This window comes from Coregonus lavaretus, assembly GCF_964263955.1.
Source record: "Coregonus lavaretus genome assembly, chromosome: 8".
In the NCBI taxonomy this organism is placed as follows: domain Eukaryota; kingdom Metazoa; phylum Chordata; class Actinopteri; order Salmoniformes; family Salmonidae; genus Coregonus; species Coregonus lavaretus.
The window spans coordinates 7,979,472-8,267,829 of NC_139995.1; the positions used below are offsets into that span (position 1 = coordinate 7,979,472).

Sequence of the window (288,358 nt, forward strand, 5' to 3'; positions counted from 1 at the left end):
GTCCATGTTCCCAGGCCCCTTGCCGTGGTTAAATGTGGTGGTTCGCGCTCTTCAGTTTTGCGTGAATGCTGCCATCGATCTACAGTTTTTGGTTTGGATAAGTTTTAATCTTCACAGTGGGAACAACATCCTCTATGCACTTCCTGATGTACTGTCACCAAGTCCGTGTATACATCAATGTTATTCTCAGAGGCAACCTGGAATATATCCCAGTCTGTGTGATCAAAACATCTCCCAGTGTCTGGTGTCTATCACAGCCATTAAACTCGTAACTGTTTTAAAGTCACCATTGGCCTCATGGTGAAATCCCTGAGCGATTTCCTTCCTCTCCAGCAACTGAGTTTGGAAGGACACCTGTATCTTTGTAGTGACTGGGTTATTGATACACCATCCAAAGTGTAATTAATAACTTCATCATGCTCTAAGGGATATTCAATGTCTGCTTTTTAAAATGTTTCCCATCTACCAATAGGTGCCCAGTTTTGCGAAATATTGGAAAACCTCCCTGGTCTTTGTGGTTGAATCTGTGTTGGAAATGTACTGCTCGACTGAGGGACCTAACATAATTTTATGTGAGGGATACAGAGATAAGGTAGTCATAAAAAAATTATGTTAAAAACTATTATTGCACACAGTTAGGGGGGTTAAGCAAATTTGTATTCCTGAACTTATTTAGGCTTGCCCTAACAAAGGGGTTGAATACTTATTGACTCAAGACATTTCAGCTTTTCATTTTGTATTAATTGTAAATATTTTGAATAACATAATTCCACTTTGACATTATAGGGTATTGCGTGTAGGCCAGTGACCAAAACTCTCAATTTAATCAATTTTAAATTCAGGCTGTAACAACAAAATGTGGTAAAAGTCAAGGGTTGTGAATACTTTCTGAAGGCACTGTACCACAATATCACAACAGACCATAATACACATGACAAATATGACTTGGTACAGTCTTTTCATGTCAATCTTTCTCAGTCAGTTCATATAGCCATCATCTTACAATGTCAAGTATATACAGTGGTGAGAGAAAGTTTGCGAACCCTTTAGGATTTTTTGTATTATGGGACCAAATACTACACTTTTTAATACACTTAATTGAGATGATTAATCTAGAGGTTCACATACCTTTTCCGACAAATACATTGAATGTTGGATCAATTTCCTCAAAGAAAAAAAGTACAATTGTTTTATCAAGTTCACTTGATCTATTATTAGGACTTAGATGAATATCTGATCACATTTGAGGATTTTCTGTATTTCTGCATAAATTTGACCTAAAGGGTTCACAAACTCTCTCACCACCATATTTTCCTTTCAATTCCATGTATCTGAGGGCTTGGCTTACAGTACATAGCCTACAACTACATGCAGTAGCTCGTTCCGAAACCCTTCTTTTCCAGTCTCGTTCTTTAGGCCCTTCCCATTCCAATACCGCCCTGTGCAACCGTCTCACCTCCCGTATCCAACACGAACCAAATAAAAGCATATATAACATTAATTCATAGTGAAAAATAAACTACAAATAGAGATCCTAAATAATAGATTTCAATACATTTTCTTTATAAAACAAACAAAAAAGAAACAAAATAATATACTGTTTTGGGATATTTCTTTTAGTGATTACTTGGTCAAAACGATTCCTTTTAAACACGTGAACTTCTATACAAATGAGAAAGAACATGAGGCCCCACAAGTAAACTTTCACAAGATCATAATTACCGGACACATTTTTGGCAACGATTTTGCAGTCATAGTCAGTTCAACACAGAGCACTCAGTGACAGAGGACTGGTCAGAGTATACATACACAAACAAGTGACTACTTCTTTTAAACAATAAGGTCTCCACTTCGCTTTTTACGGGAGCGACCAGTGAGTGACTTTGTGGGTGATGAAAACGTGACTATTAAAAACACACCAACAGTAATTAATTGAATACTGGCTTTAATCCAAAAGTTCTCTTTAAGACATTGACTCTTAACACCACGGAAAATCCTGCTTCCTCCAGGATGGGTACTTTACTTTCTGTCAAATGCTACATTTCCCACTTCTTGCAGAATCTTGTAGAGATAGACGTGGTCAAACTGCCCGACTATGGAATCCTTTCAGGTCTTTCTGCATAATTTGGGAATTTCATGTAATAATTGAATGTTGCGCTTACTTAGATTGACTTTAGAGAGGAGATTTAAATAAACAACAATAGATTATGAAATGAATCAAACCCCACCAATAGCTCTCCCCTCTGAGTGACGTGTTTGTACTAGGTTACATAACCAAGAGGCCATATGGGGAGGGGGGGAGAATCTCTCTCGCTCTACTTCCTCTCTCTAGTTTAGCATCTGTTCTAGAAGCTGCCAGTTCCTGACTTCTGGAACACCATAGCTTTCAACTCTGGCCAAGATGTGGGAAGATTCTGTCGTGAACACCTTTGCCCCCTTTTACACCATTGTGGTAAGCGGTCCTTAACGAACCACCCTGCAACCCCATGTCAAGTACTACAACAACAACATCATCATCATATTGATTGTCTTTGAAAACATTCTGCTGGTCATTTTGACTGGGTATTGCAAACACAACATGTTCTCTAGATTCCTACATCAATACACACACACATTTCTGCACAAATTTGAGAGAAATAAGCTTTTTGCACATATGGAAAGTTGAAAAATGTTGCATTTATATTTTAGTTCAGTATACACATACATATAAAGAGAATATCATCAATGTATTCTTTTATCTCTGGGAGGCCACAGTAGTACTGCAGTGGGATAAGGGGTGATGGCAGTGTCTCTAGTCTGTCGTGAAAAGGTGATGAGAAGGGCTTGTAGGGATACTCAGCATACAGCAGAGTCGGACCAGGAGAAACAACAAAAATACTGTCCTGAGGTCCCAGTCATGTCTGCCTTCCCTCCTCTCCATGTAGACATCCATAGTAGACCTGACAGTCACAGCTAAGACACATGGTTGTCACTGCTACAGACTACACCACAGTCTCATAGAAAGACGCTCAAGAGATAGAGGGAGTGATCGCGAGAGCGAATTAGTTTTTTTCAAGTTTAGCAACAAAGAACACTAACAAATGAAAAAGAGGGTAGAATAAAGAAGTGCTGCAATATCCAGTGTTTTTCTTCCCTCCCGTATATAGAGAGCATTGCCATGTTGCCACCAATATTGCCCAGGTTTAGCCTCTAGCCTCTCTAAACCAGAGAGGCCATGACACCCAAAAGGTCAAACTTCTGATGGCCTGCTGCTACTAGAGTGTGTTTGGTCCATCTGGGCAACGCTTGTGTCCATGTCCATGCTACAGCCCAGAGAGTCTACAGACGAGTCACTGTCGCAATGGTCCATGCTTTTTGGCTGGGGGGCCAGTGGTCCTGAGAGGGGAGGTGTTGCAGGGCTCAGAAGGCCCTGGGGGCTGAGTGGGCTTGGAGGGGGCTCTGGGTCACTGCTACTGGTCCCCACCACCCCCATGGCCGACTCAGCAGCTCCTTTGGCCTGGCGAATGCAGTTGAGCCACTGCTGTTTGTTGAAGGCATCGCTGGCTTGGAAGGAGTGGGAGTGGAGCTGGCCACTGCAATGAAACGACACTCTGAAGAAGTTCTTGGCTGAGGAGAGATGAAGAGGTTAGACAGGGGGAAATTGGATACAAGCAGATTGCAAGTTAATGACCACAGCATTAATAGTCCAGGGGTGTCAAGCTCCAGTCATCAGCGGCAACAGTCCTGATCCACTAGGGATAAACCATAGAGATCCTATAACTCATATTAAAATGTTCTATATGTAATTCTATGGAGTAAACACTCACTCCTCTCGTTGTTGCTGAAGGCTCCTCTGATGGAGCCTCCCAGGCGTATCACCCCGTCCTGCAGGTCCTCCCACTGCAGCTCTCTGACGGGGATGGGCTGGCGGTACAGCTGATAGTGCAGCTGCTCATTGTGGGTGATGGCTCTAGTGATGACCAGCACGTCCTGGAACAGGAACACATGCAGCTTCTGGAGCGAGCGGGAAGAGAAGGGTTTTAGGGTATGGTGTTTTTGGCTCATTTGAAACATATATTTATCAAGGTTTCTCATTGAGGTAGGAATCTCTTTTTTAAAAGGTAGCCCTCTTGCGTAATTTAGTCAGATGCTCATTTACGTAGTAGTCTGTCCACGAGAGATAAAGGGAGCCTTGGAGGCAGCAGTAAGCAATCCAAAAATAAAATGCAATACATCATAATACAATACAATTAAGAACTGCATTGGAAATAATGTCATTGGACCAAACAGGGACAGATACATGTATTTCAGCAGCAGGTCAAGTTAGTTTTTATATCAACTGTTCCTGGAAATCAAACTCCTCAGACTAGAAAATAGTTAAAATATCACCAGTGTGGATGGTATCTTTACTTTAAATACACTCCAGTTGCCAAGCTGTATTTCATACACAAATCTCAGAGATACAGTCAGGTCCAAAATGATTGGCGCCCATGATAAAGATAAGCAAAAAATACACAGCCTTTTTCTAAAATATTTATGTATTTATTATTATTTTATGGTCACATACACTGGATATGTGCAGTGAAATGTGTTGTTTTACAGGGTCAGCCATAGTAGTAAGGCACCCCTGGAGCAAATTACGGTTAAGTGCCTTGCTCAAGAGCACAGACAGATTTTTCACCTTGACAGCTCGGGTATTCGAACCAGCAACATTTCGGTTGCTGGCGCAATGCTCTAACCGCTAGGCTACCTGCCACCCTCTTTGAGCTTGGAGAGATTGGAGAACATTGGGAGGAGGGATCTTAGACCATTCCTCCATACATAATCTTTCCAGATCCTTACTGTACAACATCTGCACTTAAGGACTGCCCTGCATTTAAAATGATTTCAAATAGTATTTGAACCCACGTCAGGAAACCTCTCCTCTATTCGGGTTGTTGTTATCTCAGCAGGAAAGATGACCCAGAGAGGGCCTAGAGGTGAACCTACGCGCTCAGAGCAGACCCCTGACCTCCAGTAGACAGATTGATATGTGGTGAGAGCGAGGTGCTTTAGGGGTCATGGTCAAAGGGTTTGCTCGTACCATCATGGGTCTGTGTGGATTTAGAGGCTATTCATATATCTAAATGGCAATAAGGTAAGTCTCTTAGAGGAAGACACTGCCCCCTCTCTTAACAAACATCTTCTCACCATTGACCTTACTTACTTCAGAGGACGTAGCTAGCAGTGGCGTGTTCTTAAGCATTGTCATTTACTGTCAGTGGATGTTACAGTGCAGTGTTAAAGTACTTTTTGTGTGGATGACACTGAAAAGTAATGGACAGAGACACTCACAGCGTCCATGTTATTATTCAGGCAAATTTCCATCCTTACAAATATCTATCCTATCCTTTTGTATCCCTCCCTATCCTATCCCGTCCCTCTGCCACTCCAAAGCATTGTGTTATTATGATCGACAGGCAGCACTACTCACAGCACCCCTGTTGTTCTTCAGTTCCCCGTGACAGCTGAGGATGCGGGAGTGGTCAATGAGCAGGTCTCTCTGGCTGTCCTCAAGGTAGAGGAGACGCTCCTTGTAGAAACGACACTCTGACTCGCCTGTCTGGGTGTTGATCTCTGCCACGATGCTCTGGATCATGTTGATCTGGAGAGAGGAAGAGATAGGGGATTGTGAGTGGGGATTTGTGTGTGTGTGTGTGTTTACATTTGTGTGGGGGTGTCAGTGTGCGTGTTTGCGTATATGTGGGTCTCTCCCTCTCTCCCCCTTTCCCGCTCTACTCACTGCCTCATCCAGGTGCTGTCGGTCCGGATGGTCGTTAGGCGTGTGCTTGAGGATCTCCCTGAGCAGCAGGGGGTATTTGACCAGCCGGCTCCTGGGTATATCCAGGAAGTTCCACAGGTCCAGCTTCCTACTGAAGGGCGACTCAAGGCAGCGCTGCAGGAAGTCATGCACCCGGTGGTCCTGCTTCTTATGGTCCAGCAGAGCCTTGGCTGCCACCTGATTACTGCAGTATGAGTTGTAGGAGTCTAGATAGGGAAGCTGGAGGGGAGGGAGGGAGATGGAGAAAGAGGTCAGTAATGGTGTTTCTGCTTCAGTTAAGTGCACACTTGCAAAGTATCACTTATTTATTGTGCAAATGTTTCAGATGTTAGGCCTCCATACGTTCCTGTTCTAGCTCTGTGTAGTATTCCCATACAACCAAAGACTCCAAGTCTTTATATATTGAGAATAATACAATAATCGTTTTTATATATTGAGAACAATACAAGAATAGAGTACCAGTGTGCTAGAGTTTTTGGCAAACTGCTCTTCCATGTACCTGGACTACATCACGTTGAAAGCTATAGGAATGTAACTGGGCTGGTGCAGCCAGAGCACAGAGGATGAACAGAAGTACAGAGAGAAGGGCTAAGTGAGTGTGGGTGTGTGGCTGAAATCTCTCTTGCCTACTACTTACTAAAACTAAATACAGTGTACTAATCATACTAAATTACATACTATTTAGAACGTACTGTTTAGTAACTTTGTATGCAGTAAGCAACACATCTCAGCATACTATGCTCACCCATACTGAAAATGTGTAATCTAATGCGCAATTGCGCTGTTTCCCCATTCGTTCATTTTGTTAGCACGTCCCCTTATCTGAAGGGGCGGCAGGTAGCCTAGCGGTTAGAAGCGAGCCAGCAGCCGGAGAGTTGCCAGTTCTAATCCCGGGTCAGACTTCAAAAATCTGACGGGAATTGAGCTGGCAAACGGAGGGTTGCCACATTAAATTCTACATGCCATTGCCTGCCGTTGTGCCCTTGAGCAAGGTACTTAACTCCCCACAACAGGCGCCCAGTGTGGCAGCCCCCCACACCTCTTCAAAAACCTGTATATGTATGTGTACGTCTGTCTTTCGGAGGGGTTTGACATTGTGTGCATTTGACCAAAAGTTATATTAATCTAATTATCAGATGATTATCAGCTTTTGTCAAAGAAACGTGTCTGAAAATACATTTGTCTTCCTCAATAGTTTGCAGAGAATTCGACTAGATGAAACTCCAAAATGGCATTTAAAGCATATATAATTTTCTAAATTGCACATACTATAAAACTTTATATTTTTGCATACCCAATCAGCCTAATATTTAGTACACAAGTATGGGTATTCGGAAACGGCTGTGTGTGTGTCTCCCAGGTAGTTCTGAGAAGCAGGGCATTAGGGAGGGGGAGCAGGGCATCCCGCTGCCACTGAACCATATATAATACTACCTACAGTAGGTAAAGTATGTCCAGAGCCAAACTCTGGAGGCATGCAGGAATGTACAGTCAAAATCATCACACAATTATACTGAACACACTCATACAAAGCTAGGGGGAGAGGCCTGATGAGAACCATAACATCCTTTTGGCTGTGCTGGGGAATATAGGCCCTGACATCGATCATGCTCTTCCAAGTAAACAATCAGATACGCTTTCTTGGTATAATCTTATATGGCCAAGAGTTTGACCAGGATAAAACATTTAAATAATGTTTACTGTGAGCTAGAGGCTCTTCCTTAATTAATCTTTCCTTGATTCCTCGAATAATCTCTCATCACCTCCTTTTTAAACTGCTTTGGAGAAGGTGGCCTGAATGGAAGGACGTTGGACCTCCTCTAATACAGTTGAAGAGGCATGAAGAAGAAGTATAAAATAGTACTTCTATTTCTAATGCTTCACTCTGTGAAGGGAGTTGATGTTGATGGAAGAGGGGTTGATGGGTGCATGTTCACATTCATACATCCACATGACTACCCTGGAGGCAGCATTAGACTCACAACCCCCTTTCATAGGAACATCACTAACAATCACCTCGTTCTTCGTCGAGAAAACAAAGAAGAAAAACTTAGGACGATCGTTTCATCTTTGAAGGTCCATTTCATGGTGGGTTGACCTGAAGTTCTAGCATGAAGACAGAGAACTTGCTTTGTTTCACTTTTCATTGTTTAAAGTGACCAATAGATAAAGGCTTAAACCATGTGCCTTGGAGATGAAGTGGAAACGGATGGTCTTACCCAGTCCACTAGGATGTGTCCCACACGTTCTGTGGAGCCGTCTGGTTTCCTGGCCTCTCGCAGTCGACTCAGCAGATCTGAATAGTGAGTAGAAGGAGTGGTCTCAACCTCTGTCAATTTTTTTTTATTTAACTAGGCAAGTCAGTTAAGAACAAATTCTTATTTACAATGACGGCCTACACCGGCCAAACCCGGACGACGCTGGACCAATTGTGCGCCGCCATATGGGACTCCCAATCAGGGCCGGTTGTGATACAGCCTGGAATCAAACCAGGGGGTCTGTAGTGACGCCTCAAGCACTGAGATGCAGTGCCTTAGACCGCTGCACCACTCGGGAGCCCCTAATGGCTCATTTGGGGGTGTGTGTGTGTGTGTATGACTGTATGTGTATGTGTTTGTGTGTGTATGTTCATTCTCACCTTCATGCAGCGGAATGAGAGATTCCAGGGTTCCGAAGATCTGGTTGAGCTCGTGTTCTGTCATGATGGACAGTTTCAGCATTGGGTCATGGTACGCCTACAGGTACAGAAAAAGAAGAACGGCAAGTTAGAACACTATTTTTACACTATATTACTCACTTGTTACATTAAAACAAGTTTTAGAAGCATTAAAAGCTGAATCAAGAGTGAGCCCTGAAGATGGAAAAACCCTTGGGTTTTCGAATGTAGACATCCACGTCGTATGCTACTAATAAACAAGTGTTTGATAAAGCTACATAGCTCAGACAGAATATAAACAACACATCCAATATTTGTGGAAAAAAAAAAATCATCCCCTTGACAAAACAGCACTAAAAAAGGCAACGGACGTCTAACGGGACATGTCCATAAGATATAAAATATATTTTCACTCCAGCAACAGTATTGGACTTATAGACTAAACATCTGTTGGCATCTTGTTGTACATCAACAGAGAACATCTACTGTAATGGTCATATATAGAAAGTGCTGTGTGACTAACAACTTGAGAAACCTCCTGCCCCAAACACAAAGGGGTGTGAGCCCAGGGGAAACTGGAGCCTGGCTGATCAGCAGGGTAGAATAACTCAGCTGTGACACGCTCAATGAAAAGGGAAATTATCTGGTAAAGCAGATCGTACCTTCTTGGCCAGCTTCAGATCCTCAACGAGATCCTGCTCCCCCTGAGAAAGCTCAAAGATCGCCTGCAAACACAAAGAGAGAACGGTGAAACATCTCAGTGAATAACAACAATTAATGTATCACCTTCAAAGATAAAAAACATATGAAAACATTAATAATTTATTTCTTTCTAGTAAAAGGAGTACATATGAAATATGCGTGTTTCACAACAGTAACAAACTGCAGACAGACAAATCTAAAGCGCTCAACGCTTCGCCTCTCTAAAGCCACAATACTTTACCACCAGACTTCTGTTGTGCACACAGAGAAGAAAATACATGACCCCACTGACCCATAACAACTCAATACTTTCCAGTGGACAGATGGATTCTTTTGTGAACACCCTATTCCATTTTCCCTGTCCTTTTATGTCTACTCTGTGTGGCCTGAGAGGTGGAGTCCCAGTTTGAGTGGAGGGTGGTGGGCATGTTGTTTCAGACAAGCCTTACTAATTTGAACTCTAAAAACTGAAGTTTTATAGCACTTGATCCTCTAGTCTCTCCCCTCTCTGACTATGCTCTGCCCTGGGAGAGTGGTGAACCAGAGAGAATCAGTGGGGATGTTATTGGAGCCCCTCCACCCATTCCTGCTGCTCCTGTTTAAAGTAACTGTCCAGTGAAAACCTCACTTTTAAAAGTTAATGTTCTGTTAACTCATACCCAAATAATGTTGTTGCCTCATCCTATACTCCTATGTGGCCAAAGCATACATTTTTGAAAAAATAAAAGAAAACACTTCAAAAACCCCACCTCAAACTTTCAAACAGACCGTTTAAAAAATGCTTGCCATTTCCTCAGAGGAAGATTTTCGTATTTGGTATTTTATTAGGATCCCCATTAGCTGTTGCAAAAGCAGCTGCTACCCTTCCTGGGGTCCACACAAAAGATGAAACATGACATTATACAGAACATTAATAGACAAGAACAGCTCAAGGACAGAACTACATAAAAAATTTAAAAAACAGCACACGTAGCCTACGTATCAATACCAGTACATACACACCAACAATCTAGGTCAAATAGGGAGAGGGGTTGTGCCGTGAGGTGTTGCTTTATCTGTTATTTGAAACCAGGTTTGCTGTTCATTTGAGCAATATGAGATGGAACGGAGTTCCATGCAATAATGGCTCTATATAATACTGTACACTTTCTTGAATTTGTTCTGGTTTGTGGACTGTGAAAAGACCCCTGGTGGCATGTCTGGTGGGGTAAGTATGTGTGTCAGAGCTGTGTTTAAGTTGACTATGCAAACAATTTGGGATTTTCAACACATTAATGTTTCTTATAAAAATAAGAAGTGATGCAGTCAGTCTCTCCTCAACTCTTAGCCAAGAGAGACTGGCATGCATAGTATTTATATCAGCCCTCTGATTACAATGAAGAGCAAGACGTGCCGCTCTGTTCTGGGCCAGCTGCAGCTTAACTAGGTCTTTCCTTGCAGCACTCGACTGGACAATAATCAAGATAAGACTAAACTAGAGCCTGCAGAACTTGCTTTTTTAAATGTGGTGTCAAAAAAGCAGAGCATCTCTTTATTACAGACAGACCTCTCCCCATCTTTACAACCATTGAATCTATATGTTTTGACCATGACAGTTTACAATCTAAGGTAACGCCAAATAATTTAGTCTCCTCAACTTGTTCAACAGCCACAACATTTTTTATTGTGCTGACGTTGCTTCCAAAGGCATGTTTGGAACTCTGTAGTGAGTGTTGCAACCGAGGAAAGACTCTACGCGCTTCATCACAAAGCCCTGACCTCAATCCTATAGAAATGTTGTGGGCAGAACAGAAAAAGCGTGAGCAAGCAAGGAGGCCTACAAACCTGACTCAGTTACACCAGCTCTGTCAGGAGGAATGGGCCAAAATTCACCCAACTTATTGTGGGAAGCTTGTGGAAGGCTACCTGAAACGTTTGACCCAAGTTAAACAATTTAAAGGCAATGCTACCAAATACTAATTGAGTGTATGTAAACTTCTGACCCACTGGGAATGTGATGAAATAAATAAAAGCTGAAATAAATCATTCTCTCTACTATTATTCTGACATTTCACATTCTTAAAATAAAGTGGTGATCGTAACTGACCTAAGACAGTGAATTTTTACTAGGATTAAATGTCAGGAATTGTGAAACACTGAGTTTAAATGTATTTGGCTAAGGTGTATGTAAACCTCCGACTTCAACTGTATGAAAAGCATATGCTTAACCATGGTAGCAATTGAAAGGGAACAGTTTGGAGATAATGGGAACATTATTAGACCAAAGGTGAGGACAACAGTTCACCTGACAAGACTGAATCCAAACATTACACTGTTAATTTTATGTGCATTTTACATTTACTGTACTTTAACCTTATTTGTTGACAAAAAAATGACAAGGGTTTGAGTGAGATGACTAACTGGTGTCTCAAAGTGGCCACACACCTCTCCAAAATGTACACAGTTCCTAAGCAATTTCAATGCACTTTTATGACTCAAAGAATAGTCTTCAACTAGAAGGTACTTTTTTGAGCTCTCCTAGCTGTGCCGTTCAGGAACTAGAGCAAGCACACTTGCACACAATTACTGTTGTTGTTTACGCAATCCAAAAAACGGACCATTATAAATCACAATCTAGGTCAGGTGGGCGTGATTTGAAAGCGTGTTCTATTGCCAACATGACTAGCTAAGTTATAAAATATGATCTTACAGTGTTAGGCTTTCACAAGGCAATTCAGAGAAACAGATCGTAATTTTGGTGCGCATAGAAAGGAGTCAGTGCATTCAGGTGCGTGTGCCGCGGCACATTTTCTTAACAATAAACAAACATCGGCTCATTCTGTTCAGAACAACCCAGGGTATGACGACATGTCATCTTGTAACTGTACATCAAACATAGTGATCATAAACGTTGACTGATGATTTGGATATGTGAAGCGCACATTTGTTTTTGGCTAGCTTGTATGACATCAAAGCGGTATTTATTAATAATCCTCAATGTCTCATCTTTCAAAATAAAATGTTATCTTAATTTACAGCATTTCCCTCACTCAGACATTTTTTTTTTGCAAAAGTTGCCTAATTACCTGGAGGGATCGGGGCAACTTCTTGTCACAGGCGGTGCTCAAGTTCAGAACATCTGTCAGTCAAAACCCATTCAGAGCTGTGAAGCTGAGACCCTGAGCTCTGACGTCATGTATAGCATGTTACAGCCACTACATTCCAATGTACTCGCGCTTATTAGTGCCCAAATCTGCCATTTTCAACCCGTACGAGTGTAAAGGGCTACTTGAAAACAAAATCAAAGTAAGACACTTAATTGTTACCCAGAAATGATTTGATATCGAGATAAAAACAGCTGCATTAGACCTTTAACTAAACGCATTATACCAGTAGATAGGGCCGGCCCTGGCCTTTTGGGGGCCCTAAGCGAGATTTGCGTGCAATACATTTTACTGGCTCCCATCTTGACAGCGGAGAGAATTTTTTTGTTTTAAAGTTAATTTCATGCAATTCTACTCATTTTGCTATGGGCCGTTGAGAAAACGTTGCAGTTTTAAAGCAATTTTCTGTAATTCTACACATTTTGCCATTACTTATGCCATGTTAACATGATATCTGAGTGAGAGTGACTAACACAATCAATGGGGGCTGATGAAAATTGCACCTTGTGTATTCTACTATTCTAAGTTGAGAGCCCGACTGAGTTCCTAAAAAAAAATATTGTATTTTTTCTTATTTTTGGGTCGGGGGCCCGGTTTTTGGAAATTCATCAATGGGCCTATTAAAAAGGCAGCCAGCTGCCCATCCCTGGACTCGGATCTAGGGATTTTCTCTCTCTCTGGTTTTGGATTTTGCTATGGGCCCTCAATCTAAAGTCTTCCATGCATTCTAGGAGATGCACATCCTTGGTATAGCCATGCTATTCTAAAAGTTTATGACATGGCCTCCATTTTAATGTCAGTTGAAATCCTTGAAATCAAAGCCAGACAAACCTTCCTGTCAAAACGTTGCAATAAACTATACAGGTGCATATACAACAGTCTTGACAGTATTTATATTCCTTTGATAGTAACTGTGTACTCCCTTTGTAACCCTGATAGTCTCGTCCATAAGCCGGCTCTCTGGAGACAAGGTTACCCTAGTGTTAGTAGCCGTGCTCTGACATAGTAACCTCCCATACTACCCCTGTTGAAAAGCTTTCCTCACCTCCTGGCGATTGATCTCCTTGGACGACAGCATCTGGTGTCCAAGCCGCACATCAAAGGTCTCGCTCCACAGCTTGCTGTTACGCCGCTTGGTATTGGCAGGCGGGGCCGGCCGCGTCCATGGTCTGGGAGGCATGACCGACTCTGTCCGTCTCTCACTGCGGAAGCTGATGGAACGCTGCGGAATAGAGAGACATACAGGAAGGTGAGTAGTACTGTGTGAGTGATTGAGAGAAGAGTATGAAATCAAACACAGGTCAGAGGAGGGCTGGCTTACTTAGTGGATGATGTTCTGGAAAGTGATCGATTTGTACTTAGAACATAACAGCTGAGCTGGCTATGGTTGGACCTTCTAGGTCGGCCAATCACACTATTCATGTTTTTTTTTTTGGTAGACTATTATGTGGTGTAATTTCAATTGCATTGACTCAAAATGGCTGTTATTTAGTCATTATGAGATGATAAGACATTATAAGGGGGTCATACAGACAGGGTCTTCAGAAAGTATTCATACCCCTTGACTTATTCCACTTTGTTGTGTTACAGCCCAAGTTCAAAATTGATTACATTTATTTCTCTCTAACCCATCTACACACAATAAATACCCCATAATGACAAAGTGGAAACATGTTTTTAGAAAGATTTGCAAATGTATTGAAAATGAAATACCTCAATTACATAAGTATTCACACCCCTACATCAATGTTAGAATCACGTTTTGCAGCGATTACTGCTGTGATTCTTTCTGGTTAAGTCCCCAAGAGCTTTGGACACCTGGAATGTACAATACTTGCACATTCTTGTAAAATTATTCAAGCTGTCAAGTTGCTCATTGCTAGACAGCCATTTTCAAGTCTTGCCATAGATTTTCAAGCCGATTTAAGTCAAAACTCTAACTAGGCCACTCAGGAACATTCAATCTCGTCTTGGTAAGCAGCTCCAGTGTATATTTGGCCTTGTGTTTTAGGTTATTGTGCTGCTGAAAGGTGAATTTGTCACCCAGTGTCTGTTGGAAAGCAGACAACCAGGTTTTCCTCTAGGAATTTGCCTGTGCTTAGCTCTATTCAGTTTCTTTTTATCCTAAAATAATCCCTAGTCCTAACTGATGACGAGCACTCCCATAACATGATGCAGCCATCACTATGCTTGAAAATATGAAGAGTGGTACTCAGTGATGTGTTGTGTTGGATTTACCCCAAACATAACGCTTTGTATTCAGGACATAAAGTTAATTTCTTTACCAAATTTTTTGCAGTTTTACTTTAGTTCCTTACTGCAAACAGGATGCATGTTTTGGAATATTTGTATTCTGTACAGGCTTCCTTCTTTTCACTCTGTCATTTTGGTTAGTATTGTGGAATAACTACAATGTTGTTGATCCATCCTCATGTGGAATAACTACAATGTTGTTGATCCATCCTCAGTTCTCCTATCACAGCCAAAAAACTCCAACTGTTTTAAAGTCACCATTCGCCTCATGGTGAAATCCCTGAGCAGTTTCCTTCGTCTCCGGCAACTGAGTTAGGAAGGACGCCTGTATCTTTGTAGTGACTGGGTGTATTGCTACACCATCCAAAGTGTAATTAATAACTCCACCATGCTCAAAGGGATATTTAATGTCTGCTTTTTTATTTTTACCCATCTACCAATAGGGGCCCTTCTTTGCGAGGCATTGGAAAACCTCCCTGGTCTTTGTGGTTGAATCTGTGTTGGAAATTCACTGCTCGACTGAGATAGCTTACAGATAATTATATGTGAGGGGTACAGAGCTGAGGTAGTCATTAAATAAATAATTTTAAACACTTATTGCACACAGAGTGAGTCCATGCAACTTACAGTGCATTCTGAAAGTATTCAGGCCCCTTGATTTTTTCCACATTTTCTTACGTTACAGCTTTAATCTAAAATTGATTACATTATTTTTTCCCTCATCAATCCACACACAATACCCCATAATGGCAAAGCGAAAACAGGTTTTAAAAATAAAAAACAGAAATACCTTACTTCCATAAGTATTCAGACCCTTTGCTATGAGACTCGAAATTGAGCTCAGGTGCATCCTGTTTCCATTGATCATCCTTGAGACGTTTCTACAACTTGATTTGAGTCCACCTGTGGTAAATTCAATTGATTGGACATGATTTGGAAAGGCACACACCTGCCTATATAAGGTCCCACAGTTGACAGTGTATGTCAGAGCAAAAACCAAGCCATGAGGTTGAAGGAACTGTCTGTAGAGCTCCGAGACAGGATTGTGTCGAGGCACAGAACTGGGAAAGGGTACCAAAAAAATTCTGCTGCATAGAAGGTCCCAAAGAACACAGTGGCCTCCATCATTCTTAAATGGAAGAAGTTTGGAACCAACAAGACTCTTCCTAGAGCTGGCCGCCCGGCCAAACTGAGCAATCGGGGGAGAAGGGCCTTGGTCAGGGAGGTGACCAAGAACCCAATGGTCACTCTGACAGAGCTCCAGAGTTCCTCTGTGGAGATGGGAGATTCTTCCAGAAACACAACCATCTCTGCAGCATTCTACCAATCTGGCCTTTATGATAGAGTGGCCAGACTGAAGCCACTCCTCAGTAAAAGGCACATGACAGCTCACTTGGAGTTTGCCAAAAGGCACCTTAAGACTCTCAGACCATGAGAAACAAAATTCTCTGTTCTGATGAAACCAAGATTGAACTCTTTGCCTGAATGCCAAACGTCACGTGTGGAGGAAACCTGGCACCATCCCTACGGTGAAGCATGGTGGTGGCAGCATCATGCTGTGGGGATGTTTTTCAGCGGCAGGGACTGGGAGACTAGTCAGGATTGAGGGAAAGATGAACGGAGCAAAGTACAGACAGATCCTTGATGAAAACCTGCTCCAGAGCACTCAGGACCTCAGACTGGGGTGAAGGTTCACCTTCCAACAGGGCAACAACCCTTAGCACACAGCCAGGACAACGCTTCGGGACAAGTTTCTGAATGCAAAGAAGAATGAGAGAAACTCCCCAAATAAATGTGTGCCAAGCTTGTAGCGTCCTACCCAAGAAGACTCAAGGCTGTAATCGCTGCCAAAGGTGCTTCAACAAAGTACTGAGTAAAGGGTCAGAATACTTATGTAAATATGACATTTCCTTTTTTTATAATTTTAAACATTTGCAATAATTTCTAAAAACGTGTTTTTGCTTTGCCATTATGGGGTATTGTGTGTAGATTGATGAGGAATAAAAACAATTTAATCAATTTTAGAATAAGGCTGTAACATAACAAAATGTGGAAAAAGTCAATGGGTCTGAATACTTTCTGAAAGCACTGTATGTGACTTTTTAAGCAAATGTTTATTCCTGTACTTATTTAGGCTCCCCTAACAAAGGGGTTGAATACTTACTGACTCAAGACATTTCAACTTTTCATTTTGTATTAATTTGTAACCATTTTGAAAAACATAACTCCACTTTGACATTATAGGGTATTGAGTGTAGGCCAGGGACCAAAAATAAAAACTTAATCCATTTTAAATTCAGGCTGTAACAAAACAAAATCTGGAAAAAGTCAAGGGGTGTGAATACTTTCTGAAGGCACTGTTCTTATGACAAGTCTTACAATGCATTATTACTGCATCATACCTTCAGGCTAAGTTCAAGTGTTACCAATTATATTTGACACTATCTGTACCTGTAGTGTTTGTCCTATGTGCTCATATTTGTCAGAATAGTTATTTCAGTAGACTACATTTACATTTTAGTCATTTAGCAGACGCTCTTATCCAGAGCGACTTACAGGAGCAATTAGGGTTGTGCCTTGCTCAAGGGCACATCGACAGATTTTTCACCTAGTCGGCTCGGGGATTAGAACCAGCGACCTTTCGGTTACTGGCACAATGCTCTTAACCACTAAGCTACCTGACGCCCCGAGCCGCCCCGACAGACTATGTGGTGTACTGTTGTACCTGCAGTGTTTGTCCGATGCGCTTCAGAGGTGCAGCCTTGACTGGAGGTATGAGGTTGGCCAGCGATGTAACCCGAGAAAGAGGCTTCACCCGCTTGTTACAGGGCTCCTGGAGCGACCAAAGACACCTTGTGGTTAATACACAGTCAGATACAAACATTAAATGAGAGCAGATTAAAATAAACGGTGGAAAGATGAAAAAGGTGGTGGTGCAGATTAAAGATGCAGGTTTGTGGAGTCACAGTAGTTAATACCTTCTGCCTCACAATCTCCATTGGATACCATCAACACCAAAGCTTTGAGACTGGAGCCAGTTTAGGTGAACCAGCAGTACTGACCAGATCTGAGACCAGGAGGATGATATTCATCCTTATCGCACCTAGTCATCTCTCTCTCTCCCTCTATCCACCCCCCCTCCCCCCTCCCCCTTCACGATCACGGAGCCTCAGCCTTCCTGACCAGCTGTTGCACCGTCAACCAGGGGAACCCATGTCCCATCTACACACATCCAAAAACTCATATGGTCTTCTCCTCTCCTCTGTGCCACTCAAGGTTACAGTACATAGAGTCAGTCAGACAGACAAGGTTTCCTGTAATCAGAACACATCTGAGATCTGTATGTTTCCCTTTTTCTATGATTCCCCATCCCCTCTTCCTTCCTTCCTTCCTTCCTTCCCTCGTTCTCCCCTCTGCAGGTTTCTTAGGCTTCACCGTCTCAGCGGACAAAAATCCTGTTCTGTTCTTTTGACCTTACAGCAGGGAAAAGAGGTTTAGAATGCCCTTCGTTTCCTTCTGCAGCACTCAATCAGGATAACATTAGGAGAAGAGATCCAACCTCCAGTTGCTGCAGTCAGTCAGAATCATCAGGGGGAAAAACAGACTGACAGGAAAATATCTGCAACCTGCAAAACCCCTTGGCAGCAGCATTATCACTCTATTCTCCCATCCTCCATTTCCCCTTCTCCTGCGCTCTCCTTGTCGGTGCCTTTCCATAGGCACCCTGTGATGTCACTGCAGCTATTTGATCAGTATTCTGGGAACACAGTCTTTTCAGACTGGGTACCCCCTCGTCACAATTCACACACGCCTGCTTCACATGTTTACACACACACACACACACATACACGATAGGTCGGATTATGCAGCAAAAAAGCAGGGCCATTGTGCCTCATGCAAGATACAGGTAACTGTAATAAAGGAAAATACATATATTTCTGAAGTAAGTATATATATATATATATATATATATATATATATATATATATATATATATATATATATATATATATATATATATATATATATATATATATATATATATATATATATATATATATATATATATATGTGTGTGTGGCAGATCAGGGGGTTGGGTCAAGACGTTTACACAGATCAGACACGGACAGAGTACGATTAGCTCGGTTTCAATGGTGTTTATTAATAAAATAATCAAAATTAAAGGTTAGGTCTCCCCCATGAGACCCTCTCCAGGATAACGTCTCCAACTACACGGAAGTTACCTTACTTCCCCCCCAGTCCTCCCCCATGTGATGCCCTTCTGGCAGCTTTATGGACCTTGCACAGCTGGTGAGCAATCCGCCCTTAATTACTCACCAGCTCCCAATCAGCCCCAATTAGTCCTGTCCGGGGAGCCCGTCGAGACCTGGCACGTCCAGCAGATGGAGCCACTACCTCGTGATGTATACTCCATCTGTTACGTGGCCTCCTCCCGTAGAGGAGTTCAAACGGGGAAAACCCAGTGGAGGATTGGGGTACTTCTCGGATTGAGAATATTAGGTGGGGTAGCAGCTGGTCCCAGTTCTTCCCGTCCTGCTCGATGACCTTCCGCAGCATCTGTTTGAGCGTTTTGTTAAAGCGCTCGACGAGCCCATCCGTCTGCGGGTGAAAAATGGAGGTCCGGATCTGCTTGATCTGCATGAGGGCACACAACTCTTTCATGAGGCGGGACATAAACTCTGTACCTTGGTCTGTCAGGATCTCGTTTGGGATGCCCACCCGGCTAAAGAGGTGGAACAGCTCCCGGGCGATTCCCTTGGATACCGCCGCCCTTAGGGGAATGGCCTCGGGATACCGGGTGGTATAGTCTACTATTACCAAGATGTACCTGTGTCCTCATGCAGTCTTTACCAGGGGTCCCACTATGTCCATGGCGATGCATTCAAAGGGAACCCCGATGATCGGCAGGGGGACCAGAGGGTTTCGGAAGTGTGCTTTCGGGGCGGTGAGTTGACACTCCGGGCAGCTGCGACAGTAGTCTTCCACGGCCCTCCTCATCCCGGGCCACTGGACCGGGCGGCGACCCGTTCCCGGGTCTTCTCCATTCCCAGGTGCTTCCCCACAGGTGTGGTTCCTGAGTTAATTAAGCAATTAATATCCCATCATGCTTATGGTCATGTATAAAAATGCTGGGCAGGCCATTATTTTGGCTACCATGGCTATGGCCCCATAGGTCGACAATGCCCCCATCCACAGGGCACGAGTGGTCACTGAATGTTGATGAGCATGAAAACAATGTAAACCATATTCCATGGCTGTTTCAGTCACCAGATCTCAACGCAATTGAACACTTATGGGAGATTCTGGAGTGGTGCCTGAGATGGCGTTTTCCACCAGCATCAACAAAACAGATGGAATATCTGGTGGAACAATGGTGTCGCATCCCTCCAATAGAGTTCCAAACACTTGTAGAATCTATGCCAAGGTGCATTGAAGCTGTTCTGGCTCGTGGTGGCCCAAACCCCTATTAAGACACTTTGTTGGTATTTCCTTTATCTTATTTTGGCAGTTACTTGTACATAGATTCTCTATCTATTCCTTATATTCTCTCAACTGGAGATTAGTGAGTGACACAGTACAAATCAGACTGTACAAATGGTGTCAATTTGAACAGTATCTATCATCTACTCAAAACGGGATCCATTCCCAGTTTAATCAAAGCCTACTTGCTTACTTAGGGGAATAGGGTGCCATTTGGGATTCGGCCTATATGCACTATGTAGGGAATAGGACTTGTCAGCAGAGATGAAGTACCGTGAACTCATGTTGTTTCAAGTCTTCTTATGCAATCCAACCTCCATAATCTGCAGACTATCTGATATTAGCTATAAATCAAATCAAATTTTATTTGTCACATACACGTGTTTAGCAGATGTTATTGCGGGTGTAGCGAAATGCTTGTGCTTCTAGCTCCGACAGTGCAGTAATATCTAACAAGTAATTTCTAACAATTTCACAACATATACCCAACACACACAAATCTAAGTAAGGAATGGAATTTAAGAATATATACATATATGGACAAGCAATGACAGAGCGGCATGGACTAAGATACAGTAGAATATTATAGAATACAGTATATACATATGAGATGAGTAGCGCAAGATACAGTTGAAGTCGGAAGTTTACATACACCTTAGCCAAATACATTTAAACTCAGTGTTTCACAATTCCTGATTTAATCCTAGTAAAGACTGTCTTAGGTCAGTTAGGATCACCACTTTATTTTAAGAATGTGAAATGTCAGAATAATAGTAGAGAGAATGATTTATTTCAGCTTTTATTTCTTTCATCACATTCCCAGTGGGTCAGAAGCATACATACACTCAATTAGTATTTGGTAGTATTGCCTTTAAATTGTTTAACTTGGGTCAAACGTTTTGGGTTCCACAAGCTTCCCACAATAAGTTGGGTGAATTTTGCCCCATTCCTCCTGACAGAGCCTGTGTAACTGAGTCAGGTTTGTAGGCCTCCTTGCTCGCACACGCTTTTTCAGTTCTGCCCACAAATTTTCTACAGGATTGAGGTCAGGGCATTGAGATGGCCACTCCAATACCTTGACTTCGTTCTCCTTAAGCCATTTTGCCACAACTTTGGAAGTATGCTAGGGGTCATTGGCCTCGTCGGTGGCACTATGTTATCCTCAAAGCGGGCGAAGAAGGTGTTTAAGCTTGTCTGGAAGCGAGACGGTGTCCTTTTGTAGTCCGTGATTGTCTGTAGACCCTGCCACATACGTCTCGTGTCTGAGCAGTTGAAAACGACTTCACTTTGTCTCTATACTGATGTTTTGCCAGTTTAATTGCCTTGCGGAGTGAATAGCTACACTGTTTGTATTCTGCCATATTCCCAGTCACCATGCCATGGTTAAATGCGGTGGTTCGCGCTATCAGTTTTGCGCGAATGCTATCCACGGTTTCTGGTTAGGGTAGGTTTTAATAGTCACAGTGGGCACAATATCACCTCCTGATAAACTCAGTCACCGTTTCAGTGTTTTCGTCTAAATTATTAGGCTACCCAGAACATATCCCAGTCCACATGATCAAAACAATCTTGAAGCGTGGATTCCAATTGGTCAGACCAGTGTTGAATAGTCCTTAGCAAGGGTACTTCCTGTTTTAGTTTCTGCCTATAGGAAGGGAGGAGCAAAATGGAGTTGTGGTAAGATTTGCAGAAAGGAGGGCGGCGGAGGGCCTTATAACCATCCTGGAAGTTCGAATAGCAATGGTAGAGGATTTTGCAGTCCGAGTACAACAGTCAATATGTTGATAGAACTTCGGCAGCCTAGTCCTCAAATTTGCTTTGTTAAAATCCCCGGCTACAATAAATGTAGCCTCAGGATATGTGGTTTCCAGTGTGCATAAAGTCCAGTGAAGTGCTTTGAGGGCCGTCGTGGTACCGGCTTGAGGGGGGATATACACGGTCGTGACTATAACCGAATAAAATTCTCTTGGGAGATTAATTCAGTCGGCATTTGATTGTGAGGTATTCTCAGTCGGGTAGCAAAAGGACTCGAGTTCCTGTATGTTACTACAATTACACCATGAGTCGTTAATCATGAAACGCACACCTCCGCCCTTCTGCTTCCCGGAGAGATATTTATTTCTGTCTGCGCGATGAACTGAGAACCCATCTGGCTGGACCGATTGACGGAATATCTCCAGAGAGCCATGTTTCCATGAAACAAAGTATGTTACAGGCCTTGATGTCTCTCTGGAAAGAAATCCTTGCCCTGAGCTCGTCGACCTTGTTATCCAAAGACTGAACATTAGCGAGTAGTATACTTGGAAGCGGTGGGTGGTGTGCGCGCCTCCTAAGTCGAACCAGCAGGCCGCTCCGAGTGCCTCTCCTCCGCCGGCGATGTTTTGGGTCAGCCGCTGGAATCAGTTCAATTGCCCTGGGGAGAGCAAACAAAGGATTTGCTTTGGGAAAGTCGTATTCCTGGTCGTAATGCTGGTGAGTTACCGCTGCTCTGACATCCAATAGTTTTTCCCGGCTGTATGTAATGATACAAAACACTTTGAGCTAATAATGTAAAAAATAATACATTAAAAACAAAATACCAACGTCAGCACAATAACTATTCGTCGGGAGCTTCATGAAATGGGTTTCCATGGCCGAGCAGCCGCACACAAGCTTAAGATCCCCATGCGCAACGCCAAGCGTTGGCTGGAGTGGCGTAAAGCTTGCTGCCATTGGACTCTGGAGCAGTGGAAATGCATTCTCTGGAGTGATGAATCATGCTTCACCATCTGGCAGTCCGAAGGACGAATCTGGGTTTGGTGGATGCCAGGAGAACACTACCTGCCCAACTGCATAGTGCCAACTGTCAAGTTTGGTGGAGGAGGAATAATGGTCTAGGGCTGTTTTTCATGGTTCGGGTTAGGCCCATAAGTTCCAGTGAAGGGAAATCATAATGCTACAGCATACAATGACTTTGTAGACGATTCTGTGCTTCCAACTTTGTGGCAACAGTTTGGGGAAGGCCCTTTCCTGTTTCAGCATGACAATGCCCCCAAGCAAAAAGCGAGGTCCATACAGAAATGGTTTGTTGAGATCGGTGTGGAAGAACTTGACTGGCCTGCACAAAGCCCTGACCTCAACCCCATAGAACAACTTTGGGATGAATTGGAACACCGTCTGCGAGCCAGGCCTAATGACCCAACATCAGTGCTCGACCTCACGAATGCTCGTGGCTGAATGGAAGCAAGTCCCCGCAGCAATGTTCCAACATCTAGTGGAAAGCTTTCCCAGAAGAGTGGAGGCTGTTATGGCATTAAAGGGGGGGGACCAACTCCATATTAATGCCCATGATTTTAGAATGAGATGTTCGACGAGCAGGTGTCCACATACTTTTGGTCCCGTAGGGTAGATAGATAGGCGAGGCTCTAGTGATATGTTTAGAGATAGCAGACTATAGGATATGTAACATCATTCGTTATCTGTCTACCACTCCATGAACTGATTAGATACAGTAAAGTATAGCTATTTTTCAAACTTTGTCTTCCTTTGCGCGTTTAACCTCAAACACTTTGGTGAATGTCTTTCATATATCATGTTTTTTCATGTCTATTTTTTTATTTTCCATGAAATAAACTTCCCCTTTACAGATGCACAAACACATTCTGACACATGGTTTTGATATTAAACAACCAGATGTACAAACAAACCTAATATAATAATCTAGGTCTCTCATACAGTATGAAGTCAATCATGACAATGTCATAATAATATCCTGTAACACCAGAGGACTTATTATTAAAACTGTGTGTTATGTTCCCACGGGACGGAAATAACCACATCCTAACATGAGAGGATTATTGCACTACAGTCCTTCACACACGCAAACAGAGGGCAGATATGGGCCGTGGCGGCATTCAATATGTCCTGATATTATGTTGGTCTGAACATGCCTCCAAGCTGCCTGCCATGGATTGGAATTAGCAAATCAATGCACATGGTGGTGTTACATATTCGGTAATTACATGGTAGGACAATAGATTTTCAACATTGCAAAACCCTTGACTGTGTATTAGTATCATGTGATGGCGCAGATATTTAGTGAAAATGAATCACACTGCAATGAAGTCGAAGTGTTAGCAGCGACTTCCTTTTAAAAAACGACTAGTCAGTCACACACACACACACTCAACAAAAAGGCAGCCCTCAAATCCCATTTTCCATCATTGTCACAAAGCAGATCTCACAACAGAAAATATCTAACTCAGTTATCCTCCCATCCACCCAATTATCTGTGGTTTAACATGCTGACCACGTCGCTCGCGTTACGTGCGCAAGCCTTTCAAAAATAAATGTACACATACATCTTATTCAATCATTTCATCCAAACTGCTCAACGCGTATGCTTGGCTAGGCACTAAAATAGAACTTGGTTATATTTTTGACGATTGACGCACTGCAAGTCTCGCCTCTCCCATCTCCACATTGGTTTTTAGGAGCATATACCCACGTGGGTGATCGAAAGCTGAACTGAGGCCCACACTGCAGTCCAGTTGGTGGTGGTAATGCACCTTAAAGTTGCTTGCCAACCACCATATAAAGTCCACAGAAGAAGAAGACGACGACTGAAGGAGGAGAGATTACTAGAAACAGTTTCCCCTTTTATCTGTGGATTAATTGTCGGAGTGGAGAAAACACTATTTTGTGTGACTCAAAATGGGTCAAAATTCTACAAAGATCCAGGGGAAAAAAAAGGACCTTGTGCATTTCAGGTAATATAACAACCCAATGTTTATATCCCAGGACAAATTAGCTAGCAACAGCAAGCTAGCCAGCTAATTGTCCATTCATGTGTAATGTGTTTCGACATGTCCACAAATTAATATAGTTGGTTCAGAGTTCGTTTTGATATTTCAACCTGCGTGTCCTGATCACATCTGGTGTGGATGGACAAAATCAACATGCACGTCATGGCGTCAGCTGGTTGAGAGAATGCCAAGAATGTGCAAAGCTGTCATCAAGGCAAAGGGTGGCTACTTTGAAGAATCTAAAATCTAAAATATATTTTGATTTGTTTAACACTTTTTTGGTTACTACATGATTCCATATGTGTTATTTCATAGTTTTGATGTCTTCACTATTATTCTATAATGTAGAAAATAGTAAAAAATACAGAAATATTCTTGAATGAGTAGGTGTGTCCAAATTTTTGACTGGTACTGTACATGGTAGTACTGTTTTTTAGATAGAACGATGAGAAGAGTGTTTATAAACAAATCTGTGAATAGTCCTGGAGTGTCTTTTTCAAATGAAAGGGCCCCAAAATATACCAACTTCATCCAGTCTCCAAAAAAGTGGATTGGCAGTATAGGCACATTTGTCTCATTTTAATATTTTGTTACATTACTTCAGAAAAGTTGTAATACAATTTTTATTTTATTTGTGTCTACATTGAACTGGTAAAGGTACATACATACAGTGCATTTGGAAAGTATTCAGACCACTTTACTTTTTTCCACATTTTGTTACTTTACAGCCTTATTCTAAAATGGATTAAATACTTATTTTTTTCTCAATCTACACAGAATACCCCATAATGACAAAGCGAAAACAGGTTTTTAGAAACGTTTGCAAATGTATTACAAATTAAAAACAGAAATACCTCATTTACTTAAGTATTCAGACCCTTTGCTATGAGATTCGAAATTGAGCTCAGGTGCATCCTGTTTCCATTGATCATCCTTGAGATGTTTCTACAACTTGATTGGAGTCCACCTGTGGTAAATTCAATTTATTGGACATGGTTTGTAAAGGTACACACCTGTCTATATAAACTCAGCAAAAAAGGAAACGTCCTCTCACTGTCAACTGTGTTTATTTTCAGCAAACTTAACATGTGTAAATATTTGTATGAACATAACTGAGACATAAGCTGAACAAGTTCCACAAAACATGTGACTAACAGAAATTGAATAATGTGTCCCTGAACAAAGGGGGGGGGGTAACAGTCAGTATCTGGTGTGGCCACCAGCTGCATTAAGTACTGCAGTACATCTCCTCATGAACTGCACCAGATTTGCCAGTTCTTGCTATGAGATGTTACCCCACTCTTCCACCAAGGCACCTGCCAGTTCCCGGACATTTCTGGGGGGAATGGCCCTAGCCCTCACCCAGACGTGAGAGTCGGGCTCTTCGCTGGCCATGGCAGAACACTGACATTCCTGTCTTGCAGGAAATCACGCACAGAACGAGCAGTATGGCTGGTGGCATTGTCATGCTGGAGGGTCATGTCAGGATGAGCCTGCAGGAAGGGTACCGCATGAGGGAGGAGGATGTCTTCCCTGTAACGCACAGCGTTGAGATTGCCTGCAATGACAACAAGCTCAGTCCGATGATGCTGTGACACACCGCCCCAGACCATGACGGACCCTCCACCTCCAAAATCGATCCCGTTCCAGAGTACAGGCCTTGGTGTAATGCTCATTCCTTCGACGATAAACGTGAATCCGACCATCATCCCTGGTGAGACAAAACCGCAACTCATTAGTGAAGAGCACTTTTTGCCAGTCCTGTCTGGTCCAGCGATGGTGGGTTTGTGCCCATAGGCGACGTTGTTGCCGGTGATGTCTGGTGAGGACCTGCCTTACAACAGGCCTACAAGCCCTCAGTCCAGCCTCTCTCAGCCTATTGCGGACAGTCTGAGCACTGATGGAGGGATTGTGCGTTCCTGGTGTAACTTGGATAGTTGTTGTTGCCATCCTGTACCTGTCCCGCAGGTGTGATGTTCGGATGTACTGATCCTGTGCAGGTGTTGTTACACGTGGTCTGCCACTGCGAGGACGACCAGCTGTCTGCCCTGTCTCCCTGTAGCGCTGTCTTAGGTGTCTCACAGTACGGACATTGCAATATATTGCCCTGGCCACATCTGCAGTCCTCATGCCTCCTTGCAGCATGCCTAAGGCACGTTCACACAGATGTGCAGGGACCCTGGGCATCTTTCTTTTGGTGTTTTTCAGAGTCAGTAGAAAGGCCTCTTTAGTGTCCTAAGTTTTCATAACTGTGACCTTAATTGCCTACCATCTGTAAGCGGTTTGTGTCTTAACGACCGTTCCACAGGTGCATGTTCATCAATTGTTTATGGTTAATTGAATAAGCATGTGAAACCCTTTACAATGAAGACCTGTGAAGTTATTTGGATTGTTACGAATTATCTTTGAAAGACAGGATCCTGAAAAAGGGACGTTTCTTTTTTTGCTGGTTTACTAGTCAGGATCGAGGGAAAGACGAATGGAGCAAAGTACAGAGAAGTCCTTGATGAAAACCTACTCCAGAGCACGCAGGACCTCAGACTGGTGCGAAGGTTCACCCAGCGACGCTCCCCATCCAACCTGACAGAAACGTTAATAAAATACAACGACCGACTGTATCCTTGAGATTCAATTGGCACATGCGCATTCGCGCTGAGTTGCCATTTTAGAGCAACAGCAATGAGCAAACAGTTGGTGGTTTTATTTGATTAAGTATGGATTTCTGCAAACAAAGGCACGCAACTACAGAGGACCCCTGGGAAACACTAACCAACACTTTGGTTCCTACCCTGTCATGTCAAACACTTGATTCAAAGTGCCCACTATTATATCCTAACTATAGAATTAGAATAATCATTCTATTTCCATGATTCCAATAGTTCACCCAAGTGTTTTGATCTCAATCGCAAGTCAAATCACAATTGCTTTTTTTGGTAAAAAATAATGGCTAGATATTTTGCCCATATGGTGCAGCCTAGCCTCGTCGCGAACCAGGCTTCCATAAAATCAAAAGCCTGGGAAGTTCATGGCAGAAAAATAGCTAAATAGGGGTGGGAACCTGATGTAAATCAGTGATGCCTTGCAACACGTTAAAACAATCAAAAATGTACTGCTTGGGTGGAGCTCCAATAGTGGTGACTAGATTAGTTTTCCAGGTGCAAAGGTGCGTGAGAATGGCCAGGAAATCACAGATTAAAACCCCATCAAAATATGTTGTCGATTTTGTGTATAAAGCACACTTCTGCCAAAACAAAATGCAGTTTTTCCTCCAGGTTCTCTTCCATTTTCAGCAATTCTTTAAACACGGAACAACGCTGCAAAATGTGTCCTTCCCGGTCTGAAAACAGAGACAAACTTAACACGCAGCACCAACGGACACGTGGGGGAGGGTTCTTGAAATATAACATCCAATTAAAATCTTGTCGCTGGGAGCCAGCGGACCATTCAAACCGTTTTACAGAGTTTTAAGTGAGGCATGACTGCGACGTGATATTGGAGGTATGGCAACGCGAGGCTGAGGCAAACTCTGTCATATCCAGGAGTGTCATGCACTCCACCCCTCCTTCCACCTGACTGCACCTGTCCATAGCCTGTAATACATTACATAGATGGAAGGGACTTCATCACCCACTGGAGACCACCAAGTGCTAACAGTCAGTATCTGGATAACATGTGTGAAATGCTTGATAATGTATGCAACAGAGAGGTATATATTTTTTTTACTTAGGGTTACCTAAATATTGACTGGCTTTCATCAAGCTGCCCACTCAAGAAAAAGCTTCAAACTGTAACCAGTGCCTGCAACCTGGTTCAGGTTATCAGTCAGTGGAGAAGGTGGAAACACACTGCCTGCCCTCCAGGACACCTACAGCACCCGATCTCACAGGAAGGCCAAAAAGATCATCAAGGACATCAACCACACGAGCCACGGCCTGTTCACCCCACTATCATCCAGAAGGCGAGGTCAGTACAGGTACCTCAAAGCTGGGACAGAGAGACTGAAAAACTGCTTCTATCTCAAGGCCATCAGACTGTTAAATAGCCATCACTAGCCGGCTACCACCCGGTTACTCAACCCTGCACCTTAGAGGCTGCTGCCCTATATACATAGAATCACTGGACACTTTAATAATGGAACACTAGTCACTTTAATAATGTTTACATACTGCTTTACTCATCTCATATGTATATACTGTATTATATTCTACTTTATTTAAGTCAATGCCACTGACAATGCTCGTCCAAATATTTATACATTTCTTAATTCCATTTTTACTTTTAGATTTGTGTATTGTTGTGAATTGTTAGATACTACTGCACTGTTGGAGCTAGGAACACAAGCATTTCAATACACCAGCATTAACATCTGTTAAATGTTATGGTAGGGGTCAAGGTTAGGGTTGGGACGTCCCAAGGATGCTGGATAGCACTAACCTAGCACCAACGGGCATGTGGGGGAAGGGTTCATGAAATGTAACATCTAATCAAAATCTTGCGGACCATTTAAAACGTTTTTGTATTACAAAATTCTCCAGACCTCCAAGGGAGGCATGACAACGAGGTGATTTTGGAGGCATGACGACGAGGTGATTTTGGAGGTATGGCAACGCAAGACTATGTGAAGCCCTACATGGCAGTGTGGAAATGATCTCATTTGAGAAATGCAGAAATGTATGAAAATGCTGAATTTTTTTGGGGGGGTTTAAGTTTGATTGAACAGTATAAAACAATCAGAATGGAGAAAGACCCATTGAAATAACATACAATGTATGTGTTGCCACCCTAGGGTCCTGCACTACTCATAAAGCAAATTAAGAACTTGTATTATTTAAAAACATAAAATACCATCATTGTTCGCATGACAAGGAGCGGCAAGGATATAATGGCGCCGGAGGAGATGGCTGCCGTTTTACAGGCTCCTAACCAATTGTGCTATTGTGTGTGTTTTTTCGTATTATTTGTAACTGATTTTGTACATAATGTTTCTGCCACCGTCTCATGACCAAAAAGAGCTTCTGGCTATCAGGACAGCGTTTACTCACCTCGTGCTGGACGACGATTTTTTCTTTAACGAGTCGGACGCGAACGATATACTTCAGACACCCGACAAGGCCCAAATCCCCGTAATTCGCATGAAGATGAGACAGAGATATCTGGGACGTATGTCGGGGTGCCTTGTAAGGATCCGACAGCGAGTGGGTAATCTGCCTCCACCATCAGTCCTATTAGCCAACGTACAATCATTGGATAATAAAATGGATGAGCTCCGATCAAGAATATTCTACCCGCGGGACATTAAAAACTGTAATATCTTATGTTTCACAGAGTCGTGGCTTAACGACGACATGGATAACATACAGCTGGCGGGGTTTTCGGTGCATCGGCAAGATAGAACAGCTGCTTCCGGTTAGACAAGGGGTGGTTGTCTGTGTATATTTGTAAATAACAGCTGGTGCACAAAATCTAATATTAAGGAAGTCTCCAGGTTTTGCTCACCTGAGGTAGAGTATCTCATGATAAGCTGTAGACCACACTATTTACCAAGAGAGTTTATCTATATTTTTCGTAGCTGTCTATTTACCACCACAAACCGATGCTGGCACTAAGACTGCACTCAACAAGCTGTATAAGGCCATAAGCAAACAGGAAAATGCTCATCCAGAGGCGGCGCTCCTAGTGGCCGGAGACTTTAATGCAGGGAAACTTAAATTTGTTCTACCTAATTTCTACCAGCATGTTAAATGTGCAACCAGAGAAAAAATTTAAACAAAATAAACACTCTAGACCACGTTTACTCCACACACAGATACGCATACAAAGCTCTCCCTCCATTTGGCAAATCTGACCATAATTCTTGCCTCCTGATTCCTGCATACAAGCAAAAACTACAACAGGAAGTACCAGTGACTCGCTCAATACAGAAGTGGTCAGATGACGCAGATGCTAAGCTACAGGAATGTTTTGCTAGCACAGACTGGAATACGTTCTGGGATTCTTCGAATGGCATTGAGGAGTACACCACATCAGTCACTAGCTTCATCAATAAGTGCATCGATGATGTCGTCCCCACAAGACCGTACGTACATACCCCAACCAGAAGCCAACAACCGCACTGAGCTAAAAGGTAGAGCTGCCGCTTTCAAGGAGCGGGACTCTAACCCGGACGCTTATAAGAAATCCCGCTATGCCCTCCGACGAACTATCAAACAGGCAAAGCGTCATACAGGACTAAGATTGAATCGTACTACACCGGCTCCGACACTCATCGGGTGCGGCAGGGCTTGCAAACTATTACGGATTACAAAAGGGAAGCACAGCTGCAAGCTGCCCAGTGATACGAGCCTACCAGACGACCTAAATTACTTCTATGCTCGCTCCGAAGCAAGCAACACTGAAGCATCAGCTGTTCCGGACGACGGTGATCACGATCTCCGTCTGTGAGTAAACCCTTAAACAGGTCAACATTCACAAGGCCGTAGAGCCAGATGGATTATCAGGACGTGTACTCCGAGCATGCACTGACCAACTGGCAAGAGTCTTCACTGACATTTTCAACCTGTCCCTGACTGAGTCTGTAAGACCAACATGTTTCAAGCAGACCACCATAGTCCCTGTGCCCAAGAACACTATGGTAACCTGCCTAAATGACTACCGACACGTATCACTCACGTCTGTAGCCATGAAGTGCTTTGAAAGGCAGGTAATGGCTCACATCAACACCATTATCCCAGAAACCCTAGACCCACTCCAATTTGCATACCGTCCCAACAGATCCACAGCTGATGCAATCTCTATTGCACTCTACACTGCCCTTTCCCACCTGGACAAAAGGAACACCTACATGAGAATGCTATTCATTGACTACAGCTCAGCGTTCAACACCATAGTGCCCTCAAAGCTCATCACTAAGCTAAGGGCCCTGGGACTAAACACCTCCCTCTGCAACTGGATCCTGGACTTCCTGAAGGGCCGCCCCCAGGTGGTAAGGGTAGGTAACAACACATCTGCCACATTGATCCTCAACACGGGGGCCCCTCAGGGGTGCGTGCTCAGTCCCCTCCTGTAATCCCTGTTCACCCATGACTGCATGGCCAAGCAAGACTCCAACACCATCATTAAGTTTGGCGATGACACAACAGTGGTAGGCCTGATCACCGACAATGATGAGACAGCCTATAGGGAGGAAGTCAGAGACCTGGCCGTGTGGTGCCAGGATAACAACCTCTCCCTCAACATGACCAAGACAAAGGAGATTATTGTGGACTAGAGGAAAAGGTGGACCGAGCACGTTCCCATTCTCATCAACAGGGCTGTAGTGGAGCAGGTTGTGAGCTTCAAGTTCTTTGGTGTCCACATCACCAACAAACTATCATGGTCCAAACACACCAAGACAGTCGTGAAGAGGGTACGACAAAGCCTATTCCCCCTCAGGAGACTGAAAAGATTTGGCATGGGTCCTCAGATCCTCAAAAACTTCTACAGCTGCACCATCGAGAGCATTCTGCCTGGTTGGACACCACCTGGTATGGCAACTGCTCGACCTCCAAGCACAAGGCACTACAGAGTGTAGTGCGTACGGCCCAGTACATCACTGGGGCCAAGTTTCCTGCCATCCAGGACCTCTATACCGGGCGTTGTCAGAGGAAGCCCCTAAAAATTGCCAAAGACTCAAGCCACCCTAGTCATGGACTGTTCTCTCTGCTACCGCACAGCAAGCGGTACCGGAGCACCAAGTCTAGGTCCAAAAGGCTTCTTAACAGCTTCTACCCCCAAGCCATAAAACTCCTGAACAGGTAATCAAATGGTTACCCGGACTATTTACATTGTCCCCACACTCCCTCTTTTTACGCAGCTACTCTCTGTTTATTATCTACGCATAGTCACTTTACCTCTACCCACATGTACATATTACCTCAATTACCTCCACTAACTTGTGCCCCCGCACATTGGCTCTGTACCAGTACCCCCTGTATATAGCCTCGCTACAGTTATTTTACTGCTACTCTTTAATTATGTTATTTTTCTATTTTTACTTATCTATTTTTTACTTAACACTTATTTTTCTTAAAACTGCATTGTTGGTTAAGGGCTTGTAAGTAAGCATTTCACTGTATTCTGTGCATGTGACAACATTTGATTTGATTTACTTTCAAAAATGAAACAACTATTGTGATATAATATTTTGGCCATATCACCAAGCCCTACAACCAAAATAAAATAATTCCACTGGAAATGTAGCTTATATCAGTTATGATGATTTAGTTAACACATTCATTTGCAGACAATTACTTAGCCAAATTATGCCTACATCGAGGCATCATTTTTTATTAAATACCACATTGGAAATAATAGTGATATGGAATGCAGCAACGTTTAACAGACAATATAAATATCATTATAAAACAAAGCACGTTGCGTATGTTTATTTGGTTAAGATGACTTCCAAATAATACAAAATTACTCTCCCTACTCCATCTTTCCCATTCAGACATTTCTTCAATAAAGTACAATATGCTACAGCAGCCTGTAGGAACATACAGTGGCTTGCGAAAGTATTCACCCCCCTTGGCATTTTTCCTATTTTGTTGCCTTACAACCTGGAATTAAAATGGATTTTTGGGGGTTTTGTATGATTTGATTTACACAACATGCCTACCACTTTGAAGATGCAACATAAAATAAAATTGTGAAACAAACAAGATATGAGAAGAAAAAAATTAGCTTGCATAAAAGTCTATACTCTGTAGAGCCAACTTTTGCAGCAATTACAGCTGCAAGTCTCTTGGGGTATGTCTCAATAAGCTGGGCACATCTAGCCACTGGGATTTTTGCCCATTCTTCAAGGTAAAACTGCTCCAGCTCCTTCAAGTTGGATGGGTTCCGCTGGTGTACAGCAATCTTTAAGCCATACCTCAGATTCTCAATTGGATTGAGGTCTGGGATTTGACTAGGCCATTCCAAAACATTTAAATATTTCCTCTTAAACCACTCGAGTGTTGCTTTAGCAGTATGCTTAGGGTCATTGTCCTGCTGGAAGGTGAACCTCCGTCCCAGTCTCAAAACTCTGGAAGACTGAAACAGAATTTTCCCTGTATTTAGCGCCATACATAATTCCTTCAATTCTGACCAGTTTCCCAGTCCCTGCCGATGAAGAACATCCCCACAGCATTATGCTGCCACCACCATGCTTCACTGTGGGGATGGTGTTCTCAGGGTGATGAGAGGTGTTGGGTTTGCGCCAGACATAGCGTTTTCCTTGATGGCCAAAAAGCTCAATTTTTGTCTCATCTGACCAGAGTACCTTCTTCCATATGTTTGGGGAGTCTCCCACATGCTTTTTGGCGAACACCAAACATGTTTGCTTATTTTTTTCTTTAAGCAATGGCTTTTTTTCAGGCCACGCTTCCGCAAAGGCCAGTTCTGTGGAGTGTACGGCTTAAAGTGGTCCTTTGGACAGATACTCCAATCTCCGCTGTGGAGCTTTGCAGCTCCTTCAGGGTTATCTTTGGTCTATTTGTTGCCTCTGATTAATGCCCTCCTTGCCTGGTCCTTGAGTTTTGGTGGACGGCCCTCTCTTGGCAGGTTTGTTGTGGTGCCATATTCTTTCCATTTTTTAATAATGAATTTAAATGGTGCTCTGTGGGATGTTCAAAGTTTCTGATATTTTTTATAACCAAACCCTGATCTGTACTTTTCCACAACTTTGTCCCTGACCTGTTTGGAGAGCTCCTTGGTCTTCATGGTGCCGCTTGCTTGGTGGTGCCCCTTGCTTAGTGGTGTTGCAGACTCTGGGGCCTTTCAGAACAGGTGTATATATACTGAGATCATGTGACACTTAAATAAAGTCCACCTGTGTGCAATCTAACTAATTATGTGACTTCTGAAGGTAATTGGTTGCACCAGATCTTATTTAGGGGCTTCATAGCAAAAGGGGTGAATACATATGCACGCACCACTTTTCCATTATTTATTTTTTTGAATGTTTTGAAACAAGTTATTTTTTTCATTTCACTTCACCAATTTGGACTATTTTGTGTATGTCCATTACATGAAATGCAAATAAAAATCAATTTAAAACACAGGTTATAATGCAACAAAATAGGAAAAACGCCAAGGGGGATGAATACTTTTTTACAAGGCGCTGTATTAAGGTTCACTAATGAGTGTAATCACGTTGTTCTACAAATACATTTGAGATAAATAATTTCCGCTATGCACACAACATAGGAAATGTTACTCTTCACTACCAGCCCAAACACCATAAAAAATATATATATTTGTGCAACTTTAAATAACTTGATTAAAATACAATATAATTTGATTCAAAATACAACACAATCACGATTTAGGTTCAAATGTGTAGCCTACAGTTCAGGAATATTTCCTTTTACCCTCTTGATAAGAAATGGTCATGTTTTATTAAGACAAGTAAATCATTAAATGGATAATATAAATTGTAATGAAATACTTTATTTCAGTTGTACAGAATGATAAATGATAAAATCACCCTTAATCTGCTCAAATTTGATTTGCATTATCTTGGCCAGGTCGCAGTTGTAAATGAGAACTTGTTCTCAACTGGCTTACCTGGTTAAATAAAGGTGAACATTTTTTAAAAATAAAAATGCCAGATTTAAATGTTCCGATGATAACATCCACCAGAGGGCGAAATCATCTTGTTGCAATCAGCACTAAAAGATCAAACTTGACATTAACGTTAGCGAGCGGTAAATCGGTGGCAGATGATGGTTTCAACTGAAAACAGCTGTGTGCGGTTGATTTTAGCTTGTATTGATGGTTTAATGAGAGATTAGATGGCAATAATATAGTGCCCATCAGTGGTTGCAATTTGCCCTGCATGAGTCCCATGTCAAATTCTGCTGACACCGGGCTCCACAGTAGCTTCTTCCTATTATAATGAGCAATAGGAAACCTCAGGTGTTGTGGGGGGGCCCCCGTCCCAACATTGCCACAGGGGTGTTCTCTGTACTGTTAGAAAGGCCAGGGTATTAGTAGTCACTTTCCTTTCTGTGAAAAGCATGACTGCTCTTCTCAGTGCAGTAACAGTAGACCTGAGGACAGTACAAAGCCTTGGGGGCAGACAGCTTGGATTAGTACTGCAAGTCACTGCACTGATTCACTCCATAACAGTCAGACACTCTTTTATACCAGAAACAAAGACTTCAGAGTCAGAGCTTCGTATCTCCAACAGCAGCATTCACCATATAATAACAGTAGTTATCTGCAGTGTAGAAGTGGAATTCGCACATTCTGTTCTCTCATAGCATTCACAGACATGGTGCTGCATATTGTAGCAGCCAGGCAAAGGAATAATGGTGACTCCTGATTACTATACATGGATTAGTGCAAACTTTGTTTAAGTGCACCAGAGTAGAGTTTCAGTCCCAATTTAACTGCATTATTTTTAATTGTCCAGCCTTTGCTGCTATGCTTGCAGACGTGCAGAATATGCTGTGACCCTAATCAAAAAGTATTTCATAACTCCAAATAACAAAGACATAGCTAGGTTGTTCATTTAAACATGTTTTTTATTTTGTGGCACTGCATGGATCACCGGTGCGGTTGAATGCAGCATTGCTGTATGGTGCACTCAAAATGTCTTGTAGTTGAGTAGCCAGCCTAGCCTATTGCTCAAATGTTTCAAGTTTCAATGTCACATGCACAAATACAGTGTTTAGTCCCAGGGTCCTTAGCTTAGTGATGAGCTTTGAGGGCACTATGGTGTTGAACCCAACAATGCAATAATCAATAACAACGTAATACTAGAAAAACTAAACACACGAGAAATATGAAGAAATATGAAGAACACAATAAGTAAGCATACTATATACAGGACCAGTTCCAATACCATATTTATAATGTGTAGGATTACTGGAGTGATGGAGGTAGATATGTATAGGGGTAAGGTGACTATGCAACAGGATATACAATAAACAGAGTAGCAGCAGCTTGTATGTGAGTGGGTGTGCGTGTGTAGAGTCAGTATAAACGTATGTGCATATTATGTGAGAGTGAGCAGATGGAGTGAGTGTATGTGTGAGTGTGTAGGGCCCTGTGAGTGTGCATTGAGATATATTTAGTTAGCTATTTATCAGTCTTATTGCTTGGGGATAGAGCCGGTTGGTGCCAGACTTGATGTATCGGTACCGCTTGCCGTGCGGAAGCAGAGAGAATAGTCTATGGCTTGGGTAGTTGGAGTCTTTAACAATTTTCCGGGCCTTTCTACCACATTGCCTGATATAGAGGTCCTGGATGGCAGCGCTAGCAAAGCAGTCCTGTGGCATAATGTTGCTGTAATAGGCCTACATGTTTCTCCTTTGCATGGTGTTTTTTGCAGGTTTTATTTTTGGGTTATTCCTTGTCAAGCTTTAAAAACCGAAGCCAGACTGCAACATTTTAGCAGCCTAGCTAGGACTGTGGCATGTGTCTGTACACTTTCCTGCGCGCTGCAAATGGGACACACGAAAGCAGCGCAATTGACATTGAATTCAGCAATGTGCGCACATCAGGCTGTAATTTCATAAAGTAGATGACTCAACTGTTGACTCATTTATACTCGCAGTCACTTGTGTGTCCTATTGTCCTTTAGTAGTAATTTATACACGCGTGTGAATCTTTGATCTATGTATGGGTGGTCGTCTGTAGCTCAATTGGTAGAACATGGCGCTTGTAACGCCAGGGTAGTGGGTTCGATCCCCGGGACCACCCATACGTAAAAATGTATGCACGCATGACTGTATGTCGCTTTGGATAAAAGCTTCTGCTAAATGGCATATTATTATTATTATTGATCTTATAACTTTTTGACAACCAAGATGACATTTTACTCCATAAATTTTCCGTGACACCCAAACATACTCGTTACATTTTTAATGCTTAGCAGGACAGGAAAAAGGTCCAATTCACACACTTATCAAGAGAACACCCCTGGTCATCCCTACTGCATCTGATCTGGCGACTCAGTAAACACAAACGCTTCATTTGTAAATGATGTCTGAGTGTTGGCGTGTGCTCCTGGCTATCCGTAAATAAACAAACACAAATTGTGCCGACTTATTTTTATTAGTGGGTAGATCAGCTTTAATATTGCAGACAGATTGTGACTTCCAATGTAATTGTCTACATCACTTCCAATCCCCCATATGTTTTTTTCCTCACACCAAAAAAAGTGTTAAACAAATCAAAATATATTTTATATTTCTTCAAATAGCTTCCCTTTGCCTTGATGACAGCTTTGTACACTCTTGGCATTCTCTCAACCAGCTTCATGAGGTAGTAACCTGGAATGCATTTCAATTAACAGGTGTGCCTTCTTAAAAGTTAATTTGTGGAATTTCTTTCCTTCTTAATGCGTTTGAGCCAATCAGTTGTGTTGTGACAAGGTGTGTGTGGGGGGTGGGGGGGGTATTCAGAAGATAGCCCTATTTGGTAAAAGACCAAGTCCATATAGGGGGATAAGTTCATTAGAGTTACCAGTCTCAGAAATTGCAGCCCAAATAAGTGCTTCAGAGTTCAAGTCACAGACACACCTCAACATCAACTGTTCAGAGGGGACTGTGTGAATCAGGCCTTCATGGTCGAATTGCTGCAAAGAAACCACTACTAAAGGACACCAATAAGAAGAAGACACCTGCTTGGGCCAAGAAACACGAGCAATGGACATTAGACCGGTGGAAATTTGTCTTTTGGTCTGGAGTCCAAATTTGAGATTTTTGGTTCCAACCGCTGTCTCTTTGTGAGACGCGGCTTGGGTGAACGGAGGATCTCTGCATGTGTAGTTCCCACCATAAAGCATGGAGGAGGAGGTGTTATGGTGTGGGGGTGCTATGCTGGTGACACTGTCTGCGATTTATTTAGAATTCAAGGCACACTTAACCAGCATGGCTACCACAGCATTCTGCAGCGATCCGCCATCCCATCTTGTTTGGGCTTAGTGGGACTATCATTTGTTTTTCAACAGGACAATGACCCAACACACCTCCAGGCTGTGTAAGGGCTATTTTACCAAGAAAGAGAGTGATTGAGTGCTGCATCAGATGACCTGGCTTCCACAATCCCCCGACCTCAACCCAATTGAGATGGTTTGGGATGAGTTGGACCGCAGAGTGAAGGAAAAGCAGCCAACAAGTGCTCAGCATATGTGGGAACTCCTTCAAGACTGTTGGAAAAGCATTCCAGGTGAAGCTGGTTGAGAGAATGCCAAGAGTGTGCAAAGCTGTCAAAGGCTATTTGAAGAATCTCAAATCTAAAATATATTTTGATTTGTTTAACACTTTTTTGGTTACTACATGATTCCATAGCGTCCAACTGCTCTTAAACACTAGTAAAACTAAATGCATGCTCTTCAACCGAACGCTGCTTGCACCCGCCCACCCGACTAGAATCACTACTCTCGGCGGGTCTGACCTAGAGTATGTGGACAACTACAAATACCTAGGTGTCTGGTTAGACTATAAACTCTCCTTCCAGACTCACATTAAGCATCTCCAATCAAAAGTTAGATCTAGAATCGGCTTCCTATTTCGCAACAAAGCCTCCTTCACTCATGCTGCCAAACATACCCTCGTAAAACTACCCTCGATCCTACCGATCCTTGACTTCGGCGATGTCATTTACAAAATAGCCTCCAACACTCTACTCAGCAAATTGGATGTAGTCTATCACAGTGCCATCCGTTTTGTCACCAAAGCCCCATATACTACCCACCATTGTGACCTGTACGCTCTCGTTGGCTGGCCCTCACTACATATTCGTCACCAAACCCACTGGCTCCAGGTCATCTATAAATCACTGCTAAGCAAATCCCCGCCTTATCTTAGCTCACTGGTCACCATAGCAACACCCACCGTAGTCTGCGCTCCAGCAGGTATATCTCACTGGTCACCCCCAAAGCCAACACCTCCTTTGGCCGCCATTCCTTCCAGTTCTCTGCTGCCAATGACTGGAACGAACTGCAAAAATCTCTGAAGCTGGAGACTCATCTCCCTCACTAACTTTAGGTATCAGTTGTCAGAGCAGCTTACCGATCACTGCACCTGTACACAGCCTTTCTGAAATTAGCCCACCCAACTACCTCATCCCCATATTGTTATTTATTTTGCTAATTTGCACCCCAGTATCTCTATTTGCACATCATCTTTTGCACATCTATCATTCCAGTGTTAATACGAAATTTTAACTATTTTGCACTATGGCTTATTTATTGCCTTACCTCCATAACTTACTACATTCGCACACACTGTATATATATTTTCTGTTGTATTTTTGACTTTATGTTTTGTTTACCACATATGTAACTCTGTTGTTGTTTTTAATCGCACTGCTTTGCTTTATCTTGGCCAGGTCGCAGTTGTAAATGAGAACTTGTTCTCAACTGGCTTACCTGGTTAAATAAAGGTAAAAAAATATATATAAAATAAAAATGTGTTATTTCATAGTTTTGATGTCTTCACTATTATTCTTGCTTCTACACCTGCATTACTAGCTGTTTGGGGTTTTAGGCTGGGTTTCTGTACAGCACTTCGAGATATTAGCTGATGTAAGAAGGGCTATATAAAATAAAATTGATTGATTGATTGATTCTACAATGTAGAAAATAGTAAAAAATAAAGAAAAACCCTTGAATGAGTAGGTGTGTCCAAACTTTTGACTGATACTGTATATATATATATATATATATATATATATATATATATATATATATATTTTTTTTTTATAGTCCATACCTCAAACGCAATAACAACATTACCAATGTGATTCATGTAATCTACTCCAACATCAGACAAATACAGATGTTTTTTTTTTTTACTTGGAAAATAGTGCAATCATCCAAACCAGTGCAGCGTGGCATTAAATGTGCTTTATCGTGGTTCTTCACTCTAACGTTATATGGTTTAGTCAACATTCCATAAAATATTAAATGTATTCCTTAGGCCTCCAACTTTTTCAACATTGTTTAATTAAATATCCACAACAAAGTAGTAGTGCAGTATCTGTCCTATAAAATGTATCCAGTCTGCACATCACTCACTGTGTGCAGTTTGCCTCCACTTAGTGTGGAGGTAACGTTACATGCATGCACGAAAGTTACTTTTCACGTTGTACAAACTGCAACAATTGAATGCAATCGATAAGAGTTATATCGCAAATGAAACTCCCTACCTCTTCTTTAGCCGGATGGATGTTGCTGCTGTCTGTCTGCACTTCCAGTGAGCAGTTCACCCTCTTCACGACGAGGTAATAGGGGTAATCCTTGGCCACCATGCTGCTGTCACTTTCCCCGTCCACGGAGCTTGTAAACGCCGCAGGGTAGTCACAGACTAGTCTTCCAGCAGCTACGGTGCTCGCCAGGGCTGCGCGAAGTCAAGTTCCAGTAGTGTAAAACCAACCCGCTCTTCCTGCCAACTCATCCCAGGCGAGTTGTCCGCCTACTCCGCTGTTGTGCAAACTGCGACTGCTAGGAGCGACGAGTGAGTGTCTGTGTGTGTGAGTGAGTCAGTAAACATCCTCCTGCTCTATGCGCTCAGCGTGTAAATTCTACTCATAGGAACCGAGAGCGGGTGAGGGCGTCGCGCACTGGAGAGAAATATCTCCTTCACCACATTCGATCTGAATAAAGCTAAACTGAGCTGCAGAATGTGCCCAACCAAGCGTTAGGCCTATGTGCTTATACTTTTAAAACACTGCAGGTCCTCATGAACCATTCGTTTTTCTATTTGCACCATTTGAAACATATCCTCTGTTATGATAGACTCTCATGCACACCTCTCCCCTACCCTGTTTCAATAACTGCAGTTTGTTCTGTGCCGTATGGGAAATACATTTATCCTATTAAGAGTAATCTCGGTTAACCCAGAACTAAAGTCTAGTGTAATTGGTCAGATGCTCGATGAAATTCTGTGTCCATACCTCTTAAGAGAGAAGATAGAACAAGGATCGGAAGCGGAATGAAGAGCTCCACCCTCTGTCTTTGTAAATTACCGGCAAATCAATGGGTCAAATGTCCCCTCCCCTTCCAAAATCCGAAAGATGCTAACACCTGCGAAATTGTGATTTGTCCAAAGCCCTGGAAATGCACGGGAACTAATGCTCCTCCTTTTCTCACGTGTCCCCTTGTATCATGACAGAGCTATGGTACCATTTATGTTTACATATAGTCTGTCCACAGGATATTAATTTAACATTAATCAGAAAAAACCTAGGGTCACTCTTGAGACATAAACCTAAATCTGACGCCTCCACATGGGGTTCCTTGCCTTGCATGTTTTGTTTTATGATTTGGTACAGTAATTATTATAGAAATAAAAGCAGAGAAAACAACATTAATTAATTCAGCCCCCTAGAAGCTCGCCATGAACAGCAGCAGCTTTTGTTTCAGTGAGCAGAGGTGGGGTGCCTTGGCTTCTCTTGCATGTTATGATTTGGTAAAGTAATAATTGTATTAAAGGACTGAAAACAACAACTATTAGTCAATCCCCAGTGTCTCCCAGTGCAGCACATGACATCGGCAGCTCCTGTTTCAGCCAACAGGAAATTGATCCCAGTTTTAAGTTTGTTCTGGAGGGGCTGAGAAGTTCCTAGCTTTGTGTTTTCCTATCAGACCAGGGAAGTGTGTAGGCTAGGGGCTAAGCCAGTGGTGAGGAAAGTGTGTGTGCGCGTGTGTGCATGCATGTGTTTGTCTGTGCATGTGTGCCTGCATGTGTGTGTGCTTGGGTAAGTGTGTGCATGTGTGGACCAGCCCCCGGCCAGTCCTCACCCCTAAAGCTACTGCCTGCCTGTAAACAAACACTGGCTTTCATATTGTCACTCAGTAAAGTGTCACTCGAACCAAAAGGCCCCTGGCCTGCATGTATAAAAACACTGGAGGGCTAAGTTCCAGTTCCATCCATGGTAGTGAGGTGCGGGTTGACTCTTAACCCGGCAGTCCCAGCGAAGATGTGGGCGGGTTTAGGGTCATGAAATATTGTGTGGATGAAGGGCTGGTGGGTGGCATGCGGGTTGAATAAAGAGAAAACAATACCTTTAGAAATCCATGAATGTATCATTATTGTGCAATTTATATCTATAGGCTACATTGAGGTTTTTCTTTAATTATTTTAGGCTATCTGGCTTTAGTGTGTAAGCCTAAGCTTTAGGGGCCTAACTGTACGCGCACCAAATAGCCTACATGCCAATTGCCAAATGCTTTTGGGTATGGGCAGGAAAAGTTAACGTTGATCAAGGGAGGCAAAAAGGACAATGTCGGAGTTTAATTCAATAAGAGAAAAGCTGCAAAATGGAGAGTTGAAAATAAAGAGAAGGGAGGGCCAGAAAAGTAATGTTTGGGAATGATTTGGTGAAGTGGTAAAAGAGGATGATAGCAGTGCCGGCTATGTGATGTATGATTATTGTGAGGTGCTATAGCCTACAAATTCGATAGTCATAAGACAGGAACTTCAAAATAGGCACGTCAAGGGAACTGTAGCCTGCCCTAATGGTTAAATGGAAACTGAAATCTGGACACTGACTGTAGGTCTATAACCTCTCACATAACCTTAATATTAACTCCTTCTGAATTAAGCATTTCTTGCAGTAAAACGGTACACCAAATGTAGGCTAAAACTTTACTCTGGAACGTCAGTGTAGAAATATGATATATTTATTTCAGCATCTTGAGAGTATGGGAATGCGCAGTTAGATACTGTATGTCTGTAGACGTGCTGTCTTTATCAGCATCATAAAAGCTGATAGTATTTCAACCACATAAAATATGCATCCAAGCCGAACTGAAATCTTATCAGAAAAATGTTGGGTCAAAATGTGATCAAGGGTTTACTTAGTCTTCTAGGGCAACATATAATGACAAAAGAGAAGCTGCATGTGTCTAATTATAGGCAAATTGACTAACAATAGCCTACCAAAAATGTCGGCAATTATAAGCAGAAACATAGCCACAAAGTCATAACTTCCGGACTTGTCTCCGTGCTGCTCTGCTGTTTGTTCCTACTTGGCTACCTGCCAAACATTTAACACATTTACCAATGTCTTAGATTTTTCCTCGCTATACTTTTTTCCATTAAACTTTTTCACCCCGGACGCTTTATCTGGAAATGGTTATACAGGACCTCCACCAGCTGAAAAAGCTAAGTAGTAATATTAACATTATGCCATCTAATTGCAGTTGCTGTACTCATAATATACAGGAGAACTATCACCTTATGGTGCGGATAGCCGTATTGCAAGGACTCAGATGCTTCAGATGCAATCGTTAGGCAAGGGCAATTTAAGTGTAGGAAAGGATGAAACAGTGTCTGTGCCTCCAGTAAGTATTGATAGTAGTATAAATCCCCCCGCACTGGACAATTTTCTCAAGGCTTCTGGAAAGAAATGCTGTCGGCATGCTCAACCGGTGTCGCTCATTCAGCCGACAGAAACGTTCAACCGGTTCTCCCCATTAAGCAACGAATCGGAGTCAGATGCCGAGCCTTCTCAGGTCACCCGTTACTGGGTCTGACCAGCCCACCATTAGCTCTCCCACAATTAGCTCGGACAAATTGAAAACCCTAGTCATTGGCGACTCCATTACCCACAATATTAGACGTAAAAATATTCATCCAGCGATCATACACTGTTTACCAAGGGGCAGGGCTACTGACGTAAAGGCTAATCTGAAGAGGGTGCTGGCTAAGGCTAAAACTGGCGAGCGTAGAGAGTATAGGGATATTGTTATCCACGTCGGCACCAACAATGTTAGGATTAAACAGTCAGAGATCAACAAGTGCAACATAGCTTCAGCGTGTAAATTAGCTAGAAAGATTAATTGTCTCTGGCCCCCTCCCAGTTAGGGGGTGATGATCTCTACAGCAGAGTCTTACAACTCAATTGCTGGTTGAAAACTGTTTTCTGCCCCTCCCAAAAGATAGAATTTGTAGATAATTGGCACTCTTTCTGGGACTCACCCACGAACAGGACCAAGCCTGGCCTGCTGAGTGAGGAGTGATGGACTCCATCCTAGCTGGAGGGGTGCTCTCATCTTATCTATCAACATAGACAAGGCTCTAACTTCTCTAGCTCCACAATGAGATAGGGTGCAGGCCAGGCAGTGGAGTCTGCCACTAGCACAGTCAGTGTAGTCAGCTCAGCTATCCCCGTGTCTGTGCCTCGATCTAGGTTGAGCAAAACTAAACATGGCGGTGTTCGCCTTAGCAATCTCACTGGAATAAAGACCTCCTCCCTTCCTGTCATTATTGAAAGAGATTGTGATATCTCACATCTCAAAATAGGGCTACTTAATGTTAGATCCCTCACTTCCAAGGCAGCCATAGTCAATGAACTAATCACTGATCATAATCTTCATGTGATTGGCCTGACATGGCTCAAGCCTGATGAATTTACTGTGTTAAATGAGGCCTCTCCTCCTGGTTAAACTAGTGACCAAGGCGGAGGTGTTGCTAACATTTAGGAAAGCAAAAAAAAAAAAAAGTAGTAATATTAACACTATGCCATCTAATTTCAGGTAAACATTGCTTGCTGTTTGGGCTTTTAGGCTGGGTTTCTGTATAGCACTTTGTGACATCTGCTGATGTAAAAACGCCTTTATAAATACATTTGATTGATTGATTGATCTAAATCATGCCCCAAAAAAAATCATGCACCCCTTGTCAAAAAAAATGTCAGCTGTCTCTGACTGTAGCCTACAGCACATTTTTCCATATTAGCTGGTTACGGTTGGGTGGGGGTATCAGCTTTTCACTTTATAACATGTAGTCGGGCGGTTGCATATAGTTTATTAGCAATTGAGGGCAGGTGCGGGTGAACAAACAGCTGACCCGCGCATCACTAATCCATGGTGCCAAAATGAGACAATAGAAAATAGCCGGTCTATCCTGACCTGGCTGGCTGGGGACTTTATAGGCTAACTAACTCACTGTCTGGGTACAACCTGTTTTTGTCCAATCTACAGCTTCCTGTTTGTTCAGTCATCAGTCTAATAAATAGGTCAATGGATAAAACACAGGTACAGTCAGATGACACAAATACAAACAGGATATACTGAGAACTCAAAAGGAGCCCAAGAGGAAAGAATAGGCACCCAGAACTACCCAGAAATACAACTATACTATTCATGTGTCATTTTGTGCCAGTGCCTAGTGACCCAGTTGAACCTGTTGTGATGGTGTTCCATCTATTAAAAAATCAACATGGGGTCTTGTTCTAATTAGTGTACTACTACAGTGGATCATCCAGCCCTTTGGCAGTCATTGGCATCACTGTGAGCATTGTGTTTAAGCACACTACATGAGTAAAATAGAATAGGATAGACTATAACTTTATTGTCCACCCGAGGATGGACATTTTTCTTTGCATCACCATACAGTAGTAGAACTACATCTGCTGGGAACTTGCCATGCAGCAGTTTCTAATATTCATAACAACTACAGGGTATTCATGTCAACTTCTCGTCAATCACTTTATGAGTCACTTTTTGTGTAATTTCTTACTTATCCATTCTCCAATCTGAAGTGTGGTCTAATGCAGCCATTCCCAGCCGTTTTTATCTCGGTATCAAACCATTTCTGGGTAACAATTCAATAACTTACTGTGATTGCTTTCAATTAAAAATTGTCAAAAAGAAACAAAAATCTTCTGGTTTACAGGCCACATCAGGCCTGCAAGTCACATTAAGCTGGCTTGCAAAGTGATGTGTAATTCCTATTGGAATCCAGCCAGCGTTAGGATATCCAACAAGTGGAATTGTTAATCACCCGCAACCTGCATTCAGAATGACTGCCAGGTTAGGGAAGATTGAATACTGAGACTACGTCAATCATCTAAACTGGAACAACCATCTCAGTTAACAGATTGGATTAGTTTAGAAAACAAACTGTATTTTATTTATCTTTGTGTAGCATAAGATGTATCAACAAAACACAGATATTACAATAAAAAAAAGTGTAATCAGAAAATCTCCCTGCAATAGAGCATGCTGGGAAATATTATATATGGTTCTATGTAGAATCCTTCTTGCCTTCCAAAGAATCTTCAAAGAACATTGTCTTCCGAAAAGGGTTATTTTGATCAAAATGGTTCTTGGTAGAACCCTATCCATCGGCAAAGAATCCTTTTGGAACCCTTTTTTCTAAGAGTGTGTTTTTGTATTTGTATTTATTAAGGATCCCCATTAGCTGCTGCCAAGGCGTTTGTTGCTGGCATGTCATGCCTAAATTTGCTAATCTTGCCAATGACAAAATCATTAAAGAAATTGGCAATATCAGTGGGTGTTGTGATGAATGAGCCATCTGATTCAATGAATGATGGAGCTGAGTTTGCCTTTTTGCCCAAAATGTCATTTAAGGTGCTCCAAAGCTTTTTACTATCATTCTTTACATAATTGATCTGTGTTTCATATGATAGTTTCTTCTTCTTTTTAGTCAATTTAGTCACATGATTTCTAAATTTTGCAGTACGTTTGTCAATCGGTTGTGCAGCCAGACTTATTTGCCATTCCTTTTGCCTCATCCCTCTCAACCATACACTTTTTCAATTCCTCATCAATCCACAGGGATTTAACAGTTTTTACAGTCATTTTCTTAATGGGTGCATGCTTATTAGTAACTGGAATAAGCAATTTCATAAATGTGTAATGTGCAGCATCAGGTTGCTCCTCATTACACACCACAGACCAACAAATATTATTTACATCAACAACATAGGAATCACTACAAAACATATTGTATGACCTCTTATACACTATATTAGGCCCAGCCTTTGGTTTTCCTAGATATGGCTAATATATTGTGATCACTACAGCCGTTGGATTTGGATACTGCTTTAAGCAAATTTAGTAAAGATGTGATCAATACATGTTGATGATTTCATTCCTGTGCTGTTTGTACTACCCTGGTAGGTTGACTGATAACCTGAACCAGGTTGCAGGCACTAGTTAAAATGTGAAGCTTTTTCTTGAGTGGGCAGCTTGATGAAAGCCAGTCAATATTTAAATCACTCAGAAAATATACTTCTCTGTTAATATCACATATATTATCAAGCATTTCACACATGTTATCCAGATACTGACTGTTAGCACTTGTTGGTCTATAGGAGCTTCCCACAAGAATGGGCTTTAGGTGAGGCAGATGAACCTGTAGCCATATTACTTCAACAGTATTTAACATGAGATCGTCTCTGAGCTTTACAGGAATGTGGTTCTGAATATAAACAGCAACACCTCCACCATTGGCATTTCTGTCTTTTCTGTAGATGTTATAACCATGTATTGCTACCACTGAATCATCAAAGGCATTTTCTTAACTGAGTTTCAGAGATTGTCAGAATATGAATGTAATCTGTTACTAGCAAATTATTGATTTCATGAACCATGTTTCTTAAGCTACATATGTTAATGTGCACTTTTCTGGGATGCTTGATTGTTTTCATTGCTTTACTGGGAAGCTTAGCAAAGTAGACATGCTCATGTTGTTTATGTTAGTGCAGGGTGAGCTGAACACAGTGGACTTCCTACTAGGGCACACCGCCTTAATGCTAACAGTATAACTCTGGTTCATAGGCACATGATTACTGCATACAATAGCTGTAGGATCAGCAGAGGCATTCAGGGCAGTTAGAGGGACATAAATTAGGTTACTTACATTGTGTCTTCCAACGCCCCTGGGATAATGTACATTTGCTGAAGCATTATGACATCTCAATGACACTATGGTTGGGATTAACTGAGCTGGACTTGGGTCATTGATAAGCCATTGTCTCATCGCGGCCTTATAATGCTGTGAAAGGATCCAGGAACCCAAATGATTTGGGTGGATACCATCCTCCTTATAAAACAAGCTTTGTTTCAAGAAGGTATCAAAATTGACTCAATTTCCTGATGCAGGTTTGAAATGTTTGGGAGCAGTTTATTGATGTCTTGTACTCGTGCTCCTGGATAGCACACTGTTTTTGCTCCAGGGACTTAGACATTTCTCACCATTGAACTGCCCAATACAACGGCCGGAGAGGGGGAAGGAGAAATCCACTAATTCCTACCCTCACACAATTCGTCGAACCTTTCACAGGCCCACGAGAAACAGGATTGCATACGCTCTCAGCTCCCGGTGATAGGTCCAGACCTCCCACAGCAGGCAGTGCCCCGTCAGATCCAGAGAGAAGGAAAGGAGCCGAACTCGGCGACGAAGCCGCTGCTGGAGTCAGCATAGTTGGAGTCAGCACCGCCGTTGCAGACACAGGCAGTCACAGCGATGAAGGCACAGGTAGATCAGGCACCAGGGCGGCGAAGCTATTCCTCATGTCAATCTGCTCCGGACCTCTCGCAGATACTCCAGTCAGCTTAGCAGCATGCCGCTGCCTTCAGTTTCCACAACTTGTGACATGGGACCAGCGCTGATTGGAACAATCCTCTTGTTGTTCTCCGTCTACTCCACTACAAGATGGAGGAGGAGAAGCAGATGGAGACGACTTCCTTGGCAGGCAAGTTCCAGGTAGCACAGGCCATTCGGATAGGGACCGATGACAAGGCGGGGTTGCATCCATCAAGCCAGAGCGACGTCCAGCCAAAGGAGTTGAGAAAGTTCCAATTTGCATTTTCCCCATAAGTTCGCTCAGAATTGAAATTTGCTTGCTAAGGATAGCCACCCCATTCCCGAAATCCTCCACAAGCAAACAATAGCCGCATTGGAACTCCGGATTGTCATTATTGTCCTGGACAAGAGCGTAATAAACACAGCTTTTACAGCGCTGGAAACGTTTGTTAGCTATTCCAGGCAAAGCTGGCTGGCTAGCTGGTAGCAGGTGTTGACACAAACTCTTATGAACAAAATACAAATAAAACAAAATAAAAGTTCGTAAACAACAGGTCGAAACAACAGGTCGAGGCGCAGGAGGTATCCGAGTTCGAGACAGGAGTTCGTGACAGGAAATGACGTGCTGAGGTGATGTGCTAGATTCAGCCTGCGATTACATCCTGTTTTCAGGTGGAGAAAGAGGTGAGTGTTGAGATGAGAGGAGAAGAGAAGAGGAAGCTGATGATGATGATGAGTAGACAGCAAAATAAACAATGTGTTTGTCACAGGGCCAGGGGGGAGGGGGAGGTGTCTGTGTCTGTTTGTGTGTCTGTGTGTTGGTCAAGTTTCAGATGTATAGACCGGAAGTAGAGGCCTGGGCGTTGTTGTTCACTAATTTACTCCAAGTAGGGAAAGGATGGTGGGGTTGAAAAGTAATAAAGGGGAATATATATATAAAAAATAAAAAAAACATGGGGGATTGGAAGTGATGCAGATAATTACATTAATAGAAGATACAATCTATCTGCAATATTAAGCTGATCCATCCCCCCGAAAAAAAAATAAAAATAAAAATAAAATAAAAATAAAATAAAAAAAAGTTTCAGATGTCAGGACTACTACATGGGTCAACGACTCTGTGTAAAGTCCGAATAGTCTCCATCCAGCTCTCAGTATCACGTTTCAATTGGACTTGACTCAACTAGCTAGTCAGTGTGAACTTTAAAGTTGTGTCAATATGGACAATCAATACATAAATCAAGTCAATACAGCAAATCAAATAAAAAACATAAGATTTTTATGTTTGTTGGCATTTATATGTGATATCTCAGAGACTTATTGAGATATATTGTTTCTACTCTTCTCAAGCACCCTGCAGGTCCACTGCTGATAAACATCTGACCTCAGCTGTTCTATTAAAGAAAATAACATTAATATTACATAATGGTTTTAAGCAAAGCAGTATTTATTTCATATATATATTTCTTTATGTAAGTCTGCTAACCAGATTTCCCTCAAAGTGGGTAAATTATGTGTGACTAAAAAAACAAGTGTGAATCGCAGTAATGATGTGTGATGATTACAGTATGTTATCCAATAGCCTTTTGTGGCTTTTTCCAGCCTTCATCAGGGTTAACAAATATCTACTAGATATGCCAAGACTATTTTCAGCGAGTGATGTTTTTTCCCTTATTAAACAACATACTAGAGCAGTTAGTCAGACAGGCTTTCTGGTCCTTACTGAACCCTGTATCAGTTTGTTATCAGTGAGAAAGGAAAATCTCATCTGATCTGATGGTGTTCTGAAGGTACACTATTAATACATGACCTTTATGATAACCTTCCACCCACCAGAGAGATCAAATGGCAGTTCTGTATCCATGTCAGTCCGAGCAGATCATGATAACTCTTCACACCCCATGCCTGTACTAAAACCTGCCCTCTGCACCTGTATTAATCTGAAAGTTACTTTCAAACAACATTGAATGAGGGAACACAAGACAGATTCATGTTTCTATATTTTGATTCATTTTTGAAAATAGAAAGTATTGGAAACCTGGATGTGAGTCAGATAGATGTCATTTCTAACCTATCCAACCCAATATTATATTTCTATGGTCTGAGTTCAGAACACTGAGGGAGCCCAGCTCAGCTCAGTCAAGCTTGTCTGGCAGGGTTGAGTAATGATGTGAGCCTGATGAAGAGCAGAGTGAAGCAGTCGACTGAACTTCCTGCATATTACACTGGTCTGATGCTCTGATGAGTGGAGATGAGAGACTGAGCTAATTAGCTAGGAACTCACAGTCCCGTGGTGTTGAGAGGAGTGTGTGTGTGTTTGTGTGTGTATGTATTTTAGATGGCATTGTGTGGGTGTTGTTGGGGGTGAAAGGAAGACTCATTGAACCATATAAAGTATGCTTAATTCTTCATTCTCCATTAATTTAATTAGAGGCAACATGTGTGGCAGTGTGTGTGTGTGTGTGTGTGTGTGTGTGTGTGTGTGTGTGTGTGTGTGTGTGTGTGTGTTTGTGTGTGCGTGTGTGTGCGTGTGAAACAATGATGTGTCCGTTTGTGTGTGTAGGCAGGCTTGGTGTTCTACAAACAAGGCTCACACCAGGAGAGCAGCTCTTTGTCCCGACAATCAAATTACAGTCTGTTACATCCAGTATGTTTATTTACCGTAGTGCAAATGACAGGACTGACTGACTGGGTGTTCTCTCTGTTCTCTCTGTCCATGTCTAACAGCCTGCTATTTTACTATTCATGTGGAACATGACTGCAATGCAATACAATACCCCCCCCCCCCCCCCCCCACCTCCTCACTGACACCCTCTCATCATGGTTGTCATCATTATCAGTGATTGATATTAAGGGTTGCCTGGGGCAGGTGAACTGAGCAGTTGGGCAAGTTATATGAAAACAACCAAACTGCAAATAATTCCTAGCCTACTAATGATCTTTCTGGTTTATCCCCATTGTTTAAATGAAAGACAGATCATTTACGGCAGTTGGGCAAGTTGAGCTTGCTCTGAGAATTTTTTCTGTTAACAACCAAAATACAAAGAATTCCAGGACTGATCTTTCTGATTCTTCCCCTATGTGTAGGTGAAAGGCAGGCAATACAGTACATTGCACTTCTACATGTAAATAGCTGAATAACTGTAATTTCCGGGCAAGTGATCATAATCTTTGGGTAACAAAAAAATACTCCTGACTTGCCCGATCAGCAAGTGCCTTTCAGAATGTATTGCCATTATGCATATGCTTCAGTGAATGCTGCATGTGTGTGTGTTACTCTGCATCAGGGTCCTTTTCACCGTCTCATCATGTCAACATCCCTTCAGCGTTGTTGCCATGTCCATATTCGCTTTTCTAGCGAACACAGCTAAACGAATTGCATTTTAAACTGAAGATCATGATTAGTTGATTATTGGAGGTATGTTAGCTGGGGCTGGGGCAAAAGTGTGACACCAATCAGGCCCCCGAGGACTGGAGTTGCCCATCCCTGATCTAGGGCATGGTATTTGTTTTAGCACAGTAGATCAATGTTATAGAGGAGGGCTCTCAGTCAGGACCTTCCTTTCTTTATCACAACAGGGTCGTATTCATTAGGCACCAAATGGAAGAAAACAGGCTAACAGGGAGAGACCTGTCCAATAAGAAACGCTTGTTTTCATTTTCAGTTGCAAAATGTTTTGCTACGGTATGCACAAATGAATTTGACCAAATCCTTTAGTTTAGACCAGTGAGTTTCTCAGGCTCTGGAACAAATAACCTTTTTTGTATCCAAAGAGAGACCCAATCTCAACACAATCAGATGTGTATTTTCCCGAACAATTGCTAATCATAGTCACTCATTGTTCAACCAGCATTTACTGTAACAGAATGTTTAGCTTCATAATGTCCTTATGTACTTTGTTTGATTTCACATTCTACCTGATGTATTGTCAGTTTCAAAATAGATCAGTAGTAATATGTGGGCTATAAACACAAGGCTGTGATCATCTGTCTAGAGTAGAACAGTATGTAAACGCACAGCTGGTTTGAGAGCCTCCGGTGTCTGGACAGGGACTTGTTTGTCCACACACACACTGCCTGTCCTCAGCTCACACACAGCTCGGAATTCCTACACACACGCACACACACACACCTACACACCCTTCCTGTCCACATTGCTCACCTCTTGGGCTCAAAGCCATTCATCAGGACAGAGGTAGAAACTAGACGCTGTTACTCCAATAAGCATCCCGTGAAGAACAACACACTGGCTGTTAGCTGTTACCCAGCAAACATGTCCACATTGGCACAATGTAGGACGAATGCGGGCTAAAATTGTGGCCCCATGTAGGCTGCCAACATTGGGCCAATGCGCCTTGGCTCATCGGCTCCACGTTGGCCCCCAAGGCATTTGGCCAGTGTGGCCCAGTATAGGCAGCCCTCACATTCCCAGAAATAAGCCCATCTTTTCCCAGCAGACATGCCCACATTGACACGATGTGGGCCCAATGCGGGCTAAATATTGACCCCATGTAGGCTGCCCACATTGGGCCGATGCGCCAATTGCTGTTTAGGAATTTGTTTATTTATCATTTATGTATGATACTTTTAATTGAATGCATAAATTGCATAATATTCAAGCCTTAAGGTATTTAGGAAATGTGATACATTGGCCGTGTATGAAATCTGGCTTGCATACTACTTACTTAAACTGCATACTGTGTACTTATCATCCTATGTACTATTTGGCCAATACTGTTTAGTAAAAAGAATGCACTTTTGGTGCATTCAAGACACCTGAGAACTCGGAAACAAAACGAGCTGAGACAGGGAAAAAGGCTGACTTCAGGTTGGAGAAGTCGGACCTCTAGGATGATGCCGAGTTTCTCACTTGTAATTCCGAGTTGGATGGCCATTCAAAACAATTCTTCCAATTCTGAGCATGTTTTTTTCCCAAATTCCCAGTTGTCTTGCTCTTTTATACCTCAATGTCTTGAACACACCACAGTAACGGCTTCACATATGAACTGGAAAGGATCGTCTGCAGCCCCACCCACTGACATTTCCCTACGCCGGAGTGTTGTTGTTTTGGGCTAACGTTAGCTAAGTAGCTAGAATTTGGAACGACGTATATCAACTGAAGAGTCACCTGAAGCTTGAGAGGAATGGGAGATGGAGTAGGGGAATGCAGTGCTGAGGCAGAGGGCACATAATGAGTAAGACTGGCTACTACTCTGAACTGTGTGTGGTGAGCTTTCTGGCACGCACAGCTGCTGAGGCATCACCCAAGTGGGTGCCATACATTGTGAAGAAGAGGTCCAGTGGCTACACGACTCAGGCTGATTCACAGAGTAGCTAGCCCTCTACAAGATCGTCACCAGACTCCATCTTCATCAACCGTCTCCCTGACCACCTTCCTATGATCAAACCATGAACTGTCCCTCTCCATCTTTGGAGGATGCATGCACTCAGACTTGGCCTCTATTGGTTGACCTAGCCAACTAAAGCTTGGCTACTCATGCTATATTGATTGTTTTTTTTTTGCTTTTGGTGCGCTTTGACATTGTTATGAAAAGCGCTATAGAAATGTAATCAATTATTATTATACCACAGATGGTTTATTTAGTTTAGTAGAGCAAAAAAGCTCAGAAGAAGGCCAAGTGATACTACCAAGAGTAGTGTACAGGTTTCCTTTTTCTTTCAACGTATCTAATTTTTACCATGCACTTGCAACAAGATAGCTCAGATGTGCGAGTGCATTTTTTTAATGTTGAAATGTTGAAAGTAAAACACAACAACAATAGATGTACCGGTATTACATTTTCTTTTTTATAACAAACAAGAATCGACTTTGGGTTTAAAAAAAGGACTTAACCAAAAACAGTATAAAATGAATAAATGTATAGCTATAAATACAATACTGCACATACAAAACACATAAAACTACTTTCTAACATGTACGCTACCGGTCAACATTTTAGAACACCTACTCTTTCAAGGGTTTTTCTTTATTTGTACTATTTTCTACATTGTAGAATAATAGTGAAGTCATTAGAACTATAAAATAACACATATGGAATCATGTAGTAACCAAAAAAGTGTTAAACAAATCAAAATATATTTTATATTTGAGATTCTTCAAATAGCCATCCTTTGCCTTGATGACAGCTTTGCACACTCTTAGCATTCTCTCAACCAGCTTCACCTGTAATGCTTTTCCAACAGTCTTGAAGGAGTTCCCACATATGCTGAGCACTTGTTTGCTGCTTTTCCTTCACTCTGCCGTCCGACTCATCCCAAACCATCTCAATTTGGTTAAGGTCGGGGGATTGTGGAGGCCAGGTCATCTGATGCAGCACTCCATTACTCTCCTTCTTGGTAAAATAGCCCTTACACAGCCTGGAGGTGTGTTGGGTCATTGTCCTGTTGAAAAACAAATGATAGTCCCACTAAGCCCAAACAAGATGGGATGGCGGATCGCTGCAGAATGCTGTGGTAGCCATGCTGGTTAAGTGTGCCTTGAATTCTAAATAAATCACAGACAGTGTCACCAGCAAAGCACCTCCACACCTCCACACCTCCTCCTCCATGCTTTACGGTGGGAAATACACATGCGGAGATCATCCGTTCAGCCACACCGCGTCTCACAAAGCCACGGCGGTTGGAACCAAAAATCTCCAATTTGGACTCCAGACCAAAGAACAAATTTCCACCGGTTTAATGTCCATTGCTCGTGTTTTTTGACCCAAGCAAGTCTCTTCTTATTATTGGTGTCCTTTAGTAGTGGTTTCTTTGCAGCAATTCGACCATGAAGGCCTGATTCACGCAGTCTCCTCTGAACAGTTGATGTTGAGATGTGAGTGACAGGTGACAGCTACCTCTCCAGCTCACACTCCTTCACATAGATCCTGAAAAGACATAATATGTACAACATTAACCAAAACATGAGCAAAGTAGAGTGTGTGAACTTTCTGTAGATAGCTAGACTGCCACATACTTTATAAAATTGGAGTGCCAAGGTGAAACAGTAAGGAGTGCAGCTTACCATTACTTTCACCATAACAGGTTATGCGCAATGAAACTATCAAGACCCATTCAGGCTGTAACCGTTCAGGTAGAAACTTGCATAGCAGGGGCCTCCAGAGTGGCGCAGCGGTCTAAGGCACTGCGGTGCTTGAGGCATCACTACAGATCCGTGTTTGATCCCGGGCTGTGTCACAGTCGGCCGCAACTGGGAGACCCATGAGGTAACGCACCATTGGCCCAGCGTCGTCCGGGTTAGGGGAGGGTTTGGCCGGCTGGGATGTCCTTGTTCTATCGCGCTCTAGCGACTCCTGTGTGCGGGCCGGGCGCATGCACGCTGACACGGTCGGCAGTTTTACAGTGTTTCCTCCGACACATTGGTGTGGCTGGCTTCCGGGTTAAGCGAGCAGTGTGTCAAGAAGCAGTGCGGCTTGGCAGGGTCGTGTTTCGGAGGACGCATGGCTCTCGACTTTCGCCTCTCCTGAGTCAGTACGGGAGTTGCAGCGATGGGACAAGACTGTAACTACCAATTGGGGAGAAAAAGGGCTAAAAAAAATGTATAGCATGAACATTACAATCAGCTCATCACAGATAAAACGACGTGACAAAGAACTACAAGAAAAGAGAAGTGTTGGGACCAGCACCGCTGTGGAAAATAGGAATGTAAGCTACCACATGACAAAACCTTTTGTCGCATCATTTTCTCCTGCTGTATTTGCCACTGAATTAAATGCCTTGTATAGTCATCAAACCCTGCAATAGTTTGAACACAAGCCATGGTATTTACAACAAGTAGCTAGCTAGCTAACTATGCTAATGTTAAATATGAGGTTGTCGTTCAACAGCAAGTACCGTTAACCCTGTAGCTAACATTACTGTTTGAACGGTTATAACTTCTAGTCCTACCAGGGGTGAAAGTAAGGTGGTACGGAATCCCGGCAAAATAAATAGTGGAGGTACGCCATACCGGTAAAACATGAGCCTATCTGGTCTTCTAGTGCGTTGGGTACAGAGAATAAAAGGAGCAGATTTCCGGGTGTTGTAGAATAGATTCAGGGCATTATGTACAGACAAGGATATGGAAGGATATGAGTACAGTGGAGGTAAACCTAAGCGTTGGGTAACGATGAAAGAGATAGCATCACTGGAGGCACCGATTGAGTCGGTCTCCACGTGTGTGGGGGGTGGGACAAAGGAGCTATCTGAGGCAGGTTGAGCTGGACTGGGGGCTCTACAGTGAAATAGTACAATAAGAAATAACCGAAACAGCAATAAGCAAGGCATATTGACATGTGAGAGAGGTATAAAGCAATCACAGGTGTTATTCGAGAGAGCTAAGACAACAGCTGGTATGGCGACAAAGTTTGGGCTGAGGCTAAACATAAACAGGATGCGGTACCGTATAAAGGAACAGTCCAGTAGGCATCAGCTGTATAGCTGAGTTATCATAAGGTCCGGTGAACAGCAATAGGAGAGTTCGGAGGTAGTTCGGGGGCTGCTACAGCACTGGCGAGCAAGATGCCCGGCTTGTGTGTACTAGCGGGCCGGGGCTAGCAGATGGATCTTCGTGGTCGACGTCGTAACGGGAAGCCTATTGAAACCACATCAGACAATTTCGCCGGCAGACCAGACCGGCAGACCAGTCGTGTTGGATTGGCGGGGCTCCGTGTCAACACTAGGAGGTCCCGTCCGGTTGACAGAGAGGTAGATAGCCGGGAGATGGGCCTGGCTCGAGGCTAGCTCAAGGCTAACTGGTGCTTGCTAAGGGGCAATGGTAATTAGCCAACGACAACAGCCATTCGGTTGCCGCTAGCTAGTTGCGATGATCCGGCACTAGGGTCCAGTGATTCCGGCAGAATATCCGATATGCTCTGGGTCGATAGCACGCTGTGCAGACTGGTCGAAAAATTGTCCAGGCTAGAGCTAGAGCTGGCTGGTGGGTAGTGCAGGCCACGGACAATGGTTTAGACCACTAACAGTGGCTAATAGCAAGTAGCTAGCTAGCTGGCTACAACAGCCATTCGGTTGCAGCTAGCTAGTTGTGATGATCCGGTGTTAGAGGTCCAGTGATTCCGGCAGAAAATCCGATATGCTCTGGGTCGATAGCACGCTGTGCAGACTGGCCGACAAATTGTCCAGGCTACAGCTAGAGCTGGCTGATGGGTAGTGCAGGCCACGGACAATGGTGAAGACGCTAACGGTGGCTAATGGCAAGTAGCTAGCTAGCTGGCTACCACAGCCATTCGGTTGCAGCTAGACTAGTTTCAGCTTAAGGTTCTTGATAAAAGGTATAAAGAAATAATAGAATCCTTTCCACGTTGGGTGAGGCGGGTTGCAGGAAAGTATATTTAGTTAAAGAATGAAAAGTAAAAAAGTAAAATTTAGAAATATATACAAAATAGACAAAAAACAAAAAAACTGGCTATTTACAGGAGGACAAGACAGAAAACACGACCGCACTGCTATGCCATCTTGGATCAGACAAAACGTTAAGATGAAATAGTTGTGATCATTTTAAGGAGAACAAAAACTACTTACATTTGAACACCACCGCAGAAGCTACGCTATTCGCCATCTTCCAAATTGTTTTGTTGTTTACTTGAACAGATCTAGTAATCAAAACTCGCAGCCCCCCTCTTCCAAAGCACTATGGCTGTGAAATTCCCGAAAAGTGTGCAGCGAATGCTACTAGATGAAAAGCCGGCATGATTATAATATACTGGCATTTAAAGCATACTCAATTTTGAAAATTCACATACTATAAAACTTTATATTTTCGCATACTGAGAATGCATCATGTGCGATTGCGTTGTTTTCCGCTATTTGTTGACTTTGGTAGCGCATCCCCCAAAGCCAAAATAAGTATGACATGCGGGCATTTAAAGTATCCTTGATTTTCAAAATGTCAAATACTATAAAACCTTTTGCATACTCAAACAGCCTACTATTAAAGAGGCAAGTATGGGTATTCCGACACGGCCAGTTTATCAGAAAGATTACTATTACATTTACATTTGACATTTTAGTCATTTAGCAGACGTTCTTATCCAGAGCGACTTACAGTTAGTGAGTGCATACATTTTTCATACTGGCCCCCCGTGGGAAATGAACCCACAACCCTGGCGTTGCAAGCGCCATGCTCTACCAACTGAGCTACATATATCATACATATATATTTTTAGAAGAGAAACTCTTAAGCTTCTCATACAGCATGTCACATGCACTTACTGTATCTTTTTCAAGACTTCATCATTGGCAGTGTACAATATAAAAATAAAAATAAACATGTGGGCATCACACAACAGAACCCTTAAACTGTAACGACACTCTTGGTAAAGGTTGCACTAAAATTACTGTGTGCAAATCACGCCTCCAAATATTCGAATGAGCCCCTGCCTGTAGCTGGGCTTGGTGGCAGCTAGCCCAGGGTTTCCCAAAGACCCCCCTGGGTGCACGTTTTGGTTTTTATCCTAGCACTACACAGCTGATTCAAATACCCAAAGCTGATTTGGTTATTTGAAACAGCTGGGGGGAGGGGGGGACCGACTTTGGGAAACCCTGGGCTAGCCCATGACGGGCTTGGTGTGGGCTAGCCTGTGTTGGGCTTGTTGTAGGCTAACCCGTGTCGGATTATGTGGGCTTGGTGTGGGCTAGCCCGTGCCCACTTTGCCACCGAAATACCCACATGGGGCAAATGGGTTCATGTTTGCTGGGTATGTTATGCAACACAGGACAGCGGGGCATTTATGATCCTTAAGTGTTTAACTTTTGGCTATTATAGACTATTGTGAAGGTGAAACTGGCCCTTGGCCCTCAAAGTGAAAACCTACATACACAGTTATAGGCTATTTGCTAAAGGCTACTGTGGATGTGGAAGGTCGGGTTGAGTCTTTGGCTCTCAACATCAAATCTAGGACTGACCCCATTTTGTCAACTGGTCGATTGTTTGGACGATAGGCTGTTGGTCGCCCGAGATGTCTTTGTTACTTATCGGTGCCACAAGTCACGTAAACACCCGTTTATGGGTCAAATGAACCTCAATTTCCCGCTTTCTCAAGTTTGTTCCAATAGCCGAGCAAAAACGAGATTTGAAAGTATGGTAGCACAAGACTAGGGTCAATTTAACTACAGAGTTTTTCAATTGTCCTCAAAGAGTGGATGAATGCTCATGTTGAACCCTGTCAAAAAAAGTGTAGTCCAGAATTACATACGTTTATTTATTTAACCTTTATTTAACTAGGCTAGTCAGTTAAGAACAACTTTGTATGTACAATGACGGCCTGGAGTGTGGAGATTTATAGAGCCATGAGTCCTACAATGCCTTGCAAAATTATTCATCTCCCTTGGCGTTTTTCCTATTTTGTTGCATTACAACCTGTAATTTAAATGGATTTTTATTTGGATTTCATTTGATGGACATACACAAAATAGTCCAAATTGGTTGAGGTGAAAAAAATTACGGAAAAGTGGTGCGTGCATATGTATTCACCCCCTTTGCTATGAAGCCCCTAAATAAGATCTGGTGCAACCTATTATCTTCAGAAGTTACATAATTAGTTAAATAAAGTCCACCTGTGTGCAATCTAAGTGTCACATGATCTATCACATGATCTCAGTATATATACACCTGTTCTGAAAGGCCCCAGAGTCTGCAACACCACTAAGCAAGGGGCACCACCAAGCAAGCGGCACCATGAAGACCAAGGAGCTCTCCAAATAGGTCAGGGACAAAGTTGTGGAGAAGTACAGATCAGGGTTGGGTTATAAAAAAATATCAGAAACTTTGAACATCCCACGGAGCACCATTAAATCCATTATAAAAAAGAGATGCCAAGAGATGCCAAGAGAGGGCCGCCCACCAAAACTCATGGACCAGGCAAGGAAGGCATTAATCAGAGAGGCAACAAAGAGACCAAAGATAACCCTGAAGGAGCTGCAAAGCTCCACAGCGGAGATTGGAGTATCTGTCTATAGGACCACTTTAAGCCGTACACTCCACAGAGTTGGGCTTTACGGAAGAGTGGCCAGAAAAAAGCCATTGCTTAAAGAAAAAAATAAGCAAACACGTTTGGTGTTTGCCAAAAGGCATGTGGGAGACTCCCCAAACATATTGAAGAAGGTACTCTGGTCAGATAAGACTAAAATTTAGCTTTTTGGCCATCAATGAAAACCATGTGTCTGGCGCAAACCCAACACCTCTCATCACCCCGAGAACAACATCCCCACAGTGAAGCATGGTGGTGGCAGCATCATGCTGTGGGGATGTTTTTCACGGGAGGGACTGGGAAACTGGTCAGAATTGAAGGAATGATGGATGGCGCTAAATACAGGGAAATTCTTGATGGAAACCTGTTTCAGTTTTCCAGAGATTTGAGACTGGGACGGAGGTCCACCTTCCAGCTGGACAATGACCCTAAGCATACTGCTAAAGCAACACTTGAGTGGTTTAAGGGGAAAAAATGTTATGTCTTGGAATGGCCTAGTCAAAGCCCAGACCTCAATCCAATTGAGAATCTGTGGTATGACTTAAAGATTGCTGTACACCAGCGGAACCCATCCAACTTGAAGGAGCTGGAGCAGTTTTGCCTTGAAAAATCCCAGTGGCTAGAATAGTTATGCACGCTCAAGTTTTCTGTTTTTTTGTCTTATTTCTTGTTTGTTTCACAATAAAAAATATTTTGCATCTTCAAAGTGGTAGGCATGTTGTGTAAATCAAATGATACAAACCCCCCAAAAAATCCATTTTAATTCCTGGTTGTAAGGCAACAAAATAGGAAAAATGCCAAGGGGGGTGAATACTTTCGCACGTGGATTTACTCTTGAGTCACTTGATATCAATCAATAGGTTATTTTTCTCATCAGAAGGAGCAAGGGGAGAAACAATACCATTAGCCTCCTTTTCCAGTGGTCCATGCCAGCAGCGGGGTATGAGGCCGGCCATTGTGTGAGCCAGCCAGTCAGTCAGTCAGTCACCCTGCTGAACACATGCCAAGCAGGCATGTGACACCACCTTTCCGCCTACCCCTGGCTCTAGCCCTGCCCTGGCTCTACAGTCACTCTGCGTGCCCTGGACTTCAGTCAAACTAACACTGGGCCTACAGATTACAGTACACAGGACCTGGCCTGGCTGTAAATTCTAAAATAATAGTTTAGTATTGGTATAGTAGGTACTGTGTGTAGCTTTTAATACAATGGACATGTTGACTAGAGTACTGAAAACAGCACAAGTTTGACTATCTATAGCTGATGATAATAACACATTTAAGAGTTTACAAGATAATCCGAAATTCTATTAGAAACAGTTTGTCTCTAAAATAAACAATTTATTCCATGGAGAAATGTTTTCCTATTTCTGTCTGAGTTAACACCCTTGAATCATTAGAATTGAAAGGGAGAAGTGCTGTTTTAAAAACAATGATCGGACGGTACTCATCACAATGCTCTGCATTTAAACACCACAGTTCCACCTCACATCTGACCTCATTGTGTCAGTAAAACATCCCCATCTGTCTTACCCAGCTCTGGACCAGTCAATCAACTGACACCCCACCCAGAGACACTCACATCTTCCATTATCACCCAGACCTTAACTATTCTCTACCTGCTGCCTCAACACTTAAAATCCTAAGTAGCAAAACACCTTGAACCAGATTCCACAGCTTGGTTTTGTGTTAGGACATGTTCAATGTACTCTGTGGAAACCGCCAACAGCCCAACAGAAGTTCAAGGCATATAATTTATCACTGATGCTTTGGAAGCATTTTCCTGACACCACCCAAAGCTATATTGTTTTCTGACTGTGCTGCTGTCTGAGATGGAAAGACAAGGCTTCTTCAGTCTGGGGTTTAAAAGTACAGCCTTTTGATCTTCTTATTGTGGTTTTTATGCTGTTAGCTAAGTAGAGTTCTCTTACTTCTAAGAATTTGAAAATGGCTGCCAATGAATGTCCACATCAACACAAGCAACCAAAGAGCTAACAGCATTGTATGGTACTTCAGTATTGTACACAGCAAATTCTCGTGTAATTTAGCACTGAGAGTATTAAATCAACACAAAGTTAAATTAACACACTGCTTATTGTAAAGCCTTATTCAAATATTTCCCAGAGTGCCTTGCCTTTCGAGTAAATTGTAAAGTTACCACCCATGACTGTATTTGTTAGTGACATAATCCAGGTTTCCAGTCAACCTTTTATATGTGAGTGAAGTAGATGTCAAAAAAATAAAAATAAAATAATAATAATAATAATAATAATAATAATAATGTCATGACATGACAGGCCTGATGGAAACAGCAAATCTGTCTGGAAACTTTCCAAATGTAGACAAAACAAAATATGCTAGACAAGGTGGGATCTTTTTGTGTCTGTAAAATTAATAATGTGAGAAATGGAGGTGGAAATGCCTTTATGAGCAAATATTGATATAATAACTATCATATCGAAGTAAACTTGGAGTCAAGTCATGATATGTTGTGTGGTCCTCCCACTACGACTCGGGAAAGCATGCAGTTTATTAAGCTACAGATGAAATAAGTTATGATGAACTTCACAAGGTGGTGAAAGTGCACAGTGATTACATTTATGCTCGTTTTCAATAAATATCAAGGGTCTTATTCTGGCGACATGATGATCGATGCTTGGCTGCCGTTTGACAAATTTGGTCCATAATAATCTCATAATTGTAGGCTATAACCGCACTGTATCTGTAAGCTGTTGGCTAGAGTGATGCTCTAACGCAAAACATTTTTTGTGACAAAACCATCAGTAGAGTTAAATGCGATGGAAACCCATTTAACCTGTATTTTTAATTCAGTACATGGAAATGTAACTGCAAAAGTTACTTTTATGTGCACTATGTCATCACGCACAGCCTTTTATCAGCAACAAGTCAATTTGATGGAAACATCTCTGGTGGGAAAATGTGCATATTGTTTCTATGCGGATTTTAGGATATTCACATGAAAATCTGTTGCCAGTTGGATGGAAACCTCGCTAGTGACATGTTGCATTTATCCATTTCCGGTCCTATGGACTTCACCAAGTGAGATCCTAAGTGAATATGTTAACATAAAAAAAATGCATTATTTAACAAAATACCAAACGTATTCCATAAGGCCTTATTTTGAGAGCCTATTATTACCGTAATAAAGGGGCCTGAAACACATACATGTATCACTTTGAACCAAAACTACCCCATCATTATCATATTTCCCAGCATTCTCTTTTGCAGGTTTTTTTTTTTTATTGTTTGTTTCAATATCTATGTTTGTGCATTGATCAATTGATTAATCTTATTACACAAAAATAAATAACATACATTTTTCTAATCAAATCCAATCAGTTAGTAAGATTTTTTGCACAAGTTACTGAAATGTTTGTTCCAGTTTAAATGCCTTAGGTACTCTCCTCACAATGTTCCTAAACCTGGTAGTCATTCTGAATGCAAGTTGCAGGTGAATAAAACACTTTTGGATATCCTAACTCTGGCTGAATACCAAATAGGAATTACACATCACTTTACAAGCCAGCATAGTGTGACTTGCGGGCCTGATGTGGCCTGTAAACCATGAGTTTTAGACCATGTTATTACACTCTCAGAAAAACCTATTTAGATTTGTTCCTAAAGGGGTATGGTCATCCATTGTACCTTTAGTTATAAGTGCATAATTGTAACCCAGTTCATACCTCAGGCCACATCAGTAGGGTTGCAAAATTCCAGTGACATTCCCCAAATCCCCAGATTTTCCCCAAATTCTGGTTGAAGGATTTCAGAATTCCTGCTTCCGTTTCCAGGAAACTTCAAACCAGGATATCTGGAACACCTAGGAATTTTGGGAAAGTTGAATTTACAACCCTACCTGCAAGTCACATTATGCTGTCTTGCAAAGTGATGTGTAATTCCTATTGGAATTCAGCCAGAGTTAGGATATCCAACAGTTGGAATTTTGATCCACCTGCAACCTGCATTCAGAATTAGAGAGCGACCGATAATCTGCCGAGCCGATATATCGGGCCGATATTGGCCTTTCCTAGTCTATCGGCTATTGGTTCTTCTCTATCGGCTCTACGTAGCAAAGCTCCTGCTGTCAGCCACCACTCACCGCCTGAGCACTGCACAATGCTGAGGAATGTCTAGCTGGGAAAATCATCAGAAGCAAGCAGCAAGATAGCTCATTCTCCAACAGAAAGGTGCAGTATTGAGAAATTGATTAATTGACACAGTGGCCAAAATCGAACTCCTGTTGTAAATATTAGTTTAGTTAATTCACTAATAAGAAGGCTAGTGTCGACGTGCTCGGACATGCATGCAATAAGCAAGCTAGCTAAGCAGATAGCTTTGTGACCTGTTGGCAAAGATTACAATAACTAATCCTTTCATCTGTGGTGTTAGCTAGCTAGATAGACATGGTGCTAAGATATCAGATAGGAGTTAATAGTCCTGCTTGTTTATGGACCAAGAAAGCAGAAGATCAGTGTTGGTGTGTGCGTTCACACTTCTCAAACTATGGGCAGATTTGAGTCATTCAGACAGAACTCGCATCGTCGTTTTATCTTTTTCCTACCCTCACTCTTGTTGTTATTAGGCACATTCATGGCTTGGTAGCAAATGTCATCGCCATTGATCTAGTTCTCATAGTAGCATTAAACAACACCAAGTGATATGAGAGATTGAGAGAGATGTGAAAAGGGTTACAGCCTCGCTCTATCCAATCGTAGCAGTAGGATCAAGTTTCAACCCACCCATTTCTTGACAGATAGCTGAACTAGGCAATTGAGTTGTTTCGAATTTTGTCCTGGCAACTGAGTTGTTTTTCGAGACGCTTCCTGACAGCTGAATATATTTTTTTTTCCTTATATGATGTCCTTCCATACAGGGGTGACATGCTGGAGTGATGCTTCTATGCAAATGTTGTTGATCAGTAGACTAATGTATGTCCCAAATGGAAGGCAAACAGATTGTTTGTCATCAGTAGCACCATAGACTCCACTGATCAGGCAAAACAAACTCAATAACACAATGCATGCGCACACTCCTATTGAATATGTATTCACCTGTATTGTGAGTAGGTCTATGCCATCTTAATTTACCCAGTTTATCAAGAAATGTATCATTAAAATACAATTATTACCATTATGTTGTTATGTAGTTAGATTGGTAAAGTAAAATGTACTGTTTGATTTTAAAATGTATGCATTAATGGATACATGGCTGTCTCTGGGAAATTTTGTCATCAACATTTTCTAATTTAATGATATTGAATATTGGCCTAAAATATTGGCCATCGGCCTCCTTGACCCCCAAAAATCAGTATCGGCATCAGCCCTAAAAAAAAATCCAGATCGGTCGTTCTCTATTCAGAATGAGTGCCAAGGTTATGAACATTATGATGACTACCTTAAACTGGAACAAACATTTCAGAAACGGGTGCAGAAAATCTAACTAACTAATTGGATTAATCAATCAGTGTACATGCACAAACATAGATATTGAAACAAACCATTCTAAAAAAATCTACCTGCAATAGAGCATGCTGGGAAATATGATAATGATGGGCGTGGTTTTGATTCAAAGTGATGTTTATGAGTTTCAGGCCCCTGAAATAGGGTAAAACTAGGCCCTCAAAATAAGGCTTTGTGAAATATGTATGGTATTGTGTTAAATAATGTATTTTTTTCATGATAACATATTCACTTAAGATCTCACTTGGTTCATAGGACCGAAAATTTATGAATGCAACAACCAAGTCTCTGTCACAAACAAATACAGTCATTGGTAGTAACTATACAATTTACTTGAAAGGCATCGCAACTAAGCAGTGTGTTAATTTAACACTGTTCCGGTGTCTTTCAGTATTCATTGTTTCTTTTAACACTGGAGAATTTGCTGTGTAGCATTGTAAGGTACTTCAGGACAAGACACACGCACGGTAGTTCAGCATTCAGTGGTTCATACACAGCATTCATACACACAGGCCCAACAAAGGAGAACAAAATAGTGAAATAAATATCCAACTATTACTGCTGCTATTTACTAGTCTCCCTAGACAGACAGGTTGCCTCCCTCAATGTACCATAGGACTGGGAATGCCAAGACTAGCTATTTACTAAAGCATCTTCGTAGCACGGACCTTAGGAGATAGAAATAAGCCTGGAATTGGCCTGACCTTTAGGGAAGCAGAGAGTCTCGTAATGCAAGTTGTTGTCTGTATCACACAGCCCATAGAGAGAGAGATAGAGAAAGAGAGAGAGGGGAGGGGGTCGAGAGAGAGACAGAGTGTTCTCCCCCTGATCAGTGTTGTTCAATCATCCTTTTTGCAGGTTCCTCAATTATCACCAATTTTCAATATCACTTATTGGTAAGAGGAGGAGCGAGGGTAGGGGGGTTACCGTGCGAAGGTTAAAAACAGACAGAAAAAAAAACAGAGTCATAAGTCAAAGATGGACGCTAAGATGGTCGTTACAAGTTCATGTCCGAGGCTTTAGGAACAGCGGGTGGGGAGAGGGGTAGAAAGTGAGAGAAAGAGATACAGAGATAGCGATAATGACAGAGAAAGGGAGAGGATGAGGATAAAGGGGCAAAGGAAAAGCCAGTATTCTGAGAATGAGCTGTACTCACGTTGATGTCCAGGCTGCACAGGCTGAGAGAGTCCACATCCCTCCTCCTCTGTTTCCTCTTCTTCTGCAAACACACAACAACAACAACAACACAAAGGGTGAGTTTTTATAGAGAACATGGAAGTAAGGTAACGTGAGGAACTGAATAAAAGTAATTTACTGGCACACACTCAACACTTTTGCTAAGCTACAGGTTGCCCTGTGAAAACCAAAAGAGGTTTCTAACCTCTAGGGTCTTTCCTGATTAATAAAGGTTAAATTAAGGTACAGGAGGGTATGAGGCCAGTAAAAAGAAAAGAGGGCTAGTCTCTTTGGAAATTTTGCATATTCAGATTAGGAGATTGGATAGGAATGAAATGCAAGTGCCTAAAGGCGTCCTCATGCTTCCCAGCCGAAACAGTTCGGAAGAGTTTGTGCGTATATTATGATGACATTTTGTGTTGTTTTGGACTTCGGTGAGGGTTTTCTTGGCTGTTCGGGCACACACACATTCTTTCTGGAGGCAAGCTGAAGTCGGTAGCCGAAGTCTTCTGGTCAACAGTAGGGATTCCTCAATAAAGTCTTTGTTGTCATTCAACGAGAGAGAACTAGTTTTCATGCAAATCTTTTCATTGAGAAATACTGCACCAAACATCTTAGTTAGATGTAAAATTGCACGACTAAGATCTCCTACGCATAAACGTTAAATTAATGACAGTTTTCTTGAGATATCTTAGATTAATTTATACTATTTTGAGGAAACGTATACTGGCTACGGCGTCTTAAAATGGACAAACAGTACTGTTGCCACTTTTTAAAACGTTTTTCAAGCTAAGGTATTTTAAGGGAGTATGCAAGCACACTTGTTCGGTTCACCTAGCCGATTTCGGCTAGCCGCCAGCCTAACTGAAGCATGCTGACGCATTTAGGCTAACATAAAAACAACATATAGTAAGCCAATCATTGGAGTACTTAATAGCTTTGGCTCGTCTCCAACAATTTAGTAGATAAACTAGGATGCTATATTTACAGGCCTAGCAGCAGGTAATCTAAATGGATTCCGTCCACTGTTTCCTTCTACTTGCCATTGTATTCTACACAAACTGTAGTGTGTTATTATTGTTGCCGTATAACAGTTTAATTCCCATGACAACAAGCATTCTCCTGCCTGGCTACCGGGAGGCTTCTCTGAGGTCAGGGAGAGGAGTTGAACAATGGGACATGGGAAGCAAAGAGATGTATTAGAGAGAGAGTTGTGTTGAATGCGTTATGTATACAGTATGAACTCAGGGCCTGTGTTAAAAATATCTCTTAGACTAGGAGTGCTGATCTAGGATCAGCTCCCCTGAGTCCCCTCTGTCCATATAATCGTATTCAGTATGATCCCCCCAAAAAATGAATAGGCAAACAAGAAGGCAAAATGTATCCTAAAACAGCAGTCCTACTCTTGGTGAATATGAGCCTAGAACAACTCTGAGATGAATCTGCATCTTTCTGAGGCCTGACTACTTGCTATATGGCGCAGATAGAAGTCCTTCTATAATGGAACACAACATTACACATAGCCTTCTAACAGCAGACCCGACACACACAAATCTTATGGAGCTGAACACAATAATGACACATCCTTCCTAAAACAGAACTCCCACAACACACTCCAATGGATCTTCCAGACTGAACAATGGGGCACGTGGAGCTCAACACAGAGAGATGTGTTGGTTGGAGTGTGTTTCCTATGGAACCCTTACGCAAAGGGCCTTGTTACACTTATGTTACATATGATGTAAACACTTTTCTCTAACGTATGTGAACTCAAAGAACTCTGAAGTCCAGATAAAGCTACATTCATTTCTCTGATCGCTGAAGACTAGCAAAGAAACTCATTCCAGAATTCATTTTTTTTGCTGATTGAATACAACATACAACAGACCCAAACAATTCTGGTTCTAAATGTAGGTTAAAGGAGACTGCTGAGGGGAGAATGGCTCATAATAATGGCCGGAAAAGAGCAAACGGAATGGCATCAAACACCTGGAAACCATGTGTTTGATGTATTTGAAACCATTCCACCTATTCCGCTCCACTCATTACCACGACCCCGTTCTCCCCAAATAAGGTGCCACCAACCTCCTGTGATGTAGGTCTATTTATTTTGCTCAGGAAATACACAGCGGATTAACAGGGAAGGACTGGTGCACATAGGCCTACTGTAGTTTCTGGAGTAAATGTTTTCCTGTAAACGGAATATTCTAGATCATCCTTTAACTATATTATTGAGCATTCAGAGAAAAACAACTGGTCAGTTAGACTGAAAATAAAATTAGTAATAGTTCATGGAAGAGAGGGTCACTGTCTTACTAATATATATGAAGGTTTGAATATCATCTGCATCAGAGATATTTCCTTATGATTAACATTTCCTGCTCATATTTTAAGTCAGAGCTCTGTATCTGATATTTACCTGTATGCAATCAAAGAGAGAGATATCTCTGCAGTTAGTTAGCTGAGAGACTTTCTGACATGGAGAATATGATGAATATGCAACAACACTTCCTGTGCTGAGTGACAGGCGAAAAGAGCCTTACTCCACAAACACACACACACACACACACACACACACACCCACATACAGGGCACTGAGTGCATGGGGACACAACAGATGGTGACTACTGTAGCTCTCTGTTTCACTATACAGATGTAGGATCTTAATTTGATCACCCTGTTGCAGGATAACTTTCTGCAATGCAGGAAATGTTAAACTTGTAGTGTATTTGAGGTTTAAAAAGGCTTCTGAAGTTTGTAATTTCCACTTACAAAAAATGTATCAACCCCTAAACACATTATCTTCCTGGTGTAACAAACTGGCTCAAATTAAGATCCTACGTCTTTACAGTGAAACTACCTCTGTTCCCTCCAGACCAGAGGATGTTGAGCAGACCTGTTTGTCTCACTGATATGTGACCGGTCTATCCTAAAAGGTAGTACGTATGTGATTGGATGATGCAACAACTAAAAAAGCCAAAAAGGTCAGCTAAAATTGCATAACCTACCAATAGAACACTGCAGAGTTCAAGATTGAATAAATAATTTATCATTTTGAGACATGCCTGTTTATGCATTCCCTTAGCTAAGGAGTATCATGTACTAACATTGCCTGACTATTGGCTTCCAACAAGTTATGCAATTCAACTACCGCTGACCTTATAATGCAGCCTGAAACAGTAACCTATTAAAGACATGGTAATTACATGCTCTGCTCTGATTCAAACATCAGGAGAACCATTTTGTCAGTGTTACCAGCGTTGGCAGACTACTGTAGGACAATAACTGTACTCAACATCAGAGCAGCTCTGGTAGGACTCTCTTACTATAAATATCTTTCAGAGCATGGTTGGTACATATAGGACCTCTCCTCTCACTCACCTTCTGATGCACAAATAGACAGCACCCCATCATGAGGGGCCCCTGAGCCGGTTTGCTCCCCAGAGTCACAAAGTCACGTCAACGCTTTCCACAGTAAGGGCCACTCTTAGCCCGGATCCAGCCCGCTCCTTAGATAGCCCGGGTCCCACACACTCTGATCCAGCTCCTCTGCTAGCACAGGACACAAGGTCTCACATCCATCTTGCTCTTCACACACAGGGTCCGTGCAGGTGTGTGTCTGTATCTGTATGTGTGTGTGTGAGAGAGAGGCTGAGCAACAGGATGTGCTAGCGAGAGGGGAAACTGAGCTGATGCTATATCGGGCCTGTGGAGCCACAATGACCGGTAGACAACCTTGTTTTTTTCTTTTTCTCGTCGTCTGGAGAGTTTGTGCACCGCCTGGCTTGCAACCTCTCGGACACACAAACAGACAGAGCTGTCCCTGGTCCCAGAGATACCCCCTTCACACTATCTTGCCAACCTGAACCGCACTGTAATATCTTCGTTGTTTTCCTTTCACATTGTCCTTTCGAGCACAGTACCAGTAAGTACAGCTTGGTTTGGCTCAGTTCTGTTTCGTTCAGTAGTGTGAAAAGCCCTGTGGTGCCGTGCTTCTGCCCTCTCCCTATGACCAGTACAATGCACCCATTAGGTAGGGCACTATTGGGGTCAATAAAGATCTGGCAGTACTACAGGCCTTAAAAGCTTTATTTCCACAGAAAAATCCATGCTGTTGGAAATGTGTGATAGTATGAAATACATTTATAGCCTGCAAATCAATGTTTACCCTCACATTCAATTTTATAATCTCAATGCCTATCAAATCCTATTTATTTCCCTCTGGGGAAAGAACGTTTATTCAATAATTTGTCATTCTAACCCTGATGACATACAGTTGAAGTCAGAAGTTCACATACACTTAGGATGGAGTCATTAAAACTCGTTTTTCAACCACTCCACAAATGTCTTGTTAACAAACTATAGTTTTGGCAAGTCGGTTAGGACATCTACTTTGTGCATGACACAAGTAATTTTTCCAACAATAGTTTACAGACAGATTATTTCACTTATAATTCACTGTATCACAATTCCAGTGGGTCAGAAGTTTACATACACTAAGTTGACTGTGCCATTAAACAGCTTGGAAAATTCCAGAAAATTATGTCATGGCTTTAGAAGCTCCTGATAGGCTAATTGACATAATTTGAGCCAATTGGAGGTGTACCTGTGGATGTATTTCAAGGCCTACATTCAGATGCAGTGCCTCTTTGCTTGACATCATGGGAAAATCAAAAGCAATCAGCCAAGACTTCAGAAACATAATTGTAGACCTCCACAAGTCTGGTTCATCCTTGGGAGCAATTTCCAAACGCCTGAAGGTACCACGTTCATCTGTACAAACAATAGTACGCAAGTATAAACACCATGGGACCACGCAGCCGTCATACCGCTCAGGAAGCCAGACTACGGTTTGCAACTGCACATAGGGACAAAGATCATACTTTTTGGAGAAATGTCCTCTGGTCTGATGAAACAAAAATAGAACTGTTTGGCCATAATGACCATCGTTATGTTTGGAGGAAAAGGGGGGTTGCTTGCAAGCCGAAGAACACCATCCCAACCGTGAACCACGGGGGTGGCAGCATCATGCTGTGGTGGTGCTTTGCTGCAGGAGGGACTGGTGCTCTTCACAAAATAGATGGCATCATGAGGAAGGAAAATTATGTGGATATATTGATGCGACATCTCAAGACATCAGTCAGGAAGTTAAAGCTTGGTCGCAAATGGGTTTTCCAAATGGACAATGACCCCAAGCACACTTCCAAAGTTGTGGCAAAATGGCTTAAGGACAACAAAGTCAAGGTATTGGAGTTGCCATCACAAAGCCCTGACCTCAATCCTATAGAACATTTTGTGGGCAGAACTGAAAAAGCGTGTGTGAGCAAGGAGACCTACAAACCTGACTCAGTTACACCAGCTCTGTCAGGAGGAATGGGCCAAAATTCACCCAACTTATTGTGGGAAGCTTGTGGAAGGCTACCCGAAACGTTTGACCCAAGTTAAACAATTTAAAGGCAATGCTACCAATACTAATTGAGTGTATGTAAACTTCTGACCCACTGGGAATGTGATGAAAGAAATAAAAGCTAAAAAAAATAATAATTCTCTCTACTATTATTCTGACATTTCACATTCTTAAAATAAAGTGGTGATCATAACTGACCTAAGACAGGGAATTTTTACTAGGATTAAATGTCAAGAATTGTGAAAAACAGAGTTTAAATGTATTTGGCTAAGGTGTATGTAAACTTCCGACTTCAACTGTAAATACACATACCAGGGCTAGGCCATATAAAACAAACTCATACTGTACAGTGGATGGTAAAGTATTTAGTCAATCATACACAATAGGTGTATGATAGGATGTTGTTCACCTGTTCACAATGCAAATAGTCCAGGCAGCCATGATTAGCTGTTCAGGAGTCTTATGGCTTGGGGGTAGAAGCTGTTAAGAAGCCTTTTGGACCTAGACTTGGTGCTCCGGTACCACTTGCCGTGCGGTAGCAGAGAGAACAGTCTGTGACTTGGGTGGCTGGAGTCTTTGACAAGTACCTTAATGTGATAGTTCTCAATTAAAATGGTCAAAACAATAAATAAATAAATAGCTTCGTAGTAGAGAGCAATTTCTCAAGCAAGAATTTTGCTAGGACTGTCTGGGAGTGGTCTGAGTGAGGAGGGGAAAACTGAAAACTAGCTGTTATTGGCAGATATGTTTGGAACTCTCTTTCTTATTGGTCTATTAATTAATATATCGCCTGGTGATGTCACAAGGCAGGCCAAAACTCCATCCCACCAAAACAGGCTGAAATTTCAGGCAGTCTTTTTCAAACAGCTCTTACACTAAAACACATTATCATAATTTTTACAATTTCACAGTATTGTTCCAACCTCATTTTGTAGAAATATATACAGTGGGGAGAACAAGTATTTGATACACTGCCGATTTTGCAGGTTTTCCTACTTACAAAGCATGTAGAGGTCTGTAATTTTTAGCATAGGTACACTTCAACTGTGAGAGACGGAATCTAAAAAAAAAATCCAGAAAATCACATTGTATGATTTTTAAGTAATTAATTTGCATTTTATTGCATGACATAAGTATTTGATACATCAGAAAAGCAGAACTTAATATTTGATACAGAAACCTTTGTTTGCAATTACAGAGATCATATGTTTCCTGTAGGTCTTGACCAGGTTTGCACACACTGCAGCAGGGATTTTGGCCCACTCCTCCATACAGACCTTCTCCAGATCCTTCAGGTTTCGGGGCTGTCGCTGGGCAATATGGACTTTCAGCTCCCTCCAAAGATTTTCTATTGGGTTCAGGTCTGGAGACTGGCTAGGCCACTCCAGGACCTTGAGATGCTTCTTACGGAGCCACTCCTTAGTTGCCCTGGCTGTGTGTTTCGGGTCATTGTCATGCTGGAAGACCCAGTCACGACCCATCTTCAATGCTCTTACTGAGGGAAGGAGGTTGTTGGCCAAGATCTCGCGATACATGGCCCCATCCATCCTCCCCTCAATACGATGCAGTTGTCCTGTCCCCTTTTCAGAAAAGCATCCCCGAAGAATGATGTTTCCATCTCCATGCTTCACGGTTGGGATGGTGTTCTTGGGGTTGTACTCATCCTTCTTCTTCCTCCAAACACGGCGAGTAGAGTTTAGACCAAAAAGCTCTATTTTTGTCTCATCAGACCACATGACCTTCTCCCATTCCTCCTCTGGATCATCCAGATGGTCATTGGCAAACTTCAGACGGGCCTGGACATGCGCTGGCTTGAGCAGGGGGACTTGCGTGCGCTGCAGGATTTTAATCCATGACGGCGTAGTGTGTTACTAATGGTTTTCTTTGAGACTATGGTCCCAGCTTTCTTCAGGTCATTGACCAGGTCCTGCCATGTAGTTCTGGGCTGATCCCTCACCTTCCTCATGATCATTGATGCCCCACGAGGTGAGATCTTGCATGGAGCCCCAGACCGAGGGTGATTGACCGTCATCAGTTGTTGCCTTCTCACCAAGCTGCTTGCCTATTGTCCTGTAGCCCATCCCAGCCTTGTGCAGGTCTACAATTTTATCCCTGATGTCCTTACACAGCTCTCTGGTCTTGGCCATTGTGTAGAGGTTGGATTCTGTTTGATTGAGTGTGTGGACAGGTGTCTTTTATACAGGTAACGAGTTCAAACAGGTGCAGTTAATACAGGTAATGAGTGGAGAACAGGAGGGCTTCTTAAAGAAAAACTAACAGGTCTGTGAGAGCTGGAATTCTTACTGGTTGGTAGGTGATCAAATACTTATGTCATGCAATAAAATGCAAATTAATTACTTAAAAATCATACAATGTGATTTTCTGGATTTTTGTTTTTCACAGTTGAAGTGTACCTATGATAAAAATGACAGACCTCTACATGCTTTGTAAGTAGGAAAACCTGCAAAATCGGCAGTGTATCAAATACTTGTTCTCCCCACTGTATATAAAACACAGGAAAATCACATTTTTGACTGCACTGGGATTTTAAACTTGAATAAAGCAAGTCTGTCAGAAAAGCACCCTGTGCAACTGTGCATTACTAAAGTATGTGGGATTACATAAACCATGTTGAAACAAGAGAAAACAAGTACATTTCTTTTCTGATCTACGGTTGGGGGTATTAAAAAGTTATTTTCTCAAAATGTATTTGCTGCAGCAAGGTACATTGAGTGTGATGTCTCGCGCCAAGTTCCGTAGCAACTATCTTACAATAACTCATGTTATAAAATACATTTCTGAAATATGCCCCTGAAGGTGCAGTTACATCTACTTTAAAGCAAGGGTTTTATGTGGTGCAGTACAGGTTCACATTTGAATAACCCCAACTGTATTTACCATTAACGATGTCATCACATTGACTGCCTGTTACTTTATGCTTTAATCCAATTCCTGTCTGAAAGCCACACATAAGGTGTTTGTTGATCAATATGAGAAATGTAGCTTTTTGAGCTGATGCTATAGACAAAAGGCTCCATACAGTCCATATCGCGGAAGTTCAGCGTTGCAGCGTGATTTAAATTTAAAGGCAATATTCCTGCATTAACAGAGACTGCATTCACAGTAAACACTGCATATGTCGGCTCAATCAGAAATGACCTTTACATTTTTATCACACAATTTGTAACGCTTCAGTGTTACAGAGTGAATAGAGCCCCTAGCCTAGGAGGCGTATATACTACAACATAGACATGTCCCCTGTAGCTCAGTTGGTAGAGCATGGTGCTTGCAACGCCAGGGTTGTGGGTTCGTTTCCCACGGGGGGCCAGTATGAAAATGTATGCACTCACTAACTGTAAGTCGCTCTGGATAAGAACGTCTGCTAAATGACTAAAATGTAGATGTAATAAAAGCATTAGATAACCTCACTGGAAACAAACTGTCATAGTCTTGTGGTTCGAGATTACAAGAGTCCTTTCAAGATTTACGGTCTTGTTCTTTGCCGCAGTGTAGGAGGCTGCATGTTACTCTGAAGGTTAAGAACAGGGCACACAGTTCAACTGTAGCGTACACACAGCCAACAATTATCCAGGTGCAGAGGGTTCAAAACATTTCAGAAGGTGCCAGGTAGAGTCTGGTCTACTGGTGCTGCTGTCAACACGGTCCCCGAGCGTAATTCCACTCTCCTTGGGGAAAGAAATCCTCAGAGAGAAATAGATAACTGCACCCAGTTAACTAACGTCTCTGGTTGAAACGTTGCAATTAAGAATATGGGAGCATTCAATAGTGTATTTTGCACTCTTAGGAACAGGGCAAACCAATGTACCAGATAGCTACAGCTCCAACAACACTAAAATGAGAGGGTCTCACTAAAAAGTGAAAGAGGAAAATTATTAAAAGTACAAACTCAACTATTTATGGAGCAACCTTTAGCCAGAACAGGTTTCATTTTAACTCTGTGTCAGTCTACATGGTGGAGGGGAGAGTTGGTGAGAACAGCAGTTAACATAAATAATAATAATATAAATCATAGGGTGTGTCCCTTTTCCCTAGTGCACCATGTAGGGAATAGGGTGCCATTTGGCAACCCTGGCTTGCTGAGCTCCTGGTTGAAGGAACAGAACATTCATACCCTGGAGAAAGATACAGTGTTGTCTTGGGACTTGACACAACAAAGAAGATAGCTACACTTTATAATGATTTATTGGAACATTACAGTATATCATGAATAATCTTGAATAATCATTTGTAGGCCTATTTAGTGTACGAACTATGCACTAATGAATTTGGATAAACATTTGTTACATGTGCAATTCTAATTTTGTGCACATAGCCAGGTCATTCAAAAATGAACAAATCAGAAAACAAAGGAAACCTCTTCAGTAAGCAGAGATAAATCATCTGAGTTGGATAAAGGAGGAGTTGATGAGTGGAAAACTGCATAATCTCCCCTCCAGCTCTTCCTGCTATGACATAACAGGCAGAATAAGGCAGGGGGGAGACAGGGAGGCAGGACTACTCCCATGTTCTGTGCTTTTATGTACCAGGAGCCTGGAAAGACTGAAAAAAAAGAATACCCTGTCAGTCTCTATGGAGGTACATACTAGATAGTCACTCATACAATAGTCTTCTTTCCACCCTGTGTCTTCAAGCGAGGATACTATACAACAGTCTTCTTCCCACTCTGTGTCTTCAAGCAAGGATACTACAATAAGTATCCTTGCTTGAAGACACAGAGTGGGAAGAAGACTGTATACAATGACGTACATCCTTCAGATCATGAGGCACTTATAGCAGCTAACAATGTGATGGGACCCTACAATATCAGCCAATAACACCCTGATGAAGGATATACGCTGAAACACGTTGCTTAATTCATTCCTCCTCTATGATTCAGCTTATTTAAACAGCTAGATAACTGCTGCTGGCAGAAAGAGAGAGCAGCTGTTCTGGTCACCATGTTTTAGATGTAGCATGCCTCCAGGCCCCTTATGTCGTCTAGACATGGCCTTTTCTTTGAGATAGATACAACATCTCAAAGAGTAGAGGCTGTTGCTTTTCTATTCTCTTCACATTCAACTTGGCTGCTTTGCCTGCCTTGGAGTAGGGAAAAAAACAAGACAAATTGGTCCTTCTGGTGTGTGTGCACGTGCATGCGTGTGTGTGTGTGTTGAAGACAAAAGGCTTTGATGGGGAGCCAGGTAGGAGAAGCGGTCAGTGGTCACGTTGTCCTGTCCGTTAGGAGCTGACAAGACAGAAACAAACACTGCAGCAGCATGGCTTGGTCCAGACCCAGGGAAGGTCTGCCCTGCTGCCCTGTTCAGAGCCCCTGATTCCTGACTATCACAAAACTGACAGAGAACTCTGCCAAATGAGACATTGACTAGCAAAAAAATATATATTGTCAGTGAATAGCAATGACAAAGAACTGTAGGCCTAGCTAGATTAAGGAGGCCCTAGTCTAAGGCAAGGGTTAATGACTTGTGATAAAAAAAATTGACACATTTGCAATGTGCTCCAAATGCCCTTGCACTCAAACTCGTATTCTTCAGCTAGATACAACAAATCTATTGAAAACCTTTTATTTTATATGAAGGAATCCTATGAGAAACACAGTTGTACAGAAAAAGCCAACAGTAGAACTTTGATTGAAACATTCTCTAAGATAACTTGGCTGCTCTAAATTATGTTGCTGTGTCTATAAAGCATCATATTTGGGGAAACTCCTTCTATTTGTGTTCAAGCCTCTTCCGGCACACCGCCTCCTAGTCCCAGACAAACCCAGCTCCTATCCTCACAACACAGTGTGCTTTCCAGGCATGGACTGGCACAGTCACTGGTACAATAAGGCCTGTGAGTCTGATACGATCAAACATCCACTCACTGCCAATGTACACCAGAGTCATGCTAAGTTGTTCTTATCATACGAAACCAAACAAAAACTGAACGCAATCAAAAGCAACTGCGAGGAGAATCAAGGAAATACAAGCAAGGAAAAGTGCTGGTCTGTGCTTCAAAGCTATTGTAAAGGACTCAAGAATGTTATAGATCCACTTGACACCCGCAGGATTGTTCTTTTCATGTTACATTAATAATATATTAACAAATAAGTTACAAGCCAGTAATTACTGAAGAGATCAAAAATAAGTCATAAAGTGTGTTTGATATCTACATCAAAGACATAGTATCTGGAGCCACTGTGGCTCCAACTGAAATCTCTGAAATGTTTAGAACTTCAAAGCCTTGAAGTGCAACACAACATTCTGACACTTCAGAGCCAAAAGAAGGCATTTGCCAAAACGTGTTGGTTTAACAATAAAACACCGATATTTCAAACAAACGTTCATCTTCTACAACATCCTGACCAGAGATGCAGCCGAGCAGACAGAACGTGCTGTGCCCTAACCTAAGTAAGGAAGCAAGGCCAGGGCTCTGTTTTCCTCTCCAGTGGCTGAATCAATCCAGGATTCCAGGGCTCTTCCCTGAGTGTGAGGTGCCAGAGAAGTGCCAGCCCCTGGCCTTGTTTGTGTTGGCTGTTCCAACCACCAGACTCACTGTCTGCTCACCCAACCGACCATGTCTCAGTCCCAGCGCTAGCGTCAGAGCAATGTGCAGGAGGGGGAACTGAGCTGAGGCCGAAAGCCATTAACAGGATAGGCAGGAAGAGGAAAGGCAGGGCTCTCTTTATCATATTGACTGACAGGTAGGACAAGACAGGGCAGGAACGTCTTCATATTGACTGACAGGTAGGACAAGACAGGGCAGGACAGGAACGTCTTCATATTGACTGACAGGTAGGTCAAGACAGGGTAGGACAGGAACGTCTTCATGTTGACTGACAGGTAGGACAAGAGAGGGTAGGACAGGAATGTCTTCACATTGACTGACAGGTAGGACAAGACAGGGTAGGACAGGAATGTCTTCATATTGACTGACAGGTAGGACAAGACAGGGCAGGACAGGAACTTCATGTTGACTGACAGGTAGGACAAGACAGGGTAGGACAGGAATGTCTTCATATTGACTGACAGGTAGGACAAGACAGGGCAGGAACTTCATGTTGACTGACAGGTAGGACAAGACAGGGTAGGACAGGAATGTCTTCATATTGACTGACAGGTAGGACAAGACAGGGCAGGACAGGAACTTCATGTTGACTGACAGGTAGGACAAGACAGGGTAGGACAGGAATGTCTTCATATTGACTGACAGGTAGGACAAGACAGGGCAGGACAGGAACTTCATGTTGACTGACAGGTAGGACAAGACAGGGTAGGACAGGAATGTCTTCATATTGACTGACAGGTAGGACAAGACAGGGCAGGACAGGAACGTCTTCATATTGACTGACAGGTAGGACAAGACAGGGCAGGACAGGAACGTCTTCATATTGACTGACAAGAGTCCTCAAGCTACTAGGACCTCAGATGACAGGCTCTTTGACCTGAATCAACTGATCTACAGCCATGTAGGTGGTAAAGATTATGTTACATCCAAAGACACTAGTCCTACCCAGAGCCTAACATTTAGATATTCCAAACATATTCCTTATATAAAGCTGGGATCTAATCTAAATAGAAGGTTCTGGGCCTACCTACTGTATCACAATGTAATAATAACTGCTCTTATATAAGGACATTGGGTTCTAAACCGTTACACAACATACATTTTGATGACTTTGTTTTCTCCCTGCCTGACAGTAATACCTGTAGCTGTAATAAATTCAAGCCTCTCAAAAGCAAAAGTCAAGTTCTTCATTCCTCTGCCCTCCAGTGTCAGGTTTCCTTTGAAAAATAAACAACAATCAAATGCTTTAAAGATCAATCCAGTTTGTTCACACTTAGGCCAAAACACACTTAGGCTGAGTCCGAAATTGCACCCTTTTCCCTACATAGTAGTGCACTAATTTTGACCAGGGAACATCGGGCCACCTCTCTCTCAGGCAGAGACAGTCCTTCAATTTAACTCCAGACAAACATACAGGGGAGAGACAATTGCAGGGCATCCTGGGTGAGGATTTACATGAGAAAATGACAATGTCCTACTTGTTAAAAAAACAAAAACATGACTCAATTTCATTTCCTGAGTAGGGATGAGAGATCCAACGCTGTCAGAATGATTGGGAATCATAATTAATCAATTTGCTCTGAGGAAGATCCAGGAGAGTATGAATATGGCAGTGTTACTGCATTCACTCATGTGAGCGCACACACACACGCACGCACACATACGCACAGTCCCATTCGGATGCTGACTAACAATAGTTATAACATTGTGTAAATCACTTACCCCTCTGAACATCCAGCTGTCGGGCGAAGGGAGGAGAGAGAAGGAGCTCTTTTTTTGCAGTGTCTGCCTGAGGAAGGAGAGGAGAGCAAGAGAGGGTCAGAGAAAGAAAAGAAAAGCAGTGTAAATCTCTGTCGATTAAACCACAGTACAGTCCAAACAAAGACACTGAAGATACTGCAGCAGCCCCAGCCTCTAATCACATTCACTCAAGTCAGACCCTCATAGACCAAACAAATGACATCACCACTCTGTTAATGTTAATAGGGATGAACCTGTACTGGTGGAGAGGCCCTTTGAAGTTCAGGAAGCAGCTAATGGAACCTAAACACACACATGCAAACACGTCACGCTCTTTCACACACAAACACACACATACGCACACACACACACACACAGGTGACAGAACCGACACCCATGCAGGTCCCTAAACACAAACACACTAAAGCCTTTATGCAGTGGCATACCGCAGTTTCACGGGTAGTGGAGCCCTTACACAGCCTGGAGGTGTGTTGGGTCATTGTCCTGTTGAAAAACAAATGATAGTCCCACTAAGCCCAAACCAGATGGGATGGCGTATCGCTGCAGAATGCTGTGGACGCAATGCTGTTTAAGTGTGCCTTGAATTCTAAATAAATCACAGACAGTGTCACCAGCAAAGCACCCCCACACCATAACACCTCCTCCTCCATGCTTTACGGTGAGAAATACACATGCGGAGATCATCCGTTCACCCACACCGCGTCTCAAAAAGACACGGAGGTTGGAACCAAACATCTCAAATTTGGACTCCAGACCAAAGGACACATTTCCACCGGTCTAATGTCCATTGCTCGTGTTTCTTGGCCCAAGCAAGTCTCTTCATATTATTGGTGTCCTTTAGTAGTGGTTTCTTTGCAGCAATTTGACCATGAAGGCCTGATTCACACAGTCTCCTCTGAACAGTTGATGTTGAGATGTGTCTGTTACTTGAACTCTGTGAAGCATTTATTTGGGCTGCAATTTCTGAGGCTGGTAACTCTAATGAACTTATCCTCTGCAGCAGAGGTAACTCTGGGTCTTCCATTCCTGTGGCGGTCCTCATGAGAGACAGTTTCATCATAGCGCTTGACGGTTTTTGCGACTGCACTTGAAGAAACTTTCAAAGTTCTTGAAATTTTCCGGATTGACCGACCTTCATGTCTTAAAGTAATGATGGACTGTCGTTTCTCTATGCTTATTTGAGCTGTTCTTGCCATAATATGGACTTGGTCTTTTACCAAATAGGGCTATCTTCTGTATACCCCCCCACCCCACCTTGTCACAACACAACTGATTGGCTCAAACACATTAACAAGGAAAGAAATTCCAAAAATTAACTTTAAGAAGGCACACCTGTTAATTGAAATGCATTCCAGGTGACTACCTCATGAAGCTGGTTGAGAGAATGCCAAGAGTGTGCAAAGCTGTCATCAAGGCAAAGGGTGGCTATTTGAAGAAATCTCAAAAATAAAATATATTTTGATTAGTTTAAAACTTTTTTACTACATGAATCCATATGTGTTATTTCATAGTTATGATGTCTTCACTATTATTATACAATGTAGAAAATAGTAAAAATAAAGAAAAACCCTTGAATGAGTAGGTGTGTCCAGACTTTTGACTGGTACTGTATATATTTTTTTAATTTCTTTTTTTTGGGCAGGGGGGACACAGCTAACTTCATTCAATTCTACACATTTTGCAATGGGGCAAAGATTTTAAAAAATCTGTTTTATAGCTAATCTCATGCTATTCTACACAGTTTGCAATGAGGCCATAGAGATCCTATTAAATTAATTAAATTACTAGAGGGCTATATCATAAACCCTTGAAGTTCCAAAATGGGGAGAAAATGGCAGCCATATTGGTCAGGGAGAAATACAAACCGGTCTAATTGGAATGAATGGCAGTAGAGGCATAATCCTGATTTTACTTATGCAGGAAAATAAAACAAAAGCATGTGAAATATCACAAATTGTGTAATAGAAGTACTGTCATATAATCATAAATACAGTTTACATTGGTGTAAAAAACATTAGGAACATCTTCCTAATATTGAGCTACACCCCCTTTTGCCCTCAGAACAGCCTCAATTTGTCGGGGCATGGACTACAAAGTGTTGAAAGCGTTCCACAGGGATGCTGGCCCATGTTGACTCCAATGCTTCCCACAGTTGTGTCAAGTTAGCTGGATGTCCTTTGGGTGGTGGACCATTCTTGATACATACGGGAAACTGTTGAGTGTGAAAAACCCTGCAGCGTTGCAGTTCTTGACACACGGTGCACCTGGTACTACCATACCCCATTCAAAGGCACTTCAATCTTTTGTCTTGCCAACTCACCCTCTGCTGGCACATACACAATCCATGTCTCAATTGTCTCAAGCCTTAAAAATCCTTCTTTAACCTGTCTCCTCCCCTTGAAGTGGATTTAACAGGTGAAATCAATAAGGGAGCATAGCTTTCACCTGGTCAGTCTATGTCATGGAAAGAGCAGTGTATACAGGTTTTATACCAATTTTCTGCATAAAAAGCCTCTAACATACACTGTATATGTAAACAGACCATAAATGTCTAAATTGTAGTTTTCTTGGAAAGCTAAGCGTGCTATTATATGATACAATATCAGTACTTGTTGCGTTTACAGCTTGTCTAAGTTCTATCATCTACTGATTTCAACCAGTGTATGGCTGTTGCCACGACTTCCTCCGAAGCTGCCTCCCCTCCTTGTTCGGGCAGGCTTCGGCGGTCGTCACCAGCCTTCTAGCCACTGTCGCTCCATATCTCATCATTCCATTTGTCTTGTCTTGTCAATTACACACACCTGGTTCATATTCCCCTCATTAGTATGTGTATAAGTGTTCCCTCTGCCCCCTTGTCCTTGTGGGTGATTGTTCATTGTTAGGATTAGTAGCTCAGTATTCTGTATTGCCGGGGGATTTTCCCTGTGTGCATGTTTGTTCCAGTGCGCATGTTTTGCACACTGGACTGGTTACACTGGATTACGGAATAAACTCTGTATACTGTGATTTACCCTCCTGCGCCTGACTCCTTCAAATCACATTTTACATTTTAGTCATTTAGCAGACGTTCTTATCCAGAGCGACTTACAGTTAGTGAGTGCATACATTTTTCATACTGGCCCCCCGTGGGAATCGAACCCACAACCCTGGCGTTGCAAGTGCCATGCTCTACCATCTGAGCTACAGGAGGCCCATCACAGCTGTGGATTGACTGCATTGTTTAAATGGAATGTTGGCGTATTGGCACTTAATTAGAAAAATGTATGGAATCATTCCTCTGAAACTTTCTGGCTAGCTAGCTAACAAACATAAGCCTACAGTGCAGATAAATTCTTCAAATTCATTATTTTACACAATTTCTTATCACAGCACTGGCAAACCATGGTCGACCAACTCCCTGACCAAAATGGCTGAACTTTATTCCATCATAAGAAGGTTCATGTCCCTTCTATGTAGTATTCTAATTCCTAATTCTATGGGGACGACCTCCAGGGAGTTTGGGGTTCAGGGGTGTGTGGTACGCCATTGCCTTTATGGTACACGCTTAGAAAAAAAGGTGCTATCTAGAACCTAAAAGGGTTCATCGACTGTCCCCATAGGAGAACCCTTTGAATAATCATTTTTGGTTCCATGTAGAACCCTTTCCACAGACGGTTCTACATGGTATCCAAAAGGGTTCTACCTGGAACCAAAAAGGGTTCTACCTGGAACCAAAAAGGGTTTTCCTATGGGGACAGCCGTAGAACCCTTTTGGAACCCTTTTTTCTAAGAGTGTAGGAGTTAATGGACAGAAGCAGCATTGTCTGAAGAGTCTGAAGATTGCCATGATACATTGTTCATTGATGATTCAGGACCATTCAAAGACCTGACGATGATGACGATCATAGCCATGTATTTACATGATGTGATTGTGTGTTTAAAGTGCGCTAAAGGGAAACCAGGCTTGATTCACAGACTGTAGGAATGACAGAGATAGACAGCATGGTTTTGTTTAAACGTGTGTGTGCCTTGGATGGCTGAAGAGCAGATACGATTCAAACCTCAGAGGTTAGTCTCCCGTGACACACTGTAACATAAATGTTAACTGGCCAGCACATGGGAGATTTTGTTCTGGGTTCAGACATTAGTCCAAAGGTGGCCAGCCAGTAAGTAGCTACGACCTGAAATAAAGATCAGTCAGGGTCACACAGTAGAAAATAAGTTCAGTCAGTCGGTAGCCACTGTGTCACTAGCACACAAATACAATAACCGAGTTAGACAACTGTAGGTCTTGGCTCCTCTGTAAGGTCAGGTAAATTACTTTAGGCCTGAGTCTGTCAACAAGCTAAGGACTCGTCAGTAGAGGAGTAATCTTCGTCTGAGAACACCAAGCATCAATCATCATCCACATACCGACATTCCTCTTCTCTCTCTCTCTCTCTCTCTCTCTCTCTCTCTGACTGCCACCATCTCTCTCTCGTTCACACTTTCTCCTCTCTCCCTCACCCCCTGCAGGAAGAAAACACTCCTGTATCTCCACTAAAATCTTTACCTCAGCTTCTGGCCCGAACTCTGACCTGGAGCTATTGACACCCTGCGAAACACTTCACTACTGACAACCTGGGTCAACCAGTCATTACTGCACACCTTACACAAATATAAGTTAGTTTAGGTCACTCAGGAATTACATTAACCCCCTGTTTGACAGTAATAATCTTCTGCTCAATATAGCTTAACTTAATATAATAAATAAATATAAAATCATAATGTGATGTAAGTGTATATTAATATGATCTTAGTGTATAATATAATATTATAATACTAATAGTATTATTCTAGATTCTCCTTCTAACTCCCTGGATAAAGGATTGATGCTGTGAGATTCCTTGCATGGTTTCATACGAGTATGTTACCTAACTTCATCTAGCTCTGTTTTTATCATCATTGCACAAAGCAGTACACTCTTAGAAAAAAAGGTGCTAAGTAGAACCATACAGGGTTCTTTGTTTTGTCCCCATAGGGGAACCCTTTTTAGTGCTTGGTAGAACCCTTTGCAGAGGGTTCTATCTAGAACACTCTATGTAGGGTTCTTCAAAGTACCCCCTGAATATGGTTTTACCTAGAACCATTTTCTCATCTGAAGGTTCTTCCTAGAACAGTCTATGAAGGGTTCTACCAAGAACCCTTTTATCTTTGGAGGTTTCTTCCTAGAACCTTTAAAATGTAATGATTTATGACAATGCATTACATATCCCATTAGGCCCTTCTTTGAGGGCCTAGTTATATCCTAACACAGTGGTGTTAGGAATCTCCTGGTTAACAGGCCACATCAGACCTGCAAGTCACATTATGCTGCCTTGCAAAGTGATGTGTAAATCCTATTGGAATCCAGAGTTACGATATCCAACAAGTGGAATTGTTAACTACCCAAAACCTGCATTCAGAATGACTGAATACTAAGATTACCTCTATCATCTAAATTGGAACAACCATCTCAGTAACAGTTGTAATAAATCCAATTACTAACAGATTGGATTAGTTTAGAAAATAGTATGTTATTTATCTTTGTGTTGCATAAAATTAATCAACCAATCAAAATCACAGATTTTACAGTAAAACAAACAATTCTGAAAATCTCCCTGCAATAGAGCATGCTGGGAAATATTACATATGGTTATACGTAGAACCCTTCTTGCCTTCCAAAGAATCCTTCTTGCCTTCCAAAGAATCATCAAAAAACCTTTTCTTCCAAAAACAGTTTTTAGGATGTTAAAGGTTCTAGGTAGAACCCTTTGACTTACAAAGAACCCTTGTCTTCCAAAATGGGTTATTCTGATCAAAACTGTTCTTGGTAGAACCCTATCCCTCCACAAAGAACCCTCTTGGAACCTTTTTTTATAAGTGTGTATCTGACCATTCCATGTGTTGTTGCTTCATAGAAGAGTGAGAGCTTCTTTACATACAGTGCCTTCAGAAAGTATTCATATCACTTGACCTATTCCCCATTTTGTTGTGTTACATCCTGAATTCAAAATGGATTAAATCTTTTTTTTTTATTCACCCATCTACACACAATACCCCTTAATGACAAAGTGAAAACATGTTTTTAGAAATGTTACCACATTTATTGAAAATGAAATACAGAAAAATCTAATTTACATACAGTGCTGTGAAAAAGTATTTGTCAGCTTTCAGATTCTCTATTTTTGCATATTTTTCATACTAAATGTTATCAGATCTTCAACGAAAACCTAATATTAAATAAAGGGAACCTGAGTTTACAAACAACAAAAAAAAGTATAATTATTTAATTTATTTAATTAACAAAGTTACGCAACACCCAATTTCCCTGTGTGAAAAAGTAATTGCCCCCTTACACTCAATAACTGGTTGTGCCACATTCACCTGCAATGACTGCAACCAAATGCTTCCTGTAGTTGTTGATCAGTCTCTCACATCGCTGTGGAGGAATGTTGGCCCACTCTTGCATGCAGAACTGCTTTACAGTGGCTTACGAAAGTATTCACCCCCCTTGGCATTTTTCCTATTTTGTTGCCTTACAACCTGGAATTAAAATGGATTTTTTGGGGGTTTGTATCATTTGATTTACACAACATGCCTACCACTTTGAAGATGCTCTATAAACTTGGAACATCTAGCCACTGGGATTTTTGCCCATTCTTCAAGGCAAAACTGCTCCAGCTCCAAGTTGGATGGGTTCCGCTGGTGCACAGCAATCGTTAAGTCATACCACAGATTCTCAATTGGATTGAGGTCTGGGCTTTGACTAGGCCATTCCAAGACATTTAAATGTTTCCCCTTAAACCACTCGAGTGTTGCTTTAGCAGTATGCTTAGGGTCATTGTCCTGCTGGAAGGTGAACCTCTGTCCCAGTCTCAAATCTCTGGAAGACTGAAACAGGTTTCCCTCAAGAATTTCCCTGTATTTAGCGCCGTCCATCATTCCTGCAATTCTGACCAGTTTCCCAGTCCCTGCCGATGAAAAACATCCCCACAGCATGATGCTGCCACCACCATGCTTCACTGTGGGGATGGGGTTCATAGCATTTTCCTTGATGGCCAAAAAGCTCAATTTTAGTCTCATCTGACCAGAGTACCTTCCATATGTTTGGGGAGTCTCCCACATGCTTTTTGGCGAACACCAAACGTGTTTGCTTATTTTGTTCTTTAAGCAATGGCTTTTTTCTGGCCACTCTTCAGTTCAAAGTTTCTGATATTTTTTTATAACCCAACCCTGATCTGTACTTCTCCACAACTTTGTCCCTGACCTGTTTGGAGAGCTCCTTGGTCTTCATGGTGCCGCTTGCTTGGTGGTGCCCCTTGCTTAGTGGTGTTGCAGACTCTGGGGCCTTTCAGAACAGGTATATATATACTGAGATCATGTGACAGATCATGTGACACTTAGATTGCACACAGGTGGACTTTATTTAACTACTTATGTGACTTCTGAAGGTAATTGGTTGCACCAGATCTTATTTAGGGGCTTCATAGCAAAGGGGGATAATACATATGCACGCACCACTTTTCCATTATTTATTTTTTTAGAATTTTTTGAATCAAGTTATTTTTTTCATTTCACTTCACCAATTTGGACTATTATGTCCATTACATGAAATCCAAATAAAACTGCAGTGTTTGGTTTTCAGCAGACATAATGGGACCCATCTCGTCCAAAAAACAAATCAGTTGTGTGTAGAGGACAACTACAGCTGTCTAAACAGAACTAGAATGGCATTTCTATTTCAATAGTCTATTTCCCCAAATCTAAGGATTTGGCTGTCTACCACACTGACATGCACAGCTCTCTGGGTGAGGTTCTGTCTTCATGTCTCCAGTGGGTGATGAAGTCTCTTCCATCTATGTAATGTATTATATGTCATGGACATGTGCAGTCAGGTGGCAGAAGGGGTGGAGTGCATTACACTCCATCCTGGATATGACACAGTTTGCCTCATGGGTCCAGCAGGCGGAGTTCAATAACTGGCAGATGTGAGATGCAGGAGGATGGCACTCTTCTCATACTGAGTAGCCTACAGAGCAATATGAGAAGAATGCAATTGCTGAACTTATGTAGATATTCTAAACAAAGTGTTTTGATAACTTTCAAATGTAACGTTTCCATGTAGAATAAACCAACCATGACATAAGACTGTAGAAGCAATGATCTGCTAACATATAGTACCATTCCATTCAATAATAACAAAAGACAATAAAACGTGTATTGTATAATTTTTATTCTGAGTTCCCAATTTCCCAATTCAGTATCAACCTGTCTTCCAGTCAGATGACTCCACAATCAAAGCCTCTCTCCTGTCCTCCTTCTGTAGAACACACCCAGCATCATATGATTCATAACGCATCATACAGGGATCATTTATGTATTTTGAAAGTTACATATGAAAACTTGATTGATGACAAGCAAAACATTTTGGGACTATGTCAACAATGGACTAATGAAACAAATAATAAAATGTTGTTTTTGGGTGGAGTTTTCCTTTAACCTTCTATTTAACACCTAGCCCTTGAGCAGGAAATGACCATAAATGGACTGGGGTCTAATGAGCCCACTGCCCACTCAACAGGCTCTGTCTGTGACTCACTCAGAGCTCTCAGGGGAGTTATGCTTCCATTGTTCCATCCACCCTACTATACTCCCCTAATCTCCTTCCATGCACACTGCTGCACTCCCCTAGTCTCCATCCATGCACACTAGTACACTACTCCCTTAGTCACCTCCCATACATGTTTTATGTAATCCATTAAAAGCAAAGTAATGGAAAGCTCCATAACTAATGATGAACAAATATAATGCAGAATATGAACATTTGCCAAAACAGCACTTCAGAATGCAAGATAAGGATATTTGAAAATACTTTTAGATAAAATATAGATAGTACAATGTGTCCTGAAAATGGATAGCTAGAACAGGCCTGATGAGAATAGGGTGACAGTTTCCATCTGTTTAGAAAGGGCAGACGACATGCCACAACTTCACTAGTGTTCCTCCAGTCTATAGTTAATCCCCTCTCAGTAAAAACAAACCTCTGGGGCTCTCTAGTGGTCAAAAAGGTGCACAACATCAACCAACGCATCTATAGTCTACACTACCGGTCAAAGGTTTTAGAACACCTACTCATTCAAGGGTTTTTTCTTTCTTTTTACTATTTTCTACATTATAGAATAATAGTGAAGATATCACAACTATGAAATATCACAGTTATGGAATCGTGTAATAACCAAAAAAGTGTTAAACAAATCAAAATATATTTGAGATTTGAGATTCTTCAAATAGCCACCCTTTGCCTTGATGACAGCTTTGCACACTCTTGGCATTCTCTCAACCAGCTTCATGAGGTAGTCACCTGGAATGCATTTCAATTAACAGGTGTACCTTCTTAAAAGTTAATTTGTGGAATTTCTTTCTTTCTTAATGCATTTGAGCCAATCGGTTGTGTTGTGACAAGGTAGGGGTGGTATACAGAAGATAGCCCTATTTGGTAAAAGACCAAGTCCATATTATGGCAAGAACAGCTCAAATAAGCAAAGAGAAACAACAGGCTATCATTACTTTAAGACATGAAGGTCAGTCAATAGGGAAAATTAAGAACTTTGAAAATTACTTCAAGTGCAGTCGCAAAAATCATCAAGCGCTATGATGAAACTGGCTCTCATGAGGACCACCACAGAGGATACGTTCAATAGAGTTACCAGCCTCAGAAATTGCAGCCCAAATAAATGCTTCACAGAGTTCAAGTAACAGACACATCTCAACATCAACTGTTCAGAGGAGACTGTGTGAATCAGGCCTTCATGGTCGAATTGCTACAAAGAAACCACTACTAAAGGACACAAATAAGAAGAAGAGACTTGCTTGGGCCAAGAAACATGAGCAATGGACATTAGACCGGTGGAAATGTGTCCTTTGGTCTGGAGTCCAAATTTGAGATTTCTGGTTCTAACCGCTGTGTCTTTGTGAAACGCATAAAGCATGGAGGAGGAGGTGTTATGGTGTGGGGGTGCTTTGCTGGTGACATTGTCTGAGATTTATTTAGAATTCAAGGCACACTTAACCAGCATGGCTACCACAGCATTCTGCAGCGATATGCCATCCCATCTGGTTTGGGATTAGTGGGACTATCATTTATTTTTCAACTGGACAATGACCCAACACACCTCCAGGCTGTGTAAGGGCTACTTGACCAAGAAGGAGAGTGATTGAGTGCTGCATCAGATGACCTGGCCTCCACAATCCCCCGACCTTAACCAAATTGAGATGGTTTGGGATGAGTCGGACCGCAGAGTGAAGGAAAAGCAGCCAACAAGTGCTCAGCTTATGTGGGAACTCCTTCAAGACTGTTGGAAAAGCATTCCAGGTAAAGCTGGTTGAGAGAATGCCAAGAGTGTGCAAAGCTGTCATCAAGGCAAAGGGTGGCTATTTGAAGAATCTCAAATATAAATTTATTTTGATTTGTTTAACACTTTTTTGGTTACTACATGATTCCATTTGTATTATTTCATAGTTTTGATGTCTTCACTATTATTCTACAATGTAGAAAATAGTAAAATAAAGAAAACCCCTTGAATGAGTAGGTGTTCTAAAACTTTTGACCAGTAGTGTACACTGAAAGGTTATGCAGTTATGACTGAGTAGGGCCAGGAGTTTTCTGTGATCATCAGAGGGTTTTTTCTAACCAGGGGACCTGACTTGGAACAACTCCTGGCCCAGTAACAGCATATGAGGGAAGCTGAACCTTCACTATAAAACAAAACTAACCCACCACAGGCCACAAGTGACTGTCAGGTTTCAAAAGCCAATCTAGGAAAACATCCTATACTTCTTCCTGGGCTATACTCGGCCTTGTCTCAGGGTAGTAAGTTAGTCCCCAGTCCACTTGGTCGTACTGCTGATCCAGTTCTGCTGTCCTGACTGCTGCTGTGGACCAATGATGTATATATAAACCCTGGATTGCTGATACTTGGTCAATTAAAGGCTTTGAAGCCACAGGCCGCCATATTGTTCCTCAGAAGGTTATGAAAAGCCAACTGACATTGACTCCTGAGGTGTTGAACTGTTGCACCCTCTTCAGCCATCATGGTTATTATTTGACCCTGCTGGTTATCTATTAACATTTGAACATCTGGAATTACGATCTGGCCTTAATGCCACATGTACTCTTAAATCTCTACCTGGCACAGCCAGAAGAGGACTGGATACCCCTCTGAGCCTGGTTCCTCTCTAGGTTGCTTCCTAGGTTCCTGCCTTCTAGGGAGTTTTCCTAGCCATTGTGCTTCTGCATCTGCATTGCTTGCTCTTTGTGGTTTTGAAGCTAGAGGAAAGAAAGTTTCATTTGAAAGGAATGTGAAAGGGGGATACCTGAACACCTTATCAAGCGAGAGAGAGAGTGAGCATAGCCTTGCTATTGAGAGAGGCCGCCATAGGCAGACCTGGCTCTTGAGAGAAGAAAGGCAATGTGCCCACTGCCCACAAAATTAGGTGGAAACTGAGCTGCACTTCCTTACCTCCTGTCAAAGGCAAACTACATTACCAAAAGTATGTGGACAGCTGCTCGTATAACATCTTATTCCAAAATCATGGGCATTAATTTGGAGTTGGTTCCCCATGTGCTGCTATAACAGCCTCCACTATTCTGGGAAGGCTTTCCACTAGATGTTGGAACATTGCTGCGGGGACTTGCTACTTGCTTCCATTCAGCCACAAGAGCATTAGTGAGATCGGGCAATGATGTTGGGCGATTAGGCCTGGCTCGCAGTCGGCGTTCCAATTCATCCCGAAGGTGTTTGATAGAGTTGAGGTCAGGGCTCTGTGCAGGCCAGTCAAGTTCTTCCACACCAATCTCGATGAACCATTTCTGTATGCACCTCGTTTTGTGCATGGGGGCATTGTCATGCTGAAACAGGAAACTGTTACCACAAAGTTGGAAGCACATAATCGTCTAGAATGTCATTGTATGCTGTAGCGTTAAGATTTCCCTTCACTGGAACTAAGGGGCCTAGTTCAAACCATGAAAAACAGCCCCAGACCATTATTCCTCCTCCACCAAACTTTACAGTTGGCACTATGCTTTCGGGCAGGTAGCGTTTTCCCTAGCATCTGCCAAACCCAGATTCGTCTGTCGGACTACCAGATGGTGAAGCGTGGTTCATCACTCCAGAGAACGTGTTTCCACTGCTCCAGAGTCCAATGGCGGCGAGGTTCACACCACTCCAGCCGACGCTTGGCATTGCGCATGGTGATCTCACGCTTGTGTGCGGCTGCTCGACCATGGAAACCCATTTCATAAAGCTCCCGATGTACAGTAATTGTGCTGACGTTGCTTCCAGAGGCAGTTTGGAACTCGGTAGTGACTGTTGCAACCGAGGACAGACGATTTTACGCGCTACACACTTCAGCACTCGGTGGTCCCGTTCTAATAAATAGCTTGTGAGCTTGTGTGGCCTACCACTTTGTGGCTGAGCCGTTGTTGCTCCTAGATGTTTCCACTTCACAATAACAGCACTTACAGTTGACCAGGGGCAGCTCTAGCAGGGCAGAAATTTGACGAATTGACTTGTTGGAAAGGTGGCATCCTATGACGGTGCCACGTTGAAAGTCACAGCTCTTCAGTAAGGTCATTCTACTGGCAATGTTTGTCTATGGAGATTGCATGGCTGTGTTCTCGATTCTATACACCTGTCAGTAACGGTGTGGCTGAAATAGCAGAATCCACTAATTTGAAGGGGTGTCCACATACTTTTGTATATATAGCGTATGACCATATTAGAATATCATATTTCCCACAGATCACACAGACCCACAAAGACTTTGAAAACAAATCAAACATTGACAAACTCCCATATCTGTTAGGCGAAATACCGCAATGTGCAATCACAGCAGCAAGATTTGTGACCCGTTGCCATGAAAACAGGGCAACCAGTGGAGCACAAACAACATTGTAAATACAACCTATATTTATCTGTTTATTTATCTTCCCCTACTATTCGTATTACAACTATTTACACATTGTTAAAAACACTGTACATACAGTGCCTTCAGAAAGTATTCATACCACAGGAGGCGGCTCATAATAATGGCCGGAACGGAGCAAATGGAATGGCATCAAACACCTGGAAACCATGCGTTTGATGTATTTGATACCATTCCATTTATTATGTTCCGATCATTACCACAAGCCCATTCTACACACAATACCCTTTAATGACAAAGTGAAAACATGTTTTTAGAAATTTTAGCAAATTTATTGAAAATGAAATATCTCATTTACATAAGCATTCACACCCCTGAGTCAATACATGTTAGAATCACCTTAGGCAGCGATTACAGCTGTGAGTATTTCTGGGTAAGTCTCTAAGAGCTTTGTTGACCTGTATTGTACAATATTTTCCCATTATTCTTTTCTAAATTGTTCAAGCTCTGTCAAATTGGTTGTTGATCATTGCTAGTCAGCAATTTTCAGGTCTTTCCATAGATTTTAAGCTGATTTAAGTAAAAACTGTAAGTAGGCCACTCAATGTCATCTTGGCAAGGAACTTATTGTCCTGCTGAAAGGTGAATTTGCCTTCCAGTGTCTGTTGGAAAGCAGACTGAACCAGGTTTTCCTCTAGGATTTTGCCTGTGCTTAGCTCTATTCCGTTTCTCTTCATCCTAAAAAGCTCCCTAGTACTTTCCGATGACAAGCATACCCATAACAGGATGCAGCCACCACCATGCTTGACAATATGAAGAGTGATGTGTTGTGTTGGATTTATCCTAAACATAACACTTTGTATCCAGGACATAAAGTTCATTTCAACTTATACATACGAACAACAAGTTACTGACCCACACAAACAATGACTACATCTCATCTGCCCAGACCTGCATGCTCACACCCCATCCCTAGTGCCTCCATTATTGTTTGCCACTTGGCCTTAAATTGTATCAATTAGTTTTTCTCGGTTGCCCATGCTATTTAAAAATGTATTTGTGAATACTTTCTGAAGGCACTGTAGATGACAATATAACATTTGAAACGTCTTTATCCTTTTGAAACCTTTATGAGTGCAATGTTAACTCTACATTATTGTATATTTTTTTGTTGATGTTGTTTATTGTTTATTTAACTTTCTTTAGCAATGTAAACATATGTTTCCCATGCCAATAAAGCCCCTTTGAATTGAATTGAACTGAATTGAGAGAGAGAGAGAGAGACAGAGAGAGAGAGAGACAGAGAGAGACAGAGAGAGAGAGATAGAGACAGAGAGAGAGAGAGAGAGAGACAGACAGACAGAGAGACAGAGAGAGAGAGAGAGAGAGAGAGAGAGAGAGAGAGAGAGAGAGAGAAGGGAGGGGCACTGTGAGAGATACACATTGCTCTGTTTCCTGACCTCGCTCACTGTACCTGGGACAGGAAAGGAAAGTCACACACACTCCCCCTTACAGCTGCTTCCTGAGCAATGGGTGCCCTCCTAACCCCACCAAACATTCTTCACCATGGCAACTCCTGGGAACACACGATACACCTCGTGAGGTACACAATATAACTCCTTCAACTCCACACCTCATCAGATCATAAACAACTGATTAACAAAACCCATAGCGGCCGTCGGCGGCCTTTCTTTGAATTAGTATAGCGGCCGCGAACGGTCTTGTTTTTCTAACAATACTATCGGTGTCAAAATTGCAAAATTAACATGCAAACAACCTGTTGACATCAACCAGAAACCGGGTATGCTGTCATTTGATATATATACACTGCTCAAAAAATAAAGGGAAGACTTAAACAACACAATGTAACTCCAAGTCAATCACACTTCTGTGAAATCAAACTGTCCACTTAGGAAGCAACACTGATTGACAATACATTTCACATGCTGTTGTGCAAATGGAAGACAACAGGTGGAAATTATAGGCAATTAGCAAGACACCCCCAATAAAGGACTGGTTTTGCAGGTGGTGACCAAAGACCACTTCTCAGTTCCTATGCTTCCTGGCTGATGTTTTGGTCACTTTTGAATGCTGGCGGTGCTTTCACTCTAGTGGTAGCATGAGACGGAGTCTACAACCCACACACGTGGCTCAGGTAGTGCAGCTCATCCAGGATGGCACATCAATGCGAGCTGTGGCAAGAAGGTTTGCTGTGTCTGTCAGCGTAGTGTCCAGAGCATGGAGGCGCTACCAGGAGACAGGCCAGTACATCAGGAGACGTAGAGGAGGCCGTAGGAGGGCAACAACCCAGCAGCAGGACTGCTACCTCCGCCTTTGTGCAAGGAGGAGCAGGAGGAGCACTGCCAGAGCCCTGCAAAATGACCTCCAGCAGGCCACAAATGTGCATGTGTCTGCTCAAACGGTCAGAAACAGACTCCATGAGGGTGGTATGAGGGCCCGACGTCCACAGGTGGGGGTTGTGCTTACAGCCCAACACCGTGCAGGACGTTTGGCATTTGCCAGAGAACACCAAGATTGGCAAATTCGCCACTGGCGCCCTGTGCTCTTCACAGATGAAAGCAGGTTCACACTGAGCACATGTGACAGACGTAGTCTGGAGACGCCGTGGAGAACGTTCTGCTGCCTGCAACATCCTCCAGCATGACCGGTTTGGCGGTGGGTCAGTCATGGTGTGGGGTGGCATTTCTTTGGGGGGCCGCACAGCCCTCCATGTGCTCGCCAGAGGTAGCCTGACTGCCATTAGGTACCGAGATGAGATCCTCAGACCCCTTGTGAGACCATATGCTGGTGCGGTTGGCCCTGGGTTCCTCCTAATGCAAGACAATGCTAGACCTCATGTGGCTGGAATGTGTCAGCAGTTCCTGCAAGAGGAAGGCATTGATGCTATGGACTGGCCCGCCCGTTCCCCAGACCTGAATCCAATTGAGCACATCTGGGACATCATGTCTCGCTCCATCCACCAACGCCACGTTGCACCACAGACTGTCCAGGAGTTGGCGGATGCTTTAGTCCAGGTCTGGGAGGAGATCCCTCAGGAGACCATCCACCACCTCATCAGGAGCATGCCCAGGCTTTGTAGGGAGGTCATACAGGCACGTGGAGGCCACACACACTACTGAGCCTCATTTTGACTTGTTTTAAGGACATTACATCAAAGTTGGATCAGCCTGTAGTGTGGTTTTCCACTTTAATTTTGAGGGTGACTCCAAATCCAGACCTCCATGGGTTGATAAATTTGATTTCCATTGATCATTTTTGTGTGATTTTGTTGTCAGCACATTCAACTATGTAAAGAAAAAAGTAGTTAATAAGATTATTTAATTCATTCAGATCTAGGATGTGTTATTTTAGTGTTCCCTTTATTTTTTTGAGCAGTGTATATTTTTTAATCACTTCATTACTCAAAAATGATCGTGCCGAAGCGACCATGACGTTTCACTGTGGAAGAAGCTGTATCTATGTTGGTTGGTGATACGGATTGGGACACGTCATTGCACTTTGAAAGCGATGATGTCGAGGTGAGTGAAATAAGTAAACAGCAGATATACACTGCACATTACACCTGCTCATTCCATGACATAAGACTGACCAGGTGAAAGCTATGATCCCTTACTGATGTCATTTGTTAAATTCACTTCAAATCAGTGTAGATGAAGGGGAGGAGACAGGTTAAAGAAGGATTTTTAAGCCTTGAGAAAACTTAGACATGGATTGTGTACACTGAGTACACACAAACATAGGAACACCTTCCTAATATTGAGTTGGATGTCCTTTGGGCGGTGGACCATTCTTGATACACACAGGAAACAGTTGAACATGAAAAATCCAGCAGCGTTGCAGTTCTTGACACAAACCGGTGCGCCTGGCACCTGCTACCATACCCCTTTCAAAGGCACCTAAATATTTTGTCTTGCCCATTCACCCTCTGAATGGCACACATGCACAATCCATGTCTCAATTGTCTCAAGGCTTAAAAATCATTCTTTAACCTGTATCCTCTCCTTCATCTAAAATGATTTAAGTGGATTTAACAAGTGACATCAATAAGTGATCATAGCTTTCACCTGGATTCACCTGGTCAGTCTATGTCATGGAAAGAGCAGGTATGTTTTGTATACTCAGTGTATGTGTGCCATTCAGAGGATGAACGGGCAAGACAAAAAATTGAAGTGCCTTTGAACGGTTTCCCATGTGCATCAAGAATGGTCCACCACCCAAAGGACATCCAGCCAACTTGACACAACTGTGGGAAGCATTGGAGTCAACATGGGCCAGCATCCCTGTGGAATGCTTTCAAAAGCTTGTAGAGTCCATACCCAGACGAATTGAGGATGTTCAACTCAATATTAGGAAGGTGTTCCTAATGTCTGGTATGGTGTTGGCGATGTTTGATGCTGTGAAACTTGGGGAATAGCTCTCAGATTAGCATGTCCGGTCATGATCACTTGGTTGGTACAGGCGAGCCCATCAGCGGTGGTGCAGGAGCTCAAATGATTTCTCACGGTCTCATGTACAGTGGGGAAAAAAAGTATTTAGTCAGCCACCAATTATGCAAGTTCTCCCACTTAAAAAGATGAGAGAGGCCTGTAATTTTCTTCATAGGTACACGTCAACTATGACTGACAGACAAATTGAGAAAAAGAAATCCAGAAAATCACATTGTAGGATTTTTTATGAATTTATTTGCAAATTATGGTGGAAAATAAGTATTTGGTCACCTACAAACAAGCACGATTTCTGGCTCTCACAGACCTGTAACTTCTTCTTTAAGAGGCTCCTCTGTCCTCCACTCGTTACCTGTATTAATGGCACCTGTTTGAACTTGTTATCAGTATAAAAGACACCTGTCCACAACCTCAAACAGTCACACTCCAAACTCCACTATGGCCAAGACCAAAGAGCTGTCAAAGGAAACAAAATTGTAGACCTGCACCAGGCTGGGAAGACTGAATCTGCAATAGGTAAGCAGCTTGGTTTGAAGAAATCAACTGTGGGAGCAATTATTAGGAAATGGAAGACCACTGATAATCTCCCTTGATCTGGGGCTCCACGCAAGATCTCACCAAAATGATCACAAGAACGGTGAGCAAAAATCCAAGAACCACACGGGGGGACCTAGTGAATGACCTGCAGAGAGCTGGGACCAAAGTAACAAAGCCTACCATCAGTAACACACTACGCCGCCAGGGACTCAAATCCTGCAGTGCCAGACGTGTCCCCCTGCTTAAGCCAGTACATGTCCAGGCCCGTCTGAAGTTTGCTAGAGTGCATTTGGATGATCCAGAAGAGGATTGGGAGAATGTCATATGGTCAGATGAAACCAAAATAGAACTTTTTGGTAAAAACTCAACTCGTCGTGTTTGGAGGACAAAGAATGCTGAGTTGCATCCAAAGAACACCATACCTACTGTGAAGCATGGGGGTGGAAACATCATGCTTTGGGGCTGTTTTTCTGCAAAGGGACCAGGACGACTGATCCGTGTAAAGGAAAGAATGAATGGGGCCATGTATCGTGAGATTTTGAGTGAAAACCTCCTTCCATCAGCAAGGGCATTGAAGATGAAACGTGGCTGGGTCTTTCAGCATGACAATGATCCCAAACACACCGCCCGGGCAACGAAGGAGTGGCTTCGTAAGAAGCATTTCAAGGTCCTGGAGTGGCCTAGCCAGTCTACAGATCTCAACCCCATAGAAAATCTTTGGAGGGAGTTGAAAGTCCGTGTTGCCCAGCGACAGCCCCAAAACATCACTGCTCTAGAGGAGATCTGCATGGAGGAATGGGCCAAAATACCAGCAACAGTGTGTGAAAACCTTGTGAAGACTTACAGAAAATGTTTGACCTGTGTCATTGCCAACAAAGGGTATATAACAAAGTATTGAGAAACTTTTGTTATTGACCAAATACTTATTTTCCAACATAATTTGCAAATAAATTCATTAAAAATCCTACAATGTGATTTTCTGGAAATTTTTTCCTCATTTTGTCTGTCATAGTTGACGTGTACCTATGAAATTACAGGCCTCTCTCATCTTTTTAAGTGGGAGAACTTGCACAATTGGTGGCTGACTAAATACTTTTTTTCCCCACTGTAAATAGTTGCAGAGTTTAGCTATATATAGTCAGCTAACTAGGTGGTTGTTTTGTCTTGTTTCTACCGATGTACAGTGCATTCGGGAAAGTATTCAGACCCCTTTACGTTTTCCACATTTTGTTACGTTACAGCCTTGTTCTAAAATTGATTAAAGACTCCATAGTGACAAAGCAAAAACAGGTTTGTAGAAATGTTTGCAAATGTATATTAAAAAAACAACTTTAAGTATCACATTTACATAAGTATTCAGAACCTTTACTCAGTACTTTGTTGAAGCACCTTTGGCAGCGATTGCAGCCTCAAGTCTACTTTGGAATGACGCTACAAGCCTGGCACACCTGTATTTGGGGAGTTTCTCCCATTCTTCTCTGCAGATCCTCTCAAGCTCTGTCAGGCTGGATGGGGAGCGTCGCTGCACAGCTATTTTCAGGTCTCTCCAGAGATGCTCAATTAGGTTCAAGTCCGGGCTCTGGCTGGGCCGCTCATGGACATTCAGAGACTTGTCCCGAAGCCACTACTTTATTGTCTTAGCTGTGTGCTTAGGGTCGTTGTCCTGTTGGAAGTTGAACCTTTGCTTGGCATTCAGGCCAAAGAGTTCAATCTTGGTTTCATCAGACCAGAGAATCTTGTTTCTCATGGTCAGAGAGTCCTTTAGGTGCCTTTTGGCAAACTCCAAGCGGGCTGTCATGTGGAACTCTGGAGCTCTGTCAGAGTGACCATCGGGTTCTTGGTCACCTCCCTGACCAAGGCCCTTCTCCCCCGATTGCTCAGTTTGGCTGGGCGGCCAGCTCTAGGAAGAGTCTTGATGGTTCCAAACTTCTTCCATTTTAAAATGATGGAGGCCACCGTGTTCTTGTGGACCTTCAATGCTGCAGAAAATATTTGGTACCCTTCCCCAGATCTGTGCCTCGACACGATCCTGTCTCGGAGCTCTACCGACAATTCCTTCGACCTCATGGCTTGGTTTTTGCTCAGACATGCACTGTCAACTGTAGGACCTTATATAGACAGGTGTGTCCCTTTCCAAATCATGTTCAATCAATTGAATTTACCACAGGTGGACTCCAATCAAGTTGTAGAAACATCTCAAGGATGATCAATGGAAACAGGATGCACCTGAGCTCAATTTCGAGTCTCATATCAAAGGGTCTGAATACTTTTGTAAATAGGCATTTCTGGGGGGGGTTTTGTTATACATTTGCTAAAAAATCTAAAAACCTGTTTTCACTTTGTCATTATGGGGTACTGTGTGTAGATTAATGAGGAAAACAATTCATTTAAACAATTTTAGAATAAGGCTGTAACGTAAACAAAATGTGGAAAAAGGGAAGGGTCTGAATACTTTCCGAATGCATTGTAATTTATATGGAAACAGCCAAGCTGCTTGCTATAGCTAGCTAGCTAGCTAGTCTGTCAAGCAAGAAAAGGTGTGTGTGGTGGTATTTTTGGGCTGCACTTGCGAAGCATAAACGTCATCTGTCACTCACTATACAGACAACAAGCGAACTAGCCACCGAAATGGAGATTTGTGTTAATCGTTTGGGCCTAAATTATGGTTTGTTTTGTTTGCTTGGTACAGATATTCATAGGCTATACATTGCCTTGTTTTCCTATTATTTGACAGTTTAGCTGTCGTGTTAGGGTAGATGCCCGCGCAGTGGAGCTCATATGATATTGAGTTGCAGTGATATTTGTTTACATAGCCAGCTAACAAGTTGCTTGTTTTGTCCTGTTTCTACTGATGCAATTCATTTGGAAACTGTCCCAGCTTCGTAACTAATCAGTTAACATTGGCGAACTCTGTAGTTAGTCTGTCAGGCAAGAAAACGAGAGTTGATTGGCGGCAACATTGTTCTTCGCTCGGGACAATGTCACTTGATCGCCTCCCTACAAAGATTACCAGCTAACTATATGCCCATCGAAAATAGATGAAGAATTATTCTAAACCTGTTTGGCTAAATTGCAGTGTCATCTTTGTAATCTTTTACTTGAATCATCCTAAATAAACAATAGTTGATGATGTGTTGAATCTGTAAACAGCTGTGCCACATACTTTGACTTCTTACCATCTATGAAAAGTAATCTGAACATGGGTCTTGAAGTGTGTACCCTATATAGCCTTTATGGTTATAATCTGACCCATCTTTTTGTGTACTCTATCCTGTCTGATTATCCATCAGTCTGACATACATATGCATCCATGAACTGAGAAACAGTTTGGCCACTAAGGGTTTTCTAAAATGATTTTGATTGATTGAAAGTGCTGTATAGTATCATGATGATACTGTGTGTGTGTCTGTCTGTATGTGTGTGTGTGTGTGTGTGTGTGTGTGTGTGTGTGTGTGTGTGTGTGTGTGTGTGTGTGTGTGTGTGTGAGAGAGAGAGAGAGTGAGTGTGTGTGTATGTGTGTGGGGAATGGGAGGCGTGTAACTGTATCACACAATTTATTATGGAAACCCCTAAGAGGTGATTATTAGAAAGAGACTATGTGTATGGTTGAAAAAAGAAAGAGACGAAGGAAGAGAGAGACAGTGTTAGAGAGAGAGAGAGAGAGAGAGAGAGAGAGAGAGAGATGATGTTCCTGACCACAATTGTATCCTATTTGTTTCTCCTCCCTCCCTCCCTCCCTCCCTCTCCCTCTCCCTCTCCCTCTCCCTCTCCCTCTCCCTCTCCCTCTCCCTCTCCCTCCCTCCCTCCTTCCCTCCCTCCCTCTCCCTCTGTTCCTCTAGATCATGTGGATAGTCAGGGCTCAGCAGCAGAAGGCAGGGAGGAAGAGCAGTTAGAGAGGATTTCTCGATATAATACTTGTTGCATTTTCTGAATAGTTGTCAAATTACAATTTTTTGCCACTTTGTAGGATGGGCCGTGCTTCAAGAAGTTTCATGGCATGTTGTAGGCTAAATGCAAACACTCAAGTGACCGTTTAACTTGAATTTGTCCTACAAATCTTATAGGGAAATGGTGTACTTTTTACAATTGTCTCTGAACAGTTGTGTTTTGTGTCTTCTCTCTTTTTCTCTCATGGGAAACCTGGGGCACGTTCAGCAGGATGCAATGTTTTGGAATGTTCAGATAGGAATATGCTATGTAAAACAAACGTCTCTCTGACATCACGTCAGATCTATATTCGTAGCATTTCTATCGGCAACGCTCATCAACGTTTGGCTACTGAACGTGGCCCTGGGTAGAAGTTGCCCCTAACAATCAGATATATCCGATCTAGTGGTTAAGGTCAAAGTTGGGGTTAGAGAAGTAATCTGTTCCTAGATCTGTGGTTACGGACAACTTCTACCTCGAGTAGGAAATATACTGGGAATTGGACAGAATTTAAGTGGATGGAGGGGGGTTGGGGGTGAACTGAGTCCAGCTACAGTATAATATTTCAGGAAGGTTTATGGATTAGTGACAAGGTACCCACCTGGCACCTGGTGCACTAGAGAGAGTGAGAGAGAGAGACAGAGAGGAGAGTGAGAGAGAGTCTGGGCCGTGGGGTGAGACAGGGATGCAGCTTGAGCCTCACCCTCTTCAACATACAGTTGAAGTCAGAAGTTTATATACACTTAGGTTGGAGTCATTAAAACTCGTTTTTCAACCACTCAACACAGTTCTTGTTAACAAACTATAGTTTTGGCAAGTCGGTTAGGACATCTACTTTGTGCATGACACAAGTCATTTTTCAAACAATTGTTTACAGACAGATTATTTCACTTATAATTCACTGTATCACAATTCCAGTGGGTCAGAAGTTTACATACACTAAGTTGACTGTGCCTTTAAACAGCTTGGAAAATTCCAGAAAATGATGTCATGGCTTTAGAAGCTTCTGATAGGCTAATTGACATCATTTGAGTCAATTGGAGGTGTACCTGTGGACGTATTTCAAGGCCTTCCTTCAAGCTCAGTGCCTCTTTGCTTGACATCATGGGAAAATCAAAAGAAATCAGCCAAGACCTCAGAAAAAATATTGTAGACCTCCACAAGTCTGGCTCATCCTTGGGAGCAATTTCCAAACGCCTGAAGGTACCACGTTCATCTGTACAAACAATAGTACGCAAGTATAAACACCATGGGACCACGCAGCCATCATACCGCTAACTGACCTAAGACAGGGAATTTTTCCTAGGATTAAACGTCAGGAATTGTGAAAAACTGAGTTTAAATGTATTTAGCTAAGGTGTATGTAAACTTCCGACTTCAACTGTATATATCAATGAATTGGCGATGGCACTAGCACCCGGCCTCACCCTACTGGACTCGGAAATCAAATGTCTACTCTTTGCAGATGATCTGGTGCTTCTGTCCCCAACCAAGGAGGGCCTACAACAGCACCTACTGTAGATCTTCTGCACAGATTCTGTCAGACTTGGGCCCTGACAGTGAATCTCAGTAAGACAAAAATAATGGTGTTAGAAAAAAGATAAGTAGCCAGGACAACAACTACAAATTCTAGACACCGTTGCCCTAGAGCACACAAAGAACTATACCTACCTCGACCTAAACATCAACACCACAGGTAACTTCCACAAGGCTATGAACGATCTAAGAGACAAGGCAAGAAGGGCCTTCTACGCCATCAAAAGGAACATAAAACTCAACATCCCAATTAGTATCTGGCTAAAAATAATTCAATCAGTTATAGAACCCATTGCCCTCTTTGGTTGTGAGGTCTGGGGTCCACTCACCAACCAAGAATTCACAAAATGGGACAAACACCTAATCGAGAATCTGCATGCAGAATTCTACAAAAATATACTTTGTGTACAATGCAAAACCCCAAACAATGCATGCAGAGCAGAATTAGGACTATACCCGCTAGTTATCAGAAAAGAGCTGTTAAATTCTACAACCACCTAAAAGGAAGCGATGCCAACACATTCCATCACAAAGCCCTCACCTACAGAGAGATTAACATAGAGAAGAGTCCCCTCAGCCAGCTGGTTCTGGGGCTCTGTTCACAAACACAAACAGACCCCACAGAACCCCAGGAAAGCAACAGAATTAGAGCCAAGCAAAAATATAACTATTTGACACACTGGAAAGAATCAACCGAAAAACAGAGCAAATTGGAATGCTATCTGGCCCTAAACAGTGGCAGAATTCCTGACCAATGTGACTGACCTAAAATGAAGAAAATCCTTGATTATGTACAGACTCCGTGAGCATAGCCTTGCTATTGAGAGAGGCCGCCATAGGCAGACCTGGCTCTATGTGCACACTGCCCACAAAATGAAGTGTAAGCTAAACTGCACTTCCTAACATCCTGCCAAATGTATGACCACATTAGAAATACATATTTCTCACAGATCAAACAGACCCACAAAGAATTTGAAAACAAATCAAACATGGATAAACTCCCATATTTGTGGTCCTCTGTAGCTCAGCTGGTAGAGCACGGCGCTTGTAACGCCAAGGTAGTGGGTTCGATCCCTGGGACCACCCATACACAAAAAATTTATGCACGCATGACTGTAAGTCGCTTTGGATAAAAGCGTCTGCTAAATGGCATATTATTATTATTATTATTATTATTATTATATTTGTTAGGTGAAATACAGCAGCGAGCAATCACAGCAGCAAGATTTGTTACCCATCGCCATGAAAAAAGGGCAACCAGTGGAGCACAAACAACATTGTAAACACCACCAATATTTATCTGTGTATTTATCTTCCCCTACTATTTGTACTACAACTATTTGCACATTGCTAAAACACTGTACATTGCTGATAATATAACACTTGAAATGTCTATATTTTTCAAACATTTGAGGGCAATATTTACTGCTAAATTTTAATAGTTTTTTGTTGATGTTGTTTTGTGTCTTCTCACATTTGTGTATTGTATATTTCACTTGCTTTGGCAATGTAAACACGTTTCTCATGCCAATACAGCCCATTTGAATTTACTTGAATTGAGAGAGTGAAAGAGAGGGAGAGAGAGAGAGAGGAGGAGAGAGGTAGCCAGAGCTCCTGTCTGCAGTATGTTATGATCCGACAGAAGGCCACAGATTCACCTCACCCCTCTCTCTCCTCACTCCCCCTCTCTCCCATCCCTTTATCCCTCCTTCCCTCCCCTCTCGCCCCTCAGCTCCATATCAAAGCGTTGGCCTAGCTCTCAGGTTTCAGTCTGAGAAAGTATCTCTTCACAGCAGCAGAATATGACATATTATGGGATAGAGGCCAGTCCACGGCCACAGCAATACAGGGCTATCCAGTGTCTGGGACCCTAGGCTTCAAACGAGCTGCAGGGGGGAAGACGTCTTATTTAATGGCTCTAGGACCATACTCTATGGCTATTTGTCTACACCTGCTAAAGATATCAGCTGCAGCCCCGGCCCTATAGCTGCAACGCTCACAGTCTGGGTCCAATAATAACATGGTCGGATTAGGGGCAGAAATTATAGAAGGGCTTTGGATGTAAAATAATACGATTGAATTGAATGGCTGGCTTGATTGAATGTGTATCTTAAACATATATATTTTCAGTTTTCAGTGTGCGTGTGTGTGTGTGTGTGTGTGTGTGTCTGTGCATGTGTGTTGTATGTGTTCACGTGGTCTTGTTTGCTTGACAGCCTCTGTGCTCTGTGTGTTCAGGGGAGTGGATGCCTTTTAACACACACAGACCTCAAAGGTCTTTGTGTGTTTAGCCTCAGAGGTAGAGCCTGCTGGATGTTGTGAGTGTTTGAGTAAGCATGAGCATGAGTGGGTGTGTGCATGCATGCGTGTGTGAGTCAGCAGGCCTTCCAGCCCAGACCCGGGGGAGCTGCTCACACTTTCCAACAACACTCACCTTCCATTCTGCAGCGAGGGAAACTGACGTCCACACACTTCCAGCACCAAGACACACACACACACGTTGGCAGACAACTACAGCAGAAACTGGCATGGCTATAGCCTGCCCTAATCTCAGATCTGTTGTATGCACATTTGTTTAGCCAACTATAGTCTCTCGTCACTGCCTTAACATTTGCTGATTTGTTTCTGGGTACTGAGATTAAGCCAACTCCTACAACGATAGTGAACTAGTGATAAAGGCCTGGACACTCATGAGATAAACTAGATTCATCCATGTGAACCATTGCCTGTGGTGGGGCCTCATTGGTGCACATTGGGTGGTGCCCAGTCTGCCCACCAATGCCGTGAGAGAACAGACAATAACTGACAGCTATCAGACCATAGGGTTGCTCGCACATGCCTGAGTAGTACAATGCTGAGCTGGTAAGAATTAGTGCGCGAACACACACACACACACACGCATGAACGAGTGAGTGCGTAGACGCACACGAACACACCCTGGGACTGTAAGTCCTTAACTCTTTCTCTGATAACAGCAGCTGTCTCCACTCCAGCACCTAGCTAGCATGTAGTGCTGTGTGTGCACAGCTTTCTCACACATACTGTGTATTGTATCATTAGACTGGCTGGGATTTAGCATTACAGCATCGTTGTGAGTGGAGGGTAAACACATTGGGCTTTAGTCTAAGGAGGTGCAAGTCTCAAACGTAGGGCTGGGTGATATGGCCATAATATATTACGTTATTTTTCACATTTTTGACGGTATGATGGCATTTGACCGTATTTTATTTTTTGGAATAATAAAAGTTCTTAATATGCTTTATGAGTAGTTCATGGCCCTATACTCTTAGAAAAAAAGGTTCCTAAGGGGTTCTTCAGCTGTCCCCATAGGGTTCTACATGGAACGAATTCTACATGGAAAGGTTTCTACATGGAACCGAAAAGGGTTCTTCAAAGGGTTATCCTATGTGGACAGCCGTAGAATCCTTTTAGGTTCTAGATAGCACCTTCTTTTCTAAGAGTGTAGGGTGGCAACACATACATAAGAAGTGATTTCAATGGGGCTTTCTCCATTCTAGTTGGTTTATACTGTTCAATCCACACTGTGCCACGCAGGGCTGCATGATATGGGCAAAAGGTATTAACTGTGGGAAGCACATTGAATATATTGTTGTTTGACATAACAAATAAATAAGCCAGGGAGGAATTATTACATTTCACATTTACATTTTAGTCATTTAGCAGACGCTCTTATCTAGAGCGACTTACAGTTAGTGAGTGCATAATTAATTTTTTCCATACTGGCCCCCCGTGGGAATCGAACACACAACCCTGGCGTTGCAAGCGCCATGCTCTACCAACTAAGCTACAGGAGGCAGGGTAGGAACCGTCAGTGTTTCCAGGTGACCCTAATTAGATGTTACATTGCATGTTTTCTTCCCTCATGTAGCTAGCTAACATATTCATGCTTCGGCTGTTCCTCTCTGATTTAGAAGATGCCGTTGCACAAACAACATGCTTATCTGTATTAGTTAGCTGCATTTGCTCTGACTCTTAGTATATTTAGCAAGCTAGCTAGACAGCTAACTAGCGATTAGTATTAGCTGCTAACAAGATTTATTTTAGCCACAACTTGCTAAGAAAAGACATTCTAGCAGACAGTAGTTTGCAGACAGTAAGATACACAAACTACTGGTGTAATTATACAATGAGTATACCAAACATTAGGAACACCTTACTAATATTCTCAGCTCTTGTCACTCAGAAAATAACACAGAAGAGGTAGCTACCGGTGAACAATGAACTGAAAGAACTGAAAGAGTCATGATTCTGTAAGCCTCTCCTTCACGTCGTTAACCATAGGGGGCTTATTGGAGCTGTCATTTGTGACTGAGACTTGTAAACAATGTACATTTGTTGATTGCTAGGCATACAAATAAATACAATTATTTCTTGATTTATTTAATACGAGGTCTACTCTGCGGAATGCATTGCTTGACTGCGCTGAGGGTGATACGCACAATGTCGTTTGCGAACTGCAGCACCCCAAGCGATTTGTTCTCGAGTTCGAGTTTGTTGAGCAGAGGCTGTGCATGTTTTGATTCTAGAAAGCTGTGTCCACCATAACATTCAATAATCAATTAATGGCATTAATTCTTGCACCATGCGATCAATTTTCAGTTCTAAACATGTATTTTTCTTCTCTATGCTCATGATCTATTTCCCTGCACGCAAATTACAGACAGTGGGTGCTTGATGGTAGGAGCACATCTCTGGAGCCGATGAGCCGGAGGAGCATGTATTAATCCTGCTGTAGGAATCATTGCGGCCAGCACTAGCAGGTCAAACGAATGACTAAAATGAACGAGTCACACAGAAAAATTAATCATGACTCTCAAGTCAGTAAAAAGAGTCGTTCAAAAAGAACGAATCGTTCGCGAACTGCACATCACTACTCGAGATTCACTCTGCATGCATTGACCAAACAGCATGCAGTCAACGACGCAGCTTTCCACGTTGCTTCTTAATATAAATCCAAGTTTTCTATATTATACTATTCGTTTGTTTAACTTGCTCTCTGCAAAACGCTAGTTAGTTGGTCTTAGCATGCTGCAAATGTGCCCCCCAAAGATTTTGTTAGCCCCTAATGCTAATCTTGTTAGGAAACTTTTGCTCTAATACAGGCTGGTACCAGTGGTGGAGTATATCAGCATTGTTTGTTCAACAGCCTGTTCTTAATCAGAGGAACAGGCGAGGAATATTCTAAAATCTTTGTCTGAATGTACCTATTCTATTTACATTTAATTAGTTTCCCATGGGAAACACTGACCAACACTTTGATTCCTACTCTGCCACAACTATCTCCTGCCTTACATTTTCATTAATTGTCATGCCAAACAAAACTGCATTCCAAGTACCCACTGTATCCTAACTATAAAATGAGAACTAGAATGATCATTCTATTTATATGATTCCAACAGTTTACCTAAGTGTTTTGATCTACTGTAGAATGGTAAGCGCAGCGATCAGGCTGGTTCCACCAGGCTAGGTTATGAAGGTAAATTGGGACAAAACCTGAAACTGTTTTGACCATTGACCAGGTCAAATGTCCCCAACTTGATTCAAGTGTACTCCCTGTTCCATTTATATGAATGCTCACAGCGAGGGCATGTCTGCGTGATACTGAGGGTCCCCTTGCTGGTCTTCTCTAAGTTGCATGTTCGGCTGCAAACTGGACAACTCTCGAACAACTGCAGCAGGCAATCCTCATAAACACTTCCTCATCTTATGAGGTGGTGTTGACTAGGAGGGCCTTTGACAGGGTGAAACAATAGATAGCCAAGTGGTAAATTGCATTTTGTTCTAAAGAAAGGACAAAGCTTTTTGATAATGCGCTTCACAACCAAAATGACTTTACTACTTGTATCTGCTTGGCTGGGTAATTAACCTACTAGTTTTTCAAACCGGGTATTTTTTAATACAACTTTTGGCAATACTTCATTTTAAGGCGTCCTTATTACAGTCTTACACTGTAACAAATATTGTAATTAATTGTAACAATTCATAGTTACAATGTAATAACACGTAACTGGTGGTAATTGCAGTCTGTAATTACAGGGGTATAACAATGAATGCTTGTTACCTTGGCTTGTTACAAATGTTAAAGTTTCCAATAGCATCCCAACGCACATTATTGCAGCCTGCACAAACCACGTGATAAGTGTAAGCCAATTGAAAACCGACCACCTCATTGACACAACGCCGCAATAAAGATCTGGAGTCTGATGGCAAAAAAACATTCACAAACGGTTCACATAAAAAATAAATACATTGTTAAATAATTTAAAGCTGCAATATGTAACTTTTTGGGTGACCTGATTCACATAGAAATGTGTGTTATAGATCTGTCATTCGCATTGAAAGCAAGTCTAAGAACCAGTAGATCTGTTCTATGTGTGTTAATACTATGCTTCCCGTTCTTAAGCTTCAAACAGCTGAAAATACAATATTTTTGGATCACGGTTTAGATGGTACAATGATTCTATACACTATACTTGCTTGTTTTGTCACATAAACTGAAACAAAGAATGTTTGCAACCAGAAAATGGCAGAGCGATTTCTGCATAGTGCATCTTTAACAGTGCATTTGACAATGGGTCAATTACTTTAACCATCAATTAAACATTTTAACACACATTAATAAACAGCTATGGTTAAAATTGTGAGATAGTGATTGCCAAATTGTAAGCCTATTAAGCTTGGTTGAATAATGGTTTATAAATGCACTCAAAATGGTCATAAGACAAACTGTCTGCCATCTGCCCGGTACAGTTGAAACTGGGATTCATCTATGAAGAGCACACTTCTCCAGTGTGCCAGTGGCCATCGAAGGTGAGCATTTGCCCACTGAAGTCGGTTACAACGGCGAACTGCAGTCAGGTCAAGACCCTGGTAAGGATGACGAGAGCGCAGATGAGCTTCCCTGAGGCAGTTTCTGAAAGTTTGTGCAGAAATTCTTCAGTTGTGCAAACTCACAGGTGAAGAAGCCGGATGTGGAGGTCCTGGGCTGGCTAGTTACAAGTGGTCTGCAGTTGTCTGCGGCCGGTTGGACGTACTGCCAGATTATCTAAAACGACGTTGGAGGTGGCTTATGGTAGAGAAAAGAACATTCAATTCTCTGGCAACAGCTCTGGTGGACATTCCTGCAGTCAGCATGTCAATTGCACGCGCCGTCAAAACTGGAGACATCTGTGCCATTGTGTTGTGTGACGAAACTGCACATTTTAGAGTGGCCCTTTATTGCCCCAAGCACAAGGTGCACCTATGTAATGATCATGCTGTTTAATCAGCTACTTGATATGCCACACCTGTCAGATGGATAAATTATCTTGGCAAAGGAGAAATGCTCACTAGCAGGGATGTAAACAAATGTGTGCAGAAATCTTTAGAGAAATAAGCTTTTTGTGCATATGGAAAATGTATGGGAACTCTTATTTCAGCTCATGAAACATGGGACTCCCACTTTATATTTTGCGTTTATATTTTTGTTCATATAATCGCAAGTAAAACCGCAATTGCAATATTTGGTACAGAAATCGCAATAAGATTTTCTGCCCATATCATGCAGCCCTAGTAGCAGTGTACCATAGTTGGCAGGGAGGGACAGATTCACACTGTCCACACCCTCCTCCCTGTAACCGCTAGGAGGACCAGCCCCGAGCCCCAGACCATGATACTGTATATCATTGAAACACCACAATGTTTTCTCAGAACTCCCTCTGCCTCCATTTTCCTGTGGGAACACAGTACTGACTCACTCTACAACACATATGGTTCAAGGCCAAAGGACAACCCCCATCAAATTAGCTATTACATAGTGATAGTACTATATAATAATACAATAGTAATACATAGTAATAAGACACTTATCAACTGAAGAACTACATAGAAACTGCATGCAACATGAGCAGAATTAATTTCTTCCTCATTAAGGACAGTAGGGCATAGTAGGGATGACAATCTTGAGTCGCTGACTGTTCGAACTTTCACTTTCACCTCAACCTCAAATAGAGAAGCGTTGTAACAGTAACTGTAAAAATAATCTCCCTTTCTTTCCACAGAGAAATGCTTTGTCCATTGGAACATTTAGAGATTTGTGACGTAAAATTAATAATTATATGGGAATTGTTTGTAAAGAGCAGAGTGGAATACTGTATTATGACGCGGATGATGCAGATGCTACACTACAGGACTGTTTTGCTAGCACAGACTGGAATATGTTCCAGGATTCATCCAATGGCATTGAGGAGTATACCACCTCAGTCACCGGCTTCATCAATAAGTGGATCGAAGACGCCGTCCCCACAGTGACCGTAGGTTCATATCCCAACCAGAAGTAATGGATTACAGACAACATCCGCATCGAGCTAAAGGCTAGAGCTGCCGCTTTCAAGGACCGGGACACTAATCCGGACGCTTATAAGAAATCCCGCTACGCCCTCAGATGAACCATCAAACAGGCAAAGCGTCAATACAGGATTAATATTGAATCCTACTACACCGGCTCCGACGCTCATCGGATGTGGCAGGGCTTGAAAATTATTTTCGGACTACAAAGGGAAACCCAGCCGCGAGCTACCCAGTGACGCGAGCCTACCAGACAAGCTAAATGCCTTTTATGCTCGCTTCGAGACAAGCAACACTGAAGCATGCATGAGAGCACCGGCTGTTCCGGACAACTGTGTGATAACGCTCTCGGTAGCCTATGTGAGCAAGACCTTTAAACAGGTCAACATTCACAAAGCCGCAGGGGCCAGACCGATTACCAGGACATGTACTCAAAGCATGCGCGGACCAACTGGCAAGAGTCTTCACTGACATTTTCAAAATCTCCCTGACCGAGTCTGTAATACCTACATGTTTCAAGCAGACCACCATAGTCCCTGTGCCCAAGGAAGTGAAGGTAACCTGCCTAAATGATTACCGCCCCGTAGCACTCACGTCGGTAGCCATGAAGTGCTTTGAAAGGCTGGTCATGGCTCACATCAACAGCATCATCCCGGATACCCTAGACCCACTCCAAATCGCATACCGTCCAAACAGATCCACAGATCGCACCACACTGCCCTTTCCCACCTGGACAAAAGGAACACCTATGTGAGAATGCTGTTCATTGACTACAGCTCAGTGTTCAACACCATAGTGCCCACAAAGCTCATCACTAAGCTAAGGACCCTGGGACTAAACACCTCCCTCTGCAACTGGATCCTGGACTTCCTGACGGGCCACCCCAGGTGGTAAGGGTAGGCAACAACACATCTGTCACGCTGATCCTCAACACTGGGGCCCCTCAGGGGTGCGTGCTTAGTCCCCTCCTGTACTCCCTGTTCACCTACGACTCCAACACCATCATTAAGTTTGCTGACGACACAACAGTGGTAGGCCTGAGCACCAACAACAATGAGACAGCCTATAGGGAGGAGGTCAGAGACCTGGTAGTGTGGTGCCAGGAGAACAACCTCTCCCTCAATGCGAGCAAGACAAAGGAGCTGATAGTGGACCACAGGAAAAGGCGGGCCAAACAGGCCCCCATTAACATCGACGGGGCTGTAGTGGAGCGGGTCGAGAGTTTCAAGTCCCTTGGTGTCCACATCATCAACAAACGATCATGGTCCAAACACACCAAGACAGTCGTGAAGAGGGCACGACAACACCTTTTCCCCCTCAGGAGACTGAAAAGATTTGGCATGGGTCCCCATATCCTCAAAAAGTTTTACAGCTGCACCATCGAGAGCATCCTGAACGGTTGCATCACCACCTGGTATGGCAACTGCTCGGCATCTGACTGTAAGGCGCTACAGAGGGTAGTGCGTACGGCCCAGTACATCACTGGGGCCAAGCTTCCTGCCATCCAGGACCTATATACTAGGCAGTGTCAGAAGAAAGCCACAAAAATTGTCAAAGACTCCAGTCACCCAAGTCATAGACTGTTCTCTCTGCTACCGCACGGCAAGCGGTACCGGAGCGCCATGTCTAGGACCAAAAGGCTCCTTAACAGCTTCTACCCCCAAGCCATAAGACTGCTGAACAATTAATCAAATGGCCACCAGGACTATTGAAATTGACACCCCCCTCCCTCCATTTGTTTTTACACTGCTGCTACCCGCTGTCTATTATCTATGTATAGTCACTTTACCCCTACCTACATGTACAAATTACTTCGACTAACCTGTACACCCCCACACACTGACTCGGTACCGGTACCCCCTGTATATAGCCTCGTTACTGTAATTTTATTGTGTTACTTTTTATAATTTTTTACTTTAGTTTATTTGGTAAATATTTTCTTAACTCTTTCTTGAACGGCATTGTTGGTTAAGGGCTTGTAAGTAAACATTTCACGGTAAGGTCTACACCTGTTGTATTCGGTGTACGTGACAAATAAAGTTTGATTTGATATTACAGACCGCTACTAAGCACACTGCCACCTTCTGCCCTGCAAGAGAGAGAGAAGGAAGGAGGATTGATGGAGAGAGGGTAGAGAGGGAGGGAGATGGTCCAGTCCTCTGGAGAAGGTTTCCAGCAGCACTCTGTGACTCCCACTACCACTATGCAATCAGGCATGCACACAATCTCCACAAAATCTGCCATTACCTCACTGGCCATGCTGAACTTGAGTGAACTTCTGTGTGAGGAAGAGATAGGGACTTTCTGTCTACACTGGGGCAAATAGAGACAGAGAGAAACCATGTAAGTAGAGACTGACTGTGGGAGAACTGAGCTGAGGGAAGCCTGACAGAGTGAGAACCATCTGTAGAAAACACAGGGAAGGACTCTCAGAGAAAGCGAGACAGCGAAAGCGAGAGAGCTAATCCCGGAAGGGGACGTGGAGAGGGAACCACGGAGGAGCAGCGTGGCCGTCAGTCCATATCAAAATATTATTTCTACTGACACATTGAAAGAGGATTAGGTTGGGGATTAGGGGTGAGCACGCTCCGCTGGTCCTCTCCCCTGGCCTGGCCCTGGCATGGCTGGTCCCAAATGGCACCCTATTCTCTCTCTGTTCAAAAGTTGTGCACTATGTAGGGAATATGGTGACAATTGGGACACATCCCTGGGTTCACCCACTACTGTTCTGTTCAGTTCACACCATGTGTTCACACCATGTGTTCACAGCCAAAAACCTAACTTGCCACACATACCACACAAATCCTGGTATGCACAAGCCTGAGACAGTGTAGACAACCAGGGTACTACTACAACTCAACAGTGGCCTCAAGAGCTGAGGCCTTAACACCTGCTGATTAGAAAGATACAACAGGTGAAAAGCCAGTCGCCTCATCTGTCATGATAGCTTTTGACTGTTTAGAATACTAACTGAGCTTAGCCAGAGAAACATTCCTATTTCTCAATCAAAGACATCTAAAAGTGTATGAATGGCAGAGGCTGATAAGAGCACTCATACGGTTCCTTTATAGTTCCTTTCGGTCATCATGTGACATAGTCATAAGCACATGGATGAGACAGAATAGAACAGAAAGCATTCTGAGAACTGGAAGTGTGAAGAAGAATCAAAACTCCCAGGCAGTAGCTGGAATTCCTGAAGATTCCGACAATACAAGCCACATAGAGGCATCAACACCTTGATGCTATGCTTGCTCTCCTAAAGACCATGAATGGGAGGACAAAGATGTGACAAAACATTACAAGTACCAGAGGCCACCAGTGTCTGACCCTGAGGACTGATTCTGCTGGGTAGATAGACAGACACAGACAGTAAATCACAGACGACTAGGGAAACTTGAGTCATCAGCTACAGTAGAATAAGGAGATGTTCTGACAGTTTTAACTCCTTAGTGACATCATATACTGTAAGGTCATACTGACCTCACTCTGGTCAATATGTGAGAGATGGACAAAATGACAATTGGAGAATGTCTTGGCAAAGCCAATACATTTTCCTGAATTGACAATTGATGCCTTATTGAGATAAAAGTCCTATTATAAACTACTATATCATCATCATCATCACCACAGTAACTGAGTCTACAATATACTAACTGGTCATACCACTACCCAACCTACTCAATGACTATGTTACTACAGAAGAAGAATAATATTACTCAATGTCACTCAGGTTCTAGCCTCTGCAACACCAGAGATATTAGAGAAAGGAGGAGATAGGAATCACATTGAGCAATGACTGGAGGAACGTATAACGCCAAGCAGACTATCGACCAATTGCGTTCACATTGTTATGCTAAGCTAGTGGGTATGAGTCGAGAAACCTGCTGATTTCCCTCGAAAGTACGTAATGTCACGATTCCAAAGCTATACGATATTACAGAGTAAATTATCTAATATCTCAGAAAATATTTGTAATGTTGTACTTCTTGTTGACGAAATTCATGATCATGTTGAGTTTTTGTGCTAGCGCCCAATTGACTCCAAGGAGAGTTCTCCTTGTCCCAGAATCACCCAGAAGCACCGAATGGCCCAATGACGATGTATGGGCAACATACACAATGGCCCTTAATACGATTTCAATGTAGTTTCCCATCTCCTCAAAAGTATCTCTGGCGACACTCCATCTTTACTCCTCATCCACATTTACTGGATTGGTTGAACAGCAGTGGTGTAAAGTACTTAAGTAAAAATACTTTAAAGTACTACTTAAGTAGTTGTGTACTTCACTTTACTATTCATATTTTTGACTAATTTTACTTCACTACATTCCTAAAGAAAAGTATGTACTTTTTACTCCTTACATTTTCCTTAACACACAAAAGTACTCGTTACATGTTGAATGCTTAGCAGGACAGGAAAAGGGTCCAATGCACGTACTTATCAAGAGAACATCGCTGGTCATCCTTACTGCCTTTGATCTGGTTGACTCACTTAACACACATGCTTTGTTTGTAAATTATGTCTGAGTGTTGGAGGGTGCCCCTGGCTATCCGTAAATTACAAAAAAAACAAGAAAATGGTGCCGTCTGGTTTGCTTAATATAAGGAATTTGAAATAATGTATACTTTTACACTTTTACTCAATTAAGTAGAGGACTTTTATTTAGAACGTTTTCGAAATTCCGTGACCCGGAAGTACTTTTTAGTGTCGCTGATGAGCTTACTCAGGTTCAGGCAAAGTATAATTTAGTCAGAAATATGGATATAATAGTTAATGATGAAAACCTGTTTTTATTGACACTGTAGGCTGCAACATCACAAAGTATCCCACGAAATGTAACATATAATAACATGTTCGTAGTTGGTGTCGACTGCATGTATTAAGCAATTATGGCATTTATGGCAAGTCCTATTGGTTGAGTTTCAGCTATCTAAATAAGAAAGTTTTTATGATAGAAAAAACATCTTACCCTGAAACTTCATTGTTTCCATCGACTGTTTGCATTTGATTAGATGTCTTCCAATGTGATGTAGGCTATTCCAAAAAAACGGTAAAGTTATTGGAAAGAGGAAACAAGACTATGATCTTCTCTCGTCATACATAGACTGTAAACTCAAAACAGTCCGATTATAAAATCTGAATAAAACAGTTTTTCCAATGATAATAAAACAAGTCGTCAATGGCAAACTTTCACTTTGACTCGCCGAAATGTATATCCATAACGCATCGCCCTTGAAGTAGCCTAGCTTCGTTTTTTAACCATCAGGTTTTTGGCTTATTTTTTTCTGTGGTTACTGTTGTTTCATGCCTTGACGCTTCACGGAACACAGACCATGGTCCACCATGGAGTTGTATCGCCGCTTCAAGCACCGCCCATCGACAGTGTGTGTGTGTGTGTGAGAGAGAGAGAGAGACCAAGGTAAAATTAGTTTTATATTGGATATTCGGTTCTCTCTCATCAATAGTTATTGAACCAAACATGCCATGACTATGAAACAGTGGCATGTATTGATGGATGCCAAGGGAAGCCAGGCTTCCCAAAAAAAAGGATAAAAAAAAATAAGTACAATTATGTATCTTTCTTCTCTCTGTGTTTCATAATTTCCCTTCAATTCGCAAGAGGCTGAATGTATCTCACTGGAGAAAGCATCAGAGCGAGCGAAACAGTGCCCCTCTGTTTCTGTATGTGTAGCCCATCTATCTGATGCTGTCTGGTCAAAAAGTGTATGATATTGTTGCCGCCCGTAGCATTGAATGTAAGGGAAGCCAGCTAGCATTTGGCCTCCCTTTATAAATTTTAAAATACAATAATAGCCAATCAGCGTTGAGCTAAACTGAGTGACCCATACTGTGAATGGTCTTGGCGCACGAAAAAAAAAGTGTTAAGGGAAGCCAGTTTGGATTTGGCTTCACACCAATCACATCAGAAGCCAAATGTCATTTACAGAAAGAAACTTGAATTGTAGCATCTTGTTGTTTTGTTGTTCTTTGGTGGCTAGCTAGCTAGCTAAAATTAGCCCTTTCCTAAATTAGCCATGGATGGAGATAGGGATTTGGACTTTACTTCATTCTCTGTACTGGCCAATGATTATAACGGTGATTCTGATCCAACCATAAATTCATACACTGTGCCTCTGGCCTGTGAGGATGAAAGTTCAATATGTAGCTAGATGTATTAGGCTAATGTTAACTAGCTGGCAAATTGTTGGCCATGAAAGGAAGTTAGGCAAGCAAGCATGTTAGCCAGGTAGCCTAGGACAACAAAAACTAAAAGTGTGTCCTCTATGACAGAGTCGTAGACCGTTTCCGCAACATGAAAGAGAGGAGGATGGCATTGGCGTTTCTCTACAAGTAGGGTGGGTCAACATGTTTTTTATACTTATGCACACACACATACACACACACACACACACACACACACACACACACAGAAATCAGTACAAGGACAGCCCCATGATATTTACCTTACGTTGATTGGACGAATTAGTTTTTGGAATCTTTTGTCACTGTATTAGACTCAAGCATATATGATTTGATGCTGTTGAAATGTTGAAGTTGAAATGGTGCTGGAATAGTGGAGGCAGCTCTTGTTTTCTTTGCGACTTGCGGTCACTCTCCGGTGTTCTAAATCATTAGTTGTTGAATAGTCCGTAAACGTCGGAAATATCAACTTGATTGACCATGCAGAAGGTCATGTAACAGTTTGTTACATGCAATATGCTTTGTGGACTTCACCAGACAGATGTTGCTCTCTGGTTTTGTGATGAAACAAAGGTGTGGTTGAATTTATTTTGCCACTGTGTCTTCTTATTGTCTCAGCCTTAGGCTTATATATCATGGTGGCAAGGCATATGAACTAACATGTTATAGAGCAAACATTGCAATTATCACAACACATAGGTTGAAATATGGCATTTTTTCCGTCCGTGGCTTCCCCAGTGATTTTACCCACCCATCGCTACTGCTATGAAAATTATATATTCTGAATCAGGGGTGGATGGTGAATATTGCACATATTTTTTTGTGAAAATAAAATTACAAAAAAAAGATGTTGGATTTCAATCTTCAATAGCTCTTAAACAAAGCGTGCAATGACTTTGAAAATGATACACTACATGACCAAAAGTATGTGGACACCTGCTCGTCGAACATCTCATTCCAAAATCATGGGCATTAAAATGGAGTTGGTCCCCCCTTTGCAGCTATAACAGCCTCCACTCTTTTGGGAAGGCTTTCCACTAGATGTTGGAACATTGCTGCGGGGACTTGCTTCCATTCAGCCACAAGATCATTAGTGAGGTCGGGCACTGATGTTGGGCGCTTAGGCCTGGCTCGCAGTCGGAGTTCCAATTCATCCCAAAGGTGTTCAATGGGGTTGAGGTCAGGGCTCTGTGCAGGCCAGTCAAGTTCTTCCACACCGATCTCGGCAAACCATTTTCTGTATGGACCTAGCTTTGCGCACGGGGGCATTGTCATGCTGAAACAGGAAAGGGCATTCCCCAAACTGTTGCCACAAAGTTGGAAGCACAGAATCGTCTAGAATGTCATTGTATGCTGTAACATTAAGATTTCCCTTCACTGGAACTAAGGGGCCTAGCCCGAACCATGAAAAACAGCCCCAGACAAGTAATCCTCCTCCACCAAACTTTACAGTTGGCACTATGCATTTGGCAAGTAGCGTTCTCCTGGTCTCCGCCAAACCCAGATTTGTCCGTCGGACTGCGAGATGGTGAAGCGTGATTCATCACTCCAGAGAACGCGTTTCCACTGCTCCAGAGTCCAATGGCGGCGAGCTTTACACCACTCCAGCCGACGCTTGGCATTGCGCATGGTGATCTTAGGCTTGTGTGCGGCTGCTCGGCCATGGAAACCCATTTCATGAAGCTCCCGACGAACAGTTCTTGTGCTAACGTTGCTTCCAGAGGCAGTTTAGAACTCGGTAGTGAGTGTTGCAACCGAGGACACACGATTTTTACGCGCTACACGCTTCAGCACTCGCCGGTCCCGTTCTGTGAGCTTGTGTGGCCTACCACTTCACGGCTGAGCCGTTGTTGCTCCTAGACATTTCCATTTCACTATATCAGCACTTACAGTTCACTGGGGCAGCTCTAGCAGGGCAGAAATTTGATGAACTGACTTGTTGGAAAGGTGGCATCCTATGACGGTGCTATGTTGAAAGTCAGAGAGCTCTTCAGTAAGGCCATTCTACTGCCAATGTTTGTCTATGGAGATTGCATGGCGGTGTGCTCGATTTTATACACCTGTCAGCAACTGGTGTGACCGAATTACTTGAATCCACTAATTTGAAGGGGTGTCCACATACTTTTGTATATATAGTCTATATTGGGGCTGCAGGTAGCCTAGCGGTTAAGAGAGTTGGACCAGCAATTGAACGGTCGCTGGTTCGAATCCCCGTGCTGACTAGGTGAAAATCTGTATTTGCCCTTGAGCAAGGCACTTAAGCCTAATTACTCTGGATAAAAGCGTCTGCTAAATGATTAATACGTCAAATGATATTCTGAATCTGAAAAATATATAATTTTCATAGTCCTGGCATGCTTTGTTTAAGAGCTATCTGGAAGAAAAAAAAGAATAAACATTTCAACAACAAAAAAGGTTTTTCTCTATCCTCCCCTGCTTCAGAATATATCCTTTTCATAGTCATATCATGCTTTGTTTGACCCCTTACACTCGTGGAAATTGGCCTATATGGATAGGGCTAAATTGAAATGTTTTTTACAGATGAAATAGCTATGGTAGCAATTAAAAGGGAACAGTTTGGAGATTATGAGAAATAAAAAAAATGTATGCACTCTGGATAAGAGCGTCTGCTAAATGACTAAAATGTATTAAAAAAATTATGGGAAAATGATTAGACTAAAGGTGAGGACACAACAGTTCACCTGACACAAGACTGAATCCAAACATTACACTGTTGATTTATGTGCATTTCACATTTTCTGTACGTTTCACCACATTTGTTGATAACGAAATCTGAAAATATTCTGGATACATTCAGTAGCATGATAAGAATATTATTGCAAAATGTGGGCTAGGTGCAACAATGGACAAAATAATCACAAGGGTTTGAGTGAGAGGTCTAACTGGTGTTTCCAATGGCCACACACCTCTCCAAAGTGTGTACAGTTCCTAAGTAATTTCAATGCACTTTTACGCAATCCCAAAATGTTCCATTATAAATTGCAATCTGGGTCAGGTGGGCATAATTTGAAAGTGTGTTCTATTGCCAACATGACTAGCTAAATTATAAAATATGATCTTACAGTGTTAGGCTTTCACAATGCAATTCAGAGAAGCAGTAATTTTGGTACACATAGAATGGAGTCATGAGTACATTCAGATGCATGATCTGTGGAAAATTGTATTGGTTGCGTAGACAGATTTGCAGATGTTATCGTGGGTACAACGAAATGCTTGTGTTTCTAGCTCCAACAGTGCAGTAATACCTGTAGCAATAAAATAAAAAATAAAAATACAAACAATCCTGAAATCATTTACAATTAAGAAATATCAGAATGAGCAATGTCAGACCGGAATATAAATATATACAGTATATGCATGCATGCATACATACATACATACAGTGCATTCGGAAAATATTCAGACCCCTTGACTTTTTCCACATTGTTACGTTACAGCCTTATTCTAAAATGGAATAAATCGTTTTTAGTCAATCTACACACAACACCCCATAATGGCAAAGCAAAAACAGATTTTTAGACATTTCTGCAAATTTATAAAATAAAAAACAGAAATACCTTATTTACATAAGTATTCAGACCCTTTGCTATGAGACTCGAAATTGAGCTCAGTGTCACACCCTGATCTGTTTCACCTGTCTTGTGCTTGTCTGGGCTACGGCGGTATGGGAGCAAAAATCCTTAGTTTGCCTTAGTCTGGAGGATTTCGTGGCGGAAGTAAGGAAGGTGTTTGACTCTTCGTTGTCTGGGAGAGAGGCGGCTCGGAAGCTACTTCAACTGCGTCAAGACTCCCGTAGTGTGGCAGACTACACGGTAGACTTTCGCACTTTTGCCGACGAGAGTGCCTAGTACCCGGAATCCCTGTTCGACACGTTCCTTCATGGATTATTGGAGGGAATTAAGGATGAGCTCGCAGTCCGGGAGCTGCCCTTGGACCTCGACTCTCTCGTAGCCTTGACCATAAGGAGCGATGGGCGACTACGGGAACGCAGTAGGGAGAGGAGGTCTGTTACCGGGCACACGCGCCCATCCACGATTTTCCCCTCGCCTCCGAAGAACCCCAGAAATCCCCGACGCCTGCATTCCTGAGAGAATCCGATGTCACCCGAGATCCCTCAGAAATCATTGAGGACTGTCGACTTGCCTCCTCCGGCGCCCATGCAACTGGGCAGGGCTAGATTGTCTCATGAGGGACGTGTACGCAGACTGAGCTCTAAAAGCTGTCTGTATTGTGGAACTTCAGGATTTTACATATCCACCTGTCCAGTAAAAAGCACAGGCTCATCAGTAGGTACGAGTACGCTGGTGGGCCATACAGGGATTCTCTCATCTCCCCTTTACTCGTACCCCTCTCCATACTATCCTGTTGTGGGGTGACCGGTCTAAATCTCTCTGGGTGCTCATGAAGCTTTATGAACACTACCCTGGTGTCGAAGCTGGGTATCTCCACACAACTCCTCTCCAGGACGCCAGAGCATTGGACGGACGCTCTATTGGCAGGGTCACTCACAGAACGATTCTTATCAACCTGCGAGTGTCAGGGAATCACAGTGAGTCCATGCAGTTCCTGCTCATTGAATCTCCTCATGCACCCATGGTTTTGGGATTGTCATGGCTCCAGAGGCACAACCCCCTGATCGACTGGGCTATGGGTTCAATCCTGGGTTGGAGCCCGTTCTGCCATGTACATTGCCTCAAGGCGGCGCAGCCCTCCCCTGGACATAGTCCTGCGAGCTTGGGTAAAGCCTTGGACCTCTCCGCCGTTCCCGCGGAGTATCAGGACCTCAGGGAGGTTTTCAACAAGGCCCGTGCCCATCTCGACCCTATGACTGCGCCATTGACCTCCTCCCTGGCACTACACCGCCTCGGGGGCGGCTTTATTCCAAGTCTGGTCTGGAGACCAAGACCATGGAAGGGTACATTGAGGACTCTCTGGGGACAGGGATAATTTGTCCTTCTTCCTCCCCTGCCGGCGCAGGGTTCTTCTCTGTGGAGAGGAAGGACAAAACCCTGCACCCGTGTATCGACTAACGGGGCCTTAATGACAGGCTTTCCAGCCTCTCCAGGGGGCGACTGTATTCTCAAATTTGGACTTTCGGAATGCCTACCATCTGGTTCGGATACAGGAAGGAGACGAATGGAAGACAGCCTTTAACACAGCTAGCGGGCACTATGAGTATCTGGTTATGCCATTCGGACTGACCAATGCTCCTGCAGTGTTCCAGGCTCTGGTCAATGATGTGCTCTGTGACATGTTGAACTGTTTCGTGTTTGTCTACCTTGACGACATCCTTTTCTTTTCCTGTTCGGTTCAGGAGCATGTCCTCCACATCCGACAAGTTCTCCAGCGCCTCCTGGAGAACCAGTTATTTGTCAAGGCTGAGAAGTGTAAATTTCATTGCTCCGCTATCTCCTTTCTGGGATACATCATCGCTGCCAGGAACATTCAGATGGATCCGGACAAGGTGAGAGCGGTGGTGGAGTGGCCCCAACCCACATCCAGAGTGCAGCTGCAACGTTTCCTGGCTTCCCCACTCTCTGCACTCACCTCATCCAAGGTTCCGTTCACGTGGTCCCCAGCTGCTGACTGGGCGTTTTCGGATCTCAAGCATCGGTTCACTGCAGCCCCCATCTTAATCCATCCGGACCCTTCCCGTCAGTTCATGGTGAAGGTCGACGCCTCGGACGTTGGAGTGGGGGCCGTCCTGTCCCAGCGTTCTGCCCAGGACCAAAAGCTGCATCCCTGCGCTTTCCTTTCCCATTGTCTTAATCCCGCGGAGAGGAACTATGATGTTGTTAACTGGGAACTTCTTGCGGTCAAGATGGCGCTGTAGGAATGGAGACACTGGCTAGAAGGGGTGGAACATCCATTCCTAGTGTGGACCGACCATAAGAATCTGGAATATCTCCGCACCGCCAAGCGCCTCGACTCAAGGCATGCTCGTTGGGCTCTCTTGTTCACTCGTTTCAATATCACCATCTCCTACCGCCCTGGGTCCAAGAATGTGAAGCCTGACACCCTCTCTCGCATGCATAGCTCCGCAGCTATACCGTCTGACCCAGAGACCATCCTCCCTACCTCCTGTCAAGCATTGACACTCGTTTGGGGTATCGAGGGCCTGGTTAAATAAATGTAAAATTTAAATTTAAAGAAAAAAAGAAAAAAAGACTTTAGGCTGTAATCGCTGCCAAAAGGTGCTTCAACACAGTACTGAATTAGCAAAAATGTCTAAAAAACTGTTTTTGCTTTGTCATTATGGGGTATTGATGAGAAAACCCCCAGATTTAATCCATTTTAGCATAAGGCTGTAACGTAAATTTTTTTGGAAAAAGTCAAGAGGTCTGAATACTTTCCAAATGCACTGTACATACATGTACACTACCGTTCAAAAGTTTGGGGTCACTTAGAAATGTCCTTGTTTTCCATGAAAACATACATGAAATGAGTTTGAATTGGAAATATAGCAAAATGAATAGGAAATGTAGTCATTGACAAGGTTAGAAATAATGATTTTTAATTGAAATAATAATTGTGTCCTTCAAACTTTGCTTTCGTCAACGAATCCTCCATTTGCAGCAATTACAGCCTTGCAGACCTTTGGCATTCTAGTTGTCAATTTGTTGAGGTAATCTAAAGAGATTTCACCCCATGCTTCCTGAAGCACCTCCCACAAGTTGGATTGGCTTGATGGGCACTTCTTACGTACCATACGGTCAAGCTGCTCCCACAACAGCTCAATAGGGTTGAGATCCTGTGACTGTGCTGGCCACTCCATTATAGACAGAATACCAGCTGACTGCTTCTTCCCTAAATAGTTATTGCATAGTTTGGAGCTGTGCTTTGGGTCATTGTCCTGTTGTAGGAGAAAATTGGCTCCAATCAAGCGCTGTCCACAGGGTATGGCATGGCGTTGCAAAATAGAGTGATAGCCTTCCTTCTTCAAGATCCCTTTTACCCTGTACAAATCTCCCACTTTACCACCACCAAAGCACCCTCAGACCATCACATTGCCTCCACCATTCTTGACAGATGGCATCAAGCACTCCTCCAGGATCGTTTAATTTGGTCTGCGTCTCACAAGTGTTCTTCTTTGTGGTCCAAACACCTCAAACTTCGATTTGTCTGTCCATAACAATTTTTTCCAATCTTCCTCTGTCCAGTGTCTGTGTTATTTTGCCCATTTTAATCTTTTCTTTTTATTGGCCAGTCTGAGATATGGCTTTTACTTTGCAACTCTGCCTAGAAGGTCAGCATCCCGGAGTCGCCTCTTCACTGTTGACGTTGAGACTGGTGTTTTGCAGGTACTATTTAATGAAGCTGCCAGTTGAGGACCTGTGAGGCGTCTGTTTCTCAAACTAGACACTCTAATGTATTTGTCCTCTTGCTCAGTTGTGCACAGGGGCCTCCCACTCCTCTTTCTATTCTGGTTAGAGCCAGTTTGTGCTGTTCTGTGAAGGGAGTAGTACACAGCGTTGTACGAGATCTTCAGTTTCTTGGCAATTTCTCGCATGGAGTAGCCTTCATTTCTCAGAACAAGTTCTTTGTTTCTGGCCATTTTGAGCCTGTAATCGAACCCACAATTGCTGATGCTCCAGATACTCAACTAGTCTCAAGAAGGCCAGTTTTATTGCTTCTTTAATCAGCACAACAGTTTTCAGCTGTGCTAACATAATTGCAAAACATTTACATTACATTTACGTCATTTAGCAGACGCTCTTATCCAGAGCGACTTACAAATTGGTGCATTCACCCTATAACCAGTGGGATAACCACTTAAAAAAAAAAATGTTTTAAGAGGGGGGGGGGGGGGGGTTGGGGGGTAGAAGGATTACTTTATCCTATCCCAGGTATTCCTTAAAGAGGTGGGGTTTCAAATGTCTCCGGAAGGTGGTGAGTGACTCCGCTGTCCTGGCGTCGTGAGGGAGCTTGTTCCACCATTGGGGTGCCAGAGCAGCGAACAGTTTTGACTGGGCTGAGCGGGAACTATGCTTCCGCAGAGGAAGGGGAGCCAGCAGGCCAGAGGTGGATGAACGCAATGCCCTCGTTTGGGTGTAGGGACTGATCAGAGCCTGAAGGTACGGAGGTGCCGTTCCCCTCACAGCTCCATAGGCAAGCACCATGGTCTTGTAACAGATGCGAGCTTCAACTGGAAGCCAGTGGAGTGTGCGGAGGAGCGGGGTGACGTGAGAGAACTTGGGAAGGTTGAACACCAGACGGGCTGCGGCATTCTGGATGAGTTGTAGGGGTTTAATGGCACAGGCAGGGAGCCCAGCCAACAGCTAGTTGCAGTAATCCAGACGGGAGATGACAAGTGCCTGGATTAGGACCTGTGCCGCTTCCTGTGTAAGGCAGGGTCGTACTCTCCGAATGTTGTAGAGCATGAACCTGCAGGATCGGGTCACCGCCTTGATGTTAGTGGAGAACGACAGGGTATTGTCCAGGGTCACGCCAAGGCTCTTCGCACTCTGGGAGGAGGACACAACGGAGTTGTCAACCGTGATGGCGAGATCATGGAACGGGCAGTCCTTCCCCGGGAGGAAGAGCAGCTCCGTCTTGCCAAGGTTCAGCTTGAGGTGGTGATCCGTCATCCATACTGATATGTCTGCCAGACATGCAGAGATGCGATTCGCCACCTGGTTATCAGAAGGGGGAAAGGAGAAGATTAGTTGTGTGTCGTCTGCGTAGCAATGATAGGAGAGGCCATGTGAGGATATGACAGAGCCAAGTGACTTGGTGTATAGCGAGAATAGGAGAGGGCCTAGAACTGAGCCCTGGGGGACACCAGTGGTGAGAGCACGTGGTGCGGAGACAGCTTCTCGCCACGCCACTTGGTAGGAGCGACCGGTCAGGTAGGACGCAATCCAAGAGTGAGCCGCGCCGGAGATGCCCAGCTCGGAGAGGGTGGAGAGGAGGATCTGATGGTTCACAGTTTCAAAGGCAGCAGACAGGTCTAGAAGGACAAGAGCAGAGGAGAGAGAGTTAGCTTTAGCTGTGCGGAGGGCCTCCGTGACACAGAGAAGAGCAGTCTCAGTTGAATGACCAGTCCTGAAACCTGATCAAGAAGGTCATTCTGAGAGAGATGGCAAGAGAGTTGGCTAAAGACGGCACGCTCAAAAGGGTTTTCTAATGATCAATTAGCCTTTTAAAATGAAAAACCTGGATTAGCAAACACAACGTGCCATTGGAACACAGGACTGATGGTTGCTGATAATGGGCCTTTGTACGCCTATGTAGATATTCCATAAAAAATCTGCCGTTTCCAGCTACAATAGCCATTTACAACATTAACAGTGTCTACACTGTATTTCTGATCAATTTGATGTTATTTTAAATGGACAAAAAAATTGCTTTTCTTTCGTAAACAAGGACATTTCTAAGTGACCCCAAACTTTTGAACGGTAGTGTATATGCATATAAATGTATATACATAAAATGGTGTGTAAAGACAGTATATGAATGGAAAAGGTGTGTACAGCAGTAGTTGTTGCCTACCTTCACCTCTTGGGGTCGGCCCGTCAGGAAGTCCAGGACCCAGTTGCACCGGGAGGGGTTTAGACCCAGGGCCTTGAGCTTAGTGATGAGCTTGGAGGGCACTATGGTGTTGAAGGCTGAGCTGTAGTCGATGAACAGTATTCTTAGATAGGATTTTTTCTTGTCCAGGTGGGATAGGGCAATGTGCAGTGCAATGGCGATTGTGTCGTCTGTGGATCTGTTCAGGCGATATTGCTTATTGTAGTGGGTCTAGGGTGTCAGTAAGGCGGAGGTGAGATGGTCTTTAACTAGCCTCTCAAAGCACTTCATGATGACAGAAGTGCTACGGGGCGATAGTCATTTAGTTCAGTTACATATACAATACCTAAAGTATACATTACAACAAGCAAACATAGGCTCATTCTGTTCAGGACAACCCAAGGTATAACACTATGTCATCTTGTAACTTTACACCAAACATAGTGATCATAAATGTTGCCACTGTATATGACATGAGTTTTATGATATGGAAATATGAAGTGCACATTTGGACACACGGTGTTTGGCTTGCTTGTATGACATCAAAGCTGTATTTAGTATAATCCTCAACATCTCATCTTACAAAATACATTGAGTCCTCGTAATTTACAGCATTTCCCTCACTCCGACAACAAAACATTTGCAAAGGTTGCTCAATTAGCAGGAGGGATCGGGGCAACTTCTTGTCACGCACGGTGCTCAAGTTCAGAACATCTGTCAGTCAAAACCCATTCAGAGCTGTGAAGCTGAGACCCTGAGCTCTGATGTCATGTATAGCATGTTACTCTACAGCCACTGCGTTCCGATTTAGGCGCTTATCAGTGTCAAAATCGGACATTTTCAACTCGTGTAAAGGGCTATGAGCTATTGAAGATTGAAATCCGATAATAATAATCAAAATGTCAAAAAATAAAGTGTGGATTTTTCTCCTGCCTCCCCTGATTCAGAATATATCATTTTCATAGTCATGGCACACTTTAAGAGCTATTTAAGATTGAAATTCGAAAAATAAAAAACATAAGAAATTAAGGTGTAGGTTTTTCTCCAACCTCCCTTGATTCAGAATACATCATTTTCATAGGGATAGTACGCTTTGTTTAAGAGCTATTGAAGATTGAAATCCGAAATCGTATATACACTGCTCAAAAAAATAAAGGGAACACTAAAATAACACATCCTAGATCTGAATGAATGAAATAATCTTATTAAATACTTTTTTCTTTACATAGTTGAATGTGCTGACAACAAAATCACACAAAAATTATCAATGGAAATCAAATTTATCAACCCATGGAGGTCTGGATTTGGAGTCACCCTCAAAATTAAAGTGGAAAACCACACTACAGGCTGATCCAACTTTGATGTAATGTCCTTAAAACAAGTCAAAATGAGTCTCAGTAGTGTGTGTGGCCTCCACATGCCTGTATGACCTCCCTACAACGCCTGGGCATGCTCCTGATGAGGTGGCGGATGGTCTCCTGAGGGATCTCCTCCCAGACCTGGACTAAAGCATCCGCCAACTCCTGGACAGTCTGTGGTGCAACGTGGCGTTGGTGGATGGAGCGAGACATGATGTCCCAGATGTGCTCAATTGGATTCAGGTCTGGGGAACGGGCGGGCCAGTCCATAGCATCAATGCCTTCCTCTTGCAGGAACTGCTGACACACTCCAGCCACATGAGGTCTAGCATTGTCTTGCATTAGGAGGAACCCAGGGCCAACCGCACCAGCATATGGTCTCACAAGGGGTCTGAGGATCTCATCTCGGTACCTAATGGCAGTCAGGCTACCTCTGGCGAGCACATGGAGGGCTGTGCGGCCCCCCAAAGAAATGCCACCCCACACCATGACTGACCTACCGCCAAACCGGTCATGCTGGAGGATGTTGCAGGCAGCAGAACGTTCTCCACGGCGTCTCCAGACTCTGTCACGTCTGTCACATGTGCTCAGTGTGAATCTGCTTTTATATGTGAAGAGCACAGGGCGCCAGTGGCGAATTTGCCAATCTTGGTGTTCTCTGGCAAATGCCAAACGTCCTGCACGGTGTTGGGCTGTAAGCACAACCCCCACCTGTGGATGTCGGGCCCTCATACCACCCTCATGAAGTCTATTTCTGACCGTTTGAGCAGACACATGCACATTTGTGGCCTGCTGGAGGTCATTTTGCAGGGCTCTGGCAGTGCTCCTCCTGCTCCTCCTTGCACAAAGGTGGAGGTAGCAGTCCTGCTGCTGGGTTGTTGCCCTCCTACGGCCTCCTCCACATCTCCTGATGTACTGGCCTGTCTCCTGGTAGCGCCTCCATGCTCTGGACACTACGCTGACAGACACAGCAAACCTTCTTGCCACAGCTCGCATTGATGTGCCATCCTGGATGAGCTGCACTACCTGAGCCACGTGTGTGGGTTGTAGACTCTGTCTTATGCTATCACTAGAGTGAAAGCACCACCAGCATTCAAAAGTGACCAAAACATCAGCCAGGAAGCATAGGAACTGAGAAGTGGTCTGTGGTCACCACCTGCAAAACCAGTCCTTTATTGGGTGTGTCTTGCTAATTGCCTACAATTTCCACCTGTTGTCTATTCCATTTGCACAACAGCATGTGAAATGTATTGTCAATCAGTGTTGCTTCCTAAGTGGACAGTTTGATTTCACAGAAGTGTGATTGACTTGGAGTTACATTGTGTTGTTTAAGTGTTCCCTTTATTTTTTTGAGCAGTGTATATTTTTGTTCTCCATGCACCCGATTCAGAATATACAATTTTCATAGTCATTGGCATGCTTGGTTCAATAGCTGTTGACGACAGAAAACCGAATATCCACTGAATATCCAATATAAAACTACTTTTACCTTGTGTGTGTGTGTGACCAAGGTGTTTTTTTGTGAGATAATACTGTACAGCAGTGTTCCCCAACTGGCGGCCAGTGGATTTATTTGGCTCCCAAAGTTTTCTGAGCAAAAAAGAATAAGAAATAAAAATAATGTTTGTTTTCTAGAATTTCCATTGTTGGACATCTGCTCCAAGTGATTTTAATTTAGGAAATCTGTTCCCATGTATTCCCACGCATAATAGAGAGACACGTGATCGTATACAAATGTAAGCAAGGTTTGCAGTCAAATTATCTGTAATTATGTTCCAGCCCCCGTGTCTGAATCTAGTTGATGATCCCTGCAGTACTCAGCACCAAGTAGGCCTACAGGAAGTGAAGTCGTCGGTGTGATTTCGAATCCTCTTTTTACAGTGATTTTCTCTTTTGAATAGTAGTCTATTCAACATGGGAAGATAATCTACACAATCTAAAAAATGTAGATTCATAATGGATAAACTTTCCATATTGCTACTGAACTTGAGCAGTGCTGACTGACTGTCACTCTAATGCAAGCCATAATGTTTATAATAGGCAAACTAACATGTGACTTAAATGTAGGGGTTGGGGAAGTGGGTTTGGGGGAAAAAACATGTTTTATAAAGGTTTCTATCCCAATCATTATCACACCACATTTGACAGTTACTAAAACATGCAATAGGCTACATTGTATTTTGACTACCAGTTTGTATCTTGACCTTGGACTTACAAGTACACTTGCAGGTGCACTTGGCACAGTGCTACTGGTGAAATCAGTTGCTCACTCGATTGGACTACCACTACAAATACTACTTCAACTGGGCAGATATCAAATATACATCTATGTTGCCATCTAAAGAGTGTAAATGATATTACAGATTGTGTTCTTGCAATGACATGTTTAGTTACACACTTTGAGCAGGAAAATGTTTTGTCTCGCCGAGTCATCCTTCTAAATCTCGTCTCCTTGACCTGGTTGTCCGAGGCTTCAATAATGAACTAATTACAATTCATTTCATTTTATGCTTATTTCCTACATTTGAGTACTATAAAACAGTACAAAGTGTATATATATAATGTAGAATAAAACAAATAATCTAAAAACTATACAAAACTGGAATAAAACAGATTATTTCCAAAAACAAAGAAAGTGTTGTCAAAATGACTGGCACTGGAAACATTGTTGGAACATACACTGGAGTAGACCCACAAAGCCTGGGTTACATTTTGCTCTGTAAGAGTTGAATAACAGTATATTTCCCAAGTTTCAAATAAAGGCATTTAGTTTATAAAATGAAAATGCTCCTAAAATCAAACCCCTGTCAATTACTGTGAGTGAGATAACATTTGCATAACTGCTGGTTTCAAAAATATGATAAAAAGTGTGAGTACTCCCAACATATCTGACCTCTTCCACAAGAGTTGTCAAACCTTTTCTATTAGTAAACCAAATTGGTGCGAAAATTACATTAAAAAAAACAAGTAAAAGTGCTTTGACACTCCAGCACCTTGTATCCTTATGTTGGTGTACTGTACCTTAAAAAGTTATTTCATATTTCATCATTGACAATAAATTAAAATAAAGTAACATACAAACAAATGCTCTTTCAATCAAAACATCATTGTCCCAGTATGAAACAAACTACATCGTTGAAGTCGCACATTTGTGTTCAAGCCCAGCACTAACACACCAGATTCAAGTAATCATGGGTTTGATTATTAGTAGAGGAGTTGAAACAGGTGTGTTTGTGCTGGGCTGGAACAAAAATGTGTAACCTCTTCGACGCACCAGAGGACCAGAATTGAGAAACATTGAAGTCGGCCATTTGATGAACTGGTAACCTGGTATGGGGTGGGGTGTTTTAAAAGGCAGATCTGGTGTAGTCTAAATTAAACACCTTTACACCACTAACAATTACAGGACAGCGCTGCAAAACAACATAAAACCATTTGGTTAAATAATGCCTTGCCTTCACAGTCACACAACCCCAGACAACTGCTACTGCCACTTAGAAGGTTCACAAAACAGTGACATCACCCTCGGTGTTCTAAAACAGTGACATCATAATTCTTCCGTGTTCTATCAGCCCACAGTCCACAGAGATTCTGAAGCAGATGACATCACTAGAATCCATGGGCTTGGTCACTGTACACTGTTCATATGGGATCCAATGAGTAGATAGCTAGTATTATTCTGGGTCAGAATCAAGGCCGTGTTAATGAAGGCATTAAAGTGGCCATGCATGTCCAGGTAATGTAATGTTAAGTTCACTACAAGGGAGGAACAGCAACAGGAGTGAGTCCCTGTCCTTCAGACTGCTCTAGATGGTGGTGGTGTGGCTCAGCTTTACAGATGGTGGGCACGGCACAGCGCAGAGAGCGGACAGCAGGGGGCTCCTCATCACCTGGCGATAACAGACACACACGATTTAAGAGATATTCAGCATAGTTAGGAGGCACAACAACACAACACAACAAACACAGGACTTCACTAGAGAACACCATTGGTGTTTAATATGAGGGTTCAGCAGGAAATATCCTTTTAAAAAATGTGACACACTTTTATTTATTTTACTATGTCAATATGTCTTTGATGTATATGTTTTGGTGACAAACTGGTGGCAGTTGTGAAAAAAGTCAATAGTTGGAAGAGTTGCAGACTTAATTGAAAATGCCATTGTTGATTAGATGCTTTTTTCATTAATTAGGCAATTTTCTCTTGAACCATTTGGTCTATCCACTAGAAACTCATGGACAATTTGGACACATATATAAACAATTAATACTATTTAAAAAAAAAGTTATTCAAGTATAAATTACCAAAGTTACCATAGATGGCCATTGATTACCTGCTAATTACCAAAATGACAGAAGATTACGGTAACTTTGTTAAATTAACGGTAGTTTTGCAACCCTAAATGGTACTAATGGTGGAATAGAAACAACCAGTGGTGGAGATGAGTAAGGAGTGGATTAACAAATATGTCTGAAATGATGTCACTCTGACTCATCTGACTGAATCATCTCCGAATCCGATTCAAATGACTCATTCTTAATCTGACTCATGGTTCATTATCAGTCCTACTGTATTTAAATGTGAAAATGTCATACAGCATAATTTCAGGCATATTTAGGCATAGGGCTTCAAATCTGACTCATTCTCAATTTGACTTATGGTTCATGACCACTTACTATTTAGCAAGTGAAAATGTCATATATAATTGTAGGCATTTTTAGACATACAACATCATTGGTCTCTTACCCAGTCCGGAAGAAGATGATTCGCTGTCGGCCAGGGAGGAGGAGTCAGCCTGGTCAGGTGACAGGCCCTCCATGAGGGGGATGGACAGCTCAGATGAGGGCACTGAGGAATCATAGATCCCAGAGTCCCGGGGCATCTCTGGGGGACTGGCTGACCCGTCTCCATCCTGGGAAGGGACGACAGGCCTCAGAGACCCCAGACCCAGAGGTCCCAAACCAGATGAGGCCCCTGATGTGCCCCCAGTTTTCCCCTGAGAGAAGGCCAGGCTGAGGCTGGGAGGGAGAGACGTGAGCAGCACGTTCCTCTTCAGAGTACCCTCGCTTTCTGATGGCAACTTAAACAGAACCTCGTTGAGCACCAGCCCAGAGTCAAACTTCTCCATGTGAGGTCTGTCCAGGGAACAGTGGGCCAGGCTGAGGCTGGGAGGGAGAGACGTGAGCAGCACGTTCCTCTTCAGAGTACCCTCGCTTTCTGATGGCAACTTAAACAGAACCTCGTTGAGCACCAGCCCAGAGTCAAACTTCTCCATGTGAGGTGATGATGATGATGATGACGATGACGCTCCGGCAGTGTCACGCTGCTTCGGAGGCGGAGCCGGTGGAGCGGGTTTCAGCTGCCTCTCGAACCAATCAGGCTCCAACGAGATGTGCTGGTGCATGTTGCAGATGGCCACGTATAGAGACCGCCCCGACTTGCTCCGGAAGTAGTTCCTCTTGCTGATGTTGAGCGGCTGTGGCTGGCGTTCCGGTAAACTGAGCTGGCGGGAGTGGAGGCGGCTGAACATCTGAGGGAGCTGGTCCATGAGCTTGAACTTCGGAGCGAGGCTCAGCATAGTCGGGATGTCGCTCTCGTGGGAGTAGTCGAAGTAGACGGCCATAAAGCGAGACAGGTCCTGGTCTTTCTGGCGCGCCTCACAGAGCTTCTCAGCAATCATGGCCACGGCGACAATGAAGAGCTCTGATCCGTTTGCTGCTCCTCCTCCTACACCAAAAAAAAACAATGAACAATTAAGTCAGTGACTTTATTGTGTTATCCTTGATCGTTTTTTAAAATGCATGTACTGGCTGTATATGTATTTATTCAACTTAACATAACCAAAAGGACACCCGTTGTAACTGCCGTTGTTAACGCAGTAGAGGTCTGACAATGTTTTGGACACTTTTGGTTTTCAATTGTCAAATAAATATAATCAATCAAACAATCAGTCAAAAATAAACCTATCAATCACCTCCACTAGTTCTGGCTGGTGATTTCCCCCTGCGGCTCTTCTTCTCTATATAGTACTTGAGGCCCTTGGAGCAGACAGTGATGATGTAGTGAGCCTCATCAATCTGCCGGCTCAGCCAGGTCATCTGCCCCTCCTTACAGATCTGCAGGTGCTCCCACAGGTCCAGAGTCACCTGGGATATAAAATAGGAACAGGGGGATGGAATGGGGAGGGGTTAAACTATAATATCACCGCCAGTGCTAACACAACCACATACAGACGTACTCAGATTCCGATTGTATATAGTCATCATTGTTACTATTATGGGTTAATATAATATAATACAGAATAGTAATACTATTTTTGAGCATGTACTGAGCTAAACTCATCAGATCAGGCTGGTGGACGAGACTGTTACTGAGCCATTCCTATCAAATATATGCTGCTACTACTACTAATTCAACAACTATGAAGTCACACACTTCATGGGATCAACCAGCAGGTGGCACAAAACACACACTCCTGATTTCCATTCCCAACCCCAACCTCCATCACATTCAATTCTCTGGCCTGAGCCAACCCTTAATAGAGCTAAGCTGAGGAGCTATAACCTAGCTAAAAAGGTTTTGTGCTTGAAGGAGCATTATTTTGGAAGGTTAGTTCCTACCTCACAACCACAGAAGTCCTGGAGGAAGAAGGCAAAGCTCTGTATGACTGTGAGGTGTTTGAGGCAGTCCTTAGAGGAGTAGCAGACAAACACCTTAGTCCGGGGCCAGGGTCTGTCTGCATTCAGAGCTGTGGTGTGTGACGATGACTCAGAGCTCTCCTCATCCAGATGGGAGTAGATATTCTCTGCACAGATCGATAGGTACAACACAATATACAGTATTAATACAATATGAATACAATAAAGAAAGATGAAGGGAAATGCATTGGCCTATTCTACTAAACGTCTACTAATATTTGTAAATGTTGGAATATTGATTTTTTTTAAAGGTAGATTCCGTAAATAGACAGAATGTAGACTGAGGGGCTCTTTTTTAACAAACGTTTACATTTACATTTTAGTCATTTAGCAGACGCTCTTATCCAGAGCGACTTACAGTTAGTGAGTGCATACATTATTTTTTATTTATTTCATACTGGCCCCCCGTTGCAAACGCCATGCTCTACGAACTGAGCTACATCCCTGCCGGCCATTCCCTCCCCTACCCTGGAAGACGCAGGGTCAATTGTGCGCCGCCCCATGGGTCTCCCGGTCGCGGCCGGCTACGACAGAGCCTGGATTCGAACCAGGATCTCTAGTGGCACAGCTAGCACTGCGATGCAGTGCCTTAGACCACTGCGCCACTCGGTGGTAAATCTAAGTGCTGGTGGTAGCGCTATAGGTCCAGGGGTGTGTCAGAAATATTTTTGCTATTTTAACAGCCGTTATTATGAGCACAATAGCTGACTGTGGTGTGAAAGGGATGGGTTTTGATGAATAAACAAGTTGTAGGTGTGACGAGGGCTTGGCCAATTAAGGCATTTCATGGCTTAATACTGCATGCATTTGTCTCAAGTTCGGTAGGTTATTGATGGTCTTTGCGTTGTCATCAACTCCAATTCGGCTGGGGGCACGAAATATTCTCATCCTAGTCCATTGTGGACTGATAGGCTGCTAAAGTTTATTAAAAAGCATAGGCTACAGTAATGAGTGATAGCAATAGTAAAAAAAATAACATCTAGTGTTTGCTCAATATCTTTGGAGTGTTGACAGTCAATATTGTTGTAATTGGCTAATTGGCTTCAACGAGTGTAGACCTTTAGGCATCTCCTCAAATAAAAATACTAGGCTCCTGTAAATTCTATTGTATGTGTGAGGCACGTAACGTTCTCAATAGGCAAGATATACTGTAGCCTAGGCCTACAATTGATATTATAGGACTTTGACTTTGACATTTTTTTATAGCCTATGTTTGAAGGAGCACATCTTTGGTAATGGAACAGGAGGCGCTCTTTGGAAATGGGATGGATCCAAGCCGAATTGGAGTATGCACTGCAAGTAGGCCTATGTGAATTGTGAATAATGCAAAAGCATGTTGTCAAAAGCCTCACAAGTAGACAATTTTAAAAACTTTTATGGATAGGCTACTTGGCTAATCCATGTCCAGGATAAGAAGAACACCTGACGGATTGCTGTTGATCCAGCTTTCGTTCTAGTAGCCTACTAGCCTACAAAGGGCTGTTTTAATGAAACAAAATGGAAAACAAGCAATTGTTATAGGAAAATAAGTTAAATGTTTCTAAATACTAGTGTCACCGGATTATCTAATTTCTCGTTCCATGATGGGCATATACCCTACATGGAGGGTTTTCTATGCACATCCAAAAATAATAACGAGCTGGCTAAAATAATGCAATAGCCTACATAGATAAAAAGGGGATGTCCACTCACTGTTTTGCTGCTGCCAAACTTGATCTTTTAATACAGCTTTGGTGATTAAGAATTATTTCAAAGCAGTCTCACGAGCCAAACGCTTTATCGATAGTCTTGACTACTTGGCGAATGCAGTGGGCATGACAAAAAAAACTGACTTCATTGAGAGGAGGGGAGGCTATGCTTGGTTTATAATCAAATAAAACAAAATGGGAAAAAAACATTTGTTTTTTATGTTTCTAAATACAATGTTTATGTGCACAAAAAGCACATCTCTCTTGTTCCATGTGCATATGGGCATTGTACGTCACGGCTGGATAGGCTGCGCTTCCACTGTCAAAATCCACACCATAACCAACCACGTTACCGCTAAGACCAGCTTTTGGTTGGTCTTAAATATCCTCACCAGCGTATACTGAAATTGGCACTTTGGCGCATGTTTTTAAGGACACACCTCAGACATTGCCACCCATCCCACCTCAGCGCAAGCAAGCTCATATAAGACTGGTAAATTACCAATCGTGGTGCTAGGGGTTGAAAATAGAAGAGTGCCAGCTTTAACAGGTCAAAATTGCATTTGACAATTGCACTGGCTTAATGCCAGCCGAAAATAGAGCCCTGAATGTAAAACGTTTTATTATTATGAATAAAGAAAAGTACCTTGTTGTTTCTTCCGGCACATTACAGTGAAGAGTGTAGCGAAGGCAGACATGATGACTAGAGGGACAGTGATGGCCATGGCTCTGATAGGACCTGCCCACGGGGAGTGGACTGACACGGACAACAGACAGAAAGACATGTACAAACAAGCAAATACATTTCCAAAGAAGTGTCAATTTGCTTTTACTCATCAAAGTGAACATAAACACCTAGAAGACTTGGGCAACTCCCCAGTCATCCAGGCTTATGTAATGTAATGTGAGTTTAGTAAGAGGGTGTCAGTCCAGAGGCAAGACTGTGATGTTAGCTAGTAGCAGGCAGCTCAGCTCACCTTGGCTTACGTGGTACTGGGCCTGTCTTCTGGTAATGTTGGTGTCATCTCTCAGCTGAAGGACAAAAGACGTATGGAAGGAAATATGAGTCAGCAGAGATGGCTTATTTGGGTTTCTTCATGGTTTATATCAGTGGTGCGTCCACAATAGCACCTTATTATTTCCTATAGTCTACTACTTTTAGCCAGAGTCATGAGAATCAATCTTTACCTCAATCGCATAGGTTCCTGGTATCACATCTTGAAGAACGCATGTTGTTATGGGCAGATTAAACTCCTTTGCAAAAATAGAGTAGAAGAGTGCATTATTATCATGCTGTTTCTGTAGTGATACAATGCCCAGAGCTGAGGAGTCTCATGCATTTCTGACTGAGGGTTTGGAATACTGACATCATAATAGTTTCTTTTTTCACCTCTTAACCAATCACATTGTTGATGACCTAAGCAGGTCCCGTTTCTAAACACAGTATGTGAGAAGAGAGTATCTGAATGAGATCTAGAGCTAGCTAGGGGGGCTTTTATCATTGTTCAAAGACAGAACGAGTAGCGCAGGCCAGCTAGAAGACTTGACTGACTATAGGAGGAACAGGGGAGATGATATGCTTTACTCTTTCTCTCCACAGCTAAAACTATGCATCCTGATACAAAGTGCTGTCTGTTCTGGCAACATATGAGAGAGAGAGACTCTTCTCTCCTCCAGCCCTGAATAATGAAGTTATGTTCTGCTGGGAAAATCTTCAGGAACTCAGAGTGGGTCTGACCAGACTTGGGTTCAAACACATCCTTTCAAATATGATTTGCTTTTGCTTTAGCCTGTCAGATGGACAGGGTTTGCACCTTTGGGACTTTTCTAATGGTTCGATTTCAACAGGTAAACTTAACCAAGCACAGGTAAAGTATTTGAAAGGATTTCAAATAGTATGTAAACCCTGGTCTACCTCAGAGTGCTTCTGACTGTCACTGACTGACTGAGTCAAAGTAGGATAGTCCATGGATGTGTCCCAGGCGGTCATAGGATGTCAGAGAGAGGCCCAGCCGGTAGGGGCCCGGTAGAATGGGGCCGAGGCCAAGACACGTCAACATACCATAACCGTACTATATCCTCCTCAATGTCTGGGAAACTCATTAGAAGCAGCTCAGGGTCCATAAAAAATATAATTATCAGAGTAGGTAGGAATGCTTAGCTCGGATTTTACCTTTAAGATAATAATGAATGAGACTATATGGACATTGGGGCAGATCAGCACCCTTTGCGACGCCTTACCAGTAAAAACTATGTGGCCATCACATAATGTAATCCTTCTCTTACTGGTTTGCAGCGTTTAAGCCTGAAGGGTCCCTCCTGTCGTAGCTTGTAATACAGGTAGTAGATGGCGAAGCCGAAAGTTGAGGGGGCGTGGTCGAAGACAACATGGAGGTTGGAGCCCAGCTGGGAGATGTTGAGAGTCTTGGGCTTCCAGACTGGTCCAGACAGACAAGACAGACAAGACAGACAGGACAGGACAGGACAGACATTAAACCATGTATATGAGCAAATGGGCATTTATAGGGTTTCTGGTGGTTTCATCCATAATCATTATTTTTCACAAAATTATTTCATAACAGTATTTCAATAAACAGTAGCTTTCACTCAACTCCATTACTATGCAATTACAAAACAATTAGGATATAATATTACTGTTACACAATATATTACATGTTAACACAATGTTGTTACTAGAGTAACTACAGCATTACTACACAGATATGGGAAACTTGATAACTTACATGGTTTGCAGACCAGGTTGTCTGGGCCCAGTAGAACTTCACAGGCTGAAAACAAACAAGAAAGACAACAGGTTATAACAGGTGTCTTCAACAACAGTTACACTACTATTACAATTACTGTTAGCTACAACGTTATCAATAGGGCCAAGAGTTTTCCTCCCGATCAGATCAAGAAAAACTCCTGTCCCTAGTCCTGGCTTTATTGATATTCCACTTAAAGTTGGTGGTAGTGACTTAACTCTGGGCTCTAGTTATAGCCTACAACTAGGGCCTGCAGTTTGAGCTACATTCCACTTACAGTTTGTACGCAGGAAGGATGGGGGGAAGAAGCTGTCGTTCATGAAGGTGGGGAAGGGAACAATGCGGACCATGTAGTCTGTCTCGAAAGCCAGGCCAGGGAAGGCCTGTGAGCTCATCTTCTGTCAGGGAATAACAAGGCATACTTCAGGGGAAAAGTCAGCCATTTTTTTTCTTCATATTACTTTGATTTATTATCAGCAGTCACAATAGATGTGTTTCGGTCATCAAGTCTTTGAAGGGCTACAGCACCCAAACACATAACCTGGTAAGACTTGAGCTTGTCTTATTGTGCATTTTATATTTCAGAGAAATCTGACAGGAAACTAAGCTAGTTCTCACACCTTACCTCCAGGTGCATGGAAGAAAAAAAACCTGTTAGCTGTGTCTTTGGTCAGACTTACCACATTCTTGTAGGAGAAGTTGAGCTGTCGTGGGTCTTTGAGGATCACGTGTTGACACTGTTTCCTCTCTGGGTTCTTATCCTCCAGGTATACTCTGAAGCCCTTCACATGCTCAATACCTGGACAGAATGACACACACAGACAATACACACGTTCAATACCTGAATAGAAACAACATTACTCATTCAATCGCTGACAAAAATGCACCCATGTCAGATTACAGCATAACATCACCACAAACACTACCACCCCCATGACACTATCCCCCACATATCATAAACAGAAGGTCCTCGATTAAAAGTTGAGTCATACAGCAGTATAGTGTGCGGTATGCTGTGGTATGGTCCAGTGCTTTACGTGCTTGCCGTTAATGCTCGTTCAAACCACCAGTGGGGTCAATTGAATTGATGAATATTATGGTGTTTCTATAATATTAATGAATTTTGTATGTTTCTATAACAAAATGCATTTTACAGTTGCCTATGTAGGCCTATAGCCTACTGTACCTAAAACATCCGTTAATACAAGTCCTTCAAAAATAGAAATAAGGGCAGAATATTGTATAAAATATTTGGATGGTTAAAGGCCGACATTCGGTCGTTTCAATTCAAATGTGACTCATTCAATTCTTGTTCCATTCTCCATTCTCTTGTGATATTATGGCTATAGTACCACTAATATTCTTTATGTAATTAAGCTTTCACACGTGTTTTTCTCTCTTGGTGCTTGCTTCTTTGCACACATCATTTGACCGCTGCAGTTTGAGATTATGTAAGATATTCTCTTTGATTATGAAAATAAGATGATCCTGGCCTTTATTCCTTAAAATGAATTTCTGATATTTTAGCTTAATTAATTTGATTAATATTATGGTGTTTCTATTCCAAGAAAACCTCAAATGCATTTTACAGTAGCCTATGTAGGCCTATATATCACTAGGCAAGAACAGGGTCAAAGTAGTGTACAGCCTACATCTACAGTGCATTCAGAGAGTATTCAGACCCCTTGACTTTTTCCACATTTGGTTACATTACAGCCTTATTCTAAAATTGATTTTTTTTATTTATTCCCCTCATCAATCTACAAACAATACCTCAATGTCAAAGCAAAAACAGTTTTTTAGACATTTAGAAAAACTGAAATATCACATTCAGACCCTTTACTCAGTACTTTGTTAAAGCACCTTTGGCAGCAATTACAGCCTCGAGTCTTCTTGTGTATGACGCTACAAGCCTGGCACACGTGTATTTGGGGAGTTTCTCCCATTCTTCTCTGCAGATCCTCTCAAGCTCTGTCAGGTTGGATGGGGAGCGTCACTGCACAGCTATTTTCAGGTCTCTCTAGAGATTTTAGATCGGGTTCAAGTCCGTGCTCTGGCTGGGCCACTCAAGGACATTCAGAGACTTGTCCCAAAGCCACTTCTGCGTTGTCTTGGCTGTGTGCTTAGGGTCGTTGTGCTATACTTTGCTCCGTTCATCTTTCCCTCGATCCTGACTAGTCTCCCAGTCCCTGCCGCTGAAAAACATCCCCACAGCATGATGCTGCCACCACCATGCTTCACCGTAGGGATGGTGCGAGGATTCCTCCAGACGTGACGCTTGGCATTCAAGCCAAAGAGTTCAATCTTGGTTTCATCAGAACAGAGAATCTTGTTTCCCATGGTCTGAGAGTCCTTTAGGTGCCTTTTGGCAAACTCCAAGCGGGCTGTCATGTGCAATTTACTGAGGAGTGGCTTCCGTCTGGCCACTCTACCATAAAGGCCTGATTGATGGAGTGCTGCAGAGATCGTTGTCCTTCTGGAAGTTTCTCCCATCTCCAGAGGAACTCTGAAGCTCTGTCATAGTGACCATCGGGTTCTTGGTCACCTCCCTGATCAAGGCCCTTCTCCCCCGATTGCTCAGTTTGGCCGGGCAGCCAGCTCTAGGAAGAGTGTTGGTGGTTCCAAACTTCTTCCATTTAAGAATGAAGGAGGCCACTGTGTTCTTGGGGACCTTCAATGCTGCAGAAATGTTTTGGTACCCTTTCCCAGATCTGTGCCTTGACACAATCCTGCCTCGGAGCTCTACGGACAATTCCTTCGACCTGATGGCTTGGTATTTGCTCTGACATGCAGTGTCAACTGTGGGACCTTATATAGACAGGTGTGTGCCTTTCCAAATCATGTCCAATCAATTGAATTTACCACAGGTGGACTCCAATCAAGTTGTAGAAACATCAAGGATGATCAGTGGAAACAGGATGCTCCAGAGCTCAATTTCAAGTCTCATAGCAAAGGGTCTGAATACTTATGTAAATAAGGTAAACAATTTATTTTTACAAATCTGACATACAAAGAGCTCCAAAAGTATTGGGACAGTGACAATTTTTTGTTTGTTTTGGCTCTGTGCTCCAGCACTTTGGATTTGAAATGATAAAATGACTATGAGGTTAAAGTGCAGACTGTCAGCTTTAAATTGAGCGCATTTTCATCCATATTGGGTGAACCGTTTAGACATTTTTTGTACATAGTCCCCCCAACAGTAGGGGACAAAAAGTATTGGGACAAATTCACCTATACAGTGGCTTGCGAAAGTATTCACCCCCCCTTGGCATTTTTCCTATTTTTTTGCCTTACAACATGGAATTATTTTGCACTTTGAAGATGCAAAATATGTTTTGGGGTGAAACAAACAAGAAATAACACAAAAAAACTGAAAACTTTAGCGTGCGTAACTATTCACCCCCCCCCCCCGCAAATGCAATTACATCTGCAAGTCTCTTGGGGTATGTCTCTATAAGCTTGGCACATCTAGCCACTGGGATTTTTGTCTATTCTCCAAGGCAAAACTGCTCCAGCTCCTTCAAGTTGGATGGGTTCCGCTGGTGTACAGCAATCTTTAAGTCATACCACAGATTCTCAATTGGATTGAGGTCTGGGCTTTGACTAAACAATTCCAAGACATTTCAATGTTTCCCCTTAAACCACTCAAGTGTTGCTTTAGCAGTATGCTTAGGGTCATTGTCCTGCTGGAAGGTGAACCTCCGTCCCAGTCTCAAATCTCTGGAAGACTGAAACAGGTTTCCCTCATCCATCATTCCTTCAATTCTGACCAGTTTCCCAGTCCCTGCCGATTAAAAACATCCCCACAGCATGATGCTGCCACCACCATGCTTCACTGTGGGGAAGGTGTTCTCGGGGTGATGAGAGGTGTTGGGTTTGCGCCAGACACAGCGTTTTTCTTGATGGCCAAAGAGCTCAATGTTATTCTCATCTGACCAGAGTACCTTCTTCCATATGTTTGGGGAGTCTCCCACATGCCTTTTGGCGAACAACAAACGGGTTTGCTTATTTCTTTCTTTAAGCAATGGCTTTTTTCTGGCCACTCTTCCGTAAAGCCCAGCTCTGTGGAGTGTACGGCTTAAAGTGGTGCTATTGACAGATACTCCAATCTCCGCTGTGGTGCTTTGCAGCTCCTTCAGGGTTATCTTTAGTCTCTTTGTTGCCTCTCTGATTAATGCCCTCCTTGCCTGGTCTGTGAATTTTGGTGGGTGGCCCTCTCGTAGCAGGTTTGTTGTGATGCCATATTCTTTCAATGTTTTAATAATGGATTTAATGGTGCTCTGTGGGATGTTCAAAGTTTCAGATGTTTTTATAACCCAACCTTGATCTGTACTTCTCCACAACTTTGTCCCTGACCTGTTTGGAGAGCTCCTTGGTCTTCATGGTGCCGCTTGCTTGGTGGTGTTGCAGACTCTGGGGCCTTTCAGAACAGGTGTATATATACTGAGATCATGTGACAGATCATGTGACACTTAGATTGCACACAGGTGGAATTTATTTAACTAATTATGTGACTTCTGAAGGTTGCACCAGATCTTACTTAGGGGCTTCATAGCAAAGAGGGTGAAAACATATGCACGCAACACTTTTACGTTATGTATTCTTTTGAATTTTTTTAAACAAGTAATTTTTTTAATTTCACATCACCAATTTGGACTATTTTGTGTATGTCCATTACATGAAATCCAAATAAAAATCAATTTAAATTACAGGTTGTAATGCAACAAAATAGGAAAAACGCCAAGGGAGATGAATACTTATTTTACCAAAATGTCAGATAGAACCCAAGGTCACAATATGTCCTCTACCGTTAGTAACTGTAATTTCATTTCTAGGGTAACTTACGTAAATCACAAACAAACAATATTAACTGGGGCCCAAAACAATGAATAAGAACTGGAAAGGGAGGGATTTAGGCCAAAACATGACCAAAGTACAAATATTGTGAGGAAACCTTTTAAGATACTGTATATCCTAATTATGAAGCGGATGTTGTTTGTGAAGTTAGTAGGAGTCCACACACATTAGCTAGTCATGCTCACACACGCTTGAGGTAAGGGCATAGTATCAAACACGTTTTTATGAGAGACCATAATATGAGCTGGCAGGAGAGAGAGGCTGTGCTGTGCCCTGGCAGAGGACCCCACCTGGGTTCAAATATTATTTTAAATATTTCAAATACTTTGAGTGTTTGTTTTAGCCTGTCTGGAGTGCCAGGCAGGCAGGATTTGCACTTTTAGGACTTCTCTATTGATTCATAGCAACAGGCAAGCTCAAGCAAGCACAGCTAAGCATTTAAAATATATTTTGAATAGTATTTGAACCCAGGTATGCAGAGGACAAGAGGGAGGGTGTCTGCGTGCCAAGGAAGCATTCCCGTGCCCTTCAAAGTGTGCCAGCGCACCTCCCCGTTAATTACATTTCTGCCTTATCAGTCCAAGGCAGCAGCAGAGGCAGAAAACACACATTCCCTGTGGCTTCTATTACCTTCTGTGGGGAGAGGAGGCTCTGTGTGTGTGTGTGTGTGTGTGTGTGTGTTTGTGTGTGTGCACGCTTTGAAGCTGAAAGAGCCTCCTCTTTGTGGTGGCTGTAACTCCTCCTCCTCCTCTTCTCTCTGTCCTTCACCTCTTCTACCTCTACCGCCACACAGATATCATCAGCATCACCGTCAACAGACAAACACAGAGGAGAGAGAAAAAACTGGAAGGAAAAAAGCTGTCAGACAGGTTGGGCTGTCTTCAGGCATGTTTTTTTCCCGGCGTCAGTAGCTTCAGCTCTCTCTTTCTTTCTCTTCTGCCCTTTTATTTAATTTTCCCCCTTCTTTCTTTGACCTTCTACCTGAGCAGTGGTGCCCCTGTTCTAGAGATGAACCCCTAGAGAACAACAGGCTACATTGCCCTGAGGATCAGCCAAGGCTTCAGCAACGCCTCAGTAGACAGAAGAGGAGGAAGCCTCCTTTCTGTCAGTCTCTCTCTCTCTCTCTCTGTCACACACACAGGCATGCACATATTGCGTGCAAACAGAGACACTTAAGACAACACACACACAGTGCGTGCGCACGCACACACATTTCTTCACAGACAAATAACAGGGTTGTTGTGTAGGATATGGATCCCTTCCTCCTCCCTTCCCCCTGAGGGGCAGATCTGTGACTGTCAGGGTAGCAGAGTAAGCTTACTGGGGGAAACATAAATGACTCCTGTGTGCAACCAGGTGTAGGAAGCACACGTGTCTCCCCACACACATACCGAGGTTTTCAAATGTTATAGTGTCTCCCAGATGTAATATGATCTATCCAAAACAATCTTGGTAGAAACATTTAAAAAGTAGGTCAACCACTAACTTCTAGACACGGATTTCCACTCACTAGGAATGACTGCTCATATCTAACCTCACAGACACTGGATTAGATTTGCCCATTGATCTCTAGTCTGTATAACGACTCTTTTATCATATGGAAGAATTTAAATGCGTAATGCATACCTAGAGGGCTGGGCATCCAGTGGACCACCACAGCAGCCTGGCTGTCACAGGAGAGGTGGCTGAATGTCACATTGTTCACCCCATGGATGGCATGCTTCCCCAATGGACTCCAGTTCACAGAGCAGTCTGGCGGAGGAGAACAGAGGAGAGACGATTAGAAAGAAGATATCATAGTGAGAGTATGTTAAAGATGGAGAGATTGGTGATTTCTCACATTCAAAACAACCTTATTGTCACAATTAAACTTGTTTGCAGTGCTTAGAGTCCTAAAACTACTCCCTTCCTCTTCTACCGCACAGAGAATCACCCTCACCCCAACTTAAAGAGAAGAAAGAGGATGGATCAGAGAGCATGATGGGTAGCTCAGAACAGGGCTCCCTGGATGAAGTCTCCCGAGTGGCGCAGTGGTGTAAGGCACTGCATCGCAGTGCTAGCTGTGCCACTAGAGATCCTGGTTCGAATCCAGACTCTGTCGTAGCCGGCCGCGACCGGGAGACCCATGGGGCGGCGCACAATTAGCCAGCGTCGTCCAGGGTAGGGGAAGGAATGGCCGGCAGGGATGTAGCTCAGTTGGTAGAGCATGGCGTTTGCAACGCCAGGGTTGTGGGTTCGATTCCCACGGGGGGCCAGTATGAAAATGTATGCACTCACTTAACTGTAAGTCGCTCTGGATAAGAGCGTCTGCTAAATGACTCAAATGTAAATGTATGAAGACTGAAGGACGGGTGAGTGGGTGAGATTCTCTCTGAGCCAAGCCTGGGGACAAGAATGTGCAGCCATGCAAGGAGCTGCCCTCTCCCCATCTCTTTTGACTATGATCCCTATGTCCTCTCAGGTAGAGGAAGAGGAGCAGCGGGCTGTATCGCACACGCCCCCTGGCTCTGAGCTGCAGTCAATTGTGATGCTAAACCAGAGAGGGGCTTTTCAGAAAAGCTGTTCCCTCTGACAGTCATGGATAATAGCAGCTGACTGCTGGGGAAATCAGGATTTGCTACTGGAGAGAAAACGTTGACTTCTCGAGATATTAACTTCTTGTTGGTGGGGGGTGGCTGGGCGAAGTTTGGTCGGGGCTGAGACTCTGAGAATTGGCAACTTTTGGGGTGGTAAAATGGCAACTTTAGTATGGAATGGAAAGGGCAGGCAGTTTTCATGCAAGGCCATGTTAAATAGTCGACAGAGAGAGAGAGAGAGCAAGAGAGCGAGAGAGAAAGAGAAAGAGACTCACTGTCTGTTCGGAATGTGACCCCGAGCTTCCGACCATTCTCGTCAGAATTTGACTGGACCTGGAGCCCCTGCAAAGAGAGAGAGAGTGAAATAGAGAGAGAGGGAGACAGAGAGACCGAGAAGGAGAGAGAGAAAGAGATGGTGAAACCACAAGGACAACTGGCAGACAGTGATACATATTAATACAACACAACCACCTCATGTTGCCGATGCTCAGACGGACAGGCTGTCGCCTGCTTGAAAGAACAATCATCCATAGAATTACATACTTACATGAATTATTGGATCTCTATACAATAACCCACCAGTTGGAATACTGTTGTATTAACAGCCAAACTAAAAGTAAGAGGGGCAATTCCACGGAAATGGAATTACGTTGAGACTCAGATTTTTCACTTTTAATTGTATTCCAAACAAAAACGTACGGTTACTTGAGTAACCCTGGTTCTCTTAAATTACGAGTGAGACATCTTACAGTGGGATTCACCAGAATATCCTAAGTAGCTTGAATAACCAACCATACACATTTGTAAGGAGATGCCCTTGAACAGTGCCATACCCCTGGTGGTGAGCCCTTGTGCCCTGCGGAGGCTGTAACCCCTTGCTATTATAAGCCAATATATTAGCTTTCACAATCCAATGTGACAACTGTTGACGAGAAAGGGGCCTCCCCTTACAGGGAGATGCCGGGGACACAAAGAGTTGGTCGCTCTTGCGCAAAGCTCTCATCCTATCCAACGCAACGCGCATACTGGACATAGAAAGAAAAGGCGGCGGGTGGAAAGTCACAAGCTCCAAGGCGAGACAATTATAATTGCTGCTAACCTTAGGCATAAAGGCAGGGTTGGGCAAATAGGTAACCTTGGAAAAGCCCCAGGCAAACTGTAGGCATGAATGGTGAACTAACATTCACTGGCTTTGTGGACGTAAAGACGACCAGTAAAGCAGTCTTAAAGGAGAGATATTTCATCTCCACGCCTTAAAAGGCAGCTGTGTAATAGCCTCAAGCACAATTGACAAATCCCATGACGGGACTAAAGGCTTGGGAACTGGACGTATGCAACATGCCTCCATCATGAAACAACATAACAGAGCATTGGTAAGGAATGATCTATTTTTGGTCACAACACTTCTTAAAAATGCATCACTTATTTCCATACAGTGAGCATGTAGAAGGGGCCCTAGCACTCTGGATAGTCTGTATGACTCTGAGTGGCAAGCCTGTCTCATCCAGAGGGCCATGGCTTCCGGGTGAGGTTGGAAAATGGCTTGGTTCACTTGGGTCAGCAGATCCCTTCGTAACAGGAGTTGCCAAGGCTTGTCGTATAGCAGGAGCATGATCTCCGCTATCCAGAGCTTGCCTTGCCATCGAGGGGCTACCAAGATGAGAGATAAGCCTGAGGGGAGGAAAAGCGTGAAGGAACATCCTTGGCCAAAGGTGTGCTAGCACGTCCACTCCCAGTGGTGTGTCTCCTGATAGCGTGAAGAACAACGAGCTGTGTATGTTTTCTTGAGGTGCAAAGAGATCTACAGATGCTTGACCGTATCTCTACCAGATCTGTTTCACCACTTAGAGAAGGATTCTCCAGTCCCCTTGATGGGGATTCCCTCTGGAGAATTAATCTGCTCCTACGTTCAGTATGCCCGGGACATGAGTCGCATGTAGGGACAGTAGGTGTGATCTGCTCAGCAGAATAATCCTGACGCATAGTCTGTGTAAGCACAGGAAGCGAGTGCCACCCTGGCGGTTGATGTACGCCACTACAGTCGTATTGTCCATTCTGATCAAGATGTGACAATTCCGAAGGGAGGGTAGAACGTTTTTTATTGAAAGAAGCACTGTCAGCAATTCAAGGTAATTTATGTGAGCAATGCGGAGTTGTGAGGTCCATACTCAGTTTTTTGCATTTTCCTCATGACTGAGAGACGAAAGACATGCGGAAGTCACCTCTCTCTGGCGATTGAATGTTGGGCAAACACCCAACACAGGAAGTCTCTCATCCTCAGTAGGCAGAGATGGTGGACACCATCAACCGCAGCACTCGGAGGCACATCTTGAACGTGACCGAGCGCACTATTGGAACGACGCGATGCGGTCTTCCGAGTGTTGCCTGACAAGAGAGCGAATCAAGCATTACGCCTAGGCATTATATTCTCTGTGTTGGCACCAAACAGCTCTTTTACTGATTGATCTTGAACCCTAGCTCGGAGAGGCAGGTTACAAGGGAAGTTGTGTCTCGTATCGATTGTTCCCGGGATGGGAAACAAAGCAGGTAATCGTATATGTAGGCGCAGACTCTCAGCTCCTTGTTTCTCAGGGGTGTGAGAGCTGCCTCTACACACTTGCTGAACGTTCAGGGAGCTAGTGCTAGCCCAAATGGGACAGCGAGGTATTCGTAGGATGTGCCTTGAAAAGCAAACCTCAGAAACCTCCTGCGTGCTGGCAGGAAGCTTATGTGAAAATAAGTATTCTGGCAGGTCGACTGAGTTGAATCAGTCACCTCGACGAATAGAGCGAGACAGCACCTTGAACATAAGCATACAGAATGTGAACTTCGTCAGATAGCTTTTGAGGACCCGTAGGTCCAGAATGGAGCAAACCCATCCCCCTTTTTGGGGAATCAGGAAGTAGTAGAGAGGAGATTTCCTGCTTTAGTGTGCATGCCGAGTCAGTCGCCAGTCACTACTGGTTTCAAAATTCCATTAAATGGGTGGTCTCAGAGTATGGTGTCAAATCCGATTCAAACGTCAAACGGGCGCTAGATTGCGCATGTGGTCGAGCGAACAGAGGACAGGTCCCGTGAGTGCAGGCTAGCGTGGTGCGCGCAAATTAAACTTGAGAGCTTGCGAGTGTGACTTTGAGCGAGCAGTATTTTCTCACACAAATGTTTCATTTTGCTCTCGCAACTGCTTACTAACAGGGGGAAATTCTAGCCAATGAACATAGCCTGTAGCAATCTACTGAAACGCAATTGTTTCTGATTTTTGGACCAATCATGGCATGACTACACTCTAACCGGATTTTTGACCATACAGATGATAGTGGAAGGTAAAATAATAGCCAATATTGTAAATCGCTAACAGCATACTTTGAGATACAATCTGATTTAAATAAAGATGATAACTTTTACAAGTCCACTGTCACTAATATCTGGTGGTGAAGTTGTTCTCTGCTCAGCTGACAGAGACAGGAGATACAGGAGTCCATTCTGTTCCAAGTAGGGTAACTTGGCTCTCCTCTATGCACAGCACTCTGGGGACTTCCTGCAGGTAACCATGTCATCCACCAATAACGCCCGTAACTTAATCATTAGTGATACTGAGAGTTCCTCCAATTTCTTTGATGCTGTATGAAGACATTGTGCGTTGGACATTTGTCACGTAGAGAGGATGATGACCAGCTTCTTTCTATTGGTCAGAAAGAGGTTTCTATACTGGGATATGTTTGTGTCTGTGAAAAATGTTACGTGAGAAATGGCAGTGGAAATGCCTTTATACGCAATTGTTATATAATAACTATCATATTAAAATACATTTGGAGTCATGTGATGAAATCCTGAGTGGCGCAGTGGTCTAAGGCACTGCATCGCAGTGCTAACTGTGCCACTAGAGATCCTGGTTCGAATCCAGGCTCTGTCGCAGCCGGCCGTGACCGGGAGACTCACGGGCGGCGCACAATTGGCCTAGCGTCGTCCAGGGTAGGGGAGGGAATGGCCGGCAGGGATGTAGCTCAGTTGGTAGAGCATGGCGTTTGCAACGCCAGGGTTGTGGGTTCGATTCCCACGGGGGGCCAGTATAAAAAAATATGTATTCACTAACTGTAAGTCGCTCTGGATAAGAGCGTCTGCTAAATGACTAAAATGTAAATGTAAAATGTAATGAAATGGTCTTGAAACCATGCAGTTTATTAGGCTACAGATTAAATAAATTATGATTTCACAGGGTGGTGAAAGTGCACGGTATGAGCTTAATGCTCCTTTCGAACAAATGTCGAGGGTCTTATTCTGGTGACATGATGATCGATGATTTACTGCCGTTTGACAAATAAAAATATTCTCACTCTTATCCATAATAATCTCATAATGTAGACTAACCTACCCGCAGAGCCTACCAGCACTGTAGGCCTATCTGCAAGATGTTGGCTAGAGTGCACTTGCCAAGACCAGAGAAGGCACAGGCAACAGTTTGTGACAAAATTATCGTTAAGAGTTGAAAATGCGATGGAAACGCATTGAACATTCGATTTTTATTTGGTACATGAGAACTTAAGCGGAAAAAGTACATTTTGTGTGCACTACGTCATCAGTTTGATGGAAACACACCACTGGTGGGAAAATGTGCATATTTTCTTAATGCATATTTTTGAATATTCGCATGAAATTCTGTCACCAAAATGGATGGAAACCTAGCTAATGCTAAATAATATGAGTAGTGTAGGTAAGGGATGAAGTGAAAACCTATAGGATAGCTCTCCACGAGGTGGGTTGGGCATGAAATGACAGCAGGCTGTTCAATACTGAGCCATGCTGACTGACGAGTGGAGTGGATTGGTACAGGGCAATTCCACGATAACGGAGTGATGCTGAGACTCAGATTTTTCCCTTTAAAATGTATGTTAAACAAACCAATGATTGCAAATTGTTAAAAGTAGTCCTTGTGCATAGAGTTGTATGGTTTGTTTCACTTTGACATCATTGGTTTTTGTTTGACAGCATTGGTTTTTGTTTGAAAAATCTGAGTGTTAGCAAAACTCTATGGCCATGGAATTGCCCTACAGTCCTACATCGTGTGTTATCACTTATTTAGCTAAATGATTATCTATAGTTGCCTCTTTTGATACAGCCACAGCAGTCTTTAAATGGACTGTTAACTTGAATGCAACATTAAGATGTTAAAACGTTTCAACTCCAATTGAACTCTGACATTTTCTGACATCTTCTTTTCATTTCTCTCACTCCAGTTGTTCTCAGGAGACAGGTCAGTGTGTGTAGAGATAACACTTTGACCAGGTGGAGTCAGGCTTCTACTTAATTGAGCAGGACCACTACACCAACGAGGCAGAGGACGCCATGTTTGGACCAGTGAGTCACCAACTCATCTTATGCCTTACACAACTCAGCACATATGTTTCGCTCCACCTTCCTCAAACTCCAGTGCCCTACTTTTGTTTACCTTTTTACCTATGTCTATGGATTTTACAAGGATTATAAATTGGGACTTGGACTCCGTACTAAATCTAATTCCATATCCTGTATTGTTCTGCACTCTATAGATTATGCTGATGCCCCACTGTAAGAACCTGGAGATCTTCACTGGTTCTGAGGGAGGTGACGTGGACACAAACCGTGCCTGGGACACCTTCCAGCGCTACCGCTGTCTGGACAACAGCCAGGGTGTGGTCAAGACATCTGCTGCAACTTAAACTTTAGTGTGACAGCTCTGCTGCACCTGGGAGCTAAAGGTATGGCACCACAATCCCTACAGTCATGTATGCTTAAACATACTTGTATGCTCATTTATGTGTTTCTGGGACCAGAACATAATTACAAATAATTTGTAGGCTGCAAATTGACCGCAAGAAGCCCAAACAGATAGAATATTTGACTCAAACATAATCATTTCAAATCTTGCTTGAATTTGTTTACGATCTGTCACGTCTACTCCCACTCCCCACTCCGGGACTCGACGTCGCCGGTTTACAAACCATCGGTCCTGGCAACCCATCATGACGCACACCTGGCAACCCTCATTACGCACACCTGCGCCTCATCATGAGGCACACCTGGACTTCATCACAACCCTGATTACTTCCCCTTTATCTAGCACTCCCTAGCATCACTCTTCAGGCAGTATTGGTTCAGTTTTCATGTCCAGATGCTTCTCTTGTTTTGTATCTCTCCATGTTCGTTATTATTAAACTCACCATCTGCACCTGCTTCCTGACTCCCTGCGTCTACTTTACACGATCACATATATCTCTCTACTATGCGTGGGAATACTTTGGAACAGATTTCCAAAATTAAAATCACTTGGAGCTGATTTGCTGGTGTCCAGCAATATAAAAACAAATGTTTAACTACATTTTGTTGCTCAACTTGGAAGGACAAATAAAATCACCCGCGGGACAAATTCAGCCCACATGGCCACCAGTTGGGGAACCCTGCCTTATGTGATTTTACTCCTGTATTACTGACAATATTCAATAAAACTTGCAATGCCAAATTGAAATCATTTGAGATTCTGTAAATGATAGACAATGGTAGTTCCCAATCAGACAATTACTATAAAACAAATCTGTTTTCCTCAGTGCAATGTTTGGTGAATGCATGGTGTTTTGTCCTCATTCCTCCTTTGAATGCTGTGTGTACTGCTTCAGTTCTAAATGACCATCATCGAGTCCATCCTCACCACCTCCATCACTGCAACGGATTGTCCGCTCTGCTGAGAGGGTCATTGGCTGCCACCTGCCCTCCATCGAGGTCCTGCACGACTCCAGGGCAAGGAAGCGTGCAGGAAAGATCATCGCCGACCCCTTCCATCCCCTCTGGCAAACGGATCAGGCCAAAACCTCCCGCCACCTGAACAGTTTCTTCCCCCGCGCCGTGGCCCTCACCAACCGGCCACCTGGTCCACGATGATCCTCTCATCCATGGAATTTGCACTCTGTGCTATTCATCCACAGACTATTCACCCTGCGCTATCATCCCAGAACTGCACATTGCTCTTTGCCAATCTTTTAAATGCATAATTTGTAATGTAGCTTATTGCGTTCATAGTGTATGTGGATCTGTGGAAATTCTGCATCTATATATTTCATTGTATATTCTGCTCATCATCTGTCTGTATATTTTGTTTATTGTGGCAGCACCATTTCACAGTCAAATTCCTGTACGTGCAAAAGTATTTGGCAAAAAAAGCTGATTCTGACATGTTAACCTGAGTTTAGCTGGTTTATCAGGTAGCAGATTCTCCCCTTTGTGTCTTCATACAATTCTAAATCCCCCATGTGCTGTGTGTGTCCTTGGGCTTAATAACCAAAATATTTGCTCCTGCCTGCAATTAGAGGACTTGTTTTATGGTGTTTGCTAGTGCTGACTGTCTGCTTTAATTTCTTACAGACAAATGTTGCTGGCTAACAAGTAATATGATAGCTAACTTTAGCAAGTAGATTCCATTCTACTCAAGGTATAGTAACTATTAGAATTTATTTCCCAATTCATTTGGTTATCAAGCTGCTGGGTTTCCCAAGATGTTCGGCGCTTACTGCTCAAACCTGCTAGCTAGCAAAACAGAAGGCGCTTCAGAAGGCTCGTAATAGCCAATCACAACACTGGACTGGCCAATGGAAGGAATTTGTTAGTTTGTCCATCCCTCCAGTGAAAGTGACCAATCTAAGGTTTCTAGACATGTACCTGCCTTTAAGCCAATGTTCCCTCTAATTTTTTTAGGCACTGAGCAAATTTCAGTTCTGCTGAGTGCAAACTTGAACATTGTGAAAATTCTGTGCAACTTCCGGCACGCATTTACTGTGAATGCTGAGGCTGTACCTGCTTTAAGTTACAGTTTTAACAGTGGCCAAGTAGGCTACTGTGGCTATTTGATCATAATGTAGGCCAACCAGAGTGGCCTAACATCAAAAACAATTGATATAATGCATCCCATAACATTTTAACATGGAAATAGCTGTTCTATCATTCAGCCTACAGTAGCAGCCAATGTGTGGTGTTCAATGTAGACCTACATTCCATGATACCTTTTTTTTAAACGTGCAGGTCTTGACATTAACCTGTTTATCCACTTGTCCTTCAGACAAGGAGGTGACTGAAAATGTTTTTGTGTTGTTTGATGCAAGAAATCACTTTACAAAAATTTTCCCATACCATTATCACAGAGAATCAGACAAATTATGCTACCCTCTACGTATTGGCTACTTAACTCATTCAATCCTGTCTCAAAATACAACACTGCCCCTTTAAGACAAAAAAAAGCTCTTTACCTGTCTCGCTTTTCAAAGATGTCTAGAAATGTACACAAGTTGTGCTCTTGTAGGAAGCAATCACGCCTTATTGCTGACTACAAATGATCTATAACTGGGCTAATAACTAACTAGCAAAGGATATGAATGAAATGTGCACACGTGGCTACATGCTGTTGCTTTGATCTAAAAACAAGCACATCTACTCTACTCATGACCACAGCTGTAAACACAGTCCAGTTCAAAGTACCGTATTTTCCGCACTATAAGGTGCACCGGATTATAAGGCGCACCTTCAATGAATGGCCTATTTTACAACTGTTTTCATATATAGGGCGCACCGGATTATAAGGCGCATAGAATAGAAGATACTGCAGTCAAACGTTTGACTGGGGTTGCGTTATGCATCCCCTAGATGGAGCTGTGCTAAAGGGAATGTCAACAAAACGGTCAGATAAAGTCAAACTTTATTAAGCGTTCTGACAACTCCGTTCACTCCCATGGTAACGTTGTTCAAACGTTAATGTGCATATTAACAATATCTCCCAGCCTTGCTCACTCTTCTCCCAAACGTGGAGGGGAACTTTTCCCTGATTCAGTAAACACGTAGTAAAAGAAACAGTCTGATATCCCTAAATCAAACGTTAGTGCATAACTCAACATTGTTCAGTTACGTATAACACGTAAAGCTCACTTTTTCAGTTCATTCCCCGTCCACGAATCCCTCGAATTCTTCTTCTTCAGTGTCCGAATTGAACAGTTGGGCGACTATGGCATCCAACCTGCCCGGCTCCCTCTCGTCATTATCCGAGTCAGTGTCGCTGCTGTTGCCTGGCAGTTCAGAGATTATTCCTGCCTTCGTGAAAGCTTGGACCACAGTTGAGACTGATATATCAGCCCAGGCATTGGCAGATTGTGGCGTAAGTCGCCCGGCGCTGTCTCCCCGTCTTGGTGAACGTGTGTTCGCCTTCTGTCATCCACTGCTCCCACGCAGCTCGCAGTCTAGCTTTGAACGCCCTGTTGACATCAATATCTAGCGGCTGGAGTTCTTTAGTTAATCCACCCGGAATGACGGCAAGCTCCGAATTAGTTTGCTTCACTTGTTTTTTGACAGCATCGGTGATATGGGCGTGCATGGAGTCGTAGATCAATAGGGACGGAGCTGTGTGGAAAAAGCCACCCGGTCTCTTGACGTAAATTTCTCTCAGCCACTCACTCATCTTTTCCTCATCCATCCATCCCTTCGGGCTAGCTTTGATGACGACGCCGGCTGGAAAGTTTTCTTTTGGCAAGGTCTTCCTCTTGAAAATAACCATGGGTGGAAGTTTCTGGCCATTAGCCTGGCAGGCGAGAACTACAGTGAAGGATGACTTCTCATTCCATGTGGTGCGTACAGACACCGTACTGGTCCCCGTTTTCTCCACAGTGCGGTTCACGGGAATATCAAAGGTGAGTGGAACCTCATCCATGTTGGTGATGTGCTCTGGCCGGATCTTCTTTTCAGTGATCTTCTTTTTGCAGTATGCGCGGAAAGTGACCAGCTTTTCTTGGTAATCTTTTGGCAGTTGCTGCGAGACGGTAGTTCGTGTGCGGATGGAGAGATTACGTCTTTTCATAAAACGAAAGCACCAAGAAGGACCGCCTCGAAATTCATCGATGATCATGTCCCGTGCTAGCGCTGTTGCCTTCATTCGAATAGTGACTGTAGAGACGCTTCTACTTGCTGCTCTCTGTTCAACAACCCACTGTTCGAGTTTGTCCTCTAACTGTGGCCATCTCGCTTTGTTCCCTCGGAAACTCTGTTTAGTCTTCTTTACTTGGCGCAGGTCATCTTCTTGCTTCCTCCACTTCCGTACCATTGATTCATTAATGTTGAATTCTCTCGCTGCTGCTCTATTCCCATATTCTACTGCGTGACCGACAGCCTTGAGCTTGAACTCTGCGTCTTAAGCGTGTCTCTTGAAAGGTGCCATTTTGGGGTCTTTATACACACACAAGTGGTGTGGTAGCCGTAATGCTGCAAGCGGTGCGGCTTTGTAGTTTACCAGTCGTACTGAAACATTTCATTATTATTAAATTGTTTATTGGTTTTTCATACTGAAACATTTTGACAGAGCGCCTTGAGCGCCGTGTACAACCAGTATGGATCAACCAATTAACCAATTGATCCATATATAAGGCGCTCTGGATTATAAGGCGCACTGTTGTTTTTTGAGAAATGTAAAGGCTTTTAAGTGCGCCTTATAGTGCAGAAAATACGGTAAATGGCACAGAGCCATATAGGGCAATGGTCTATTGGCATATAGGCCTACAGCAACTCTGATTGGTTATGCCACAGCGGTCTGTGTAGAGTATGGGCTGAGTCTTGTATGCCAATGCAATAGAATCCTCTTCCAATGTGTTCTGCCTACAACAAAATCTCTTGCATAGTTGGTTGTTTCAGTGTGTTGCATTGAAAGTGGCTAATATCGCGTTTATTCGATCACAATTGCCACAGTAAAGGGAAACGTTGATAGTGTTAACTAACAGGGAAAACTCTAGAAAGTTGATTGAAGTTGTGCTTCTCTCCGTGGGCTGATAGATCTTCTGCGCTCTGCCCGGTAGTCCCGGAGAGCTGCACAGCAGTCTCGGCTACTGCAGGCCCGCGCACGAACTCAGTTTAGAGGGAACATTGCTTTAAGCCCGCCCCCCAAACCCAAAGGTGCCAAGACTTGAGAGAGAGAGCAATTTGAGAAATTGACTGCGAAATCTTGACAATTGCTGGTGGACAATTTAATGCGTTCAAATATTTTTTTACACGTTTTAATCATGTTTCTTTGCTTACAGTTCTATATGTATTGTTTAAGAATTTTTTTTTTTTGATCTATGACGATGTTCTGCTCAAAGTCACACTTGCAAGCTCTCAAGTTAAATTCACGCTCTCGACTGGCCTGTGCACTTGCGGGACCCGTCCTCTGCTTGCGCGACCACATTTATTCTCTCTCGACTCAGTGTTTGCTCGTGTAATGATGTTTCATCTTGCTTGCGCGCACCATTTAGTGCTCATTTGACTTTTGAATTGGATTTGACGCCATATCAGAGCAAACTGCAGTCTGTTCCCCTTCCTAACTGTGGACCAGTCCCAGGGCTGGACTGCGCATGCGCGGCAGTTCCCTGCTCTGTTGGCGAGTAGCCCACAGGTCAGTAGACTCTTGCTCACCTGTGGTGCCAGACCGCCCTCTGGTGGCGATGGAGCGAGTCTACTTTCCATTTTATTTTTGCTCCGTGTCCTTGGGATGATGCCTGGATACAGCAGAGGATTTGAGCCACGGGCTAAACAGGTTGAGCCACAAGGCTCTCTCCCCTACCACTGCAAGGATCATGGCACTGCAAGGCTCATGGCACGGCCACAGCCTTGATTGACACCCCTGGAGGCTCGGAGGTTGAGGTCTGTGACGACACATATCTAATCCCACAGATCTGGGTTAGGCTTGCCAATCGATAGGAGATTATGTACCTCTAGCATTAAATCGGTCTGGTAAACCAGTAGTAGGGATGTAACGTTCAAAGCCCGTACAGAACATGCAGCAGACACGTAGACCTTTTGGTAGATAGATGCAGAGAAGCGGTACGTCTTACCAGGGAGAGAAGTACCTGTCAATGACGAGGCACTGGGACCGAGGTGGTTGGCCAGTGACAGGTCGACCACCGGTGGCTTGTCGAGGCCCAGCTCCTTCATGTCCTTGACATTCTTGCTGGCAAAAAGTTGGATTTGTCCCAACTGCGTTTAGCTTCCGCCACACCGGCTGGGAGGAGTCGCTTGCCTGGGACGGTACCAGTTCCTCTCACACCCAAAGGTGTGCTGGGGCAGGGGCGGTGCCTTACTCGGTACCCCATGGGCTGACCTATGAGGTTCCATGGCTCCAGAAAACAGTTAATCCGAGAACAAAGTGTAAAGTAACTAGCGTTCGCCACTTGGGCTAGTAGCCTAGCCAACTAGCACAGTGCTGGCCGGAGAAGCTAATCCTATAACAATGTGAACACAGGTAGTGTTCGCAACGTGGGCTAGTAACCTACCTAGTTAGCACAAAATTAGCCAAATGACGCTAGCGCTATGTTTGTCTTGCAACGAACAAAAGCATGGCTGTCATGTTTCCAGCTAGACATTTCTTTACCTTCTCGCCCCCTATTGGTCAGATATGCTCGTTTTATTTAACTCATGTCATGTGACAAGGTTAGAGGCCATTCAATTACAATATGGTGCAATAAGATGCACATTATACTCCATCTTCCAGTATCTACTGCCATCCTTCATAGTTTATCCTACAGTTGCATTGTCTCTAAGTAATTTTTACCAGGGCACCTGCAAGTTCCCGGATATTTTTTGAAAATCAATGGTTTTTGTTTGGAATACATTTTAAAGTGAAAAATCTGAGTCTCAGCCTAATTCCGTTACCAGAGGCAAAATGAGCTCAACAGTTGGACACTACTACACTAAGGCCCTATTCCCACTACGAGAGATGAAGGAGTCTTAGGACCGGAGTGGCGAAAGAGATTTCGACTTTTCAATTCACATTACATCCTTGCCATACCTTACCTTTAGTTGTGGCTGGCAACACGACATTCAACACAATGTTTAGCTAAACCATAGCTCAGTGACGTGCGGTCAGGGCAGAAAAAAAATTAAGAAAAAAATAGATGTATACATTTTTATCAATAATCAATTAGTAATTGTTATGTTTTTTCTGCGTGATAAAATCGATGTCTGAACTAACACTTCCCAAATTTTGCGGTGATCTGGTACAAAATGCGCAAGAAGGCCAGGGGATAGTCAGCCTCGATGTATGCCTTTCTCGTCAAATTCAATGCAAGGCATTGACATGACTTGCACATGTGTGTTTCTACATTATACTGCCAGCTAACAGACGCCAAAAGGCTGAGAGCTTCGCTGCCTTTCATGTGTCAATATGTCCCATTTATTTTCATTGCACTCAAATAATAAATGTGCATATGTTTTAGCGTGAAAAAATGAATGGGATAGGCAGAGGTCGCCTATGGACTCCTGCCTATGGACTCCTGCCTATGGACTCCTGCCTATGGACTCCTGCCTATGGACTCCTGCCTATGGACTCCTGCCTATGGACTCCTGCCTATGGACTCCTGCCTATGGACTCCTCCATACGGACGTTCGTTTTACTGCTAGCTAAAAGTAAGCTGATCAAGATATATTGCATCTGAAAGAGTTTTCGAAGTTGTATTTTCTAGTGAAACAGGGGGTGATAAGGGATGGAAGACCATCACCTGAGTTTAGGGACCTAAATCAAAGGAAGGGACAGAAAGTAACATGATCATTTCTATCTGCCTGGTATCAACGGAAAGACTTCTGTGCCTGTGCTGCTAGCATCCGACTCTACTGCTTCCCCTGCCTGCTGGTCTCCACCAGCAACAGCGTGTGGACAAGAGCCGGTTACTGCGACTTGAACAACTTGCCTATAGCACTCAACAAGCATGAGAAATCTGTCTCACATCCAAAGCCAGACAGCTCTTAAGACATTTGGAAGCTCACGGATAGATCTTGCATTGAATGAACAACAGAGATTGAACATCAGCATGCACAATGCAAGGGTAAAAGAGAACCGTGAGATTTTAATGCTACATGCTACCGAGGTAAACAGGAGTTTGCATTTTGTGGCAATGATGAGAGTGCCAGCTCATCAAACAGGGGCAACTATGTGGAACTGTTACATGCCTTTGCTGGAAAAAATGTAGAGTTAGCAACCCATTTAGAGACTTCCACCGTGTTTCTGGGTACGTCGAATCAGTCAGTCAGGGAAGTAATCCGAAATTACATTAAACAGGAGATCAATGCTGCACCGTTTGTTGCTGTTGAAGTTGATGAGTCGGCAGATGTTACCAAGGCCAGATATCTATCGTTTTGCTCTATGTCTCTAAGAGTGAGGTAAAGGAGGCTTTTTTTCTGGGCTTTGATAACGTGAGCAATGACAGATGAGCAGCCGCAATATCAGAATATGTTTTGGATGAAATTGGGCATGTACAACTATGCTGAAAAACTGGTAGCTCAAACCTATCATGGAGCCTCTGTGATCACATCAGAGCTGACTGGGATCGAGGCGAAGATAAAAGAGAGAGTACCTGAAATCACATACACCCATTGTTATGCCCACAAGTTTAACTTGGTGCTCTCTCAGTCCGCAAAATTCATTCAACGTTTTTTTCAAGACAGTTTTTCAACAAATCTACCAAACGCACCCATCTACTAGATGAGGTGGTGAAACGATGCATCCTGAGGGCCACGCTAGCCAGATGGAACTCAGCCTCCAGGCTGGTACAGACCATCAACCTTTACCAATCTAATCTATGTGCGCTGTTCTGGATTATGAGGAAAATCCAGATGACTGGGATGGTGAGACCCTGGCCATGACATCCGGATTAAATCTTTGGCTGTCAAAGGCATCCACCTGCTTTTTGTTCATGGCCTATTATGGAATTTTTTATGAAACTGACGCTCTCTTCCGTGTTCTGCAGAACAAAGTGATTGATATGCGTTTCTGCCATATCCATATCAGCAACACAATGAAAGCTCTTTGATCGTTTTTATGAGCGAAGTGAGCAGAAACGCAATGAACTGGGCCTGGCAGAAAGTGAAACTCTGAATAAACAGCCGATCAGAGTAGAAAGGGAGCGAATCTACTACAACCTACTGGACAATATCAATGTCCAGATGAGAGACAGGTTTGACCACTTTGGTGAACTTCATTTCCTTGGCTAAGTGGACTGCAAAAAAATCAAAACAATTTCACAAAAGTTTGTTAGACTTAAGGCTGATCTTGTCGGATTGTACGGTTCACAAATTGTACGAGACAAATCACCTGGACAGATCACCTGACAAATCACCTGGCTTTTTGTTCCAGCATGACCTGACACATGACCTGAGACTGTCCCCGAGCTGTCAAAGTTACTGCAGCTGGGCCTCGCTATACCGGCCATTACAGCATCTGTTGGGGGGGTTCAATAGAAAATGCCGACCTGGCCTCAGACCTCACGGCACGTCACTGCCAGATAGGAGCTTTTAGGCTTACACTAGCTACCATATTAAAGTTACCTTAGAATAAACCATTTTATCAATATCATGGAAGTTATTATGAGGTAAAAACAAATTTCGACTGAAAACATTGATCATTTCCTGGTGATTTGCTTCTTGCCTGGACCTCTGTGACTCAGTGCAGTCAAAAAAAAATAAAAAAATAATATATATATATATATATATATATATATATATATATATATATATATACACACACTTTTGACTTAAAGCTATGGCAACAACTTCAGAATGTAACACGCTCTTACTACAATTTAAGGTAAAAACTTGATAAAACAAGTCTACAAAATAAGGAAAATGCAATGTAAACTAGACCCTACAGTTGAGGGATGAGGATTGGCTGCCTGGCTGTATAGCTGGCTGACTGACTGGATAACTGACTGGATAGCTGGCTGGCTGACTCTATAGTAGGGCCGGGACGATACCAGTATCGCAATATATTTTTTCCAGGGCAAAAATTCAAACACGAAGTAGACCTTTAAAAAGTATTGTGTGCTATAGCTTGTGAAAATAAATCAATGTGACTCTGGATGTCAACATAATGATGTTTGTTTTAAACATTAGGGCTGTTTTCCTAAAGAAGTTAAATCCGCTTCGTGTTTTGTTTTCTTGCCATGCTACTAAAGAGTCCCGACCCTCCTGTATGGCTGACTGTCTGGATATCTGGCTGGCACTGGCAGCATATCAAAGATCTTATCCATCATGCTGTTTTAGAAAAGGATTCCCTTATCTCTGAGACAGGATGCCACACAATCAACCCCAACTAGAGAAATAGATTCATACAAAGCCTGGGAAATAATAGCACAGACCATTCAGACCATAGTAAGCCTTGTTACTGTGAGGCCTATGGAATGTAGTTAAATGGGATCAAGTAAATGCATGTAATGGAGCAGAATTTGCATCATTTCATTTATTCACTTATCAAATTGACAAAACCCTGAGTCCTAACGTTAGATCCACATGTGGAACTTGAGTTTTTGCTAATATTTTCCATTGACGTCAATGCATGATTTAAGTGCAAGTCTTGAACTTGCCCGTTTCTCTCCTCCTCTCAGGATGTGTATTGATGAGGCCCCCAACCAGTTCAAACCTTTCTCCCCACAACACACACACACACACACACGCTCCCATCAACAGACACACACAAACTCCCACCTCTCCCTGCCCCAGCCCCCAGATCCCAACCTGCATCTCCAGATGTGTGTGCTTGAAGTTAAGCAGAAAGAGGGAGACCGGCTGGAAACTAAACCACCATGGCTGAACAGGATAAACCATCAACTGTGGTATCCACCTTCCACCACCATCCTCATCACTCACTTCCCTGTGTTCTTAACCCAACCATGACCTATTCATCAATAGATTTCCCAAAGGTCATTCAGGAGAGGCTCCAATCTCTTAAAACAGGTTTTTTTATTTGCATTTCAACACTCTTTCTCTCAGTCTCTCCATCCAACACTTTAGGCCAAAGACACACCTCAGTCTTACTCTTACAGGGAGTTGGAAGATTGAGATTTGAAGCCAATTATCCTTCATTATTCTAATCCCATAAACTGTATATCCATATAGAGATCTCAAGTACTGTGTGTGTTTTAACCCATCACTTGTCGTTAGATGTCTGTGCTAGAAAGGGCCACTCCGCTGAGGAATTCTTCTAGAAGAGAGCTCTGCCTATTCTGGGCAGTATGGTTGCTGACCAAGCAACATTCTCCTGGAGGTGAAACTTCAGTTGACCAATTTGACCAATTTATTTTTAAGTACCATGTCAGTCAGCGCTCTGTTAACCTCATGTTAATGCCATATGTGAAGTATGTGTAGTTCTGCACCGACCAATCAGAAGTGCATTACATGACAGTATATAAGCTATGTAAAAACCTCAAGCTTGCAAGGTGTTTGTTGTAGCGTAACCCTTCCATCGTGATGAATTAAACAATTGAACCTGAACGAACTGTCAGATTCCTTGAGTCGACTCCTTAAGCCCAAATCAAACGAAAAGCGTATTTTTTACACACGTGAACGAGCATAGACACGCTGGAATTTAGAACGCACAGTAGTGAATGAGAGAAAACAGACATGCCGTGAGTGTCATAGCGCGTCAAATTAGAAAGCAAGTATTTTTTTCTCACAGCTATGCGAAACAATGCTGGTAAAATTAAAGGATACATTGCCAGAAAATATACTGTTTGTGCACTGTGATGTCTGGAATTGTGACCTGTTAAGTTAAAAAGTGTCTATTTAGTGTTGATAATAATAATACTGCCAGTGCCAATAATACATATTTGAAAACAATAACGTTATGCCTACCTATGTTGATTTCGATCACAGGCATATAGCCTAGGCAGGCTATGGCTGGGAAACTCGAGGAACTCCCGATTTCAAGAGAGAATACTGTTAGTAGAAAGAATGAGACTAGCTCAATTCTTTATAAACTGTTTATAGCAGACAGGTACAGTGGCTCCCGTAGGACATATAAGGTGAGTCAAAAGGAACACACAACAATAATTCACATGGGCTACATAGCGAACATAACAAATACAACTGCTTATTATGGGTTCTGGTGACAATTAAGTTGGAATTGACACGCTCTACTCTCACGTGAAAATGTTGACTCAGTTGACATCATCTCTCCGTGTGATTTGGGCTTTACTCCTCTGAATTCAATATTCAATCTTCAGAGCAAAGCCCTGACATTTTTTGTGAGTCAAACAAACATTGCTCGCAGCCTTTTCAAAGTTTTAAAAGTCACGTTTTCGGAGCGAGCTACCGAGCTAGTTACTAACTAAATGTTTACTGCCACAGAGAGGAAGGCGGAGTGGTGCCTTGGGGTTTTACTTGTGGGCTCCTGGGCCTGCCGTCCTGGGGTTTAACACCCTGCTCTCAGCAGGAAGCTGGAGGTCACACACACCCAGACACACACACACACACACACACAGACGACACACAGTTGCCTGCAACAGGCCCTTGCCACCAGCCACACCAGTATCCAATCAGCAGGCGAACCACAGCATCACACATCACACCTCTGATACAGGCCGAGGGGTGTATAGGTGTGTGTGTGTGTGTGTGTGTGTGTGTGTGTGTGTGTGTGTGTGTGTGTGGGGGCAATGCCTCCTAATAAGTCTGCCGCACTCTCTACGACACCCTCCCTCCCTCTCCTCCCTCCCTTTACACGATGGCCCTTTACAGCCCCCGTATACAGGCCTTTGTTCCTGCTGCTACAGGACGTTGGTTTGGTCCTGCCTGCCTGCCTGCCTGCCTGCCTGCCGGGGGGAAAAGGGGAGAGCGAGGTGGGGGGGGGGGGGGGGGGAGACTCCAGCACTCCTTACCTTCCTTCTGATGTTCTCCCGCTTTCTCCTCCTCTCCTTCTCTCTCCTTGTGTCAAATGGCCTCAAGTGTCAACTGGCATCTAAAAACTTCAAATGAACAGCTCAGGGTGAGAGGCTGGGGTGGTGGTGTAGTGCAATTAACTGGCTGTATCCCATGTGGCAGACCAGCGGGGTCCCATGTTGTTGGCTGAGCGTGAGGTAGATGGAGGGGAGGGTCAGGCCCCGGTCACACTGCTCCCTGAATATTATAGGGCTGTTGAGGACACAGGGGGGCTGGGCCAGACAGGACTAATAACATACCATACTCTCTGGAGCTGGGAGGGGAGGAAAGGGGTTTATTTAGTTGTTGTGGATCAACTGGTAATGTAGGCCCACACTTCCAACTAAAATGAATATAATAAAACATTATTTTATTCATATAGTGCTTTTTCAACAGGTTCTCAAAGTGCTTTAGAGGACGCCTAACTCTTAAAAAAAACTCCTACTGAATGAGTTCAAAGATCAAAAGAGACAAAACAGGAGGGTGGTGTGATTGTACACAATAGGAATAAAGAAATAAAGCAACATATGCTCCACCCAACCTGCACCACTATACAGACAACATTTGGGCAGCAGTAGCAGTAGCTTTGTAGCCAGGACAGGGTCTGATCATAAGGAGAGTGCAAAATCTCAGTGGGGACTTGTCTGAACACAGCACTGCGTGAGTGCTGCTAGTTATGGGCCAGACTTGGGTTCAAATACTGTTTGAAATCTTTCAAATACTTTCACGTTTGCAATGAGCCTGTCTCTGGTGTCAGGTTGCAAGGGTTGCAATTTTGAGACTTGTCTACTGGTTCCATTGCAACATGCAAGCCCAATCAAGCACAGCTAAAGTATTTACAATTATTTCAAATACAATTTGAACCCAGGTCTGCTATGGGCATCCTCCTCCCTAGCTGCTGGAACCAGACCTATCAAAACCAGGTGTTCCTTCCTGCTCCTCTCTCCATAATAACAATAATTATATAATCTGAGAGACAGCTGCTTCACACACACACACACACACACACACACACACACACACACACACACACACACACACACACACACCAGCCTTCTGCCCCGAGCACAGCAGCCCATTGCACAGCAAAACCTTTCAAGATGCTTGTTCAGTTAAGGAACCATGTGCATCTCTCACCCTCATAGGATATCGTTAAACACAGGCCTCTATGCTAAATCCACTCACAAGGACTGATGTTTAGTTGGTCAAAATTATAATGTAGTTAATAGCGAAAAGATACAGTATATTATTTATTGGTTGGTCACAGTAACTCAGTGTTCAGAGGAGCCAAGAGGATTAAAGACATCTTGTTTTCTTTCTGGCGTCCTATAACCTCACAACACGTGTAATTAATTGAAGAGAACACTGCAGAACTGAGCAGATCCAGCAGTATTACAGGCGGAGATGGTTTCAATCAGCCATTAGCAGCTGAACATATGGAGACAACTCCACACAAACCAGCTGAGAAATCTGTAAAAAGGCAAACTCTTTCTTTGATCCCCATCCCTTTCTTCTCCTGATCATCTGAGAGAGAAAAAATGTTACTTTTTTTTAAAGAAACCTGTACACTATCATCTCTCATTTGGTGAATAGAATGCAAGCCTCGTTGAGAGAAATCCCAAACACAGATTAATTACACTTAAATTACAGCTCAACCCTTGGAAGGAGGGAGGGAGAGGGAGGGATGGAGGGGGAGGAGCAGTGGTGGAAAAAGCACCTAATTGTCATACTTGAGTAAAAGTAAAGATACCTTAATAGAAAATGACTCAAGTAAAAGTGAAAGTCACTCAGTAAAATACTACGAGTAAAAGTATTTGGTTTTAAATATCAAAAGTAAATGTAATTGCTAAAATATACTTAAGTATCAAAAGTAAATCATTTCAAATTCCTTATATTAAGCAAAACAGACGGCCCCATTTTCTTTTTTTCTTTGTAAATTTACGGATAGCCAGAGGCACACTCCAACACTTAAACATCTTTTACAAATTAAGCATTTGTTTAGTGAGTCCACCAGTTCAGAGGCAGTATAAATAGTAAAGTAAAGTACAAATACAAAAAAAAAAAAATACGTACGTAGTACTTTAAAGTATTTTTACTTAAGTACTTTACACCACTGGGGAGGAGGGGAAGGGGAGGAGGGGAAAGGGGGAGGGTGGGAGGGGAAAGAGGGAGGGGAGGAGTGGAAAGAGGGAGGGGAGGAGAGGGAGGGTGGGAGGAGGAGAGGGAGAGAGTGGAGGGGGGGGTTGGAAAGAGAGGGCAGGAAGAAGAGAGGTACGGAGGGAGGAAGGGGAGGGAGGAACTAATCTTACTACTGGAGGGAAGGAAAGAAAGACTTGCTCTTAATTAAATCAGTAACATTTGTTGGTTATGTGTTGTAAGGTTCAACGAACCCCCTTCTCCTAAAACTACAAATCACCCCACTTTTGAAAAGGGACGGGCAGACCTTGTTTGTGGACCCATTCCAGATTTGAGCAATATGACTGTTTATCAGAAATAAAACAGACAACACAAATATGACAGAAATAAAGAGAAAATGAAACCTATCAGAAGCGGGAAACAGCGCCACCACCCTTATCGTTTTTGTTGCCGAGCTTAGTTCGAGCAGCATGATCATTTTTGTTTGCGGTTTGCAGTACCTTCTTGGTTGTTGTAATATCGCAAACAGACGTGGCTGTTTCACCATTAAGGATTCCAGCTTTAAACGCCCCTACCTATGATGCTGCACAACAATTTTTGTCAATAAGTCAACGTTTTAGTCAAAGTATGATATATTTGGGCTTGAAGTGGGAAGTCTGAAGTAGGAACTTCGTGGAAATACGTGTCAATGACATGTAAGTGCTTTCTGACTTACGTGTCAGTTATAGGGCTGGCTTTAGTTAATTTGGAACCATCTACGTACAAGCATGTTAGAGCTAACGCGTGTGGGCATTGTCACTAGTTACCACAGCCACAAAGTCAGAATTAGCTATATTGCACAAATTCATGAAAACAAAAATGTGCTTTTTGGTCTTAATTTATTTCAGGTTAGGCATAAGGTTAGCAGTGTGATTAAGTTTATGGTTAGGTTTAAATCAGATTTTAAGAACAGAACTTGTAGAAATAGGTGGGGTTTATGACTTTGTGGCTGTGGTACGTTGCTACCGAGGCTTACTGTGGTCTGCAATGCACTTCGGCTGTTGGGAGATGTTGGATGGGCTGACACTGGTGAAACAGTGAGTAAGAAAAGAGCTACAGTATATTATTCTGATGAGTGGAAGTGTATAGGTGAAAATGTCAACAAAGCTGGGATGCCTTGTCGTTTCTGGCGCTACAGCAAGAGTGTACCTAGCTAGCTAGCAAGTAGCAGTTGCTCGTTAACTCTACAAGTTTGACTGGCTAGCGAGCTATAATACTAACGCTACCACATCACTATAGTGGTGTAACCAAACGCAAAGCTGTCTCCAAAACGGCAAGGTTTCTCTACAGTAATAAACCTAGCTATCAAAGGGAATATGCTTGCTGGCCAATGTGACACAAAATGCAACAAAGTAATAACAAAACTACAGTTCAGGTACACTCTCTGAGGATGTATGTAAGTCATTCAAATGTGTTAACCCTCGCAAGGCTTCTGGCCCAGACTGCATCCCTAGCCGTGCCCTCAGAGCATGTGCAGACCAGCTGGCTGTTGTGTTCTCAGACATTTTCAATCTCTCTAGCTCAGGCCGTTATACCCACCTGCTTCAAGATGTCCACCATCATCCCCGTCCCAAGAAAGGGAATGTAACTGAACTGAATGACCAGTAGCACTCACTTCCGTCATCAAGAAGTGCTTTCAGAGGCTAGTCAAAGACCATATCACCTCCTCTCTCCCCAACACACTCGACCCTCTCCAATTCGCCTACTACCCTGACAGATCTATGGACGATGCAACCGCCGTTGCAATGCACAATGCACCCACCTGGACAAAAGGAATGCATATGTGATGATGCTGTTCATCGACTATAGCTCAGCCTTCAATACCATAGCGCCCTATAACATCAAATCAAATGTATTGGTCACATACACATGGTTAGCAGATGTTATTGTGAGTGTAGCGAAATGCTTGTGCTTCTAGTTCCGACAGTGCAGTAATATCTAGCAAGTAATAACTAACAGTTTCACAACAAATATCTAATTCACACAAATCTAAGTAAAGTAATAAGAATATATAAATATATGGATGAGCAATGTCATTATCAAAGAGGCATAGGCTAAGATGCAATTGATAGTATAGAATAGAGTATATACATATGAGATGGGTAATGCCAGATATGTAAACATTATTACGTTATTATAAGGTCATGGCCCTGGGTCTGGAATCCTCCCTATGCAACTGGGTCCTGGACTTCCTGATAGGCAGCCCCCAGGTGGTGAAGGTAGGCAACATTAGCTCCCTGACACTGATTATCAACACGGGGGCCCCACAAGGGTTAATCCTCAGTCCCCTCCTGTACTCACTGTATACCCACGACTGCGTGGCCTCACACAGTTCCAACTCCATCATCAAGTTCGCTGACGACACGACAGGAGTAGGCCTGATTACCAACAACTACGAGACGGCCTACAGGGAGGAGGTAGGCACTGATGGTGTGGTGCCAGGTAAACAACCTCTCCCTCAGTGTTAGCAAAACAAAGGAGCTGATTGAGGACTTCAGTAGGAACCAGGCTGGACACGCCCGCATCCTCATCAAGGGGGCCGCCGTAGAGACGGTCAATAACGTCAAATTCCTCGGCATACACATCTCAGAGAAGCTGAAATGGTCTAACCACACAGACGCTGTGGTGAAGAAGGCATGACAGAGACTCTTCAACTTCAGGATGCTGAAGAAATTTTGCCTGTCCCTAAGGGCCCTCAGTGTTCTACAGGAGCACCATCGAGAGCATGCATTCGGGCTGCATCACAGCCTGGTACGGCAACTCCACCGCCGGCGCTTCAGAGGGCGAAACACTATACAGTGGGGAAAAAAAGTATTTAGTCAGCCACCAATTGTGCAAGTTCTCCCACTTAAAAAGATGAGAGAGGCCTGTAATTTTCATCATAGGTACACGTCAACTATGACAGACAAATTGAGAAGAAAAAAAATCCAGAAAATCACATTGTAGGATTTTTTATGAATTTATTTGCAAATTATGGTGGAAAATAAGTATTTGGTCACCTACAAACAAGCAAGATTTCTGGCTCTCACAGACCTGTAACAACTTCTTTAAGAGGCTCCTCTGTCCTCCCCTCGTTACCTGTATTAATGGCACCTGTTTGAACTTGTTATCAGTATAAAAGACACCTGTCCACAACCTCAAACAGTCACACTCCAAACTCCACTATGGCCAAGACCAAAGAGCTGTCAAAGGGCACCAGAAACAAAATTGTAGACCTGCAACAGGCTGGGAAGACTGAATCTGCAATAGGTAAGCAGCTTGGTTTGAAGAAATCAACTGTGGGAGCAATTATTAGGAAATGGAAGACATACAAGACCACTGATAATCTCCCTCGATCTGGGGCTCCACGCAAGATCTCACCACGTGGGGTCAAAATGATCACAAGAACGGTGAGCAAAAATCCCAGAACCACACGGGGGGACCTAGTGAATGACCTGCAGAGAGCTGGGACCAAAGTAACAAAGCCTACCATCAGTAACACACTACGCCGCCAGGGACTCAAATCCTGCAGTGCCAGACGTGTCCCCCTGCTTAAGCCAGTACATGTCCAGGCCCGTCTGAAGTTTGCTAGAGTGCATTTGGATGATCCGGAAGATGATTGGGAGAATATCATATGGTCAGATGAAACAAAATAGAACTTTTTGGTAAAAACTCAACTCGTCGTGTTTGGAGGACAAAGAATGCTGAGTTGCGTCCAAAGAACACCATACCTACTGTGAAGCATGGGGGTGGAAACATCATGCTTTGGGGCTGTTTTTCTGCAAAGGGACCAGGACGACTGATCCGTGTAAAGGAAAGAATGAATGGGGCCATGTATCGTGAGATTTTGAGTGAAAACCTCCTTCCATCAGCAAGGGCATTGAAGATTAAACGTGGCTGGGTCTTTCAGCATGACAATGATCCCAAACACACCGCCCGGGCAACAAAGGAGTGGCTTCGTAAGAAGCATTTCAAGGTCCTGAAATGTGGCCTAGCCAGTCTCCAGATCTCAACCCCATAGAAAATCTTTGGAGGGAGTTGAAAGTCCGTGTTGCCCAGCGACAGCCCCAAAACATCACTGCTCTAGAGGAGATCTGCTTGGAGGAATGGGCCAAAATACCAGCAACAGTGTGTGAAAACCTTGTGACGACTTACAGAAAACGTTTGACCTGTGTCATTGCCAACAAAGGGTATATAACAAAGTATTGAGAAACTTTTGTTATTGACCAAATACTTATTTTCCACCATCATTTGCAAATAAATTCATAAAAAATCCTACAATGTGATTTTCTGGAAAAAAAATTCTCATTTTGTCTGTCATAGTTAACGTGATGAAAATTACAGGCCTCTCTCATCTTTTTAAAGTGGGAGAACTTGCACAATTGGTGGCTGACTAAATACTTTTTTCCCCCACTGTATACACACAAATGTATGTGGACACCACTTAAAATTAGTGGACTCACTATTTCAGCCACACCCATTGCCAACAGGTGTATAAAATCGAGCACACAGCCATGCAATCTCCATAGACAAACATTGGCAGTAGAATGGCCTTACTGAAGAGCTCAGTGACTTTCAATGTGGCACCGTCATAGGATGCCACCTTTCCAACAAGTCAGTTCGTCACATTTCTGCTCTACTATAGTTGCCCCGGTCAACTGTAAGTGCTGTTACTGTGAAGCGGAAACGTCTAGGAGCAACAACGGCTCAGCCACGAAGTGGTAGGCCACACAAGCTCAGAGAACGGGACTGCAGGGTGCTGAAGCGCGTAAAAATAATCTGTCCTCGGTTGCAACACTCACTACCGTGTTCCAAACTGCCTCTGGAAGCAACGTCAGCACAATAACTGTTTGTCGGGAGCTTCATGAAATGGGTTTCCATGGCCGAGCAGCCGCACACAAGCTTAAGCTCACCATGCGCAATGCCAAGCGTCGGCTAGAGTGGTGTAAAGCTCAACGCCATTGGACTCTGGACCAGTGGAAACGCGTTCTCTGGAGTGATGAATCATGCTTTACCATTTGGCAGTCCAACAGACGAATCTGGGTTTGTCGGATGCCAGGAGAATGCTACCTGCCCGAATGCATAGTGCCAACTGTAAAGTTTGGTGGAGGAGGAATAATGGTCTGGGGCTGTTTTTCATGGTTCGGGCTAGGCCCCTTAGTTCCAGTGAAGGGAAATCTTAACGCTACAGCATACAATGACATTCAAGACGATTCTGTGCTTCCAACTTTGTGGCAACAGTTTGGGGAAGGTCCTTTCCTGTTTCAGCATGACAGTGCCCCCCTGCACAAAGCGAGGTCCATACAGAAATGGTTTGTCGAGATCGCTGTGGAAGAACTTGACTGGCCTGCACAGAGCCATGACCTCAACCCCATCGAACACCTTTGGGATGAATTGGAACGCCGACTGCGAGCTAGGACTAAAATCAACCAACATCAGTGCCTGACATCAGTAATGCTTTTGTGACTGAATGGAAGCAAGTCCCGGCAGCAATGTTCCAACATCTAGTGGAAATCCTTCCCAGAAGAGTGGAGGCTGTTATAGCAGCAAAGGGGGGACCAACTCCATATTAATGCCCATGATTTTGGAATGAGATGTTCGATGAGCAGGTGGCCACATACTGTTGGTCATGTAGTGTATCTTTACTTTTACTCAAATATGAAAATTGACCTTTCGCTAAGCCCCGCTCCCCATGGTTACTGTCGCTAACTCGGACAAGTTTAGCCTTTTATCTTCCCACGAACATGGGGAAAACCACAGTAATAACACTAAGGGAACTCCCAAAAGAGGTACTCCGTAACTGAGACAACCATCCCTTATATCAGATAGGATCAGACAAAAGGGCCTTCAATATTCCTTTGAAGGTTATAGTCACAAAATTAAAATAACGCAGGACCACAACACAACAAGCAGGAGGACTAGGATAGAGGCAAAAGCCTACCGGTCCCAGTGTAAGAGGGAGAAACCTCACCAGCTGACCATCGAAGCAGATGAAATAAAGGAGCAACATAGTTCCTGCACTGTAGGGTAGGTCTCACAATTATTGAAAAATGTAAACACATACTACATTGTGTACAATATCAGCTGTAGCTAGCGGTTATGCTAACATAAACAACCAAAACGGCCTATGCTAACTCCACAGGTTACTGCTCGCATGTTGTCGGGCTAATCCACACCCTGGACCTGTGGAGAGCCCAAGATGAAATGTTCACTACAAGCTTGCAACACCAGTGGCATAAGCCAAGATTGATGCCAAGCCTATTACAGAGGTCATGGTGGCAAAGGCAAAAGTGAAGAGAAGACCAGTCTACTGCAGTTACAACTTTGACAGGTGAGCTACACGTTGTTAACATCTAATGCATGTAATAACCAATTCAACCACAAGAAGGTATTACAACACAGGAGCAAGTCCATTATATCTTCAACTGTTACATATTAAAAAGACACACATTGTTTTGACGTGGGCAGGTACTTATTGTATAGGCACAAATATATGGTTAGCAGCAGAAACAGTAGGGTATGCATAAATATGTTTATGCACCTCCATGTTTGTATTTTTATGTTCTCAGGACAGTGTCAGCAGGAACAGATGAAGACTTAAACTTACTGAAAGAAATGTACTGCACACCTATGAGCTACATTGCTAACAGGCCCCCATTAGAAGTAGCAGTAGGTAAGCAGAAGTACCCTGATAGGCAGTGGCTTGAGCTACCAGGTAAAGCAATTGATGAAACTTTTTTGGGTTGATCAACAATATATCGTTTTTTAATAAATACAATTCATGGAAAACAAGCATATTCACTGATAACAATACTAATGCATAAGATTACAAACGAGTTACAGCAGGATGTTCCAGTACATTTACAGCAGGATTACAAATCCCAGTTAGTAATAAAATAAGTGTATGTGTGAACGTGTGTGTATTCGTGCATCACTACAGCCTTGCTGAGAGCTAGAAATAGTGCTCTCTCTGTTGTGGAGAAGGTCGCTGCTTCAATGCCAGATTGAGGCAAGGACAGGACCTACTACGTTAGGAAGAATACCTATACAGATGTCTGTCTTTCTGTGTGCATGGGTGTGTGAGGACTAGCCTACTTATTAAGAATGTGTGGCTGGAAGTTGGACAGAGTGCTAACCACAAACCATATCTGGTTTATGTTTCCGAATCTGGAATTAGGGATCTTGCCATTACTATTTTTTTTTTAAATCTTACATTTTGTCTATTGCCCTTTCCACGTGCACCCTATGCTTCGCTATTTTGAGAAACCCCCTTGTCTGCCATGAGCCCATCACCTCTCTTAAGGTAGCCACATTGAAGCAGACTTTGCAGTAACTCTGATGTTACACTGTTTAAATATTTCTCTGTCAGAAATGGATCCTGTATAGAGGGTGGATGCAAATATAACTGAGCCATGTGGATCACATATTATCACAGAGTCAGTGTGTTGGTAGACTTGTAGTTGTAATAAGTATGACTTTGCAGTAGCTGTGAGCTTGATTACTCCATCTTTAACTCTCTGCAATCTACACTGAACAAAAATATAAACACAACATGTAAAGTGTTGGTCCCATGTTTCATGAGCTGAAATTAAAAAAACTCCAGAAATGTTGTGCACACATTTGTTTACATCCCTGTTAGTGAGCATTTCTCCTTTGCCAATATAATCCATCCACCTGACAGGTTTGGCATATCAAGAAGCTGATTAAACAGCACCTTGTGCTGGGGACAATAAAAGGACACTGTAATTATTCCCACTGGGAATGTGATGAAATAAATAAAAGCTGAAATCAATCAATCATTCTCTCTACTATTATTCTGACATTTCACATTCTTAAAATAAAGTGGTGATCCTAACTGACCTAAGACAGGGAATGTTTTACTAGGATTAAATGTCAGGAATGGTGAACAACTGAGTTTAAATGTATTTGGCTAAGGTGTATGTAAACTTCCGACTTCAACTGTACATATATGGACAAGCAATGACAGAGCGGCATGGACTAAGATACAGTAGAATATTATAGAATACAGTATATACATATGAGATGAGTAGTGCAAGATATGTAAACTTTATTAGTGTTCCATTTCTTAAAGTGGCCAGTGAATTCAATAGGCAGCAGCAGCCTCTAATGTGTTATAGTTGCTATACCTTCCTCATCAGGTACACTAGAGGTGAGTTAATGTTATATTTGCAGTCAACTATTTATAACTGACATCAACCTCCTGAGACAACAATATGTATCTGCAATCTAAAACACAATACATTAATATTCCCCTACAGACACATATGAAGAGGCTCGCCGTAAGCTTCCTATGGCTGTGGTCCAATCTGATCTTCAGCCTGAGGAGGATGACCGCCCCACATATATGAAGAGAAAAGGAAGGTATAACAACTATGATTGATTTTTTTACATTTCTCAGTGGATGGCCTAAATATCCAACATATGTTTACTTCACTGGTCGTTCTTTTGAGTTCAATAACCTTATATTTTTAACATCAGGGTCACAAATAGGCAAATATTCAGTGCCACTGAAAGTGAGGATGATGAGCCAAAAGGAAAAGCTTCCACGCAAGGGCCAGTCAAACACCTCTAAGTGATTGCCACCTGCACCAGTTATCAGACCTCCAGAGGACAGAAGAGAGACACCTGGGAATTCTGATAGGCCAACATGGATTGAGCCAAACATTCAACAACAGCAGCAGCCAGTGTGTGATCGTAAATGTTACATGTAAGGTACATATTGTGGCCCCCACCAACATCAAAGTTGCCCACCCCTGATCTATAATGTGATTGCGTTGATTATGTTGGTTTACATTTATCCTTTATAACTTTAACTACTGAAAGAATGTGAGGGATAAAACAACTGTGTTCTGTTTTGTATTTTTGCAGCAATTCTTCGTGAGATCTTAACCTCCATAGAAATGATTAAGCAACAGCAAAAGCTGATTTTGCTGCAGCTGCAAAAGCTCCAGGCGAACAGATCAACCCTGGATGAGGTTCCAGATTTGACAGACCTTCGACTTCCAATGTCCTCGCTGGAAGACTTGAGGAAAGTTGAGGGCCAACTTTCAGATCAAGACATAAAAAATAACCTGGTATGACAAGATATTATATAATTACATGTATTTCTGAAAAATAATCAACCAAGTCACAATCTGACCCAGAATACCATTCCAGCTTTCTTCAAATTAGTATTATATTCATCATATACAAGTTTTTGTTTTTCAGACCATATATTTGGGACTGTCTGGAGGGATGAGCACCATGGAGAATGTGTGGAGAATCCTCTCAAAACTCCTTACAAATGGCCTTGCCATGAACATGAATTGGAGAGGGGGCAATGGGAAACAGGCTTTTGAACCTCTTGCATTAAAAAGTGTTGTTATCGGTAAGTTTTCTTTCAAGGCCACTGCATGGGGCAGAGGCATAATGTCACAGAAGTGATTAATTAAATAAAATAGGCCAGCATGTCAATTTGATTGTCAGCAGGGAAGTCCATTATTAAAACACAGTTTAAGGCAGGAAGAATATAATAAACTGGAAATATTTTACAAAAAGCCATTGATAAATCTATTTTGTAGGGATAGGGGAGTTGCATAAACTATGAGTCATATTTCAGGGAGTATTTCATTAAGTGTTATATTTTCTCTCTTTCTGATATTTACAAAGGTACTGTGCGTCGCAGCCATTCTGAAGTTCCTGATGTGGAGATAGAAAAATACATAAAACGATGGAGACTGCTAGCCCCTGACAGAGATGGAGGGAGAAAAAGGAGAGAGCGAGTGAGAAGTGACCAGACCTTGGAGGAGTGATGGAGAAAACTGAATGCCTACCAGAGCTTAAATAGAAAGAAAGCTTAAATAGACAAAATCAACTACTTCTCATTGTTTCTGTGATCCCAAAAATAATTAAGTAGTATTTTAGTATTTTGATACTTTGTGTAAGGCAATTGATCAGCATTAAACTTTGTGGATGGGTATAATTTGTATGTATAAAATGTATAATAGTCCTATTTAAAATGACTAAAATCGGGTAATTTTGTATCCATTTATTTAAATTTCCATCAGGCCGCTTCTGGGGGCGATTCTGGTAAGATGCCAGCAAAGTTGGCTGAATTCCAGTAGACGGAAACGGCCCGATGTACTTGGGCCGATTCTGGGCAGTCATTCATTTTGATTCCGGGCCGAGTCTGACACCCGATTCCGGGCCGATTCAATCAGTTCCGGCCCCCCGGAAGAGGGCCGCTTCTGGGCCGATTCCTCATTGCTAGCTGGGTTATCCACAAGCTACACTTCTCTATGTTAGATTTTGGTTTAGGAAAGGGTATAGAAAAAGACACCAGCCTCTAACCTCTCCAGGTACCGACTGTCAGTATTAAGGCCAGTTTATACTTAGTCTAACGACATGTCTGTAGCCAATAACAATGCAACAAGTGTCGCTAGTCAAAACTATATTTAGTGAAGGTGCGGAGGAGTATTTCTGACTAATAAAACCCTTTTGTGGGGAAAAACATTGACTGATTTCCTTATATGAATTGTAACTCAGTAACATCTTTGAAATTGTTGCATGTTGCGTTTATATTTTTGTTCAGTATATTTTCCATAACCAAAAATATTGTTGTTTCAGCTGTTTCAAGCTGGTGTACAAAACCGAAAGTTAAAGACGCAAAAACAAAACTTAAGAACGGGAAGAATAGAAATAGCACACATAGAACAGCAATCAGCTTCTTAGACTTGCTTTCAAGTAAAGTTATAGATCTATAACTCACATTTCTATGTGAATTTAGTCAGGTCACCGAAAAAAAGTTACGTTGCCACTTTAAGTCTCTGCAACTGTCTCAATGTCCATTGTCGTGGTTACCACACTGCCACAGCAACCAGACCAAATCCTCTTGTGACAAGATGCAGGAGTTCAGGTTTATTGGTGTTAAAATAGAGAAAGTATGCTATTTGGAGCACCGGGCTGCTGATGTCATGCAGAGGCTGACGTTTTGTGTTTATACTATTTAAAAACGACAATGACGAGTTTGATGTCGGATGACAATAGAATGTTCATGATGTCGCTATGACAGTTGTCTACAGACATGTCAATAGACAAACTGTAAACCAGCCTTTACATGTGCACACCGTTTTACAATTTTCTGTTCACTTGTAGCAGAGAAAGGGAAAGTGTCTCTGCCTGCAGCCCATAGATGCCATGAGGATTTTTTGCAAAATGTGGCTGAGCTCCGAGTGGCTAGTTACGGTTGCTAAGCTCTGACTGGACAATCACTGTTCGGGGGCGGAGTTTAGCGAAGGGTCAATTGGGTACTTTTTCCACCACTGGTCTGAGGCAGTCGTTAAAAAACAAGCATTTTCAAGATCAACTTTAGTAACAATGGTTTTGGGAAACAGCTCAGAGATCTAACGATGCTCCTACAAAGTTCTAACAATGAAGGTAGCCTTAAGACGCTTTTGGGAAACCGGGCCCTGATTGGTCTGCTCAGATAATGACGTTCTTAGCTAGCCAGGTCCCAGAGGGACTAAGTCCAAGGCTGAACTGGACTGATCAGAGAAAAACAAACAAACCCAGACGCTCGACCAGGCGGACCACTTCTCTGTTTGTCCAACAAATCACCAGGAACAGAAAAACAACAACGGCCACATCTAATTACTTTCACACTTGGATTGTTTGATTACATAAGGTTCAACTGTATTTATTTATCCGTGAGGCAGTATAAATAATCATAGAGGATTATTCCTGAGGGATGGTTGGGCTGATGGGTCCTTCTTATAGACAGTTAATCAGAGTTTCACTGTAGCAGATGTGATTCTGTTGGCTTGACAGCTGAATGGTGACGACAGATCCAACTGAAGATACTTATGGTACTGTCAGAAAGAATCCCCATCCAACTGATATCTACCCAGGCTGGCTATGGTCTATGATGGTATGATGATTCCACCCCTGACCCCTCTCTACAATCCTTATCCCAGCCCCTACCATAGATGTCCATGCTGGTTTCAGCCCTTCCCCTAACCCTAGTGGTCTGTGGTTCGCCATGGTTCTTCCCCTAACCCCAGTAGCATCCCAGGCCGTGGGCAGAAGGAAATGAGGTCCCCTCCTCGAACAGGGCAGGGCTGGACTAATCAGAGTTCTCCCTCCCTGCTCTGCTCTGCTCTCCTCTCCAGTACCTATCCACCATGCGGTTCTCATTACCCCAACATATGGCTCCCATTTCACATTCCCAACCTTTTTTCCTGGGACAATTGCCTTTGTGTCCTTTATCAAGCTCTATTAATGCTAATTAATCATCACTCATTCTTTACTCCCCTCCTTTTCCCCTCCTCTCGCTCTCTGGTCTGACTCCCACCAAATCAAGGCTGTATGTGAGCAAATGTGTGTACGTGTGTGTATGTATACGTGCATGCATGCGTGTGTGCTCCAGTAGTATATGCTTCACTGGAGGGCCAGTTCCATCTCTCTCTAGGGGTCTGGTTCAAGAAACCGCTCTGTAGACCCATGTCAAACCCCCATAAATTCTACACACTCACAGATTAGCATTAATGAGAATTTAATGGACGTCTTCAACGTCACATTCATGTGCAGAGATTATAAATACATTTAAAATGATCAACTTGGTAGTTCATAAACATTACATTCATGTTTAGAGAGAATACATTTAAAACGTCCTACTTGGAATTTCATCCACACAACATGATGTAAGACCCACTGAAGGTTGGTGGCACCTTAATTGGGGAGGACGGGCTCGTGGTAATGGCTGTTTCCATGTGTTTGAAGCCATTCCATGAGCTCCGTTACGGCTAATATTATGAGGTGTCCTCCCCTCAGCAGCCTCGACGGGTAAGAACATAAATAGGCATGCATCACATGAAATCCAGACTGAGTCCTCTCTGGGAGTCGGGATTTGGAGGTTGAATAAGTTGTCTTAAAAGATGGAATCCGCATTAGGGGAGAACGGCGCCCCCGCCCCTACAGTGGGGAGAACAAGTATTTGATACAAAAATCCAGAAAATCACATTGTATGATTTTTAAGTAATTAATTTGCATTTTATTGCATGACATAAGTATTTGATACATCAGAAAAGCAGAACTTAATATTTGGTACAGAAACCTTTGTTTGCAATTACAGACATCATACGTTTCCTGTAGGTCTTGACCAGGTTTGCACACACTGCAGCAGGGATTTTGGTCCACTCCTCCATACAGACCTTCTCCAGATCCATCAGGTTTCGGGGCTGTCGCTGGGCAATACAGACTTTCAGCTCCCTCCAAAGATTTTCTATTGGGTTCAGGTCTGGAGACTGGCTAGGCCACTCCAGGACCTTGAGATGCTTCTTACGGAGCCACTCCTTAGTTGCCCTGGCTGTGTGTTTCGGGTTGTTGTCATGCTGGAAGACCCAGCCACGACCCATCTTCAATGCTCTTACTGAGGGAAGGAGGTTGTTGGCCAAGATCTCGCGATACATGGCCCCATCCATCCTCCCCTCAATACGGTGCAGTCGTCCTGTCCCCTTTGCAGAAAAGCATCCCCAAAGAATGATGTTTCCACCTCCATGCTTCACGGTTGGGATGGTGTTCTTGGGGTTGTACTCATCCTTCTTCTTCCTCCAAACACGGCGAGTGGAGTTTAGACCAAAAAGCTCTATTTTTGTCTCATCAGACCACATTACCTTCTCCCATTCCTCCTCTGGATCATCCAGATGGTCATTGGCAAACTTCAGACGGGCCTGGACATGCGCTGGCTTGAGCAGGGGGACCTTGCGTGTGCTGCAGGATTTTAATCCATGACGGCGTGGTGTGTTACTAATGGTTTTCTTTGAGACTGTGGTCCCAGCTCTCTTCAGGTCATTGACCAGGTCCTGCCGTGTAGTTCTGGGCTGATCCCTCACCTTCCTCATGATCATTGATGCCCCACGAGGTGAGATCTTGCATGGAACCCCAGACCGAGGGTGATTGACCGTCATCTTGAACTTCTTCCATTTTCTAATAATTGCGCCAACAGTTGTTGCCTTCTCACCAAGCTGCTTGCCTATTGTCCTGTAGCCCATCCCAGCCTTGTGCAGGTCTACAATTTTATCCCTGATGTCCTTACACAGCTCTCTGGTCTTGGCCATTGTGGAGAGGTTGGAGTCTGTTTGATTGAGTGTGTAGACAGGTGTTTTTATACAGGTAACGAGTTCAAACAGGTGCAGTTAATACAGGTAATGAGTGGAGAACAGGAGGGCTTCTTAAAGAAAAACTAACAGGTCTGTGAGAGCCGGAATTCTTACTGGTTGGTAGGTGATCAAATACTTATGTCATGCAATAAAACACTAATTAATTACTTAAAAATCATACAATGTGATTTTCTGGATTTTTGTTTTACATTCTGTCTCTCACAGTTGAAGTGTACCTATGATAAAAATTACAGACCTCTACATGCTTTGTAAGTAGGAAAACCTGCAAAATCGTCAGTGTATCAAATACTTGTTCTCCCCACTGTATGTTATGTTTTTTGCAATACATATTCTGCTGTTCTATCGCGCGTTCAATGATGTCCGAGGGGGAAAACAACAGTGTTTGTTGTTTGCAGTAACTTCTTTGTTATTGTAATATCCCAAATGGACGTGGCAGTGTCACCACTAAGGATTCCAGCTTTAAGTTATATGTTGTTTCTGTTCTCCGTTGGAACCTAGCATTAATATTTAAATAGAAGAAAAATGCATGGTCATTTAGTAGTTTGCTGTTTCTTTCTCCTCACAAGTCTCATCTAGCCTCAGGTGCACACATGGAATCAATGATGCCAGGTATCAGTTTCCCAAATCTTTGGAATTACACTTTACTCAGAGTGAGTCTTTTAATGTGAAGGAAGGCAATTAGAAACATCCTGATATTTTGGACAACATTTCAAACATGAGAGATTAAAATAGAGTTGGTCCCCCCTTTCTTGCTATAACAGCCTCCACTCTTCTGGGAAGATTTTCCAGTAGATGTTGGAACATTGCTGCTGGGACTTGCTTCCATTCAGCCACAAGAGCATTAGTGAGGTCAGGCACTAATGTTGGGCGATTAGGCCTGTCTCGCAGTCGGCGTTCCAATTCATCCCAAAGGTGTTTGATGGGGTTGAGGTCAGGGCTCTGTGCAGGCCAGATAAGTTCTTCCACAACGATCTTGACAAACCATTTCTGTATGGACCTCGCTTTGTACACAGGGGCATTGTCATGCTGAAACAGGAAAGGGCCTTCCCAAAACTGTTGCCACAAAGTTGGAAGCACAGAATCGTCTAGAATGTAATTGTATGTTGTAGCGTTAAGATTTCCCTTCACTGGAACTAAGGAGCCTAGCCCGAACCATGAAAAACAGCCCCAGACCATTATTCCTCCTCCATCGAACTTTACAGTTGGCACTATGCATTTCGGGCAGGTAGCGTTCTCCTGGCATCCGCCAAACCCAGATTCGTCTGTCGGATTGCCAGATGGTGAAGCGTGATTCATCACTCCAGAGAACGCGTTTCCACTGCTCCAGAGTCCAATGGCAGCAAGCTTTACACCACTCCAGCCGACGCTTGGCATTGTGCATGATGATCTTAGGCTTGTGTGCGGCTGCTCGGCCATGGAAACCCATTTCATGAAGCTCCCGACAAACAGTTCTTGTGCTGCCATTGCTTCCAGAGGTGGTTTGGAACTCGGTAGTGAGTGTTGCAACCGAGGACAGATTCTTTTTTACACGCTACGCGCTATTCCCTACAGGGATGCAAACTCGAGAGTCCAAAAAGGTGACACATTTTTTTGCACGGAGACAAGCAAAAAATCTGTGTAAACTGCAAACACACACATCCAAAAAGTTAGGCATCCAACAGAATTTAACACCAGAAAAACAGAGATTTTTTAAAATTCAGATTTAGTTTAGAATTGATTAGGCATATGCATCCTAACTTTGAAACATCTCATTGAGTAGGCTAATTATTTCCTGTGCCATACACATTTTTGCATAGCCAAGGTACGATGTTGTTAGCTAGCTAGCCAGGTAACATGACTAAACAAGGTTGTTTGTTATCAAACTAGTTTGAAATGGCCGGCAACATGGTTATACGATTATTTAAAATGTGCGCCAATTCACGGTAGGAAGGGGGAAGGTAGCTCTGGTAATATGGGGCATAACTTGAGTGGTTTGGGATAGAAACTTGCGGTTTTCAGTTATGTAAAGGTGCAAGCATGACAGTCACTGTGCTCCTCTATGGCAGTGGTTGAAGCACTCATTCTGATATGACATATGACATCACGCTCTGAACTCTGTTTGATATTCTATTTGTAGGATGCGTAACGATGCATTCTGTGCTCAGTTATTCATTTCTATATGAGAAACATACACCATTATTCATTGTTAGTGTATTGGGACGTCACACACCCAATATACACCGTTTTTGTGCAGCTGCCTGCGCTACTATGCTAGGTTTAGTAATACAGAAACCAAGTTCATAAATGTACTCCCTTGCTTCCTCCAATGCATATAAGTGTTCCGTGGGTTATTACACAGACATGAAGTAAGCGGAGGAAACACAAAGTTATCTGAGGAAAGCGGGTGGTAATGTTAGCTTTCCCATTTAGAAGCTAACGTAGCTAACTAACGTCAACTAGCTAACATCAGCTAGCTAAGGACAGCTAGCTATCATTAATAACTTTGTGTGTAATAATTTGCGCTATTGAAACATGCATGCAACTATAATTTGCTTCTGATCAACTATAATCACAGCATTATTTCGAATACAAGTTGCTTACCTCGAGTTGCACTCAAAATTGCACTCCAAAATGAGAGGCTCAATTAAAGACGTTGCAGAACTGCTGTATTTGAAGCACCACTTCCTTCTGCCCAGTTTCTCTGATGTTGCCATCGCAGTCAAGCCTTTTTTAACCATTCTTATAACTGTCACTTCTGCGGAGAGATCGTTTTCTAAACTAAAGCTCAAAAGGTCTACCTAAGAAGCATCAGGCTGTCGGTCTGATATGCGCATTTCAACATCTGAGTAATGTCCACTTATTGCACTGGCATCGTTGTAGCCTTGACCACGGCATTTGTTTACCGATATCCCCTTACTTTCAATCAGTTAAATTATTTCTTTTTCAAGGCCTGAGGCACTGTGATCAGTCACATTCTTGAAGCCCAAGAAAAAAATACTTAGCTTTCTAGTACATATGGAAATTAAAAAGGTTTATGAATGACTTTTTGGGAGTCATTGATTTATTAAATTGTATAGACAGTCGGGGGTGTCCGTTACACCAGTGTCCCTACAAAGTGCACTACTTTTGACCAGAGGCCTATAGGCCCTGATAAAAGTAGTGCACTAAATATCGGGAATATGATGCATTTTGGGACACAACCCATTTGTTTCCAGCCTGCCTGCCTACCCGACCCTCGGTCTGAAACAGTACCATATGCTATGACATTACTGAGCAAGAACTCATTGGATCATTTTTGTAAACAGAGGGCCTGTTTTTCACTCGTGGAGGGGCCAAGATTCTCACACACAGGCAAAAACAGGTGCTTAGATACGGAGGAATGATTACACACACACAAACACATATTGAGCACACTGAAGGAAGACACACTGTACACACACAGAGAACACACCCACAATATGTGGGCCTCCTTGGTATCAGTGAGAGACAAATCACTGCGGCAGTGAAGAATGCCCTAACTACCCTCAGGAGGAGAGATGCCAAGCGCAAGTGAACACATGCGTTTAACACTCATGCCTTTACCAGACACAGTCCTATCCTTCCATGAAAGCTTGAGTTCTTTGTCAGGCTTCTCTGCTAAGCTGATGGTTTTTCCAGCTTTGAAACCACACAGAGTCTCTTCTCTCCCCTCTGCACAGTTGAACTTAGCAGTCACACCACACGTGCCTGTGGAGGACGGTCGCTAACCCCATGTCCTAACCAGCAGACAGGGCCAGTGCCTGGACAGAGCATAGTGCACTAAATAGGAAATAGTGTGCCATTTGGGACATAGTCCAGCAGACAGAGCCAGAGTAGGGAACACCTGACCCCTCTTCCATCTAACAGAAAATGGCAGAGAGGCAGGGCTGACCCCCTGGTATTCACAGTGGACAGGGGCAGAGAGTGGCTTACCCCCTGGTCCATCTAACAAACAAGGGCAGAGCAAGACTGATCCCTTTGTTCCACCCAGCAGACATGGGCAGAGCAGGGCTGGCCTGACCCCCTTGTACATGTAGCAGATAAGGGCAGAGCAGGGCTGACATGACCCCCTGGTCCACCCAGCAGACAGGGGCAGATGGCAGAGCCTGAGACAAATGAACACATCCTCCTAGGGAGAATATCTATTCAGTTGGCTGTGGCCTGTGGTAAGAAGGAGCAAAGCAGCAAAGTCTGGAAGGCATTCACTTACTATGGTATTCTGCTCTACTTGAGAATGTTTTAGATTTTTGATTGAAAGAGTAAGTATTTGATGACAGCAGCTGCTGTATAGATCAGTGACTATGGTATTATTCACTATATTAAAATGTTGGATTTGATTCTCATTGAGAATATTTGAATCCTATACAGGATATGGCTGCTGGGTAAATCCATTTGAATCCAATCACTTTTTGACAGCATCCCTTTTGATTGAAACAAAACTTTCCATTCATGTTTGCCCATGGAAGAAGTGGTCAGAAGTTATGTTTTGGACCTGAATGCTAAAACATTCAGGAGATAAAAAGCTGCTCAAAGTTGACCCATTTGACACAATAGCTATGTTTCTTTAGTCAATTTTCATTTGAATATTCAATTAAACAGTTTGAAGCTGTGGCAAGTTCAGACAAGCCTTTTAAAACAGGGAGAAAGCCATAAAGAAAGGGAAGCTTCAGACACCAATGAAATGAGGAACACATTTCCTTATCATATGTGAAGTCTTGGAGACTTTGTGAAAAGACTATAGTCTTGGACTCTTGGGAGACTTTGTGAAGACTGTAGCCCTATGGTGGGCTGAAAGAGAGCCTTATTAACTCAGCAAAAAAAGAAACGTCCCTTATTCAGGACCCTGTCTTTCAAAGATAATTCGTAAAATTCCAAATAACTTCACAGATCTTCATTGTAAAGGGTTTAAAAACACGTTTCTCATGCTTGTTCAATGAACCATAAACAATTGATGAACATGCACCTGTGGAACGGTCGTTAAGACACTAACAGCTTACAGACGGTTAAGGTCACAGTTTACAGGCAATTAAGGTCACAGTTCTGAAAACATAGGACACTAAAAAGAGGCCTTTCTACTGACTCTGAAAAACACCAAAAAAAAGATGCCCAGGGTCCCTGCTCATCTGTGTGAATGTGCCTTAGGCATGCTGCAAGGAGGCATGAGGACTGCAGATGTGGCCAGGGCAATAAATTGCAATGTCCGTACTGTGAGATGCCTAAGACAGCGCTACAGGGAGACAGGATGGACAGCTGATCATCCTCGCAGTGGCAGGCCATGTTTAACAACACCTGCACAGGATTGGTACATCCGAACATCACACCTGCCGGACAGGTACAGGATGGCAACAACAACTGCCCGAGTTACACCAGGAACGCACAATCCCTCCATCAGTGCTCAGACTGTCCACAATAGGCTGAGAGAGGCTGGACTGAGGGCTTGTAGGCCTTTTGTAAGGCAGGTCCTCACCAGACATCACCGGCAACAACGTCGCCTATGGGCACAAACCTACCGTCGCTGGACCAGACAGGACTGGCAAAAAGTGCTCTTCACTGACGAGTCGCGGTTTTGTCTCACCAGGGGTGATAGTCGGATTCGCATTTATCGTCGAAGGAATGAGCGTTACACCGAGGCCTGTACTTTGGAGCGGGATCGATTTGGAGGTGGAGGGTCTGTTATGGTCTGGGGTGGTGTGTCACAGCATCATTGGACTGAGCTTGTTGTCATTGCAGGCAATCTCAATGCTGTGCGTTACAGGGAAGACATCCTCCTCCCTCATGTGGTACCCTTCCTGCAGGCTCATCCTGACATGACCCTCCAGCATGACAATGCCACCAGCCATACTGCTCGTTCTGTGCGTAATTTTCTGCAAGACAGGAATGTCAGTGTTCTGCCATGGCCAGCGAAGAGCCCGGATTTCAATCCCATTGAGCACGTCTGGGACCTGTTGGATCGGAGGGTGAGGGCTAGGGCCATTCCCCCCAGAAATGTCTGGGAACTTGCAGGTGCCTTGGTGGAAGAGTGGGGTAACATCTCACAGCCAGAACTGGCAAATCAGGTGCAGTCCATGAGGAGGAGATGCACTGCAGTACTTAATGCAGCTGGTGGCAACACCAGATACTGACTGTTACTTTAGATTTTGACCCCCCCTTTGTTCAGGGACACATTATTCAGTCTGTGGAACTTGTTCAGTTTATGTCTCAGTTGTTGAATCTTGTTATGCTCATACAAATATTTACACATGTTAAGTTTGCTGAAAATAAACGCAGTTGACAGTGAGAGGACATTTCTTTTTTTGCTGAGTTTAAATAGCAAACAATGTGGGTCAGAAAGATAGTAAGAAATCCTCAATAACGTGTGTTTTGCTAAAGCAGGACACCACAGAGTGATGATCCAAATCCTGATCCAGTGATCCAGGGACTAAAGAGCTGAAGGACTTCCTGTCTGTTCTAGTCCTGGCCAGCCAGGTTTAGCTGAGAGAGAGCTAATCTGCCCGATGACATTACCAAACACACACACAGAAAGTAAATATCTGCATGGTGAGGGACAGTGCTTGTGGGATTTGGAGTGTTGTGGTTCATACTGTAAGAATGCTCTGTACTAACCGGGGCCTCTATCCTGGATCCAGAATCCAGGTCTGGATAAGGACTGAGAAATCGGCCAGCTCCTCTCCTTTGACTCCATATGACTAAGACAGGGTGACATAGAAACAAATGTGCATACACACATTTCTGTCTCTTCCCCACTTCAATAAATGCATAAATTATATTTACTTGTTTAACTCAATGAAAGAAAAACAATCACTAAAATAGTGGATATTGAGCCACCAACTCAACACAACATAAAGTGCAGTAACAAACTACTATACTGAGCACCTTAACCTCTAAGTAGCCCACGTTGTGTGGTGGCAGTCAGTGACACTGAGCACCGGAGAGTACCTTGTGTTTCTTTAGTATTTGAAGGGACCACTGTGTAATATCACTCTGGGGCCTGAGCCTTTGTGTCATAGTAGTCATAATAAAATGACTGGTCAGTCGGGTCAGATTGAAACACAGGGGAGTACCTTGTATCGTAACTTTATAGAGGTCTGACTCTGGAGCCTTTGAAGAGACCACTGTGTAATCTCATTCTGGGCTCTGAGCCTTTGGCAGGATGTAGGAAGTGCCCGGGGTAGCAGATCACTGATGAGGTAAAGAGGAAAGATCGGATAATTGTTGGTAATGACTTCAGTCTGTCAGACTCAGACACAGTGGTTGTGTCCGAATACCCATACTAGCGTACTACATACTTAAACTGCATGCTAATTTCGGCGTTTGATCTAGTAGAATTCACTTGTCTTTTCCGACTTGCGTGTTTGACAACAGCTGATAATCAGATACATTTACGCGCTGTACCAAAATGAAGAAATGGCAAATGAACGAATGGCGGGAGTCAACGCAATCGCGCATTAGATGACGCTGTCGGAGTACTATTTTCCAAATTTCACATACTATAAAAAAAACTTTCATTTTTCTCATACTATTTGGTACGCTAGTATGGGTATTCGGACACGGCCAGTAATTGAAAGTGTGTGTGTGTGTGTGTGTGTGTGCGGCTGCGCACGTTTGTCCAAAATCTAATTAGATGAACAATTCCACACAAAAACCAACTTATTTCTAACTCTGACCATTTTAATTATTTATTCATTTCTTGTGCGAGTTCATTCATAAAGCTAGCTTCTGACCAGCCCATCAACACTGCAGTGCACGCTGGTAAGGTGAACAGACACACTGAACTTTTAATTCACTTTTAACATACCTCACGTTTACCAGGGCCAAGCAGCCATTCTTCCCTAACAGCAGGATTCCCTCCCTCCATGCCAGTCAAAGGCAGGCAGCCGTGCTTCTGAAAGGCCCAGGCCACCTCATTGAGAAAAGCTCCGGGGCAATGGCTCTGTCCCGATTCAGAGCTAGCCAACCAGGAACTTTCCCACAGAACAGACACAAAACTGCTTCCAAGGATACGAGCTGGTTGGGTGGTTTTCAATGCTCCCTCAAGGAGGTGGAGAGGAATGACTCTAAACCTCGTTACCCCCATACACACACAGGTGCGAGCACGGTGAACACGCACACACAGAACAAACTCGCAGCATGAACACGCACACTCTCTTCTTTCAAACTCTCTCAACACACCATCAATGCTATGAAATAAATGCACCTCCCTCCCCGATATCATTCATCTGCAGCCAGATGTTACAGACATAAGAAAAGAGAGAACAAGAGGGGTTCTTTCTTTTGAGTTTGTGATTAAAAAATACAAAATGGAGGAAACATGTGTCCCACATGTGCAGTCAAGCCAGGGCTGGTAAGAGATCCCAAGGCCACCACAACAAAAGACTTGGCCAGGCCACTGTTTGTGTATGTCTGGGGACATTGTAAAACAGTCTTTTTTTTTATCCCTTTGACACTGTAAATCAAGGCATGACTGGGAATCATTGGGACATTGACAGTTGGTGCAAAACACACTCATGTAGGGTTACACAGGAATTCACAATTGAGTATTTTGTCATTCATCAGGCACAAATTGACATCTTGATTTATGGTTCTGTCTTTTGGGGTCTATTCACAACAAGGAACCTAAAACAGAATTGTATTGTGATTGATTAGTGGTACTGCTGCTATCAATGTTATTGTCGCCTCTGATCGCATGTCTGTCGACATAATGGGAAGTACCGCAGACCATTGAAACAACTGGGCAGCAGTCTTCCAAATTACAGAACAATATTTATTTTATGCCAACAAAATACACATTATCTATCATCTGTGGCCCATTTACTCTTCAAAATAGACTAATGAATTTCCCTTATTTCATTTAGTTCAGAGAAACGTTAAAGTACAGTATGTGTTGAGTTCTCTGTTGGGTTTTTAAATGTTTTAACCGGCCCATAGAGGTAAGGCAGGGACCCTCTTCAAACAACTAGCTCATTGTCCCAGGTGGTATGGCGGGACTTTCATGTGGTTGTAAGCATCGAAGGAAACCAAAAGGGGTGATTTCACCTGCTCTGCGTCCCAAATGGAACCTTATTCGCTTTATAGTGCACTACTTTCTCTGGGTCAAAGGTAGTGTCCTATATAGGGAATAGGGTGCCATTTGAGATGCAACCCTGGTCTCAGAATTTGTCCACGAGACCTGTTATATAATGTGTTGATTGCATTTTTCCTCCAGACTTCCTCTGAAACCTAGGATGCAATTCCCAGATATATCCGTTATGAAAAAGTTACAATTCTTCAACTGTCGATCACTTGCAAACTAATATGTTTCATAGTTTGGCTGACATTACAGTGGCTTGAACTCCACACACTGTAATCATAACTTTACCAGATGTAGGGAACTGGGATTTGGTTAAAAAGATTACACCACTGGTAATATTCGTCCAATAACGAAACCTGGCTTGCTTGAGTCACTTCTCTTTTTTACTCTCTTTACACAGAAATATGGAATATGAACGAAGTGAAGTGTCTATTTGGGCAATTCCACAGAAACAGAGTGATGCTGAGACTCACATTTGTCACTTTAAAATGTATGCCAAACAAAAACCAATGATTGCCAAGTTAAACAAACCATACAACTATGCACAAGGACTACTTTTATCAATTTCCACAGAAAATGGAACAAAAACACATTTACTTGAACAGTGCAGATGCAAAGTTTGGAAACGAATGACGGTTTGTGCCATCAGTGAGACGGTTCTAACAAGCATTTTTTAACATGATCTAAAATACATTTTACCCTCACACAAATGAAGCATGAGTTTGATATCATGAGTGATACAGTGCCTTGCAAAAGTATTCATCCCCCTTGGCGTTTATCCTATTTTGTTGCATTACAACCTGTAATTTAAATTGATTTTTATTTGGATTTCATGTAATGGACATACACAAAATAGTCCAAATTGGTGAAGTGAAATGAAAAAAATAACTTGTTTCAAAAAATTCTAAAAGATAAATAATGGAAAAGTGGTGTGTGCATATGTATTCACCCCCTTTGCTATGAAGCCCCTAAAGAAGATCTGGTGCAACCAATTACCTTCAGAAGTCACATAATTAGTTAAATAAAGTCCACCTGTGTGCAATCTAAGTGTCACATGATCTGTCACATGATCTCAGTATATATACACACCTGTTCTGAAAGGCCCCAGAGTCTGCAACACCACTAAGCAAGGGGCACAACCAAGCAAGCGGCACCATGAAGACCAAGGAGCTCTCCAAACAGGTCAGGGACAAAGTTGTGGAGAAGTACAGATCAGGATTGGGTTTTTTACATTTTAGTCCTTTAGCAGACGCTCTTATCCAGAGCGACTTACAGTTAGTGAGTGCATACATTTTCATACTGGCCCCCCGTGGGCATCGAACCCACAACCCTGGCGTTGCAAGCGCCATGCTCTACCAACTGAGCTACACGGGGCTACAAAAATATCAGAAACTTTGAACATCCCACGGAGCACCATTAAATCGATTATTTAAAAAATGGAAAGAATATGGTAACAAACCTGCCAAGAGAGGGTCGCCCACCAAAATCACGGACCAGGCAAGGAGGGCATTAATCAGAGAGGCAACAAAGAGACCAAAGATAACCCTGAAGGAGCTGAAAGCTCCACAGCGGAGATTGGAGTATCTGTCCATAGGACCACTTTAAGCCGGACACTCCACAGAGCTGGGCTTTACGGAAGAGTGCCCAGAAAAAAATAAGCAAACACGTTTGGTGTTCGCCAAAAGGCATGTGGGAGACTCCCCTAACATATGGAAGAAGGTACTCTGGTCAGATGAGACTAAAATTTAGCTTTTTGGCCATCAAGGAAAACGCTATGTCTGGCGCAAACCCAACACATGAAGCATGGTGGGGGCAGCCTCATGCTGTGGGGATGTTTTTCCATCGGCAGGGACTGGGAAACTGGTCAGAATTGAAGGAATGATGGATGGCGCTAAATACAGGGAAATTTGAGGGAAACCTGTTTCAGTCTTCCAGAGATTTGAGACTGGGACGGAGGTTTACCTTCCAGCAGGACAATGACCCTAAGCATACTGCTAAAGCAACACTCGAGTGGTTTAAGGGGAAACATTGAAATGTCTTGGAATGGCCTAGTCAAAGCCCAGACCTCAATCCAATTGAGAATCTGTGGTATGACTTAAAGATTCCTGTACACCAGTGGAACCCATCCAACTTGAAGGAGCTGGAGCAGTTTTGCCTTGAAGAATGGGCAAAAATCCCAGTGGCTAGATGTGCCAAGCTTATAGAGACATACCCCAAGAGACTTGCAGCTGTAATTGCTGCAAAATGTGTTTCTACAAAGTATTGACTTTGGGGGGGGGGGTATTTTCTCCCATTCTTCTCTGCAGATCCTCTCAAGCTCTGTCAGGTAGGATGGGGAGTGTCGTTGCACAGCTATTTTCAGGTTTCCAGCGATGTTTGATCGGGTTCCAGTCTGGGCTCTGGCTGGGCCACTCAAGGACATTCAGAGACTTGTCCCGAAGCCACTCCTGCGCTGTCTTGGCTGTGTGCTTAGGGTTGTTGTGCTGTTGGAAGGTGAACCGTCGCCCCAGTCTGAGGTCCTGAGCGCTCTGGAGCAGGTTTTCATCAAGGATCTCTCTGTACTTTGCTCCGTTCATCTTTCCCTCGATCCTGACTAGTCTCCCAGTTCCTGCCGCTGAAAAACATCCCCACAGCATGCTGCTGCCACCACCAAGCTTCACCGTAGGGATGGTGCCAGGTTTCCTCCAGACGTGACGTTTGGCATTCAGGCCAAAGAGTTCAATCTTGGTTTCATCAGACCAGATAATCTTGTTTCTCATGGTCTGAGAGTCGTTAGGCGCCTTTTGGCAAACTCTGAGCGGGCTGTCATGTGCCTTTTACTGAGGAATGGCTTCCATCTGGCCACTCTACCAGAAAGACTATCTTGATTGGTGGAGTGCTGCAGAGATGGTTGTCCTTCTGGAAGGTTCTCCCATCTCCACAGAGGAACTCTTGAGCTCTGTCAGAGTGACCTCCCTGACCAAGGCCCTTCTCCCCCGATTGCTCAGTTTGGCCAGGCAGCCAGCTCTAGGAAGAGTCTTGGTGGTTCCAAACTTCTTCCATTTAAGAATGATGGAGGCAACTGTGTTCTTGGGGACCTTCAATGCTGCAGACATTTTTTGGTACCCTGCCTCGACACAATCCTGTCTCTGAGCTTTACGGACAATTCCTTCGACCTGATGGCTTGGTTTTTGCTCTGACATGCACTGTCAACTGTGCGATCTTATATAGACAGGTGTGTGCCTTTCCAAATCATGTCGAATCAATTGAATTTACCACAGGTGGAATCCAATCAAGTTGTAGAAACATCTCAAGGATGATCAATGGAAACAGGATGCACCTGAGCTCAATTTCGAGTCTCATAGCAAAGGGTCTGAATACTTATGTAAATAAGGTATTTCTGTTTTTTATTTTTAATAAAAATGGGCCAAAATTTATAAAAACCTGTTTTCACTTTGTCATTATGGGTTATTGTGTGTAGATTGATTAAATTATTGTTTTTCCTCATCACTTTTAGAATAAGGCTGTAACGTAACAAAATGTGGAAAAAGTCAAGGGGTCTGAATACTTTCCGAATGCACTGTGTGTGTGTATGTGTATATATATAGTATTTTTATTCATTCATTTTTCAGATGTTTAATTAATTACTACGCTTAATTTAAGGACACATTTTATAATTATTTAAAAAAAGATCAGTCAGCTGTATTTTGCAGAGTGGACACACTGACAGGACCCATTCTCCCTAGTAAGTGGTGCCTTACAAGTTGCACTACAAGCAAAGATATGCTAAGCAGGATGCTAGATGCTCTAGTGCATGCAGACAGTAGCGTCAGTGGAGGAGAGAGAATGTCGATTGACACACAGCGTTTGATTCAAATGTTTTATTGTTTCTCTGTAATACTAGCCACCTAGCAATTTCATTAAGTTGGCTTTAGCTAGCCAGCTAGATAGGTCCCCAATCTCATAACTAGCTACCAATCCATTTCAGGCTATCAAGTTAGAGTAGCTTGCCTAACTATCTTAGCTGGCATGCCTGCTGACAAGGTTGGTAGACTTTAGAAAATACTAAAATTGCTTTAATTCTTGGGTTATGATACTATATACCAGTGTGGCAGTTGTACTAAACTCCTAAGGCATAAAAGTTCTTAAAGAATCAATGTGCATAATTCATTAAAATTACAATTGAACAGGTAAAAGAGGTATGCTTATATCAGTTGTCATACTTTTTTTTTTTCATGCAAGCGCCATGCTCTGCCAACTGAGACACACAGGACCACCTTGGAGAGCCATTTATAACTTGTCAGAAATGTCCAGATCAACTAGCCCATGTCAGCTAACGTTTTTAGCTACTGTAGGTTTTTAACTCATAGATTGTCGTAATGTTTGGCTCAATCAAATATCACATGAATACACATTAGACATGGCAAAATGTCTATCCTCACATACTTCATGCCCCCTCTAAAATAATAGGTGCATGACACCCCTGGATGCCATGTCTACTGTCACAACATTATATTGACAATTGGCAGTGAAATGGGACTGTACTAAGGTGAACACATTTTTGGAGACAATGGATCTGATATGCACCACTTCTCACCTGCAACTGTTTCACCTTTTACAACTAATAGCCATTTCCAATTGTAGTTGGGCTACAAACTGTCCACTACTGGCTAGATTCGTATTTTTTTTTCTCCATGTTTTTGTAGGTAACATGGTTGTATGTGAATCCTTCATGGGTTTATTGTGATTATTAATTTAAAAGATCACTGTAGACGTGAAAAAGGTAAAGTAGAATATACATATCTTTCAACCAAAAAGCTTCTGACTTCTTGAAGTGTTCACTTCATTTGTTTAAACACTTCAGCCCAAAATGTTGAGATAAATAATAGCTATAATTTCCACAACTAGGTTTTAACTAAATGTCAAACTGAACATGAGAATAACTCTGCAAGCTAGGAGACTTGAAACTTGATTTGACGCGACACGACGTTTATCTGTAGCTTTTTCAGAAATCTCGGAGATACATTTTTTTTACCTTATAGTTGCATTTTTCCGAGTTTCCTTTCTTGGTGCCTGGTGCCTGTGATGCGGAGTAGAAGTTCGAAAACAGGAATACAATTGTGACTAGATAAAATAGTCTCGCTCGCGCAGCCATACCCTCTAGCCCATGAAGACTGTCTGCTAGACTGTGGAGCTCAAGCCGTCCCAGATTGTTGTCTCTGTGATGTCGTAGACGGCGTAGTGTTCCCAGCAAAGTGGGGCTGTGGCCCGTTGTAGCCTACCTACAGCTCTTGAAGTTGGTTGGCATAAAGTTAGTAGGCTATTTGTTCCGTTTTTATCTGCCCACCGCAAATATGTGATCCTGTTCTTTCACTCTGGAACTGTAGAAATGAAGTGCCTATTTGAATAAGAACAATCTCACAGCCCCCTCTTGGAAATCTCCAAGAAAGTTACTAAACTGTCACCACCGGCTCACAAGCTCCTCGGGTATACGCCCCCTTTCAACCTGTAATGACATGTCTTGAAGCACCCCAAGGCTCTTGATTTATGCAAATACTGAGGACGTTTGACAAGTGACTCCTATGGGTTGAAAACCTTACATTTTCAAGTTTCCATAATTTTCAAGATACAATGAAGGCAAGTAGGCTACCGGTATCTATAGCCTACATTTTACATAATTTACATATCACAAAACAACAACCAAGATGGCTCTATTATTCCTTTTATCTAGTTTGTTCTTCTTCTTCTTCTTCTTTAAAGTTTCATGGCAGACTGCACCTATTGGTGTGTTGCCGCCACCTACTGTACGGGGTATTGTAACAAAAAATATATTCCATTGCGAAACGGGACGGGCCTGAGATAATACAAATTACAAAAATAAATCAAACAACCATCCCACTCCTACAGTCACATTCAAATCACATCCCTACACCGGCTCAGGGGCCTGTGAGGACGGAGCATTCATCGACAGGATTCCTTGTAATGCCTCTGCAGAAAAGTTTCTGAGTCCCAAAAAATGCTCAGCCGCACTCACAATGATGCCTATTTTCTCAGATTTCCTCTCCGTTTGCGCTGTGCAGTTGATAACCAAAGTAATAAACACTACAAGGTCCTCCTTCTTAACATGCAACATGTCAGGATCCCTCTGTTGACAAGGAACATCATCTTGTGTCTCTACTCCTACTACCATTACTTCTTCAACTTCAAGCCTTTCTTCCACTCTTCTCAATGCCTCTGGATAGCAGACATTCTGGACACCCCTTATTCTTGCCACCTCCGTCTCCTTCACACTAACAGGACACTTCAGAAATTCGGGTGAATGTTCACTACCGCAATTGCAGCATTTAGGCTCAGCTGGAATATAATACCCCTCCCGTCTACATACACTTGACACATTACCAAAACATTTACATTTATCACACTGCATGGGTTTGGACACGAAGGCTCTCACAGGGAATCTCATATAACCCAAATACAATGTGTGAAGGGAGAGACTCTTCATCAAAAAACAATAGAATGGATGGAGTGGGCTTCCGCATTCTTTCCCTAGTTTGTCATCTTACATCTGACTTTAAAGGTCAAATGCAGCCGTTTTTATCTCAATATACAATTATTTCTGGGTAACAGTGATTTCTTTTTCGTATAAAATGGTCAGAAATAAACAAAAATAGTTTCTTAGCAAAGAGCAACTTCTCAAGCAAGAATTTTGCTAGGACTGTCTGGGACTGATTAGAGTGTGGAGAGGAAAACTGAAAATGAGCTGTTATTGGCAGAGAGGTTTAGAACTATTTTTCTTATTGGTCTAAAACTAATTTACCGCATGGTGATGTCACTATGGAAGACCAAAACTCCCTCCCACCAAAACAGGCTGAAATTTCAGGCGGTCTTTTCAAACAGCTCTTACACCAAAAGGGCATTATCATAATTTCACAATTTCACAGTATCATTCCAACCACATAGTGTGGAAAAATATATAAAACACAGGAAAATCACACTTTTTTACTGCACTGGGCCTTTAATATACTCAGCTGGCAATACACTCGTGCCCCCCATGGACCAGCTCGTACATAAAACATCCTCCATTCAGGCTGCAAAGGCGTCAGTTTCCTCCTTAACTCGATTTAACGGCTCATCGGTGGAAAAAACTGGGAAAATATGCGTACAGTCTTAATAAAACACAATTTTCCACCACCTTGCTAGGGTGGAGCTATTTCCTGATGTTGCCCACCATGTTCAGCCAGGGGTAAACAACAGAAGCAGTGGCGTAGGCAGAAATCCATTCATGGCAGGGCCAGCAAAAATGTAGGTGGGCCAAAATGGGCACTCAAATCATCATTCAACTATCATAAAAGCATAGCCTACCCTATAACCTACTGTAATTGATCGCACACAACAACCCATCTAACATGTGATTTAGCATTACAGACCAAATAGTCTACGTAAATTCATGACTCTTGCATTCAACATGCGACTCACATAGACCAACACATAATAAACCATAGGCCTATAATGATAGACTATGAGACTAAAACATAATGCCCTTTAGCAGACGCTCTTATCCAGAGCGACTTACAGGAGCAATTAGGGTTAAGTGCCTTGCTCAAGGGCACATCGACAGATTTTTCACCTAGTCGGCTCGGGGATTAGAACCAGCAACCTTTCGTTACTGGCACAACGCTCTTAACCACTAAGCTACCTGCCGCCCTGATATAACAGTAATAATCAAAATAGGCAGCAATAGCCTATATAGACTAGAACAGTGGTCACCAATCTTTTCCTAGTCTAGATACTTTTATTAGGCAAAATGCAAGCCGAGTGCAATTATCTGCTGGGCGTGGGAGATCAAGTGCGCCTACAATGTATTGTGTGACATCAATTAAATGATCAATAGCCTACAGGGCCTAACTATAGTGCATGGGCGGAGAAGCACAGGGCAAAGTCCTATTTCCAATTAAATTAAATTCATAAAATTGATAGGCTATTTACATTGACTGGAAATAAATATTGTTTCATGCATTTGCCTATTTTCATTTATAATGAGAGCTCCAATTTTCTCCATGTAGGCCTACCTCTTATTATAAATAATGTAGAGATGAAGTGAAAAACTTGTGTCTCATGATTTCTAACAGCGTTGTAGTGTTGATCATTGTTTCTGAATGTACTGAAACTGTCTTTAAGGCCCTCGATTAGATAAATGCAATCAGTGATTTATATAGAGAGGGGACTGGAGGCCCTTCAAGGCGAATGCTCCAACTTCATGGCAAATGCTCCAACATCCTCTTCTATACACGGTCTCTTGAAAATGTTTTGTTTTGTTTGGCCATTTTACTTGTTTTTGTGAGCCAAATTGGTTAGTGAGTCTTAGCTAGCTAGCTAACGGTGAGCCTAGCCTACACAGCGATATCTATTGTTTACTGCACATGGTATCGGTGTGAAGTGAACCCGCCCATTATTTTGAAATTGATAAGCAGTTGTTGTTTTCTACACTTTTTTTCCCCCAGTAAATAATCAAGCATAATTAAAATGCATTACATAGGCCTAAATGACATTCATTTTATGTACAGCACTAGATTTTATGTAAGATGTCCTCGAGTGTCCTGAAAGGCATCTGCCAATTAAAATGTATTATTAATATCATTATTATTGTCAATATATATCCCTTTAATTTTCCCATCCTCGCCCTACTGCTTGCTATGAATTCTATCTGATGGTGTATGCATATTTAGGCCAGTGCTTGACTTGGACTGAAATACAGTGGCTTGCGAAAGTATTCACCCCCCTTGGCATATTTCCTATTTTGTTGCCTTACAACCTGGAATTAAAATGGATTTTGGGGGGGGGTTGTATCATTTCATTTACACAACATGCCTACCACTTTGAAGATGCAAAATATTTTTATTCTTTAAAGTTTCATGGCAGACTACACCTATTGGTGTATTACCGCCACCTACTGTACGGGGTATTGTAACAAAAAATATATTACATTGCGAGACGGGACGGGCCCGAGATAATACAAAATACAAAAATAAATCAAAAACAACCATCCCACTCCTACAGTCAGAGTTACTTTGTAGAGCCACCTTTTGCAGCAATTACAGCTGCAAGTCTCTTGGGGTATGTCTCTATAAGCTTGGCACATCTAGCCACTGGGATTTTTGCCCGTTCTTCAAGGCAAAACTGCTCCAGTGTTCTCGGGTGATGAGAGGTGTTGGGTTTGCACCAGACATAACGTTTTCCTTGATGGCCAAAAATCTACATTTTAGTCTCATCTGACCAGAGTACCTTCTTCCATATGTTTTGGGAGTCTCCCACATGCCTTTTGGCGAACACCAAACGTGTTTGTTATTTTTTTCTTTAAGCAATGGCTTTTTTCTGGCCACTCTTCCGTAAAGCCCAGCTCTGTGGAGTGTACGGCTAATCTGGTCCTATGGACAGATACTCCAATCTCTGCTGTGGAGCTTTGCAGCTCCTTCAGGGTTATCTTTGGTCTCTTTGTTGCCTACTGATTAATGCCCTCCTTGCCTGGTCTGTGAGTTTTGGTGGGCGGCCCTCTCTTGGCAGGTTTGTTGTGGTGCCATATTATTTCAATTTTTTAATAATGGATTTAATGGTGCTCTGTGGGATGTTCAAAGTTTCAGATATTTTTTTATAACCCAATCCTGATCTGTAATTCTCCACAACTTTGTCCCTGACCTATTTGGAGAGCTGCTTGGTCTTCATGGTGCCGCTTGTTTGGTGGTGCCCCTTGCTTAGTGGTGTTGCAGACTCTGGAGCCCTTTCCACCAGCCCATTAGATTGGGGATGGTACCCGGAGGTGAGGCTGACCGTGACCCCCAGTCGTTCCATGAAGGCCTTCCAGACACGGGAGGGGAACTGAGGACCTTGTCTGGACGGACCACCGGAAGTTGGAGTACATTCAAGCAGCGAAGAGGCTGAACCCGCGTCATGGCCAACAACTCACAATCCCCACGTCGTAATTCCGCTCCGCAGGAGACAGCTTCCGTGAGTAGAAGGCGCATGGATGGAGATTAGGCGGCGATCCAGTGCGTTAGGAGAGAACAGCCCTTACTCCAACCTCGGAGTTGTCCATCTCCAAAATGAAGGGCAAAGACGGGTCAGGGTGAGCCAGAACAGGTGCGTTAGTAAAACGTTCCTTGAGTGCACGGAAAGCTTCGTTGGCCTCCCCAGTCCAGCGCAGCTGTCGAGGACCTCCCTTCAGGAGGGAGGTGAGAGGGGACACCACTGTGCTGAAGCCCCTAATGAAGTGCCTGAAATACTTGGCAAAAGCAAGGAAGCGCTGCACCGCCTTGATGTTGGATGGAACAGGCCACGACCGTAATGCACTGACCTCTGCTCTTCCATCTCTACTCCCACGGTGGATATCCGATAGCCCAGGAAGGAAACCGCCTGCTGAAAGAAAAAACACTTCTCCGCCTTGGCGTACAGGTGATGCCCTATCAGCCTCTCCAAAACGGACCTGACATGAGAGACATGTTGCTTGCGTGTAGTGGAGTACACCAAGATGTCGTCTATGTACACCACTACACAGTGACCCAACATGTCTCTAAACACCTCGTTAATGAAGGATTGGGACACCGAGGGTGCATTTGTCAGGCCGTAGGGCATTACCCTGTATTCGTAGTGCCCCGTGCTGGTGCTGAAGGCGGTCTTCCATTCATCCCCCTCTCTGATGCGCACCAGGTTGTAGGCACTGTGTAAATCCAATTTAGTAAAGTACTTAGCACCGTGCATCTGTTCGATCACAGTGGGTATGAGAGGCAGGGGATAACTACATTGAACAGTAGCCTTATTCAGTGTCCGGTAATCGATACAGGGGCGGAGACCTCCGTCCTTCTTCTTCACAAAAAATAAGCTGGAGGAGGCCGGAGAGGTGTATGGACGTATGAATCCTTGGGCCAGCGCCTCCTGGACGTAGGCCTCCATGGCTTTGGTCTCTGCATGCGAGAGAGGGTAGATGTGCCCCCGTGGGAGGGTAGAACCAGGCAGTAGGTCAATAGTGCAGTCCCATGGGCGATGAGGGGGCAGGCATGTGGCACGAGTCTTCGAAAAGGGCACCTGTAGGTCCCGGTATTCCTCCGGGATAGGGATGTGGGTGGCCTGGTCCGGACTTTCCACAGAGATGGCACAGATTGACACAGAGAGACACCTCCCCTGACACTCCTGTGACCAACCCAACAACCTCCTCTCTGTCCACGATATACTGGGGTTATGCAACTGTAGCCAGGGGAAACCTAAAACTATGGGTTGTGCAGGAGAGTCTAACATGAAGAAAGTAATGCGTTCATGGTGGTTGTGATTAACTGTGAGGGAAATGGGAATCGTGGTCTGGCGCACCAGTCCTGTTCCTAGGGGACGGTTGTCTGGGCATGGACTGGGACAGGGGGTTGTAAAGGGACTAGAGGAATGCGTAATGATAAGGCCACTGACCGGTGTAGTCCACTAGGGCAGGATTCAGTGGGAGACCAGGATAGTCAGGGAAGGTGACAGGAAGGAGGACGGGCTGGGTGGACAAAGAGGAGCAAGGCACGTCCACGCCTACCTGGGAAGGTGCAGGAGCGCTCCTCGGCCTGTCGCTTCCCCGCCTGGTTCTCCTTCTGGGACAGGTGTTCCAGGGATGATCCGACTCCCCACAGTAGGAACAGAGACCCTGTTAACGGCGGCGTTGATGTTCCGCAGAGGGAAGGTGCGGCGTGCCCACCTCCATGGGCTCAGTCTCACTGGAGGTTCCTGGGAGAGACCCGAACCCCCAAGATGGGCAACAACGGGCACGCAGGAGATTATCCAGGCAGATGGCCATGGCAATGAGCTGGTCCAGCGTGAGGTCCTCATTGCGACAGGCCAGCTCGGTCTGGACGTCCGCCTGTAGCCAGCTGCAGAAAACCAATAACAGGGCCCGCTCGTTCCAGCCAGTGGACGCAGCCACCGTCCGGAAAACCAGAGTGTACTCCAATGCTGTCCTGGACCCCTGGCATAGACGGGGGAGATGCTCACCTCCCTTGCGGCCCTCTGTTGAGTGGTCGAAGACGGCACGGAAGAGTTGGGTGAAGCGCTCATAGGACTGCACTTCTGGACCGTCCCTCTCCCAGACGTTGTGCGCCCACTCCAGAGCCTGTCAGCACCGAGATCACCAAGGCCACCTTGTCCCTCTCGGAGGCCGTCCCGGCATGACGGGCAAGGTGGAGTTCACACTGCAGGACTAAAACCCCTACAGTGAGCTGGGGTGCCGTCAAAAACCTCTCCAGGAGGGGCAGGTGGACGTTGCTGATCGGACCGGGTGATGTAGATGGTGGTGGGGTGGCTGGAACAACCGCGGGGAGCTGGGAAGGTGGTGGTGTAGCCTGCAGTTGGCGTACGGGCCGGAGCACCTCGTCCATGGCAGTCCCAAGGCGCTCCAGGCACGAGTCGTGGTGGCGGAGCTTCGCTCCTACAGTGTAGAGGTCGGGATGTCCTGCTGCTTCCATTTTCTTGGGTCAGTCATTCTGTCACTGGTGTAGAGAGGAGTAGGCAGGAGGCAGTGGCAGGTTTGGAACTACTGAATTTATTTATGCACCATAGATCAAAGCGAGACGAAACCCAAACGCTGTTGTGCTCAAAATATATCTTCATAAACAAAAAGGCACAGGACGAACCCAAAGTACAAAATATAAAGTACTCAGGAAATAGTAGGAGAGATTCCTCTCAGGAAAACAAGTAACATTTACAATGACCGACAAAGAAAAAATGGCAGAGGGAGTATATATACAGTGATAGAGTGAGGATTGGAACCAGGTGTGTGTAATGATGACGAGACAAGTCTGGGGTTGATGAGTGAAGGGCGTTTGCCAGCAGTAGGTTCGGCAGCAGCTAAAGGCCGGTGACGCCAAATGCCTGAGCTGGACAGGAGGGGGAGCCAAAGCGAAGGCTGGTGTGCGGCTGACTTTGAAAAGGCCTTTAATAAAGTATGACTAGAATTTACAGTTGAAGTCGGAAGTTTACATACACCTTAGCCAAATACATTTAAACTCAGTTTTTCACAATTCCTGACATTTAATCCTATAAGAATTTCCTGTCTTAGGTCAGTTAGGATCACCACTTTATTTAAAAAATGTGAAATATTAGAATAATAGTAGAGGGAATGATTTATTTCAGCTTTTATTTCTTTCATAACATTCCCAGTGGGTCAGAAGTTTACATACACTCAATTAGTATTTGGTAGCATTGCCTTTAAATTGTTTAACTTGGGTCAAACGTTTTGGGTAGCCTTCCACAAGCTTCCCACAATAAATTGGGTGAATTTTGGCCCATTCCTTCTGACAGAGCTGATGTAACTTAGTCAGGTTTGTAGGCTTCCATGCTCGCACACGCTTTTTCAGTTCTGCCCACACATTTTCTATAGGATTGAGGTCAGGGCTTTGTGATGGCCACTCCAATACCTTGACTTTGTTGTCCTTAAGCTTTGGAAGTATGCTTGGGGTCATTATCCATTTGGAAGACCCATTTGCGACCAAGCTTTAACTTCCTGACTGATGTCTTGAGATGTTGCTTCAACATATCCACATAATTTTCCTTCCTCATGATGCCATCTATTTTGTAAAGTGCACCAGTCCCTCCTGCAGCAAAGCACCCCGACAGCATGATGCTGCCACCCCCGTGCTTCACGGTTGGGATGGTGTTCTTCGGCTTGCAAGCGTCTCCTTTTTTCCTCCAAACATAACGATGGTCATTATGGCCAAACAGTTCTATTTTTGTTTCATCAGACCAGAGGACATTTCACCAAAAAGTACGATCTTTGTCCCCATGTGCAGGTGCAAACCGTAGTCTGGCTTACCTATAGCGGTTTTGGAGCAGTGGCTTCTTCCTTGCTGAGTGGCCTTTCAGGTTATGTCGATATAGGACTCGTTTCACTGTGGATATAGATACTTTTGTACCTGTTTCCTCCAGCATCTTCACAAGGTCCTTTGCTGTTGTTCTGGGATTGATTTGCACTTGGTGTTTATACTTGCGTACTATAGTTTGTACAGATGAACGTGGTACCTTCAGGCGTATGGAAATTGCTCCCAAGGATGAACCAGACTTGTGGAGGTCTACAATTATTTTTCTGAGGTCTTGTCTGATTTCTTTTGATTTTCCCATGATCTCAAGCAAAGAGGCACTGAGTTTGAAGGTAGGCCACAGGTACACCTCCAATTGACTCAAATTATGTCAATTAGCCTATCAGAAGCTTCTAAAGCCATGACATAATTTTCTGGAATTTTCCAAGCTGTTTAAAGGCACAGTCAACTTAGTGTATGTAAACTTCTGACCCACTGGAATTGTGATACAGTGAATTATAAGTGAAATGATCTGTCTGTAAACAATTGTTTGAAAAATTACTTGTGTCATGCACAAAGTAGATGTCCTAACCGACTTGTCAAAACTATAGTTTGTTAACAAGAAATTTGTGGAGTGGTTGAAAAACGAGTTTTAATGACTCCAACCTAAGTGTATGTAAACCTCTGACTTCAACTGTATATATAAATGCCAGGACTATTTTAATTTTGGAGAATCTCTTATACAATTGGTTAAAGTTATGTATAGTAACCCCAGGTGTAAAATAGTAAACAATGGCTACTTCTTGTCAACAGGAGTAAAACAAGGTTGTCCAGTATCGGAATATCTATTTATTATGGCCATCGAAACGTTAGCTATTAAAATCAGATCCAACAATAATATCAATGGTCTAGAAATCCAGAGCTTAAAAACAAAGGTGTCATTGTACGCTGACGATTCATATTTTCCTTCAAATCCGCAATTTGGATCCCTGCAGAGCCTCATAAAGGATCTAGATAATATTCTAACTTCTCTGGATTAAAACTGAATTTTGATAAATGCACCATATTACATGTTGGATCACTACAACTTTCACATGATCGTGTAGTTTACCAATAAAATAGTCCAACAGTGAAGTGGACATACTCTGTATTCATATCCCGAAAAAAAAGAAATGATCTCACTACAATACATTTCAATAGAACGTTAGCCAAATTAGATAAAATCTTGCTACTATGGAAAAGACAACCCCTATCTATTTGTGGAAAAATCTACCTGATTAATTATTTTGTCGTATCCCAGTTTACCTATTTACTTATGGGCCTGCCTACACCTAACAACTTGTTTTTTTGTTTATATGAGCAAAAAATATTCCACTTTATTTGGAAGGGCAAGCCAGACAAAATTAAATGGGCCTATTTATATAATGAATTTGAATTTGGAGGGCAGAAATGATTAAATATTAAAGCATTGAACCTCTCACTAAAGGCTTCAGTCATACAAAGGTTATACTTATAGTAAATCCGAACTGGTTCTTCAGCAGATTAGTAAGAATGGCTCACCCTGTGTTAAAAAATATCCTCTTTCCCTTCATTCAGATTACAACCTCTCATTTTAGGTTATCTAAAAATGAAATAACTCAAAAAATAGCTATTTTAAAAACAAGCCATAGAAAGCTGGTTGCAATTTCAGTTTCATCCACCAGAAAAGACAGAACAAATATTACAACAAATATTATGTTTAAACTCAAATATACAACAAAAAAACATTATTTTTGTTAAATATATATATATAACGCTATACTCTTTGTAAATTATATCATAAATAGTACTGGTGGAGTTATGTTACACATGCAGTTAACAAAAATATATGGAAATGTCTGCTCTATCCAAAATTACAACCCACTGATTGCAGCATTACCACAAAAATGGAGGAGGCAAGTGGAAAGGGCCCTGCATTAAAGACCAAAATTGGCTAAAGAAAATTGTGATAAACAAAAATGTATGCACTCAATGACTGTAAGTCGCTCTGGATAAGAGCTTCTGCTAAATGATTAAATTGTAAAAATGTAAAATTTAAGGACCAAAGAATTGACAGGTGTGCCATACAGGTTGCAAAATAGTTGAGAGGAGATTTTCGATGTACCAATTCAATGGCACATTGTTTATGAACTGATACACAAAACGACGCCAGATTCTAATCTTAGAATTTTTCAATTTATACAGCATTATTGTAACTAATAGAATGTTATACTGTATATGGGGGATACAACCATCCCAGCTCTACAGATTTTGCTGTGACGAGACAGAATCATTAGGTCACTTGTTTTGGTACTACCCATATGTAGCTTGTTTTTGGTCGCAGGTTCAGGATTGGCTGAAAAATTGCAACATTTACTTGGAGCTAACTCTGCAAATAGCACTGCTGGGTGATTTGAAAAGTCATATTCAATCAATCAATAATATTATAATACTCTTAGCAAAAATGTTTATCTTTAATTTACAATCTGCAGAAACTATGAGAATAGAAAGGTTCAGAACTTTTGTGAAACATCACAGCACAGTGGAAAAATATATAGCTGCTAGAAATCAAAACTGTATGGTCTTCAGAGATAGATGGGAGGGGTTGAGGGTAGCTGAAGGGTGGGACTAAAAAACAAACAAAAGATAACTAATGTAAAATGTACTGTGTCCGAGAAATGTATAAAGTATAGTGCATTTGGAGAGTATTCAGACCCCTGGACTTTTTCCACATTTTGTTACGTTACAGCCTTATTCTAAAATTGAACCTCATCGATCTACACACAATACCTCATAATGACAAAGAAAAAACTAGTTTTTAGAAATGTTTGCTAATTTATTAAAGATTTTTTTTTATTGAAAATATCACTGTTACATAATTATTCAGACATTTTACTCAATACTTTGTTGAAGCACCTTTGGCAGCGATTAGAGCCTCTAGTCTTCTTGGGTATGACGCTACAAGCTTGGCACAACTGTATTTGGGGACTTTCTCCCATTCTTCTCTGCAGATCCTCTCAAGCTCTGTCAGGTTGGGTGGGGTGTTACTCAGTTCCGGAGCGACCCACTAGGTGTCATCCTCCGACAACCTTAGGCACCTCCTCACTCACAGGCGGGACTAATCACCATCCTATTGGTGTCACCTGTGTCTATCGGTTCAGCTGTGTATTTATGCCCTCACTTCCCTGTGTTCCCTTGCTCAGTTTTCTCTGCTAGTTTCTCTTTGTCCAGCAGTACTACTCAGTGTCTGATCGGAGATCTATGTACAGGTACTTGAGAAGTGCTCTCCCTGTTTCATTATTTGTTTCAGTCTTAGGTAGCATTTCGTATTTTGGCTGTCAGCCGGTTTTTGGAGACCTATTTGCTCCGCCTTTCTTTTATCGTGATAAGTCCGTTATTTTGTATTTTGCCTTCGGGACCACCAGTAAAGATCCTTGTTTCACCATCTCTGCCTACTGCCTACTGTATATCCTGCACCGCACCTGGGTCACACATCACCCCAACACTTACAGTGGGGAGCGTTGCTGCACAGCTATTTTCAGGTCTCTCCAGTGATGTTCGATCGGGTTCAAGTCCTGGCTCTGGCTGGGCCTCTCAAGGACATTCAGAAACATGCCCCGAAGCCACTCCTGTGTTGTCTTGGCTGTGTGCTTAGGGTCGTTGTCCTGTTGGATGGTGAACCTTCGCCCAAGTCTGAGGTCCTGAGCGCTCTGGAGCACGTTTTCATCAAGGATCTCTCTGTACTTTGCTATGTTCATCTTTCCCTCGATCCTGACTAGTCTCCCAGTCCCCACAGCATGATGCTGCCACCACCATGCTTCACCGTAGGGATGGTGCCATGTTTCCTCCAGACGTGACGCTTGGCATTCAGGCCAGAGAGTTCAATCTTGGTTTCTTCAGTCCAGAGAATCTTGTTTCTCATGGTCTGAGAGTCTTCAGGTGCCTTTTGGAAAACTGGCTGTCATGTGCCTTTTACTGAGGAGTGGCTTCCGTCTGGCCACTCTACCATAAAGCACTGATTGGAGTGTGCAAAGCTGTCATCAAGGCAAAGGGTGGCTATTTGAAGAATCTCAAATATAAAATATATTTTGATTTGTTTAATACTTTTTTGGTTACTACATGATTCCATATGTGTTATTTCATAGTTTTGATGTCTTCGCAATTATTCTACAATGTAGAAAATAGTAAAAAATTAAGAAAAACCCTTGAATGAGTAGGTGTTCTAAAACTTTTGACCGGTAGTGTATACACACACACATACACATACATACATACAGTGGGGAAAAAAAGTATTTAGTCAGCCACAAATTGTGCAAGTTCTCCCACTTAAAAAGGAGAGAGGCCTGTAATTTTCATCATAGGTACACGTCAACTATGACAGACAAATTGACAAAAGAAAATCCAGAAAATCACATTGTAGGATTTTTTATGAATTGATTTGCAAATTATGGTGGAAAATAAGTATTTGGTCACCTACAAACAAGCAAGATTTCTGGCTCTCACAGACCTGTAACTTCTTCTTTAAGAGGCTCCCCTGTCCTCCACTCGTTACCTGTATTAATGGCACCTGTTTGAACTTGTTATCAGTATAAAATACACCTGTCCACAACCTCAAACAGTCACACTCCAAACTCCACTATGGCCAAGACCAAAGAGCTGTCAAAGGACACCAGAAACAAAATTGTAGACCTGCACCAGGCTGGGAAGACTGAATCTGCAATAGGTAAGCAGCTTGGTTTGAAGAAATCAACTGTGGGAGCAATTATTAGGAAATGGAAGACATACAAGACCACTGATAATCTCCCTCGATCTGGGGCTCCACGCAAGATCTCACCATGTGGGGTCAAAACGATCACAAGAACGGTGAGCAAAATCCCCAGAACCACACGGGGGGACCTAGTGAATGACCTGCAGAGAGCTGAGACCAAAGTAACAAAGCCTACCATCAGTAACACACTACGCCGCCAGGGACTCAAATCCTGCAGTGCCAGACGTGTCCCCCTGCTTAAGCCAGTACATGTCCAGGCCAGTCTGAAGTTTGCTTGAGTGCATTTGGATGATCCAAAAGAGGATTGGGAGAATGTCAAATGGTCAGATGAAACCAAAATATAACTTTTTGGTAAAAACTAAACTCGTCGTGTTTGGAGGACAAAGAATGCTGAGTTGCATCCAAAGAACTCCATACCTACTGTGAAGCATGGGGGTGGAAACATCATGCTTTGGGGCTGTTTTTCTGCAAAGGGACCAGGACGACTGATCTGTGTAAAGGAAAGAATGAATGGGGCCATGTATCGTGAGATTGAGTGAAAACCTCCTTCCATCAGCAAGGGCATTGAAGATGAAACGTGGCTGGGTCTTTCAGCATGACAATGATCCCAAACACCCCGCCGGGCAACGAAGGAGTGGCTTCGTAAAAGAAGCATTTCAAGGTCCTGGAGTGGCCTAGCCAGTCTCCAGATCTCAACCCCATAGAAAATCTTTGGAGGGAGTTGAAAGTCCGTGTTGCCCAGCGACAGCCGCAAAACATCACTGCTCTAGAGGAGATCTGCATGGAGGAATGGGCCAAAATACCAGCAACAGTGTGTGAAAACCTGTGAAGATTTACAGAAACCATTTGATCTGTGTCATTGCCAACAAAGGGTATATAACAAAGTATTGAGAAACTTTTGTTATTGACCAAATACTTATTTTCCACCATAATTTGCAAATAAATTCATTAAAAATCTTACAATGTGATTTTCTGGATTTTTTTTCCCTCATTTTGTCTGTCATAGTTGATGTGTACCTATGATGAAAATTACAGGCCTCTCTCATCTTTTTAAGTGGGAGAACTTGCACAATTGGTGGCTGACTAAATACTTTTTTCCCCCACTGTACATACAGTGAGGGAAAAAAGTATTTGATCCCCTGCTGATTTTGTACGTTTGCCCACTGACAAAGAAATGATCACTCTAAATTTTTATGGTAGGTTTATTTGAACAGTGAGAGACAGAATAACAACAAAACAAAAAATAAAAACGCATGTCAAAAAATTTTATAAATTGATTTGCATTTTAATGAGGGAAATAAGTATTTGACCCCTTTGCAAAACATGACTTAGTACTTGGTGGCAAAACCCTTGTTGGCAATCACAAAGGTCAGACGTTTCTTGTAGTTGGCCACCAGGTTTGCACACATCTCAGGAGGGATTTTGTTCCACTCCTCTTTGCAGATCTTCTCCAAGTCATTAAGGTTTCGAGGCTGATGTTTGGCAACTCAAACCTTCAGCTCCCTCCACAGATTTTCTATGGGATTAAGGTCTGGAGACTGGCTAGGCCACTCCAGGACCTTAATGTGCTTCTTCTTGAGCCACTCCTTTGTTGCTTTGGCCGTGTGTTTTGGCTCATTTACATGCTGTAATACCCATCCACGACCCATTTTCAATGCCCTGGCTGAGAGAAGGAGGTTCTCACCCAAGATTTGATGGTACATGGCCCCATCCATCGTCCCTTTGATGCGGTGAAGTTGTCCTGTCCCCTTAGCAGAAAAACACCCCCAAAGCATAATGTTTCCACCTCCATGTTTGACGGTGGGGATGGTATTCTTGGGGTCATAGGCAGCATTCCTCCTCCTCCAAACACGGCGAGTTTAGTTGATGCCAAAGAGCTCGATTTTGGTCTCATCTGACCACAACACTTTCACCCAGTTCTCCTCTGAATCATTCAGATGTTCATTGGCAAACTTCAGACGGGCCTGTATATGTGCTTTCTTGAGCAGGGGGACCTGCAGGATTTCAGTCCTTCACTGCGTAGTGTGTTACCAATTGTTTTCTTGGTGACTATGGTCCCAGCTGTCTTGAGATCATTGGCAAGATCCTCCCGTGTAGTTCTGGGCTGATTCCTCACCGTTCTCATGATCATTGCAACTCCACGAGGTGAGATCTTGCATGGAGCCCCAGGCCGAGGGAGATTGACAGTTCTTTTGTGTTTCTTCCATTTGCGAATAATCGCACCAACTGTTGTCACCTTCTCACCAAGCTGCTTGGCGATGGTCTTGTAGCCCATTCCAGCCTTGTGTAGGTCTAAAATATTGTCCTTGACATCCTTGGAGAGCTCTTTGGTCTTGGCCATGGTGGAGAGTTTGGAATCTGATTGATTGATTGCTTCTGTGGACAGGTGTATTTTATACAGGTAACAAGCTGAGATTAGGAGCACTCCCTTTAAGAGTATGCGCCTAATCACAGCTCGTTACCTGTATAAAAGACACCTGGGAGCCAGAAATCTTTCTGATTGAGAGTGGGTCAAATACTTCTTTCCCTCATTAAAATGCAAATAAATTTATAACATTTTTGACATGCGTTTTTCTGGATTTTTTGTTGTTATTCTGTCTCTCACTGTTCAAATAAACCTACCATTAAAATTGTAGACTGATTATTTCTTTGTCAGTGGGCAAACGTACAAAATCAGCAGGGGATCAAATACTTTTTTCCCTCACTGTACACACACACACACACACTTCATACCAATGCCTCAACACACAACCATTGATCTAAAATATACACAGTGTACAAAACATTATGAACTTTTATGCTCTTTCCATGACATAGACTGACCAGGTGAATCCGGTGAAAGTTATGATCCCTTATTGATGTTACTTGTTAAATCCACTTCAATCAGTGTAGATGAAGTGGAGGAAACTAGTTAAAGAAGGATTTTTAAGCCTTGAGACATGGAGTGTGTATGTGTGCCATTCAGAGTGTGAATGGGCAATATTGGCTAGGTGTTCTTGATGGTTTTTTTACAGTCAGTGTAAGTTTACTGTGAAATACCATGAGAACATTGATTGAATCATCAAAACACATCTTCTCAATGTAGTTGTTTTAACAACCAGTTAATCCAATACCAAAAAATGCACGATAAATGTTTCAAAATTGCCCTTTGAATGTGATATGCTACGGTACTGTAAATTACAGTACAATGCGCTACACATTTTGACTGAAAATCAACTTTACATCATTTCTATCCCACATAGATAAACCCACATGAAAAAATAGTATGGTTGAAATACTGTTACAAAGTTACAGAAAGCTAAACCAACAACCACACAAACAGAAATTAGATACATTGTAAACGCCGGTCCAACGAGGAAAATCTTAGCTAGCTAGCTAGCATTGATTTGTTTTTGCAGAGACATATTTTTTTGGAGCATCTGATGACCTAACGTGGTGAGTGATGAACATGAATTGATCAGATTGACCAGCTGTTTTCAGCAACTGATATTTTTGAATTTGGTTGTCCTATTGGCAGGTTTTCTAGCAACAACTATTTAGCTAGCTTCTATCCTAGTCTATGCAATGCGATCTCCTTGTAATTAACAGTCAGTGTTGAAGAGTGTCCTGACGAGAAGGAAAACGTTTCTAGCTATGCGAGGCAAAATCTGGCATCATCAGCTCATTGTTATGGATGTATCCTAATGAATGTCAATAGAAAACAGCTACTTTGCTGTTATTCTGGCGTGGTGACTGTGTTAGCCTTAGCTAGCTAGCTAACTAGCAAACAAGCGATAAGAACGTTGCCAGCGAACATGGCAACGGAACATAAAGTACGAACCACTGGGTCATGACCATGAATATCAAACTAACTAAATGAACGAAAAGATGAGAAAGTATGAATTTGCTTATATAAATGAAAATATAAACAAAAAATGTGTATTTTTACCGGTAAATGTGTGCTTATAGTATTGTTTTCTTAGGCAACTGTGGTTTAAGCGGGATAAACAGCTTAAACAAATGCAACAGAATAAATGTTGCTGTTATTCTGGCTGCAGAGGTCGTGATTGTGTAGCCGTAGCTAGTTTGCTAGCTAGCAGCAAGCAAGGGATACGAACGTTGCCATTGAGCATGGCAATGGAACATAAAGAATGAATGACTGGATCGCGTCCATAAATATCGAACTAATCGAACGAACGACTGGGTCGCGTCTCTAGCAGCCCAAAGATGAAAAAGTATGAATTTGCTCATAAAAATGAAGATATCAATGAAAAAATTAAAGTATTTCTACCGGTAAATGTGTGCTTTCATATGATTTTTTTTGGCAGCTGTGGTATAATCAGGATAAACACCTCCATTCTGTACATTACCTTGGAAAAATGAACTCCGCAAAAGTACTCTGCTTTTCAAGGTAATGTACAGAACGTCGGCGTTTATCCCTTACATATACTGTAATATTCAGTGTAGTGTTTTTGTAGACATGACAGTAGTATACCATAGCATTCACTGTAGTGCTTTTGCAGAAATTACTACTATACTATAGTATTCACTGTAGTTATTTTGCAGACTTTACTGTAGTTGTACACAATGATTAGTGGAGCTGTGCTGTAAAGGCCAAAATTGTGTAGTGGCCCTTTAAGAACTGCTAGTGCCCCTGGGAGTAAAAATGTATGTCGGGAAATGCTGGCATTATACTCCACCTTCATCTGTTGTTGGATCTCTGCCAGCTTCTCCAACAACACAATCCTTTTGTTTCCTTTGTGTGCATCCAAGACATAACTGTTGATATTTATGTCTCTGTAACTTTCACTCATCATTGTTCACGATTAATTCAGGACTATCGGTAATCATGGTAGCATCCACATTAATGTAGAAGTGTTTAGAAACATATTATATTCTTATTTAAAATAAAAGTGACTCCAAAATGTCACAACATTATTTATTATTCATTTCTATTGGACACAAAATAATCTGAAACCATCAAAACAAACAGCAAATGCATCCAACAAGTTTGTAGAGTCACAAGCTTGATGCAATCATTGTGTGCTAGGAATATGGGACCAAATACTACACTTTTCACTACTTTAATACACAAGTGAATTTGTCTCAATACTTTTGGTCCCCTGAAATGGAGGCACTATGTACAAAAAGTGCTGTAATTTCTGAACAGTATACCCGAAATATGGATGAAAATACCCTCTATGTAAAGCTGACAGTGTGCTCTTTAACCTCAATCATTGTATAATTTTGTTTATTTTCACCAATCTACCAATAGTTGCCTTTCTTTGCGAGGCATTGGAAAACACCCCTGGTATTTGTGGTTGAATCTGTGATTGAAATTCACTGCTCGATTGAGGGACCTTACAGATAATTGTGTGTGGGGTACAGAGATGAGGTAGTCATTCAAAAATCATGTTAAACCCTATTATTGCACACAGAGCACATTTTTACTCCTGAACTTATTTAAGCATGCCATAACAAAGGGTGAATACTTACTGACTCAAGGCATTTCAGCTTTTCATTTGTAATTAATTTGTAAACATTTCAATAAACATACTTCCACTTTGACATTATGGGTATTGTGTGTAGGCCAGTGACAAAATATTTAAATGTAATCCATTTTAAATTAAGGCTGTAATACAACAAAATATGGAAAAAGTCAAGGGACGTGAATACTTTCTGAAGGCTGTCAGGGTATGCTGATGTGGATGCGGTGGTGAAGTCAATCGCAGGACACAGAGAATAAGTCAAGACGACTTTACTGATGAAACTCTATAATACACAAAATAAACGGCCTCGAAACACTGGAGGCGAACAAAATACGCGGGGTGCGTAAAACCAACAAAAGATGCCAAGGTTCCGAACCAGTACGCATACGACAAGCGGACAATAACACACAACATGCAAACATAACACAGGGGAACTTATAGGTGACATAATCAGTACAGAATACGAAACAGGTGCACCAACTAGACATAACAAAACAAACATCGAAAACATCAAGCGGTAGTAGCTAGTACTTCGGGGACGACGAACGCCGAAGCCTGCCCGAGCAAGGAGGAGGAGCAGCCTCGGCGGCATCCGTGACAAAGGCACTGTACATGATCAAAGGATACTACAGTGTGTAGTATAGTATTCTACAGCAGGGTTTCCCAAACTCAGTCCTGAGGCCCGTGTGATCATTTTGGCAAAATAAATTCAGATGTAAGTGGTATATTTTCTAAACTCTAAGTACAAAACTCTAAACTGATACCAATTAACATTTGGGTTTCACACATATTTCACCCTTGAGTCATTCATAAGATAAACAATGTTTGTAACCAATACATCAGATAGGCTCACCATTTAGTCATTTTAACTACCATTTAATCCAATAGCACGAAATACAAGATAAACATTTATTTATGTAAGTGCTGAATAGAAAGAATAGTAAATGGTAAATATAATTTTCCATACAGTATTTGACTATAAGTTCAAATGTGAATGTATTTTATAATTAATATCGAATGGCAGGTTGTGAGTGTCACGGTTTCGGCCGAGGCTGCTCCTCCTCCTTGTTCGGGCAGGCTTCGGCGGTCGTCGTCTCCGGAGTACTAGCTGCCACCGTTCTATGTTTCATGTTCGTTTGGTTTTGTCTCTTTGTAACACCTGTCCCTTGTTTGTGTTTGATTGTGTTCCCTATTTAGTTTCGTTTGTTTGGGTCAGGTGTTATGTGTGATTGTTAATTGTCAGCCTGCCTCCGAGGAGTTTGTATCTCTCGTTGTTGTATTTTTCGAGAGTTCGCACTGCGTGCGCTTTTCTTGTTTTTCCGCACTGTGTTTGTGCGTAATTGTTCGCGCCGCCCGGTTGGGTTGGCGACTCATTTTTCCTGTGTTGGACCTTACTAAAGTCTGTTGAAGTCATCCTTGTTCCTGCGCTTGATTCCTTTCACTCATCCACACACAGCACTCTGACAGAATCACACATCACCCATGGAATCAGCAGGAGCGGCCGCGCCAACAGCAGGTATGGAGGAACGTCTTCGTGGGCAGGAGGACCGGATTAACCAGGTCTGTCATGCCCTGGAGGGGGTGATGAACACTCTCCACCGATGGGAAACCAGCGGGGTACCCACAACCCCACCTACCGAACCATCCCCATCGGTCAGTCCTCCTGTCCCATCTCCGGAACCCAGTGGGATTCGGCTCTCGCTCCCGAGGGCGTACGACGGCTCCGCTGCCGGGTGTCAAGGGTTCCTGCTGCAAGTGGAGCTCTACCTCGCCACCGTACACCCGGCGCCCTCGGGACACGAGAGCGTCTCAGCCCTCATCTCCTGTCTCACCGGCAAGGCGTTGGAGTGGGCCAACGCCGAATGGAGGAGAATGGACGCCGCAACCACTACCTATGCGGAGTTCTCCCGCCGCTTCCGTGCTGTGTTTGACCATCCACCAGAGGGGAAGGCGGCGGGGGAGTTTCTGTTCTACCTCCGACAGGGGATGAGGAGCGCCCAGGACTTTGCCTTGGAATTCCGGACTCTAGCGGCCGATGCAGGGTGGAATGAGCGGGCCCTTATAGACCACTTCCGTTGCAGCCTCCGGGAGGACGTCCAGCGAGAGTTGGCGTGCAGGGACACCTCGTTGACCTTTGACCAACTTGTCGACATGGCCATTCGGCTGGATACCCTGCTCGCCACCCGTGGACGTCCCGGGTGGGGTTCGCCCATTCCACTCTCCAGCACCTCCGAGCCGAGCCCTATGGAGCTCGGGGGTGCTGGCGCTAGAGAACGGAGGAGTAGGAACCCGAGGGGGGCCGTTCCCTGCACTAACTGTGGCCGTGGAGGGCACACCGCGGTGTTGGGGAGGGTCCCCCGGTGGAGGAGAAGGCAGGTCACGCATTGGGGGGTCCCCCCAGGTGAGTAGGCGCCCTACTTACCCAGAGCTTTCTGTCGTTCACCTAACCTTGCCTGTTTGTTTTCCACAGGTTGCACCTCGTTCCCAGTATAAGGCGCTGGTAGATTCAGGCGCAGCTGGGAATTTTGTAGATCGCCAGTTTTGTATAGAGTTAGGGATTCCCCTCCTTCCAGTTGATAAGCCTTTCCCTGTTCATGCCCTAGATAGCCGTCCGTTAGGGTCTGGGTTGATTAGGGAGGTCACAGCACCCCTTCAAATGATGGCGCAGGAGGGTCATGAGGAGACGATTCAGCTCTATCTGATTGACTCTCCTGCGTATCCGGTAGTGCTGGGCCTTCCCTGGTTGATGACCCCATGACCCTACTATTATGTGGCGAGAGAAAGCTCTTAAAGGGTGGTCTGCCCAGTGTGAGGGGCGGTGTCTGGGTGTTTCCATAGGGGCGACCTCGGTGGAAAGTCCGAATCTAATGACAGCACTGCATATTCCCCCCGAGTATGAGGATTTGAAACTGGTGTTTAGTAAAACTAGGGCGGCGCAGCTGCCGCCTCATAGACGGGGGGATTGTGCGATAGATCTCCAGTCAGGAGCAGCTCTCCCGCGGAGCCATGTGTATCCCTTGTCTCAAGAGGAGAGGAAGGCAATGGAGACGTACATCGCTGAGTCTCTGAGACAGGGATACATACGGGCCTCCACTTCACCCGCTTCCTCAAGTTTCTTTTTTGTGAAGAAAAAGGATGGAGGTCTGCGCCCGTGTATTGATTACCGCGGTCTCAATCAGATTACGGTGAAGTACAGCTATCCACTTCCTCTGATTGCGACTATGACGGAGTCACTGCACGGTGCGCAGTTCTTTACAAAATTGGATCTCAGGAGCGCATATAACTTGGTGCGCATTAGAGAGGGCGATGAATGGAAGACAGCGTTTAGCACGACTTCCGGACACTACGAGTATCTAGTCATGCCATATGGGTTAATGAATGCTCCCTCAGTCTTCCAATCCTTCGTCGATGAGATTTTCCGGGACATGCAGGGACAGGGAGTAGTCGTGTACATCGACGATATTCTGGTGTACAGTCCTACCCGAGCAGAGCATGTAGCCCTGGTGCGCCGAGTATTGAGGAGGCTGTTGGAGCATGACCTATATGTCAAGGCAGAGAAATGTCTGTTTTTTCAGAAGTCGGTCTCCTTTCTGGGTTATCAGTTGTCTGCGTCAGGGGTGAAGATGGAGGTAGACCGGGTGTCAGCTGTGCGTAATTGGCAGACCCCAACCACTGTGAAGGAGGTGCAACAGTTCTTGGGTTTTGCAAATTATTACCGGAGGTTTATCCGGGGTTTTGGACAGGTGGCAGCTCCCATAACGTCTCTGTTGAAGGGGGGTCCGGTGCGCTTGCGGTGGTCAGCTGAGGCGGACAGGGCTTTTGGGAAACTGAAGGACCTGTTTACCTCGGCGCCGGTGTTGGCGCATCCGGATCCCTCTTTACCTTTCCAGGTAGAGGTGGACGCGTCAGAGGCCGGTATAGGGGCCGTTCTTTCCCAACGTTCTGGCACACCACCTAAACTCCGTCCCTGTGCGTTTTATTCTAAAAAGCTCAGTCCGGCGGAGCGGAATTATGACGTAGGAGACAGGGAGCTGTTAGCCGTGGTACAGGCCCTAAAGGTGTGGCGGCATTGGCTCGAGGGGGCTCAACACCCTTTCCTCATTCTAACTGACCATCGTAACCTGGAATACATCCGGGCAGCTAGGAGACTGAATCCTCGCCAGGCCCGCTGGACTATGTTTCTAGCCCGGTTTGTGTTTAAAATCACGTACATCCCTGGGTCCCAGAACGGGAAGGCAGATGCTCTGTCTCGGCGGTATGACGCGGAGGAGAGGTCCGTTGAGCCCACGCCCATACTACCAGAGTCTTGTCTGGTTGCACCGGTGGTGTGGGAGGTTGATGCCGAGATCGAGCGGGCGTTACGCACCGACCCAAGTCCTCCACAGTGTCCAGTGGGTCGGACGTACGTTCCGCTCGAGGTACGCGATCGCCTCATTTGTTGGGCTCATACGTCCCCCTCCTCTGGCCATCCGGGTATCGGCCAAACAGTGCACTGCCTTAGCACGAAGTACTGGTGGCCAACGTTAGCTAGGGATGTGAGGATTTATGTCTCCTCCTGTTCGGTGTGTGCCCAGTGTAAGGCGCCCAGACATTTGCCCAGGGGTAAGCTACAACCCCTGCCTATTCCACAACGACCCTGGTCCCACCTCTCGGTGGATTTTGTTACCGACCTTCCCCCCTCACAGGGGAATACTACCATCCTGGTCGTTGTGGATCGGTTCTCGAAGGCCTGTCGTCTCCTTCCCATGCCGGGTCTACCCACTGCCCTACAGACCGCTGAGGCTCTGTTTACCCATGTCTTCCGGCATTACGGGGTACCCGAGGATATAGTGTCTGACCGAGGCCCCCAGTTCACCTCCAGAGTGTGGAGAGCGTTTATGGAACGGTTGGGGGTTTCGGTAAGCCTTACCTCGGGTTACCACCCGGAGAGTAATGGGCAGGTTGAACGTGTTAACCAGGAGGTGGGTAGGTTTCTGAGGTCTTATTGCCAGGGCCGGCCGGAGGAGTGGGCGAGATACGTTCCGTGGGCCGAAATGGCACAGAACTCTCTCCGCCACTCCTCCACCCAACTAACCCCTTTCCAGTGTGTGTTAGGGTACCAGCCGGTTCTGGCACCTTGGCACGAGAGCCAGATCGAGGCCCCTGCGGTGGATGAATGGGTACGGCGCTCGGAGGAAACATGGAACGCTGCCCACGTACATCTGCAGCGGGCCATCCATCGGCAGAAAACGAGCGCCGATCTCCACCGCAGTGAGGGGCCTGTGTACGCACCTGGAGATCGAGTCTGGCTCTCGACCAGAAACCTGCCCCTCCGCCTGCCCTGCCGGAAGCTGGGTCGGCGGTTTGTGGGGCCATTCAAAGTCCTGAGGAGGTTGAACGAGGTGTGTTACAGGTTAGAACTGCCTATTGACTATAGGAATATTAACCCCTCGTTCCATGTGTCTCTCCTCAGGCCGGTGGTAGCTGGTCCACTCCAGGAGTATGAGATAGAGGAGACTCCTCCGCCCCCGTTGGACATCGAGGGGGCTCCGGCGTACACTGTGAGGTCCATCCTTGATTCGAGACGCCGGATGGGGGGTCTTCAATATCTCGTGGAGTGGGAGGGGTACGGCCCGGAGGAGCGGTGCTGGGTGCCAAGGAGGGACATATTGGACCAGTCCCTGCTGACCGAGTTCCATCGGGGTCATCCTGCGCGCCCTGCTCCGCGTCGTCCGGGTCGTCCCCGAGCCCCGGGTCGGCGCACGGCTGGAGCCGCGCGTCAAGGGGGGGGTACTGTCACGGTTTCGGCCGAGGCTGCTCCTCCTCCTTGTTCGGGCAGGCTTCGGCGGTCGTCGTCTCCGGAGTACTAGCTGCCACCGTTCTATGTTTCATGTTCGTTTGGTTTTGTCTCTTTGTAACACCTGTCCCTTGTTTGTGTTTGATTGTGTTCCCTATTTAGTTTTGTTTGTTTGGGTCAGGTGTTATGTGTGATTGTTAATTGTCAGCCTGCCTCCGAGGAGTTTGTATCTCTCGTTGTTGTATTTTTCGAGAGTTCGCACTGCGTGCGCTTTTCTTGTTTTTCCGCACTGTGTTTGTGCGTAATTGTTCGCGCCGCCCGGTTGGGTTGGCGACTCATTTTTCCTGTGTTGGACCTTACTAAAGTCTGTTGAAGTCATCCTTGTTCCTGCGCTTGATTCCTTTCACTCATCCACACACAGCACTCTGACAGTGAGCATGTTATGGTTTCATTATCCTTATGGGTCTTTCTATAAACTAGATTACCAGTGAGAATTTCCTACATTGGACAACTTGTTACAGCTGTTGATAAATCATTGCTAATCATCTGCAAAAAAAATTCATGTTGTTACATTAAGATATAAGGGGGATAGCTATATTTAATACAATTCATGAGTTGATTTTAAACCTATGTTTATCCTTTTATCATCGTTGGTGTCTTGACCGATTTGTTTAAAATCGAGTGACATAAAACATTACTTTTATGTCCAAATTGGTGAAGTGAAATGAAAAAATTCAAAAAAATAAATAACGGAGTGTCACATGATCTGTCACATCTCAGTATATATACACCTGTTCTGAAAGGCCCCAGAGTCTGCAACACTACTAAGCAAGGGGCACCACCAAGCAAGCGGCACCATGAAGACCAAGGAGCTCTCCAAACAGGTCAGGGACAAAGTTGTAGAGAAGTACAGATCAGGGTTGGGTTATAAAAAAATATCTGAAACTTTGATCATCCCACGGAACACCATTAAATCCATTATTTTAAATTTTTTTAAAGAATATGGCACCACAACAAACCTGCCAAGAGAGGGCTGCCCACCAAAACTCACGGACCAGGCAAGGAGGGCATTAATCAGAGAGGCAACAAAGAGACCAAAGATAACCCTGAAGGAGCTGCAAAGCTCCGGAAGAACCCTGACGACAGCGTGCAGCAGGATGTCCTCTCCTGCCACAAGAGTGACACTGGAGCTGTCGTCCTCCGTTCTCCCGGATCGCTGCACCACCCAGCTCCATCGAAACAGAATCCGGCGGTCCTCGTCCCCTGCCTCAGCTGGACCAGCCGCTCGCCCGCCTCTCTTCCTTCAGGGGGGTGATCGAAGACTGCCTGGAAGAGGCGAACGAACGCCCCATAGTTGTCCAACGTGTCTCCTCCTTCACTCCAGACCGTGTTGGCCCAATCCAGGGCTTTCCCCGAGAGGCAGGAGACGAGGGCAGACGCCTTCTCCCGCTCCGATGGAGCCGGGCTGATGGTTGAAAGATAGAGGTCCAGCTGCAGGAGGAATCCCTGGCAACGGGCCGCTGTCCCATCGTACTCCCTCGGTCGTGATAGGTGAATCCCTCTGGGCACTGGGGTGTGGGTGGTCCAATCAATTGAATTTACCACTGGTGGACTCCAATTTTGTAGAAACAGCTCAAGGATCATCAATGGAAACAGGATGCACCGGAGCTTAATTTCAAGTCTCATAGCAAAGGGTCTGAATACTTGTGTAAATAAGGCATTTCTGTTTTTTATTTTTAATAAATTTGCAAAAAGTTCTATAAACCTGTTTTTGCTTTGTCATTATGGGTATTGTGTGTAGATTGATGAGGGGAAAAAAACAATTTAATCCATTTTAGAATAAGGTTGTAATGTAACAAAATGTGGAAAAAGTAACGGGGTCTGAATACTTTCCGAATTGGGTAAAGAGAAATGTTTGCATTTTTTAAGTACATTTCCTGCAATTCTACATATTTTGCCCTGACTTATGCCATTTTTATATGACATCTGAGTGAGAGTGAAAACAAAACAATGGGGGCCCACCGGTCGGTAATTCGACCAGGATTACTACAAGCTTTCAAATGTATGTAAAATGGCTTGCGCAAAATTAGGCTTTATTAGTTGAATGGCAACCAACGTAATTTGCTAGGTTATTTTTATCACTGTTGAAAATTGTGTTTTACCGGAATAAAAGTGGCCTAAGCTACCACCGGAGACAACTCTCATCTGGCGTCTCGTCATAGGTAGGCTACATGCTATAGGTAGCCTACATGCTGATCGGGGCTTACATTAGATTGTATTTCGATTGTTCAGGTTCACCATCAGCAATAGTTTTGGTAGTTTTGCTTGAAACTAAGTATAGATGGTCATTTTTAAATATACAGTACAGGGTTAAATGTATCATTTCACAACAAGGACAGCAATCACCTTTGCTACAAGCACTGCACAGTCAAAGTGGGAGAAGAAGAGAAGCTCACTCCGAGTCTGTCAAAACTTCCAAACGGTCTAAACCATTCAATTATGAGACTGGTTGAAATCCAAACTTGTGCTATATATTCATTGGCTATGGCATAGCACGTTTTTTAAAGATAAATATTGACACATTACTTATACTTTTAGTCTGCAAAAATGACTCAGCTCAGCTGTCTACATTTACATTTTAGTCATTTAGCAGACGCTCTTATCCAGAGCGACTTACAGTTAGTGAGTGCATACATTTTCATACTGGCCCCCTGTGAGAAACGAACTACCAACAGAGCTACAGGGAACACACACCATAGACATACATTTACACACACACACAAACACACGTCTGCTCAGACAGATCCAGCTCTGAGAGGTTTCCACTAGTTACCATAGGCAAAATTTGCTATCGTAAAAATTCATGAAATTAAATTTCGCATTTTGGTCTTCATTTAAGGTTAGGGTTAGGCATTAGGTTAGCAGTGTGAGGTTAGGTTTAAAATAAGATTTTAAGAAGATAAATTGTAGAAATAGGAGGGGTTTATGACTTTGTGGCTATGTTAACTAGTGACGACCGCTCAGAGAGGCCCAGCTCATGAGCTCCATCAGCAGAAGATTTTAATTTTTAATGGAAATGAGTGTGTTTATGCAACAAATGTTAGTGCGTCGAATCATATCGCATCTAACCGAATCGCACTGATTCCTTCCTCTAATCAAACCGAATTCCACCGAATCCTTTCAAACTAAAACATAATTCCTGTATCGTATTGGAGCCAATGTATCTATACTGAACAAAAATATAAACTCAACATGCAACAATTTCAAAGATTGTACTGAGTTACAGTTCATATAAGGAAATCAGTCAATTGAAATAAATGAATTAGTCCCAAATCTATGGATTTCACATGACTGGGCAGGGGTGCAGCCATGGGTGGGCCTTGGAGGGCATAGGCCCACCCACTGGGGAGCCAGGCCCAGCCAATCAGAATGAGTTTATTACAGAAAGAAATACTCCTCAGCTTTGGAGGCAGCTTATGGTAGATAAATTAACATTACATTCTCTGGCAACCGCTCTGGTGGACATGCCTGCAGTCAGCATGCCAATTGCACACTCCCTCAAAACTTGAGACATCTGTGGCATTGTGTCGTGTGACAAAACTGAGCATTTTAAAGTGGCCTTTTATTGTCCCCATCACAAGGTGCACCTGTGTAATGATCATGCTGTTTAATCAGCTTCTTGATATGCCACACCTGTCAGGTGGATGGATTATCTTAGCAAAAGAGAAATGCTCACTAACAGGGATGTAAACAAATTTTGTGCACAAACTTTTAGAGAAATAAGCTTTTTGTGCGTATGGAAATGTTCTGGGATTTTTATTTCAGCTCATGAAACATGAGACCAACACTTTACATGCTGTGTTTATATTTTGTGGCCACTTTCGTTTGTTTCCCTCCGTTTCAATTGAAGGGTGTTGTGGTACTCTGTTGCAATAAAACCATGTGCGGTTATTATGAGGATGACAACATCTAATGTTGGCTTCAACTTGGCTTTCCATAAATATCCTTCCATTAAAAAAGGAACCTGGTTTTGTATTAGGCCCTATATGTACAATTATGTAAACTATACAATTGTATAACGTTGAGGTCCTTGACAATTACAATGAAGTGCTTGAAAAGTTCCCTGAAAGTCCCTGAATTTGACTTGCCAACGTTTGTATGAACCCTGCTTAAAGGATGAATAGTCCTATGTTGTTGTATAGGTGGAGTTATGGGTGAATTTGCATATATTAACTTGTATTCCTCTAATCCTTTTTATTTTTGTTTCAAACCATTTAGACATGTTTATCCTAATGTCACACATTGGCCCCATTATTTATAGAAATACTCTTATACAGTACATACGTAGAACAAATCATCAGAAATAGGGGTATTGTGAAGCAGTTGGCTACTGTAAAAATGTACTGTGGTGTTATATGCCATTTCTGCACCATGCAACATTGTACAAGATCATCTTTTCTACGTGATTTGTCAACTGATACAGTATCGCCTGTCGCTCTGCTTGAAATTCTTCAGCTTACAGTGTATCAATGAAATTCAGATAATGAGCGGAATATATTGTTATATACATCCCAGGTATTTCAGCAGTGTACACTACCCTATAATTCCAGCACGTAGTGACTCTTTCCATTTTGTCTTATTGTAGCACACTGGGTGTTTGAGAATGATGTAGTATTATGATGTAGTATTTACAGGCACATCTATATATGATTTGTTTCAACTTCCAACATAAATGTATGCCAAATTGATACATTTGAGGTAAAAAATAAATTCTACATTGTAATTGTATTAACAAATGACAAGAAAATCTAAAGTAAAGTGAATATTGCATTTTGAAAAAGACGATACTTAGATTGAACATGTATCAATTTAAAGAGTGATTTGATGCAGTAAAGTCAATTGAAAATATGCATAGAGTTGTGAAAATGTACCACATACTTGTGAAAATTGCACCAAAGTGATACCAAAAACTGTAGTAAGTATGACACTAGCAACAACAGAGTTGTGGGTTCGATTCCTAATGAGTTCACATATGAAATTGTGTGAACTCACAGTTGTCACTTTTGATAAAAGTGGCTTCTACATAATGGCATATGTTACGGTATGGCAGCACTGTATTGGCCAATGCAATTTGAGTAAGCAGTGTGAAACCCCCTACCACTATCAAAAAGACCCCAGCAACTTAATTTTGAATACATTTTTACTGTATTGGGGATGCATTTGTTACATACAGTAAATCTCTGATCTTGTCAATAAAGTAAAATCATAATAGTCCTCATAATAGTACATACAATACTTTATGTTTATACTTTACAAACATACATTTGCATTATGTAGTTCTCATAATCTGTAGTAGACAATCCAGTTTAAAATCGGTAAATGGTTAAGTGATTATCAATTAAAGGGATACTTGGTGATTTTGGCAATGAAGCCTTTATCTACTTCCCCAGTGTCAGAAACAGATACCATTTTTATGTCTCTTGACGGAAGTTGCTAACTACCATTAGCGCAATGACTGGAAGTCTATGGTAACTAACTGCTAGCATGCTAGTTGGCTCTCAAAACTACCTCCAACTTCCTTCATACTAGATGTAGAGACATAAAAATGGTGGCACTCCTGCTGGCCAAGTTTCTCTGATTTCTACAGAAATAAGACATGGAGATCAAAGTGGGAATTGACTCAAAACCTCAAGGGAAAGTGATGCATTTGGGACAGTATCTGTAGTTACACCCATCTCCCCTTTCAGGTGATCTGGTGTCTCCATTGAAGTCATCATGAAAAAATAACCTCTATTGCTGCATGAACACTGAGCATTGGAAACATTGTCACACACAAGAGTCCAGTAGCCTACATGTGGGCAAAAAAACAAATCACACACTCTTTCTGGGGGAAATCATATTTTATTAGTGTAGAATAGAGTCAGAGTAGGGGGAAAAGGACTAGACTAGACAGAGAGAGAGAGGGGGCAGGAGAGAGAGCAAGAGAGAGAGACAGACAGAGAGAATTGTTTGACATTCCTTAGCACCCTCCTGTGTTAAGGCAGTGAAACTGCAGCCATACCCTGTTAGTAGAGTAGTGGGTTAGTAAAAAGGTTGCCTATATTGGTTTGAGTTGTAAACTTAAATTCCCTGTTCCTTATCTTTATCATGCCACCACAAGTAGAGATATATGGGCCTACTTCTTTAGTTAGAAAAGAGAGGTTCCGGTGCCTGCCAAGCATAAATGCAATTATCTGAAATTTGGCCAAACATCTAATAGGCTAGCAATGTAGCAACCAAATCAAATACCATGCACCAGGGATTTAAATATACTTTTCTTTCTTTCTTTTCACAACGCTTTCTCTACAGTCTACACCTTTATACTCTCTCCTTCCTGTTGCCTGCAGGGCAGGCTGCCTCCCTGCTACTCCTTTGTCTCTCACTCCCCTAAACTTAATTGCCTTGCTGAGGCTCTACTGAAGGAGACAAATTAGTTCCTACCGGGGTGTTTCTCTAACAATAAGGAGAGCTTATCTCTGGATGTTCTGGGAACACCCGGAACCTGCAGCTGCTTGCAAACTAAATCATTTAATAATCTACATTTTCATAAATGTTTTCTATTGTTGGAGAAAATAAACATTTTGCCAATATAGCTCAATAAACTGAGAAGAAATGCTGAACCCACAAATGTATTTGACAATGGTCTTATCTGTTCATAAACATTTTAGCATACCCTACAAAAATTTACATTTACATCATAGAATATATTAAATATATGTATAGAGAGCGAGAGAGAGCAAGAGGTCCTTAATTAAGGTAATTAAGGCCCCTATAAGGTCTGTGTTTATCACAAGGACTATTCCCCTTCTTTGTCCTTGAGATCTGCGAAGGCTTTTTTCACCATGAGGAACTGTGACTCTCTGTGAGAACGTTTCAGCTTGGCTCTGCGATTCTGGAACCAGATCTGTGGAGAACGGAACAACGTCAACAGAGCTTTTTAGAACAACCTTAATGGTGTAAAACAATGTGGATTTTATCAAAAAATAAGCTTTTGTATTTATAAGAGCATGAAGATACCTGTGTAGTAGGCTGTTGCTGTAATTACACATTTTACATTGACATTTTAGTCATTTAGCAGACGCTCTTATCCAGAGCGACTTACAGTTAGTGAGTGCATACATTTTTCATACTCAGCCTCTTTTTTTTTTTTTTTTACATGTTACATTGTAATTAACAGATTTTTAATTTCATGTTTGTTACAAGAAGAAAGAGTCCCTATTCTGTGTAATAATAAGAACTGTTGAACTGTTACAATGCAATTATAATGCAATAATCAAAGTAGAATGCAACAACAATTAAGTTAGGCCATGCAAAGTTGATTTACTGTTTAACAAATTAAATACTTTGAAAAGTGAGCAAATATTTTTAAAAATATATAATTGTGTGTATATATATATAAATTCATATGAATCAAATGAATTGTTCAAAAACCTGTATTTTTTGTATTTATTTGTTATGTGATGTGGGGCATCTGTTGAACGGTAAATTAACTCTGTTAGGCCTTAGTGTAAAAACATCCCCATTTTAAATGTCATTTTGAAACTGTTGATTTTAGGCCTACCTGTATTCTGTCCTCATCCAGATGTAACCTCTGAGCCAGTTCTTCTCTGATGTCAATACCCGGGTATGCGTTGATGAGAAACACACTCTCCAAGACTTCAATCTGCACCCCAAGAAGAAATCATATCAATAAATCATATCAATCAAATTGTATTACCATGAAAACATTTGTCACAAATTGATACTCATTTGTCACAAATGTATATACTGATAACTGTAACCCTGCAGCAAAATCCCAGTTATGGCATCATACAAAAAATAAATAGGTAAAATAAAACACTTTAACTGCACTTCAGCCGATATATAGGCTAATATCGATAATACATATGTTATTAAATGTTTTGTTATTGACGCACCACGATGCTTAAAACATTTATTTATTTATGTTTTACCTGTGTGCTACTGAAAGCCGTCCGCGGCCTGCGCCCAATGTACCAGTTTAATGTTCTCCTGTAGGACTCCGTAAAGTGTTGTTTACATTTGAGCTTCTGTTCATCTTCTTTCCCCTTTATCTCTGAGGAAGGCTCCGATGGTCTATTGACTATGGTGTGACTTCTCTGTTGCGTTGGTTCCAATTCTGAAAAACACCAGACAAAACCCAATATAACTCCACAGACAATGACATCAATTATTATCAGAGTTTACTTGAGAGAAATAAATAGTATTTTACCCGTCCAGGGTCGATACAGCTTCACAGACACATTGCGTAGTTCTGGCCTGTCCAAATCTAACCCAAGGATGCTGTCTATGGTGAAAACTGGCTTTGCGTCAACCAGCCTGATCTGGCAACTAACGGTAGATGAAGCCATACTGTCAACCAACTCTCTTCTGAAAAGTTACTGGCCTCTGAAAGCTGGCTGCTCAGGTGACGACTTTTAAACGAATCAGGGAATTTATACGTCACTAATTAAAATCAGAGGTTCTAAAAAGTTTAGCATGTGAATCGAATACCCCCCACCACTGGGCGCGTTGAGTCGCAGGTAACCCGATTCAGATTAGGGGGGTTGCAAATAGGCCTAGGCATAACGGTGTTATCTCTTTAGGACAGTGGATTCGTTAAACCTAATTTTATAACTGAAACAAAAAAACAGTGCCATCCTTTTCTTCAAAACTACCAAGGTAGAAAATCAAACCCATTCCCACATGTCGCCAAACCTGGGCACCTTTTCAACTATTTTAGATAGGCCTACTGTCTGCAGTCGTCATTATGCGGGGCTAGTCAAGTATCACATAATCCCAATCCTAATAATAATCCTCTAATACTATTAGTTTTAATCCTGATGAATATTCTCTCATCCTGCCGTTGTGATGCATATAGGACGGTGAATTATGTTGGGGACAAACAAAAGCCGTCAAAGCGGCAGGTTGACGTGTTGCTGGAAATTCGTGTGTAATATTTGTTCCTCCTCGAATCGACCTATTCAACAGCAGATTAGTGCTCGCCTTAACGAACAGAACAACGGGAGCTTTAAACAAATAGCTCACTTGTTTACTTTTCGCTCTGAATGGAACGGAGAGGATTCGGACACAAGGGATGTCAATGTGCACGGGCGCGCCCAGTCTTTTTGTTTTGAAAGAAGAGCAATACTTAATTGGCTACTCTAAGAAAGAACAGGCTTATTTGCAGTCTATAGGCGCGCGCGCACATACACACACACACACACTCTGAATCAGGAGAATTAAAACACAACCCTAACCCTTGAATTAGTGTATATTTATTGTTGAAAAGCTATTTAGGACACTGCAACAGTAATCATTGAAGTATATACAGTAAAGATGATCATATTCCCCCCTGCATGAAGTACGAAAGTGCAGTCCCCCATATTAACATCTCAATAACCCAGTTTACTACTCCCAAAACCTTTCCCCAAAATCGAAATAATAAATAAAATATTCTTCTGGGATATCAGTTCTATTTATATAAACCGAATCAATTTCACTTGGTTGATATGATAGTTGTATTCTCTATTAGTTGAGCTGATAAACTTGCAGTCAGAGCTCAGAAAAAACTTACATCATAGCAAAGGTTGAGGAACACTTCTAAAAAATGTCCCATACATAGCATACATATGTAGTGCACTTCTTTATACAGAAATGATCTGAGAAACATACAAACCATTCCAATACATTATGGATTAATTTAGCACATTGTAATACAGTATTGTTATTGCTTCAACCTAGCAGATTAATACATTGACACCTCAGGCAAAAGTCTGATTCATTTATGAGCATACCACTATTGGTGTTAGGGGTACAATGTCAAAATCGCCATCACTCGAAACAAAACATGGTTCATTGAAATGGTAGTAATAATTTGTTATAAAAAAAATTACTAACAAGGATGTAAGTGACAATTATTTATCTTCATGATAGGATCCAAAGCACATGCAAACCTGTTAGCTAACGGTAAGAGGCTGAATGTAGACAAGGTCCTGAAGCAACAAAGCATCCCCAAACCATCACACTACCACCACCATGCTTGACTGTTGGTATACGGTTCTTACTGTGGAATGCAGTGTTTGGTCTTCGCCAGGCATAATGGGACCCATGCCATCCAAAAAGTTATACTTTTGACTAATCTATCCATTGAACATTCTTCCAAGAGTGTTGATGATCATCCAGGTGTTTCCAGGTGCTTTTTGGCAAACTTGAGTCAACCTTTTCGAAAAGATGGGTCCCATTATGTCTGGCGAAAACCAAACACTACATTCCAGAGGAAGAACCTCATACCAACGGTCAAGCATGGTGGTGGTAGTGTGATGGTTTGGGGATGCTTTGCTGCCTCAGGACCTGGACGACTTGCCTTAATAGAAGGAACCATGATTCTGCTCTGTATCAGTGAATTCTACAGGAGAATGTCAGACCATCCGTCTGTGAGCTGAAGCTGAAGCGCAGCTGGGTCATGCAGCAAGACAATGATCCAAAACACACAATCAAGTCTACATGAAAATGGCTAAAAAGCAACACATTTGAAGTTTTGGAATTGCCTAGTCAAAGCCCAGACCTAATCCCAATTGAGATGTTGTGGCAGGACTTGAAACAAGCATTTCATGCTTGAAAACCCACAAATGTCGGTGAGTTAAAACAGTTCTGCATGCAAGAGTGGGCCAACATTCCTCCACAGCGATGTGAGAGACTGATCAACAACTACAGGAAGCATTTGGTTGCAGTGATTGCAGCTAAAGGTGGCACAACCAGTTATTGAGTGTAAAGGGGCAATTACTTTTTCACACAGGAATTGGGTGTTGCATAACTTAGTTAATAAAATAAATAAAATAAGTATTACTTTTTTTTGTTATTTGTAAACTCAGGTTCCCTTTATCTAATATTAGGTTTTGGTTGAAGATCTGATAACATTCAGTATTAAAGATATGCAAAAACAGAGAAAATCAGAAAGGGGGCAAATACTTTTTCACAGCACTGTAGATTATAAACTGGGTGGTTTGAGCTCTGAATGCTGATTGGCTGACAGCCGTGGTATATCAGACCGTGGTATACCACGGGTATGACAAAACATTTATTTTTACTGCTCTATTTACATTGGTAAATAGTTTATAATAGCAATAAGGCACCTTGGGGGGTTGTGGTATATGGCCAATATACCACGGCTAAGGGCTGAATCCAGGCACTTTGCTTCGTGCATAAGAACAGCCCTTAGCCATGGTATATTGGCCATATACCACACACCCTCAGGCCTTATTGCTTAATTAGACTATATGTATACTGTTTACACAAACAATACAGAAATCTGTTATTACAGTATTAACATGTGCAATGTCTTCCCACCATATTAATACACTCTATAATCTCTAACTTTTAGAAAGCCATAGTATTCAGTCAGAACTGCACCTGATTTTCTAAATAAACAAAACCAGAAAAGCATTATTTTAATTCTTCTATATTTTCTGCCAGTATACATCTATATAATTGCGAGTATAAAATACATTATAATTTACACAAGGAGGAGAATGATCCGGAAAGATTATATTGACTGTTCAGTCACAGTTCTTTTTCTACTCTTCTTTTCTTAGCTAGTGGGGTCGTTTTTTCTCATTTTTATGTTAGGAAGTATTTATTTTCCTTGCACTCTGAATCCTGTTCCTCCATTGACCAACAGTAGGAGCCAGAGGTGAGCCCAGCCAGAGAGAGGCTGTATCTGTGCAGGCCCATGGTTGCGGAGCCGAGGTGGGGGTCTGGAGAGGAACCAAGTCCACCTCTAACTGTCTGTTTTCATGGGGTACTACTTTGTGGTAACACATCGTCAAGCCTGTCCCTTGTAGCCTGGGTGCGAGTCTGTTTCTACTCTCTTGCCAACTCCTTATGGAATTGTCATGCAATTGTTTGGCTTGACAATGACAATGGAGTAGGCAAAAGCACAAACAGATCTGGGACCAGGCTATGTCCCTCGTGGGTGTTTCTTCTGAACAGCACATTGGTGGGTAGCCTATCCAGCAGAGGATCAAAGCCAGCAGTTGCATCGCTGATGATTTGCGTAAAAGTTTAACTTAGGCTCAACTTGGTGAAATTGTCCCCAACGGTTGCATCTCTCAAGGTCTCCTCAAGTCACCTCTTCAAGTTGCCTCCCTCCATTGAACATTACTGACTTCCAGTGGTTTGGTCAGCCAAAGTAGTATCCAGTGAAAGCTAACAGTAACATCTCTCCGTTCCATTCTGTTAGGCCTCTGACTCTCCCTTCTCCCGCTCCTCCACTCCTGCATCACTGTCCTCTGATTGGCTGTTGCTCAGCACCAGGAACTGTCCGTCAGTGCCAGCGGCAAGGGGGGTGGGGCGACTGAAGGCAGCAATCAAACGGCTCTGTTCCTCTAGGTCCTGTGGTTTCATTCAGATTAATTGATTAATCAATCATTCAGTTTACTGTGACATGATCGAACACAGAGGGTAGTAAAGTTATGATTATAGACAGGAAACTGGTCAAGATAGGCGTTGATTTATAAGTCAACGAGAATAGGATACTATATTGTAAATTTTTTCAATGGAAATTGATACGATTTTCTGGGACACTGACAGTACCTTTTCTATCTGTTTCTGTTTACTCAGCTCCTCCTGCTGTTTCTCCTTGGCCTTGTCCTGCTCCTTCCTCTTCTCCGTAGCTTTGCGATCCTGAATCAGCAAAAACATTAAAACAGTAAAGGTCCCACATGAGTAACGAAGATTCATCTTAACAAATGAATTCCACTAGAACAGAGTCTCACATTTCTTACCATCTCTGAGTGGAAAGCTATCTGTTTGGCCAGCCCCACACTGTCACAGATCTGAAAGGAGAACAACAACATACACTCAGAGATACAGTGGGGGAAAAAAGTATTTAGTCAGCCACCAATTGTGCAAGTTCTCCCACTTAAAAAGATGAGAGAGGCCTGTAATTTTCATCATAGGTACACGTCAACTATGACAGACGAAATGAGGAAAGAAAATCCAGAAAATCACATTGTAGGATTTTTTATGAATTTATTTGCAAATTATGGTGGAAAATAAGTATTTGGTCACCTACAAACAAGCAAGATTTCTGGCTCTCACAGACCTGTAACTTCTTCTTTAAGAGGCTCTTCTGTCCTCCACTCGTTACCTGTATTAATGGCACCTGTTTGAACTTGTTATCAGTATAAAAGACACCTGTCCACAACCTCAAACAGTCACACTCCAAACTCCACTATGGCCAAGACCAAAGAGCTGTCAAAGGACACCAGAAACAAAATTGTAGACCTGCACCAGGCTGGGAAGACTGAATCTGCAATAGGTAAGCAGCTTGGTTTGAAGAAATCAACTGTGGGAGCAATTATTAGGAAATGGAAGACATACAAGACCACTGATAATCTCCCTCGATCTGGGGCTCCACGCAAGATCTCACCCCGTGGGGTCAAAATGATCACAAGAACGGTGAGCAAAAATCCCAGAACCACACAGGGGGACCTAGTGAATGACCTGCAGAGAGCTGGGACCAAAGTAACAAAGCCTACCATCAGTAACACACTACGCCGCCAGGGACTCAAATCCTGCAGTGCCAGACGTGTCCCCCTGCTTAAGCCAGTACATGTCCAGGCCCGTCTGAAGTTTGCTAGAGTGCATTTGGATGATCCAGAAGAGGATTGGGAGAATGTCATATGGTCAGATGAAACCAAAATATAACTTTTTGGTAAAAACTTAACTCGTCGTGTTTGGAGGACAAAGAATGCTGAGTTGCATCCAAAGAACACCATACCTACTGTGAAGCATGGGGGTGGAAACATCATGCTTTGGGGCAGTTTTTCTGCAAAGGGACCAGGACGACTGATCCGTGTAAAGGAAATAATGAATGGGGCCATGTATCGTGAGATTTTGAGTGAAAACCTCCTTCCATCAGCAAGGGCATTGAAGATGAAACGTGGCTGGGTCTTTCCGCATGACAATGATCCCAAACACACCGCCCGGGCAACGAAGGAGTGGCTTCGTAAGAAGCATTTCAAGGTCCTTGAGTGGCCTAGCCAGTCTCCAGATCTCAACCCCATAGAAAATCTTTGGAGGGAGTTGAAAGTCCGTGTTGCCCAGCGACAGCCCCAAAACATCACTGCTCTAGAGGAGATCTGCATGGAGGAATGGGCCAAAATACCAGCAACAGTGTGTGAAAATCTTGTGAAGACTTACAGAAAACGTTTGACCTGTGTCATTGCCAACAAAGGGTATATAACAAAGTATTGAGAAACTTTTGTTATTGCCAAATACTTATTTTCCACCATAATTTGCAAATAAATTCATAAAAAATCCTACAATGTGATTTTCTGGAAATTTTTTCCTCATTTTGTCTGTCATAGTTGACGTGTACCTATGATGAAAATTACAGGCCTCTCATCTTTTTAAGTGGGAGAACTTGCACAATTGGTGGCCGACTAAATACTTTTTTCCCCCACTGTAACAGAAAATGACCATGGGTAACAGTAGACACACATGCAAATGCCTTCCTTTTGCCACAACATGGAAACTATACGCTGTTTTAACTGATAGTGCCATCACTACACAGACACAACATGCTTACTCCTAGCCAGGACTTGTTGCTGACCATAAAAACACATTTGCATGTGTGCTTTACCAGGAAACACTCTATGCCCTATTTACAGCCTTTAGCTACCTACACATCATGGAAGAAGAAAGGCTACACAGCAGAGCAGAATCTACCTTTTCCCCATCATTGTTGGACTCAAAGATGTAGCAGACAGTGATTGGTTGTCCGTCCACCCTGCCTTCTGCTGTCTGCAGAACAAATCCAAACAGACGCTTGTTCTCCTGGTGGGCAGCACACAACACCACACTGGAGAGAGGGAACTGGGGGAGGGAGAGAGAGCGGAAGAGGGAGCGAGAGCGGGAGAGAGAAAGGGAGAGGGGGGGGGCGAAAGGCAGGAGGGAGAAGGAAATTAAGAAGTCACGTGAAACATCAAGTCTAGACTAGACAATCTCATGCATCTTGACAGTGATAATACGTCAAATCAATCAGTCACATGCCTACCCTCAGCCGTGTGACTTGTGTCTGAGGATCGATTAGCCTGAAAACAAAACAACACAGAGGATAAGCCTGAATTGAATGAATTTCCATGACTGTATAATAAGGGCAAAGAGCTTGTCTCTCACTTGAGGCATTCGCAGGTGACCAGCAGGTGAGACTCAGTCATCCTGAAGATGTTGTGTATGGCCCTGGCTGCTAGGATCTGTCGCATGGTCTCATTGATGACGTCAGAGCTGTCTGCATTCTTCACCTCCATAGAACCCAGGAAACGCACAATGAACAGCTGGTGCAGGATAGAGTCTGGGTGGACACAGACACACACACAAACACACTGTCCATTTTATTTGATTTTTCATGGAAATTCATCTTTAGCTTTTAACCTGACCACCTGAGAAACACACTCACAAGAGGGACACCTACCTTCACTCTCCTCAGCTGGTGTGTCTCCTGATTCACCAAAAGGATTGGTCCTTCTTTCAAAAACAGGGAGCAAAGAAACACACCCGCCTCTTAAGAACACGACTGACACAGTGTAGTAGACTCAGAACTATTTTCCATTCAACAAACACGATGGGCTAGTCCTGCCTATACACCGTTAAGGAAGCCCTGGTTAGTTAGTACCGACCTGCCCTGTCCGGCAGCCTTGACCTGTCCTGTGTCCTCCTCGCTGACTGGAGAGATGATGTCAAACTGGATGGGCGTGTTTGGAGCCACCAGTGCGTCCAATGAGAGGACTGAGAGGGCCGGGGAGGGCGCCTCAGAGCCTGCCGAGCTCACACTGCTGGCCCGCGCTGCCTGCGGCCGCCCTTGTCTACGGAGAGATGTAGAGATGGATGGATGGGACCGAGGGAACAGAAAAGAGATGGAGGTTAGAAAGATGGAAAAGAGGGATGCTAGCTGCATTTAACATAAGAATACAGGTAAAGTGAGGGAAAAAAGTATTTGATCCCCTGCTGATTTTGTACGTTTGCCCACTGACAAAGACATGATCAGTCTATAATTTTAATGGTAGGTTTATTTGAACAGTGAGAGACAGAATAACAACAAAAAAATCCAGAAAAACGCATGTCAAAAATGTTATAAATTGATTTGCATTTTAATGAGGGAAATAAGTATTTGACCCCTCTGCAAAACATGACTTAGTACTTGGTGGCAAAACCCTTGTTGGCAATCACAGAGGTCAGACGTTTCTTGTACTTGGCCACCAGGTTTGCACACATCTCAGGAGGGATTTTGTTCCACTCCTCTTTGCAGATCTTCTACAAGTCATTAAGGTTTCGAGGCTGACGTTTGGCAACTCAAACCTTCAGCTCCCTCCACAGATTTTCTATGGGATTAAGGTCTGGAGACTGGCTAGGCCACTCCAGGACCTTAATGTGCTTCTTCTTCAGCCACTCCTTTGTTGCCTTGGCCGTGTGTTTTGGGTCATTGTCATGCTGGAATACCCATCCACAATCCATTTTCAATGCCCTGGCTGAGGGAAGGAGGTTCTCATCCATGATTTGACGGTACATGGCCCCGTCCATCGTCCCTTTGATGTGGTGAAGTTGTCCTTTCCCCTTAGCAGAAAAACACCCCAAAAGCATAATGTTTCCACCTCCATGTTTGACGGTGGGGATGGTGTTCTTGGGGTAATAGGCAGCATTCCTCCTCCTCCAAACACGGCGAGTTGAGTTGATGCCAAAGAGCTCGATTTTGGTCTCATCTGACCACACACTTTCACCCAGTTCTCCTCTGAATCATTCAGATGTTAATTGGCAAACTTCAGAAGGCCGTGTATATGTGCTTTCGTGAGCAGGGGGACCTTGCGGACACTGCAGGATTTCAGTCCTTCACGGCGTAGTGTGTTACCAATTGTTTTCTTGGTGACTATGGTCCCAGCTGCCTTGAGATCATTGACAAGATCCTCCCGCGTAGTTCTGGGCTGATTCCTCACCGTTCTCATGATCATTGCAACTCCACGAGGTGAGATCTTGCATGGAGCCCCAGGCAGAGGGAGATTGACAGTTCTTTTGTGTTTCTACCATTTGCGAATAATCGCACCAACTGTTGTTACCTTCTCACCAAGCTGCTTGGCGATGGTCTTGTAGCCCATTCCAGCCTTGTGTAGGTCTACAATCTTGTCCCTGATATCCTTGGAGAGCTCTTTGGTCTTGGCCATGGTGGAGTTTGGAATCTGATTGATTGATTGCTTCTGCGGACAGGTGTCTTTTATACAGGTAACAAGCTGAGATTAGGAACACACCCTTTAAGAGTGTGCTCCTAATCTCAGCTCGTTACCTGTATAAAAGACACCTGGGAGCCAGAAATCTTTCTGATTGAGAGGGGGTCAAATACTTCTTTCCGTCATTAAAATGCAAATCAATTTATAACATTTTTGACATGCGTTTTTCTGGATTTTTGTGTTGTTATTCTGTCTCTCACTGTTCAAATAAACCTACCTTTAAAATTATAGACTGATCATTTCTTTGTCAGTGGGCAAACGTACAAAATCAGCAGGGGATCAAATACTTTTTTCCCTCACTGTGTGATCAAGAAACCTCTAACTACAGTAGGGTCAGGAGTTTTTCCAGACCATGTGACTAAACCAGGAAAAACACTAGTCTCCAAGTTACAGGCTAGGCTAGTTATCGACTGTACTGTATATAACCAAGGCCTAGAGATTTTGGTAGTCAGATCAGGAAAAACTCCTGGCCCTAATAATGAAGTGTATGATTGTGTGAAGAGAGACGGTTCAGACACCCACGTGCTCGGCCGCATACTCTCATGCCTCTGCTGGAAGGAGGGAGACGGTGTCACAGCCTCAAGAGCTGATTGGTTCACTCTGGCTGCGATTTCCTGCCAATAGAAAGAGGGCATTTCAGCAAAGAGGAAATGTGCTTGACAACAGCTCGGCAAGAGAGAGAAAGAGGGGAGATGAGATTCACACTAACCACATCCCATCCCAGACATCCAGCACTGGCTAGGTGAATGTCACACCATAGACACACACAGGGGTGTTGGAGCATTGCTCTATCTATGATAATATGTACTAAATATAAAGATGATGCAAGCACAGGCTTTTCCAGAGCATAGCATGATATTCACCTCTGGGTTCTCACTGAGATAAATCCTCTTTGAGATGTTGTTAATCGTTGCAATCCACTGAGGGAGGAAAGAGGAGCACAGGACAGTGTTATTAGGAGATACCACACCTACATTATACAGTCAGACGGAAATGCATACATTTATACAATACATCTACAATACATTTCACTAAAACTGTTGTCTCACCTCTTCACAATCCTTCCTGCTCTCTGCCTGCAAGATGGCCACTCTAAAACAAAGACCGAGCACATCAGTAACTTCTGTGGAAATAATTATTTGTTGTGACTAAGTTAGAAAGCTTCATAAGCTGTTATAACTTGGTAATAATACATCTTCATAAGCTGTTATAACTAGTTTATAAAGCTTTAATATGTAGTCATTTACTTCTTGCCGTCGAAGGATGTGATCTGGAAGCAGAAGCGTCGGTCCTCACAGTCCACGGCCATGACGGAGCAGTTGTCTATATCCATGACCAGACCCCCCGCCACATCCCCCCGTGCCTGGCTCATCAGGTTCCCTCCCTGGGTGAAGAAGTACTGCCGGTCCCATGATGAAGACACTAGGCCCGTTTTACTTAGGGAATACATTCAGGAGTAAAAACATGGTTGAAACATATTGTCGTTCTGATGAAGGCATTTAGGACCGTATTCACTTTCACTAGAAATGAATAAAACCTTTTTATTTTATTTACTAATGCAAGTGTTTATTTAAAATATATGTTGGTCTTGAACAACATTGTTGCAGGACTGAGGAAGGTCAGTTTGTTTGGCTAGGCAGTTATTTCTTACTTGCGAGTGTTGAGGTAGCCGGCCTTGCGTGTGAGGTTGCGGTTGACAGGAACCTGGCTGGGGTCAGGGTCGGGCATGTAGAGGAGGTCATTGGCCTGCTCCATGTCTTGGATGGTCTGTTGCATCACATCCACCTCCCCGGCCATCTCCCTGCGGACACTGGACACAACCACACACATTACACGCCCGGCCGTAAAAACATTTGTAAGCAATACGTCAATTCCAACTGGCCTAACAGACGGAAAGATGGAGCAACCACCATTGCTGACAGCTATCCAATCTTTTCAGATCTCTACAAATTCCTAGGGGTTAGGGGCTAGGAGATTAAGCCTACTTCTGAACACTGGTTCCTATGTCGGTGAGGAAGTCTTCCCACTGCTGGGTGAGGTTCTCTGATCCCAGCTTGAAGAAGCTGATCTGGGAGATACAGAGAGACAGACATGCTGATCAGAGCATACACTTGAGCAGAGAGAGAGAAAGAAATACAGAGAGAGAGAGAAATACAGAGAGAGAGAGAGAGAGAGAAAGAAATACAGAGAGAAATACAGAGAGAGAGAGAGAGAGAGAGAGAGAGAGAGAGAGAGAGAGAGAGAGAAAGAGAGAGAGAGAGAGAGAGAGAGAGAGAAAGAAATACAGAGAGAAATACAGAGAGAGAGAAAGAAATAGAGAGAGAGAGAGAGAGAGAGAGAGATACAGAGAGAGAGAGAGAGAGAGAGAGAGAGAGAGATACAGAGAGAGAGAGAGAGAGAGAGAGAGAGAGAGAGAGAGAGAGAGAGAGAGAGAGAGAGAGAGAGAGAGAGAGAGAGAGAGAGAGAGAGAGAGAGAGAGAGAGAGAGAGGAGAGAGAGAGAGAGAGAGAGAGAGAGAGAGAGAGAGAGAGAAAGTAAGGCTGATGTACCTGTGCCTGCATGTATCCCAGCAGTGGCTCTAGCAGGGAAATCTTCTTCTTTTGTACTGCAGCGTGTTGAGGGCTGTGAAGTAGTGCATCATGGTCTGGTGCTGCTTCTTCCTGGAGGTGTACACATCCTCCATCACCTCGCCCTTCACCTGGAGAGAAGACACACACACGCGCGCGCCCACAGACATGCACACGCATGGGCACACACATGTCAGGTTTTATTTGGTGAGGAAGTTATTGTTACAACAATGTCATGTTATATTAATAAACATCTCCAATAAGAATATCAAGTTCCCAAAAAAGAACACTGTACCTTCTCATTGTCCCTCCTTTTAGAGAGACGGCTGTATCGGTTGATGGCCATGTCATGATCTGTAGACAGAGTGGTTATTACAATTACAACATGTGCTTGTAACAAGACATCATGCCATATCACAACAACATTTGTTTTCATGTTTTACTGAATAGTTCTCACTCACCATCGCTGGCTATCTGGAACACTTCCTTCAGGGTCAGTATCTCTGTAGGGGAGAGAGAGAAGGTTAACGTCCATTTCAAACTGCTCACAATCTGGCACTACCAAGCGCAGCCACCTTCAAACTACATGCCCTTGGAGACCAGGGTTCGATCCCCAGGTCCACCTCTTCACCATTCATCCCTGTGATCCGTCTCCATCTCTCATAAATGTAAATGATCTCTATATAAACAAAACAAAATGAGAATGGAACTCCTTAAAGTCTTACCTTTTAAGTCCCTCTCCTTAAACTGAGTGATGGGAAACATCATGGCATCAGCCAGCTGAGTGGACAGCACTGCATGACAGGAACTCAGCTGTGGGAGAGAAGATAGGTTAGTTACATTATTGAATATCCTCAGGGAAATGTGTCGTGTCGCTCATCGCACAGGTGGAGAGGACAGGTAGGGGAGGTTAGAGAGAAGGAAGAAAGAAAGATGGATGGGATGGCTTGAGGTGAAGAGTGAGAGAGTAGCCTTTGCGGGGGGAACGATGGGAGAGGTTAAGACAGAGAGAAGGAAAGGGAGAAGTTACAATGGACAGAATGGAGGAAGCAATAGAAGAAAGAAAGAGAAGAAAGAGCGGTTAAGATGAAGAGAATGGAGGAAAGAAAAGTAGGGAGAGGTTAAAGTGCAGAGTGAGAGCGTGTGTATAGTGTAGTGTAATTAAGAAAGGTCGAGATTACGACAGAGAGAAGAGAGAGAAGGTTAAACCAGTGTCATCCTATTTGAACAGCAGCGTGCCACAGTGAGGAGGAGGGGTTGATGAGGGCAGAGCAGCGGACCCGCTGTGTGTTCTCACCTCGTCTATGACTTTGGCAAACTGCTGCAGAGTGGAGCTCATGACCTCGTCGTCGCAGCAAAGTGGGAAACGCTGCAAAGACAGCCTAAAGTCAGCCCTAATCCATTTTACATTTGCGTTTTAGTCATTTAGCAGACGCTCTTATCTGGAGGGACCGAGTCAGTGCATTCAACTAATGTTCAAACCATAAGGTTTTCTTGGAAGATGCATGAAAAAGAGGAGCGCAAGCATTTCCTGAACAGAGAAAAACTAACTAGGGCTCAGTTTTTTCCTGGTCAGGTCACATGGTCAGGCAAAACTCACATTTTTGCCTGGCCCTAATGATATCGACAACAACGTGTTTGTATGTTTCACTTACTACTTAGCGCATCAATGTGCCATAGAAAACATAGCCTCATTGACAATTCAATGATAAATCGACAAAAATAAATGCATACTGTACATCATCCCAGCATGTTGACACTGAGAACATAGGCCTACCTGTTTCTCATACTCCTTCAGAAGTTTGGAGGTGAGATGGGTGGCAGCACTCAACTCATTCTGAAAAAGGAGTCATGTCAGTTTCATCTAATTTGCTGTAGGAGCAATATAAAGAAAAGGTGTGTGTGTGAGAGTACGAGTGCGTGCATGATTTGCATTTTTGCTTGTTTTTAAAAGCCTGAACACTAACTGGCATGAGCGTATCCCAGAGGTCATTGCTCACCTGTGCATCGTAGATTCTGTGCATGGCCTGGAAGAGCTGCTGGGAGTATTTAGATATAGCAGCTGCATCCTCCTCAAAAACACCGAGCAGGGAGCGCGTCTGGCAACAGAGAAACACACTGAATGAAGGAAGCACTCAACTCAGGAAACATTCAGGTTTACCTGAAGTAGGTAGTTTAGATGGCACACTTATGTCACCCTTGTGCAAGGCTAATCTGGTCCCAGATCTGTAGCTTTAGCCAACCCCTCTGACTATTGTAGTCATGCCACAGGTGGAGGCTCCTCACAGGAATGGGAGGACCATCCTACTCAGTGAATTTCATAAAAATAATGAAAATAAAAAATGATATCCTTTTAAAATAAAATTATACTAAATACTGCATATTCACGTCCCCAAATAACTGATTATAAAAACACTGTTACGCAATGAAGTTCTACAGTAGCCTCAACAGCACCCTCCTCTGGGTACATTGACTTCAATACAAAATCTAGGAGGCTCATGGTTCACCTTCTTTCATGGACTTACGCTTCGAACACACTGACTGTATCATTGTGTTTTGGTACACCAGAAGTACATTCATGTCCAATGGAATGCTGCGTTCGCCTTGCAGCATTGCGTTGCAGAGGCAGTTGCAGTGTGTTCTGTGTGGTGCATATGTTGGATTTATCGAACGTATGCGTCAAACTGTATGCGTAAACGGTTTGACAGAAATGGTAGCAGAAGGTGAATGTTGAACTTTTGTTGCACACATACAGTTGAAGTCGGAAGTTTACATACACTTAGGTTGGAGTCATTAAAACTCGTTTTTCAACCACTCCACACATTTCTTGTTAACAAACTATAGTTTTGGCAAGTCGGTTAGGACATCTACTTTGTGCATGACACAAGTAATTTTTCCAAAAATTGTTTACAGACAGATTATTTCACTTATAATTCACTGTATCACAATTCCAGTGGGTCAGAAGTTTACATACACAAAGTTGACTGTGCCTTTAAACAGCTTGGAAAAATCCAGAAAATGATGTCATGGCTTTAGAAGCTTCTGATAGGCTAATTGACATCATTTGAGTCAATTGGAGGTGTACCTGTGGATGTATTTCAAGGCCTACCTTCAAACTCAGTGCCTCTTTGCTTGACATCATGGGAAAATCAAAAGAAATCAGACAAGACCTCAGAAAAATAATTGTAGACCTCCACAAGTCTGGTTCATCCTTGGGAGCAATTTCCAAACGCCTGAAGGTACCACCTTCATCTGTACAAACAATAGTACGCAAGTATAAACACCATGGGACCACGCAGCCGTCATACCGCTCAGGAAGGAGACGCGTTCTGTCTCCTAGAGATGAACGTACTTTCCTGCGAAAAGTGCAAATCAATCCCAGAACAACAGCAAAGGACCTTGTGAAGATGCTGGAGGAAACAGGTACAAAAGTATCTATATCCACAGTAAAACGAGTCCTATATATCGACATAACCTGAAAGGCCGCTCAGCAAGGAAGAAGCCACTGCTCCAAAACCGCCATTAAAAAGCCAGACTACGGTTTGCAACTGCACATGTGGACAAAGATCGTACTTTTTGGAGAAATGTCCTCTGGTCTGATGAAACAAAAATAGAACTGTTTGGCCATAATGACCATCGTTATGTTTGGAGGAAAAAAGGAGACGCTTGCAAGCCGAAGAACACCATCCCAACCGTGAAGCACGGGGGTGGCAGCATCATGCTGTGGGGGTGCTTTGCTGCAGGAGGGACTGGTGCACTTCACAAAATAGATGGCATCATGAGGAAAGAAAATTATGTGGATATATTGAAGCAACATCTCAAGACATCAGTCAGGAAGTTAAAGCTTGGTCGCAAATGGGTCTTCCAAATGGACAATGACCCCAAGCATACTTCCAAAGTTGTGGCAAAATGGCTTAAGGACAACAAAGTCAAGGTATTGGAGTGGCCATCACAAAGCCCTGACCTCAATCCTATAGAAAATATGTGGGCAGAACTGAAAAAGCGTGTGCGAGCAAGGAGGCCTACAAACCTGACTCAGTTACACCAGCTCTGTGAGGAGGAATGGGCCAAAATTCACCCAACTTATTGTGGGAAGCTTGTGGAAGGCTACCCAAAACATTTGACACAAGTTAAACAATTTAAAGGCAACGCTACCAAATACTAATTGTGTATGTAAACTTCTGACCCACTGGGAATGTGATGAAAGAAATAAAAGCTTAAATAATCATTCTCTCTACTATTATTCTGACATTTCACATTCTTAAAATAAAAGTGGTGATCCTAACTGACCTAAGACAGGGAATTTGTACTAGGATTAAATGTCAGGAATTGTGGAAAACTGAGTTTAAATGTATTTGGCTAAGGGGTATGTAAACTTCCGACTTCAACTGTATCTAGATGATGCTGCATACCATTTTGCGCAATGACGCAGTCAGTGTGTTCAAAGCGTAACAGAGTAATTATGACGACTTCCGGAAGACGTGTTCCAACCTATCAGATCTCTTGCAGTATGAACTAACATCTCGCCCATCCAATCAAAGGATCAGAGAATGAATCTAGTACCAAAAGCATACGCTACAGCTAGCTAGCACTGCAGTGCATAAAATGTGGTGAGTAGTTGACTCAAAGAGAGAGGAAGACAATAGTTGAACAGTTTTGAACAAATTCATTTCTTAAATTAAGGAGAAGCAGCAGAGAGAGCGATATTTAATTGTATTTTTTCTTCTTCTTAGTTTACCTTTCACTTCGCTAATACAGCTAATTTAGCCTACTCAACAACCTGACTCAAACAGAGAGGAATGCTATTTATGTTAGCTAGCTGGTAAAGGCTATCCAACAATACAACTCTTCCAAGTCAAGATAAGCTTTCGGTTTAATTAATTTATTGCCACCGGGGACCACCAGTGTAACTGTTAAACTGCTTGCTGTACACTGTACTGCGTGATTGTACACATGGATTGGATTGTGGGTTTACTAACGCGTTAGTTCTAGTTTGTTGACTATAAAGTTAAAATGGTGACAACGATTTAGGCTGGTTAGCGGTTATGGTATGAAGGTTTGGCTTGGAGAGGTTTTTGCGCCTGGTCACAGACAGCTGTTGTATTATGTAGTGAAGTCCACAAGTGAAGGGAAAAGATGAGAGGAGGCGAGCGCGTAGATGCGAGAAGGAATTATACAATGAGAAAAGTGATGCTTTATGTGGCTGCTATGAAAGTGAACTGTGTGAGCGTGTGATCAGGGGTGTATTCATTCTGCCGATTCTGTTGCAAAACGTTTCTTAAATGGAAGCAAACGGAAGTAAAAAAAATCCCAAACAGGTCAATAATAGATGAAGACTAAATATGTTACAACTTCCCCCGGTCTCCCCTAATAATAGTGAGCATGCACCTTTCAACCAATTTCCCCCATTCTTCCCTACCAGCGAATGAAGGAAAGTTTGAGGACATTTTTCAATTAAAGTAAAAGGACAGTAAAGTCACAAGTAAAGTAGGAAGCCCAGGTTTCAATAGACGATAAGATAGTTTTTCTCAATCGCGTAGAAGCATTTTTCAGAACAATGTTGTCGATTTTCAAAACAGAGTCCACAAGACACAGAACAGTAAATGCGTTTTGCAAAAGTGGCGCAGTGGTCTAAGGTCGAATCCCGGCTCTGTCGTAGCCGGCCGCGACCGGGAGACCCATGGGGCGGCGCACAATTGGCCCAGCGTCGTCCAGGGTAGGGGAGGGAATGGCCAGCAGGGATGTAGCTCAGTTGGTAGAGCATGGCGTTTGCAACGCCAGGGTTGTGGGTTCGATTCCCACGGGGGGCCAGTATGAAAAAAATATAAATAAATAATGTATGCACTCACTAACTGTAAGTCGCTCTGGATAAGAGTGTCTGCTAAATGACTAAAATGTAAAAATTTACTTGTCGTCTCAAAACTCAAAGCTCAAAATACATACACTACTGTTCAAAAGTTTGGAGTCACTTAGAAATGTCTTTGTTTTCGAAAGAAAAGCAATTTTTTTTGTTCCATGAATGCCTTCCAGACCTTGGATGTGAACTGGGGTCCTCGGTCAGACACTATGTCCTCTGGTACCCCGTAGTTTTTTTTAAAAAAAATTATTTTTTTATTTCACCTTTATTTAACCAGGTAAACCAGTTGAGAACAAGTTCTCATTTACAACTGCGACCTGGCCAAGATAAAGCATAGCAGTGCGATAAAAAACAAACACAGAGTTACATATGGGGTAAAACAAAACAAAGTCAAAAATACAACAGAAATACATATAATATACAGTGTGCAAATTTAGCAAGTTATGGAGGTAGGCAATAAAATAGGCTATAGTGCAAAATAATTACAATTAGTATTAACACTGGAATAATAGATGTGCAAGAGATGATGTGCAAATAGAGATACTGGGGTACAAATGAGCAAAATAGATAACAATATAGGGATGAGGTAGTTGGGCGGGCTAATTTCAGATGGGCTGTGTACAGGTGCAGTGATCGGTAAGGTGCTCTGACAACTGATGCTTAAAGTTAGTGAGGGAGATAAGTGTCTCCAGCTTCAGAGATTTTTGCAATTTGTTCCAGTCATTGGCAGCAGAGAACTGGAAGGAATTGCGGCCAAAGGAGGTGTTGGCTTTGGGGATGACCAGTGAGATATACCCGCTGGAGCGCAGACTACGGGTGGGTGTTGCTATGGTGACCAATGAGCTAAGATAAGGCGGGGATTTGCCTAGCAGTGATTTATAGATGGCCTGGAGCCAGTGGGTTTGGCGACGAATATGTAGTGAGGACCAGCCAACAAGAGCGTACAGGTCACAGTGGTGGGTATTATATGGGGCTTTGGAGACAAAAACGGATGGCACTGTGATAGACTACATCCAATTTGCTGAGTAGAGTGTTGGAGGCTATTTTGTAAATGACATCGCCGAAGTCAAGGATCGGTAGGATAGTCAGTTTTACGAGGGCATGTTTGGCAGCATGAGTGAAGGAGGCTTTGTTGCGAAATAGGAAACCGATTCTAGATTTAACTTTGGATTGGAGATTCTTAATGTGAGTCTGGAAGGAGAGTTTACAGTCTAACCAGACACCTAGGTATTTGTAGTTGTCCACATACTCTAGGTCAGACCCGTCGAGAGTAGTGATTCTAGTCGGGTGGGCGGGTGCAAGCAGCGTTCGGTTGAAGAGCATGCATTTAGTTTTACTAGTGTTTAAGAGCAGTTGGAGGCTACTGAAGGAGTGTTGTATGGAATTGAAGCTCGTTTGGAGGTTTGTTAACACAGTGTCCAATGAAGGGCCAGATGTATACAAAATGGTGTCGTCTGCGTAGAGGTGGATCTGAGAGTCACCAGCAGCAAGAGCGACGTCATTGATATACACAGAGAAAAGAGTCGGCCCAAGAATTGAACCCTGTGGCACCCCCATAGAGACTGCCATAGGTCCAGACAACAGGCCCTCCGATTTGACACATTGAACTCTATCTGAGAAGTAGTTGGTGAACCAGGCGAGGCAGTCATTTGAGAAACCAAGGCTATTTAGTCTGCCAATAAGAATGCGGTGGTTGACAGAGTCGAAAGCCTTGGCCAGGTCAATGAAAACGGCTGCACAGTACTGTCTATTATCGATCGCGGTTATAATATCGTTTAGGACCTTGAGCGTGGCTGAAGTGCACCCATGACCAGCTCGGAAACCGGATTGCATAGCGGAGAAGGTACGGTGGGATTCGAAATGGTCGGTGATCTGTTTGTTGACTTGGCTTTCAAAAACTTTTGAAAGGCAGGGCAGGATGGATATGGGTCTGTAACAGTTTGGATCTAGAGTGTCACCCCCTTTGAAGAGGGGGATGACCGCGGCAGCTTTCCAATCTCTGGGGATCTCAGACGTTACGAAAGAGAGGTTGAACAGGCTAGTAATAGGGGTTGCGACAATTTCGGCGGCTAGTTTTAGAAAGAAAGGGTCCAGATTGTCTAGCCCAGATGATTTGTAGGGGTCCAGATTTTGCAGCTCTTTTAGAACGTCAGCTGTCTGGATTTGTGTGAAGGAGAAGCGGTGGGGGCATGGGCAAGTTGCAGCGGAGGGTGCAGAGCTGGTGGCCGGGGTAGTGGTAGCCAGGTGGAAAGCATGGCCAGTCGTAGCAAAATGCTTGTTGAAATTCTCGATTATTGTAGATTTATCGGTGGTGATAGTGTTTCCTAGCCTCAGTGCAGTGGGCAGCTGGGAGGAAGTGCTCTTATTTTCCATGGACTTTACAGTGTCCCAAAACTTTTTGGAGTTAGTGCTACAGGATGCAAATTTCTGTTTGAAAAAGTTAGCCTTTGCTTTCCTAACTGCTTGTGTATATTGGTTCCTAACTTCCCTGAAAAGTTGCATATCGCGGGGGCAATTTGATGCTAATGCAGTACGCCACAGGATGTTTTTGTGCTGGTCAAGGGCAGTCAAGTCTGAGGAGAACCAGGGGCTATATCTGTTCTTAGTTCTGTATTTTTTGAATGGGGCATGTCTATTTAAGATTGAGAGGAAATTACTTTTAAAGAACAACCAGGCATCCTCTACTGACGGAATGAAATCTATATCCATCCAGGATACCTGGGCCAGGTCAATTAGGAAGGCCTGCTCGCTGAAGTGTTTTTGGGAGCGTTTGACAGTGATGAGGGGTGGTCGTTTGACCGCGGACCCGTTACGGACGCAGGCAATAAGGCAGTGATCGCTGAGATCCTGGTTGAAGACAGCGGAGGTGTATTTAGAGGGTAAGTTAGTCAGGATGATATCTATGAGGGTACCCATGTTTACGGATTTAGGGTTGAACCTGGTAGGTTCGTTGATAATTTGTGTGAGATTGAGGGCATCTAGTTTAGATTGTAGGATGGCCGGGGTGTTAAGCATATCCCAATTTAGGTCACCAAGCAGTACGAACTCTGAGGATAGATGGGGGGCAATCAATTCACATATGGTGTCCAGGGCACAGCTGGGGGCTGAGGGGGGTCTGTAGCAAGCGGCAACAGTGAGAGATTTATTTCTGGAAAGGTGGATTTTTAGAAGTAGAAGCTCAAACTGTTTGGGCACAGACCTGGATAGTATGATGGAGCTCTGCAGGCTATCTCTACAGTAGATTGCAACTCCACCCCCTTTGGCAGTTCTATCTAAACGGAAAATGTTATAGTTGGGGATGGAAATTTCAGAATTTTTGGTGGCCTTCCTAAGCCAGGATTCAGACACTGCTAGAACATCAGGGTTGGCAGAGTGTGCTAACGCAGTGAATAACTCAAACTTAGGAAGGAGGCTTCTGATATTTATGTGCAGAAAACCAAGACTTTTACGGTTACAGAAGTCAACAAATGATAGCTCCTGGGGAGTAGGAGTGATACTGGGGGCTGCAGGGCCTGGGTTAGCCTCTACATCACCAGAGGAACAGAGGAGGACTAGAATAAGGATACGACTAAAGGCTTTAAGAACTGGTCTTCTAGTGCGTTGGGTACATAGAATAAAGGGGGCAGTTCTCCGGGCGTTGTAGAAAAGATTCAGGGCATTATGTACAGAAAAGGATATGGAAGGATATGAGTACAGTTCAGGTAACCCTAAGCGTTGGGTAACAATGAAAGAGATAGCGTCATTGGAGGCATCGATTGAGCCGGTCTCGGCGTGTATGGGGGGTGGAACAAAGGAACTATATGAGGCAGTTTGAGAGGGACTAGGGGTTCTACAGTTAAATTGTATAATAAGAACTAACCCAAACAGCAATAGGCAAGGCATAATTGACATGGGAGAGAGGCATAAAGCAGTCACAGGTGTTATTAGAGAGAGCTAAGACACAACTGGAAATAGCGATAACGTTTGGGCTAAGACTAAACAGAATAAACAGGACAGGGTACCGTGTAAAGGAACAGTCCAGCAGGCATCAGCTGTGCAGCTGAGTGATCATAAGGTCCAGTGAACAGCAATATGTGAGTCCGAGAGCAGTTCAAATTGGTGCTTCAGCACAGCTAGCAGGGAGCACAGTTGTAGTTTGCGTGTGCTAGTGGGCCGGGGCTGGCAGATGGATCTTCGTGGTCGTCGCAACGGGAAGCCTGTTGAAACCACATCAGACTATTTCGTCGGCAAACCAGTCGTGTTGGATCGGCGGGGCTCCGTGTCAACACTAGGTGGTCCCGTCCGGTTGACAGAGAGGTAGATAGCCGGGAGATGGGAGATGGGCCTAGCTCAGGATGATTAGCCAGACCTCAACGTCCATTTTGTAGCAGCTAGCTGGTAGCGATGAATCCGGAGTTAAAGGTCCAGTGATTCAGTGATTCCGGCAGAAAAACTGATATGTTCTGGGTCGATAACGCGCTGTGCAGACTGTGCAGACTGGCCGAATAATAGTCCAGGCTAGAGCTGGCTGGTAGGTAGTGCAGGCCACGGACAATGGTGAAAAACCGCTAACGGTAGCAAGTAGCTAGTTAGCTGGCTACTCCCGTCCGGTAGACCTAGAGGTAGATAGCCAGGATATGAGCCTGACTCTAGGCTAGCTCGAGGCTAACTGGTGCTTGCATCGGGGGCAGTGGTGATTAGCCAAACAGCAACATCCATTCGGTTGCGGCTAGCTAGTTGCGATCCGGTGATTAATGTCCAGTGATTAAATTATTCCGGCAGAAAATCCAATGTTCTGGGTGAAATAGCAACTGTGGCTAATAGCAAGTAGCTAGTTAGCTGGCTAGCTAGTTTCAACTGGAGATTCTAGATAAAAGATAAGTCAATAATAGAATCCGTTCCACGTTGAGTGAGGCGGGTTGCAGGAAAGTATATTTTGTAGGAGGATGAAAAGTCTGATAGGAAAATATGTACGAAAAATACAAAAAAAAACAGGGTATTTACAGGCTATTTACAGACACACGACAAAAACAGGACTGCACTAGTACGCCATCTTGGAAACGCTAGTACACACTAGTACGCCATCTTGGTAGTGCCGGAAGACGTGTGTAAACAGGGCCTACGCAGTCTGCAGGGCCGTGGGGAGACCGGGCAGGGGAAGGAGGCGGCAGGCTTTGGAAAAGCGGTCCACAAGAACCAGGATGGTGGTGTTACCTTGACAGAGGGGAAGATCAGTAAGGAAATCAATACTCAGGTGGGACCATGGCCGTTGTGGAACTGGTAAAGGCTGTAACTTATCCACTGGGAGGTGCCTAGGTGCCTTACTCTGGGCGCACACCGAGCAGGAGGAGACATACACCCTCACGTCCTGAGCCAAGGTAGGCCCACCAGTACTTTCCGGTCAGGCAGCGCACTGTACGACCGATACCTGGGTGACCAGCGGAGCCGGGACGGCCCACCCTTCAACAAAGATGTGATGGGAGCTGCGACCTTGCCAAAGCCCTGGATAAACCTCTGATAGTAGTTGGCAAAGCCAATAAAGCGCTGCACCCCCTTTACCATGGTTGGAGTCGGCCAATTACACACGGCTGAAATGCGATCTCCCACCTGAGGTGGTAATGCGGTATCCGAGGAAGGAGACGGACTGTTGGAAAAACAGACACTTTTCTGTCTTGGCATAAAGGTCATGCATAACAGTCGGGCCAGCACTTTGCGAACCAGGGACACATGCTCGGCGCGCGTAGCGGAATACACCAGAATGTCATCGATGTAGACCACTACACCGCGACCAAGCATGTCCCGAAACACCTCGTTCACAAAGGACTGGAAGACGGATGAAGCATTCATCAAACCGTAAGGCATCACCAGGTATTCGTAATGCCCCGTGGTTGTGCTGAAAATGACCTGTCCATAAAGTTCCCAGCTGTGCCTGAATCGACCAGCGCCTTACTCTGGGGAACTACAAGGTAATCAGAAAAGTGGATGGCTAGGGTACAGTGTGCAGCAGAGGGCTCTGAATGAGTGTGGGTGCCGCCTCCAGACCCAAAAGGTCTCATGCCACCAGAGTGACACTGGCGCTGTCGTCCTCCGCTCTCCCGGATCGCCGCTCCACCCAGCTCGTGATCCGGGTCGGGGGGGGGGGGGGGGGGTTGGAACGGGCAGGCCCCCTCCAGGACGTCCTCTGGCCGCCAGCAGGTTGTCCAACCGGATGGCCATGTCCACCAGTTGAGTGAAGGACAACATGGTGTCCCGCGAGGCTAGCTCCCTTCGGACGTCCTCCCATAGATGGCACCGGAAGTGGTCGATGAGGGCCCGCTCGTTCCACCCGGACCCAGCTGCTAGAGTCCGGAACTCCAGGGCGAAGTCCTGCGCGGTCCTCGTCCCCTGCCTCAGGTGGACCAGCCGCTCGCCCGCCTCTCGACCCTCAGGTGGGTGATCGAAAACAGCCGGAAAGAAGCAAGCGAACTCCCCGTAGTTGTCCAACGCGGCTCCTCCTTCATTCCAGTCCGCCTTGGCCCACTCCAGGGCTTTCCCCGAGAGGCAGGAGACGAGGGCGAACACCTTCTCCCGCTCCGATGGTGCCGGGCTGATGCTGGAATAGTAAAGCTCCAGTTGGAGGAGGAATCCCTGGCAGAGAGCAGCTGTCCCGTCAAAATCCCGTGGTCGGGATATATGGATCCCTCTGGGTGCTGGGGTGTGTGTGGCTGGATCCGGTCACCCAGCTGGTCCCGACAGATTGGGTCCTCTCCTCTCCAGGCATTGGACGACCTGGAGAACCCGATCCATCGCTTCTCCCAAGCTGGCTAGCATCATCGAATGCTCCTGGACCCGTGCCACGACTCCAGGTATGCGCTCCTCTCCTGCTGACTCCATGGCGGGTGTGTGATTCTGTGATGAGTGATTTGAAGGAGTCAGGTGCAGGAGGGTAAATCACAGAATACAGAATTTATTCCGGAATACAGAGTTACGCAGAAATGCATCAAACAGTCCAGTGCGCAAAACAGGCGCACTGGAACCAAACAGGCACACAGGGAAAAATACCCCGGCAATACAAAATGGATACACAATTTTAAAATGCAATACACACAAGGACAAGGGGGCAGAGGGAACACTTATACAAGTACTGATGAGGGGATATGAACCAGGTGTGTGTAATAAACAAGACAAAACAAATGGAATGATGAGATGAGGAGCAGCAGTGGCTAGAAGGCCGGTGACGAACGCCGAAGCCTGCCCGAACCAGGAGTTAGACTTAGAGCAGCTTTGGAGGAAGTCATGACAGGAATAGATTCTATTTCTATGGCCTAATTCCACTGACACTGCTGTTCAATCAGACTGTTCTGCAACAGACAGGAAAGACTGACGAATAGCCTACAACTGTACTGTACATGTTTAGTTGTTGGATACTCTCGGTAGCTAGCTACATACAGTACAGTAGCTGATAGGGATTGGATGCCATAATATCAAATACTTATAAAATGTAAATGCATGAATGCGATAGTTTTCACTGTGCATGTGTAGCTCTCATAGACATGCCAACAACAATTTATAAAAGGCCTATTGTCAGATAGCCATCCCATCAAATCCAGTGGATTGGAGCTAGTGAAGTAGCTAGCTAGCTAGCCAGTAACCTCGTCCCGATTGTGGCGATGCTTTCCATTGCCTGTACAACATAACCATGCACATTTACATAGAAAAAAACAGCTAAGTCCCTTGTCTGTCACGAATGTTGAATAAAATTATACTGAACAAAAATATAAACGCAACATGTAAAGTGTTGGTCCCATGTTTCATGAACTGAAATAAAAGTGGTCCTCTGTAGCTCAGCTGGTAGAGCATGGCGCTTGTAATGCCAAGGTAGTGGGTTCGATCCCCGGGACCACCCATACACAAAAATTTATGCACGCATGACTGTAAGTCGCTTTGGATAAAAGCGTCTGCTAAATGGTATATTATTATTATAAAAGAGCCCAGAAATGTTCTATATGCAGAAAAAGCTTATTTCTCTTAAATGTTGTGCACAAATTTGTTTACATACCTCTTAGATTATCTTGGCAAAGGGGAAATGCTCACTAATCATCTGACAGGTGTGGCATATCAAGAAGTTGATTAAACAGCATGATCATTACACAGGTGCACCTTGAGCTGGGGACAATAAAAGGCCACTCTAAAATGTGCAGTTTTGTCACACAAGTTTTGAGGGAGCGTACAATTGGCATGCTGATTGCATGAATGTCCACCAGAGCTGTTGCCAGATAATTTAATGTTCATTTCTCTACCATAAATCGCCTCCAACGTCGTTTTAGAGAATTTGGCAGTACGTCCAACCGGCCTCACAACCGCAGACCACATGTAACCACGCCAGCCCAGGACCTCCACATCCGGCTTCTTCACCTGCGGGATCGTGAGACTAGCCACCCGGACAGCTGATGAAACTGTGGGTTTGCACAACCAAAGAATTTCTGCACAAACTGTCTGAAACCGTCTCAGGGAAGCTCATCTGCGTGCTCGTCATCCTCACCAGGGTCTTGACCTGACTGCAGTTCAGAGTCGTAACCGACTTCAGTGGGCAAATGCTCACCTTCGATGGCCACGCTGATGAAGTGTGCTCTTCACAGATGAATCCCGGTTTCAACTGTACCGGGCAGATGTCAGACATGGCGTCGTATGGCATCGCATGGGCGAGCGGTTTGCTGATGTCCATGTTGTGAACAAAGTGCCTCATGGTGGCGGTGGGGTTATGGTATGGGCTTGCATAAGCTACGGACAACGAACACAATTGCATTTTATCGAAGGCGATTTGAATGCACAGAAATAAAGTGATGAGATCCTGAGGCCCATTGTTGTGCCACTCTTCCGCCACCATGACCTCATGTTTCAGCATGATAATGCACTGCCCCATGTCACAAGGATCTGTACACAATTCCTGGAAGCTGTCCCAGTTCTTCCATGGCCTGCATACTCACCAGACATGTCACCAATTAAGCATGTTTGGGATGCTCTGGGTCGACATGTACGACAGCGTGTTCCAGTTCCCGCCAATATCCATAAACTTCGCACAGTCATTGAAGAGGAGTGGGACAACATTCCACTGGCCACAATCAACAGCCTGATCAACTCTATGCGAAGGAGATTTGTCTCGCTGCATGAGGCAAATGGTGGTCACACCAGACACTGACTGGTTTTCTGATCCGTACCCCTACTTTTTTTTTTTTTAAGGTATCTGTGACCAACAGATGCATATCTTTATTCCCAATCATATGAAATCCATAGATTAGGGCCTATCAAATTTATTTCAATTGACTGATTTCCTTATATGAACTGTAAAATCATTGAAATTGTTGCGTTTATATTTTTGTTCAGTATATATTTGAACTTACTTTGCCGATTGTGCGTAGGGTTGGTCCTTGAGCTGGTCAAAATTTGAGACAAAATATCCACAGGAAAGTATTATTAAACCGACTTCAAAACACAGGTCTCTGTGTGTAGCAATCAAGATTCTGTCTTGTGCATGTGACAGGCACAAGACGGAAGTACATGCACACAATGCATGCATACTAACTGAAGTCTTACAGGTGTATACAAGGGCGTGTTCCTCTGCTCAGAAGGTTCATTGCGCAGTCACAGTTGCCCCTCCCTCACATGCCTGCCTCACCTGGGACAACTTTAGAGATCCCTGTTTTTCTACAGTAGAAAATACTACAATAGCCACAAGGCTGTTGACAAACAAAGCAACCATTACTGCATTTTTTAAAGATAGCAGTCAACCAATTTCCTGTAGTCTTAAAATGATTAAGGGCAATTCCACGATAACAGAATTACGCTTCAACTCATTTTTTTCACTTTAAAATGTATGCCAAACAAAAACCATTGTTTTCTAAGTTTAACAAACCATACAACTCTATGCACAATGACTACTTTTAAAAATGTCCATCTTGTGCCTGTTTTTTATTGTTTTTTATTCAGTGGAAGAACTGTGCAGATGCAAACTTTGGTAACGGAATTACGGTAAAATCTCCTTCAGTGTTTTATGCGACCACGTTTTCCAAAAATATCTGCTCCGAATTAAGATTCAAAGATGTCTGCAGAAAGAATGGGGTGTCAGCTATGACATTTGAGTTTTAAATTTTTTTTGGATTTACACTAGGTAACAGAATTACGGTAACGGAATTACATCATGGGTCCCTGATCTGTACTCCACAGAAATGCATAAATATTATATAAATTATATAAATTATTATTATAATTAAATGCATAATTATTATCTCATGTTTCACAAGTGTGGACATCACAGCGCAGCACAGTAGAGTAAAGTGCAGTACGATACAGCAGAGCAGATTATACTTCAGTACAGTGCAGTAGAGTACAGTACCGTAAAGTAGAGTATAGTTCAGTACAGTACAATACTCTAATGTAAGACTTTTTGTGGTAGACCCCATTTCCATCTGTTTTTCCAGAAATCAAAGCCTTAACTTATGCCAAATGTTTAAGATATAAAATAGTTGAAAAATGTATCTATGCCTTAATTTCTCAAAAATACAGACTCTTGGCTTTCATTGGACACCCAAATTAATATGCTCCTATGAACTTTACATGTTGATGCTCATGGGTCCTTTTCGATGGAAATGCCCTTTGGCTAAACGTTTTGCTTCATGTAATAAATTGTGTTTTCAATTTCAACTTCAAATGGAGCACACTGTTAATAACATGTATTAAATCATGTTAAATAATGTTGTTAAAATAAATTGGGCTAGGCTCATGTGGCTTCTACCTGAGCACATGGCACGTGGTAATATACTGCAATTCACACCTCCCATATAGATGGTGCTAATTAGCACAACTCTCAGTGGTCAGCCCCTCTTTTAAGCTAAAAATCCCTTTGTTCTTTGAGCAGCGTTGCTGCGTGAGCTAGGATGTAGTTTCTCATGGAGTGACGTTTCGCCGCGCTCACGTGAATCATACTGGCATACAGATGTAAAAATCCTCAAAATCTGCAGTTGGCTCCCAGTCAAATTAGCCCGAAGGTTGCCTTGCTAAATCTTGTTCATTCACTTAAATTAAATACAATGACTGTTATTGCATTAGTTGGGAATGTTGTTTGAAATGTCCGATACAACATATTTCGGTGACAGTTATCAACCTACTGCATACCCCTTAAAAATATACATTTTCATGTGCAGGGTGTGCTATTAGCATGCTAACACTCATTAAGACAGACTGGTAGAATAGCTAGCATAGCTAGCCATCGCTAGCATTCACTGGTTGAAGTTGAAGTAACTTTTGAGTGTAATGGAGTTGACTGGTGACTATGACATGAATATATATCAATGGAAAGCAGGTATACCCAAACGCTCTTCAGCCCAGTTTAAACGAAAAAGGGGAAATCAGGTGCTCAACTGAGGGACTTGAAAATCCCCTGGTGGATAGTCACCAGTTCAAGTGTCCTGGGGAAGGAATGTTTTTTTGATGAATATATATAATTTACGACATTTGGACGGGAGCTATAATCGATCCAGTTAGATATATATTTTTTAAATAAACTATGCATGTCATTATTGCTTGATTTCAGGTTTGGCTGCACCGCTTTCAATGGGGAAAGATTGCTTCCGTAGGGGTTGCAGAAGATGGCGGCGAGTGCAGACGGGATTTTATCTTGCTCCGAGTAACCTTAACTTTTATTTACATTTTAGTCTTATCCAGAGCGACTTACAGGAGCAATTAGGGTTAAGTGCCTTGCTCAAGGGCACAGACAGATTTTTCACCTAGTCGGCTCGGGGATTAGAACCAGCGACCTTTCGGTTACTGGCACAACGCTCTTAACCACTAAGCTACCTGCCGCCCCATTTATCCCTCTCAAATGTACTTAAATGTAACAAAACCCGGTTTATAGTAAACACAACAGAGAACAACGCTCAGTAGACCGCTAATTTGATCTGAAACTTGGCAAAATTGAAGACAAAAATGTGCGAAAGAGCAAAGGGAGGAGAAGGAAGTTGCTAGCTCCCGAGTGGCGCAGTGGTCTAAGGCACTGCATCTCAGTGCTTGAGGCATCACTACAGACCCCCTGGTTTGATTCCAGTCTGTATCACAACCGGCCGTGATTGGGAGTCCCATAGGGCGGCGCACAATTGGCCCAGCGTCGTCCAGGTTTGGCCGGTGTAGGCCGTCATTGTAAATAAGAATTTGTTCTTAACTGACTTGCCTAGTTAAATAAAGGTACAATTAAAATAATTTAAAAAGAAACTCATACACCGGAGAGAAACCGCCACCTGACTCCTCAGGAGAAGAAATTGAGGAATCTGGACATTCGGTTGATTCAGAAACTCCAACCAATAGTCCTGCACCCAAAAAGACACAGAAAGAATTGTCTTTGCGGGAACTCCATGTCAACATAATCGATGCTGTCACTGCAAAGATAAACGAAAGAGCATATGGTCTGGAGAAAATGATACGCGAAAACACATCAAAAATTGTTGACCTCGAGACCTCTCTGAATCACGCATACGAGAGAATAGAAGAGCTTAAACGTGCAAACACTGCAACCTCTGATAAATGCACTGCACAGGAGAAGACCATTGCCGACATGCAAGAGCGCTTGTCGGAAGCAGAGCGATACCGGAGAAGGTGGGGACTACGGCTTTATGATGTCCCCGAGGACCAGGGTGAGAATGTGAAGCGAATACTAAGTGACATCTGTAACCGTGTGGCTCCGGACTTCCCCGAAGGATATATGGATATGGCTGTGGATGTCGCCCATCGTATTGGGAAGAAGCAAGATGCCATCGGCAGCCGCTCGATCATCATCCAGTTCTGCACAGCGAGAGATGCAGTTTGGAAGAAAGCAAAGGAAAGCGCCTTTCTGAAAGAGAGAAAATGTAGATTCGGTGAGGACCTGACTGCAGCAGACAAGGCAGCAAAGGCAACGTTGTGGCCTCTCGTCCCACAGGCCCGAAATCAAGGAAGGGGTGCATACTACAGGGGAATCAGAGCCTTTTTCGCCGACTGAAAATAAATTTGACCGCGTTGAATTGCTCCGCCGGTAGGCTTACAAGGTAGCCCATTCCCCACAACAAACTGAGCGTTCTGGTTTTGAATTCTGGTGTTATGGTTTACAAGTTAAGACTTATGTTAATACATATATAAAGCACCTTTTATAGAGAGGGTAGAGTTGAGATTGCATAGGATTTTCCTTTCTATTTTGTATATATGGATTTGAAGTTTATGTCAATCAATGACAGGGGGATACGAAACCTGTTGAAGAGGAAAGCTTTTTTTTTTGGATTATAGAGGATTATAATTTTTGGAAAAATCAGTGGGGCAGTGACATTTTCTTGGCCCGCGGGACTAATCATTCAGCTGGGGTTGCAATTTTAGCACACAATTTCAAATGTGTTTACTCAAATGGACACCAATGGACATTGGCTAGTAGCGGTCATCAACCACATGGACAGATTATTTGTGTTGTGTAATGTATATGGATACGCTAGGGCGGCAGGTAGCTTAGTGGGTAAGAGCGTTGTGCCAGTAACCGAAAGGTCGCTGGTTCTAATCCCCGAGCTGACTAGGTGAAAAATCTGTCGATGTGCCCTTAAGCAAGGCACTTAACCCTAATTGCTCCTGTAAGTCGCTCTGGATAAGAGCGTCTGCTAAATGACTAAAATGTAAATGTAAAATATACTGTTCTAGTCCTCCAAATAACTTCTTGAGGAAATTCTTAAAAGTCTTCTGAGAAAATATCCATCCAGTCAGATTATAGTTGGTGGGGATTTTAACATGGTTCATTATAATGAGACTGATAGATTGCCCCTTAGGCCTAACATTGGTGTGAATAAATTGGTGAATTTCTGCCAAAGCCTGGACTTAATTGACATATGGAGAGTTAAAAACCCTGGAGAGAAACAGTACACATGGAGTAATAGAGATCGTTCACTACAATCAAGAACTGACTTGTGGGTGATAACCTCTTGTCTTGAGCCCAACACTGTAGAGGTAAAAATACTGCCTGCAGTCCTGATGGGTCATATGGCTGACTGTGAGAATGTGCAGTAATGATTATAAGAAATACTCTGGTGGTTATTGGAAATTGAATAACTCATTGTTATTGCATGATGATTTTAAAAAATGTGATTAAGAATCTAATTTCTGTTTACTGGAATGTAGCTACCTCGAATGCAGAATATGGGAAATATTGGGAACTTCTGACATTTAAAATCCGCTCAGCCTGTATTACTTACGGGAAACGGCTTGCTTTAAGAAGGAGATGTGAGGTAGCTGAGCTCTCTAAGAAAATTGCTGATTTCACAGAGGTTGAGCATCTTGATCAAAAACGAAAAAGCTAAATTGAATGATTTACAGAGTCAACTAGATACATTTTATGAGGAAAAGGCTAGAGGAGCCTTCATAAGATCCAGAAAACAATGGCTTGAAAAATGTGAAAAGAACAGTAGATACTTTTTTAATTTGGAAAAGAGGAGAAGGGAACTCAACACACTTCGAAAATGTAAGATTAATGGGGTAACCTCTGAGGATAGAGAGTTTGAATCAGACTTTACCACTAAGTTTTATGAGAATATTTACTCCTTAGATAACAGTTTGAGTGACTCTAAGGATCTCCTTGATTCTATAGAGAATGTTAACTCTGTTAGTGAAGAATTCAAATCGGTCTTGTTGTGAAGATTTGGGGTTGCTCAATTAAAAAATAACAAGTCTCCGGGTTGTGATGGATTAACCACTGAATTTTACAAAACCTTCTCTGAAGGAATAGCACAATTCTTACTTGAAACCATTAAAGAGGCTATAAAGAAGGGAGAACTACCTGCCTCTCTGAAACAAGGGGTTATTACTCTTATACCTAAACCACAAAAGGATCTCTTAATTATTGATAATTGGCGTCCAATCACACTCCTAAATAACGACTACAAAATTATAGCCTCAATATTTGCGAAAAGGTTAAAGTTGTGTTTGAATGATCTGATTGATGAATGTCAATCAGGGTTTATGAAAGGGCGCCATATATCTAATAATCTGAGGCTGGTGTTAGATTTGGTTGAGTATTGTGATCTATTGGATGACTCCCCTGTTATCTTATTTTTGGATTTTCAGAAAGCATTTGATACCGCAAGTCACAATTTTATCTTTGATTGTCTTAAGCATTTGAAGTTTGGTAATTTTTTTGTTGATGCTATTAGAACTCTGTATAATGGTAGCAATAGCTGTATCAAACTCTGTCATGAAACATCCACAAGGTTTAACATTTACAAAGGAATACGACAAGGTTGTCCAATCTCACCTTTTTTATTTTTGTTAGTTTCTCAAACCTTATGCTCATTAGGTTATCAAAGTCAATTTGAAGGCATTACATTCCAGGCCAGAGAGATCAAGATATCCCAACTGGCGGATGGCACCTCACTTTTTTTTGAAAAATGTGTCACAAGCTAGATTAGCATTGGATATTCTGAAGCAGTTCTCCAAAATCTCAGGTTTGGTATTAAATCTTTCCAAATGTGAGATGTTTGTTCTGAAAGGAGCTGTCAATCCAGCAGATTTTAACATCTCTGAAAAACATACTTTAACCTACCTCGGTGTAAAGATCACCAAAAATCTTAAGGCTGTGAATGATCTTAATTTGAATCCTGTAACTGAATCGATCAAAAATACATTTTCCTCATGGTTAGGGATGGATTTAAGTCTTCAAGGGAGGGTGCTTTTATCCAAAGCTGAGGGGCTATCTATTGACATCCCCAAATCCACTTGCTGTACCTTAGATAGGCTATTGTACAACTTTGTATGGAAAAACAAGCCACGTAAAATAAAAAGAGATGTTATCACCAACAGGGTTTGTGATGGTGGTCTAAATGTCTTAGACTTCACTCTCTTTAATCACATATCAAAAGTCAACTGGGTTAAAGGGTACTCAAAAAATCCTCATAGTTTCTGGAATATTATACCTCTTTTTGTTTTTCAGAAGTTCGGAGGGCTTAATTTTTTACTACAATGTCCCTATATTGTGGGTAAACTTCCTGTGAAATTGGCAGCTTTTCACAAGCAGGCTTTAATGTGCTGGGTTTTGCTGTATAAACACAACTTTTCACCTCATAAATGTTTTATATGGAATAATGGGTCGATATTACATAGAAACAAGATGTTATTTTACTGTAACTGGTTCTCAAAATACATTGTCCTTGTCAGCCAATTAGTTAGTATTAGTGGGAATCTATTTACACAGAGAGAATTTATGGAAAGATTCAACTTTGAGGTTTAAAGCAAGGAATATGACACTGTTAAAAAAGCTATACCTAGTGGGATAAAATCTTTACTTCAGAATAATGCATATTTTAGGTTTACTAGATAAGAAATTAAATAATCATTTTTTAAGGGATATTTTCTACAGGAATTCTATTCATTCTACTATATTTTATTGGGCTTCATCGTTTGATGTAATCTGGCGCCGTGCTTGGCTCACTCCACACAAATTTATGGTGACCAATAAAGTAAAGGAGATCTCCTTTAAGTTTATCCATACATTCTACCCGTGTAATAGCCTGATGTTCTGGACTGATGTACAACTATATCTTGGCAACAAAATGCATACAACCATTGAAATATCTAAGTTTGACATGTTATTTTACTACACTGATTCCACAATTGAACGTCAGTATGTCATAAATCTCTATTTTATTAGGAAAATATTTCATACACAAATCAAAATGTATGAAGAAAAAGCCCCTTTAAAAATGTTTAAAACCAGATTTGGAAAACTAATTAATACTATTAAAACGTATACAAAAAAAAAAATTCAAAAAAAAAAATGTATTCATTAAATTATTTGTGTAATCCCTCTGGCTGTTCTGTTTTACATGTTACTGTTAAATACATTTAAAAAATAAATAATAATAATAATAATAATTTTGCTTCCGTACCCCGCTTCCGTGATTTTCGTTGAAAACGCCACTTTCCCGTGTGGACCTATTCACGGCCATTTCGCCGAAGCAGGCGGTGACTACTTCCGTCAACGGGCATATATTTTTACTGCTGGGACACTTTTTTGGGCTATGATTGGTTGTTGTGTCGCCTCACCTGAGCAGAGGAACGTGCCCATAGTTTTGCTCATGTGCCAGGTGACAGAAATTTCAGCATCAGTACAGGCGCTCCGAAAAAGTCAGGTAAATAATACTTTCTTGTGGATATTTTTTCTAAAATTTCGACCAGCTGATGAACCAACTACACAGACAACTGGTAGAGTAAGTTCAAACGTAATTTCATTCAACATTCTGGCTTGTAGAGACACTTTCCAAGTTTTAGCAGTGTTTTGTTTGACTGTATACCAAGAATTGGTATCAGTCTGATTTATTAGGCAACCTCGTCCCTAGACCGGAGAAAGTGGTGCACCCTGCCGGTAGCCAGCCAGCTAGAGTAAGGATGGTCACGTAGACTGGCAGTGGCTCATTTATGTGTTCGTTCATCATCAATGAGCATTTCACTTTAAGGTCTACACCTGTTGTATTCGGTGCATGTGGCAAATACAATTTGATTTGATCAACAAGGGTGTGACGTGTATCACTACAAAACCATTAGCGTGCATACTTTTAGCAGGTGGTGCAAAGGCCGATAATAATGTTGCATAAATAGATAATACCATTGACAGCTGGCCAAATATCATGAGGCCAGTTATCACTTTTTGAGCCATTTGACAGCTCTTGATGCTTGCTCGAGCGAGTTAGTAGGGCTGGCTGGCAGGCTTTCGCTGCGCTTTTCACGGCACAAAGACAAGAGATAAAGCTACAGGGCATAGCGTGAGATGTATTACCTGCGGACTGTCCTCGAATGTATCCTCTATCGGTAATTTATCTATTCCAGGCATGGCTATAGCTAGCTATTTCAATTAGTATCAATATGAACTGTAATCTGTCAATAAGAAACAAAATAGCTAGCCTAGATAGCTATCACTCCCACTGAATGTTTTCCCTTTACAGATAGATCCACAACACCCCAAACAGCTCCTCCCACATACGAATATGGGACACTGGGAGCGGTCGTCACTAGTTACCACAGCCACGAAGGATTCTTCTTCTTCTTCTGTGGGTTTTATTGCGGACTACAACTCAAAAAGGTGTATTGCCGCCACCAACTGGACGGGTTGAAACCAAAACAAGGTAAAACTAAATCAACCGAAATAAAATTCTACATTGACAAAACAAAACTCCCACTTCTTCCTTCTTTTAAATCTCCATATCTCCCTTCTCAGGTACCAGGGCCTGAGTTGGTGGTACGGCTTTTGGCAATATTCCATGTAACTCTTTCGCCGCTCCGCTGCAACCACAATGATTTCTATCTTCCTCAATCTTTTTTCCACCTTGGCAGTGCCATTAATCACCATTGCAATAAAGGCCACAAAGTCCACCTTTTTAACCTTTAAAATATCAGGATCCTCTTGGTGAAAGGCAACCCCTGCAGCCTGCACTGAAGGCCTATCCACCACCATGGACTCTTCAGGTGCACCACTGAAACCCTCAACCCTTTTAACGGCTGCTGCATATGAAATGCTCTGGACAGCCCTTACTTTGGCCACCTCATTCTCTTTCGCCCTCGTGGGGCATTCAAAAGATGGGGCTTCATGGTTCCCACCACAATTGCAACATGACATATTTTCATCACTCTTATAACACATGACATTATCTTTTCCACAACTTGGACATCTCGGCTTCTCCCTTCTGCAAACACTTGAAACGTGACTAAAAGCTTAACAATGATCACACTGCATTGGTCTTGGGATAAATGCTCTGACTCTATAGTTGATATACCCCAACTGCACTTGAGTAGGGAGAGACTCCATATTAAAAAACAAAAGAACAGATAGACTCTTCACTTTTTCTTTATTCACCACACGATTCATCCGACGTGCATTAATCACTCCAGGAATATTTTTTTATCTCTTCAACATCGACTTCCCACGAGACGCCAGATATTACCCCCTTGAGGGGTGCCCTGTTACGGAGAGACACACAAGACACACACGACACTTCAAACGTATCAAATCGGGGGATACGCTACACACGATCCTTCTGAGCCGCAGAAGCACAACAAATCTAAACAAGCCCGCCTCTCGTGATCCTCACAGCCTTCACTCTACCCAGCACTCTCTCCACCAGTTTTGATATCTCAAATGGATTCCTCAAGATTGGCACTTCGATCAGCTGCTCCTCATGAACAAACCTTACTCCTACAAGATCCAAAGGGACATTCTCATCACTGTACTCTACTTTGCACCATTTTCCCTTCTTCTGAACTATACTCCAAATCTCCTTGGTTCTACCACCATTACTTTCAGAATGCACTTCGTCGTCCGCTTCCGCCATCTTTCCTCCTCACAACCAGCCACGAAGTCATAATTATGGCTAAATCACTGAGTTTCTAAACCCAGAGGCGCAACATCGCGAGACTTCCCGGGAACTCTTGTGAAACAGACCATGCCGGGGTTTGAGAAGTCCCATGGGGTGGCGCACAATTGGCCCAGCGTCGTCCAGGGTAGGGGAGGGAATGGCCGGCAGGGATGTAGCTCAGTTGGTAGAGCATGGCGTTTGCAATGCCAGGGTTGTGGGTTCAATTCCCGATACATGGCCCCATCCATCCTCCCCTCAATACGGTGCAGTCGTCCTGTCCCCTTTGCAGAAAAGCAACCCCAAAGAATGATGTTTCCACCTCCATGCTTCACGGTTGGGATGGTGTTCTTGGGGTTGTACTCATCCTTCTTCTTCCTCCAAACACGGCGAGTGGAGTTTAGACCAAAAAGCTCTATTTTTGTCTCATCAGACCACATGACCTTCTCCCATTTCTCCTCTGGATCATCCAGATGGTCATTGGCAAACTTCAGACGGGCCTGGACATGCGCTGGCTTGAGCAGGGGGACCTTGCGTGCGCTGCAGGATTTTAATCCATGACGGCGTAGTGTGTTACTAATGGTTTTCTTTGAGACTGTGGTCCCAGCTCTCTTCAGGTCATTGACCAGGTCCTGCCGTGTAGTTCTGGGCTGATCCCTCACCTTCCTCATGATCATTGATGCCCCACGAGGTGAGATCTTGCATGGAGCCCCAGACCGAGGGTGATTGACCGTCATCTTGAACTTCTTCCATTTTCTAATAATTGCGCCAACAGTTGTTGCCTTCTCACCAAGCTGCTTGCCTATTGTCCTGTAGCCCATCCCAGCCTTGTGCAGGTCTACAATTTTATCCCTGATGTCCTTACACAGCTCTCTGGCCTTGGCCATTGTGGAGAGGTTGGAGTCTGTTTGATTGAGTGTGTGGACAGGTGTCTTTTATACAGGTAACGAGTTCAAACAGGTGCAGTTAATACAGGTAATGAGTGGAGAACAGGAGGGCTTCTTAAAGAAAAACTATCAGGTCTGTGAGAGCCAGAATTCTTACTGGTTGGTAGGTGATCAAATACTTATGTCATGCAATAAAATGCAAATGAATTACTTAAAAATCATACAATGTGATTTTCTGGATTTTTGTTTTAGATTCTGTCTCTCACAGTTGAAGTGTACCTATGATAAAAATTACAGACCTCTACATGCTTTGTAAGTAGGAAAACCTGCAAAATCGGCAGTGTATCAAATACTTGTTCTCCCCACTGTGTGTGTGTGTGTGTGTGTGTGTGTGTGTGTGTATATATATATATATATATATATACACAGTACCAGTCAAAAGTTTGGACACACCTACTGAGGCCGATACGTAAAGCTTATTAAAGAGCAGTGATACTATCAAGATCAGGTTTGCGGGTTTCTTCTTTTTTTTCTCATCTTATTCAACTGTTACCATGCACCTGCAAAGAAGATAGCTCAGATGTGCGAGTGCCTTTTGAATGCAAAATGTATTCAAAATAAATACTAAAATGTATAATTTACATAAGTATTCACACCCCTGAGTCAATACTTTGTAGAAGCACCTTTTGTTAGCGATTACAGCTGTGAGTCTTTCTGGGTAAGTCTCTTAAGCGCTTTCCACACCTGGATTGTGCAACAGTTTCCCATTTATTATTTTCTAAATTCTTCAAGCTCTGTCAAATTGGTTGTTGATCATTGCTAGACAACCATTTCCAGGTCTTTCCAAAGATTTTCAAGTAGATTTTAGTCAAAACTGTAACTTGGCCACTCAGGAACATTCACTGTCTTCTTGGTAAGCAACTCCAGTGTAGATTTGGCCTTGTGTTGTAGGTTATTGTCTTGTTGAAAGGTGAATTCCTCTCTCAGTGTCTGTTGTGAAGTAGGATTTTGCCTGTGCTTAGTTTGTTTCTTTATATCCAGAAAAACTCCCCAGTATAGGCCAATGTCAAGCATACCCATACCCTGATGCAGCCACCACCATGCTTGAAAATAAGGCGGCAGTTACTCAGTGATGTGTTGTGTTGGATTTGCCCCAAACATAAGGCTTTGCATTTAGTATTACTTAAAAATTGTAATCCCACTTTTTAAAATAATGCAATTTGAAGAAATACAAGGGGTATGAATACTTTTGCAAGGCACTCATAGTGTACTTGATCACTCACAAGCAGAGTTTCATTTTTTTTATTTTTATCAATGCTTCAATTTAAAAACAACTCCAAGTGTATTTTGAATGAATATACTAAATTACAATTTAAAGCGTTTGAAATTGAAGTACAGTTTTAATGAGTGTGTTTAAGTTGAATAATAGTGAACATATAGTATCCTTAAAGACTGAAAACAATGAATTTAAAGTACACTTTTAATAAGTGTATTAAAGGTTGATGATAGCATATTTATAGTATACTTCAAATAAATTAGAAAAATACATCTCTTATTTGAAGTACAGTATATTATTTTAATTTGTTGTGTATTTAAGTATACTTTAGTGTACTTGTAATATATTAAAATATACTTTATTTTTTCACTTGGGCAGATGTATTCCTCATCACAATCTCGGATATCTACGGATAGTTCCTTGGACTTCATGGTATAGTTTCTGCTCTGACATGTACTTCTTCTCCGGTGGAGTTTAACGGCGGTTGGCATCCAATATGTTGCATTACCGCCCCCAACTGAACTAAAGTATAAATGCCTTACACTTTGTGATACAAAATCGGAAATCGAAATGGTAAAAATATATATTTAATTACCCTACCAAATACCCCTACACTCATTAAAACCCACCACCCTATTCCACTACTTTAACCCTATCTGATCCTACCCCAGGCCAATGACCTGAAAGGACGGAACACTACCCCTCAACACACCCTGTAACTCTTCTGAAGTCAAATCTCGTACCCCCAAGTACTTCTCTGAAGCTGCCACCACAACATCTATTTTCTGTGACTCACGTTCCATCTCTGCGGTACAGTTGATAACCATTGCTATGAAAGCTAAGAAGCCAACCTTACTGAAACATCACTCGATGGCCTATCCCTCTATTCTGGCACAGATCTACTATTCACAGGGATCCTCTTAGAATCCCTCACCCTTGATCCACCCTCCTCTACTTTCTTCACTGCCTCAGCATACGACACCTTCTGCACTACTCTGACTCTGGCCACCTCAACCTGCCTCTCTCGCACCGGACACCTCCGATCCCCAGCAACATGGGCACCCCTACAGTTGACACACACAACGTTTTCCACAGAAAATACACATTCCTCTGTCCCATGTCCTTCTGCACACTTCCCACACCTTGAAATCTCCCTCCTATACACTGCTGCTACATGCCCATAAACGTGACACCTATAACACCACAGTGTATTCGGCACAAAAGCTCTAACAGCATAACATATACCCTAACATTACTTTGTCAGGTAAAGACTCTGAATCAATGCTCAAAAGAACAGACTGTGCCCAAAGCAGCTATATCCTTTAACATGTTCTTACCTCTTTGTTGATTGATATCCATTGAATTGTTTCCATCTTCTGTTTTAGAAATAATTTTAAAAGGGAGAAAGTGTCAAACAACACAGCCATTTGCACAAATATGAAAAGACAGATGGTATCATCATAAAACTATCCATTTAGATCATACAAGTGAGAAACCTTACCTTAAATTGAGGAGATCTTTACATTTTTCAGTTAAGTGCCTGCACCTGGTGTCGTCTCAAATTAAAATCCACATTTTTCAGTTGGGCAGTTAGGTTCATGCAAGAACTAAGGAGGTTCCTCGATGAACCCCACCTCATATGTGGTTCTTGGAAGAAACTTTTGGTGGCATTTTTCAGTGCCAAGAACCGTAAGGTTCTTCAAGGTTTTTAGAGTGTACTGACGACAGATCAGCTCCTAGAGAGATATTACCACCTACGGCTGCAAATGTTTAGGTGGCTTATTCTAATGCTTACCCAATAAAAATGCAATAAATCACAGATTTGGTACATCATTGCGCACATTAGGCTACACCTCATGAAATATAGAGACAAATTACAGACAGTAGCCTACAAGTAGCAAAATAGAACTCAATAGATTGAACATATGATTTGAAATAGACCTGTAGCCTACTGTTTGTATTTTAATGCAGTCATCTCAGTTTTCTTGGGCTGAGTGTTGACATTATATTCTAAAATGGTACTAAGACAGTAGAATTAATAATTGCTATATTAGCTTATATTAGAATATACTCTGGAGCTAGTGGGAGTGAATTCTGATGCCACTGAATAGTTTTTTATGAATAAGGGTTCTTTGCTAAGGTTAGGGCCCTCAGCAAAGCTCAACCCGGCACCTTGACTTGAACTACTCCCCTCATGGGCGCAGGTACAGCGGACCTGCTTACTGCAAAAACAGGACTCAGGCTGGTCTTCATACTGTACTGTATAGCAATGCTATGAATTTGTCACTGTGAATTAATTTGCTATTGTATGTACTGTTTTTGTCCCTTGAAATGCCTTTTAAACATGATTGATGATGGGATATTGACTGTAATTCAACATGTTTGCTAAGACAGGGTCCAGCAGTTATGTTTTTGGAGCTCCAACAAATAAATAAACTATTCAAAGAAACAACAACAATGTTCTAGTGTGTGGCTGTTTTTTGCCTTTCTTAATGCACCCTTAACAACGACATGCATTACCAATTCATTATTGTACTTCAGACGAACATCCATAGTTTTGGGAGAGTTTGACATATACTAAGCCATTCCCCATACAGGACTTCTATTTTTATTTTTATTCACACCGCACCGACATAGTCCGCACAGAGCCTGATTGGTTGACTATCCTGTTGTTCAACGCACATTCTAGTGCCATTTCAAAAAGGCTGATGTGGCTTTTGCTATCTAGCATGACAAAATGGGCAGCTTTGCGGGAAAAACTAGCAGTTGTTCAATCTTCCCGGTGTAACAGTTGGAATAATGGGACAAATCGGAGTACAACGCATTTCTCATCCCTGGATTAAGGTACGTTTTCCGAGCCATATCTAGCACTGGCCCCTTTGTATCTTGAGCTACAGTTATGCTGTCCGACCCCAGTGCAGTTCAGTGTAAACAAGCATAACGGTAGGGTCGAAATCTTCTGGCAAGCTTTACCCTTGTGAACCTTTTAGATGCATTTTAGATATAGACAGAAACTGTTTTTTTGTGTGCAGGTATGACCTGATTAAATCATGTTGATGTGCTTCCTGAGATGTTATAATACTATAATGTGCAAAGCTGTCATCAAGGCAAAGGGTGGCTATTTGAAGAATATCAAATATTAAATATATTTTCGTTTGTTTAATACTTATTTGTTTACTACATGATTCCATATGTGTTATTTCATAGTTTTGATGTCTTCACTATTATTCTACATTATGAAAAATAGTAAAAATAAAGAAAAACCCTTGAATGAGTAGGTGTTCTAAAACTTTTGACCGGTAGTGTATGTGTGTTTTAGAGTGTGTGTGCGTATGCGTGTGTCTGTACCTTTGTGTGTGTCTCTCCACAGTCCCAGCTGTTCCATAAGGTGTATTTTTACCCGTTTTTTAAGTCTGATTCTACTGCTTGCATCAGTTACCTGATGTGGAATAGAGTTCCATGTAGTCATGGCTCTATGTAGTACTGTGCCCCTCCCATAGTCTGTTCTGGACTTGGGGATTGTGAAGAGACCTCTGGTGGCATGTCTTGTGGGGTATGCGTGGGTGTCCGAGCTGTGTGCTAGTGGTTCAAACAGACAGCTCGGTACATTCAGCTTGTCAACACTTCTTATAAAAACAAGTAGTGATGAAGTCAATCTCTCTTCCACTTTGAGCCATGAGAGATTGACATGCATATCTTTAATGTTAGCGCCCCATGCTGCCCTGTTCTGAGCCAATTGTAATTTTCCTAAGTCCCTCTTTGTAGCACCTGACCACACTACTGAACAGTAGTCCAGGTGCGACAAACTAGGGCCTGTAGAACCTGCCTTGTTGATAGTGTTGTTAAGAAGGCAGAGCTGAACTTTATTATGGACAGACTTCTCCCCATCTTAACTACTGTTGTATCAATATGTTTTGACCATGACAGTTTACAATCCAGGGTTACTCCAAGCAGTTTAGTCACCTCAACTTGCTAAATTTCCACATTACTCATTACAATATTTAGTTGAGGTTTAGGGTTTAGTGAATGATTTGTCCCAAATACAGTGAGGGGGAAAAAAGTATTTGATCCCCTGCTGATTTTGTACGTTTGCCCACTGACAAAGAAATGATCAGTCTATAATTTTAATGGTAGGTTTATTTGAACAGTGAGAGACAGAATAAGAACAAAAAAATCCAGAAAAACGCATGTCAAAAATGTTATAAATTTATTTGCATTTTAATGAGGTAAATAAGAATTTGACCCCCTCTCAATCAGAACGATTTCTGGCTCCCAGGTGTCTTTTATACGGGTAACAAGCTGAGATTAGGTGCACACTCTTAAAGGGAGTGCTCCTAATCTCAGTTTGTTACCTGTATAAAAGACACCTGTCCACAGAAGCAATCAATAAATCAGATTCCAAACTCTCCACCATGGCCAAGACCAAAGAGCTCTCCAAGGATGTCAGGGACAAGATTGTAGACCTACACAAGGCTGGAATGGGCTACAAGACCATCGCCAAGCAGCTTGGTGAGAAGGTGACAACAGTTGGTGCGATTATTCGCAAATGGAAGAAACACAAAATAACTCAATCTCCCTCGGCCTGGGGCTCCATGCAAGATCTCACCTCGTGGAGTTGCAATGATCATGAGAACGGTGAGGAATCAGCCCAGAACTACACGGGAGGATCTTGTCAATGATCTCAAGGCAGCTGGGACCATAGTCACCAAGAAAACAATTGGTAACACACTACGCCGTGAAGGACTGAAATCCTGCAGTGCCCGCAAGGTCCCCCTGCTCAAGAAAGCACATATACAGGCCCGTCTGAAGTTTGCCAATGAACATCTGAATGATTCAGAGGAGAACTGGGTGAAAGTGTTGTGCTCAGATGAGACCAAAATCGAGCTCTTTGGCATCAACTCAACTCGCCGTGTTTGGAGGAGGAGGAATGCTGCCTATGACCCCAAAAACACCATCCCCACCGTCAAACATGGAGGTGGAAACATTATGCTTTGGGGGTGTTTTTCTGCTAAGGGGACAGGACAACTTCACCACATCAAAGGGACGATGGACGGGGCCATGTACCGTCAAATCTTGGGTGAGAACTTCCTTACCTCAGCCAGGGCATTGAAAATGGGTCGTGGATGGGTATTCCAGCATGACAATGACCCAAAACACACGGCCAAGGCAACAAAGGAGTGTCTCAAGAAGAAGCACATTAAGGTCCTGGAGTGGCCTAGCCAGTCTCCAGACCTTAATCCCATAGGAAATCTGTGGAGGGAGCTGAAGGTTTGAGTTGCCAAACGTCAGGCTTGAAACCTTAATGACTCGGAGAAGATCTGCAAAGAGGAGTGGGACAAAATCCCTCCTGAGATGTGTGCAAACCTGTTTGTTTTGCAGAGGGGTCAAATACTTATTTCCCTAATTTAAAATACAAATCAATTTATAACATTTTTGACATGCATTTTTCTGGATTTCTTTGTTGTTATTCTGTCTCTCACTGTTCAAATAAACCTACCATTAAAATTATAGACTGATCATGTCTTTGTCAGTGGGCAAATGTACAAAATCAGCAGGGGATCAAATGCTTTTTTCCCTCACTGTATCAGCCTCTGAGGCTGCTATTGAATCTAATCAAGCTCTGAGACTGAAATGTAATCCAATCAGCTTGTCAGGAATGGAGCTCACCCATAAAAACATTTAGTGTCCCTTACAATTATACACATATCATTTATGCAAGCTAACAACCAGCATAGATAAAAAGCTAGATGGTTAGCTCACAAGACTAGCCAAGTTAGCTGTGTTGTTGCTGCATGTGATTGGCTGCGGTCTTGGCGGTGGTATACAGCCTGGGTGACAGGCTGCCCGTCAAGCATCGCTTAGGTCTTAAATGTCCCATGAGGGCTTAGCTACCCCACCAGCTCTTAGGTCAAGGTATTTAGCTTGCTAACGTTCTAACTTATAAACTGATAATGAGCTCCAAACACAAATGAAAGCATGATGCTAGCATTTTTATTTGTTTGTCCTCTCTGGACTTGGATGCCATTCAAATCTTTCCTTGACATTATAATTATTTCACAACTCCTAGAGATATTACTACCTACGGCTGCAAATATTGAGGGGGCTTATTATAATGCTTACCCAATGAAAATGCACTAAATCACCGATTTGGCACATCATTGCGCACATTCGGCTACACATCATGAAATATTTTGAGACAAATTTCAGACAATAGCCTACAAATAGCAAAATAGATCTCAATTGATTTAACATTAAATGTATCAATATGATTGAAATGGGCCGATAGCCTACTGTTTATATTTTAATGCAGTCATCTCTGTTTTCATTTGAAGCATATTTTTTATATATCACTTGTTTGTATCAATTGCAAAGACATTGGCAACTTTGTATTTGCAGTCAACTTTGTTCTGAAGTTATCAGCAGTCACATAAAGAAGGATAAATCATGTGATTGTATGTTTAGCGGAGATCTGCTGTGTATAAAGTGACGCGGGAGGGCAAAAAAACATCTAACGGCACACTTACAGTGGGGGGAAAAAGTATTTAGTCAGCCACCAATTGTGCAAGTTCTCTAACTTAAAAAGATGAGAGAGGCCTGTAATTTTCATCATAGGTACACGTCAACTATGACAGACAAATTGAGGAAAAAAAAATCCAGAAAATCACATTGTAGGATTTTTAATGAATTTATTTGCAAATTATGGTGGAAAATAAGTATTTGGTCACCTACAAACAAGCAAGATTTCTGGCTCTCACAGACCTGTAACTTCTTCTTTAAGAGGCTCCTCTGTCCTCCACTCGTTACCTGTATTAATGGCACCTGTTTGTACTTGTTATCAGTATAAAAGACACCTGTCCACAACCTCAAACAGTCACACTCAACTCCACTATGGCCAAGACCAAAGAGCTGTCAAAGGACACCAGAAACAAAATTGTAGACCTGCACCAGGCTGGGAAGACTGAATCTGCAATAGTTAAGCAGCTTGGTTTGAAGAAATCAACTGTGGGAGCAATTATTAGGAAATGGAAGACATACAAGACCACTGATAATCTCCCTCGATCTGGGGCTCCACGCAAGATCTCACCCCGTGGGGTCAAAATGATCACAAGAACGGTGAGCAAAAATCCCAGAACCACACGGGGGGACCTAGTGAATGACCTGCAGAGAGCTGGGACCAAAGTAACAAAGCCTACCATCAGTAACACACTACGCCGCCAGGGACTCAAATCCTGCAGTGCCAGACGTGTCCGGGTCTTTCAGCATGACAATGATCCCAAACACACCGCCTGGGCAACGAAGGAGTGGCTTCGTAAGAAGCATTTCAAGGTCCTGGAGTGGCCTAGCCAGTCTCCAGATCTCAACCCCATAGAAAATCTTTGGAGGGAGTTGAAAGTCCGTGTTGCCCAGCGACAGCCCCAAAACAACACTGCTCTAGAGGAGATCTGCATGGAGGAATGGGCCAAAATACCTGCAACAGTGTGTGAAAACCTTGTGAAGACTTACAGAAAACGTTTGACCTGTGTCATTGCCAACTAAGGGTATATAACAAAGTATTGAGAAACTTTTGTTATTGACCAAATACTTATTCTCCACCATAATTTGCAAATAAATTCATAAAAAATCCTACAATGTGATTTTCTGGATTTTCTTTTCTCATTTTGTCTGTCATAGTTGACGTGTACCTATGATGAAAATTACAGGCCTCTCTCATCTTTTTAGTGGGAGAACTTGCACAATTGGTGGCTGACTAAATACTTTTTTCCCCACTGTAGCTGTTCTAAGAGTGATCTGAGGCAGGCGTATGGAGCGATTTCAGTGCCAACAGAAATAGTATTTGAATTCCATAATTTTGCATTTGTATTAGGATATTGAATATAAATGTTATATTTTTGAATTTGAAATGCACAAATTGAATCATTGAATTCATAAATTGAACTTGTAATTTCATGATTTGAAACTGAATTGAATGAATATTGCATTCAGTTTTTAAATGAATTATCCATTTAATTGAATATTCAAGTTCAATATTTATATATTGCATTCATTGTCTGTGTATCAAGTTTACAAACCATCATTTCAAGTTCATCAATGTTGGATATATTCAACTTTCAGATGCATTCAAATTCAGTTTTCTAAATTCAGATTCAAAACCAGAGTCAACATCCTTTGCCAGCCAGCCAGGAAAATAGGAGAACAGATAGAATCAAACGCTCACTGTGGTAAACAACTTTTGGCGGTTTCTGTATTTATAATTTATTTATTTCAATTGACTGATTTCCTTATTTGAACTGTAACTCAGTAAAATCTTTGAAATTGTTGCATGTTGTGTTTATATTTTTGTTCAGTATATATTCTTATGGGGGCCAAATTTTGGGACACCTCCTAATGCAGCCTGTGATAATCATACAACAGAAGGCACGTCCATGTTCCAGAGCATATTCGCTTTCAGGAATGGGGTCAATAGCTTATAGCCAAAGTGGTTCAAACACTAGAGCCAAATTCATAGGAAGAAAATAAATTAAACATGCCACATTGTCTTCAGAACTGCCAGAAGCTTCTGTTTACCACAGAGAGCATTTGATTCTATCTGTTCTCCTCTACCTTTCCTTTCTGGAAATGTGCCAGGATGTTGCCTCTGGTTTTGAATCTGAATTTAGAGAACTGAATTTGAATGCATCTGAGAAGTTTAAATATATGAAACTTTGAAATTAAGGTTTTGTAAATTGTTACACAAACAATGAATGCAATATCTACCATATTGAAACGGAATATATAAATAATGAATGAATATTCAATTAAATATAAATGTTAAACTGAAAGCAATATTCATTCAATTCAGTTTCAAATCATGAAATACAAATTAAATGTATGAATTAAATGATTCAATTTGTGCATTAAACATTCAAAAATATTAAATTCAATATCCGAATATACAAACTAAACATAAAATGGCACTGAAATCGTTCCATACAGGAGTTAAATTACGAGCGATTTCAACTGCGACGTTAATAACGATGGTTTTGGGAAAAAGCTCTGAGATTTAACGGTGCTCCTACGAAGGTTCTAACGATGAACTTAACCTTAAGACGCTTTTAGGAAACCGAGCCCTGATCAAGAGATGAACCAGCAACCAGGGTTACTCTTTACCTCTGGCACACTGAACGACACTCACTGACACACTTTCCCTGCTCCTGCATGTTACCATGTTGCAACTGACAGACACAAACAGATGCACCTTTATGACTGAATTCATGCTAAAAGGATCATAGGCTGGAGAAAGTGAATGAGAAAGCGCATGAACATTCCTTTTAGATTCACAAGTGAACTGTTTACAGTTTTGAAAGTGGAAATAATGCATGCAAAACCTTCTCAGTGTATTCTCTGTGCATTGTTGTAAATAAGACCATTGAATCACCACCCTTATGTGAACATGTCCAGTGTAATGAGAAGTGTCTGTCCATCATTACTCAACCACAGCATCCCAGGGAGTGTTACTATCATCAACTGTTTCTCTGTGACACTCCAGTTGTCTTTAGGTCACAATGCTGTGGCCTGTGGAGAGGATGGATGGGTTGCTGCCCTGCACAGGCTGTGGCTGCTGGATTCCTGTCACTATCACCCATCTCTCAACACTCACCAGACACCTCCTCTGAAGTGATTCAATTCAATATCATCCTCGCTGCCTCCTCTGAAGGAAGGCTGTGAAGGAGAACCGTGAGATCACTCGAGGCAGCAACCATGGCCTGTCTCATTGAACCTGATAACCTTACAAGAAGTATAGGCTAAGTGGATGTACAGCAGCCAAGTTGCTCTTGAATGACACAAAATATGACAATCACTTATTTCAAATAGATATTTCTGAGTATTGAAATGTGTTAAGTGTATCAGTTTTTGTCCATAATTCAATGTTACTTGGTTTAACCACTGAGAGCAGAGCAGACATTCATGCCAAACTAGTTTGAGTTGAGGGAATCCATGTATCTGGCACTAACTCCATTAGGTGGCAATCTCAGAACAGTCATCAGTCTAAAACGTACAGTACGAATTGTCATGACAGATCAAATTCATCTGACAGCATGGTCGTTGTCTGTAGCCAAGTACTAAAAGAACTGACAGCATTTCTTCACTTGTCATTCTAGCAGCAGACCACTGGTCTGAGTGATCCATTTGATTCAAACTGTCCATACCCTGTCAATTTTCCCAACCATGTCACTTTCATAATCCGCTGCAAATCCTCTTCCAACCCAATACAAATTAATTTGTCATTCAGGATAACACTGCATGTCTCCTTAATGTATAATGTCCGGACTAGTCATGGCATCACACATCAAAATGTAATCTTATGAATAATTGGGATGAAAGGAAAGAGGTTGTTACATGCAGGAGCAGATGGGATTTGTATGATTGTGTAAAATGTCCTAAGATCCCTTTACCATATTCAATGGTCTGGTCCTATGAGCTCCACAAACCTCAAAGTGAAAGGTTCCACCCAATGCAATACGCTCCCACCTTGAAAATCTTATTTTCTACAGCACTTCACCACAACAAAATGAGGATCACAATCTGTTGATGGAAGGCTTTTATCCTGGCTAGAAATTATAATAAAATGGCCTCCTGTAGCTCAGTTGGTAGAGCATGGCGCTTGCAACCCCAGGGTTGTGGGTTCGATTCCCACGGGGGGCCAGTATGAAAAATGTATGCACTCACTAACTGTAAGACGCTCTGGATAAGAGCGTCTGCTAAATGACTAAAATGTAAATGTAGACAGGTGTGGCTAAATTAGGACCTGCCAAGTTTGTGCGGAAGGGGATATAAGTCACGGTTGAGCAAAATCAAAAAGGCATCTGGCTCTTCACACAAACGCACAATAGGTACATTGTCAACCGTCTGTGGCAGCCATGCCTGAATTCCAGACGACTGCACAGCATGAATCAAAATGAGACTGCACATCAAATTAGCTAAGGGGTACATGACACATCACCTCAAGAGGCAGTGAGGGAAATAAAACTTGACGATCAACTGCATCTGCTCTATGAACAATCAAGACACCAAACGATGTCAAACCATTACAATCCCTCCAGACAAGCTATAAATAAAACTGCAAATGGAGCATGAGTGTAGAAGCAACTGCCTGAACCCACAAGCAGCAATCTGCCATTGCAGGCAGATCTGGCATTATCCAACGTGATACACAGAGCTGAAAGAAATGCTTTCTAACAACCTTCTAAAACCATTAGCTAGTTGTTCTTCAAATGAAACATGCTATCAATCAACTTGGACATATACAAGTGAATCAGAGAAGCTGCTCAAACAAAACTGGAACAAGGATGGGCAACTTTAGTCCTCTGGGGAGTGTCACAACCAGTTCATTCAAGTGTACAAGTGGTATCCCAGGTCTAAAGCAGATGCTAATTTTGAGAAAAAAAATACAAAAACCACCATACATACACCCCTTAGAATCAGAGTTACCCACCCCTGCAACTACAATATAAAAATCACAAAATGCACAACAAACCGACTGGAATTGTGAAAACGTAATTTATTGATATCAGTCAGAACTGTTTAAGATCTGGGTCTCTCCTTCTTGCCTTTGTAAAGGGCCAGCAGGGAGACGTTAGCCACTTTGACCACCTTGAAACGGACACCGGGGATATCACCGACGGCATGTCCCTTACGACCAAATCCTGCCACCAGAACCTCGTCGTTTTCCTGAAAGAGCAAGGGAAACAAACTAAATACACAGGCCAACATGCATCGGTCAACTTTGAATATCAAAAATATTGTCCCTGAACACATCACTACCTGCATATTGTTAGATTACTTATGGGGAGTCCTACATTTGTCATTGTAGTGGATATCTGGCTGAGTGTAAAATATTGGTTTATATGGCTACCCAACTGTCTGTCAGATCCTAAAATATCTGGCAAGTTAGCTAATGTTCTAGGAATTGATCAATCTCTGCTTGTTCTGAATTTAAGGCAATCCACAACATCCTACAAATACATTTACATTACATTTTAGTCATTTAGCAGACGCTCTTATCCAGAGCGACTTACAGGAGCAATTAGGGTTAAGTGCCTTGCTTAAGGGCACATTGACAGATTTTTCACCTAGTCGGCTAGGGGATTAGAACCAGCGACCTTTCGGTTACTGGCACAACGCTCTTACCCACTAAGCTACCTGCCGTCCACAGTTACCGGTACACTGTACTTTGGTAAGATGGATGCAATGTTGGCTTTGACTCTTACCTCAATGAAATTCAAGCAACCATCATTTGGGACGAAGGCAGTGATCTTCTTGCCGTTCTTGATGAGTTGGACCCTGACACACTTCCTAATGGCAGAGTTGGGCTGCTTAGCTTCAACACCTCTGTAAGAAGAATCGGGAAGAGGGGTTTGACACTTCAGACTGACATATGAAAGATGACATTCAGTGCACTGTACATAGTTGATCGTACAGCATTCACATAGCTTTTTACTGCATTAAAGCTTGCATGGTCATCAGTGAACAAAGTGGTGTTGTGATGTAACGTTAGCTAGCTACTTACACTTTCTCAAGTACGATTCCCTTGGCGTGGGAAGCGCCTCCGAAGGGGTTAGCCTTCAGGGCAGTGCCGAGATGGGCCTTCTTATACTGTTTATCATGCCATCTCTGCTCACGACGATGGTTACGCAGCTTCCTGGCTGTACGCAGACCGCGACACTTTCCTGGGGAAATAGAACGGTAAACTTAAAATCATGCCAATAACTAGGTCGACAAACAAAACATAGGTCACCACATACCTACAAATGCAGTCTACTTAGAGAACCTGGCTAACGTTAGTTAAAATAGCAAACTAGCTACAGTAGCTGACCGCATATGCATAACGTAAATGCATCAAGTGCTGACAAGCTAGCCGTTAACAATTTAACTAGTTCATTGCAAAATATGAGCTAGTTAGCCAAATTAATGCAGTTCGCTGCTAAAAACTTATTTTTCTATCAATTTGTAATCAAAATTCGGTAACTAGCCAACAGGCTTCGTAAATGCTTGGTGACTGAAACGTGAGGCAGATCGGGGCAGCGCTTGCCGAACCCCATGCCATGCTACTGGCCCTCTCCACGTTGCGAAACTTGCGCTAGTTGGCCGTCAAATTGTAAAAATATGCCTAGAAATACAGCCCGTTTTGCCACGATTATACTGAAAGTAGGTAAGAGGACATTCTTATTCCATGTCAATGTAAGTAATATGACTATATCTTGTAATCGTTCCGTTATAAAGGGGAAATGATCGTACCCATGTTTGCAGATTACGAGCCCAGGCTAGAAAGGAAGAATCCCAGACTCCTCCGCGGCAATGTCTCTTCTCAGGACCCCAGAGGTGACTAATAAAGTGCCTGTTTGGGTTAGGTCTTTCTTAAAATACAATTTAAATATAGATCAATTTTAAGCAACCGGTTTTAAAAGACACAATTTAAGGCAATAGCACATGTATACTATATGAATAGCTATGTTTGATTAAGTATGTATAATAACGAGGTGGTGTTTTAAAATGCCTGGCTTAAAGTGCAGTCAAAAGAGTCTGAAAATGGACAGGACTTTAGTTCCCTAATTCCTTAATGCTGAGAGCCAAGCAGAGATGCATCAGGTCTCAAGATACTGGATTGATAAACCATCCTCCCCACTCTCAACTGGGATTCCATACCACTGACTCGATTACGGGTGCTGAGTCCCTGGCTTGTTGCACTCAGGGGTGGCGTTTCGATCCCCCTGTCCCATTCTCCAGTGTTTAAACTGCAGTAGTGTTTTTTTGCCATGGGGCCATGGTCAGCTTGTCTCATCTGGTGTACTGGGTTTGATCTGTTTTATCTGCATGCTCCCACTAACCCCCTTCTTTTGTCATTTTCTACGACGTGCCTGGCCCAAGCCTACCTGGATGTGCTGCTGAGCCTGGACTGCGGCTGAGGACCCCCCGCCCCCTCAGCTCACGCACACCCTAGCATGCTTGCACCTACGCTAAATACTGTATATTCCATCTCACCCTCTTCATCTCCTCTTCTATCCTCTCCTGTCTTAAGCCTAGTCCTGGACAAATAAACTATTTTATATTGAGCATGCTTTTTTGTCCAGGACTAAGTGTAATCTGAGTCCGGGAAACCAACCCAACTGTAGACAATGAGATTATTCCAGAATACTATCAAAATAAAGATTGTTTTGTATTTGTATTTTGTATTTGTATTTATTATGGATCCCCATTAGCTGGCAGCAGCTACTCTTCCTGGGGTCCAGCAAAATTAAGGCAGTTATACAATTTTACATTACAATACATTCACAACAGATTTTACAACACATTAAGTGTGTGCACTCAGGCCACTACTCCACCACCACATATCTACAACACAAAATCCATGTGTACGTGTGTGTATGCATGTGCCTGTGTTTGTGTTTGTGTCTCTTCACAGTCCCCTCTGTTCCATAAGGTGTATTTTTATCTGTTTAAAAAAAAATCTAATTTAACTGCTTGCATGAGTTACTTGATGTGGAATAGAGTTCCATGTAGTCAGCTGCCCTGGGGAATTCCTGATTATACCTGGATTATGTTGGAGAGGCTTCCATTAAAGAACACCCTCTGTGTTCTGTTAGACAGGTAACTCTTTATCTATGATTATCTACGGGACATTTAACATTTCCATTCTACAACATGGCCTCTGACAAAGAAAACTCTTTCTGAAAATCCTATTGTGTTTGTGGTGTGGTTTGTCTCTCACAGAACAGGAGGCCGAGGAGAAAATTACAAGAACCCAGATGCTGGAAACAAGATCACACACACACACACACGCACACACGCGCACACACGCGCACACATGCACACACACGCACACACACACACACTCTAAATATACATACCACATCCTAACATACAAAACACCACACTAAACACAGCAAATCAAAACAAATCTAGGACTACACACAATCAAACAAGGGTTAGGGTTGTATCAGCCATTATCATAATACTTAGGCCTATCCAAACATCTCCACAAGTGCATAGGGGGTAGGTCTAACATATCCATCCACAGACACTATTTTTTTGCTTTTTCAGGAGAAGAGAAAGGAGATAAAAAATTGAAGGAAGTGGAAAGGAAGGGAGGAGGGGAGTGGTGAGGAGACAAAAGAGGGGAGGGGAAGGGGTAGAGAGGGTTCGATTAGTTTGGGAAACACTGGGTTAGGGTAGGGGTTAAGGTTAGGGTTTAGGGTAGGGATGTCCTAAGGATCCCGGATAGCACGAACCGTCTGAAGAGACATTCTTAAAATCAAACCAAAGAAATGTTGTGCAAATTGGGGTTTGGAAAAGAATGCACATTTGTGTCTTATTTTCCCCAACATTTCAACACACAGGTCTTCCAACAGGTAGACATACTACTCACACACTTTATTTGTATTGCATATTGGAAATATTATTTACCTGAATTCCTTACCATCCCACTACATTTGTCACTGTTGAAACATTGAAAAAGTTGCAATAAAGGGAGAAAGAAGGTAGCTTAGTGGGTAAGAGCGTTGTGCCAGTAACCGAGAGGTCGCTGGTTCTAATCCCCGAGCCGACTAGGTGAATAATCTGTCGATGTGCCCTTAAGCAAGGCACTTAACCCTAATTGCTCATGTAAGTCGCTCTGGATAAGAGCGTCTGCTAAATGACAAAAAAATAAAAATAAAGAACCCTGCATGCACAGTAATGATCATTTTGATAAACCTTCTATTACAGGTACATTTTAGAAAAATGATTTGCATACCAAATTAACAAAATAGTAAAGACATTACTTTTAACCTGATTTTCAAAACCTTAAAATTGTAACATTACAATAATTCACAGTGGTAATGAAATGATAAATATGTGTGTGTGGGGATCTTGTGCGAGAGTGTCAATGTAGCATGTGTGAGTGAGTGTCGTATTGTTAGTGTGCATAGTCAGTGCAATATAGGGTCAATGCAGATGTTACTGATTGTAACAGAGAGGAAAAGTCTAAAACAATCTTTGATTCTATTTGATACAAGATGATTGTGTGAAAGGGCCAAATCCCAAACCTCTACCACAGATTATCATAATATTAGCCTCTACTGCAACTAGCAACATGTGCTTCACCACTGGCGAAGTAAATGAGAGGTTTTTAAAAATGACAGTGTTTTTAGCAGTAGCCTAGATGGCAGTGGCTCATGCCTGTCCTAGTCTACGGGGCCATCCATTACTAGACTCATTTGATAAGACAAGCTCTAAAGTGCAATAAAAGCCGTCTTGCTTTATCAGTGGTCTAATTAAAAAAACGACAGAGCTATATCATTCAAGGTGTCATAGGCTTGATGTCAGGAAACCTAATGGGAGGTACATTATTTTAGGTAAACAGCAGCAGACACTATATTTCAACCCCCCATAACTTATTTTATTGTGACAACAACTGATAGCTGCCACCACCCCTTAATGTTTTTCAAACGATTGTCATGACTGTTTGCTATTACATTGAACAAAAATATAAATGCAACATGCAACAATTTTAATGATTGTACTGAGTTACAGTTCATATAAGGAAATCAGTCAATTGAAATAAATAAATTAGGCCCTAATCTATGGATTTCACATTACTGGGTAGGGGTAGGGGCCCACCCACAGGGAAGTCAGGCCCAGCCAATCAGAATGACATTTTCACCACAAAAGGGCTTTATTACAGACAGAAATACTAATCAGTTTCATCAGTTGTCCGGGTGGCTGGTCTCAGACAGGTGGCTGGTCTCACGTGGTCTGCGGTTGTGAGGCCGGTTGGACATACTGTGAAATTCTCTAAAACGACATTGGTAGAGAACATTCTCCTGAGTCTCCTGAGTGGCGCAGTGGTCTAAGGCACTGCATCGCAGTGCTAGCTCTGCCACTTGAGATCCTGGTTCGAATCCAGGCTCTGTCGTAGCTGGCCGTGACCGGGAGACCCATGGGGCGGCGCTCAATTGGCCCAGCATCGTCCAGGGTAGGGGAGGGAATGGCCGGCAGGGATGTAGCTCAGTTGATAGAGCATGGTGTTTGCAACACCAGGGTTGTGGGTTCGATTCCCACAGGGGGTATGAAAAATAATAATGTAAGTCGCTCTGGATAAGAGCGTCTGCTAAATGACGTAAATGTAAACATTCAATTCTCTAGCAACAGCTCTGGTGGACATTCCTGCAGTCAGCATGCCAATTTCACGCTCCCTCAAAACTTGAGACATCTCTGGCATTGTGTTGTGTGACAAACTGTTACATTATAGAGTGGCCTTTTATTGTCCCCAGCACAAGGTGCACCAGTGTAATGACCATGCTGTTTAATCAGCTTCTTGATATGCCAGACCTGTCAGGTGGATGGATTATCTTGGCAAAGGAGAAATGCTCACAAACAGGGATGTAAACAAATTTGTGAACAACATTTGAGAGAAATATGCTTTTTGTGCATATGGAACATTTCTGGGATCTTTTATTTCAGTTTATGTACAATCACATCATTCATAGGTTACTGATGTACAGATGTACAGACAGAAGGGTAGGCCAGTCTAGGAAAGAGAACAGATCCATCCAGTGTGAACTGTATCCCAGTGATGAGGATGTAATTCTATTGATTTAACGTGTCTTTCGTCATATTTAATTTTCATACTGCTTCATTAACCCATAATCTTATTCTCATGCAGAGCTTTTTTCTTCTTCTTCAGATAACCCTGGTTTATACTTTAAATTAATTCCAATAGAGACAGCCTGGTATCTAGGTCATTTAATCAAGGGGGCGCGTTCACTGTCGGAAAAAAAACGGCAAGCGTACTGACCTTGAACATTCTAAATGATTAACAGTGTATTTATGAATCAGTTTTCTTGAGGACAGCTGCTGGGCTTTGTGTGTGTGTTCTGAGAGTGGGTGTGACCGTGACACATAATTACCACTCCCTCTAGATTCCTATTGGCTGCTGCCCTTGTCAATCAGTAGGCTTAGGCTTCGGCTGTTTTCGAAGCAGATTAGGAAGCAGTCATCATCTGTGGTAGTCTCATCTGGCCGGCTCCATGGCAAAACAAGACCTCTTTATGTATTTTTATTTATTTTCTGTCATTTTTCTGCAGCTCTCTTTGTCTTCTGATCAAGTGCCTGCTGTTGTGGAGAAAAGGTAGGCATGAAAGGAGATATTTCAACTCTAGGCTGGAGTCAGGCAGGGGGGTGGAGGGGGGGAATGAGGTTATTTCATAGTGTGA

At 43.0% G+C, this 288,358-nt stretch overlaps 6 protein-coding genes across 8 annotated transcripts in view; 1 reads left to right on the forward strand and 5 right to left on the reverse strand.

Annotated features, from left to right (window-relative positions):
- Positions 1-781: 781 nt before the first annotated feature.
- LOC311133922 (rho guanine nucleotide exchange factor 3-like) lies at positions 782-118,605 on the reverse strand. Of its 2 annotated transcripts, XM_084167540.1 has the most exons (12): positions 118,235-118,605; positions 81,491-81,557; positions 67,775-67,837; positions 17,280-17,387; positions 13,347-13,523; positions 9,119-9,181; positions 8,439-8,535; positions 8,020-8,096; positions 5,762-6,019; positions 5,453-5,623; positions 3,807-3,993; positions 782-3,606 (listed from the first exon to the last, which is right to left on the reverse strand). In XM_084167540.1, exons 1-12 carry the CDS (start codon positions 118,267-118,269, stop codon positions 3,230-3,232), a joined length of 1,680 nt encoding a protein of 559 aa, XP_084023666.1. In that variant the 5' UTR covers positions 118,270-118,605; the 3' UTR covers positions 782-3,229. The 2 variants fall into 2 exon arrangements, with proteins under 2 accessions (XP_084023666.1, XP_084023667.1); XM_084167541.1 differs by lacking the exons at positions 81,491-81,557; positions 118,235-118,605 and adding an exon at positions 71,176-71,212.
- Positions 118,606-131,691: 13,086 nt separating this feature from the next.
- On the reverse strand, positions 131,692-198,486 carry LOC311133719 (interleukin-17 receptor D-like). 2 transcript variants are annotated; one of them, XM_084167259.1, is made up of 14 exons: positions 198,064-198,486; positions 149,216-149,282; positions 147,991-148,116; positions 142,188-142,306; positions 141,785-141,905; positions 141,487-141,531; positions 141,029-141,180; positions 139,931-139,996; positions 139,720-139,774; positions 139,389-139,499; positions 136,977-137,161; positions 136,331-136,502; positions 135,103-136,080; positions 131,692-134,245 (listed from the first exon to the last, which is right to left on the reverse strand). In XM_084167259.1, exons 1-14 carry the CDS (start codon positions 198,181-198,183, stop codon positions 134,112-134,114), a joined length of 2,451 nt encoding a protein of 816 aa, XP_084023385.1. In that variant the 5' UTR covers positions 198,184-198,486; the 3' UTR covers positions 131,692-134,111. The 2 variants fall into 2 exon arrangements, with proteins under 2 accessions (XP_084023385.1, XP_084023384.1); XM_084167258.1 differs by having other exon boundaries at positions 135,103-136,083.
- A 31,218-nt stretch (positions 198,487-229,704) lies between these two features.
- hesx1 (HESX homeobox 1) lies at positions 229,705-231,277 on the reverse strand (the record flags this gene model as incomplete). The annotated part of the gene is made up of 4 exons (XM_084166916.1): positions 229,705-229,812; positions 230,470-230,571; positions 230,861-231,045; positions 231,139-231,277. 4 exons carry the CDS (start codon positions 231,275-231,277, stop codon positions 229,705-229,707), a joined length of 534 nt encoding a protein of 177 aa, XP_084023042.1.
- Positions 231,278-234,330: 3,053 nt separating this feature from the next.
- LOC311133587 (DCC-interacting protein 13-alpha-like) lies at positions 234,331-266,547 on the reverse strand. Its single transcript, XM_084167103.1, is given in 23 exon segments — positions 234,331-235,298; positions 235,500-235,589; positions 235,691-235,741; positions 237,639-237,785; positions 237,967-238,003; positions 238,089-238,263; positions 238,384-238,436; positions 238,589-238,774; positions 240,710-240,801; positions 241,051-241,107; positions 241,237-241,279; positions 241,435-241,623; positions 241,839-241,997; positions 242,173-242,255; positions 242,736-242,786; positions 242,789-242,884; positions 243,049-243,107; positions 243,215-243,256; positions 243,479-243,566; positions 244,051-244,122; positions 244,531-244,590; positions 244,754-244,852; positions 266,396-266,547. Coding segments are annotated over 23 exon segments (2,139 nt in total). The 5' UTR covers positions 266,450-266,547; the 3' UTR covers positions 234,331-235,142.
- Positions 266,548-281,647: 15,100 nt separating this feature from the next.
- LOC311133596 (small ribosomal subunit protein uS12) lies at positions 281,648-283,470 on the reverse strand. Its single transcript, XM_084167114.1, has 4 exons — positions 283,404-283,470; positions 282,676-282,835; positions 282,377-282,497; positions 281,648-281,837 (listed from the first exon to the last, which is right to left on the reverse strand). The coding sequence occupies exons 1-4, from the start codon at positions 283,405-283,407 to the stop codon at positions 281,691-281,693; spliced, it is 432 nt and encodes a 143-aa protein (XP_084023240.1). The 5' UTR covers positions 283,408-283,470; the 3' UTR covers positions 281,648-281,690.
- Positions 283,471-288,102: 4,632 nt separating this feature from the next.
- Positions 288,103-288,358, forward strand: part of LOC311133589 (V-type proton ATPase subunit S1-like) — a 9,521-nt gene continuing 9,265 nt past the window's right edge. Inside the window, exon 1 of the mRNA XM_084167105.1 lies at positions 288,103-288,273. Within this exon, the coding sequence (XP_084023231.1) occupies positions 288,173-288,273 (101 nt within the window). The 5' untranslated portion in view covers positions 288,103-288,172. The remainder of the gene's footprint in view (positions 288,274-288,358) is intronic.

Coding starts and splice junctions, on each gene's coding strand:
- LOC311133922 (XM_084167540.1), bottom strand. CDS start 118,269: ATGCAAACAGTCGATGGAAACAATGAAGTTTCAGG. Junction 9,182..13,346: donor AGGAGATCAATCGCCAGGAG/GTGAGGAAAGCT, acceptor TTGTGTTTGCAG/GCGATCTTTGAGCTTTCTCA. Junction 6,020..8,019: donor GACACATCCTAGTGGACTGG/GTAAGACCATCC, acceptor CCTCCCCTCCAG/CTTCCCTATCTAGACTCCTA.
- LOC311133719 (XM_084167258.1), bottom strand. CDS start 198,183: ATGGCTGCGCGAGCGAGACTATTTTATCTAGTCACAATTGTATTCCTG. Junction 141,906..142,187: donor ACTTCTCCTACAAGAATGTG/GTAAGTCTGACC, acceptor ATTCCCTGACAG/AAGATGAGCTCACAGGCCTT. Junction 134,246..135,102: donor ATCATCTTCTTCCGGACTGG/GTAAGAGACCAA, acceptor TGTTATCGCCAG/GTGATGAGGAGCCCCCTGCT.
- LOC311133596 (XM_084167114.1), bottom strand. Junction 282,498..282,675: donor GGAATCGTACTTGAGAAAGT/GTAAGTAGCTAG, acceptor TTCTTCTTACAG/AGGTGTTGAAGCTAAGCAGC. Junction 281,838..282,376: donor GTTGCTTGAATTTCATTGAG/GTAAGAGTCAAA, acceptor TTGCTCTTTCAG/GAAAACGACGAGGTTCTGGT.